At 40.6% G+C, this 288,358-nt stretch overlaps 5 protein-coding genes across 9 annotated transcripts; 2 read left to right on the top strand and 3 right to left on the bottom strand.

Moving 5' to 3' along the window:
* Positions 1 to 68,529: 68,529 nt before the first annotated feature.
* On the top strand, positions 68,530 to 142,830 carry LOC121878931. Of its 2 annotated transcripts, none has more exons than XM_042385364.1 (3): positions 68,530 to 68,858; positions 135,721 to 135,841; positions 140,536 to 142,830. In XM_042385364.1, the coding sequence occupies exons 2-3, from the start codon at positions 135,729 to 135,731 to the stop codon at positions 142,151 to 142,153; spliced, it is 1,731 nt and encodes a 576-aa protein (XP_042241298.1). In that variant the 5' UTR covers positions 68,530 to 68,858; positions 135,721 to 135,728; the 3' UTR covers positions 142,154 to 142,830. The 2 variants fall into 2 exon arrangements, with proteins under 2 accessions (XP_042241298.1, XP_042241297.1); XM_042385363.1 differs by lacking the exon at positions 68,530 to 68,858 and adding an exon at positions 124,604 to 126,040.
* A 4,004-nt stretch (positions 142,831 to 146,834) lies between these two features.
* Positions 146,835 to 150,718, top strand: LOC121878974 (splicing factor, proline- and glutamine-rich-like). The gene is made up of 3 exons (XM_042385425.1): positions 146,835 to 146,926; positions 150,035 to 150,205; positions 150,544 to 150,718. Exons 1-3 carry the CDS (start codon positions 146,835 to 146,837, stop codon positions 150,716 to 150,718), a joined length of 438 nt encoding a protein of 145 aa, XP_042241359.1.
* A 9,396-nt stretch (positions 150,719 to 160,114) lies between these two features.
* LOC121879036 lies at positions 160,115 to 201,789 on the bottom strand. Its single transcript, XM_042385518.1, has 6 exons — positions 201,599 to 201,789; positions 168,702 to 168,883; positions 166,283 to 166,351; positions 163,648 to 164,372; positions 160,759 to 160,890; positions 160,115 to 160,642 (listed from the first exon to the last, which is right to left on the bottom strand). Exons 2-6 carry the CDS (start codon positions 168,875 to 168,877, stop codon positions 160,218 to 160,220), a joined length of 1,527 nt encoding a protein of 508 aa, XP_042241452.1. The 5' UTR covers positions 168,878 to 168,883; positions 201,599 to 201,789; the 3' UTR covers positions 160,115 to 160,217.
* A 19,004-nt stretch (positions 201,790 to 220,793) lies between these two features.
* LOC121879130 (solute carrier family 12 member 9-like) lies at positions 220,794 to 263,309 on the bottom strand. Of its 4 annotated transcripts, XM_042385718.1 has the most exons (19): positions 263,109 to 263,309; positions 258,866 to 259,037; positions 258,531 to 258,665; positions 257,902 to 258,036; positions 256,381 to 256,577; positions 255,490 to 255,727; positions 254,314 to 254,493; positions 252,343 to 252,432; positions 250,413 to 250,620; positions 249,050 to 249,248; positions 248,334 to 248,495; positions 247,766 to 247,846; positions 245,772 to 245,920; positions 242,667 to 242,696; positions 237,955 to 238,023; positions 235,029 to 235,232; positions 231,622 to 231,745; positions 230,456 to 230,626; positions 220,794 to 228,538 (listed from the first exon to the last, which is right to left on the bottom strand). In XM_042385718.1, the coding sequence occupies exons 1-19, from the start codon at positions 263,196 to 263,198 to the stop codon at positions 228,278 to 228,280; spliced, it is 2,895 nt and encodes a 964-aa protein (XP_042241652.1). In that variant the 5' UTR covers positions 263,199 to 263,309; the 3' UTR covers positions 220,794 to 228,277. The 4 variants fall into 4 exon arrangements, with proteins under 4 accessions (XP_042241652.1, XP_042241654.1, XP_042241653.1 ...); XM_042385720.1 differs by lacking the exon at positions 237,955 to 238,023; XM_042385719.1 differs by lacking the exon at positions 242,667 to 242,696.
* Positions 263,310 to 281,943: 18,634 nt separating this feature from the next.
* On the bottom strand, positions 281,944 to 286,502 carry LOC121879091 (muscle-specific protein 20-like). The gene is made up of 4 exons (XM_042385596.1): positions 286,455 to 286,502; positions 285,260 to 285,354; positions 284,931 to 285,051; positions 281,944 to 282,544 (listed from the first exon to the last, which is right to left on the bottom strand). Exons 2-4 carry the CDS (start codon positions 285,337 to 285,339, stop codon positions 282,353 to 282,355), a joined length of 393 nt encoding a protein of 130 aa, XP_042241530.1. The 5' UTR covers positions 285,340 to 285,354; positions 286,455 to 286,502; the 3' UTR covers positions 281,944 to 282,352.
* Positions 286,503 to 288,358: the final 1,856 nt, after the last annotated feature.

The raw sequence follows: 288,358 nt of genomic DNA, 5'->3' as shown, positions 1-288,358 counted from the left end.
TTAATGAGAGAACAACACGCCACAAAGGGCCGAGTTAATATGTACTCTTTTGTTGTCCCAGACTTTACAAATACCGCCCGATAAAGATTTTTTTTCTCATGTGTGTGTATATAATGTTCGGACCACATGAAGATTAGGCACCCCAGCTTATTCCGCCTTCACTTTGACCACCGTAACGCTAACCTAACCTAACCTAACCTGACGCTAACGTATCCTAACCACTCCAGATCGTGTTAATGTGTTTAATCATAAGATGGGGGTGCATAATATTCAGGTAAACTTATTGTTCTGAGTTTTTTTAGAAAGGTGAACCTCTTCCTCCTCTCTTGGGGTGGGAGATGCAGGTGGGGAACACGACTCTCCTTGGCTAGGATGTTTGAGTAATGATGCGGGTAATGTATTAAAACTTAAGGACATCAGTTCAACCTCTAAACGTGGTCTCTCTCTCTCTCTCTCTCTCGTAAGGTTGGGTACACTGAAAGGTCATGTTTGAGGTCACTGCGGCCCTCAGCTATATAAATATGTGTCATTATATCACTGGCGTCTTTCTCCTGTTGTGTTGACGGCCATTAGTTCCTCCTTATAGTGACGTATGTATCGGGGCGAGGGGACACGTCATACCAAGAAGTGGCTCCAGTCTTACCTCAAGTGGAGTTTTATTTTCGTTGTTTATTGTGTGTCTACGTATGAGTGTTGTTTATCATCCTTGTTTGTATAAATGAATGTTTTTTTTTTATTATTAATGGAGTGTTGTTGTTTCTAATCAGGGTTATAATAATGCTTGTGTTTAGCATTATGTTACGAGTACGGGTTTGGGTATAATTTTTCTATAGTTTGCATTCTCTTTCTTCTATGAGCCAGACACGTTAAGGAAGAAGCCGGTGGGTCTTTGTATGTGAGTTGCTGTCTTTTTTTTTGTCTTGTATCGTAAATATTAGTGAAGGAGGAGGAATAATGTGTGGGTGATCATCGTTTCTGCTAATGGATAGTGTTGACTTGTTCTTGACCTTGTAGGGAGGAGGGAGGGGGGGGAGGGGGTATTGTCTGGAGATGAATGGTGGAATGTTGACTTTTCCACAACATTTGAGGTGTACGTGAGAATGGTAAGTACACAAACATGCCATGGAAGTGTATGTATTTGTTTCTTTAAATCTAGGTGATCAAACAGTCACACACTCAGACGCACGTACACAAACACACACACACGCACACACATACACACATACACACACACACATATACACACACACATACATACACACACACACATACACACACACATACATACACACACACACACATATACACACACACACATACATACACACACACACACACACACACACACACACACAAAGAATATTATTTTGGCCAAGTTGTTCATTTATACTGTATTTAATGTGTGTTTGTATTGTGTATACTGGTTTTATTCATATATAATTAATCACATGCCTGTCATACACCTGTACCTGCCATACACCTGTACCTGTCATACACCTGTACCTGCCATACACCTGTTCATGCAAAATCTGTGCCCTCGGTCCATAACACCTGTGATTTTGCACCTGTAGATTTTTTTATAGGATATGAAGATACAATTGATCTACCTTGATACCCGTAACTAGCAGGTAGATGATCTTATTAGGTTAGCAGGTCATGGCATTCCCCCCTTAACGCTACTGAAAGGGAGGCAGCAGGAGGAGGAGGAGGAGGGGGAGGAGGAGGAGGAGGAGAAGGAGGAGGAGGAGAAGGAGGAGGAGGAGGAGGTCTCATCATCCCCCTGAGGGCAAGAGTGGAATGAGAGCCAGGAATGGTTATGGTTGATCTTGGTGGCACTTCTCGCGGCACTACATTGGGAGGGGGTGGTGTGGTCATGAGCCACATACGATCACAATAACAATAAAGGCTCTCTCTCTCTCTCTCTCTCTCTCTCTCTCTCTCTCTCTCTCTCTCTCTCTCTCTCCTCCTTAACCTTGGGAATACATTACACACACACACACACACACACACACACACTGCAGCTTCAATACAAAAAAAGAGGTGCAGTGTTTACCTTAATAATTATACATTAGTTGGTCGTATTGTTTGCTGTTTATTAATGAATTGAAAACAACCTTGGTCGTGGGTGTGTGCTTGTGTATACCTGTCTGCCTGTGTATACCTGCCTGCCTGTGTATACCTGCCTGCCTGTGTATACCTGCCTGCCTGTGTATACCTGCCTGCCTTCCTGTGTGGTGATGAGCGGTGTAGTACCCAGCCTCCCTTAACAATACTCACGCAAAGCTGCATCGGTGTGAGTGAGTGTCAGGTTCAACAATAGTATTTGACAGTAGTTTAGATATACTGTCTTTCTTGAGAGTTAACTTTGGTAAGGATGGTGGAGACTGGTGGTGGTAGTAGTGGTTGTATGGTGGTGGTAGGGGTGGAGGGGGGATTGGTGGTTGTTGTATGGTGGTGGTAGTTGCAGTAGTGGCTCTGATTTGTGGTAACGGTGATGACATTTAAGCCAGGGTTAACGTAAGTAGTTGAGAGTTTCACCATTTTCACCACAGTCGTTTACACAGCTTGTCGTTAGTGATGGTGAAACTACAACAAGCGTTCAGGGAATTATGTCTCCACCTATACAGTCTTACAAGAGTTACAAACACAAGAGAGACTGACCAACCTTCTCACACCAGCCCGTCAGTGTATATGTAAATTATTATCCGAGTCGTGAATTTCCCCAGAGATGCAAGATATTCCTCGGAGTAATGGCGTCCAGGTATTCGTCTTTGTCTGTCTTAAGTCGCACTTGAAAAATGCCTGACTTGAGAAATGTTTATATACCAGTCAGTTCAGAAGAGGATGTATACGTAGATTAGATTGGATGGACGTAGTTGAGTGTGAGTCCCCCGTGGCGTAGTTATGAACCTTCTCCGAGTTAAAAATTAAGATACCTGTATATAAAAGTTTGTGGTAAAGCCTTTGTTATTAAATATTAATTCGTTTTGATGTTATGTATGACGGAACTTTAATAACTAAGGTCATTAAACGCGCACACTTGAAATTACGCCCAAAATATTAGATGATAACAAGTTAGCCTTAAAAATAATACGTCTCAGGTTATTTAAGTTGTGAATTAGCCAAATGATGGTCACGGGAGCTTGAGCTTACCTGTGGATGTAAGTGACATTGTTGATTACCTGTTTTGTTTTACCTGTGCATAGGTCAATGATCCACACCAGGGCCTGGGGGGGCAAAATAATAATAATAATAATAATAATAATAATAATAATAATAATAATAATAATAATAATAATAATAATAATAATAAACAGTCAAAAAAAATATCAACAGTGAGAAACGATATATGTATGTTGTGTTGTCAGAGTAAGAGAAACAATTGAAACCCTATAATTGTGTGTAAATGAGGCAGTCGAGTGGATACAGCACTCACCTTCTGTCCTATGGTCGTTGGTTTGATCCTGAGGTACTCCCAGTCCAGTGCCCACCCAGCTGTAATTGTGTTCCTAAATTTACAAGTTGTGGGAGTAAAGGCGGTCGAGTGCAGTACCGGCCACGCTGCCTCCTTGTGTACAGAAGACTTATTAAACTCGCTGTCCCAAACTGGTCGTCATGCTTATTAAACTTACTTTTACTTTCATGCAACTTCGAGTCTGTTTCTTTTCATATAGGTAAATATGGATAAGAAAGTGGAGGTACAACTAAGATGTAATACGTGCCTAAAAATAAATACTTTTAAGACGTTGTGTTTCTACGTTTTGAGCACTTGTAATCCTGCTTGGTCTCCGAGACTTGCTGAAGACTGCTAAGTGATTGAGAACGTCTGAATGAGGGCCACCAGACTGGTCTAGATACTCAAACACTTAATTTACCCCAGAGACGAGGCCCTTTACTGTTGGCCAATTTATTATACCAAGAGGAGCCTTAATGACCGTCATCTACTCAGTTAAAAGTCGCGGCCTCAAGTTGAAGAAGTTACCTGCACAGAAAACTAACTTGTCAAGATAAATAAACGAATGGAAATAATCAACCGTGGAATGTTAAGGAAGAACCAATTGTGAAATGTTTTAAGACCGGTTCAGACGACTACCTGTGCGTGTTCAGGCACACTTAAAATGTCTCTTAACTTACCTGCCGATATTGCTTAACTCACCCCCGACCGCCCAACTGACTGGCTCGTAAGCTCGCAAATGACGAACAAATTTAAGTGTAACAGTATTGTGGGTGCTTGTGGTGTTGGCGGTGAGGTGTGTAGGACCGACCCTGGTAAGTTGGCAGGATGAGTGGACAGGATATATGTTTTTGTTTTGTCGGGGGCCACTATTGCTGACCCTCCCCCCCCACACCACCACACCACCATCTCACTGCAGGATAGTATCAGGTGGTGGTGGTGTGTAGGCGGTGGTGTGTTGGTGATTGTACAGTGATATGATACTTGTGGTAGTTCTCCGGTGGCGGTGATTGTATTTGTCATGGTTGTGGTTGTGGTTGTGTGGATTGGTGGTGGTTATTAGTGGTAGGGATTGGTGATTGCAGTAATGGTTGCGTGAGTGATGGTAGTGGTGATGACTGGTGGTTGTGATCTTCGCCAGGCAGAGAGACCACGACGGCGACACAGGGTCAGCCAGAAGGGGGAGGGGCCAGCGTCCTTGTGTGGTGGTGATAGTGCTGCGGGTCCTCCACATACCTACCCCCGGTCTCCTTCCCCCAATCTTCCCCTTCCTTCTCCCCCTGTCCCCCCGCGGTCGTTGCTCTCTCACACCAGAGCCAAGTTTCCTACACTGGTGGAGGAATACGCTGCTGGCTGGCTGGCCATTGTTTGTTCCAGCACCGGACAACTGCTGGCTGGCCACCTAACGGAGGGAGGGGGAGCTGAGAAATGGAGAGAACGGGGAAGAGGAGAGGAATGGAGAGAAGGAAGGAGGAAAAAGAGGAGTGGAGGGGGAAGAGAGGGAGAGCGGGAAAGAGGAGAGGAGGTGGGAGAGAGAGAGGAGAGGGGAAGAGAAGAGGAGGGGGAAGAGTGAGTGAGAGCGGGGAAGAGGAGAGGAAGGGAGAGCGGGAGGGAGAGCCGAAGGATGCCGGGATGAATAGCAATAATTACGGTCGATGACCAGGTCATAACCTCTGTGGTTGACCTGTGGAGAGGGAGGTGGAGGAGGAAGGGGGGTAGATATATGTGGGGGAGGAGGAGGTAGGTGGGGGCAGAGGAAGCTGAACATTCCGTCCTCTATGTAACGTTTATAAAGGTAAAAGCGTGTAACTGTTTGTTATTGTTGGACGGGGTGTTATGTTGCGGTGCGCCGAGTTTTGTCCTACGTCACTTGTCGGATTTGTCTTTGTGTAGATTTAAAATTTAGTGTAAATGTTTTTAGTTTTTAGTTTTTTCTAAAGATATATTTTAACAGGATTTTTTTTCAGACACAATAAAGCAAATTTAAGTGTTCTGTAACATACTCGAATCATACACCGTACTGTATGTATTTTAAAACACCTAACATGTCTACTAAAAGAACTAGAGACTATACTAGTAAGGTCAATATCCGTACCTAAGACACAATAGAGACGAGGACTTAATAACTTAAAACCTTACAAGAAAGTTATAGATTATCGTCATTAATACAACATAACCACCGTGACCTGACTGTCAGCTTGGTAGAGAGTGAATGACATTAACAACAGAATCTTTCTTTTTTTCTTTTTTAAAACCGATTTAATTTTGTCTTCCGATGTTTGTTTTATTTTACGGAATCATTAATCATCATAAGTTAAGAGGGAAATAGGATGTTATACGTAAAGCAATATTTAATTCTGTATAATTTCCTGAACCGATGTATATTAGCTTCTTTGAATAAACTTCATATGTTAGCAAAATAACTCACGCGTGACAAAATTAACTCAAGTCAGACAAGTAAATGAAGGTGTATGATGAAACTCAGATAATTTATACAATATTTTCTTTCGTCCACAGGTAAGAACCAGTCCATGTAGCTGTCGTCTCCAGGGGTCAGACCTCGGTAACTCTACGGTAAATGAATGTCTTCTCCTTTAACTAGGGTAACAAAACGCTAGTTAAAACACTGTCTCATTGGGAAGATTTTAACACCCTTTTTTATCACGAACCGTTAAGCCGTAGTTTAATGAACTATAAGGTGATATGCGCCCTCACATCTCCAGCTGGTGGTGGGAGGGCGGAGAGGGTGAGTGGCTGGGATGTTGGAGGGTGGGTAGGTGGGAGAATGCCGAGCCTGGAGAGGGTCAGATCGTCACGCAGCTCACGTAGCAAGTTCAAGTTCGTCGGCTGGGAAGGACAGGTTTGGAGCCAAGTGGCGTTAGGTAGTTATGTACGAAGAAAGGCTGTGTGTGTAGAGGTGATGGTTGGTGGTAGTTTTGTGTGTGTTTGTAGTTTGAGGTTTGTGTATGTGGGAGAAGTTTGGAGTTGTTTGTAGGAGATGGTGTGGTATAGGGTGTGAGAGAGAGAGAGAGAGAGAGAGAGAGAGAGAGAGAGAGGCTGGAGGTGGGTTGTGGTAGGAGCAAAGAGAGAGAGAGGCTGGAGGTGGGTTGTGGTAGGAGCAAAGAGAGAGAGAGAGAGAGAGAGATTATTAAAGACCCTCGCCGTCCACAACACCTGCCTATAGTTACACTTTCTCTGGGGAAGGGGTGAGGGGGATGGGGTGGAAGGTGAAGGAGGAGTGAGGGGGGAAGATTGTGAATAATTGAGCATTTATTACTCCTCTTCCCCTTAATATCTCACTAGTTCCTCAAGACTAACTCTCTCTCTCTCTCTCTCTCTCTCTCTCTCTCCTATATACGTAAGGACTTGACAGACAGACAGTGACACAAGGGTGTAAATCCTTAGCTACCCCAGCACTTTATATTTACACTCCCTTATATCCACCTACTCAGAGTTTGCTCATTAACTATCATTCACTGCTGCGTTGTTTTCTTTACACACGCCAATGTTGCGTCACCGGATTAAAACATTAAGTCTACTCGTCGTGGTCATTTGATATTTTGTTTTAAGTTTTTTTTTTTTTTTTATATCAAGTGTACAAGGGTTGGTGTGGAAATTGTCTGCTGAGTCACGCGTCTTCAAACACTGACTGGCTGGCTGATTGGCTGGCTGGCTGGCTGACTGACTGGCTGGCTGACTGGCTGGTAGTGAGAGTAAGTGAAACGAGAGGTTTTATTTTGTCATTTATTATGAGATGGAAGTGTCGTGTTATCAGGTTTAGTTTAGATGCTCTGTCATGATGACCTGTGGGCGGCCGAGTGTGTTCAAGATGTGGGTGGGTTGGATGGTATGGAGGTGGGTGGGTTGGTAGGTATGGAGGTGGGTGGGTTGGTAGGTAAGGAGGTGGGTGGGTTGGTAGGTATGCAAGTGGGTGGGTTGGTAAGTATGGAAGTGGGTGGGTTGGTAAGTATGGAAGTGGGTGGGTTGGTAGGTATGCAAGTGGGTGGGTTGGTAAGTATGGAAGTGGGTGGGTTGGTAGGTATGGAGGTGGGTGGGTTGGTAGGTATGCAAGTGGGTGGGTTGGTAGGTATGGAGGTGGGTGGGTTGATTGGTAGAACACGTTAAAAGATTCTGAAGTAAGATGTAAAATAAATTGAGTCATGAATTTTGTGCCATAATTAAAAGAAAAAGATTCAGAGGTCAGAGGTGTTCATAGCCTTACACGGGGCATTATTCTGAAGCGGTGAGAATCAATGTGTGTATTTTAAGAAGTCACTTTGTGTGCAACGTTTGTAAGTTGAGACTACAAACACGTACAGGTGTGGGATGTGTCTACGTGTTGTGTTAGTCTATTATAGTCTTATTGTGTTTCTCTCTTCCCTGTTATCATTGTTTCTTTCTTTCATGTTTCTTAACTCAGAGTTCCATTACACGTAAGTATAATTGTGTGTGTGTGTGTTAGAAACGCACCTAAGTAACACATCTGTGTGTCGCTATATATAAAATGAGGGTCTGGTGAAAGATTCATTCCTTGTTGACGATCCTGTATGACTGTGGTATGAGTGTTACCGTAGACTGTTGTATGACTGTTGCCGTAGACTGTTGTATGAGTGTTACCGTAGACTGTTGTATGACTGTTACCGTAGACTGTTGTATGAGTGTTACCGTAGACTGTTGTATGAGTGTGACCGTAGACTGTTGTACGAGTGTTACCGTAGACTGTTGTATGACTGTTACCGTAGACTGTTGTATGAGTGTTACCGTAGACTGTTGTACGAGTGTTACCGTAGACTGTTGTATGACTGTTACCGTAGACTGTTGTATGAGTGTTACCGTAGACTGTTGTATGAGTGTTACCGTAGACTGTTGTATGAGTGTTACCGTAGACTGTTGTATGAGTGTTACCGTAGACTGTTGTATGAGTGTTACCGTAGACTGTTGTATGAGTGTTACCGTAGACTGTTGTATGAGTGTTACCGTAGACTGTTGTATGACTGTTACCGTAGACTGTTGTATGACTGTTACCGTAGACTGTTGTATGACTGTTACCGTAGACTGTTGTATGTGTAAACGCCTTAGTTAAGGACGTTCAGGTTACGGGCAAGTCGAAGGGAATGATTGAAACCCGTCTTTTGACGCATTCAATATTTATTGATGTGGTCAAAACCTGCAGAGGAGAAAGCGTTCATAATATTACAAGGTGATCCATCTGATACATAATTAGTTAGTCTCACACAATTTTATCTTAATTACAATTTATTAAACATACTGACATAACACAAAGTTCATAACTCTATTAATCTTAGCTTCGCTTCATTCTGCATTGTCTTATTACTCCAGGTTAGGCAGAAACGAGTCGGCGTAATTAATCAACAATATTTCAGTACCGAGGGGTATGTCATCACTTAGGCTGTACTTACAAGTGCGGGTCAATGCAGATCAGTATGGTGTTCCAAGAGAAAACAGTATTGCGTAAATCGTCCCAGCACAAATTCTCGGACAGGAGAAGGCTGGTCTTCACAGCATCACTAGAGAGGGCGATCTGTCTCATGGAGGGGCGGGCAGCCACCGCCACCAGTCTAAGACAGTCCACTCAGCAGAACCAGGACTTGTCTGTAAACACTTCTACATCTGGCGAGGTCACAGGTCGAAAGATTTAATGGCATCACACGCCAGCACTGTAGCTGAAGCCAGCGGCGATAACAGTATGAGTATTACCGTAGACTGTTGTATGACTGTTACCGTAGACTTTTGTATGACTGTTACCGTAGACTGTTGTATGAGTGTTACCGTAAACTGTTGTATGACTGTTACCGTAGACTTTTGTATGAGTGTTACCGTAGACTGTTGTATGAGTATTACCGTAGACTGTTGTATGACTGTTACCGTAGACTTTTGTATGACTGTTACCGTAGACTGTTGTATGAGTGTTACCGTAGACTGTTGTATGAGTGTTACCGTAGACTGTTGTATGAGTGTTACCGTAGACTGTTGTATGACTGTTACCGTAGACTGTTGTATGAGTGTTACCGTAGACTGTTGTATGAGTGTTACCGTAGACTGTTGTACGAGTGTTACCGTAGACTGTTGTATGACTGTTACCGTAGACTGTTGTATGACTGTTCCCGTAGACTGTTGTATTAGTGATTGTGGGTTGCCAAGTCGACCGTCTACTGCTAGTGCATTGTGTATGTCCTGTGATTTATTTATGTCAACGGTAGTTTGTAAAATGACCTCGTGATGTTACAAGTTGTGGCATTTTTCATTATTTATTCTTGCTTCTATTTTTTTTTTTTTCGTTTTTATTTCTTCGTTTTTGTAATTTTTATTTATTTATTTTATTTTTTCATATTTTTTTTCTTGTTACATCTTTCTTCTTTTCATGTTATTCTTTCTTCTGTTTTTACTTCTTCCTCCTTTTCATATTCTTCTTCTTCCTCTTTCTTTTCCCCTTCTCTTCGTTAATTTCCTGTTCATCCTGCCATTTTCCTTCTCTCTTCCTCCTGACCATCTCTATGACTCGGACCTAAAACAAAAATATTATAGTTTTACGTCACTGATCCCTGGCGTGGCGTCCAGGATGTTTACTGAACTGACGGGTGAAAGAAGTAAAAGCTGTGGTAAAGGTTGAGGCTTTTATCACTGTGTGTGTGTGTGTGTGAACCGAGTGTATTAAAATTTTAAACGAGACACGTATGTTTTACCCAGCCTTGTGTATGTGTGTGTGATACGCGGGGCTCGCCAGTCAGTCCTTTGTGGCGGCGAGTATGTCAAGCTCTGTGAGTGGCCAATATGTCAAGCTCTCTGTATGGCCAGTTAAGTCTAGCTCTCTGTATGGCCAGTAAATCTAGTTTTCTAAAACACGAATTCTAAAACGCGATGGGAGACTCTGCCTTAATTGACTCCGGCATGGGAAGGTCTCAGGATTATGTTCCACCAAGTATGTGGCTCAGTCTCGTCTGTTTCGGTGTGACATCAGTGATAACTCGAAGACTTAAGTTCCGGTATGTCGTGCAAACGTTCGGATATATTCCTAGCAGCCAATCACAGCCGAGAGTTTTGTTTATGTACGGATGACTACGTACGATTTCTACACGACTGTTCTTGACTGAGGAATAATCCCCCTTGGGTTTTCGTATGAAGGACAAACCGGTCTCACAGTTTGAAGGAAGTTTTAACCTTTTATGGACAGATATAAAAAGTACAGCTGTATCAAAATATCCTAGAAGCTGGAAAGATTTGCCAACTATATCGAATATTTTAACTAAATCATAGCAAACAACACAACCCAACCCAACCTAAGCCCCCAGGTAGAATTAGGGTAGCCAGTTAATCTTCAGGTGAGATAAGCTAGGGATGGCTAATATTCAGGTGAGCCAATTGTCCTGTGATATGTTGTTGGTTAAGGCTATATTTGGCTACATTCTCCTCAGGTTACTTCAGGAAGATTACGGAAGGGGAGTTTAATTTCGTTATCGTGACTAAATGTAAATTGTCCCTTAGGAGGAGTGAGCACCCTGTAACACTGTATTGGGTGGTTAGTGTGACCGTATAAGTCTTCTGTCACTACTTCCCATCTCCCCCATCTCTCCCATCTCTCCCCCCATCCCCCCATCTCTCCCCCATCTCCCCCCATCTCTCCCCCCAACAAGTGTGGATGAATCATAAGTAACTATTGCCCACCTCCACCCCCTTCCACTCTTCGCCCTTCCTCCTCTCTCCCCTCCTCTCCCCCTTACCTCCGGGGTGTCCGCTCCCTCCATCTTACTGTAGGTCTCCCAGGTTGAAATATTTAACCTCAGTGGCTTAAATAAACGGTTCCTCTGTATACACTCCTGGGGTCTGGCTGGTGGTGGAGGAGGAAGGATTGGTTGGTGTGGTAGTAGTGGTGTTGGAGGGGCTACAGTTAGTGTGGGAGGGGTTGTGGTGTAGGTCTATAGAGAAACCTTAGCCTCAGCAACACTAGGCCTACGTCTTGTATGGAAACCTGTTAATCTGGTTAGGTATTAAAACCTCTAGTTAACAGTATGGTGACTTTCTTCAATACTTTTAATCGTCACTTTTGTAAATTAGGGTAAGTAAGATATTGACCAGAAGTTTCAATAGTAAAAAGTATATGTATTCAAGATAAAAGTAATTCATTAGTAATTATTTAAGTATGGTAGTGGTACGCCGGCTTATGGGAAAAATTAAATTAAATAGGGAGGATCTTATTTTGTCCATACCTGACAATCGTAAAACTTATATCCCTCTGCTGGAACTATATACTAGAAGTGACCCCAAAACCCTAGTGTTAGAATGGCTATTAACGTATCGAAATATATTCTTTTACAGTATATAATAAATGCGTATGAAAAATAATATCCATGTATGACTTTGATCTCATGTATATCAGAATATATCGTAGAATAGAAAAATTAATCTCTTTTGTATCTTTAAAATGAGTCCAGGATCAGCTGTCTGTATGAAAGGTGAGAGAATTTATTTATTTTTGCAAGTTGAAAGATCACCGAGGTCAGGTCAAATGTCAATGACCTCCATACAAAAGTCAAGAGGAACGCAATGACCTTTCAGTTTCAATGAGAGGTATTGTATCATGTGAAGATTATGCTCCCAGCTTACTTCACCTAATGATACACCCTTACGCTTCCTTGGGAGGGGTAGCTAGTAGGTCTGGTGGTGTTGGGGATGTGGTGGTGTTGTTGGTGACGTTAGTGTTGGAGGTCTGGTGGTGTTGTTGGTGACGTTAGTGTTGGAGGTCTGGTGGTGTTGGGGATGTGGTGGTGTTGTTGGTGACGTTAGTGTTGGAGGTCTGGTGGGTGGTGTTGTAGACGTTAGTGTTGGAGGTCTGGTGGGTGGTGTTGTAGACGTTAGTGTTGGAGGTCTGGTGGTGTTGGGGATGTGGTGGTGGTGGTGTTGTTAGTGTTGGAGTTAGGTACATAAAGCTGGCGTGTCGGGCCGGGCAGTAATACCAGGCAGGTAATTGCTCGCTGGAAACTTTGGTAGTTCCTCATGGTCATTGTTGGCCTCTGTTTACTCTCTCAATTTTTCCACAGCACACGAGGGTTCTGCCCAAGGGACCTGTGGAACTGGAGTCGCCTTGCCCCCCCTCCCTCTCTTCCTCACTCCTTCCACATGCTGTTCTTCCCTCTAGACTCCCTCCACACGTTGTTGTTTTATCCTCACTCTATACTTATATCCAGGCGTCACACACAGACACACGTTTACATTCAGATAGATAGATAGATAGATAGATAGGTAGATAGATAGGTAGATAGATAGATAGGTAGATAGATTCAGTAAACTGAGGCTGAAGCTTAAACTATATATGATACCTTGGACTTGGAGACAGGTAGCTTATACACACAACCTCCTTCCTTCCTTCCTTCCTTCCTTCCTTCCTTCCTTCCTTCCTTCCTTCCTTCCTTCCTTCCTTCCTTCCTTCCCTTCCTTCCCTTCCCTTCACCCCCTTCCTCTATCCACCCTTCCCTTCCTTCCTTCATCCATACTGTAGATACTTCCTATCTCGCTCCCCTCCCCTCCCTCTCCTCCCTTCTTCTCTCTACCTCCTTCCCTAGTCCTTTATACCCCCTTCCCAACTCCTCTCCTCGTATCTCTTCCCCCTCCTTTCCATCTTTCCCCTCCCCTCTCTGTTCCCCTTCTTTCCCATCTCTTTCTCCTCCTCTCCCCTCTCTCTCTCCCCTCTCTCTCTTTCTCCTCCTCTCCCCTCTTTAGTGTGTGTGTGTGATCTATGCTAATCGACCCAGCGAATCATATGTGGATCATACAGAGAACTTTAGCTATTTGTAGGTTGGGGGTCTCTCTCTCTCTCCTTTATCTTCTCTCTCTCTCCTTATCTCTCTCTCTCTCTCTCTCCTTATCTCTCTCACCTTATCTCTCTCTCTCATCATCATTCTCTCTCATTCATTCATATTCTCTCCTTTTTTCTCTTTCTCACACTCTCATTCTAGCGTCAATGTTATACACTGAGGTTAGGTTAGGTTAGGTTTTAGAATAATGATGTTTGTGTCAGGTAGTGCTAAATTATAGATGGTTGTCAGGTAGTGATATAGATTATAGGGGTTTGCTGTGTGAGTAAGGTAGTCATGTGGTGGTGGTGGTAAATTATATCTACCTGGGAGTTGTCAGGTAATGTTTAATTATAGATGTTTGTAAGATGGTAGTATAGGTTATAGGTGGTGGTATATAATATTGATGGTTATGTCAGGGGTTAGTAAATTTTATAGGTTAAGTTGTCAGGGGGTGTGATAGATTATTATAGGTAGTGGTAAGTTATAGGGATTTGGTAGGTGGTGGTAAATATAAGGAAATGTTCAGGTGGTGTGAAATTATAGATGGTTGTCAGATTGCCTTATAGATGGTTGTCAGATTAGTCTTGAAATTATTGGTAGCCGTCAGCTGGGGGTACGGTTTATAACGTCAATATTAGCTAGCTGTCAGGTGGTTGTGAAATATAGTAACTGGTCAGGTTATTTATGGGAGAGAGAGAGAGAGAGAGAGAGAGAGACTAGCTCACATATGATAAACACTATGATGTACTTTTTCAGTGTAAATATTTAGTACCTTATTAATGAGAGCCAAACGACCAGGTGAAACTCATAAAACTCAGGTGTTTGAACGTAGTTGTATGTACAGGATACGCGGTTACCTGTACAAGTTCGTTTGCGCATTTTATGACAGCTGGGCCCTGTTATTAAGATTATGAACTGTTCTTAAGATAACTGAGGACTTGTTCTTTAGATAACTAGGTGTTATTCTTAAGACCCAATGCCTGTAAAACACCAGGGAGATGTTTATTTGTGTGTGTGTGTGTGTGTGTGTGTGTGTGTGTGTGTGTGTGTGTGTGTGTGTGTGTGTTTAGGGTTTGGTCAGTGACACTTGGGATTACCAATATGACAACACGATAACAGGCCATAGCTTGACAATGTCTCCCTCCACCCACCATTATCATCTTAGTGTGGCACGCCCTTCGTCAACAGGTGTTCTTGGGGACGGGGTCGCTCCTTCCCGAGTAACAGGGGAGGGAACACCTTACTCCTGGAGGAAGGAAGGATGTGTTAGGAATCTTTGTCTACTTTTAAAATGTTTGAATGTGTTTTATTTAAATGGCGATTCCTGTATAACTTGGGTAAATAAATTGTTGATGTATAATGATTAACCGATGTTTTATTAGTGGATAAAAGCTGAGGAAGGAAGGGCCAGGGGGAAGGTGAGGGACTGGGATGGATGAATTAAAAAATAAAAATATATCTAGTGTGAGTGAATATGAGAGTGTTACATGGATCCCAGTGGAGGCAAAGTGAGGGAGATGAGATGAGGGAAGTGAGGCGAAGGAGGAAAGGGAGAGGGGAGGTAAGGGGAAAGGAGGTGGCCGAGGAAAGGGTAAGGGAGGGAAGGATGGAAGAAGCGAGGGGATACGAGGCTACAAATAACAATCCCAACCCAGGTGGTGTAGAGATGAGTGGTGCTGATAACACGGAAGGAAGCGGTAGTGACGGTGACGCCCCCACTCACTCTACGGAGGAGGGAGGAACTATGGTAGATTTCATCGTTGTTTCGGGTAGTTTCGTAGCCATTCGTCATTCAGAGACCAAACGACCCTTATGGAGAATAATATTATGCCGATGACTATCAAACACCCGCATATGACGTAGTGTTACCCCTACATCAAGTATTGACTGAATTGTGTCGATGGGGGAGGCTTTAGCACTGTGGGTTATTACTATGTTAACCAGAAATTTAGCACCGTAGCGAGTTTGACGTAGTTCTGCTATAAATACTACAAAGGTTGACAGCTGTGTGAACCTGCCGTCATTTTCTTGGGTACTAATTATGGCTGGTCTTTCTCCCTTGTGGACGTAAACCTTATGGAGGCATTCATCTTGTGGTAAAATATAGGACGAGGTGTTAGGTGTTTGCCAAGGGAGGAGGGACCCAAGGGGGTAGGGGAGGGTGTGTAGTGGTGGGGAGGGGTAGGTGGTGACGGTGGGGACTGGTAGTAGGGGGCAGGGAGGGGTTGGTGGGGATTGGTAATGGGGCGGGGATTGTGTTGGTGGTAGTAGGGGGCGGGGAGGGGGTTGAGGCGGCAGGTAACCCCCAGTGACCCGCTGGTTCCCAGAGGAGGGCGTCACCTGCTGTGTCATCCCTCCCCCCCTCCTCCTAACAGTACCCTACACCTTTCCCTCACAAGTATGACTAAGGCCAAGTTTAAGGTCAGCTATGACTAAGACCAAGTGTGACACAAGCCAGGTGTAACACAGGCAAGGTGTGACACAGGCCAGGTGTGACACAGGCCAGGTATGCAGGATAGAATGGACGTGGCTCCTGGGGGTAGTAGAGACTAAAGCAGGTACTGGGCGGGAGGACACCTATTAGTGGACAGACCTTTCCTCATCTCTCCTCCTCACCTCCCTTCTCTCCCTTCCTCTCACCTCCCTTCTCTCCATCTCTCTCGCCTCCGTTCTCTCCCTCTCTCTCACCTCCCTCTCCCTCTCCACCTCCCTTCTCTTCCTGTCTCTTCTCCTTCTCTTCCTGTCTCACCTCCCTTCTCTCCCTCGCCCTCCCTTCTCTCCCTCTCTCTCGCCTCCTCTCTCCCCCTCTCTCTCACCCTCCCTCTCTCCCTCTCTCTCACCTCCCTTCTCTCCCTCTCTCTCCCTTCTCTCCCTCTCTCTCACCCCCTTCTCTCCCCCTCGCTCTCTCGCCTCCTTCTCTCTCTCTGCCTCCCTTCTCTCCCTCACCTCCCTTCTCTCCCTTCCTCTCACTTCCCTTCTCTCCCTCTCTCTCGCCTCCCTTCTCTCCCTCTCTCTCGCCTCCCTTCTCTCCCTCCCTCTCACCTCCCTTCTCTCCCTCTCTCTCACCTCCATGACCCTTCAGTATATACTCCCCCGTCATCAGTACCAGCCCAACCTTCCCACACTACTGATGACAGCATGGTTCCCTGGCTGTTCTAGACGGTACAGTATGCATCACAAACACTATCTATAGGGTGGACGAGGAAGAACCAACTCCTTTTAAACTTACGTAAAATTCCACCAATATTATCACACACTACGTACATCATACATACTACACAACATAGAATACATCATACATACTATGCAACATACCATACTACACACAATACATAATATCGTCCTCTGTAATTTCTCGCCCATCTTGTATACTGATGACACTCACACTCGTTACCTCTGCAAAGATCATTAAGTCACGTTAACCTCCTCATCAACTATTTCTTCCCTGCCTCAACCTAAAGAACAGCTATCACGTTAACCGAACTCCTCCTCAGTAATGAACCATATAATATAGACGGGGTTCGGACAAACCCCCTCGCCCCCCTGGACAAAAACCCCTGGACAAAAACCCCTGGACAAAACCCCCTGGACAAAACCCCCTGGACCAAACCCGCCTGAGTAACTATCACCTCCGCCACTCTGATGATCATACTTGAATAATAATAATAATAATAATAATAATAATAATAATAATAATAATAATTTTACAAGCAGCATTATGTATAACGTCTCAGATCACTTCTCAGTCTTTGCCGAGTATAGCCCCAGAAATATTCCAAGACACACAAAGTCACCATAAGACAGGGACAACAATATAGTGCTCTTTATAGATAGTTTAATGAATGCTGAGTGGGATCTTGTCTGTCTCTGATAAACCACAGTGTGATTTATAGGAATTTCTCCATATGTCTTTACTGACGTCTTTGAGAAATTGGTTCCTTCTCAAACATAAATCCGAAAATAAAATAAATAAATAAATGTTACCGACAATCAGTTATCTTGTATTAAAGCTAAAATCAAGACAATGATAACAGAAAAACACAAACTCCGGAAATGATGCTAAAAAACCTGGTAATTTTGGGTGAAGTATTCCAAAATAATCGAAACTAAGTGACTCAAGCAGTTAGAGCCACCAATTGTAACTATTATACAAAAATATATTTATCAGGTGGCAACAGGAAAAATCAACCCACTTTGACAGCATTTTAAGACCCACCATTTCACTAATTATACTTCACCACCGTTGACAGGAGCTTTACTGGGGACATTCCTGGTCGCTGTGGAGTTTATCCGAGGACCGACTTATAGGCAGCGAAATGAATAAATATATAGATATACTGTAGATATACAATACAGTGCATATGACCCATGATCCTGCAGCAATATAGGCAGTGATAAGACACCAATGTTGAACAAATATCAAGGTGACCTCCACTATTACCACACACAGCCACATTCTTTGATGAGGACCGTGAATTGTGAAATAAGCTAATGGCAGGAACTAGATAATGCAGTATATCATAAAGTGACCCTGAACGGTAGAAATATTTCACTGTATACCTCCCACCCACTGGACTGTGAGTCACTATCTACTGCTCTAGACGACCCCCAACACGCAAAGTAGCAGCCGTGTAGTTTAATAATGGATTTATATCATTAACTCTGTAGAAGGACTTTAGTAAACGTAATACTACCGCTGTTGGGGGAGGAGTCTGGTGATGGGATGATGATAAAGGTGACATACAGCTGATTGTGTCCATAATAGCTCAACACAATAACCAGAATATATAACTATAGTACAGTAGTCATAGTGCGTAAAGGGTTACAGTATGAACAGTGCGTGTTGGGCCCCGGGACGTCTAGACACAGACTCCCAGGCCAGTGGGTGCGCAGCTGGCCTGTACTGTGCGCAGCTACATACAGTTTACAGTTATATAAGTAAACAAAACGGCTTCTTGTACCTCACTCGCCCATTGGTCACTACTAGAGCATTAAGTGCACTTATATATTAACCTTATTTATCCACGCTTTTATTTACTGCTTAACACTGAGGGAAGCTACAAGCACCACTGACACGTTTACACTTATTGTTACAGCCTTGAAGAGCCTGTGAACAGTGAGTTATTTATGAAGGACAACAACAACAAAAACACCCTGACCCCCACACACTCAAGAGTTAGTTGAGGGAGAATGACTTGTGTTCAGTTCCCGGGGTAAGTGAGAGGCGCTTCTTACAAAACCCGGATCTACTGGGGCATGAGTTCTCAACCCTCCATAAAATACCATGATGTAAGGTGTGTAGACTAGTAAACACTCAAGAGAACACTACGCTGTTTTTCTTCACTTCATCTCTAGTAAGGCTGGAGGGAGGGTGTGGGATGGGCTTGGAGGGAGGGTGTGGGATGGGCTGGAGGGAGGGGTGGGATGGGCTGGAGGGAGGGTGAGGGATGGGCTGGAGGGAGGGTGTGGGATGGAGGCTTGGAGGGAGGGTGTGGGATGGCTGAGGGAGGTGAGGGATGGCTGGAGGGAGGGTGAGGGATGGGCTGGAGGGAGGGTGAGGGATGGGCTGGAGGGAGGGTGTGGGATGGGCTGGAGGGAGGGTGGGATGGGCTGGGAGGGAGGGTGTGGATGGAGGAGGGTGTGGGATGGGCTGAGGGAGGGGTGTGGGATGGGCTGGAGGGAGGGTGTGGGATGGGCTGAGGGAGGGGGGTGGGATGGGCTGGAGGGTGTGGGGATGGGCTGAGGGAGGGTGAGGGATGGGCTGGAGGGAAAGTGAGGGATGGGCTGGAGGAGGGTGTGGGATGGGCTGGAGGGAGGTGTGGATGGGCTTGGAGGGAGGGGTGTGGGATGGGCTTGAGGGAGGGTGTGGATGGCTGGAGGGAGGGTGAGGGATGGGCTGGAGGGAGGGTGTGGGATGGCTGGAGGGAGGGTGTGGGATGGGCTGGAGGGAGGGTGGGATGGGCTGGAGGGAGGGTGGGATGGGCTGGAGGTGATGGGCTGAGGGAGGGGTGTGGGATGGGCTGGGAGGGGTGAGGATGGGCTGGAAGGGAGGGTGGGATGGGCTGGAGGGAGGGTGTGGGATGGGCTGGAGGGAGGGTGTGGAATGGGCTGGAGGGAAGGTGTGGGATGGGCTAGGAGGGAGGAAGGGGATGGGCTTTGAAGGTAAAAGAGGATGGGCCAGGGGGTTAGGAGGGGGATAGATGGGTGAGGTCCGGGTAGGGTTGGTTGGAGGAGGATTTCCGGTAGAGTTGTGAATGTTTGCAGGGATGAGTCACCGATTGTCAGTCGCCATTAACCCCAGGCTGGGTATATACCTGACTCGGGTGGCAGGTATATACGCGGTGCAATAGATATGCTTCATGTGGCTAGTAAACGTACCTAGTATACCAAGTGTAGCGGATATACGTGGTGTGAGAGGTGTAGCTACGTACATGGTGTTGCAGATATGCCAGGTGATGTATCTAATGGTCAGGAACAACCAAATCGTTACATTAGAAATTTATTCATTGTGTGTGTGTAGTTTGAAGGGTTGTGAATGGTTGTAGTGTATGAATGGTGGTAGTATTTGTGTGGTGGTTGTAAATGGTTGTAGTGACTAATGATCATGGTTGTAAAAAAAATGATGATTGTGGTAATGAATGGTCGTGGTTGTAAATGGTTGTAGTGACTAATGATCGTGGTTGTAAAAAAATGATGATTGTGGTGATGAATGGTCGTGGTTGTAAATGGTTGTAATGAGTGGTGAAGAATAAGAACAGCACGATACTGTAATCTCTCAGCTGTAGCAGGAAGCAATATTTCACATTCAGCAACATATATCTGCTGGGTGTAGTGAATTGTAATGACTGGAATTACAGTCTGATATCACTAAAGACAGCTTGTGTGTATCCGTGTGTGTCCTTGGGGGAGTTGTTCTTGACCTTGATGCAAGTGTGACCAAATTTGCACAACTTTGCTTTAATCTTTTTTTGTGTGTGTGTGTGTGTGTGTGTGTGTGTGTGTGTGTGTGTGTGTGTGTGTGTGCGCGCATTAAGTCATTCATATTGTTATTATCCGTAAATGCAAACGCAATTACGCACATGGATAAAAATAGTCATTCATACAATATATTTTAAACACAATTAAAGACACACATACATACATAACCCGACTCCGAACTGATTGTTGTAATGGATTTCCGATTTTAGCTTCCCAGATTAGCACGGCCGCCACACATGTCCGTGATGGTCGAGACGCCAGGAACTAACTAGCCCTGCAAGTTATCATGTCTGGCCGTGGTGCACAACAGGAAGTGATTATTCTTGCCAGCGTTATGATACCTGTCCGAATTTGGTTGTTGTTAAGTGCTCAGACTAACTGGTGTGGTGGTGGTGTCTTGGCGGCGCTTCCATTGAGTGTGTGTGTGTGTGTGTGTGTGTGTGTGTGTGTGTGTGTGTGTGTGTTATCTGGAGAGGAGTGTTGCAGCCGTAGATGGTACTTGAACTGTCCGTGTTGCATTGTGTACACCTCTTTTGTCTCTCACTACACACTCGTGCTTTATCTCTCTCGTCTCTCATCTCCTCCTCCTCCTCATGTGAAACTTCCACCACATCACCCTCGCTTCTACCACAACCCCCCCCCTCTCCCCTCCAGTGTTGCTCCTCCTTTCCATCGGCATTCTCAACCTTTCAATTTTAATTCTTCGTTTATTTTATTTTTTTATTATTACTATTTTTATTGTTTTTATAATCATCATTGTTGTTGATTTTTGTTAGCGGTGGCAACAGTCAACCAGTAACTCCTTCCCTGTTATCAGCAGCCGGTTTATTGGGCTGCATCCCACCCCACAACCCACCCCTTGCATCATATAAAAGACGAAGCTCAAAAGAATTTACAGCGCCCAACAAGGAAGCAAGCGGCGGGTGGTTCATTCTTACCTTCTTGACTCCTGCATTAAGAACCCAAGTGCCTAAGAGAGGACTGACTGCATGGGTCACTTGGCTTAATGCTCTCTGGGTAGTTTATTTACCATATTCCACCGACCATTAAATTTTATTTTATTATTATTATTTTGGGGAATATCTTTGATGTTGGGAGTGTTATGAATTTTTATCGTTATTATTGTGGGTTTTTTTTATTAGTATTAGTATTATCCTCTCCGACGAAATTGTTGGTGGATATGGAAAAGCGATCTCTGTGTTTGTTTGTCTTGTCTTAGTGTGTGTGTGTGTGTGTGTGTGTGTGTGTGTGTTCAACCGCCTGTTATTTTGTCTGTTTATCTGTCCATCGTAGTTGTGTATAACTTGGTGGTAGGCGAGGCCTCTTATGCTGAAGTGGATACTGTTTAGTTTTAATGGGGTATTATTTCTATAGACGGGCGTGAATTATTATTATTATTATTATTATTATTATTATTATTATTATTATTATTATTATTATTATTATTATTATTATTATTATTATTATTATTAATCATTTGCGATAATCCCGTTCTTTAAAATCAAAAGTTCATTGTTGTTATTAGTGTTCTTTGACGTTCATTGTTCCTACCGCTAAAATCACGAGTCATCGCTACTAAAACCTGGTCATTAGCTCACACTTAATGCTCCTCGGGAAGATGAGCTCATGTGATAGCGTTTTACCTGGTAGGAATCTTAATTAACGACGACTGGCTCCTTTACAGGTAAGCTGGAGCACATCCCGGTGACCTTCCCCCCCCCCTCACCACCACCACCACCCACCACCACCACCCACCACGTGGCCTCCAGCCTCCCCCAATAGCCACACCTTCGCCACCATTTATTTACCTTAATATTAAATATCCTAATACATAAGCAACTATCCTATCTGTGTTAAATTAGTTGAGCCGCAGATCCATGCGGCATTCGGTGACTGTAGCCTCATAGTCGATATCTGCAGCAGTTGACGGAGTAGGGGCAGAAGCTCTCGTTCCCCTGAGGCAGAGCAAAGCCGACCGAAGGAGAGAGAAGGACAGTCGACATCTCATCCAGGCTGTGACATAACTTCTGGGCTGCTGCTTCTGTTCGGAGATCAGCTCCGCGAGTCTGGCGTAGAAACATCTTGCACTTGGGCCCATCCCACCAGAGGTTGTGAACACTAGAGGAGTGAAGCTGCCTTGATCAACATTTTGAATTCTCTCCCCATATGCCCTTCTCTTGTCGTTCTCGTTCCTCCTATGCGCAGCGTCGAGAGCTAGGTTACGGTGACAAACGGCCATGGGATCAAAGATCCTGATGTCGAAGAAAGCTCGCTGTCCCCGCGTCCAGAATCCTCGAGCACTGACGTCCACACGGGCTTCGTTAGATGTGTTTGAAGTCCTATGTTGGAGGATCTCGCCATCCAGTGGAAGGAGGGTCGGTTCTACCATGACGTCCCGGCAGATTTCCTTCAACATATTTGCTGTGAGATCCCTTACCTCGTCATGCCTCATGCATATGAAGCCCCCCTTCTTGCAAACCATGGCGTGATCGCCATCATAGGAATAGCCACACACGCACCACCACCCACCACCACCACCAGCAGCATTTCCTCGACTGTGTGGGTGTGGTAAGTGAGAGAGAGAGAATATTATGTGCGTGTGCTGTCTGTGTTGTGTTTAGGTCATGTGCAGTAATACGTGGGTTTACTGTATAAATAAACACCTTGAAAATAGAGAGATTAGCAGTTGTGCATTTTGACCTTAATCAGGGGGTAATGATGGCAGATGAGCAGGGAGGTCGTTAAGTAACCAGACTAGGCTGGTTTGCTCTTATCTGATCTAACCTGATTTGGGTACTATATGGTCTGGCGTGGTTTGGCCTTATATGGTCTTCTCTGGGCTGGTTTTATACCTGGTCTGGCCTTATTTGGTTTTCTCTGGGCTGGTTCGATCTGGTCTGTCTTGATCTGGTCTCTTCTGGTTGGCAAGACTAGGAGGCCACAGTGTAACACACGGGGGTCTCAGGGGTGAATATTTGATGAGCCGCCGCAGCCTTATTACTTTATGGTCTTACTGCGAGGGGGAGCAGAGCGCACCACCCGGGCTACACCAGGTGGTAGTCCCTGTAGGCCCCACACTGTGGCCTGGATGACACACCTGGACTACTACTAGGAGGTGGTGAAGGAGGGGGGGGGTTATTGTGGAAGAACTGTTGGGGTAGTCAGAGGAGTGATTTTGGAGTAATTAGAGGGACGACTTGGGAGTAATTAGAGGAACGACTGTAGGAATCAGGTAACCAAGGCCCTCATAAAATTAAATTAATTAAAACAGTTAATTACCCCTGATAATAATAATAATAATAATAATAATAATAATAATAATAATAATAATAATAATAACAACAATAATAACAATAATATGCGACAATAATAATAATATAATAACAAAGGTAAAAAAAAATACATACAAAATGATATTCACGGGAAGATTAAAAAAAAGTTAAGTGACGATAAATGAAAAAAATAAATAAGTAGAAGACGTAGTTATATATTTTATCAACATCTACCGTGTCCTTCGTCCATGACAATTGCCGTGTGAATACGGGATTGGTTTCTGCTGTTAGCTTGGAGTCCGAACACGTTATCAACTTGAGGATGATAGATATCCTGTTGAGATTCGAGGAGGACTGTTCAAGGAGGACTGTTAGGTGATTAATCATTCCCTTTGGTCTTGAGAATGATGAAGGATTTAGTTCAGGAATTTCCCCATTAGGATTTTGCTGTTTCTTATTTATTTATTTTATTTTATTTTAATCGTGGTAATTGACGAATACACACTAGAAGGGAAAACAAACATTAAGAAAAGGCAATCAATCTTTATTAGCATTATACCTTCTCGTACACATCCATCTGTCTGTCTGTCGGATTATTTTATGGCCGTCTGTCTAATTTGCATAACCAACCTCACCTATAACCACAACCAAGTTCTCCTCCACCTACCACCACTACCCAACCCCCTACCCTCCCTCCCCCTACCTACCCTCCCGCCTCCCCTCCCCCCACACTAAGGGACAACTCTCACTGTTTGCTCAATCAGACACTGCCAGAGAGTGAAAGTCTGTACCCACGCACTCTCTCAAACACTCAGTTCACTCTCCTGTGTGCCGAGACGCGCTTCAGACTCCACCCAGTAATTTCAACCTTCTTCAGGATTTTTTTTTTTTATTTTTATTTTTGATTTAGTTTTTTTTTATATTGACTTTGTATGTGATGAAGGTAAGAGGAAAGGGAAGGGTCGATGATTTGGGGGAAGAATTAAAAAAATATATATAGTAATTAAAGAATGAGATGGAGAGGGAGAGATGTGAGTAATTGGTGAGACTATGGGTAAAGGTCGATGATTGTGTGTGGAAAGAAGAGGAGAGAGAGAGAGAGAGAGAGAGAGAGAGAGAGAGAGAGAGAGAGAGAGAGAGAGAGAGAGAGACCTATAAGGGAATAACCTTGGTGGCCGATCTCCCTCCCCCCACCCCCCAGAATAAGTAGTGTTAGGAAGATGTTGATAAGACTCGACTGTCTTTAACCTCACATCAGTGTTGAGCTGCATCTCTCCCCCTTGCCCGCCCCCTCCCTCCCTCTCCCCTCCCTCCCCACCCTCCAATGGCCTGGTCCAGAAGGAGGTAATAATAGTGGGTCCGTCTGTGTGTGTCTGTAAACGGAATTACTTTTTGACATTATCATTACATTGACATTATATAGAGACACACACACACAAAAGACATTGGTCATCATTGCCGAGACACACACACACACACACACACACACACAGCTACACCTTTACCTGCTAATAATGACCCACGTCTCGTTCACTGCTCCAGGTATTTACAATAGTTAAAAGAGAAAGATTTTTGTGTTAGCTCCAGTTATTACGGATCATTAGGAGATTTCGTGATAGTTTTTTAAAATTATTTTTATTTCTTGGTGGGTGTGTCTGTCTGTCTGTCTGTCTGTCTGTCTGTGTGTGTGTCTGTGTGTGTGTGTCTGTGTGTGTGTGTGTGTAGGGATGAATGGTGTACATGTGTCGCCATAATAGTTTCACTGGAGCGATCATTTGTGTTGTGATTTATTGTTCATTGTTGTGTTAATAACCTGACTCAGCCTTTGGGGGAGGTGGGGGGAATAGGTCTTCTTCAGATGACTCTTATTATTGTGTCGTGATGCAACATTTTACTCTTACTGCTCTGTCTGTCTGTCTGTCTGTCTGTCTGTCTGTCTGTCTGTCTGTCTGTCTCTTAAATATTTAGTGTTAGGCGTTGTTATCCTCACCTGTCTGTCTGTGTGTGAGTCATCCCTTTAAATTTCTTCATCTTGAGTTGCTTATATACTGTGTGTGTGTTTCGTCAGGTGATACAGTGGTGTGTTGTGTACAGTGGTGTTGCCTTTTAAATACCTGTTGATATTTGGACATACACACACACAAGGGGGGTGAGTGGTGGTGGTGGGGGACATACACACACAAGGGGGGTGAGTGGTGGGGGGTGGGGGAATCCTTTCACCCACTGTAACAAATGACCTTTTGTTTTCTACGTGTTTTTGTTGTTGTTGTTTGTTTGTGCTTACGGTAAACAGGGATGTGATGTCATTGTTTACAAGTCTTTGTTTACGTTTGGTGTATATTAGACGTCATTTGGTGTTTGTTTACTGTTTTTATTTGTTATTTTTACTTTATCTAACCTTTTTTAATAAACAAAGAATACTTATGTTACCTCTTAATAGAATAGAAGAAGTATTATTGTATTTTTGAGTCCGTTTTATAATTTGACACAAAAGGAAGTTTATATATTTTTGCTAATGTTTTTTTCATGGAGGAGATGACTAATTAGCGTCTACTGTACATGGTATATTCATATAATTTATTCAGAAATTAATTTATGTTCGCAAAATTTATTCCCTTGACACTTAGGATTATATCGTAAGTGACTAAAATAGTGTTGATGATCGCTGGTTACACACACACACACACACACACACACACACACACACACACACAGCGTTTGGTATGAAAGTCGTATTTTATTTATTTTACTTTATTTGATTTTTCTTATTTTGGTGTTGGATTTCTCTATGCTATTCTTACATTAGTTTTTGTATCATATATAAATATTTATCCGTTTAGTATTGTAGTGTTTTTAACCTATTTAGCGTTAACTATATAATCTAATGTTAATGTTAAATATTCTGTAGACGTAACCCACATAACAAAGGTTGACCTACTTCTTGACGTCGCCTCAATAGCAGGGTGTAGTGTTGTACGTGCCCCGGCCAGTCCTCCTCCTCCTCCTCCCCTGGTGTAAATATTGGTGCTCTTCTTGTCTTCGTCTTCTACCAAGGCTCGACTCGACCTTGTGCAGTATTTGGCTTCATTAGTCATGCTTGTGTTGATCTCAGACTGTTTCGTAATGGGGTCTTCCTGTCTTTGCTTAGTCTCTCTCTCTCTCTATCTGTGTATCTTTCTAATTCTCTTTCTCTAATTTATCTAGTCTGTGGGTGTGTATTTCAGTATGTGTAATATCTGACGCACACACACACACGCACACACACACACACTTTACATGAGTCCAGATGGTGTCTCGTTCTCTTTGATCACCACACCTCACAAATTGGGTTCACCTTCACTCACTTTGAGATCGAAATTGTATTCGAGCGGCGCTAATGGACCATTAAATCATTGAATACTCACCTTCACCCTCCACCTCCCTCCCTCACCCCCTTTTCTTCCCTGGCCTTCTCACCCCCTCACCCCTACCTTCACCCCCCTTAACCACCCTCCTTCCTATGTATCAACTAGCTGGCACTCTGACGGAAGACCTACTACAGCGCTGCCACTTGATGACTACCTGCAGTTTATTGTGTGTGTGGCTGCCTTGAGGGGGAGTAAGGTGTACCATTTAGTCAACCTGTGTGAAGGACTCCATGTTGACGGTAAAGGATGAGACTACGGCACCAGTAACACATACACACGAGAGAGAGAGAGAGAGAGAGAGAGAGAGAGAGAGAGAGAGAGAGAGAGAGAGAGAGAGAGAGAGAGGTGTGTAGGGTAGAATGTGTTAGTATGGAGGTAATTAGGGGGAAGAAGGAACAGACGAGAGGGGTGGGAGGGAACATAGGGGAAAGGAAGGGGGAGGGAGGGTAGGAGGGGTTGGGGAGGGACATAATAAGGCTTAGGAAATGTTGCGGTAGAGGCTCTCGTGAGGGGCGTGGGAGCCTCCCCACTTCCCTCCCTTACATGTAATGACGCCCCACCAGGTAGGTAGATCATCACTGGCTTCGTGTTCTCTTTTTTGGCTGTTGTGGTTAACTCGGTGAACGTACAGTATCATAGCTCACTCACTCACTCACTCACTCACTCACTCACTGAATGAATTAATGAATGAATGGCTGGCTGGCTGGCTCAATGAATGTAAATCAACACTTGCTTAAAAAATAGGCAGTGGATTAATGCCAATATAGGAAATGACGTCTGGATGATAATGATTCGGCCAGTAGCAAAATAGGGAGTAAGTTGTCGACAAAATAGGGAGTAAGTTGTCGACAAAATAGGGAGTAAGTTGCCGACAAAATAGGGAAGAAGTTGTTGGTAAAATAGGGAGTAGATTTTCGGGAAGAACAAGTGAGGATGAGGACGAAATGTTGGGAGTGGTGGACGACACACTGTGTGGGGGACCTGGTAACACGGTTGTGGCTACATCCAATGACCACACCGTGTGGCCACAGTCACGCACCAACCCAGGCCATAACACCCCTTCTTCACCCTTCCCCTCCACCAACCCACCATCACCTCCCCTTATCTACCCTCCTTCATTTCCACCACCCACCTCCCCTTTCCACCACCCACCTCTTTTCCACCACCCACCTCCCCCTTCCACCACCCTTTCCCCTTTCCATCACCCACCTCCTTCCACCACCCTTCTCCCCTTTCCACCACCCTTCTCCTTCCGGTACCACAACACCACCTGTGTCCACCACTAACACAGCCGGGCACCACAACACGCCACCTGGTTCATCAGTTACCACCACCACTACCTCCTCCGCTCAACTGGGTCACCACCACTATCACCACCTGTTAACCATCGTACTCAAAGGGTTAAATCATTGTGGTGATACTGGTGGTGATGCAGTTCAGTGTTGTCATGAATAGAGAGAACTGGCGTTAACGTAACTGGATACGACTTCACTAAATGATGGTGTTCGTTAAGTCAGTATAGTGTGTGTGTGTTTGTGTGTGTGTGTGTGTGTGTGTGTGTGTGTGTGTGTGTGTGTGTGTGTGTGTGTGTGTGTGTGTGTGTGTGTGTGTGTGTGTGTGTGTGTGTCAGGCTCCCATTACTGTAATGATCATCACACTCCCTCACGCCACCTATAATAACCTAACACTGAAAATGAACGACAATCCATTAGTATACTCTGGCTGGATCACCTGAAGGATCGCCACACCCTAGCTTATTTCACCTAAGGATTAACCAACCTGACCTGACCTAACCTAACCTAACCTAACCTAAGGATTAACCAACCTTACCTATCCAACCTAACCTAACCTCCTCAAATAATGGAACTCTGCAGATGAGACTAACTAATTCGAGAGACTCTTAAGACTTACGAGTAACCATATTCTTCTATTACAACACAGAACATCGAATCTCCGTTAGTAAGCTGGTGAATGTGTAGGTCAGTCAGTCGGTCGGTCAGTCAGTCGGTCGGTCAGTCAGTCGGTGAAACAGTGGCTAACAGACCTGCTACCGGAAGGAACTAGGTGGTGAGATGAATGATTGAGTGAGTGAACGAGTCAAATGTTACTGGAAGGGACTTCGTGTGGGAGGGTTGGTGAGGACACGTACTGCTTCTGGTGTTACTTAATATTGCACATCTTCATCTCTGTCTATTTATATTTATTTAATTTTTTTAAATTTCACCACACAAATGTCAATGACGAGAGAGAGAGAGAGAGAGAGAGTGTAAGCAAGACTGGTCCCAAGAATGGATAAATACATTGCTAAGTTATATATATAAACTATAGAGAGAGAGAGAGTATATAAAATACAGTACAATAGATATACAATAATAATTCCAAGCTCTTGTATTCTTTAGTAAACAGTCTTGTGTCGTGTCGTGTCGTGCCGTGTCGTGCCGTGTCGTGTCGTGTCTTGTCCGGGGCTAGTAAGATAATACTAATGACTCTGTGAAATTATTTAGATGAACCAATATTATATAACTTAAATATAAAAGAATGTAGGAATTAGATCGGAAAATAATCATAAAAAAAGTGAGAAGTTATAAAATTGTGTGTCGTTTGGTTGATGTGAAGATTAGACGCCCTAATTTTTTACACCTGATAATTGAACCCCCCTGTCGCTAACTTAACCTAACCTGACCTTATCCACTACATACATACATACATACATACATACATACAGTCACGTCATGAGGTAAATACATAAGTTCAACGAATTAATTTCATATGATTTTCGTAGCATCAAAAATTTAATTAGATATCAAACCTAATAATAATATACTAAAAATCTCAACGGGTTAGAGCAGCTCAAATTACTGTAGTATCAACATTTCAACAAATTACAGCAACTCGTATTAGTGTTTGGCTCGAGAAGTGATATTTGACGTGTGTTTGAATTCAGCCTCTGTCTACTGGCTCGTGAAACCTTGACATATGATGCAGTTTTAGCTACACTTGTCTCTGGCTTTCGGGGTGTGTGTGTGTGTTTTTTTTTTCAACGAGAGAGAGAGAGAGAGAGAGAGATAGAGATAACTTTCTCTTACTCACTTAGTCGTTAGGGTAGAGACTTACTTATTCAATGCTCCATAATATTACACACATTAAGTCATTAACAAAAAAAAAATTCACCTGTAAATCAACAGACTTCTGCCCTCTTTCTCACCTGTAAAACATTGAGTACACGTTAATAAGTCTGGAGGCGCTGCGAATAGATGTCAGGGAATGGATCGTGTGTGTGTTAGACTTAGCTTACTACCCCTGAGACGATTTATCACGAAGAGTTAGTTGTGCTGTCAAGACTGTAGATAAGGAGGGGGGGGGTGAGAGATGATTAGAGGAGGGAGGGAGGAAAGGGGTTAATGGGTCGGAATTTAGAAGTTTAGAAGGAGGTAGAAGTTGGTGGACTTCTTGCTGACCTCTCCTCACTCCTCCTCCCTCCTCACTCCTCCTCCTCTCCCTCACTCCTCCCTCTCCCTCCTACGCCCTTAACATAGCTTGTTACAGCGCGGTCCTCCTTGTTCCCCCTTCCCTTACCTCTCCAACTCCCCACCCCACCCCACCCCACCCCTACCCCTCCCTACCCCACCCCTACCCTCCTACCCCACCCCTACCCCTTCCCTACCCCACCTCACCCTTCCGACCCTACCCTTCCTACCCCACCCCTACCCTTCCTGACCCTACCCTTCCCACCCCACCCCTACCCTTCCTCCCCACCCCTTCCCTTCCTACTCCCCTCTCACCCTTCCGACCCTACCCTTCCTACCCCACCCCACCCTTCCTACCCCACCCCTACCCTTCCGACCCTACTCCCTTCCTACCCCACCCCTACCCTTCCTCCCCACCCCTACCCTTCCTACCCACCCCCTACCCTTCCGACCCTACCCCTTCCCTTCCCACCCCTACCCTTCCGACCCTACCCTTCCTACTCCCCACCCCTACCCTTCCGACCCTACCCTCCTACCCCACCCCTACCCTCCCTACCCCACCCCTACCCTCCCTACCCCACCCCCACCCTCCCCTACCCCACCCCCACCCTCCCTACCCCACCCCTACCCCTACCCCACCCCTACTTCCTACCCCCACCCCCCTCCCTACCCCAATTCCCTACCCTCCCTACTCCCACCTCTCCCCTTCCCTACCCCACCCTTACCCCTACCCTCATAAATGCTTATATACATACCCCTGGGGATATAATTTAGTGTGTGTGTCCTGTGATGTATGTATACTTTAACATTTGTGCATGTATCGTGTTAAGTCTGTATATAATTATTGACCAATGGTGATGATTCTTTTCTTCCTGTATACCTTTATGTATACCTGTATATATACCTGTATTTACCTGTATATCTGCTGTTTATTATATACTGCATTGTGTTCAGTTTGTAATAGTTATATGTACAGTATATATTATTACATGTATAAATATTCTATTATATGTACAGTACGTGTAATACATACATACTGTACATATAATAAAATATTTTACATGTAGTTAATATCACTACAAATAACACTATCCATCATCACTACAAATAACACTATCCATCATCACTACATATAACACTATCCGTCATCACTACATATAACACTATCCATCATCACTACAAATAACACTATCCATCATCACTACATAACACTATCCGTCATCACTACATATAACACATCCATCATCACTACAAATAACACCATCCATCATCACTACATATAACACTATCCATCATCACTACATATAACACTATCCGTCATCACTACATATAACACTATCCGTCATCACTACATATAACACTATCCGTCATCACTACATATAACACCATCCATCATCACTGCAAATAACACCATCCATCATCACTCCAGCAATAACTCTAACCTCATTATAATATATTTCTGAATGGAATGGTCAAATTTTGAATTGGCCTCAGTGAGAGAGCTGTTATGGTTGTTATGGTCAGTACATCAGAATTGTGGGGCAAACCATAAAACACGTGGCCAAGCTGGAAAAGCGGGACGGCAAGGTCCAGCAGAAGTGCAAGGGCCAGGCGAGGAGGAATAATAAGGTCCCCCAGAAGTTGAGGGGCCCCGGCCCCCCCACCTCACAAACTGCAGACCAACACTCAAAAATACATGGCACAAAACACCAGGAAGAAGGGAACCAACACCTTCTGCCATGTACAAAAGGAAAAGGTCGTGCCCTGGGCAGGCTACACCGGGAGAAAGACAAAATGTATCATGATGCGCTGAACAGTCACCATCCCTTCTGTTAAATAATAATACAAATATTAATTGATTTTGTTTGTATTATTTATGCTTTTATTATTTACGTATGTGCACCATTACCTTTAAGATGTATGTATGTATGTATGTATGTATGTATGTATGTATGAATGTATGTATGTGTGTATGTATGTATGTATGTATGTATGTATGTATGTATGTATGAATGTATGTATGTATGTATGAATGTATGCATGAATGTATGTATGAATGTATGTATGTATGTATGTATGTATGTATGTATGAATGTATGTATGTATGTATGTATGTATGTATGTATGTATGTATGTATGTATGTATGTATGTATGTATGAATGTATGTATGTATGAATGTATGTATGTATGTATGAATGTATGTATGTATGTAAATTAATACAATTTAATTTATTAACAGAAAAAACAGGGGGGAGGATCTGCAATAATTAAGGAGGGAGAATGTAGGGAGGTGATAAATAACAGGCAGATAGAGCAAAGAGGGGGGAGACATAAGGAGTCCGGACCCCTTCCTTCCTTCTTCCCCCTCTCCCCCTTGAGACACGTACCACCAGGTAAAGGAAAATAAACCGTAGTGTTAAAGTAGGAATGTTACCACGTCAGTCAGTCAGTGTGTTTGTTCTTTGGGTTTTAAGCGACCTTTGTGTGTATTGCCGGAGTCAGACTAGGACGATGAGGGAGGGAAGGAGGGAAGGAGGAGGTAATTAAGAAGGTAGCTACAGTAGGAACAGCAGCAGGAACAGGAGTAATAGTAACAGCAGCAGAAGGCGCAGTAGCAAGGTTGAGGACAGGGGTGTTTATCGACCCCCTGGCAGTCACCATCACCACAGCGCAGCACCACAGATATTAACACATTGACTATAAGTTATCACCATACATGCATTAATAACACGATAGATCCTACAGTTTAAAGTGAAATGACGTAACGCAAAGAAATTAAAAAAAAAACTTATAGCAGAGATTCAGAGTGCAGCTTCTACAGATTGCCTGGTGTGACGTCATAGAATCTGATGGTGGATAAACACAGTCTTGAATATATTGGGAGTGTGGTGTGGGGGTGTGGTGTGGTGTGGTGTGAGGGTGTGGCGTGAGGGTGTGGGGGTGTGGCGTTATCACATTCTAGGAAATTTTTGTAGTTACTGTGCCTCACCGTCGAGCACACAGAGTTGTCACTTATCCACACTCCATCGCTATTTTGATTGGTAATGCTGAAAGTCTGTCTCTGTCTGTCTGCGTAGTACAAAGGAAAACGCTGCAGAATTAAGAAAAAAATGCACAACAATAGGAATTCATGCTTGAAAAATCTGCAGTGTAAAAAAAGTAAATCAACCTTGGAAAGTTATTGTGAAGTTGAGAACAAGTAGGTGGTGGTGTCATCCCAGGGCTCTGTTCCCTGACAACCTGCTTCAAATAGTTTTTCTTTTTTATATTGGTTATAAATATTGCGAATACCAGTTACCATAGAGAGTCTTGAACATTCTGACTGCTAAGTGTGTGTGTGTGTGTGTGTCGTGATGGAGATTTAACAAGTTATCTCAAACAGGTTTTAATGTATTACTTTGTGAGTGTTGTATTAGTGTACTCACCTGAGGCGGTAAACAACAAGTGATTCAGGTAATGATAAACACTTTTCAGGGGAAGTATTTACCTACGCACATTTTAAGTGAATAACGTGTGAAGTCCTGATATAGTAAAATATTCGAATAAAACAAAGGAAGTAATTTTCACTTCTCTTGTCAGATAATCGGTAAAAATCCCGTGAATTTTGATCAAGAAAGTCACGAGGCAGATAGGAACTCCCCCCACCACCCTCTACCACTAATTAAATATGTTTCATAAAATCTGTTCCCCAGAAGCTGTGTTGGTTCATTTATAAGTCGACTGACGCAGTGGAACAGAAGAATGAAAACTTAAAAAACACTGATTCAACTTAGGGAGAGAGAGAGAGAGAGAGAGAGAGAGAGAGAGAGAGAGAGAGAGAGAGAAGATGCCAGCAGCTGCGGCATTATGGCTACGTGACCACCATACCTGAGACCTCCCGACCTCCTCTTCCTTCTTATTATTTCTTAAAAGAATTACCCGGCGTGGAGGAGCTCGGGTCAGGCATCTCAAGACACACTTATATAATGTATTTTTCTTTCTTTCTTTCTTTCTTCTTCTCCCTTACATGTTGATGGAAGAGAGACACTTGATTGGAATTACGGTAAAGGCTCAGTGTAAATTTCGTCACCATTATGCTCGCCATCTCATAATATTAAAACAACTTCCTTAGATAATTTATTAAAAGTCAACTTTTATTATTATTATTATTATTATTATTATTATTATTATTATTATTATTATTAACCTTACACTAAAAACGACCTAAATAAATTATTAAAATCAACTTATTATTATTATTATTTTCTTTTTTCACTTTACGAACCCAATGAGGCTGAGACTCTTCTGGGAAGGGATGACCTGTAAGTCCTTTGTCTGTGGTCAAGTTGATTACCTCCTGCAGGAAGGTCCTCGGTGGTGGGAGGGGAGGGAGGGAAACATTCTTATGCCATGAAAGACCGCCGTTGTTGGTAGAAGGTGGGATGAATGTTTACCTACTGCGGCTTCCATAAAGAGGAGAACACTAGGCGTTGCTGATTGGGGTGTGTGTGTGTGTGTGTGTGTGGTCATATTACAGATATACTTCGCTTACATAGCATGCCTAAAGGAATCTTATTTAATTATTTATCTTCACCACACACGCCAGGTATTACTGATACATACATAATGGGTGTCCTTCGCGTAACGAGGATGGCCGGCCCTAGGGTCACCCAGGCGTGAATTTGTTTAAGTTGTAGATTAGAAGCTGTCGCCAACACAACAACCACACCCTGAGTTAACGAGTTGCATGGACATAGTGTCAAGGAATAGTCCGAGAAGACCGGACAACTCGCCAACTGCACTGGCTAACCTTTACACCGGAACAACGATCCGAAAATCGATTAACATCCAGGTTCCCAATTACTGCTGGGTAGACAGAGGCAAATGGCGTAAAGAAACTTGCCCATAGTTTCACCCTGCCCGCAGATCGAACCCTGGTCTACTTGCTTACGAGTCGAGCATGCTGACCATTACACCACATACATACATACATGCATACATACATTAGCAAGACACTGAAAAATAGTTGTATTCTGAACTTGCACAACACATAGGAGCTCTAGATTTGAGTAATACCTAAAGGTTATGTACCGGTGATGCAGGTTAAAAAAGTAAAGGTCGCGGTTGATAGAAATATTTGTGTAAATGTTAGTATGCAAGTCAAGGAGGGTGGAGTGGATATGGCACACACACACACACACACACACACCAGGTTCTATAAGGTGGGATGACTGGATTGATCACACCACACGAGGTTCTATAGGGTGGGATGAATTGATGCACACACACACACACACACACACACACCAGGTTCCTATAGGTGGGATGACTGGATTGATACCACACACACACACACACACACACACACACACACACACCAGGTTCTATAGGGTGGGATGACTGGATTGCCACACACACACACACACACACACACCAGGTTCACTGGACACCACACACACACACACACCAGGTACTACTTAGGTCCTACATTTGTCATTTTAACCTCCACACATCACACGGGCCAGACTCTACGATCAAAAAGTCACTGGAAGTATAAAATTATCTCCTTGTACGATAAATCTCAGTTCAAGGCTATTAAAATGTTGACCAGATTTAGACGACAAATACTACAGAATTAATACTCAAACCCGACTCTTTTTTTTTTAATGTCGTAAGTTGAAGGTTATGTAGTGTCACTAGTGGTGTGTGTGTGTGTGTGTGTGTGTGTTTGTTTGTTTGTTGATGGGAGGGGTGCTGACCAGTCTAATTTAATAGGTAATACATAGTAATTTTTATAAACCTGGATTTAGTTTTAGAGGTTAAGATTAAGGTCACTTGTTAAGGTCAAGGTCAGGGTTAAGGTTTAAAGGTCATCAATACTTATACTTCCACACTTTTTTTTTCGGTTGGATGTCCAAATGGTTCTTATTTTAGGTGTCCGATTAACCTAAGTTTGATGTCCTAAAGAAATGTTTATGTAATCCTTAATTTTAGACTTGACTGTAAATTGGATGAAACTTCTTATCACCTGAAGATTAGTCCCCACCCTAACGCTAATTAAACCTCCATCTTATTTCACCTCAAGATTAACCACCTTAACGATATAATTTAACCCACCAGGTAACGTTGTGGGTGTGTGAAAGAAGGTGGGGTGTGGGGCTAATCTCTGTGACCTTAAACTTGTGAATCAGAAGTAAGAACAGCAACATCTTTTCACATCTCACTCACCTGTGTATAGAATCCTGTGAACAAAAAAATATTAAATTCTCTGTCGTGAAGTTGCAGCTTTGTGGACACCTTTCCATTTATTGTATATATTTGTTTCTTTTTAATTTTTGGAAAGTTAGTACCCATTCGCCAGCAGCTAAAAAAAAATAAGAAATATTAGTTAAACTGTGTATACACTTCGGGCTAATGGTAAGTGTTAGTAGATAATGTGGGTGTTCATTTTTATTCATCAACTTAAGAACGAAACATTTCCATAACTCAGGTAACAAATAAAACAATTATTGATTTTACTTCAACTAATCAACACAAAGTAAAAATATAACTCGTGAATGAATAAATTTTACAAAAAAAAAAATACTCTTCAACGGGACACAGTAGGAGCATACCTGTATCACTCGTGGCAATCAATCCTCCGTGACCATTAACGTGATACCTGTAATCAAACCCGTGTCACCTGTTTTGATTTACTATGCACCACCACCACCACCTGTCACCTACCTGACTGTAGTCATTAATTATGATATGTTACCTGTGGTTCATTATTTACACTGTACAGTACATCAGCTTGATTGCTATACTATACACAGGTAGAGTTAACCACTAGTGTGAACACATCTCAGGTCATCCCATTTAACCCTGTATTGCAAGGTGGGGTTTAGTGTGTGTGTGTGTGTGTGTGTGTGTGTGTGTGTGTGTGTGTGTGTGTGTCAGTACTAAAGATAAGATAGAGACGTGACAAGAGTTATTATTCCAAACAAACACACACACACACACACACACACACACACACACCACAAGCTGTATAGAAGGAATTACACCTGATTCATTTTACAAGGTCTTTGGGCGTTATAATAGGGGTAATATAAGTCATTGTTGCTTATTATTATTATTAATTATATTTATAAATTATTTTTATTAAGTTAATTATTTTATTTTATTTATTTTTTATTTTTTAAGATTTTTTTTCGCGTTATAGAACGATTTATTTCGACAAGACTTTTAGTAGGATTGACGACAAAATTATTCAGTACAGAGGCGTGATATTTTTAGTCTTCAAATGTCGTGTTTTAGTCTATTTTTAAGACATACAAGAATAAATATTTTGTAACCGGATGAGACAAGTAAGTTATTCCTTCTTCCGTCTTTAACGCCGACGAATGAGAAACACGCTGCTTGTTAAGAAATATTTTGATTGGTCGACTCACGTGAGGTCATTGTCAGCGATGCTATTGACAACAAAAGCTGTAAATTGATTGATTGGGTGCATGATATCGTCCCCTAAGGCGCCTCTGATTGGCTGATCCGCATTGCGACTCGATATGACATTTGTGAGGATTATCCGGTGTTTTGACATGGTCTTACCCCCGAGGAAAAACTGACTTAACTTGACCTGACGTGACCTGACCAAACTCCACGAGAAGTATTTGCTACGCCAGCCAACGCTAAAATTTCCACCAAATGCAAAGATTTCTGACTGACTGATATTTTCAACTAAATCTTTTTTGGTCTGTTAAAAAAAACCTAAAACGATGCCTCTTCTACAAAAAAATTTCCTCCTCCCCAGCGTAAAAAAAAAAATAAGCAGTGAATGTGAGACTCCATTATGTAAGCTAAAATTAGTTGATTTGAATATTTCCAGCTTATATGCGACCATTTTCTACCCAACAAGAAATTCACACAAACAAAACAAAACATAAACAAGAAGTAAACACAAACACGAAAAAAAATCAGCAAGAAAATTCTCACTAATATGAAAATTCTCTCTCTCAAAAAAAATCCAATCAACAGACACAGTGACGCCGCCACGACTTGATGGCTGGTATCTGAAATCCATCCATCAGCGTGATTAACCTCAAAATAACTCTGGTTCCATTTTTATCGACGAGGCGACAAAATATACAGAGGAGGTCGTGTGGAAATCCGGAAATATATATATATACAGTGTCGATGTGAATATAAAAAAAAAAGTTTGTCTATTTTCTTGTTCTAAACTGTAGCTAAAGGTCGGTGAGGTCCAGTCCGCGAGTGTTAAATTTGTCGGGTTGGTAAACTATTCGGGGGTTCGTTTTAGTAGTTCGGGGTTTCGTTGCACCAGTTCGGAGGTCCGTTTCAGTGGTTCAGAGTCTCGTTGCATCAGTTTGGAGTCTCTCGTTGCATCAGTTTGGAGTCTCTCGTTGCATCAGTTTGGAGTCTCTCGTTGCATCAGTTTGGAGTCTCCTTGCATCAGTTTGGAGTCTCCTTGCAATAGTTTGGAGGTTCCTCTCAGTGGTTCAGAGTCTCGTTGCAACAGTTCGGAGACTCGGGCGTGTAGAGAGATGGGTGGGTGGATTCTGCAGCAGTAGGACCAGTTGCGTTCCTCCAGCCCTCCCGTCCATCATTGGCGATTAGATGTCCAGAATAACGGAATGGAAATCAGTGAAGGAGAAAATAGTGGCTGGCTGGCTAGGGAGTACAGTAAATACACGACACAACGCAGCGTTTAGCTTTGTGTGTGTGTGGTGTGTGTGTGTGTGTGTGTGTGTGTGTGTGTGATGTGTGTGTGTGATAGGAAATATATTATAAGGGAATAGATTATACAGTTTGTTATTGAACGTCTTCTAGTCTAGTCCAATCAATTCTAACCTAACTCCCCAAAATAATAATAATAATGATGATCGTCTATGATAAAGGAATGTGTAATTTTGACCTTTTACTGTGCGCTATAATGGATGAAAATGATTAATGAAATGGCAAGTGGAAATAAAACAAAAAAAGTGTCGTAGTTAATAACGTGCTTTAATGAGCCTGGAACTGTAGAGTGGAAATTATTTATTTTTTTATTACTTAGCCGGGAATTTTGTAGCGGAAAAAAACTATTAAAAATATATAAATTGTAAATAATCTAATCTAAACCTGATTCAATTTAACCTAACCTGACCTAACGAGAAATACCTGTTTTGTGAATTACACTTAAATGTTAATCTAAACCTAACTCAACCTTAACCTCGTAAAAAAAATATACTAAGAACTGTACTCCTATCTGGCCACTTAATTTAGAATCGTATTGGTTAGGTTGGGTTAAATTAGGTTGGTTTGGGTTAAATTTGGTTGGATTGAGCTGGAATTATACTAAAATGGGTTTGGTTATGTTAATATTCTGATGTTATTTTAGTGGATGCGGTGGCCGAGTGGTAGAGCACTGACCTTTTGTTCTTACGGTCATTGGTTTGCACCCAGGACACTTCCAGTCCACCCAGATGTGAATGGGTACTTAACTTTACAATTGGGGAAGTGAGGGCAATCGAGTGTAGTGCCGATCCCGCTGCCTCCTTGTGGACCGAAGGCTTGGTAGTTCAGTGTACGTATCTGTACTGCTCACATCGGGTCTTCAGAGTTATCAAGACCCAATTTCACTTTCGCTACGATTTTCATATTTTGATTTTGCACGAAAAAATGTTTGGAATACAGATAAAAAAGTGGAAATCGTGAGTGAGACTTGGATTAAAGGGTATTTGAGTGGGACCTCCAGTGGATGATATTTGAGTGGGACCTCCAGTGTATGATATTTGAGTGGAACCTCCAGTGGATGATACTTGAGTGGGACTTCCAGTGTATGATATTTGAGTGGGACCTCCAGTGGATGATACTTGAGTGTAACCTCCAGTTGATGATATTTGAGTGGGACTTAGAAAAAAATATATTTCTCATTATAAAATATACAGTATAGTTTAATGTCTCTTATTGATTGTGAAGTGTGTCGTCAAGGCCACAGTGAGAACACAGTGCAGGTAAGGAAACATCAAGAGTAAGGGGTTTTTAGTGGTCGTAGTGAAAGTACAAAGTGTGTAACCGTGTGTGTGTGTGTGTGATGACTTTACACCCTCGAGTCACGCTACCCTTTTCACCACTTTGGAATATTAATATTATAAATTCTCACTATTTTATGGATGACTATTTTAATTATTTTATATGTATGTGTGTGTGTATGTATGTGGGTGTGTGTGGGGGGGAGGGGGTGTGTAGGTGTGTGTTCCTTACGTTGTTCGTCTGTGTAAAATATAGCTCTCACACTGAAGAGACTCTACCTCACCATCGGGACTTGAACGTGGGAGCATAAATAATAATAACAACAATTATATACAAGAATAATTGAAGGTGGCGAAGACGAATAACTCCAGACAATCGACCCTTCTGACGGCGCCACACCACACCACACCACACCACACCACACACCACCACACCACACCACACCACACACACCACACCACACACACCACCACACCACACCAGCACCACACCAGCACTTACCACCACCCACCAGGCTCTTTCCCCTCCGCTCTATGAATGACATTAGACAATGGAAGCTACGCCAGACGAACGTGCGCCTGCCTCCTGTTTTTAGAGACGCTCATGTTTTATGGTACAAACCTATGAATATTGTGTTCTTGGGTATTATGGGTTTCCAGCTTAACCTGATGATTAGAACTGTGGCCCATTAAAACTGTGGCCCGTTAGGACTGTGGTCCATTAGAATTGTGGTCCATTAGAATTGTGGTCCATTAAAATTGTGGGCCATTAGGGCTGTGGCCCGTTAGAACTGTGGTCCATTAGAATTGTGGTCCATTAGAATTGTGGGCCATTAGGGCTGTGGGCCATTAGGAGTGATTGAAAACCATTTGACTAGGGCCTTGGGGTTATAACCTATATGGACTGAGGCTCATTAAAACGGGTCCATTATAATTAAAGAATCATTACATCTGGGTTCCATTATGACACAATCACTTAAATCACAAATTACCAGGATTGATCAAGAAAACCGTTATAACCGTTATTTTTTGTGTTGAAGGAGCGCCATTGTCGACACACCACGGGCGAACGTTAGTCTGGCGGAGTTATACCCATAATTGTATCGTGTCATTATATCATTGAAGGGAACGCCAGCTGTGGGGATGGGTGGTTGAAAGTGCTCGTGCTGGCGCTGGTTTATGGGGGAGTTGCCAGATGCTGTGTGTGTTTTAGGGAGCTAGAATAGAGGGTAATGTCTTATGCTTTTATCCACTCATTAACCAATTAGAAATCAACGGTCTTGTTTTTCACGGTTTGGATTGGTTAATGCACGACGAGTCCCCGAACTTCAAGACTCATTTTTTTTAATACCTGGAGGCAAGAGTAGGAGGGGGGGGGGGGTGATAATGGCACTGTCGTTGCCAATTAAGAGGTGATGGTCGTACTCGAGGGGCCCTGAGTGGCCGTTTGTCAAGGTTGGTCGTCGTCCGTCCATTCCCTCAACAATTTCTCATTCACGTTCTGATTAACCAATTAGAATTCGCCAGTGATGTATTTTGCAGAATTTCCATTGGCTGTTCATGTGACGGGTTATTGGTTAGTGATTTGGGTCATTTTCTTGTGTTTTTTCCTTCGTTAATGTTTCAGGAGTTAATGATTAGTTATTGCCCCCTGTAGTTGTCATTTATTCTGGATAATGATTAGGTTATCCTCAAGTACTTTGCTATGTATCGTTAATAGTCATTTTCCAGACCATTGATTAGTAAATACACATACCGGTATAATGGTCATTTTCCGGGGCTGCAAATTCTCAAATAATGGTCTCCTGGGGGGGTCATTAGGCAGATCTTATTCACCGCTTCATCATCAGTGAAAAACAAACATCCCGGACTGGTGAGAAAATGCCATCTGTATCCATCTGTGGCGTCGACGAGGGTGTGTCTTGGGGGCCCGAGGTGTTTGAGGCTGAGTGATTATGGGAAGGAATTACTTTCACTCTATTGAGCTCCTTCTTCTTCTTATATCTTTTTCTTTGTTTTACTTGTTCCCTTTTGTTTTTCTTTCTTCGTGTTCTTTTTCTTTCTTTTTGTTCTTTTTTTTGCATTATTCTTCAACTTCCTGTTCTTTCTTCTTCATGGTCTTGTTTCTTCTTTCTTCATGTTCTTCATTTTTCATATTTTTTCGTTTCTTCTTTTTGATCTTTTTCTTCTTTATTCCTTCGTCGTCTTCAGGAATGTGTCAGTGCTCTCCCTCAGGTCCTAAACAGCTGATACTGTTGACCAAGAAAGCTACCGAGTCAAGTGATGGTCAGGAACCAACACACTGCAGGGAACTGGTTGGTGCCCTTCAGGTCCTCTTCGTATCTACAGGCATTACACACACGCGGTTGTGGGTGTTGCGGCATCTTGTAGCAATAGGGGTTGGATGTATAGTAAATGGGACTGCCCAGTATGGGCCAATAGGCTCGCTGCAGTTTCCTCCATTCTTATGTTCTTCTGTTCCTCCAAGCGTTACTAAAATCATTACCACCACCAACACACCACCACCATATAACCTATTATTTCCACACACCCGACGCACCCCCTCTTCTCCAGGTAGCTCCTTAGGTCACCACGCAAGGTGTCAATACTTTCGAGTTAGCCCGACTGCATACCGAGACAGACAAGCACTCGCGCCGGAAAAACGCTGACGCCGCCCCTCCCGCACTAAATGTAGCCTTCCACACGTGCGACATCTGTGAACGGCTCTACCGATCCCGTCTCTGCCTCTCGAGTCACCAACGAAGGTGACATCGTTAATAACTCTTATCATAGGTAGATGATCGTCATACTCGATTCCGAGTGACAGCAAGTAATAGTAGTAGTAGGGGGTGTGATCTGTGGTCGATGGATAATGATAGTGGATGAATGGAACAAGTTACCAAATATCATCATTAACTCGAATACGCTGAATTGCTTCAAACATAGGTTGGATGCTCATATGAGCAATAGGGGTTGGGTGTAAACGGGACTGCCCAGTATGGGCCAATAGGCCCGCTGCAGTTTCCTCCATTCTTATGTTCTTATGTTCTTATGATGTATGTAACTTGAAGGATTGAATTATATGAATGTGGTTGGTGGGTATGGATGGTTATGGTGGTAGTGATAGTGGGAGGGATTAGATTATACCCATGTAGAACATTACCTCCATCTAAATGCAGCATAAAAGTGGGTGAGAATTTACGAAGGATTTTAAAGAATGAAGTAAAGAGTTGTACAGCCACCCACCCCCCAAAAAAGTATCGAGACTCAAACATCGAAAGAGTATGAACCATCGGGCCAAAACCAACCCAACCTTACCAATACAGGAACACGTCTGAGGATATCGTTCGTTTTATATTCCATCACTGGGGGGTCTCGATACTTTTTTGAGGGGATTGACTTTACAGTGTATATAAATATGTTTGGTGGGGTTATGTGACTACAGTAAAAGGCAGTGAGGGTTGTGTTCTATATTTTACCAACAAATAAAGTGAGAGTTTCGTATGGACAGGTTTTGCTCTACAGTTATATCGTGTAGGGTCAGGGTCGTCTGTTGTTGAATTTGTAGATGATCGTATGTCGTAGATTTTATATGAAGTAGGTCGACTCAATTGGTGGGGAGGGAGGTGAAGGGGGTCAGGTAGTGGTGGTTCAGAAAGGTCGTCCGTCGCGGAGATGGTACGAGAATGTGCCCCCCCCCCCCTCCTCAACACACACTGACACCTCCAACACATCTTAGTTACTCTTGTGTTAATTGAGGAACCCGTATAATCCCGTTGCCGCGTCAGGTCAGGAGATTGACCTTCAGAGGAGTGGGAGGTCGGGGTGTGGCTGGCACGTGAGGCTGCCATTACCAGTGAACGGTACAAGGCAGTGATGTCTGTCTGGTGCACGAAGCAACAGTGTCCTCAAGGGCTTTACTTACCTGTATCCCGAATACAATATAATACAGCACAATTTGATACAGTAGTATGTCTGGAGTCCTGGTAATGACTGCTACTGAGGTTGAAATAGTTAATCAACATGGACACGTCTTCGCTTTGCCGAGCCTACCTTAACCTAACCAACACTAACTTAATCTAACCAACGCTAACTTAACCTGACCTGACCTGACCTAACCTGACCTAACCTAACCTGTTCTACTCTCCTAGGTAACGTAAGTGTTTAATCATGCTGAGGTGCCTAATCTTCACGTAATCCCTTTAAACTAAGAGAGTGTGATGGTTAGAAATTAGCGTACTCGGATTAGGTCTTTCACGGTCACGCGGTATATGTAACGCTAACACACACACACGCACTCTCACGCGTATTTTGTCCTCCACGAGTATGTTCACTGAAACCGAATACAAACTGCATACTCAAAACACCGGAATAACATACACACAAGTACCCTCAATAACTTATTAAATATACATAAGTGTGTGTGTATGTGTGTGTGTGTGTGAGAAGGGTGAGGAGAGACTGTACCAAGTGCTTTAATCCTGCCACCTAAGGAAAGGGTGTATTTGCTGAACTGATATAATTCAGAAGGGGGAGAGCGAACCACCGCCACCTGAGCACATTCTCCTACACGTTTCTCTCTGTTTTTATCCGATTTAAAATGAGACGTGAAAATGAAGTGCAGCAGAAACGGAAGAAAATCACCATACTAGTTTATTTTAGTACCAATAGGCGGCGGGGGGCTTGACCCATCATCCGCCTTTTAGAAATACGATGAAAAATTCAGTTGATATTTACGTGAGCAACTGAGGACACCATCACTGCATTGCGATAACCAGGTAATATGAGTGTTATACCCGGGTTGTGTCTTGTGATGTGCCAATGTGAATATAAGGGCTGGTTAGGTACTGTAAAAAAAACTTGTATGATGGGGCTGTATTTCTGCTGTAATGATCTGTGCCTATTCTAAGTGTTCTTTGTATCTGGGGGCGCGGCAGCAGGTGAATGGAAGCGGATGTGTTGTGTGGTGAGACAAGGGTATGGTGTGTGTCAGTCGTTGGCGCCTTGTGGTAGGGGAGAGAGAGAGAGAGAGGGGTAGGAGGAGGTTAATAACAGGACCTCAAGATGTGTTCTCCATTACAGTATGACGAAGGCCGGATGATTTCTTGAAGGAGGAGGGGCGGGGTGTGGGACTCATTGGAGAAGGAGGGAGGGAAGGGAATCATCGACTTGGTAGTGATGAAGGCTGCACCTATCACGCAGCCCAACACCTGTACATTAGCCTCAGGCACTGATCACAGCTACGCTACTCTTAAAGTGTGGGAGAAGTGGAAATGAGAAGTTGGTAGTTCATAGTAGTTGACCTCGAAGGTGATAAGTTTCCAGAGTTTGTGTTGATTGATATATATGTGATGTATTAGAAGCTAAAACTATATACTTTATATAGGTAACTTTTTATTGTTGTATGTGAGGGAGGAGTAACAGCGTGTAAATAAGTACAGGTATTAAGTAATAAGGCCCCGACATTTACTCGTTATAGCCGTCCAATCTAGCACGACACCTGCTGGACAAATTCCTTATTCTTCCCCCTTCCCATAACGCCCCCACCTCACCCCTGACGTCCCCTCCTCCACACAAAGACAGAAGACACACACACACACCCACCCACCCCTTCACCTTCACGCCCACCCTCACGCCCACCCTCACACCCACCCTCGCCCACCTTTACCTACCCCTCCCCCCACAAGTGCTGTGGTCTTGCCTGCCTCAACATAACCCCTAAACCTGCTGTTGTATGTGATTCAATTATATCATTTAATTCCTCCTTGAAGGTGATCACGACCCAACACGATGACTCAGCCGTGTCTGGTTCCTCAAGGTAGTGACGGCGCTTGTACCCAGGATTTTTTTTTAATTTACCTTGAACGTGTCGAGTATAATACGTGTAAATTTACGTGATTAAACGCCGTTCGCGGTCAACCATTCCACATCTTTTTTGTCCTTCCCTCTCGACGTTATTTTCTCCACACTCAACCAAGAAGCTCTTTTGAATATAAAGTATACGCCCACATCTTTCTACACAACTAACTTATGCAATTTTACCTTTGTTCATGGTGTATCAGGTAAACACAGCTCAGATGTAGGTCAGTCTGGGTGTGTCGCCCCGCAGAGGACACAGGCTTACCCCTCCCCCCCTCTCTTCTCCAAATGACCTGCCATGTTTACTTACACACATTACCTTCTGTGTGTCTTGTGTTAGTCTTGCCTACCTATTGTTTTGCAGTACACAGACGTGAAACAAACACCGTATGAATGAGATCACCTGAAGATTAGACACTCCAGCTTATTTCACCTGTTAACTAAGTTCGAATGTTAACCTAACCTAAGCCAGTCTAACCTAATCTAAACCCCTAAGGTGGCGTCAGGGTATTAATCAACAGGTAAAATAAACTGGGTTATAATAATTCTTCAGAAAATCCAAAATGCACTTGTGACTGCAATGTATTTGTATGTGATGATCTTAATACTGTGTTGGGTTGGGTGGGTGGGTGCTGCTGGGGACTAAAATAGGTGGGTGGGTACTGCTGGGGACTAAAATAGGTGGGTGGGTGCTGCTGGGGACTAAAATAGGTGGGTGGGTGCTGCTGGGGCTAAAATAGGTGGGTGGGTACTGCTGGGGACTAAAATAGGTGGGTGGGTACTGCTGGGGACTAAAATAGGTGGGTGGGTAATACTGGGGACCTGGTGGGTACTGCTAAAATAGGGTGGGTGGGTGCTGCTGGGGACTAAAATAGGTGGGTAGGTGCTGCTGGGGACTAAAATAGGTGGGTGGGTGGGTGCTGCTGGGGACCAAAATCAACCCCCTAAAAAATATAAAAAAATAAAATAATGAGAAAAGAATAAGGTTGTGAGGTGAGTGACTCCAAGTATCGACCAAACCCTTGAGGTGTTCTGGCCCTGCACGACACCAGCTGGCCTCCTCTCTGCTGGCCACCGGTGTTTGTATGTCTGTCTGTCTGTGTGTGTGTGTGTGTGTGTGTGTGTTCTCAATCTCTCTCTGTCTCTCTCTCTTTTTTCCTTGATCTTTTTCTCCTCAATGTCCTCCTTTACTTTCTCCTCTTTCATCACCCCTTTCCTTCTCCCCCTCCCCCACCTCTGTCTTCTTTGTCTCTCTTTGCATTTCCTCTCCTTCCCTCCCCCATTATCTTCCTCCCTCCCTCCTCATCTTCACTTTCTCCTCTTTCATCATCTTTCTTCTTCCCTCCAGGTTCAACCCCTCCTCTCTCTCTCTCTCTCTCTCTCTCTCTCTCTCTCTCTCTCTCTCAAGTCGTCTTCATATTTCCCGTTATTCTGAGGATGGACAAGACAGTCTCAGATAAGATCAAGGAAAATGTTAAAAGAATTATATCATCGCGTAGAATCCAAGTCAGAAATACCCAAGTTTATTCACGGTTTTATCGCATTATGTATTTTATTTCATTATTAATTCGTCTGTGTGTGTGTGTGTGTGTGTGTGTGTGTGTGTGTGTGTGTGTGTGTGTGTGTGTGTGATATTTTTATTCCTATATTTATTCATTTTATTATTCATTTACGTTTCTTCTTATCAAATTAACATCATTTAAGCTTTGTTATAGCTGACTGCACCCGCGTTAGTTTATCGGAGATTATGAGTTAGATTAAAAAGTTTATCAGTGAGGATGAGGTCAGGTTATATCCCTTAGGTGTTATCTTTTATTCTATCAGTCATATGATTTTAATGTGTTAAGAGGATTGTGTGTTAGCAGGGGTCTCTCTCTCTCTCTCTCTCTCTCTCTCTCTCTCTCTCTCTCTCTCGCCTCCATAAAAACACCAGCACGTCACAGCAAAAGTCTTGTGTGGACACTTGTTGGTTCCCGTAATTTTGTAGCCATTAATGTTTGGTACCCTGATGTTCTCCTGCCATAAAAAAAAAGGTCACTGGGCAGATGGCGAGCGAGCGAACGTTCGTCTGGCGTAGTAACCATTTTTAAAGATAAATGCCAGACGTTGTTTAGTGTTTATACAGACGATGCACTATTGTTGAGGGCTTGTGTCTCGTCCCTGTAATAGAGCGTTACTGTATGCAGAAGGCGAGCGAACCTTAGTCAGGCGTAGCTAATAAACAGACCGTCATTCTGGGGTGGAGACTAATGCCAGGCGTTATTGATTGCTCGTGCTGACGTTGCATTTATCATACTTGCTTCCGTGTCTTGGTGTTGGGAACTATATATTACTTCAGCATTACGTGAAGATTAGACTTCCCCCCCCCCCCACAATTTATTTCAGCAGTGATTAAACACTAACCTAACCGAACCTAACCGAACCGAACCTAACCTAACCTTCTGGTGATCCCTAGATTATTATCACGAGTTCCACGCCGGAAAGTGTAAGTCATTTTTTATTAATATTTTTTTTTAGGCGAGGGAAAAAAGAAGGAAGGGAGAGAGAGAGTGTGTGTGTGTGCGTGTGTGTGTGTGTGGGAAAATGGAAGCTAATTTGCATATTCAACTTTTACTTTCATCACTCAATATTGTCACGTAAATTAAGATCATTTTTACTTTCTTTGTTGTATATTTTCTTGTGAATTTGTTCCTTTTGTTTAGATTATTACATAGTTTATCATTATACAGGATTTTTATTCTTTATTCTCTTCTCTGTTCATTTAATCACATTCTTTATTAGTTTTTTTTCACCTCTTTATTTCGTTATCTCTAGTGGGTTATTTTATATCCTCCTGTAGGAACGTAACAATAGATATTCTGGTCACTTTTATTCCAGTTGATCATCAGGTTCTGTTGGTCACCGTTTCCTGCTGACCTCCTGGAACTCGGTGGATACATATGGATAATACCTATTGGATGCGGGGGACGTCCAAGGCGCTTCGGGTTACTGTGGATGGTCGCTGGTCATCGCATTGTAAATCATCTGGTTATGGGAGGAGGGAGGGTGTGTAGTGACGTGTGAAGTCGGAGGGTCGTCTTGTAGTCGTTTAGTTGGCTCCTTAGTCGTCTTGTAAATATTATAGTCGTGTTGTAGAAATCATAGTCGTCTTGTAGGAATCTTCAGTCGTCTTGTAGAAATCATAGTCGTGTTGTAGAAATCATGGTTGTCTTGTAGCCGTCGTGTAGGCCTGTATGTCGTTTTGTAAGCCTCCTAGTAGTCTTCTAGTCCTCCCAGCCATCTTATAAGCCTCTAAGGGAGTCTAGGGGGGGATAATAGGGATGCGCCTAGTGAGGGAATCTACTGTAGAGTCATTGAGGCTCTTTAGTGGGTCTCTTGAGGTGAACGTCGCCAGCTTAAAACAGTGACTCGGCATTTATCCTGGCAGGCGGGACTCTAATGGGTGTTGTGGTGGTGGTGTCTCCCGGAAAGTCAGGTACGATAGGTTTGGTTTAGGTTAGGTTAGGTTAGCGTCCTCCTCCGTTGTCCGGTTTACTGTTACAGGGTCAAGTGTACTGTAGTTCAGGTTGGACAGGTTTGGGCTTAAAAGTAGTTGGGTTGAAGTGTGAAATAGATGAAATTTATATTCATTGAGGTTGTGCGTCTCTCTCTCTCTCTCGCCTCTGTTTCTTCTTATGTCTTTCTCTCAGTCTTTTTTTTTTTTTTTTTTTAGTGTTTTCTCACTGGCCATTTTGATTTTATCTTTAGTTATATGTTTCCACTCATCCTTCTTTCCTCCCCTCCTCATCTCCTCCCCTTCCCCCCCACACATATATAAGGCCATGAAGTGTATAAGAAGTGGTTGAGATGGTGAAGTGTAGATACCTAAGAGGAGCCTTGGCGTCAGGAGGAGGAGGAGGAGGAGGGCGAGATGAAAAGGGCGAGGTAAGGTGAGGAAGAGGAGGGTGAGGTGAGGAAGAGGAGGTAAGGAAGAGGAAAGTGAGGTCGAGTGGATTGAGGTAAGGTAAGATGAGAGGTGAGGTAAGGTCAGGTGAGGAGGCTTTAGTAAGTTAGTTAGTTGGTTGGTATGGAGAATCCTGGTAGCGGGCGAGGCTGTGGCACGTCCTGGGTCACCGCTACACACTGCAACGGTACCCTCACCGCCTGACCCACCACCACTACCACCACCCTCCCTCGCCATTACCACCACCACCTGCGCTACTTCCACTACTACTACCACTATTACTACCTACACCACTTACTTCTTCTCACACTTTGCCTCTCCACCTCCCTCACTAACCCCTACACCACTACCACCCCCCCACCACTACCACTCCACGTCACTGCCACCCCACGCCACTGCCACCCCACGCCACTGCCCCTACACCAACTACCACCCCCACTACTACCGCCCCACACCAACTACCACCCCACCACTACCACCCCTACCTACCACCCACACCACTACCACCCCCACCAAATACCACCCCCACCAATTACACCACACCAAATACCACCCCACACCAAATACCCCTTTTCAAATACCACCCCACACCTACCACCCCACATAACTACCACCCCACACCAGCACCACCCTGAGCTACACTGCCCCCACCACTATCACCCCACCACCACCCCACCGGTACCACCCCCACACCAACTACCACCCACCAACTGCCACACCCAACTCTACCCACCAACTACCACCCCACACCAACTACCACCCCACCAACTACCACCCCACACACACACCACTTCCTCCCCCGCTGTTTCCACGCCTAAGCAACATGCGCCACACATCACCAGTTAAAGTATGAGAAGAGTGTGTGTGTGTGTGTGTACAGAACCTCTGAGTGGGATGCCTGAGGTGTATATACTTAGTTATTACTTCGGGGCCGCCTTGTTGCCACTCACCCGCCTACCCCACCCACCCAACCCATCCACTCCACCCAACCCACCACCCCACCACTCCACCCACCACCCACCCACTTTCACCTATCCCACCCACCCTACCTACCCTACCCACCCTACCTACCCAACCCACCTAACCAACCCATGTATCCTTCTCTTGTCCAGTCATTCTTTCATCATCATCTTTATACCCTTCTCATCCACACCTTATACCCTTCTCATCCACACCTTATACCCTTCTCATCCACACCTTATACCCAATATCTGTTTCAGCTCCTATTCCTCGGCGTGGTCTCAGTACCTAGTTTATACACTCACCCTTTGCCCTATTGTTGTATCGCTTGTCCACTATACCCAGCTGCCCTTTTCTCTTTTCTTTGCCCTTGTGTCTGGATTCGAGGATCTCTCTCTCTCTCCCTCTCCCTAACGTGACAAATCCAGCACCTCAACATCCTAAACTTGCCCTGGTAACCTCCCACACCCTACCTCCCTCCCTACCTCCCTCCCTCTCTCTCTCTCTCTCTCTCTCTCACTCGGAGTGTTTGTACTAGCAGTCACTCGCCACTCACAACTGGATCACGGGGCCGAGTAAATGGCAGCATCATCACGCACCAGGACTTAAGGCGAGTGGGCACTTCATTTCCTTCCCCTTTATATCCTCCTTTCTGAACGAGTCAATCATTGGAGTCTAGAAAATGAGATTGTTTCTGGGGAAGAGAGAGAGAGAGAGATAATATGTTAAGGGTAGGGAGAGGGAGGGAAGGAAGGAGGGGGGTGGGGAATATTGTGGAGGGTAGGGGAGGGAGGGAGAAGGAGGGGGGTGGGGAATATTGTGGAGGGTAGGGGAGGGAGAGGTGATGGGGGGGAAAGGACTCGTGTTTCTCGTCTCTTTATAATCCCAGGTACACGTCCTTCATCTCTCGGTCTTACCTAAAACACGTCACTCGTTCTTCTTCCTGGAAATACCGTCACCTACGTCACTCGTCCTTGAACAAAGAAAGAACAATAAAGTCATTGCCTCTAAACAGGATATCATTCCTTTAGTATCGATTAACCAATTAAGACACTAACCTCCGTCCTTCACACTAATGAGAGGTGAAAGGATAGGCGAGTCTATCCTTCGAGTTACTTTCCCTAACCACACGAAGGCACTCACCGCCGTCCTATGTGTGTGTGACCTGCCGAATCCTATAACCTACGGTGCCCTTTGACCTGCTGTGCCCTGCTGTACCCTGTGACCTGCGATGCCCTGTGACCTGCGATGCCCTGTAGCCTCCTGTGCCCCATAACTGTGCCCCTGTGACCTCCTGTGCCCTGCTGTGCCTGTGACCTCCTGTGCCCTGTGTGCCCCTGTGACCTCCACCAATGCCCCTGCTGTGCCTGTGACCTCCTGTGCCCTGCTGTGCCCTGTGACCTCCTGTGCCCTGCTGTACCCTGTGACCTCCCACAATGCCCTGTGACCTGTTGTGCCCTGTGACCTCCTGGCGACCTGCTGTGCCCTTTGACCTGCTGTACCCTGTGACCTACGATGCCCTGTGACCTGCTGTGCCCTGTGACCTCCTGTGACCTGCTGTGCCCTGTGACCTACGATGCCCTGTGACCTACGATGCCCTGTGACCTCTCTTAGTCCTACCCCCCCACACACCCCCTCCCGGTAGTCACGTATGACCTCTCTCCTCGACGGGTAGAACTTGCTTGTTTACGGTTTATTGCATAACAGGTTTGATGACGCGCCTTCACTTTGACTCCTGACGTGTTTTGTTTACTGTAGTTTATATTCCTCTCCTTGTTTATCTCTGTAAGTACACCTAGTCTCTTATCTACTTGTCTATCGTTGTATTTTTATCTATCTATCTATCTTATCAAGCTATCTCTCTATCTATGTCTTCCCCGTTATTTGATCTCATTTCTTTACTACATTCATTTATCTATTTCTTCTTATCGTTATCTGTCTATGGCTTCCTTGTTGTTCAGTCATCTTTGTTAGGATCACTTGATGATTAGCTCACCCCTTCTCCAGCTTATTTCACCTGAAGATAAACCGCCCTAATGCCTACCTGGGGGGGGGGGGTTAGGTTAGTTAGCTCTAGGTTAAATTAGCGTTAGGTTTGGTTAGATGTTGTTAGTTTAGGTTAGTTAGCGATAGCGTTAGATAAGTTAGGTTGGATCAGCGTTAGGTTAGCGTTAGGGTTATTAAACTTCATAAGCTGGGAGGCGAAACTTTCAGTGTTTTCCGTCTTGAAGCTGAGAGAACACAACTTCTTGCCCGCAGCACTTAACATACACACGTGTGGTAATCTTCAGGTGGTGACGAGCGGGCGAAGGTCATTGACACCATCCTAGACAGACGCTTAACCATTCATAATGTTATATATTTTTTTATCTCTAAGTGGGGCTAAGGTAACTGTTTTGGGGCTTGGGAAGATTTTGGTGTGTGTGTGTGTGTGTGTGTGATGATGATGTGTGTGACGATGATGATGATGATGATGATATTGATGATGATATTGATATTATTGATGATGATGATATTGTGTGTGTGTGCGCGCGCGTGCGTGATGCGTGCGTGCGTGCGTGCGTGCGTGCGTGCGTGCGTGCGTGCGTGCGTGCGTGCGTGCGTGCGTTGCGATGCGATGCGTGCGTGCGTTGCGTGCGTGCGTGCGTGCGTGCGTGCGTATTGTGTGCGCGTGCGTGTGCGTGCGCGCTCTCCACACCGCCTGCCCGATAATGGTCGCCTCACCTGGCAGGCAATGATCACTCCATGTTGACGTTCTCGCCATAGGACAGTTTAATTCTCTTTTTCAAAATTGCTCCTACTTTTGCTTTTACTGGCCTCACCATATATACTCACTCCACCTCACATCCCTTCACCTCCCTTCCCATTCCCCCTCCCCTCACTTAGATTATATACGTAATTTCCATAAAGAAATATTCCCGGGAGAACAGATTCTTATAAGGGGTCTCAACAATAATAAATCTCGCGTCGTAGAACATTCATCATCACTAATGCTGCCCAGAGATTAGCGGTCGAGCAGCTACCATACACGTGTTGTTGATACCCTGCGTGGTGGTGGTGGTGCAGGCTACTACTACTGTACGTCTCCTAGTCTCTCCCAAGTAACAAGAGTGCAGAGGTCTTATTGCAACTATATCTTGCGCTAGTCAGGCCGCACCTCGATTATGCGGTTCAGTTCTGGTGCCCCTATTTTAGAATGGATATAAATTCACTAGAGTCGGTGCAGCGAAGAATGACAAAAATGATTCGGGACTTAGAAACCTTCCATATCAGGATAGGTTAAAGAAACTTAACTTGCATTCCCTAGAAAGACGAAGAGTGCGGGAGATATGATAGAAGTATTTAAGTGGGTGAAAGGAATCAATAAAGGGGATATAGATAAAGTTCTTATAATATCCGAGCAGGATAGGACTCGAGCAACGGATTTAAGTTGGATAAGTTTAGGTTTAGGAGGGAGATAGGAAGGAACTGGTTCACAAATAGGGTGGTGGACGAGGAACAAGCTTAGCAACTTTGTAGTAAGTGGTGGAACCTGGAAAGTTTCAAAAGGAGGCTAGATAGATTCATGGATGATGGAGAGTGGTAGTAGCTCTCGACAGGAGCTGCCATGCACAGGCCAACCGGCCTATTGCAGACTCCTTATTTTCTTATGTTCTTATGTTCCGTTCGTCATTCTCAGGAGGTGTTATGTTGAGACACCTAAGCTACCCAGCGATAACTGATGGACACGTACTGCTATAGGTCGCGCAGGTAATAGATAGTATAACTGCTGTAGGTAATATAAGAAGCGCTTAGTATTATTGCATGATACCTTACCATAGTCACGAAACATGGTGCACACGCTACATAAATGTTCCTCCTGTAATGGTGTTGATGATATGTTAAATGATGTGACTGTAACTTCAGGATTATACGAGATTCTGTAGGTTTTATCGTGTAGATTTCTGTTATGTTTTGGGTAAGGCTATACACCATTATGATATTATCATTGCCTGTGGAAGTAACTAGATAATTCTGTAGTTTTGTTAACGTTTCTGAATACACTCCCTGAAGCTATATATATCAGATCGCTTCAGGAACAGTTGTTGAAGTTGTGGTATTTACGTCAGACTTACTGTTGCATTATGTTAGTTTATTTTTGATGTGAACAATGTCTGAAAGTGTGTTGGATACATTTAGTTATAATTTAAGATCACTGCCTTAATCTTACCTTCTCTAATGATGGCTGGCTTTGTGTGTGTGTGTGTGTGTGGACCCCGTTTAATGTTACCACCTTACCGTGCGTTAATACTAGGTTGGTAGCATGTTTGTGTAGTCTGTCTGTCCGTGTCTGTCTATCTGTCTGTCTTTATTTATCGTGTTCTTCTTTTACTGTCTTTCAATTCTCTCTCTTCTTTGTCTCTCTTTGTTTTTCTCTCTCTGTTTATCATGTCTGACTGTCTGGGTAAGTTATGCCTTGTTAACACACTCGCTCTGTCGTTCTCTTGTGCTGTTCTGATAACATTTTCTCTTTGTTTTACAGGTGAGTGTTACGGTGTGTTGGTGGTGAGAGACAGCAGCAACAGGTAAGAACAGTAACAGGTAAGAACAGCAACGGGTAAGAACAGCACCGGGTAAGAACAGCACCAGGTAAGAACAGCACCGACAGCCAAACGACAGATGCAGTAGAAACAGCAGGAGGAACAGTTGAGACACACACACACACACACACACACACACACACCAACAGGAAAACCACAACAGAAGAAGAAGCGGTAATAGTGACATTGGCAACAGGAAGTTCAACAGATTATTGTTCTTAGTAACGGTGGCGTCCTTGAGTATAAAGTGGTGTATGTTATTACTGTCCTATACTCGTCCTTGGGTTGTTCATAATCTACATAAACGATCTTGATACTGGGATCAGCAGTGACATAAGCAAGTTTGCGGATGACACCAAAATAGGGCGGCAGATTAATTCAGGGCAGGATGCAAATGCATTACAGGAGGATCTAAATAAACTGCAGGGGTGGTCTGAAAAATGGCAAATGAAATTCAACACCAGCAAGTGCAGCGTACTTAATATTGGAAGAACAAATACTGTCAATGTATACAGCCTTAACAACATCAACCTAGAGAAGTCGACTTGTGAAAGAGACCTCGGGGTACTTGTAAGCCCGGACCTACGGCCTAGAAAACAGTGCGTTAATGTTCGAAATAAGGCAAACAGAGTATTGGGTTTATATCTAGAAGTGTAAGTAATAAGAGTGCAGAGGTCTTATTGCAACTATATCTTGCGCTAGTTAGGCCGCACCTCGATTATGCGGTTCAGTTCTGGTGCCCCTATTATAGAATGGATATCAATTCAAGAGTCGGTGCAGCAAAGAATGACAAAAATGATTCCGGGACTTAGAAACCTTCCATATCAGGATAGGCTAAAGAAACTTAACTTGCATTCCCTAGAAAGACGAAGAGTGCGGGGAGATATGATAGAAGTATTCAAGTGGGTGAAAGGAATCAATAAAGGTGATATAGATAAAGTTCTTATAATATCCGAGCAGGATAGGACTCGGAGCAACGGATTCAAGTTGGATAAGTTTAGGTTTAGGAGGGAGATAGGAAGGAACTGGTTACAAATAGGGTGGTGGACGAGTGGAACAAGCTTAGCAACTTTGTAGTAAGTGCTGGGACTCTGGAAAGTTTCAAAGGGAGGCTGGATAGATTCATGGATGATAGAGAGTGGTAGTAACTCTCGACAGGAGCTGCCATGCACAGGCCAACCGGCCTATTGCAGACTCCTTATTTTCTTATGTTCTTATGTTAAGACTAACTACGTGGATACAGAGGCTTTCCCTTTTAGTCTTCGTCTAATGAATTTATACAGACAGGTGGTTGTCAATGGCTTCTTGTCTCCTCGCTGTTCCACCTCTGGATTTTTGACTCACCAAGTCCACGAAAGAAATCCAGGTTTTTTTTTTCACTTTTTACCATTTCGTCAGACGTCTAATTGCGAACTTTAACGTCAAATTCTTCATGGCTTGAAGAGGTTACCACCCCCTTTTTTCTTTTGTATTTCCGCGACCCGTTTTTGTGTTGCTTCACCCATGACTGAGGAGGATAGATGAAGGGAAGATGTGCAAAATAAGATCTTTTTTCTTTTTTTTATTAGTTTTAGTGGTGAAGTTTCGGTCGTTAATTGATGCTGTCTGACCTCTCACCCCACCCCACCCCACCCCCCCCCCCCCCCCCCCCCCCCACCCCCTCACCCCCACCCCACCCCCCCACCCCTCCACCCCACCCCACACCCACCCCACCCCACCCCACCCCACCCCACCCCACCCACCCCCACTCCACCCCACCCCATCCCACCTCGCCAATTCCTACCTAACCTAACCTTACCCCACCACTATCACCCACCTACCTACATCACCCTTTTGCCGGACACGAATAATGTCTAGCCTTCCATATATATGTGTTGGTCCGGGGATAATAACATGGATTAATGTATAAACCCACATATTACGGTATACATTATACATAGGCCGGAGTAATACCGTGCATTTGTGAATATATACCCCCAGTTAAAAGAAACTATTATGGCTACTCTTTTTGGTGGATGGGGTAGAAAGTTGTATGATTTAGATGGATTTATTAACTTATTTCATTTTTGTTGTTGTTGTGTTTAGTGATGAATGTTGGTGTAGTGGAATATTTTTGACTTCAATAAAATACATTACGTTTCTTTTTTTTTCTAGTACAGTGAACAGAGGAGAACATTAGCTGTGTTGAGAGTTGATACACAAATGATGTAACGTGGAAAGAGATTTTATTTATTTTATTTGTTAACTGTGTTTGTTTGTGGGTGTGGGTGTGTGTGTGTGAGAGAGAGAGAGAGAGAGAGAGAGAGAGAGAGAGCCATCAGCTTGTTTTAAGTGAGCCACCTAAGCTATAAGCGTGTTACCTAAACTCTTAAGCTTGTCAGCCAAATTTTTAAGTGTTACCCAAAGCTTAAGCGTGTCACGTAAATGTTAATATCCGGGGGTAAAGAGTTGTAGCGTGTGGATGATGAATATTAGTATGGATGACTCCAGTTGTACCTTACTGATGTTTGACTAGTATGTATGAGTTTATTTTTCACTGATGATTTTATCTTTTTGTTATTTTTATATATATTACAGTAATTACTTCCTGATAATAATCCGTGAACAGTGGGTGGGTTGGGTGGGTGAGTGGGTGGGTGAGTAGGATAACAGTACCTGCCTTCATCACCCACATAGGTAGGCTCATTACGGTAGCCTGGGGGTAATGTCACTCACCTGTTGAGGAATTTTGCTTAGTGTTGTCACCCAGTTGATTAAATAAACTTGGGGGGTAATGTTGGCACTGTTAACTGTTGACGTAATGTTGTCACTGTTACCTGTATTCTGTCTTAATTATTTTATACAGGTGCAAGAAACATTAGAGAAATAATTGATAACCATAAGCGGGAGACGGTAAACAGCATTAGCCGGTTCAAGCTGTGGGTCTGAAAGCTTGTCCCACCACCTGACGGACTTATTATACCTGTGCAGTACCTGAACTCACCACCACGGTGCGTCTATCACGGCTCTCAAACTCGTTCCCTTTCCTTCTCCTCCACTTCTACCCCTGTTTTTGCTTTCCCCTGTCTTCATTTCTAACTTTCCATTGCCTCGTCTCCCTTCCCTTCCCTTCCCTTCCCTTCAAAATGAAAGGAGGGGAACAGGAGCGAGAAAATAGAAAGTAAAATAGAAATAATAATCACGTGGTGGAAGAAAAAATGGCAGTGTCACTTTGGTCAGTCATTCGTGCGAAAAAATATATTTTGTTGGTGAAATTCCGAGCCATTTCCATTTTAGCTTTGTGACGATTTTTTTATTTGTTTATTTTTTTCCCGTGGTCTTGACAATATTGTAGGACCCCCCTTTAACCCCCCTTTAATCCCCCCTTTAATCCCCCCTTTAATCCCCCCTCCTCCTGCCCCCTCCTTAACCTTCCGCTGTTCACACATTCTCTCTCTCTCTCTCTCTCTCTCTCTCTCTCTCTCTCTCTCAACCTGTGTAATGGTGCCTCAAGCTAGTCTGGACTGGCATTTCACATCAGCTAGATTGGCACTGTAGATTATCTAGTAGTGGCACTGTGAATCATCTGATGGGTGGCACTGTTAAGATCATACTGGGCTGACACTCTTGAACTATCCAGTCGTGGCACTATGACTCGTCCAGGACTAACAATGAGTAAGAGGTTTTGCCATCAACCAACCTTTGTTCTCTGTCAAAATCAAATCAAACTTTTTTTTTTTCCGTGTCGGTCATATCAGTTGCCAGGAGAGTTAAAGCCACAGTGTTTTCATTAACCATCACTGAAGAATTTTCCCCCAACCATCCTTCATATCTCTTATCTATCCAGTAAGTTAATGTCAATAATCATCCATATTTTTTTCTGGGTTAACTACAACGAACAAGATATTTACAGTATCTCCATAAAATATTTTTGAGAGAGAAAAAATAAATGTTGTTCGTCAAGTGTAATAAAAGTAACATTATTCTGTCTTTTAATATTTGGGGTGGTAATAATTTTTATATTTTTTTTTTGGTAACGTTTTGAATAATTTATGGATCACCCTGTTGTTTCTTTGTTTTGTACGTGTGTGTGTATGTATGTGTGTGTGCAAAAGTATACACACACACACACACACACACACACACACACACACACACACACACTGGAACAAGTAAAGGTAAGGCTGGGTGTAAAGCGACTCTACATCACCAGACGTGTTATCCATAGGTAAAGCAACACTTCACCATGGCAACTAAACTATAATAACTTCAACGAATACATAAAGTAAATGAAATAAAATGTGTATGTGTGTTTTAGTTGGTTTTTGTGTGTGTGTGCGTGCAGGTATGCTTGCGTGCGTGCGTGCGTGTTGACAGGATCCTCCCATGAATTCTTCTGTTAATATACTAATGTGACTCTTACTACTGCTACTGATTAATGTGATCCACTGTGGATATCGCAGCCGCACATACTTCTCACATCCCCACACATCACACTCTACTAAACAAAACCATCACACCCTCACACCACATCACACACACACACACTCCACATACACATCTCCTTCCCATCCCTCTTAACACCCCTCTCACTACTCATTCACACCCCACACATCCCTCTTAACACCCTTCACACCCCCACACATCCCTCTTAACACCCTTCACACCCCACACATCCCTCTTACCACCCTTCACACCCCACACATCCCTCACATCCCTCTTAACACCCTTCACACCCCACACATCCCTCTTAACACCCTTCACACCCCACACATCCCTCTTACCACCCTTCACACCTCTCCTTCACCCCCCCCCCACACTCATGATGGTGTGCGTGTCGCCGCTAATGGAATCAACCCAGAGACAGATCGTGTTAATAATAGTGAATCACCTCGTGTGTGTACTATATATATTGTGCTTCACGTCTCTAATAGGCAGTGGATGTGAAGAACAGCAATTTGGTTTTCTTGCGGTAGTGATTGGCGTGGTGACTAGACGAGTGGTGGAGATTGATGGTGATTGGTGGAGGATGATAATGACTGGACGAGTGTTGGAGGATGATGATGACTGGACTAGGATGATGACTGGTGGTTCAGGTGACGTGTGGATTGGTAGGATGTATATTTATGTATTTTCTGTTTTATTTGTTTGTCCAAGTCTCGGGTCACTGTCACTGCTCCTTGGTGAGTGACACACACACACACACACACACACACACACACACACACACACACACACACACTTAATACATGTATATCGAAATGATCAATAAGACTCAGGTTGTCTTGGAAGGCTTGTCAAAATCCCTCGTCCGTGGTGTCATATTGTTTCACACAAAAAAGTGGTAAGATTTTTTTTTCCGTGTGGCTGTGTTGATGTCTATGAAGAAGAGGTTTTGGTGTTTTGAACGTTGCAGGGAAGAGACTGGAACTCCTCTCTCCCTTCTCTTCCCTTCCCTGCCCCCCTTCTTCCCTTCCGATAGTGAAGTACAACACCTCCCACCTCCCTGTCTCTCTCCATAAAAAAAATCGTACGAATAAATATTAAAATACCGGGAAAAGAAACGAAATAAAAAGGTGATTTAGTCATGGCGTTTATATAAAGTTTCAATTGACAGATACTGGAGTGGGGGGAGAAATAGTGGAGCCCTTGCAACACACACACACACACACACACATTGGAAGGGTCGCCAAATCCCTGACAGAAAAAAAAATGCAGGGCGTCAATTCACGGAACAGTGGAACACACACAGCGCATTTTCTCTCTCTCTCTCTCTCTCTCTCTCTCTCTCTCTCTCTCTCTGGCTCTTAGACCCTCCTCTACTCCCTTCCTCACCCCCTGCCAATAACCCCAGTGTTTGTCCAGCTTTTCACGGGTATTACACAGGCAAAGGTAAAAAAAATCTGCGCTGTTTGCCCAGCCTTTTAGAGGTATCATCCCATCGGGAGGAAGGCAGGGGTTGGGTAGAGGGGAACGAGTTACGCCGTGTTCCCACTTTTTCACAGGTATATCTGGTAGCGTTTGGCCCATCTTTCATACACGGGTATCTTGAGGTGGAGGAGGAAGATCGCCGGCATTGAACGAGTGATTTGGTAGTTTGAAATGTTGGTGTGGGTGTATTGTTTGATGAGTTGATGGTGGCAGCGGTGTGGTTCTGACGTTCACGGAGAGTGGCGGAGAATGTCCTAGTGAGGCAGTCTTTTGTTGGAGGGAGGGAGGGAGAGAGAGAGGGAAGGTGGAAGAGGGAGAGAGATAATTGGATAGATAAACAATATGATGAATGTGAGGAAAAGATCAGTAATTTAATAAATAGTAAAGATAAACAGAGATAAAAATAATTTGAAAAAGAGATGACGATATATTCCCTGTGTGTGTGTGTGTGTGTGTGTGTGTGACAAGAGGGGGGCTCAGGTATAGGTTAACGTGCCACACCCCTACTAACATAATAACACTCCTTCCCTCACACACACACCACAATAGGTTCATCAGTCACACCCACAGCCACACTGTATACTCCCTGGTCACCCCACATTGTCACACACACCCATCACTCTCTCTCTCTCTCTCTCTCTCTCTCTCTCTCTCTCTCCTATCATCACCCAGTTTACATTGTTATTACACTATCAGGCTTCACACACTCACCTGCCTGAATGACCTATGTGTTCACCCCCTCCATTATCTCTCTGCCTTCTTCTCCTCTCATCAGCTGACTCTACCACGTGACTCTTGGTTTTGTTTACATTATTTGGTGTATTTTTCGGTTTTTTTTTCTTTTTTTAATTAGTGTATTTGAAATTATTGGTTTATTTTTATTATTTACAAGTATGTATTTTAGTTAATAAAGTGGGCTATTTAATTTTGTTTTAATATTTTTTACCTTTGTTTTGCTATTATTATTATTATTATTATTTATATATTATAGTCACTTACATATCCGATAATATTCCAATAAAAACAACAAAAATTACACTGAAAAAATAGCCCCAATGGGACTGAACCACTCGACCTCCCCGTGTTCCAATTTCACCAATAGAACCTGTGTTACCAATATCAAGAGCTTCACCACTACAGTATATCCGACTCTTTGACACCTGGTACCAAGGAGGGCATACCTGTAGCGGATAATGTAACTCGTTAACTCACCTTTATTGATACTGGGGGAGGGGGTGGGTGAGGGAGGGGCAGGGAGGGGGAGGGGGCAGTTAAAGGGTAGGGAGGAGAGACAGGATGAGGGAAGAATTTTGAAGAGGGGGGATGAGAAGGGGTAGGGGAAGGGAAGAGAGCAGGGAGGGGTTTGGGGAAAGAGAAGGGAGGGGGGAGGTTGAAGAGAAGGATGGGATGAGAGGAATGACAGGAGAGAGAGAACGATGGGATGAGAGGGAAAGACAGGAGAGAGAGAGAACGATGGGGAGGATGAAGAGGAAGGGGAGAGAGGGATTATAGAATAAGAGGGGAGAGGGCGGTGAAAAGAAGAGGGAAATGTTTGGCTTTCATGGTAGTGGTGGGCGTGAACCATGTCCATACAGAGGGGGAATATAGTGCTGTAACCACCATAACCACAATATACCACGTTGTCTAGGTATGGTGTTTTGTTATCGTATCTGTCCCAGCATTCTTTCTTTCTTTCTTTCCTTCACTCCCTCCCTCCCTCTCTCCAACATTCCTCCCTCTCTCCAACATTCCTCCCTCTCTCCAACATTCCTCCCTCTCTCCAACACTCCCTTCTTCCTTACATAATATTGTATCAGAGTGACTGCCAATACAATCTCTTTGAACGCCAGCCCTGTATTTCGTTCATCAAGGACCAATGCACATACATATATACATACATACATACATACATTACATACATACATTACATACATACATACATGGAAAAGGAATGGAGAAGGGATGGAGAGGGTGAGGTGACTATTTGAAAGGGAAAGAGGACCTACACTACACTCGCTACAGAAAGTATCTACAAGAAAAGGTACATTAAGTGCCCACTACGACTCCTCTTGTCTAGGTAAGGTTGGTCAGAATCCTTCGTACCGTTGTGTCGTATTGTCTAGAAGAAAAAAAAATTCAGATACTTTTCTTTTTTTTTTGTAGCGAGTGTACCTGTAATATTAATTAATGTGAAGGTAAATGCAGGTAAGTGTTATTCTCTCTCTCTCTCTCTCTCTCTCTCTCAGGAAACTTCGTATAGTCATCAAACAGTGTATCCTTTTCACTGTCCTTGTAATATTATGCGCCCACATTGCTAACTCCCCCCTTTCATCCCCCACTCCATTCTACCCCTTTACCCCTCACCCCTCTACCACCCACCCACTATGTATGGCCACACCCACCAGTATCATGGAACCACGCCTACCACTAATCACCCTCCTATCAGCTTTGTGAGGTTACTATCTGACCTGACCTGACCAACTGACCTGACCTACCTGCCTAACTACCTACCAACCTATCTATCTATGTATCTATGTAGCTAGCCCTCCTTCCCGTCGTGCACACACTACCACCACGCCCACAAAATAAACTCCAGTGACTTAGCGGTCTATCGGTCTGTCTGTCGGTCTATCGGTCTGTCTGTCGGTCGATCGGTCACTCAATGTTAGTAACGAGAGAAAGTTTCGTTGAGACGATTTTAAAAAGAATATTAATTTTTTTTTTTATTTATGGATTATTTTTGTTTTATATTTTGATAATTTTAATATAGGATTTTTTCTTTAACACAGAATCGTAATAAAAATAATAAAAAATCCTATAAAATAATGAAGAATATTATACACTTATCAACATGGGTTAGTTAAAGTCACAAACAACGAAGAACGAGTTAAAAAAATGAGTTAGTTAAGTTATGGACGAACTGTAGACTGTATGCAGAACGTGTTATTTACCAAGCAGTTACGGCGTTACGTGAGCATAACTGGTGATGATTGTAAGTTAGTTAATTCCATTGCCACCATCAGAGAAAGAGTTAGCGAGGGAAAATATAAAGAAAAAAAATATAATCGTTCATTTCTGGGGAGGACAGGTGCATTTTCAAGTGTCAGTGTTTTTTAATGGAGCTATGAGAACGTTGGTTAGTTTTACACACACACACACACACACACACACACACACACACACATATTTGCTTGCTCACTTAGTTATGGTTGTGTCATTATGAAAACGATGATGATGATGATGATGATGATGATGATGATGATGAGTGGTGAACTAGGGATGTTGTCGGCGGTGGTGCAACTTGATATGTCTGTGGAGTCCGATCCTTGACCCACAAACTATCTGCACAGTGGGCAGGACAGCTCTGGGTTGGGTTAGGTTAGGTTGTGAAAAACATAACTTCATACTTTATACACAACATGGACCATACACAACATACAATACATACTGTACAACCTACACATGTATCAAACGATATACATTGGAGGTAGACATATTGTTTGATACGGAGACCAATTAGTGTCTTATCAGGTAAACCTCAAAATCTCTCTTACCTGTATATGCTGCCTGGTTAGTGCTCGTCTCTAGGGGCACAAGAGGTAGACACAGGAAGGTTATCGAGTCTTATTTCCAGTGTGTGCGTGTGTGTGTGTGCGTGTGTGTGTTTGTGTGTGTGTGTCATCGAGAAATAGCCGTAACAAGATATAAGACACCCCTCATCACCTCCAGGCCGGCTGATGATGGGGGTGGTGGTAGGGGGGGGACTGGTGGTGATAAGGGTGGTGGTGGTGGTGCAGTGCGGTAGACGCGGTGCTGAGTGGTGGCGGAGTTAGAGCACGTTGGTGAAACGGTAGATTGTAGACACGAAAGTAGATTGTAAACACGTAGCGGATGGTAGGTGAACACACACACACACACACACACACACACGTATGTAAATGATGGCACACAAAAATTGATATCTCTGAATCCAAATCCATGAATGTGAATCTATATTACGATGAGCGTCTAGTTGTGAAATATTTGCTTTATGACAATATAGTAGAGAGAGAGAGAGAGACCCGTGGATTGACACTCTTGTTCCAGGGTTGTACGAGTGTGTAAAAGACTCTCTCTCTCTCTCTCTCTCGGGGTTAGTATTCTGTATGTGTTACCCGACGACGTCCATCCTAGGAATCGTATTCCTCTGGGCATGACGCGTTTAAACTTCCGACCTGGTGATGGAAATGTGTTTGGGCCACGAATTCCTCCGTAATTACCCCGTCCACCACCACCACCACAGCTGCTCATCGTTCTTCCAGAAACTTTTCACACACACACTTGACGATTATAATTCGCAGGGGAAAAAAATAGCTTAATGGTAAGTGGAAGCGACAGGGAAGAAAAAAAAGAATATTCAAGGTTTGGGGAGAAAATACAGGATGTCTGGGAGGAGGAGGAGGAGGGGGGAGGGGGGGGGTTGTATACATGCTACCTGAACTGACTTTTAGTGGAGATGGCGTGTATGTCTGTCCTCCCTCACTTGTTGATGTGTGAGAGTGAAGACAATGTAGTAGTAGTAGTAGTAGTGGTAGTAAAAAGCTTTCCCATGCGATCACCACGAAATTCTATATATATATATAAGTGTGTGTGTGTGTGTGTGTGTGTGTGTGTGTACAATTTTTTTTTTAGATGACCTCTTTCATTAGAATTTAACGAAACATTCAGGCTGAAGCATGACCTGACGGAAGCCATTTATCTTGACCCACCCTATTTTTCTCGGGTCATTTCTTTGTGATTGGTTGATGGAAATTGCTCTCGGTTACCTGGTCTAATGGGCTCCAGTCGTCTGTTTTTGTTATTGGAACCTATTAGGACTCCCTATCTCTTATCGTCACGAGTCTAGCTGTCATTGAGTACCAGCCGGAAGTGATGCAGACATCTGTGGGTTTTTGGGTGGGGGGAGGCTCATTGTGATTGGTTGCAGACACCTGGTTTTTTTTGTAAGCTTCATTGTGATTGGTTGCAGACACCTGTTTTTTTTGTAAGCTTCATTGTGATTGGTTGCAGACACCTGTTTTTTTTTGTAAGCTTCATTGTGATTGGTTGATGGAAATTGGTCTCGGTTACCTGGTAGGATATGTGGTTGAGAAGACTAATAAGGTATAATATTGTTGCACGAGTCTGAGTGTTGATCATGCGGATTGTTGCAGCGTTGACGGTGGTTCACACATGACCTTGAAAATCTACGGTGGTGTTCCGTAGGGTAATTGTCTCATTTTCTTTATTTTCTTGACTTTTTCCTTCTCTTCTCTCTACTCCCTGTTTTCTCTTTTTTTTATTTTCATCGTTTTCTCTTCCTCTTTCTTTCCTTCCTTCCTTCCTTTCTTTCTTTCTTTCTTTCTCCTCTTCTACTTCATTCTCTCACGTTTCCCCTCCCTTCTCTACTCTCGCTTTTCTCTTTTTCATCTCCTAATCCCCTCCTGTTCACCTCTCCTTCCTTCTCTCCACTCCTTCCTCCCGTAGGACATTTGCCTCTCTCCCTCTACCTAAATGTGTTGGGCTGCAGGACATCAACCTCCTCCCCCCCCCCATCCATCCTCTTAAAATTTAATTAGGTAGGACATTTGCCTCCCACCCTTCCTCCCCTCCTGTCCTTCACCCTTCCACCCCCCCATCCTTACCTCCATCCTCCCCCACCTATCCTGTCCTCCATCTTCTCCTCTTCTCCTCTCCCCTACCAGCAGAATCAATAAGAAGCACCTACCTGGTTTGAGTTACCTTACCTTACCTGACTCATGAATTAAATGAAAGTAACTTAGCCTGATTTTACCTAACTTAACCCAAGTCTTGAAGAAATAAAAGAGATTCATTTCTATGGTAAGGGAGACTGGTGGCAGAACACTCCCTCCCCTTTCTTCCTTCCCCCTTTTATCCTCACCCTCATCCTACTCCCCCACCCCTCTCATTCCACTCTCTTTACCCCCCCCCCGCCCCCCTCATTTTCTCTCCCCAACTATCTTCACCACCCCTCTATGCCCTCCTCTCCCCTAACTACCTCCATCATCCCCCTTCATCTCCAAACTCCCCTCCCTCCCACACATTAAGGGAGGAATGACAGGCAGCGTCCCGAGGAATGATTTAGGCGGTCATTATCATTTATATTTAACGCCTCGTGTGGTCGCTGGCGTCACCTGGAGAGACGTTAGATTTGTTGTTTTAACCATGACAGCTCTGACTGTGTGTGCGTGCGCTAGTCACTGGCACGTGAGGTACAATCTAATGATATATAGAGTAATTAGTTAGAAAGGTGAGTAGTGGCGCAGGTACTCGGTCTGGTGGTGCGGGCAGGTTGGGGGGGGGGGGGTTCCCGCGGGTAAGAATGGTCCAGTGTGGGGTGAGGTAACACTGTTCAGCTCCCGGTGTCCTGATAAGCTTTGTAAGTGCCACCTAATGTGGTATGTAATGTTTGTCGAGTAAATATGACGTGTCCACAGTGAGGCTCACACAGGACACAGACAGAGCCTCCTATGCTGATCTCTGTGCTACAGGTAGGTACTTACTGCGTTGTACTCCCTGCCCATGAACCAACAGTGTAGACTCTCCCTCACACCTTGATATTTTTGGTCTCTGCGGTATTGTTTGGTGAGTAAATTCGTTGTAAATATGTCAGGTCAGTTTTTGTGCAGCCAGGTGGAGGTACGAGGGTTGCAGGTGAAGGAACGAAGATGAGCAAGTGAGGGGTGAGTAAGTAACCTGGGCATGAATGTGTGGAGTAGCCAGTAGTGTGCAGGCCGGCAGGGGGCTCGACTGACCATGAGCACCTTATTGATCTATCCCTCGACACGCCACCTGCTTGGGATTGGGGGCCAGGACTAGCAGCAGTCAGCATATTTTCCACTAGTGTTGGTGCAACTGCGGGGGTCACTACGCCCCGCGCTCACCCGCTCCCTGGCCCCAGTCTTACTCCCGTCCTGTCGGCGATAATCCCACTGCGGCCTCCTGCTCTTCCCCAGCTACTGACTCGTGTTCTGCGGTGAACAATTATGTTTCCCAAGTGTTGAAACTACCATAATCCAATCACAAACCAGGAGTAATTAGTACTAACATGGATTGGATGGCAGTGAGGGTTGTATACTGGGTGGGCGAACCACGTTGAGGCAGCATTAGTGGCGCGCGTGTGTGTGTGTTTGTAGTGTTGTGTAGCGGAGCATGTGAGCGTCACCTTCACCCAGGACACCCAGGTATGTGGCTCCTTTACCTTCACCTGGCCATAGCCTCACTACACCTCACCTGGTCATAGTACCTCACCCCACCTCACCTGGTTATAGCCTTACCTCAACTCAACCTTACCTCGCCTGGTCATAGTCTTACCTCAACTCACCTCACCCCCCCCTTCCCTCCACCACCTCCTTACACCTCCCTTCCCCACCACCTCCTCCTTGTTACAAAAGTCTGCATGTAAATAATGTTTTTACCTGCATGTGTTTGTATGAATCTTTATGCGTCTCTGTGAGGATTATCATCTTCATGCCTTAATACTTCCTGGAAAACATTGTATATCGCAAATTTTCTCGTCAGTTCTTGCCTTTGTAACTATTATTATTATTATTTATGATTTAGAGTCTAGGATTATTCAGGTGTTAGTTACTATTGTGTGTGTAATAATAATAATAATAATAATTAACGGTTTATTGAAAGAGCTTGGCAGCCAGAAGGCTGAAAATATACAGTTACATATTTGGGGAATGGGTTACGAATTACAAATAATATACAAGTGACATAAGTGACACAAATAAGACATATAGTAACTTAGATGGGGATCAGCTCAAACTACAGTTCATTTCAACATAGTGACAGTGTAGGGAGCAGTGTTTACTGGGAGTGAATACACTGATTTATTACATGTTATTGATAATTTTTACAATGGTTGGGACTGGGCTGTTCTTATAGCGATCAGTTCGTGCACGTATGGGCTGGATGCGGTTGTGGTGTCGAACAGCAATTCTCGGACAGGGGATCTCAGGTGGTAGTAGGGGCCGGTGTCGGGGATGGTGTAGAAGCTTCTTACCAAATTTGCAGATGAGGCCGTGGTGATGGTCAGTGAGAGTCGAAAGGGTCAGTGTGTTGAGCGCTTCTTGATATGTGGTGTAGGAAGGGGAGAGAATAATCTTGCATGCCCTCTTTTGCACTTTTTCTAGGTGTTTACGTTGTGTGGCATTTAGAGAGGAAGACCAGGTGGGGGAGGCATAGGTGAGCTTGGGAAGTATGAATGTTGTGTATACACTGAGGAGCTCGTGTGCGGGAACTCCGAGGGACTTGAGTCGGCGGAGGAGGTGGAGACGGAAACTGGAGGATTTGACAACTTCACTGACGTGTGGTTTCCAATTTAGTTTGTTGTCTATGGTGACGCCGAGGAGCTTCGTGGAATCTACAACCTGGAGTGTGTTCGGACCTAGGGTAATGGAGGGAGGTGGGACAATGTCGGAGGAGAGGTTGATGTGCATAACCATGGTCTTGGTATGGTTGATGGTGACATGGTTGTTGGTGTGTGTGTGTGTGTGTGTGTGTGTGTGTGTGTGTGTGTGTGTGTGTGTGTGTGTGTGTGTGTGTGTGTGTGTGTGTGTGTGTGTGTGTGTGTGTGTGTGTGTGTGTGTGTGTGTGTGTGTGTCTCGAACGTCAACACAGTATTTAAAACTCTAAACAAACTATCATCTATGAAACGTACCATGAGGTGCTGCCCGGAAGATGATGACTTATACACCTAGTGAGCAAACAAACTCGCCAAGCTCAGTGAAGGTCGCCAGGCTGCTGCTAATTTACGAGAGAGAGATAAAAAAAAATAACGTCATGTAATATTTCATCTACAACTTTAATCCTAAATTCTAGGAAATACAAAATACAGGAGCTTGGTTTTCAGTATAATCTTCATGCGTCTGTATTCGTGATTATACGTCCTATAAGACACTTTAAGTTTGTTATAGAACCTCTGTTATGTACTGTTAATGTCGTTTCCCTCCATGGTAGAGACAAAGAGTTAAAGGTTATGTAACAGATGACAGGTATGAATGTTAATTGGTCTAGTGAGTGTGTTGTCTGGGACTCGCTCACCTGAACTAACTCCCGTCCAGGTGCTGTGGTAAAGGCCGTCGACCGCCACACTCACACGCTGCACACTTTAAAGGTTCATTGTTATAAGGAGGCTTTAAAACTATGCTTGATACTGATCTTTAGAGCCATAGACTTACTACAAAAGATCTTCGTTACACACACACACACACACACACACACACACACACACATATTTTGAACCCCTGGTATGATTTCCTTAAAACGTTGGCCGAGAAAAATGAACCAATAGTTGATGGTAATTGAGATTACTGTGTGTGTGTGTGTGTGTGTGTGTGTCTGTGTGTGTGTGTGGTCGTATTGCTAGGGATATACACTTTATGCACACAGTAATATTGTGGTGAGGGCCTCGGCTAATGGTACTGGCTCAAGGTGAAAGTCAAGGCCATTACCTGGAATTTAGCCCTCCCCAACCCACCCCCCCCCACTCTCCACAGCGTATTTCACCTAACCTAACCTCCCCTGACCTAACCCAACCTAACCTCCCCTGACCTAACCTAATCTAACTTAACCCCCCCCAGGCTGCGTATGGATGTTCAATCAACAGATGAAATAACTTTGAGGAGGGGGGGGAGGAGGAGGGTAGTCTTCAGGTGATCCTATTAAGAAGACCCGAGCCTATTGATGGCACTAGAAGATAACTAGAGGTTCAATAGCATGACTAATATCAAGCTGAAGTGATTAGGTTAGGTTAGGTTAGGCTATTATTACCCCAGAGTATGATAGATCTTAAATTGAACACTGTCCCTCCTATCATTTCGGTAAGGTTGGTAAGCGTGACTGTGATGTCATTTCCCTTACACTTACTTTTAGAAACAAAGATTAATCAGCACAGGAAATAGCATTAAGTGGCAGGAATAGTGGCCACTTGTAACTCAGTATTTGTTCTCATTAGAAGGAAAGTAGGACTATTAGTGTTAAAACAGTTACGGGAGATTGTACGGAATTGTCACCAGTTTATATTATTCAACACATAGGGGGTAAAAGTTATGTATGATCTGATTGTACGTGGTATAGAAGATTTACCCCTTGAGTACAATCCCTTAACCACTTGAGTACGAGGAATTAACCACTTGAACATAATAACTTGATGACTGAAGACTATCATCGTACTTAAAGGCGTCAAATGTTTTTTTTTTTTTATTCCCCGTCTCTACTAACATACTTTACTAGGTATTACTAAGTATTTTTACGTGTATAGTATCAGGAAGTAAAATATGTTAACAACCCGAGTGGTACAGTAGTATGTTAGTCAGGTGCTGTAATATCACGTTCCTTGAGTGGGAGAGAAGTGTTTAGATTATATCATGTCGCATCAGCCAAACGTATTGTTACGACACTTCCAGCCAAGACAACATGTTGATGTCTTTTTAAGCTACAGTCGCATAGTTGACGTGCCAAGGTGAACGGTCCCCCCCCCACGGTATAACAGATGTATACCAGATATTAAACGTAAAATAGGGAGGAATTTTTGTATTGAATATCTTTTGTTTCATTAATTCGGATACACGAAGCAAAAGTTTAAGGATAAATGTGAATATAACGAGAAAACTCAGACCCAAAAATAAAAAAAAACTGAAACTCGGAACTTTGCGAAGGGGGGGTAAAATGAGTCGAGTATCAGATATCGGTTCACTATTATCGTTGTTGTTCCTCTCATAATAAAAACTATTTATCTGCTCTATCTCACCCCCCCAGTCTGGACACTACCGCCAAAATAATGGACATTTTCTCGCGAACTTCCTCACAGATCACGGCTGGTGGGACAAAACTATGTTGCATTTGTGGTTATGAGACACACACACACACACACACACACACACACACACACACACACACACACAGCCATTCATGCTATAATTGGCAACGTCCTAACAAGTCATCTTAAACTGTGTGGGTTCTAATTCTACAAGAGACAGCAGAATTGTTTGTTGATGTCAAGATGATCCCGCGACACACCACCAGTAATATCTCCTGACGGTGTTGTTGTGTTGACCTTCACCTGGTGTTATATTATCACCGTGCCCACCTGGTAGATAGTTAGGTTGATGGTGAGTTCCAAAGCAATTGTCATACATTGTGATCTATAACCTCTCTGCAAACTCAATACACATTTAGAATTACTTTTATTGTTTATTTTGCCTTTTTTAAACACCTGTTCATAGGAAGGCACAATTGCAGTACTCACAAAAACTAATTGTTTCCCATCAGAGTTACAAATATTTTAAAAACTCCATAACTATCAAAAAATATTGTGCGTGTGGGAACGTGGTTTTTCAATATGGGGTGTCGATGGGATGGGAGGGGGAAGAGTAGGGGTTAGGCTGAGAGGGGTGTGTGTGGGGGTGCTGGGGGTGGGGTAGGGTTGGGGTTAGGCGTGAGAGGGGTGTGTGTGTTGGGGTGCTGGGGGTGGAGGAGGTTAGAGAGGTGTTATGGCCGCGATGTCTCATGGTTGCACAGTTACATACGCTGGGACGGCATAGTTTTAGTGGCCCTCATCTGGATACAATTGCTTTGAAGAGGAATTTTCATAGCTACGTGAGTGTTGTTTTGGTCGTGTGGGAGTGAGTGCTGTTTCATGGTTGATAATCTAATGGTGAAGTGAAGCGTCTGTAAAATGTTTTGGTTGACGTTAGTTGCCTGAAGTTAGCGAGGTATCATGCGTATGGTTAATAATCGAAGTGAAGTTGACAGTTATGGTTTTGGTTGACGTTGGTTGCCTGGAGTTAGCAAGGTATCGTGTGCGTGTGTGTTTGATCATAGAGTGAGGGCGGGTGCGTGTAGGACGGCACTATATTTAGTAAAACAGTGAGTGGAGGAACGTTGTAGCTCAGACCAGCGTCCACCGCCTTGTGTCCCTTGACGTCACTACCACCACCACCACCTTCTCTTCCTCCTCCTCAATGCTTCATATCGAATCTCCTGAACCCTGTATTTCGAAATCCCCGAATCTTAGAAACTCTTAACTCTCGAGCCCACAGAATCCCCCAAGTTCCTAATCCACTAAACTTATAAAATCCGAATCTCGAATCCCAAACTTGTGAATCCGAACCCGAACCCGTATCCCCGAATATAAATAACGGAGGAATGTTTAACAAATAGTCGTAAAGGCTTGAAATTTCCGATACTTACGACAGTCACATTAACCGCGGCTCTTATTATACACTTAAGATGTTATAAATCAATGGGTGTATTGTAACTGCTGGTGCTCCTACTCCTATTTGTGGTCAGGATAAAACACAACACAACACACACACACACACGCATAATACACACACACACACGCATAATACACACACAACACACACGCACACACACACGCACGCGCGCGCATAATACATACACACATAACATAATATATACTCTCTCTCTCTCTCTCTCTCTCTCTCTCTCTCTCTCTCTCTCTCTCCCCCTTCCTGTATGCCACTGACTGACTCAATCACTCTCTCCCTGACGGAGGCATAGAATAAAATTACTCATCCCGAAGAAGCGTTAGCCGAAGGGAACACATCTTGTTAGGGTAGAGCCAGAGAGTGAATTTGACGCCATTTTTTTTTTACCACTATCGTTGTGTCGTATTGTTAAGGTCATCTGTGTGTTGTGTGGCTCTGGTCCAGTGGCGGGAGTATAGGTAAAGGTGTAGTTGTTAGTTGTTGTTATTTGTTTTGGGTGTGTATATTTTAGTTGGAGTAATTTATTTGTATACGTTTTTTTTTTTTTTTTACTGTTCTATAACTTTTTGGAGCTTCCTTTAGATGGCTAACAATGGCTAACACTACATACTTGTTCCACTCCTATTCGTATCATGTTATTTCTAATGCTTTTAATTTTATTCTATATTCCACGTATCACTATTGGACAATCATGGAAGTGTTCGGTTCTTTTTATATTTCTATCTCCTAGTGGTTACCGGCGTTTGGATATATAACGGAGAAAACCTCTTCGGTGTTGGTACCAAGGGTTCAGGGTGGTGAGGTGGCAACAACAGTCTGCATCGTTAATCTCGCAGCCGAAAAAGTCTTGGTCAAACTAGATTTCAAGAACGGCTTCAACATAGTCAACAGAGACAGTTATTAAAGCAGTTTGACAACATTTCCCACACCTCCTGCCCTTTACTAGTTCCTGTTACGGTCAACGGTGACTTTTAACTCAGAGTCAGAGAGAGAAAATCATATATACTCTTGTAAAGGTGTCCAGTGCGGTGAGGCCCTCCCCTCGTCTCTGCTGTTAAATTAAGGTTACCACGATAAGTAAGTCGCAACTGTTGTGTCAGGAGTCCAAGTCACAGACCATACTTGGTGCCTCCCTCGGATCACACATCATCATCCTCCTCGGCAAAAAAAGTATCTGACGTTACCATGACCTACAATATAAACTATATATATATATTCATGACACCTTCTACCTCCTCAACAGGTGTCTGGCCTTACCCTTCACGAACTTGGGAGGGGGGGAAGACCCAATCCGTTTCACTTCCAACGACTCCCCCATCTTTCCTCCAGACAACTTCACCACCTGTGCGTAGGTAAATAGCACACAGCTGATGAAGAACTTAACGTGTGTGTATTTTTTTTTACCTTGGCCAACACTTACCTTCAACCTCACTCAAGCGAACCAAGGTATTGCGGCTGACCACAGAGAAGCCATAAAATCTGTAAAGAATTAGAAACTGTGTACCACTTGGATCCAGTAGGATGGGAAACTCGTGGTCCTTGGGGGGGTAGAAGACGGTCTGAGTTGCTGGGAGGAGGTGGGACCCAGGGTAATGGTAACGACCTGGGGACCCAAGTGGTAAAAAGTTTCCCGTTCCATCGTCTTAGTATCTCAGTCCAGGGCGGGGATGTGTATACCTGCACTAGCCCAGCCGCCGCGCCCTGGAGCTGGAGGAGACCCTAAATAATTACTTTTAAATGTGTGTATAAAGATTTAATATAAAGGTACATCTATATAGAAGTAGATAAATTAATTATAAGTGATATCCCAGTAAACTGCGATCATGTAAAGTGGCTCAGTTTTCAATGGCTAGTTCCTCTTGAGTGTACGAGTCACCTGTAACTAAGGCATACATATATGTTGTAGTGGATCTGGGTGTTATTCAGTATATGAACTTAAATAATATTGTGACGAGAAACAGCTAGTGTGTGTTTGTGTGTACAGCAACGTTTTGTCATTGTTTTTTTTTTATAATAATTGAACGGTAGAACTTAGGTGGAGTGTCTGTGAAATATTAAACTGTGGTGTGAGTGACGAACAACAACACGGTGGGGGGGGGGGGGAAATAATAAGGCGTTTGTGTAGAATGTCATAAACTAAAGCTGTTTTTATTTCATCTCCTTAATAATTAAAACCTTTTAATGTCATGTGTTGTTGAAGCTGCTCTTTATTTATCTATCGTTGTGGTTAAATCTTACGTGGATGGTATGATATGCTATAGTGAATAACTGTTCTCTAAAGGTTAATCCGGATTTCGAATTCATCGAGTGAAAATAAACAAAAAAGACTTAGGCCAACAGCAGTGAGCCTCCGATCCACTGTAACGTTGATGGTGGATAATGGTGGTGATGGTGATGGTGGTGGTAGGCTCCATGGATGACCACCCACCCCCCCCTCCCCCTCTACAGCTTATACAAGAACCCTACCTAACCTTTCCTCCCACCCCCATCACTTCACCAACCATCCCCTCACTCCTCACCCCACCCACCCCCACCCCCCTTAACTCAAGTCTTATATCCTATAACTTACCAAGAGTCGTGGGTTAACTATTAAAGAGACTTGTAAACCGATAGAAGCAAACAAAACAGATATATATATATGTCCGTAGAGTTTATACGACTTACTGACTGACTGACTGGTTGGATGAATAACTGGCTGACTGACTGACTGAATGTTTGGATGAATAATTGGTTGGATGACTGACTGACTGGTTGGACGAATAACTGACTGACTGGCCTTAAGACGGATTAAATGTCATATCCTCGTGGAATAAATATTGTAAAAAATAACAACTAGGTATTGTTGTGTGTTGGGTCTCCAGCTAACAGTGGTTTTACAGGTCGAAATATATTTACCTGAGTTTAGTAATGTTAATATGTAACTACCATATATATATATATACTTACACTGTATATATACTGTATATGTATATGTAACACATGAAGACAACACTCCAAGTTAACCAGTGTGTGTGTGTGTGTGTGTGTGTGTGTGTGTGTGTGTGTGTGTGTGTGTGGAGGGGCTGATGGTGAATATGAAAAAAAAAATATGCAAATTAGACAAACACTTTGCATATTTTGACACGAAGAATATTGTTGCTTTTCTTCAGCTGAAACCACCGTCCCTGTAGTAAACCTTTGACCCAAAACTAGTCCAACGATGGCTGCGGTAATACACACAACACACACACACTCAAACACACACACACACACACACACACACACACACACAGATCACCTTGTTGTGGGTAAGGCAGCTGGTAGTGGAGAGAGAGTCGCAGTTGCCAGTTGCTCAATCAATAATATCGTTCGCTGTCAAAAGGTTGAAACATGTTTTGTGTCGTGTGATGAATCGGGAACCACAAGAGACACCCTTACACTCTTCCCCTTTCCCATCACCTCCCCCTTCCCCATCACCTCCTCCTTCCCCATCACCTCCCCTCCTCCCAGGCCCCCTCAGCTGCTTGTATAACAGATCATCATCAAAGAAAATCACAGGGTCGACCAGTTCCGTCTTCCTCCCAACCCGAATCTGTAAAAGTTTGAGAACTGTCGGAGTTGAAACTTAGCTCCTCTTCCCCTTCCCTCCCCTCTCTTCCCCTCCCCCTCTCTCCCCCTCCCCCCCTCTCTCTTCCCCTCCCCTCTCTCTCCCCTCCACCCCTCTCTTCCCCTCCCCCTCTCTTCCCCTCCCCCTCTCTCCCCTCCCCTCTCTTCCCCTCCCCTCTCTTCCCTCCCCCCCTCTCTCTCTTCCTTCCACCTAAGTAACTTTTTTGTTTTACAGTTCCTGATTGACTTTTACAACTCCGGAGGTGTATGTTAGGGTAGACGAATGGATGGTATTATTTTACAAGTGGTCGGGGTGTTTTTACGTCATAATTCGACTCGTGGGGGGCGGGGGGGGGGTTACCGGTGAGTTGTGTCGACCTGATCAAGTTTGGGTTTGGGTTATTTACACACAGACACACACAGAAAAGAGAAATGGGGAGACAAATGCTGGAATTTTGTTTCGTGAAGTATCATGTTAGGAGAGTTAGGTTTTTTAGGCAGGAGCTGTTTTAAGTGAGGGGCCGGGTGAGTAAATCTCTCTCTCTCTCTCTCTCTCTCATTTACGCGATCGTGTTTTGTGTTGTGGTTTGTATAGTCAGACAAGAATCAATGGCCTCTTTTTAAGGTTGCTGTTTGATGATCGCTGTGTACGGCTGCCACCAGGGTTTAGTAGCTTCAATGGTGGTGGTGGTAGACGCTCTTATCCTCCTTCAATCTATTCTCACCGCTGTCTGCTATATACAGCCACTACTCGTCACCTCCGCCATCACCCTTGCCACTTACCACCACCACCCCGCGGCCACTGTCTGTCATTATTACCTCCATTGATGCCTGTTAACTGCTCTGTATATTTTGTTGGTGTTGGCTGTCATCACCTCCTGTCACTGTCCACCATCGTCGTTTACTTTACTCCAACACTCCCACCACCACTACTACTGCCTGTCTGTCACTTTCCTCCACCATCACCTCCTGTCACTGTCCACCATCGTCGTTTACTTTACTCCAACACTCCCACCACTACTACTACTGCCTGTCTGTCACTTTCCTCCACCATCACCTCCTGTCACTGTCCACCATCGTCGTTTACTTTACTCCAACACTCCCACCACCACTACTACTGCCTGTCTGTCACTTTCCTCCTCCTCCTCCACCACCACCTCCTCCTCCACCACTACCCCTCATAAAACACCATTGGAAGTAACATAGACAGACATACAGACATTAGGATGGAAAGTGACCGGGGTAATGTCTCATGTCTCACACAAGGAAGGGATATCCTATCTTATGTTATGTCTTCCGAGTAATGGACGTAATCTATTGAGCTGGTCCTCATTCTCTCCCTCATAGATCGTGCTAGTGAGGGGGACGTATGATGTATTCTTCCTCATTCTCTCCCTCATAGATCGTGTTAGTGAGGAAGAATAATGATCATTGTATAACTAAAGAACATACGTCAAGTTACAAGAGCTATATCAAGGTATTTCACATCTATATACAGTATTGGTGTGAACTGTCGGATCGATGGGGTGTGTGTGTGTGTGTGTGTGTGTGTGTGTGTGTGTGTGTGTGTGCGTGTGTGTGTGTGTGTGTGTGTCCCAACTTCCGTGTTTGTCTTTTCCCGGTCTCCGTGTCTGTTTATTTATCTTCCGAGTTGTCTCCGGCTTCCGTGTGTACGTGTGTGTACGTGTGTGTGTGTGTACTGGGGGGGGGGGTCATCTCTTTCTCACGCACTGTCAACCTGGCTGAGGTGACGAGAGAAAGAGATCAGGTCTACACACACACACGGCCTTCACACTCGAGTACTCAAATGATTATTCCTACCATAGTGTTTTTCATATCCAACGGTAACTCTTGAGGTACGAAAATGAATCTTAGTTAAGGAGGGTGGCTAATCTTCAGGTGAAATAAGCTGGTGGGGCTAATCTTCAGGTGATCCGAAGATTTTAGAGTATTTGTATTACGAAACGCGACTATACTTTAAACACGCTGTTGTCCTTTACCGGTGGTTGGTGAGGCGGGAGGAGGAAGTTGGTGCCTCGGGTGCTGTCATCACACTTCCTCCCTCTCGCTATGTCGGCCCTCCATCACCCCGAATCCCCGAACAAAGTTTTTTGATTGGTGTTAAATATGGAGGAAGGGGCAGCACCATCCCCAACACTACTACTGCCGCTCTCCATCATCACTGCTACTGCCGCTCTCCATCACCACTACTACTGCCGCTCTCCATCACCTATGCACCGCCTCCTCCCACCACTACTACTGCACTCTCCATCACCACTACTACACGCTCTCACATCACCACTACTACTGCCGCTCTCCATCACACTACTACTGCCGCTCTCCATCACCACTACTACTGCCCGCTCTCCATCACCACTACTACTGCCGCTCTCCATCACCACTCTCACGCCGCTCTCCATCCTGCTACTACTGCCAGCTCTCCATCACCACCTGCTACTGCCGCTCTCCATCACCACTGCTACTGCCGCTCTCCATCCTACTGCTACTGCCGCTCCATCACCACTACTACTGCCCGCTCTCCATCACCACTACTACTGCCATCTCCATCACCACTACTACTGCCCGCTCTCCATCACCCTACCCTACTGCCGCTCTCCATCTCACCACCTACTACTGCCGCTCCATCACCACTACTACTGCCGCTCTCCATCACCACCTACTACTGCCGCTCTCCATCACCACTACTACTGCTCTCCATCACCACCTACTACTGCCGCTCTCCATCCTCCCTCTACTGCGCTCTCCATCACCACCCTACTACTGCCGCTCTCCATCACCACTACTACTGCCGCTCTCCATCACCACCCTACTACAGCTCTCCATCACCACTACTACTGCTGCTCTCCATCACCACTACTACTGCCAGCTCTCCATCACCACTACTACTGCTCTCCATCACCTCTGCTACTGCCATCTCCATCACCCTACTACTGCCGCTCTCCATCACCACTGCTACTGCCGCTCTCCATCACCACTACTACTGCCTCTCCATCACCACTACTATGCCACTCTCCATCACCACTACCTTAACTCTCCATCACCACTACTACTGCCCATCTCATACTACTCTGCCGCTCTCCATCACCACTACTACTGCGCTCTCCATCACCACTACCTGCCCGCTCTCCATCTCCCTCTCGCTATGTCGGCCCTCCATCACCCCGAATCCCCGAACAAAGTTTTTTGATTGGTGTTAAATATGGAGGAAGGGGCAGCACCATCCCCAACACTACTACTGCCGCTCTCCATCATCACTGCTACTGCCGCTCTCCATCACCACTACTACTGCCGCTCTCCATCACCACTACTACTGCCGCTCTCCATCACCACTACTACTGCCGCTCTCCATCACCACTACTACTGCCACTCTCCATCACCACTACTACTGCTACTCCACCACCACCACCACCACTACTGCCACTCTTCATCACCACTACTACTGCTACTCCAACACCACCACTACTACTGCCACTCTTCATCACCACCACCACTACCTGTCAACTGACTCGTGTACAGTGACCACACTAAAATGTGTCTGGTAGTGAAGTTACATAGAGGATGAAGGTTAGGTGCCCATAGGTGACCCGCAGCTTGTGTGTGAGTGAAAGAGAAGGGGTAGGGAGGAGTCTTCAAGTCTTATATGATATAATTAATCAGCCTCGCAGGTAGACAGGTGTGTGTATGAGGGAGGAAGATTTATTTTATTCGTTCTGCTGACGGTGTGCTCAAGTGGACAGTTGGGCGGGAGGACAGGTGTTATGGGTGGGTGGGTGGGTGGGTGGGTGGGTGGGTCAGCTTCACCGCCCACCTGTGATCAGTCTGACACCATGGCTGTTGCAGAAAGTATTGACTTACAGAGATAAGGATCGGTGTGATGGTGAAATACATATCAATATTGACTCGCAGCTGTGTTGATTGATATGAGTAGAAGCGAGCAGAGTATTATGGTACAGGCTGGGACCCAACAAGGAGGAGGAGTTGTCTACGTGAGTGTTAGCAGGTTAGTCGTCTCCCTGATGACTTGGTGAGGTGAGGTCCTGTATAACTCCCGAGGTATCTGATTAGTGGACAAGGTAATGTAAACGGTGTGATATATTCGTGAATGAAAGTTGAATATCATCTTTCCAGTGAATCGGATTTATATTTTGATGTAATATATTATTGCAGTAATTACCAAAAGACAATATTATAATGGTCAATGTTAGGTCTTTGTAATATATTTGTTGTTGTTGTTGTTGATATTATCTGTATCGCCTGAACTACTTTTGATTCATTATTGTAGATGATAAGTGTGTATTTACTAGCTTAGAATACGTACTTAAAAGACCTTAATTGTTGAAGTGCTGTCATACATACACAAGGGAACAACTGCCAAGGGAAGAATGACCACACACACACACACACACACACACCCCCACACACACACCCCCCCACACACACACCACAATGCCATTTTTTTTTGCTTGACTATATCTCTTTTGCAATGTGAAGTACAGATATATTTCACTATATCATAACCACCATGGATATTTATTTTTTTGTGGTGCAATATTTCTCTGCAATATGAATACTTTCCGATATTCTGCTGCACTTGAAGATTACAATGAGTATTATAGCTAGTGGACGAATCGATTTATTTTGAATATTCGTCTCCTAGATCCTACCTGGTTATGCAAGACTTTGATTAATGTGAGTGACGAAATTGACGAGTTAGGTGTGGTGTATGACAGGTGAGGTGGGGTGTAAGACAGGTGAGGTGGGGTGTATGACAGGTGGTGGGGAGTGTGACAGTGGTGGGGTGTATGACAGTGGGGTGTATGACAGGTGAGTGTGGTGTATGACAGTGAGGTGTGGTGTATGGCCAGGTGAGGTGTGGTGTCTATGACAGGTGGTGTGGTGTATGACAGGAGGTGGTATGATGTATGACAGGTGAGGTGTGGTGTATGACAGGTGTATGGTGTGGTGTATGACAGGTGGGGTGTATGACAGGTGAGGTATGGTGTATGACAGGTGAGGTGTGGTGTATGACAGGTGAGGTGTGATGTATGACAGGTGAGGTGTGGTGTATGACAGGTGAGATGGTGGTTGTTGGAGGAGGTGGTGATGGTGATGATGGTGATGATAGTGATGATAGTGATGATAGTGATGATAGTGGTGGTGATGGTGTTAATGATGGTGATATAGGAGAGCATTGTTATCGTACTCAGCTAATTTGCCTGTTATAATTTCACTTACAAAGATTTAAGCTGATTTAAAGTATTAACACAAATTTAAGAGAACATTAAATATTACCAAGTAGCAGTTATTTTCTTTCTTTCTTTCTTTCTTTCTTTCATTCTCTTTCTTTCTTTTTTCTTTCATTCTCTTTTTCTTTTTTTCTTTCATTCTCTTTTCTTTCTTTCCTTCTTTCATTCTCTTTTCTTTCTTTCTTTCATTCTTTCTTTCTTTCATTCTCCTTTCTTTCTTTCTTTCTTTCATTCATTCTCTTTTCTTTCGTTCTTTCTTTCTTTCTTTCTTTCTTTCTTTCTTAAGTTACTATTTTAAGCCATCCACTGTGGCATAAAATATTCCTGCACTTGAAGCTTGGTCACATACTACCGTGGGAACCTCAACCTATGATTCGGGTATACACCTGTTGAAACTAAAGGGTTAAGTCGGGTCTCGTGGTAATAATCCCACCTATTTAAGCAACACTTTCTTCCTCACATATTGTTACTGTGATAGACTATGTTTTTTTTTTATTCATGTGTTCTATGTGTTACTTGAGTTTTATGTGTTTATGTGTGTTACTTGATACGGGTCACCTGCAGATTAGGTACATTGGTTAAGGTGTTTCATAATGGTCAAGGTGCTTCACAGTGGTCAAGGTGCTTCACAGTGGCCAAGGTGCTTCATAATGGTCAAGGTGCTTCACAGTGGCCAAGGTGCTTCACAGTGGCCAAGGTGCTTCACAGTGGCCAAGGTGCTTCACAATGGTCAAGGTGCTTCACAGTGGTCAAGGTGCTTCACAGTGGCCAAGGTGCTTCATAATGGTCAAGGTGCTTCACAGTGGCCAAGGTGCTTCACAATGGCCAAGGTGCTTCACAATGGCTAAGGTGCTTCACAATGGCCAAGGCGCTTCTTAATGGCCAAGGTGCTTCACTCCAGCAAGTAGAGCGAGGTTGTATTGAGTAATGTAGCAGGATGACTACTACCGGATCTCACACGAATGTCAAGGCTAAAACCGACCATTATTTCCCGTAGCGTTGAAAGTCACGATAAAACCGACCATTATTTCCCGTAGCGCCGAATGTCAAGGTGTCAAGTCTGTCTCGCGTAACTGTACCACACTCACGGTATAGTTACAGTTACATCTCAATGCATTGTTGTTTTTGTACTATTAAAAGAAAAATAAATCCAATGTAGATCTTGTAGTGGGAGAACCAGTCTGTAACAACTGACTGTATTGTGTTAAAAAAGGTGTTAGCTATTTTGTAATTTTTTTTTTGTTTTTTGTTATGATGACAGTGTAATGCATCGCCTGAACATTGCTACCCTCCCATCCCACCCCATCTAATTTTACCTGAAGTTTAGGCGCTCCAGCTTACTTTACTTGCTTAGGTCTGGTCACGTTGCCTAATCATGTGAAATATACTTGAGTGTCTAAATCTTGAGGTATTACATTTATTTTCTTCACTTTCTTGCTATGAAATACAATATAATGAACAATCAATTCACTCACTCTGGTGTTGTAAATAAAAACATTCCTTCGTATACAACTGCAATGTAACCCGTATTTAGTCTTTACACAGCTATATTGCGTTACACTTCACATTTTACGCTCAATGGCACATGCTTAAGTGTTCGTAAATACTGTGGTCGGGTTAGCGAGGGGGAGGCTGTCATTACAAGATCCATCAGACGATTTTACAAAAAAAAGATTCGTATGATAATTAATCCATTGAAGCGAGAGAACCCATGGGTCTCACTGCTATTTCCGTGTCGTGTACCTTTAGTGGGGCTAATTAAGATGCGTTTCCTACAGGTCCAGTCGGGGGGTGGGGAGGAGGGTTAATTCAACATGGAAATCTTTTTAAGAGTTCGGTGGAATGATGTGTGTGTGTGTGTGTGTGTGTGTGTGTGTGTGTGTGTGTGTGTGTGTGTGTGTGTGTGTGTGTGTGTGTGTGTGTGTGTGTGTGTGTGTGTGTGTGTGTGTGTGTGTTTAATATATGCTGATGATATTGGTATATAAAACGTTAACTGAGACTTGATAAAACCCAGAAAATATCTATTGGAATAATGTCAGTAATAAGGCATACACGGTGTGGCCCCTCCCCAGGTGTGACATATTTGAAGGTGTGGCTGAGTTTACTTCAAGTGACAGTCCTCGCGGTCACCACCTCTTTCCTTCACCAAGTTGTGACGTTCACCACATTCTCACTACTTACCTCTTCGCGGTCACCACCCTCCCCTTCACACCAGGCTTGCAAGTCACCAGGCTCACCATTCACATGCACTTGACACTACTAGACTCCTTGCGGTCACCATCTCCCCAACCCTCTAACCTAACCTAACCTAACCTAATGCAGATGAAGGTTGGAAAAAAAAAGAAGGGGAGAGGAATAAGGAAAAAGAAATATGACCGAAGAATAACGAATAAAACATAGATAAACGAAAATATAGAAAAGAAAAAAAATGAAATTGTTAGAGACGTGAAGACTGGATAACTCCACTGGTACCGTTAACACCCCGGAACAAGAGTGTATGATGATAAATGGAGTGTTAAGTATGAGGCCACATGATGATTGGGGGTGGAGTGTGGGAGAGAGAGAGAGGGAGGAAGGAACGGGGGAGAGAGAGAGGGAAAAAAGGGAAGGAGAGAGAGAGATGGGAGAAGGGAGGGAGAGAGGAAAAAACGGAAGGGAGAAAGAGACGAAGGGAAGGAAAGAAGGAGTAAGGAAAGGAATGGAGAAGGGAAAGAGGGAGAGAAAGATGGAAGAAGGGAGGGAGAGAGAGAGAGAGAAAGAGAATGCAAAAGAAGCAGAAAGGGATAGTTAGAGGGAAGGAGCGAAGGAAGGAGAGGCGGATAGAGGACCAGATGGAAAAGGAAATACCAGAAGACCAACGACCTCATGAGCTACAGGATGAGAACCCGCGACGTTACGCGAACTCAACCCCGCGAGCCACCACCATCATACTCAATAATACACATTAGTACACCGACGTAGGAAGTGGCCGTTGAGAGAGAGAGAGAGAGAGAGAGAGAGAGAGAGTGTTGTGGTGATCCAGTAACTTGTATTTACCATGTAGATTTGATTGTTCTTGTCGTGTCATGCAGATTCTGGTGTGTGTGTGTGTGTGTGTGTGTGTGTGTGTGGCGAGGTGAGGGAACGTGGAGGGAGGTAAACTGGTCGTGTTACCTGTCGTGTTACCTGTCTTGTTATGGGAGGAGAGTTAGTGGCGGCAACATTTGGGTTAGAGCCAGGATTGGTGATGAATGTCTAAGCTTGGGATTTACTTTTATTATTATTATTATTATTATTATTATTATTATTTATTTATTTTTTATTTATTTTTTATTATTCATTTTTATTCTTGTCATTATTATTTATTATTACATCAAACTCATGAGTAAAAGTTGAGAAATTCTCCACGTGTTGTGTCCAGGTTGCTAGCACAGGTAGGACACGACCCTACACATTTCCTTGCCTACCACCACCACTACCTCCCCCCCTCCCCCAGGTGAACCACCCCGTCTTGACTCACCTGTAGTGTGCAGGCTCAGGCGACCTTTGGATGTTTCAGGCTAACACACACACACACACACACTTCCTGCTGTTTCTGTCGCCTGGAATACCGTAGAACTTCCATTTGAACTGTTGTTTTGAATGCCTGAAACAAGCGAGTTTATCCTGTGTGTGTGTGTGTGTGTGTGTGTGTGTGTGTGTGTGTGTGTGTTGGAAGGCTCGTAGACCAAGGATAGCCAGGAGAGGCATTATGTGCACACTTCCATTAGGGTCTTTGTACCATGTTAGTTCATCCCGTTTTTGTGACTAATTAGAGGAAAGATGAGACAAGCTTGGGTGAATCTGTTCCTCAGTGAGATACAGAGGTCTGGGAATACAGTGATACTTCTATTTAACGGACTATATAGATCTGAAAGTCCGTTATATCTACGGTTCAATAGATGCGGAAACTGACATCTAATTGTTTATATAGTGAGAGAATTTCGTTATATGGATGTTTCCTTTGGAGTGGTGGGCCATGGTCGCCAACCCTCAGACACGAGAATGGTACTGACTGACTGACTGATGGTTAGTGTCTCCTCAGTACTTTATTTTTATCATTACTGTATGGGAATCGATAGATGAATCCTCTTATTGTGGGGAGTAAAGGAAATTTTCCCAGGTCTCAAGAAATTTTATATATCGGGGAACTTAAATATTTGATATTATGAAGTAAAAAAAAAATAATTCATTTTTCTATTTGTTATGCCAAGAGAAATGAATAAACCGATGTGAATTATAGCGTAAAAAAAACTTTCACCTATTGTAAGAAGTTGATTATTCTGTCAGGTAAATTTTTTTTTTGTATTACAAAGAAAAAAAATCTCGTATTTTGTTTTTCATTCAGATGTGATAAGACAAGAGATGTAGAGGGACCACAGGTGAACATTGTGGGTATACAGTAGGTTGGGTCAGGTTGGTCCTAAGATGAGTTAGCCAAATCTGGAGGCGATGGTGAATTTTGTATATTTGTTTCTCTGGTGGACCGTGCAGTGAGGAGGATGGACAGACAGACAGACAGACAGACACAGTGCCTCAATACCTTTACATAACCTCCGAAATTGTAAGCATTGTAATCTGTGAGTAGGATTTTTAATAGGAGTGAATGGAGATTTATCTTGTATTGTGAGGGAAGTTTTATAGTATGTGTGGGGGGAGGGAGGGGGCATTGTAACAATTTTCAAGTGCAAGTTTATACTGTGTAGCAGCCCTCACGACACGAGACAACAGTGTACCTCTCTCTCTCTCTCTCTCTCTCTCTCTCTCTCTCTCTCTCTCTCTCTCTCCGCCACACACACACACACACGGACACACACTGCCGGTTCTCTAGATTTGATTAATTGCTTGTTGAGTGAGAGGAAATGAGAACGGAGATAACGGATGTTGTCCCCCAGCCTGGCCATCCACCTGTGTTGTTGTCCCCCAGCCTGGCCATCCACCTGTGTTGTTGTCCCCCAGCCTGGCCATCCACCTGTGTTGTTGTCCCCCAGCCTGGCCATCCACCTGTGTTGTTGTCCCCCAGCCTGGCCATCCACCTGTGTTGTTGTCCCCCAGCTTGGCCGTCCACCTGTGTTGTTGTCCCCCAGCTTGGCCATCCACCTGTGTTGTTGTCCCCCAGCCTGGCCATCTGCCTCCCTCACGCCTCAGTCTGTCACTCCCTCACACCTCATCTTCACGCAACACAGACACGACGCACTCATCGAGGAGGCCATGTTGTGTCAGAGGACTTGGCTGGCTAAACTGACGGAGTGGATGAAGGTGGGGGGAGGGCTTTGATGTTTGCACTGTAAAGGGGTAGAAGAGCTGTGTCGAGTGAGCCAGTATGGATTCGTGTGTATATGATAAATGAATATGTAATGAGGCGGCGGCACAGTTCCTGCAGGTGCGCCGCGTGGAGGACCCTCGTAATTAATATACTTCCTAAATACTGGAGGGTGCGTTATAGTCAGGTCAGCCTGGGGTGGGGGAGGTGAGGGACCAGGGAAAGGTGAGCGACCAGGGGAAGGTGAAGGAATAGGGGTAAGGGAGAGCTAAGGGGAGGAAAGGGATCATGGGCGGAGACAACCCCTCACAGGTAAGTTCCCTGGGGACGGTGACTCTAAACTTTGGGTGCGATGACAGTCACGGAAACGCCTCGATATAAATTCCAGGATTACGATGATTAAACTCGTGGAGGAGGAGGAAGGCGGCGGCTTTATGTTGACCATGGTGTTTGAACCTCTCCAGAAAGGTGGTTTAAACCCAAGACAAAATTACTAAATAAATGCAGTTACTTAACCTCTTCAGTACAATGACACTACATTATTCTTGGAACACGAGGCACAAAATGACCTCTTTCATTTGGTGAAGACGAGTCCCGTGACATAACCCTTCCTCGAGTACCATTACATAACCCCCCCTCGAGTACCATTACATAACCCCCCCTCGAGTACCATTACATAACCCCCTCGAGTACCATAACAACCCTTCCTCGAGTACGATGACTTACCTCCACGACAGTGATATACACGCGATAATCACGAAGATGTGGTATAATGACTTGTGCTTTAGTACACTTACTCCCCTCGCGTGTGAGTGATCATGGGTGTGGATCTTGGGAAGGTTGAGACTTTTGGCAACTTCTTTGCGCCAGTTGCGGTGGTTGGGTACCTGGATGTCAATCGATTACCGGAACCTGGTCGGGAGTTTAATGGTTTTGCGTGGCCAATTGGTGAGCTGCCCTGACTTCATAGGTCATCCCGTTAACCCGGAGTTAGGCGGCTTACTTACTACCTATGGGTGGGACCTCTGTGGTGCTCGTAGCTAAACATTTAACCATCTTGGATCACGAAGGACAGTTGTTATAATGTAACCTCGGGATCAACACCATAATACCAGCCTAGGGAATATGATGGGATGATTCCTACACCAAGATTAACAGACATCGACCCCTCGAGTACGATAATTTAACTCCTTAAGTAATCCGTAAGTCACATTAATCTACTGAGACTCCGGCTTACCCCTGGGTGTATCTGAACCAAGGGTCGTGGCGGGGAAGGGGAGGGTGGTGGTGGTGTTGAGTCCTTGCTCGGGTGTACAGTATATATATAATGTCTGTGTTTTTGTAGGTTCAGTACGGTGTTTGGGTGTGGTGAGTGGATGGCCTACACATGGCCTGAAGGTGAAGGTGTTGGTATTATATGTGTGTGTAATGATGCTGTAGAGGGAGATGGTGATAATGGTGATATATTGTGTTGAGAGTATACCACACCACCCATGTATAACCCCACCATACTTACATGTACACCCTCACCACCACACGCCCATGTATATTTTGGAACAGGTAGTAGTGTGGGGGGGTAAAGTAGAGAAGCAGCCCCTCCCCCCCTCTCACACACCGAGTCAACACTTGGCAGATCAAACACAACACAATGTTTGATATACCTTCACTACTGTTTGCTGAATATATTAAATGTTTCATCAGCATATAACACGGAGGGCGGATTCTGCTGCAGGTGCTTGTCTTCCTTCCTTCCTTAATTATGAGGCAAGAAAAGCTCTCGTAAAATATAAGACCCACTTCACCCACTGTATCTCTTCATCATCCCACAGATATACGGAGGTTTAAGTTGTTAGTACGGTCTCTCTCTCTCTCTCTCTCTCTCTCTCTCTCTCTCTCATCTCTTTGTTTTGGGCTTTTCCTTGCGTTTATTAGTGAAGGTTGGTACTTTGGTCGCATTCCCTCCGTCATAGTGTTACGAGCAACTGACAAGAAACCAGACCGTCGACACGAGTCACGCGACGGCTAGTTGGTTGCCAGACTAACAAACAACATATCGTACTGGGCAGTGAAGTTCTTTTTTTTTTAATGTTTTACCAATAACTATAATGATGTAACAGAACTCAGTAATGTTGTGAAATTCATTACTTTTTTACGATAATGGTTTAGCTTTATATATGCAAAACTGGGGAAATCATTGTTGTTGCTATAATAATTGTACATCTGGTAACTGCGTGTGATTTTTTTATGGGTATGGGTCCATTTGTACCTTCCTTCCATCCGTCTGTTTGTCCGTCTGAGTGTTTGTCTTTCTGTCTGGTGTATAATTACTTTCTCCATACAGTAGACGAAACTTTATGTTGATCAATGTTATTATTAGACGAAAAACAGAGCGGTGATTTTCTCTTGTCATGGGTCACAGGTTCAAGGTCCCAGATTAACCTTTAACCTTTGTTGTGTTGAAGTCTGCTGAACTGAACGGGTGTACTCTCTCTCTCTCTCTCTCTCTCTCACAGGATAGTCAATATATAAATATACCCCACATATGAACATTAAATAAGATCCATCATACTCTAGAAAAGTTTATCGAATCGTCTGGTACTGTCTCGTCTGGCGCTGGCTAAATTATGTTCCAGCTACGCATATTCCACTTGTGTAAACTTTTATCTTGATCTCCGCATGTACTCGCTTTAGAAACTTTAATTAATGCCAGCATGTACTTCCTCCGGGTGCTATGATTTTACGTGTGTTAACTCCAACTGTTTTAACTAACTCCCCGTTGTGTTAAAGTGACTCTAAAAGTACTTAACACATCTAGTCCGCTGCACTTACCAACTATACTCCCAGCTGCATGAACCACCTCCACTAAGCCACCGTAACGGGGAAAAGTTATCGAAGTTCTTTTATGATGTAAATACCTCTGCATGACATCTAGGCAAAACATCATAAGGATAAGAGTATGCATGACAGCTAGGCAAAACATCATAAGGATAAGAGTATGCATGACAGCGAGGCAAAACATCATAAGGATAAGAGTATGCATGACAGCTAGGCAAAACATCATAAGGATAAGAGTATGCATAACAGCGAGGCAAAACATCATAAGGATAAGAGTATGCATGACAGCTAGGCAATAACATCATAAGGATAAGAGTATGCATGACAGCTAGGCAAAACATCATAAGGATAAGAGTATGCATGACATCTAGGCAAAACATCATAAGGATAAGAGTATGCATGACAGCTAGGCAAAACATCATAAGGATAAGAGTATGCATGACAGCTAGGCAATAACATCATAAGGATAAGAGTATGCATGACATCTAGGCAAAACATCATAAGGATAAGAGTATGCATGACATCTAGGCAATAACATCATAAGGATAAGAGTATGCATGACAGCTAGGCAATAACATCATAAGGATAAGAGTATGCATGACATCTAGGCAATAACATCATAAGGATAAGAGTTTTAACCTCAATATAACACTGTAGACAAACTTGTGCAGGGAGGCGAGGAGTCTGATTACGATAATTAAATGTTTCTTGTCGATGTACCTAAGAGACGGTGTTATCATTATGCTTAGTCACCTGATATAATGCTTCACAGTGGAGGAGTTTGATGAGTTGTGTTTATTTATTTATTTATTTATTATATTTTTGTAGGTGGTGGTGGTGGTGGAAACTCGAATGTCATAGAGGTCTCGTGTCATATGCGAGGGGTTCAGTGTCACATATAAAGGGTGTCATGTGAGGGTTCTTGTGTTGTGTGTGTGATCTGGTGTCATTTGAGAGGTTTAGTGTCTTACTGCCAGACACCAGGCCATCGGAAGTATAGTTAGCATCAGCTGATCTAAGCAACACTCTGTGATCAAAACAACACACACTCACCAGCTGATCAAAGCAACACACACTCACCAACTGATCAAAACAACACACTCTCATCAGCTGATCAAAATAGCCACACTCTCACCAACTGATCAAGCAACACACTCTCATCAGCTGATCAAAGCAACACACTCTCACCAGCTGATCAAAGCAACACACACTCACCAGCTGATCAAAGCAACACACACTCACCAGCTGATCAAAACAACACACTCTCATCAGCTGATCAAAGCAACACACTCTCATCAGCTGATCAAAGCAACACACTCTCATCAGCTGATCAAAGCAACACACTCTCATCAGCTGATCAAAGCAACACTTGACCATCAACTTAGTACAGTACAGCGGATAGGACAGGTTTGGTTGACCTTGCAAGAGTTAAATGAATTACTGTCCAGATGGTTCGCGTTAATTACCTTGGATCACCTGAAGAAACCCCCCTCCCCCCCCTCCCCCTCCCACTTCAGTTTATTTCGCCTGAAGATTAACCACGCTAACCTAACCATAAACTAACCTAACATTAACTTAACCTAACATTAACTTAACCGTAAACTAACCTAACCTCGTCCCCCCTAGTAGAGTTACGATGTTTAATCTTTAAGTGAATTAACCGGGGGAGGAGATTCTTCATATGATCCATTACATAATGTGTGAGGCTGAACAATAAGAAAGAAAAAAAAAATATATATATCCAAAATAGATGTTGTCATTTACATTATGTTTCTGTACTTGTGTTTTGTGATGGTATATAATTAATGTGATGTTTATTTTAATACTAATGAGCAGCAATGTTGGGGTAAAAAGTATTTGCATTCATATTCGTTGATTAGATATAAATAAAGAAAAATAGTAAAAAAAAATTCCATGAAATAAAAATTGAATAAGCTTTGAAAGTGTGTTGCTATTTCATACATAAGTGGAAAAATATTACTCAAAATATTATTACTTTTGAGTATGTTTTATTTCATCATTACATTCACTACTATAAACTAGTAGTAGTAGTTTGTGGAGGAATATAAAGTTTTGAATAAGAGTCTCATAAATATATTGACAATACACTAAGAAATATGTATGTGCATCAAATGTCGATGATTCAAGATGACGTGGTGTAAATATCTGATGACGCGGTGGTGGGTGAGGACTAACGGGGGGGGGGGGCTTCAGGAGCTGCAGTCCATTTTCGACGTGAAAAAAAATCAACCTTCTCCCCCTTGTGTGTTCTGGCTGCATCCATGACGTGTTGATGACGTATGAAACACACACACACTGACCCCCTACCAGGACGGACAGTGTCATATTGTGTGTGTCACGTGTCATTGCGTTAAGAATCTGAGTCCCCTAGGACCATCAGGGCAGACAGTGTCAATTATAGAGACTCAGGTGTCATGCAGGCAGTGTCATGTGATAACCTATTGTGTGTGGTGACGTCAGCTGGCCTCCTGTCATGGCCTACTTGGACCCTGACTTTCACTATGCGTGGCGGCTCTTCCTCTCACTGTGTGCGTGTCGTCACTTCACCTTGTCCTTTGTTCTCCTCACAGTTTCACAGACTTAGTGAGAATGAATATTTATCTCTGGGTATTAGTATGTGTTCATATATGTGTCTGCTTGCTTGCGTACCAGAGAAAGGGAAAAATAACAAAAGAAGAACGCACTGAGAGAGGGAGAGAGAGAGAGAGAGAGGATGCCTTTATAATGTCATTACTACATTTCAGCATCTAAAGTCTTTAAGCACGTAACAAGGTTTAGTAATTACACTCGTCCCATCAACAATTAAAAAAACTAATTCTGAAATATTGAACTCTATTATGAGAGAGAGAGAGAGAGAGAGAGAGAGAGAGAGAGAGAGAGAGAGAGAGTGTGTGTGTGTGTACTTATTTTTCGTCCCATCAGTAACACGAAGAGCCCCTCAGCATAAGAATGGAGGAAACTGCAGCGGGCCATACTGGGCAGTCCCGTTTACAACCAATGAGTTTACAACCTAAGTTTGAAACTATCCATCGTATTCGAGTTAATGATGGTGTTTGGTAACTTATTCCACTCGTTCAGTACTCTATTCCAAACCAATGTTTGCCAATTTCGCTCCAAAATCTAATTTGTCAAATTTAAAACCATTGTTACGAGTTCGCTCTTGATTGGATAGTTTGAGTACCTTTGTTTAGCCCTCACTTCCATTTATACACCTCGATCATATCGCCCCTCACTCTACATCTCTCGAGGGAGTGTGAATTAAGATGCTTTAACCTGTCTCTGTACTCAAGGTTCCTAATGCCTAGGATTAGTCTTGTCATTCTCCTCTGAATTCTTTCTAGTACAGCGTCTTGAGAGTTTGGTAAAAACAACCCAAGAAGATTTAGAGTGGAGGACTGTGGTCGCCAACCCTCAGATATGGTGACGGTACTCTGATTGATTGATTGTTTGGTTGGTTGGTTGAGTGATTGATTGAGTGATTGATTGATTGAGTTTTATCAGCATTTTTTAACCTCCTCAGGCACCATGACCTTTAGCATGTGTGCGTAAGTGTTTAATGTCAGGCATGCGTCATCTGCCATCTCTGTTTAGTGTCTGGTTCACGTAACTCTTCAAAAGCGAAGATGAATAACTTCAGGAAACTTCCTCTCTCCTCTGAGTCACCATGATCCCCCTTTTGTTGGTTGTTGTGTGGTGGCGGTGGTCGGTCCCCTGATTAACATAATTTATGAAGTTTTGTCTGTTAGGCCCGAGGGATCATCCAAGATTCACACAGACCCGTTTAAAAACCCGAGGGATGAAGTATGTGTATGGGGGGGGGTGTAGTGGCAGAGGTGGTGTGTGTATCCTTGACGCTGGAGGAGGAGGAGGAGGAGGAGGAGGAGGAGGAGGAAGAAGTAGTGGTTATTCATTACAAATCACAAACGTAACGTAAAGAAGCTACAACTGTCAATGGTGATCGTAAACCTTCAAGCACCGACGATTGTGGTCTCGCGTGTCCCCTCCCATCACTCCCCACCCACACACGGTAACAACTTCATTATTACCTCTACTCCCACAAGTCCTCAAGCTAATATTGCAAGGTGTTGATCGTAAAGTAACCACAGTGATTATTTTTGCGCCGTAATATTTAGTCCTTCAGGTTTACTCTACTCTGGTCCGGCTGACATGCAGAGTTACACCTTCACTGACTCGTGGGCACACCGTAGGAATATGTTGACTTGTGTACGATCTCCAGGGAGCTTTTGCCTGATGGATGATACCTGCTGGTAATATATCCACCTGTTTCTACCATCTGAAGATTAGGTACCCCCCAGCTAACATAACGTAACCACCTTGTTGTAGAAGTCGTGTGTGTGTCTCTGCCTACCCTCTAGCCATGTGTGTAAGTCAACATAATACACTCGTGGATATTATACGATTTTTATTTATTTCTTCACAGTCGTCAGTTTCGCCTGTCAGGGGGGGTGTATGAAATAGCTTTAGTTGGACGCACCAGCCAGGAGGGAGTGTATGCATACCACACTGAAGAGCCGCTAGTGGAAGGGTCTTGGGGGGGGGGTGGTGGTGTCAGGCAGTGTGTGTGTGGTAGGATGTAGGCGTTATGCGTCATTTACTGTATGTTAACTGTATACACACACACACACACAAGTGACAAAGAACCAACTGAGGATTTATAACTTAAAGAAAGTCAATATTTTTTTCTTTGTATTAAATTAATGAGTTCATTTTATTGTTATCACGATCTCATTAAACACCATTACATTATTCCTTCACCTTCAAATGTACTTCACTGCTTTTTTATTATGATGTAATACAGATTTCTGTATAAAGTTCACCTTATTGTTTACAAATACAATTAAACTTAATAAATTCTCTACATGACCTTTTAACTTAAATCAGAAAATTTCACAGTATAATAATGATGTTTATTTCTTTGCTACGCCTTCATGTGTATGTTATTGTCATTGCTGCGTCGGAAATTAAAGTACAGGTATTAATTAACGTGATGTATTCTACTCTTATTTATTGTCACATCGGGTAGATACGTAACTTTTTTTAATTCTTGATGACCGGTGTATTTACTCACCTGTTAAACCTGCTTAAAAGACCTTAGTTACTCGTTACAGCGCAGTAATGATCTGTAACAGCAACACATCGACTCGCTTTAGGAGGTACTCAAGCGTCGTGGTCCTAATTGTTTACGTGTGAGGGGAGAGGGAAGTCGTCGGGTTCTCCTGGGACACCTTTACCTGTCTCTCTCCTGCAGGTGTTCCCCTTATTGTGGTACCTACCTGACATGGTCCTCCTCCTCCTGGCCACCATTCCTCTCTATATTCTGTGTGTGTGTGTGTGTGTGTGTGTGTGTGTGTGTGTGTGTGTGTGTGTGTGTGTGTGTGTGTGTGTGTGTGTGTGTGTGTGTGTGTGTGTGTGTGTGTGTGTGTGCAGTGTGTGTGTGTGTGTGTGTGTGTGTGTGTGTGTGTGTGTGTGTGTGTGTGTGTGTGTGTGTGTGTGTGTGTGTGTGTGTGTGTGTGTGTGTGTGTGTGTGTGTGTGTGTGTGTGTGGTGGTGGTGTGTGGGGTGTGTGTGTAGGTGGTGTGTGGTGTGTGTGTGTGTGTGTGTGTGTGTGTGTGTGGTGTGTGTGTGTGTGTGTGTGTGTGTGTGTGTGTGTGTGTGTGTGTGTGTGTGTGTGTGTGTGTGTGTGTGTGTGTGTTGGTCCGTAGTTGATCAGGCAGTTACGATAATACCGGTGTGTCTAGAGAGAGAAACAAATACACACAGAGAAGTGACTTTCGCTAGTCACGTCTGAGGCAAAAGTCACTGGTGATGTGTGACCCGCGGAGTCGTTCAGTGGTGACCTTTACTCCTCCTCCTCCCCCCCAACCCTTCCCTCCGTCCACCACCGCACCGCCCAGTACACACACACACACACACACACACCGTCGCCGCCAAGTCAAAGTAGAGAGATGTACAGTTAAACACGGTATCCTTTAAGTCAATTTGGACGTGTTGAACTTGAAGCAGAATTTACGGTATAGTTAGTGAAGCTTATAATTAGTGGATCGTCCAGCAAATACGTCGACTCGGAAATGTTTCGTAACTAAAGTGGGAAAAAGATTACTTTGAGGGGGTGGGTGAGGGTGATCTGTGGTGTTGAGTTTAGAGACGAAGAGATCCTGAAGTGTTTTTTTTATTGGTACCTGGAGTCGTCCTTACCTCCTGCAGGACCCCCACCTATTTCATCCTTCTCTCACCTCTTGATGATCCATCTCAGAAGGGGGGGGGGCTAGTTTAGTTTAGGTTAGGTTTGGTTTGGTTAGGTTAGGTTAGGTTTGGTTTGGTTTGGTTAGGTTCGGTTCGGTTCGGTTTGGTTAGGTTAGGTTACGTCTGGGAAGGTTATGTTAGGTTAGGTTTAGGAAGGTTAGGTTAAGTTAGATTATGCTAGGTTATGTTAGGTTAGGTTCGGCGAGATGAATTTAGCGTTAAGGTATTTTAATCATTGGGTGAAATAAATCGGGGTGTCTAATCATCAGGTGATTCGTAAAAACCAGCTGACGGCGTCCCTGAAGTGTAAATACCATGAGGAATACACGAGGCACGTAGGTGTTGTCTAAGAAGTGCAGCAAGAGTTGTGGTGTTGCCTCAGCCCGACACTTGAGGTTGAGGTGTGTGGAAACGTGTTTGTTGCTAGTCTTGGCCACCTTGTTTTTACGTAAGAGGAAGTGAACCAGTGTGAGCCAGTTGCGTCTTGCTCATACGAGATAAGGTGACATTATAAAGGGTCACACAGGTCATCATCATCATCATCATCATCATCATCATCATCATCATCATTATTTCTCCTTCCCCCTTCCCCCCACACACCTATCATATACTCATAGACCTTTCACTTTTTATTCTAATTCACACATTTACTCACTTGTTCACTCACTCACTCATTCACTCACTCACTCATTCACTCACTCACTCGTTCACTCACTCACTCACATAACCTCATGACCTCTCTCCTAGACCTCCCTACGTACTACGTATACATTTATCACCATTCCTATACATCACTTAATATAAATTATCCCCCCCCTTACCCCCAACCTCCCCCCTCCCCACACTTCACACTTCCACTCCTCTGTCAGTAAACCCTGGCAAGGCACGCCCACCATACTCACACTGCTTATGCCTCGAGGCCCAGCTGAGATCTCGTCCTCTGGCTGGGTAAACTGACCCTCCCATCACCCCCTACCCCATCCCCCCACCCCCACAGGTCCCACACCCTTGGCCCATCTCCACAGGTTAATTACTCACACTTAAATACTTTTGTTTTCTTCCTTGTCATACACACGAGTAAAATTCTTGGCTCTCACCTTTACCTACCTGAACCTGAGCTTCCATTAATCCCAAAAAAAAATTACGAAGGGTAAATGGGGAGCTTGACGGGGTGGGGGTGGGGGGTGAGAATAGGACAAATAATATATAAATTTATTTCATTTTTTTATACCCATTATACTTGATATTTACACGTAATGGTACAGTGTGTATGTGGAACTAGTTGGTTCTCTGTCGTGTTGTATGGTGTACTGTAATCTTGGTATTGTCTCTCTCTCGCTCTCTCCCTTGTTTCTCGGTGTTCTCCTCCTTCTTGTTTCCTCCTCTCCCTCCTCCTCCCCCCTCCCTGTGTCCTCCTTTACCTCCTCCTCCCTGTGTCCTTCACCACCACCACCACCACCTCCTCCTCCCTTTTCCTATTACCCGTGTCAGGAACAACACAGTAGAATTCCTTCGTTCTGTTTAGCTGGCGTCACTTTAGCGAACATTGTCATTGTGGGCCTCAAATGTCACCCCCTTCACAAAAAATAAAAGTTAAAGTTTGTTAATACTCAACATAAATTCATTTCCTGGTAATTTTCACATAAAAGTATTTTTTTCTTTATTCGTTTAAGCCTTTCAATATGAGGTCATGACAGAATTGAATGACCATTGAATAATACATTGCACACTGCCAGCCATTACCACCATCACCCACCCACTACTACCACCATCACCACCCCACTACCACCACCATCACCACCTCACTACCACCATCACCACCCCACTACTACCATCACCCACCCACTACCACCACCATCACCACCCCCACTACCACCACCATCACCACACCCCACTACCATCATCACCACCCCACTACCACCACCATCACCAATTCCACTACAATTGCACTATCACCACCCCACTACCACCACCATCACCACACCCCACTACCATCACCATCACCTCACCCCACTTGGCTTCTCATCACCCACATCACCACCCACCACCACCACCATCACCACACCCACCACACCACCATCACCACCTCACTACCACCACCATCACCACCTCACTACCACCATCACCACCTCACACTACCACCACAACCACCCCACTACCACCACCATCACCACCCCACTCAACATCAACACCACCACCATCACCACCCCACTACCACCACCATCACCACTCCACTACCACCACCATCAACACCACCCCCACTACCACCACCATCACCACCCCGCTACCACACCATCACCATCCCGCTACCATCATCACCACTCCCACTACCACCACCACCACCACCCCATCTCACAACACCATCACCACCCTACTACCACCATCACCACCCCACTATTGTCATCACCTGCCTTCACTACCACCATCACCACCCCACTCAATACTCACACACCATCACCACTCACTCACCACCACCATCACCACCTCACTACCACCATCACCACCTCACTACCACCACAACCACCCCACCACACCATCGCCACCCCACTACCACCATCACCACCCCACTACTACCATCACCACCAGCCAGTTTTTTTTAGAGGCAGACAGACACACAGTCATCCACAAGTAAGAAAGACTAATCATTCAGTTAATTTAACAATCATACACAGTCACTTTGCCAATCACACAGTATGCCAATCACAGTCATTTGTAATTGTTACAAGAAAAGGCGAAGGTGATTGCGGGATTATATTTAGCTGCTTGATCGATCCTTTCGTAATTTTGACATTATTAAACACCTGACGTGACGTAACTAGGTCGAGCAGAAACTCATTAACTTCTATTGTGTGGGAAGGTAGGAAGGAAGGAAGGAAGGGAGGGGGGGGGACATGTTATTTGTCTTGGCTTGTAGGATGAGTAGTAGTGGATTATTGATGGTAGTGGTGATCAGACTATTGAGATAGTAATAATTAGTGAATGTTATTAGTAGTGTTTTTTTTTTTAATTATGGTTTGTGGTAGTAGTTTAGTATATATTAGTAGTGATGGTAGTTTATCGACCTATAATGTGTGTGTGTGTTTATGTGTGTGTGTGTGTGTGTGTGTGTGTGTGTGTGATAAGTAACAGTGACTGTTTATTGGCACCTTGGCACCCTGGTGAAGAAACTGGAACGCTAGACAGTGGCACATGGAAAGAGAGGAGGAGGAGGAGGAGGTAAGGGGGGGGGGTTGTTATGCGAGGGTCAGGTCCTTGATCGTTCATAGACAGTGTTTAATTGAGGCTTATTAATATCTCGATCTATAATACTCTTGACTGACGGGTCATTAAGTCACTCGACCTTTATAAATCATTTGACCTATAATGCTCTTGACTGACGGGTCATTAAGTCAGTCGACCTTTATAAATCATTCGACCTATAATACTCTTGACTGACGGGTCATTAAGTCACTCGACCTTTATAAATCATTTGACCTATAATGCTCTTGACTGACGGGTCATTAAGTCAGTCGACCTTTATAAATCATTCGACCTATAATGCTCTTACCGACTGTCTCCTTAGATGTACACTTCACACCCTGTTTATAAGACTTTTACAAAACAATGCAGATATAAAAACTTTCTTGTATTCTTTCTATAAGTCACACAGTCGTCTCATGATGTGGTCTAATACAACGGTCTCCAGTTATAGTTCACTTGATATTATATACTGTACAGGGTCTTGTCACCAGTTAGAATGCAGAAACTTGATAATATGAAGGAAGCCCTTCTACAGCACACGCCACGAAGAACCAGTTGTAGGTCAAATGGGTGTTAACCTAACCTAACCTAACCTAACCTCACCTCACCTAACCTAACCTAACCTAACCTAACCTAACCTAACCTAACCAAATTTAGCCTGATCTAACCTGACCCAATATAAGCTGATTTAATTTAACCTAAGGAAATCTAGCTTCACCTAAACTAACTTAACCTAACTTAATCATACAATTAGGATCGGAATCCATTAGAAGTGGACTCTATTCCTGCTGTTCAAATTAGGTTAGATTGGGAACCTGTAGCCTGGAGGACTGGGAACTGTATGACTGGGAACCTGTATGACTGGGAACCTGAATGACTGGGATCCACATCATCAGTCACGCGAACAGTCTACACAACGTACAGTCCACTTCATCTCGTGATATAGACCACGTGTAGTACAAGACACCTGTAGTCCACCTGACCCAGAGTGTAGTGAGCCTGTGGGTGACACTTGTATTGAGGACGTGGTGGTGACAGCCGGGTTACCCTGCTTCATATGCTTCTGGTTGAGGACTGATGGGGAGGGAGTGTGGCGTGACAATGGCAGAGTTCTTACACTGTGGTCACGTTAATCACCTCATCATCTAGAAGTTTGTTGCATTGTTCTCGTTAATCTACAACAAACTCGCCAATGTATCATTCACATTTGGAGTCATCTGGTTATGGTTGTCTTATTAGTGTTGCTATTTCACCAACTGTTGTTGACCTAGGAGAAGTTAAGTTACCGAGGGTTCCTGGAACACTGGGTCGAGCTCTGTCCAGGGTATTGGTCATATATGGAAGAGGAGCTTTACTAAACACGCCTCACTTGCTCTAGTTGTGAATGAATACTGCCTTAAGAGTTAATCCAAGAAGGTAAATAGACTTTATACCCTACCACGTATTGCTTCTGTGATGACGACATGTGTAGGTTAACCCGGTTTTGGCTGGTAACTCATTAAAACTAATAACACCGTGATTAGTGGTACAAGTATTACTGCTGTTGGTAAATAATACTTGTAGATGGTACGAAGTCGTCAAACAACCGAATCTAACCAGATCACTCCGTTATTAGGTGTGCTGTCGAAAGAACCAGTTGGTACCGACCCCTCAAGAACCAGTTGGCACCGGTAACCCATCCTCTGGTGCACTTTCTCCCAAACAAGTCTTGATGTTTGTAAATGCATTCTCGCTTACCTTGGTTGATTAAGTCCTGTATCCCTCCTCCCTACACCGTGGGAGAGGAGATGTTATGGTCCTCTGTCTACACCGTGGGAGAGGAGATGTTATGGTCTTCTGTCTACACCGTGGGAGAAATACGACGTCCTCCCATACACATATACCCTAGTACACCTCAACACAAGACGTCAGCAGCTGGGCCTGTCATCCACTCTATCGTAGTAATAACATATTTATGGAAGCACCGCCAGACGAACAATCGCCCGCCTTCTACCAGCAGTGGCGCCCATTTATGGAACGATCATAAGGCACAACGGAGGGCAAATCACTGACGGGATTTTTTGTAATCAAGGTTCGTGTGTGTGGAGGATCGCTATGGTGGAAGACAGGGAAGTGTTCAGTGTTTGGGAACTGTGTGGTACTGTAGGTGTTGTTGACATCACTAAAAGACAACAGATAAACTTCAGGATGGTGTTCGTGTATACAAGCTTGTGAACGAAGATGTTCTGTTCACGTGAGAAGATTTATAAAATGATATTTATCTCCACGTCAACAGACCATGAACGATACTTTTGTTCACAAGAGCTTGAATACGTCAGGTGTATGATTGATTCAGGTGTTGCGTCATGTACTAACAACTCGAGTGCATGACAACAACAAACTCGTCACTCCTTTTTAATTAACCCGATTGTGATTACCTGATTATTTTTGGTTTTATTTTATGGGCGAGGCGAGACGTGGGTTATTAACTTACCGTTCTTTATGTATGTATATTTAATGAGTTCATTCCATGGTAAAGTTGCCGTAGTGGTTTATTGTGTCACGGGGTTAATGATAAATAGTGTTACTAGTACGTTTTAACTTCTTGTGGAGCACGGACACACACACACACACACACACACACACACAGTTACACAACCCCCCACACGTAAACACATACAGTCATTCAGCAGGTTACAGTGTATGCTCAAGGGAGGAGAGTGTTTATGTAGTAGCTGCCGATGGTAGATTGTGTATGCCGGACTCCTTGTGTTACTGACACACACACACACACCGCTATTAACCGCCGCTTGTACCACCTGCCACTGCCGCCATCATCTGTTACCGCATACCGTTCTGGTGTTACCGCTCATAAGATGCGATCTGTCCCCGCCATCTGTGTGCTAGCTTTCTCTACCACCACCCTCAACCATCACCCTCAACCACCCACCTCTACCACCACCCTCAACCACCCACCTCAACCACCACCCTCAACCACCACCCTCAACCACCCACCTCTACCAAGTGACCTACGTGTGCTTCTCCAATCCACCAGATCATAGTATCCTCCTACACTGGCACCCTGGTCTTCATACACAATACATATTACACCTAGTATACTGTATTATGTATTTTTCTGGTCGTTAATCATCTACTTTTCCCTTTGAGTTGTGTGTATATAATGTTCACCTCCATTGATCCAGGTTGTCGTGTTCCTAAATTCACGGTGGTTGTTGTGGGGAATTTGTCACTTGTTCAGTCCCTCATTTATTTCCAACCTATAGGAGTTAACCGACCTTCGATCAGGAGCTCTCTCTCTCTCTCTCTCTCTCTCTCTCTCTCTCTCTCTCTCTCTCTCTCTCTCTCTCTCTCTCTCGTGTGATGTTTGTGTGATTGGAAAGAGCATTGATGGACTTTAGTTATATCGACTGTTTTTTTTTTGTTTTTTGTTGCTAGTATTATTATTTAGTAGTTGTATTAGTGAGTAGTAGTAATGGTGGTGGTTGTTGTTGTTAGGAATATTTTTATTGTCTGAATTTGTGTTTTACTGCCAATGTTATCCCCCTCCCCGCCCCCTGAACCTTTTAACAGATTAAAATTGTAGCGTCGTTTTGATGCATAGAGCCAAAACTCTTACATTATATTTCAGTTCTTTATCTTTAGGATATAATATTACCTTCTATAATATTAAAAAAAAAAAAAAAAAAAATATATATATATATATATATATATATATATATATATATATATATATATATATATATATATATATATATATATATATATATATATATATATATATATATATATATATATATATATATATATATATATATATATATATATATTATCAACCATATATATATATATATATATATATATATATATATATATATATATACACGCTGTAATTTTAGATGTAACAGTTTTTATTCTGGGTTTTTGTGATGCAATATTCCAACAACAAGTTATTGTTTTTAAAGTGTTTATTTCATAGTTTGTGTATTAAAAAACTATTAGGTTCTGTAGATATTTTGTAGGTTATGTAGATGTGACTTTCTGTTATTTGTATGATTAATCTGATCACTGAATATTATCCACCTAAAATCTTACCTTACCTGAAGACACATAAGGGACACGACAACACAAAGACACACAACAGCAACATAAGACCAAATAGGAACACCTACCTCTCTCCTATTTATTTTCTTCATGACAGGACACACACACACACACACACACACACACACACACACACACACACACACATAACCACCCCGTTTTAGCTCTATTTACATTAGTCGTAGTAACAAACAATATTACGAGTTTCTGTAAGACTTGTACCGCAATGTTTGGGTTATATGAGAACATCTATCTTTGCTGGACGTCTCGGGGGAGGGATGGGGGAGGAGGGGTGTTTGCCATTGCCGTGTCGTCAGCTTATAATAACATCCTGTTAGTGGAGAAGAAAAATAAATAAAAACAAGTAATGATGACGTTAATTTTACGTAAAACAACATGGTGCCGTAATGGTTTGAGTAACATAAAGGCAATTTTGGTGCTTGGGACGAGGTAAGACCCAGCCCACAACAGGTTGCTTAAGTCAGTGTTGTGTGAACATATCTTGGCTGGTGTGTGTGTGTGTGTGTGTGTGTGTGTGGGTGTGTGGGTGTGGGTGTGGGTGTGTGTGTGTGTGTGTGTGTCCTTCATGGGGCATCAAACACATGACACTAATTACAGTGTCCCATTACTAAAAAGAACATTACAACGAGGTCATAATATTTAATGGGTGCAGCTTAGGGGATGGGAGAGGGTGTGGATGAAATGGGGAGGTAGAGAGGTAGAGAAGAGTGAGACTGTAGATACAAATAGATAATAAATCAACATATAAGCTTACAATTGATTTACCTTCACAATACAAAGCATCAACAACTACAGCAGTTTACCTGGGCGTGTCAGGTAAACTGTTTTATTAATGAAGGTCAGGTAATGAGCGGTGGGTGGAGGTGTTATGGCAGGTGTTATTTGTGTGTCCAGGATAAGAGGGTGGTGGTTGGTTGGTGGGTGGTAGTCATAATAGTAGAATAATGGTGATGGTAGCAATAATAGTGGTGATAGTACTAATAATAGTGGTAGTAGTGGTGGATCATTACTTGCAGGTTAATTAATTCCTCAGGTGTTATATATTAGACAACTTTAATGATGAACTTAACGCAGATAAATAATGTGAATCTCTTTCTCCACAGGTGAGTGATGCGTAATGGTGGCTATTGGCTCCCACACTTGTCTTGGCTGTAAGGTGAATATTACACACCTGTCTCGGCTGTGACGGAGAATATTACACACCTGTCTTGGCTGTAAGGTGAATATTACACACCTGTCTTGGCTGTAAGGTAAACATTACACACCTGTCATGCTCTTTCTTTCCTCCTCCTCTTGACAAATCTTTCTCACCTCTTCCATACTTTGTCCCAACCCCCCCCCCCTCCCTCTCTCTGCCTCTCTCCTTCCTTCCCTTTCTTCATTCTCCTTCTCTTCCCTCCCCCTCTCTCTCTCTCTCTCTCTTCCCCTTGGAACACAACCAGAATGCCAACTGGTGTTACACACACACACACACACACACACACACACACACAACGCAGTGGTTTCTTATACAGGTCTCGAAAGCCTTGATGCCTGTACGTGTGTGAACCATACTAGTCTAATAACGCCCAAATAATGATGAGCAGGTGAGGGACAGGTGTCACCTCTGTAACACGTATATCAAGTAGGTGTTTTGGATGTCCAACAAACCCATGTACGTGTGTGTGTGTGTGTGTGTGTGTGTGTGTGTTACTACTCTGATGAATTTATTGTGTGAACGGTGTTTTCTGTTGGTCATTGTTAGTTTTACTTAAATTACATATATGTATACAGATATTTATTCATTATTACTTCATTCACTTGTTTGTTATTAGTTTATGTATAATATTGTGCATTCATTTTTGCATTAATTCGTTTATTTTATTCGTGTCTTCGTCTTTGTATCAACACAGAGGAGAGAGAGAGAGAGAGAGAGAGAGAAAGAGAGAGAGATAGAGAGAGAGAGAGAGATTCTTTACGAGGTGTATGAAATCTGTGGTTATGTTCACCTGCTGAGGGAGATGGCGACGAGAGTAACAGTCAGCACTCAAGAGATAATCACATACTCATCTGAAGTCAATAGGTACTGTACCACTAAGTTTACACCAGCAGGAAAAAGGCACCATTATGTTGGCATCTGGTAAGTCACAGCTGTTTGTGGCTTGCACCCCCCCCACACACACACACACACACGCGCGTGCACACATACCGTACTTTTCACTAATAGATAAATCACTCTAATTTCGACAGGTGTTTTGTATTCAACGTCTGACCTACCTGATGTATAGACATATGACTGACTGACCTACATTATGTGCTCAGTAAGACACGACGATGATTTTCTCCTAAATTACTGTAGTTGACATAAAAGCAGAAGAAATGATGATACTTGCTTGTGTGTTATTTGCTTTTATTTAATCAGGTCAGAAGCAACTGGTACAGGACTACAGTTACAGGGATTCAGAATGCGTACATCACGTAAACATTGCTCAAGGTGACTTTGTATTGTGTTCCTATATCCGTATTGCATAAAGGAACATATTTATTCCCTATTGTTAATATCTAGTACATGGCTTCAGAGTCAACCCACATCATCCCAGCATACAACAGGACACACCAACATAACAAAATAATTCATTGTAAGTCGGTGTACATTCTCTATAGGGTACAACAGGGTACAGCAAGATACAGTGATTTAAATAAGCACACAATGTACATAATAATACAGTGTTAATTTGCTTGGTTTATTTGTGGTCTACTTGTACTTTACGATATATTAAGACAAGGAAAAAGGAAAAACAATGACGTTTGGTGTGAGAGGTGGACGGTATAGAGTGGCCGGCCCTGTCGTGCTCAAGTGGAGAGAAACGGGACTCGGGTCGTAACTTTGTGGCGCTGAGGTGGAAAGAGAAGCAGCTGAGAGATGTTTTGAGGTGTGGTTGAGGCTTCTGAGTGCCACTTCGGACTCTGGCAGGGTCGAGTTCAAGGACTAGTTCAGTATAGTAGCTTGGCTTTGATGACTCTATCGCTGAGCTCATTTACTCTTTTATACTGTAGGTTAGTGTTATTAAATCATCAGGTGATATAAGTTGGTTTTACCTGATGATTAAACACTATCGTTACCTGAGGAGGTTAGTTTAGGTTAGGTTTAAGTAAGATTAGGTTAGGTTGGATTCGGTTTGGGATAGATTGGATTTGATTAGATTAGGTTCAGGTTAGATTATGTTAGGTTGAAGTATTTAATCCCCAGGTGCAATAACCTAGGGGGCTAATCTTCAGGTGATCGTAGGAGGAATAGATTCTTAAATACCTAAATAGTGTAAGATTTTGTCAGTCTCACACACGAACAACAAGGATAGAGAAACACCAGCTGGATGTCACTACTGCACCTGGATGTCACTACAACACCTGGATGTCACTACAACACCTGGATGTCACTACAACACCTGGATGTCACTACAACACCTGGATGTCACTACAACACCTGGATGTCACTACAGCACCTGGATGTCACTACAACACATGGATGTCACTACAACACATGGATGTCACTACAGCACCTGGATGTCACTACAACACCTGGATGTCACTACAACACCTGGATGTCACTACACCAGCTGGATGTCACTACAACACATGGATGTCACTACAACACATGGATGTCACTACAGCACCTGGATGTCACTACAACACCTGGATGTCACTACACCACCTGGATGTCACTACAGCACCTGGATGTCACTACAACACCTGGATGTCACTACAACACCTGGATGTCACTACAGCACCTGGATGTCACTACAGCACCTGGACAACAGCTGACATAGGAAAGAAAGTATCGGTGTACATTCAATTGTCAGCCTCAGGAGAGCATGTAGGCTGACTGTGGCGTGAATGGCTGTTTGGATAGCGGTTTTCATTGTTGTAATTGGTCTTCCCAGGGCGCGGGTAGACAGACAGACAGACAGACAGACAGACAGACAGACAGATCTCGTGTAGTTCTTGTTTAGAGACCCAGTGCATTAGAGGAAAAAAATGACTCTATATTAATTTAAATACTATGGATGGTTCGAATTGCTATGGTCTGATAAAAGGATGAACTAATGTATGTATGTATGTATGTATGTATGTATGTATGTAATATGTATGTATGTATGTATGTATGTATGTATGTATGTATGTATGTATGTATCATGTGTCGCTGGTTATACATGGGGGGGTGGTAGAGGGTGGGTTGAGTACACGAGTAGTCTTGTTGTTTACGATGATTATGTCCATCTTTTATTGTTGTTTGTAGTTGTTATTAATAGTTGTTATTAGTATTATTGTCATTTATTGCTGTTGTTGTTGTTATTATTATTATTATTTTACTTTTAAGGCCCATTAGGGACTAGGGTCCATTAGGATTAGGCCCTTAATTTGGGCACTCAATTTAAATAGGTCATTAAGGTAGGTGTGTGTGTGTGTGTGTGTGTGTGTGTGTGTGTGTGTGGGGTACCAAGGCCACAGCACACCGCTGGCCACCACACAGAAGGGTGTTTAAGAGTCAGTACAGAGCAGCATTCATGAGGGTCTTGGGTACGTCATATCTCTCTCTCTCTCTCTCTCTCTCTCTCTCTCTCTCTCTCTCTCACCATTAAGACCAGTATATGGACCGAAGATTTAACTTAACATTGTTTTACTCGGGCTCTTCTCGGTAGTGCCAACTTTACCACACACTGATCCAACGTTCACTCATTGGTCGCTCTGTTCATTAAGGAAGATGTTACGTAATTACTATATACATCTCTGTGTATATAAATTTTAGGTATATAAATTTAGTTTCGGTGTACAGATGTTTCTATTATGATTTTTTAATTTATTATTAGTATCTGAATGTTTATATAAATTGACCGTCAGTGCCACAATATTTATATGAATTGACCGTCAGTGCCCAGAATGACGACATAACTGCACAAGGCTCATAACATCTCAGGCACACTGGGTGATAGTGAGGGTATCAAGGGAAGCGGCGGTTGTTATTAGTTGGTGCGCTACAAGCAGAACAACAACAACAATAATAAAAACAATAATAATGAATAATAACAGCAAGTGTCACAGAATCCTCTAGTCTATGGATATAAAAGTATGTATTGGTAGTCAAGACGCCCCCGTAGAATAGAAGACCACAGGACACGTGAGTTCCTCCCTTGATGCCCTCAGAAGTTGAGTGACAGGTATGGCAGCTTGGCACGTAAGGCTCAATGCTAAATTCCTATAAGATGTTTTGGTGTATGGAACGCTATTGAATACTGATTTACCTTTTCATAGTTTTGGTAATGTTTTGAGGTGAAAGGGACAAATTGAGAGAATATTTGAAAGGTTGAGTTTATCAGGGTTTTTTTTTTAGTGGTTGGGTAAATGTTGGTATCTATCCATGTGGTCGGGAAGGTTACCAGTGTGTCAAGAAGAGTTTGAACGCTACAGGAGAAGTTTGAGTACAGGAGAATATTATTATGTTTAAAAGCAAGTAAGTTGATTCTCATTCTGGCTCTGAAGATTTGATTGTTTATTTATTTATTTATTTATTTATTTATTTATTTATTTATTTATTTATTATTATTTTACAGTTTGTTTTGATATTAAGAGGTGAAATTCTAGGCACCTCTTAACCCTGACGAGGAATCACCCCCTCAAACTCCTGCCGGGTTGAGTAGGAAGCTCCTACGGTGATGGTGATGATAGTGGATGATGGTGATAATGATGTCATTTATTAATTTTGTTTGTGACGTTTGCAGTTGCTTCTCATAATGACGTTGTTGTAAAGTATATTGTTGTTGGTGGTAATGTTTCTATTGACACAAGCGCTGCAGTGTGTGTGTGTGTCCGGCTGGTAGTTTTTTGTGGTACCTGTATCTTAATTAGTTACCAAGGCCAATAGGGATGCGGGTGTACCTGTATACGGCTAGCTGCCACTGTCGTCATTCCGATTGTGGGTGAAAGTGAATATATACATAGAATTTCACTCAGTTGATGATGTAGTAATAATGTGTCCGTAAAGTATTAGTTGTAGTTGACCAGTTGACCTCTTGATAAGTGATTGGTCTGTAGTCATGTTTTCTGGTCTCAGATTAGAACAGCTCTTTGGCTGAGGTTGGTGTAGGTAGAAGGGAAGGTAATGTTGACACGACTGATGGTAATGAGAAAATAGAAACGTGTAATAGAATCTCTCTCTCTCTCTCTCTCTCTCTCTCTCTCTCTCTCTCTCTCTCTCTCTCTCTCTCTCTCTCTCTCTCTCTCGTATGTGATGGCACAGTCAACACAAGAAGAGAGAGAGAGAAGGAAAGGTTGGGGAGGGGATGACAGTCGCCTCATCCTTGGCTTTGTACTGCCTCACTCCCCACCATTATCAGGGTCTAGGGAGGTTGTGACAGCATTAGGCCTGAAATTATCAGAATGTACTCCAGACCGGAAGTGATGAGAGGCCGGTGATGTGTCCTCGTCTGTCCCGCGTGTGTGTGTATGTGAGAGAGAGAGAGAGAAGAGAAGAAGAAGAAGAAGAGAGCACCGGTCCCCAACAAGTAGTTAAAGCAGAAGAAAGTAGCGAAAGTTATACAGTAATTGGTGTTTGCGTGCATTCTTAAGTGACAAATCATCTGCAGGTTTTGTTTTTATTAAGATGACCAGTTGTCTCCGGGTGAGAGTAGCCTTCTGTAGGACGGTGGTGGTCAACAGTGCCACACCTCTAGAGGTGCCATCTTCTTGACCTCTGACCTTGTGACCAAAATTTCAATATTATTCCCAGATTATTATTTTTATATCAAGGATGTACAAAGTTTCATTGACTTGTGTGCCAGTGGGATACATACATACATACATACATACATACATCCATACATACATACATACACACATACTGTCCTACAAGAGTTCAGTTGCGCACACATTAACCTCGACTTACATTGCATAGCTTAACAGTGTATGACAAACACACACACAGAACTGGACCCTCTTGACACACTGTACTCTATATATCTTTATCGATTTCAAAGTGAACGCCTCCATTCCAGTTATTCTCCCTTTCGTGTTATTCTCCCTTTCGTGTTATTCTCCCTTTCGTGTTATTCTTCCTTTCGTGTTATTCTCCCTTTCGTGTTATTCTCCCTTTCGTGTTATTCTCCCTTTCGTGTTATTCTCCCTTTCGTGTTATTCTCCCTTTCGTGTTATTCTCCCTTTCGTGTTATTCTTCCTTTCGTGTTATTCTCCCTTTCGTGTTATTCTCCCTTTCGTGTTATTCTCCCTTTCGTGTTATTCTCCCTTTCGTGTTATTCTCCCTTTCGTGTTATTCTTCCTTTCGTGTTATTCTTCCTTTCGTGTTATTCTTCCTTTCGTGTTATTCTTCCTTTCGTGTTATTCTCCCTTTCGTGTTATTCTCCCTTTCATGTTATCTTCCCTCTCCATCCTTACCTCGCCCTACATAGCTGCCTCTACAGTGATTTCAAGAAGCTGGAAGTCCATCACCCACCAAACCCACCCACCCACACACCCATCCACCCACACACCCATCCACCCACCCACACACCCATCCACCCACCCACATACCCATCCACACGCCGGGGTCACATTTTTTTTGCCTCTCAAGAACCAGCTTTGAATATTGTGTCTCGCTGTTGTGTTTTATTGCTGCCAAATGTCTTAAACTTGTCTCGGTGAAAGTAACTCCCTTGAACTTTTTTTTTTTATCTATTTTTTTAGGCAAATGTTGTTCTTCCTTTCGTTAGGTTTTCACTTTCTTGCTTATTATTATTATTATTATTATTATTATTATTATTATTATTATTATTATTATTATTATTATAACGGGCTTGTTTTCCCTCCCCCTTAAAACAAGTTAATGTCTACGCTTGTGTGAAAGATATTAAAAGCTGGTTAAACGCACACACACACATACACACACACACACACACACATTCTCAGGGGAAATTTATTGTGTAGGTTTTCTTTCTTGCTTCTGTATAACTGAGGTCTACACTTTGATACGAGTCTTATTATTGACACACACACACACACACACACACACACACACACACACACACACACACACACTCAGACACACACTCAGACACCTGCAGGTAAATAGTAACACACGCTAACACATATAAGACTTTCATAACTGGTACCATACAGCGTTTGTGAAAGCTGGTACAGTAGTTTTTGTCACAGCTGGTACCACACCCTTATCACAACTGGTACCACACCCTTATCACAGCTGGTACCACACCCTTATCACAACTGGTACCACACCCTTATCACAGCTGGTACCACACCCTTATCTAACTGGTACCACACCCATATCACAGCTGGTACCACACCCTTATCACAACTGGTACCACACCCTTATCACGGGTACCACCCCCTTATCACAGCTGGTACCACCCCCCCTTTCTATCACAGCTGGTACCACACCCATATCACAACTGGTACCCACACCCTTATCACACAGCTGTACCACACCCTTATCACAGCTGGTACCACACCCTTATCACAGCTGGTACCACACCCTTATCACAACTGGTACCACACCCTTATCACAGCTGGTACCACACCCTTATCACAGCTGGTACCACACATGATCTCAAAACATCCATGACTTAGGGTTACGAAAACAGTTTGAACTTAAAGTAAATTCTCAAGTTCAGTTTCTTGGTCACTCCAGCTACTGTCCTTTGAGCTTTACGGAGGAGTGATGCAAGTCTTGTGGTTTTAGTTGATAGCCTCTGTGTGTGTGTGTGTGTGTGTGTGTTTGTGTGTGTAGAGTGATAGCTTGAGGTGAGGGAGTTGACTCTTAGTTTTATAATATAATTTGAGTGTGACTTGACTCCATCACGACTACTATCACCACCACCGCTATCACCACCACCACCACCACCACTATTACCACCACCACCTATCACCACCACTATCACTATCACCACCACCGCCGCTATCACCAGGAACAACAGAAAATGGTAGATGACTAGATAGTGTCATGACCCCCCTCCCCCTCCTTGCACCACCACAAACATAGGATGATTCACTCATGTCTTGACCACGCGCCATCTCTCTCTCTCTCTCTCTCTCTCTTCTCTTTTCTCTCACCTGATATAACAGAAAATCATAATGTATAGCAAAGACGGAAATTCAACGACGGCCGCCAAGGTTGTGTTGAGATAGGTGTGTGTGTGTGTGTGTGTGTGTGTGTGTGTGTGTGTGTGTGTGTGTTGGATGGAGCCTGGACATGCACCCATTTGTATGATTACTTCCCGGTATGGCTAAGACCCGAGTAATTCCGCGTACAGCAACAACTTTATGTAAATCTATGTACGATGTTGTTGATTTATGATTTTGCGTCGTGTTCATAGTTCTTACATATACTTGTAGCGAACACTCACTCATTTGTTAGCACACACACGCTCTCTCTTTCTCTCTCTCTCTCTCTCTCTCTCTCTCTCTCTCGTTGTGAATGAAATTTTTGCGGATCTTGACTTGCTTTCTGCCTCTACAAGATTCTGTGACGTAACAATATAATGGTGACGTAACAGTGAAATGATGACGTAGCAGTGTAAAAGTGACGTAATTGTACATTGATTCTGAATAGTGTTGATGTGATGTGTCGTGTTGGGAGTCCCACTTTTATATTTGTATCTGGCTCGAGATAAGGAAACATTGGTTAGGAAATAAGAGTAGTGGATGAGTAGAACAAGTTATCAAACATAATCAATAACTCGAATACGCTGGATAGCTTCAAATATAGGTTGGATGGTTATATGAGCGATCGGGGTTGGGTGTAAACGGGACTGCCTGTAATATGGGACAATAGGCCTGCTGCAGTTTCCTCCATTCTCATGTTCTTAAGTTATCTTTTTCTGACCTTGTTATCTTTTTCTGACCTTGTTATCTTTTCTGACCCCTGTATACGTGTCTGGATCTTTTGAAGCGCGCCAGCATGGACTGTACTGTGGGTCACTTAGTTACGGATTCACGTACAATCTCAGTGACTACCCGACTTAAAATCGTAATCATTGGGTGACTGACGTTCTTACTGACTTAGTGACTGACTGACTGACTTACTGACTTAGTGACTGACTGACTGACTTACAATCTTACTAACTAACAAACTAACTGACTGACACATTAACCCAGACACTGAGGCAATATTAAATGCCACTCACTCACTGGGAAAAAAAATTACAGATTTCTACACTGGCTGAGAGCTGTACATGTTACTCTTATTTCTTTACGCGGTTTTCATCTTCTCTGAATTGATGAAGTAAATTGAACGTAAAATCACAATAAGAAGCTTCTGGTTTGGGTCACTTCTACTAGGTTAGGAGGTGGGTAGGGTGGGTGTTGGGGGGGGGGTGTGTGAGGCCTTTTAGGATCCAACACTAGAGAGAAAGCGTTGCCGTGAGGTGAGTATTGGATACAGTAACTGCTGAGGTACGTGGAGGAAGGAGAAGAGTAGGAGGTGGTGGTGGTATCGGCAGGGACTCAGGAACGATGCCAGGACCCACATTCCTCATTTACCTCTGAACACCACGTTTTCTTTCTCTCCGTTCTCTTGTCATTCCTTAATTATTATTTTTTTTTTTATCGTCTACTACATAAAGCGGAAAAGGTTTTAAGGATCAAGGCTGCTGATTCTTCTTCTTCTTCTTCTTCTGTTTCCAATTTATTCTCCCCATATTTAGGATTTCTTATTCATATCGTTCGCAGTGATGTTGTTTGGTACCCCCACCGCACCCCACGTCGTCCAGTACTCGTAGTGTGTTATCTGGAGTCACACTGGAGGGCGGCATCAAGAACCACCTCCTCTCCCCCCCCGCCAGGATGCACTTAATCTCCTTCGGTGTTTACCTGAGCAACCGGGAGTAAACAAACTGTGCCTCTTGTATTGACCGTTGAGTTTGGTTGCTCCATTAGCCAACGCTGCCGGGGCCAACTGACTTAATGTTTTGGGGAGTAGACGTAAGAAGAAATCACAGTTCATTTAACGGTTGTGATTAATGAAGAATCTGGATTATCTAACATTAGACAACTATAGATTATTTAAACCTGATGATTAGACAACCCTATAGCGTTAATTGACTGGTTGGGTTGGGTTATGTTAGGTTTGATTAGGTTTCGTTAGGTTAGCAGCGTTACTGTGTTTTAATCCGGTGATGTACATGACACTAGGCGGAAGCTAGGTGTTAGTAATCACTTTGGTGTTAGTTTGTGGTTTCCTGTCCGTGATGTTCGTGTTATTGCGTCTCTACCGTGGCGTACATCCGTGGTTTTCCTTCCGTGCCGTCCTTGTCTTGTATTTTGTTTGTCCGTTGCTTTAATCCGTTTCTTTTGTACATCCGTTGTGTCCTTTTGGCTATATTGTTCGTCCGTTGTGTCCTACTGGCTATATTATTCGTCAGTAACGTTTTTTTTGGCTATATTATTCGTCCGTAGTGTTCTTCTGTCCTTATTATCGGACCGGTCCTTGTTGCTCGTCCATGGTGTACGGCGTCCGTGTTTAGGTACGTCTTCACTTTATTACGGTACACGAGGTCGAAATACTAATCACCATGTTATTACTATCTTATGAACGTGTGTGTGTGTGTGTGTGTGTGTGTCAGCAGTTAGTACACAAATCAGCAACGAACGCGAAACAGGATAGAAGCGAGAGAGAGAGAGAGAGAGAGAGAGAGTCAGCAGTAAACCCGAACCAGTATAGGATGCACGAGGCGGCAATAAGGTGACACATCCCGGACACCACAACGACCACCACCACATAAGACGATCACATTACGCCCCGCTGACAGAGTCTTACAGGTGACCAGAATCCCAGTACCTACCAAGATGAACCGCAAGGGAGACTATTTTACCTGACTCGTAACCACATGTCTCCCTTTCTCTTTCTTTCTTTCTTTTTATCTTCTTTTCACGACTCCTCCTCTTCACATCTCGCTCATCTCCCCGACCCCGGAGAAGATTTTCAACAAGCAGAATGGAAAGTCACCACGATCACCATTCCCCTCTCTCCCTTCCTCCGCTTCTTCAGGATTACAACATGTAGCTGTGAAGAAGGGGTGGATCAAAGGCCTGTTCCGAGGGGAGTAGGTGTTGATTGTGAGGTGGCAGAAAAATGTGTGAGAGAGAGAGAGAGAGAGAGAGAGAGAGAGAGAGAGAGAGAGAGAGAGAGAAAGAGAGAGAGAGAGAGAGAAGAGAGAGAGAGAGAGAGAGAGAGAGAGAGAGAGAGAGAGAGAGAGAGAGAGAGAAACACACACCACACATACATATCCCTGTACTCATCTTGATCTCTTGTTTAACTTTCTCAACCAACTCCTCTCTCTCACCCCCCCACCTTTTCTTTGTATAGGTCTATCCTCTCACAAGTAACAAACCTCGTATGTATGTATGTAATGTATGTATGTATGTATGTATGTATGTATGTATGTATGTATGTGTCTGGGTGGAGGGGGAGGGGGAGATATAAAGTCTGATGTGTTCAACTGTGTTCATTTTAGGTTCAAGTACTCGTTAATTAGTTTATGATAATAGTCGTTAAGGTTAAGTTTAATGTGGTTAATCTTCAGGTGGATTCAGGAGGGTGGGTTAATCTTCAGGTGATCAATACTAACATGAGCTATTAAGGACAGGTGTTTCATAGTCCGCCATCACGCCTGTTTAACCTTTTGATGGATGATAATGTAACTCCCTCATGACTATAGCTTAAGAGGTAACAGTTGAGTATAGCCAATCTAGGTGTCTTCTTCCTCGTCTCGTCTACTTCCACCCAACACATTACTTGTTTTTTCTACGTGGGGTCAAATATGTTTTACTTACAGGTTAATTTATTCTATTCCCTCACTCATTCATTCACTCACTCACCTGTTTATTTTGTCTTTTTAGGTTTAGTATCACCTGTATATAGTAGAGTTGGTGGCTGGTGGTGTAAGTACACGGCCACCAGATGAGGTGATGCAACCAGGACTTGACCAGGGAAAGATAATTGCTGGAAAGTTACTTCAGGTAGCTACATAACGAGACCCGTACCTTCCAACAGCCCGCCACTCACTTAGGATTAACCACCTTGGATTAACCATACCGAACCAGTTAAGGACGAGGTGTAAGGATGCCTATGACAACTCCCTCAGATTCAAGGAAGTAGTTACTAGAGTGATCTGAGCGGTAGAGGAGATAATGTGTCTTTCTTTATTGCCGTGTGTGTGTGTGTGTGTGTGTGTGTGTGTGTGTGTAGGACAGCGAGTAACGGAGGTGTGACGTCGTGCTCTGATACACATGTTGTGGTCGCCTGAGTGTGACAATGTTGATACTTATTCTCATGGATGGTGATAGATATTGGTGGCCCGACACAGTGAACGGGAGTGTGGGAGAGTGATATTGATGACGGCTGGGGTGGTGGCTAGTCGAGTGGCTGGTGACGGTGGGGGGGCCTGGGAGGGTTAGGTTAGGTTAGCTCTAGGGTGGTTAATCTTAAGGTGAAATAAGCTTGGGGGTTAATCTGCAAGTGATCCTCTTTTTCTTCCCACTCGGTTTCATTTGAAGGCGTCTTGTCACACGCCAGCAGGAAGGGAGGGAGGGCGAGCACAAGGTTTCAGAATTGCCTCGCTATTATCATCATCAGGCCGCGGGGAGCTGATTGACCCTTGTCTGCTCCTCCAGGGGGGGAAATGTTTTGCTTGAGGATACGAGCGTAGGTGGTCGACACACTTCCCCCAGCAAGAGTACTTATACTTGTGCTTCGTTTTATTTAATGCTTTGATTTGTTTGTATTAATATGAGTAGTGTATATTATTATTGTTGTTGTTAGTTGTAGTAGTAACGATATAATCATCATTATTATTATTCCTTCCTCTTATCAACCACATCCCCATCACACCGTCCGTCACCCGGGTCCTCTACCTTCCTCTTGCTCCCTTTTTCGTGTAATGTTTTATAATATACACCACAGTCTGTCCTGTTCCAGTCCACCTCCTTTCTCCTTTTCTCCCCCCCTCTACACATTCTCTTATGAGCAAGACCTCCCCCAGTGGTGAAATAAGAGGGTGAAGCAGACTTAACCACACGAAGGATGAGTAAGGCTTAATGTACTTAAACATTCCACCAGTTTCAGAACTTTTAGACATATTACGAAAACAAAATATCCACACTGACTCAAGATTTGACTCGTGACTCTAGACGTATCTGGTTCTTGTGTACAGTCATTGTGTTGATACTGTACACCTCTGTTAGTGTCTTGACATACACTGTTTGTGAGTTAGTGAAATGCTCTTAAATTTGATTGCAACTTGAGTACAAAGCCGCCATTCCTGTATGTGTGTCTTTTATTACTGATGTCAATATAAAACGGTAAAATACCTTCAAAATGTGTCATATAGTTTGTTCCATCACCCGGGGTTGTTTTGTGGCTCTGAATGACAGTTGGAAGTCCCAGGTGATGCTGAAGACAGGTTTGAGAAGTTAGTCTTTACAATGAATTCATGTCAAATCTTCCATTGTTAGTTGTGTGTCGGGCGTGAGAGGATGGGTGAGTGAGTGAGTGACCCAGACAGTGCAGTGTGCTGGGGAAGGTGGGAGGCCAGCAGCAAATTGGAGATGTATCGGTATTGCTGTCTCTGTAAACCTGACACCTCGTATGGTTATGGAGGCGAGAGAGAGAGAGAGAGAGATGTTGGTGGCGTTTAGTTAGTCAAGCACAGTAGAAGAGTTCCACCCCGTACACTACCCTACATCACCGTCACCTGTGTTTTGTTACCCTCACCTTCCTCATTACTATGCATGAGGGAGTCAACGAGGGCCTAGCGATTTTGTCAACACGTCCAGCTGTTAATTTGACTTGTCTTGTTGCAGGTGCGTGTGTGTGTGTGTGTGTGTATGTTGAGGACGTATCACGGATTACTCTCGCCTTGGTGAGCCTCACTTCACCTGTAAATACTGTTAGTCACGTTGGTTAGGTTGTGAAAGGCCTCCAGCCATCTTCCCGCAGTCTGAGAGAAGTCATATTCTAGGGTGAGTTGTGTAATCTTTCTCTTGTTTCTGTTTATGATGTTGGCGTTTGATGTCCACTGATGTACACTACGTCTGTCATGCTTCCTGGAGAGTGTTATTGTATAGCTTGTGTCAGCATCGTTTTTAAATTCATATGGGTTCAGATTGGCTGATTTAATGTTATAAACGAAATCATAATGACATACATGTGGATAATTAGTAGAAGTTATGAAGAATATACGAAAGTAAACTGATAAATGTTGTATTGTTCTTTATATGAATACGTGGATGGGTGAAATACCTGGTGGATGGTCAGGGGTGTGGATGGTCAGGGGTGTGGATGATCTGGGGTGTGGATGATCTGGGGTGTGGATGGTCAGGGGTGTGGATGTGACAAATGTAGTGGCCATAAAGGATGAGTTGAGGCAACTTTCATATCCGTGTTCGTCCGGACCAGGCGCGGGGGTTGAAGAGGGCCAACCTGGAGGTACCTGCTGTCACAACACTCATCTGACCTCCCCACCCATCTCTCTCTCGACCCAACGTTCCACCCCTACATAACGGACACCAGCCCTGACCTCCAACACTCCCCCTCACCTCTCCCTCTTAAAATGCTTCTCCATTACATATTAAAGTTGTTAACCCATGGAGAAATAACCTAACATAAATGAAAGCTGTAATAATAATAATAATAATTATAATAATCATAATAATACTAATAAGAAGAAGAAGAAGAAGAAGAAGACTGAAATATTCACCTTCCTTATAGAAGTTAAATCACCCAAGAGACTAGTTTCCACCCCAGGTTATGTTACCTAATGATTAAAACATCCAAATATTACCTGGAGCTGCTAAGTTAGGTTAATGTTAGCTTAGGTTTAGGTTAGTGTTAGGTTAGTTTAGGTTAGGGTGGTTAATGTTCAGGTGAAATAAGCTTGTGTGGGAAGTAATTGTTTCAGGTGATTCACATTGTTAGAGGAAGTGTCTCATCTGAAAACTGGTAATCGCCACCTTTCTTTCTTCCTTCTTCTTGATTGATGGACGCGCATCATTACCGTCGTCCGCGTCTTGGTAGCGTATGAGACTATGTGTAGCCAGAACTCACAAGAATTATTACCCCGGAGGTTTAGTTGGTGGCGTCGACCATGTGACGTGTATGAGCTCTATACCTGCAGTAGTTCTCCCTATAACCAGTGGCTGAGGACTGTGTGGTTTGACGCAGATGACGACCTTCCCTTTACGCCTTTTTCCTCCTCATTTTCCAGACAGCATGTAATTTTCCGTTTCCATAGCGTGTAATTTATCGTTTCCATAGCGTGTAATTTATCGTTTCCATAGCGTGTAATTTCCTGTTTTCTATAGTATGTAATTTCCTGTTTTCTTAGCATTTAATTTCCCATTTTTTATAGCATGTAATTTCCCGTTTTCTACAGTATATAACTTCATATCATTTACTACACGTGTTTTTCCTTTTTAATAGTGACATCAGAATACATACTCAACCTGTGCACATTTCATGCTGGCTGGAGAAGTCACGGGCAATTAATCCCACGTGTGTGTGTGTGTGTGTGTGTGTGTCGTGACGGGCGGGCGCGCGTGGATGACGCGTAGAACGGCTGGCGGACGGGCGACGTAGCTCACCTGAACATACCTGAGGCAGAAGCGACTTGATGACTTGACACAAAACACATATACAAAATTTTGTCGTGATGTTGATTGATTTAGTCTACCGCAATCTCGCAAAGTTGTACTCTTGTCTGTTATATCCTGCTGTGTTGTTTTATCCACTGGCTAAAGTTCTACCCTGTGTTTGGTCCACTGGTTATAGGTGTTCCTTGACTGTGTTTAACCAAGGGGATAAAAAAAAATAAGGATTTATATATACAATTTCTATGGGTCGTCTTGAAATAGCTACTGCATGAGGTGACGGGGGGAGGGTGTGTGTGTGTGTGTTGGGGTGGCCTTGACCGTGGGCAGGGCATCCCCACCACCAGAAGCATCAACCACCGTTACTCAGAGGACGAACTGGTGACCTACTACAGTCTCTCCTACACACACACATATGGCCTCCTCCTCCTCCTTGCACTGTATACGTATCATAATACATCATCAACGTCGTCTCAATACACATAGTATACCGCGTTACAAGTACTTCATCATCACGTATGCATCGTCAACCTTATCACGGCGTGTATAATGTGCATCAGTATGTATGTATGTATGTATGTATGTATGTCACTGGTAACGCTGAATTTTATGTTGAGGTGAAGATAACATAACGTATTGGTGGTGATAGTTGACCCCACCTGAACTGCTTTTCCTTCCTTCCTTCCTTCCTTCTTTTGTATCATCTTCATTTTTATCCCTTTTCTTCCTTTTCTTTCCTTAATTTTTTTCTTCTTCCCCCATCCCCAGGTACCATTAGAGCAGGGGTGTCAAACTAATGGCCTGCGGGCCAAGTGTGGCCCCTGGGATGGTCAAGTGTGGCCCGCGGGATGACGGTAAAAGTTGTCATCCCGTGAAATTATGAAAACAAAAATACATATAATCATGTTTATTTAGTAAAATGAATCTTACATACTTAAGATCAGACAAACCCAAATAAGGTATTCCTGGTAAGTCAGGTAAGGCAATGTGTGAAGCTGTAAACTTCAATCCTGCAAATATGTGATGTAGCACTTGTGTTGGCCCTGAAGAGGGTAACTAAAAAAAGAATTGGCCCTCGAAAGGTTTTGAGTTTGACACCACTGCCTTAGGGTGTTGTATTATAATCATTAGAAGAAAATTAACCATGGAGGGAACGAGTAAGCTTCAGGTGAGCCTAAGAATTTAGTTAAGCGGAAAATACATAAAATATTTCCCTTCTTTATTGTCTTGTAGTTCATACAGTTGAGTGCAAGAGAGGTGTAAGTATGAACGTCAATGGAAAACAGTGATTCTTTCGCCAAATTGCTTTTGATTTATTTTTTCTCCTGAACTCCGACTTGAATCATACAATGGATAGAAAATGGATTTTGCTGTTTTTTTATTTTTCATTTATTTTTATTTATTTATTTACTCGTGAATTTCATCTTTGTTTGGTTTCTTACATGAAAATTTTGGTACAGGTGTCATTGAGTCACTTACATGCTGCACAAGTATCCATTGCCACGTTAACGTTAATACATCTATAGTTTAATCAATTATATCAGTTTTATTAGTATTAAAAGTGAAAAATAAATAGTCACCCCCCTGTCGATATCTCGGGTCGTTTTCTTTTTCTCGTTCTTCGTGTTGAGTTTGCTGCGTTTGGGAGTGGGGTGAGAGTTGGGTGGGGTGGGGTGAGAGTGGGGTGGAAGGGAGGTATTCAGGTTGTGGTTGTGTGGTCTTGTCACGGTAGTTAGGCTTCATGTTTATATGCTTTAGTTTATCATCTTTGCCATCTGTCAGCTTACTAGTAGGTCGGGCGGTTGGTCGGTCAGTTTACTAGTAGGTCGGGTGGTTGGTCGGTCAGCTTACTAGTAGATCAGACTGTTGTTCACTCACGTTACTAGTAGCTTGGCAATCATTTAGCCTAATAGCTTATTATCAGGTCAGACTGTCGATCAGTTTTCTGTTAAGCCACTGTTGTAAAAAAACTCGTCTGGTAGATATATATATGTGTGTGTGTGTGTACAGTTCAGCATGTATATAGACAACAGAGGTACGTACATAAACATAGACCGTGGAGGTATATTTACAGTATCCAGGGTATACCTAGACAATACAGGTATATAACAAGAGTAAACAGTAAGGCACTTCGACCATGAATAGTGAACAAAACCATAAATTATACAATTCCAGTAGAAGATCATTAAATTATAACTAGACTTTGCCCTGTGAGGTGACGCGTGGGTCATTGTTGTTGTCATGTACAGTTACCGCCAATAAGCCCTTCACATTATTTTTTTAGGCGTTTGTGGCGGCGTCTACTTGTGGGTGGATAGGTTTAGTTCTTCTATAGCAAACTGGTCAGTGATGTTTTTCCTTACATTAAGTCTTCTAAGATGTAAAGCTAATGTGTCAATACGAACAGGTTGATGAAGGTAATTGGAGGGACGAAGAAACCGTGTTGATGGGGAGGTGCAGCTATAGGGTGTGGGGGTGTAGTTGTAGCTAGGGTGTGGGGGTGTGGTTATAGCTAGGATGTGGGGGTGTGGTTACAGCTGGGGGGGGTGGGGGTGTAGTTATAGCTAGGATGTGGGGGTGTGGTTACAACTGGGGGGTGGGGGTGGGACGACTTAGTGCTGTACAAGGCCGCGGTGAACCACAAGTACAGTACATCAGCTTCCCTCTCCTGTGACCTTTTTAGTGTGAGTAAGCCCAAGAGACTGATTTACTGACTCAATGACTTAACTTGAATGACTGAATCGACTGGCTGTCTCATTTAACTCTTGACCCTTGATTATTGACTGGGTGATCGATTGACTTTTGACTGACTGACTTGCTCTTGCCATACGTCTTCAGTCACGAGGACAAGTTAACCGCTGAGAATGACCATTTGAGATTCGTGTCCTTGGAGTACAATGGTGAAGGGAGATCAACAAAAGACCTGGAGAGGGGTAAGGAAGGAGAGAGGTAGGTAGGGAAGGAAGGAAGTAAGAGAGGAAGGAAGGAAGGAATGTGGGGAGAAAAGAACGAAGAAAGTAAGGGGAGAAGGGGGCGAGCGAAGGAAGGAAGGAAGGAAGGAAGGAGAAGCCAAAGTAGTCTTGGGTAGATGCAACAGTTGTATACAAGGTTTGTGAACACTCAGGTGGATCCTTGAGTGTGGGGGATTCGTCTTCCTTGTGCGTGCTGAAGTTACCACGAGCAACCCTGAAGACTAAGCCCCGGGAGGTAAGAAAGAGACGTAGACGGGGGTAAGGAAAGAGGGAATGGAGAGGTGAGGCTGGTGTGTGGGGGGGGGGAGGGGGAAGTTCACAGCCGTCGCATCTCCACTGACGGTAGACGGTAATGTCTGCGGTAACCCACTTTGTTGGGTCCCGCGTGCGGCGTGAGACACACACACACACGTCAACTACCGCGTCAGGAGGCGACAGAACCAACGGTGGTGAGGCCTGACACTGCCACGCTTAGGAGGACGTACGAGGAGCGACAGTGTGGCCGTTATTGTATAAGGGAGGAGATGAGTCCGGCGTGTAACAGTTGTGTATTTGTGAGTGCAAGTGTACGGCGAGTGAACTTACATGTGGTGTGCGTGAGTGTAGGGGTTGTGTCTTTAGCGGTGTTAATGCAAGTGTGGAGGTGTTGTCAGTTGAGTGTAGAGGCTGTTCAGGATTACCGTCGTGTGCTGTGTTCATCACCACCCTGTGCTCTTCCCTACAACAGACTACTGAACCCTCACGTGCTGGGACCTGGGAGTGACGACTGTGATAGGTGTCGTAGTTTTATTACCCTAAGACCAATTGTTAACAAGCATAATTTTTCATGTTTTTAATTATTATTATTATTATCTGCGTCAATAGGTGAACCACTCCCCTCTCACTTCCCCGAAAAATGGAAGTTTTATTTTTATGAATAATTTGAAAGAAAAATGTATCCAACGCAGGTTTCCTTGCCCATCTGTCGGCCAATGCCTCTAGTCCATCACCATGATATGTGTGTCAAGTGTAGGCTGCGGGCACCACCACAGGCAGGATGTCTCGTGACGGAGTGGAGCAGCACCACAGTCCACATGACAACACACGTCGCTTCCTTAGTTTAGCTTCTCATTCAAACCTTAAATCTGTACCGTTCAATGCCAGTTGCCAGACGACCAATAGTAAAACGCACGAGTGATTGATGAGTAAAAACAAATTTTATATTCATTAAACTGACCTTAGTGTTACTTGATTACATTATAAAAACAGGCAGGAACGCTGTCTTTAAACTTAACGTACACGATAAGGCCATGGTGTAATGTACTAGAGAATCAAATCCGGCGTAGTCAGTCAGTCAGTCAGCTATGGTCGTCGTTGACACACTTTTAAAACAGTACTCCACATCTACCCCAGCATCTTCCTTGTTTGTCATTATCATCTTATATATTGGGTACCGTGAAGACTGTAACTGTCTGGATTTTTACACCGGTGGAAGAACGCGCCAGTGTGTGAATAGTGGACTACTGTACTGGTGACAACAAGCGCGGGGTTTGGTGGACCGGACGAGGTCAGCGCAGATTTCTACTGTACTGGGGGATCGACGGGTATACGGGCGGGCGAGTGGGTGGTCGTGTATAGTGTACCTCCCACTATAATGATGATGGTCTTGTAGCCTAAATGTTAAGAGTTACTGGAAAAAGAAGATACAGAAGGTTAGGTTGTGAGGAACTGTATGGTGGTGTAAAGACTGAAATGGTAGTTATGAGGAGGAAAAAAACATGACATTGGCAGGACATGATGGTGGTAACCCAGGGGTCTTCGTCAACACTCCACCACCACCATCTGTGTGTGTGAAGGTCTCCCTCCATGTGACAGCTAACACCTCGCCAGCCTAACACCTCACCAGGGATTGTTACTGCTACACTTCCAAGTAAGTAATGCAGTAAATTAACGCAGAAAACAAGACTAGTATTATTTGTTATATAAAAAAAAATATAGGACATACAGCAAGCGAAACGTTGATGTCTATTGATATGGCAGCCCAGCTAATAATAATAATTGTCCTGTTGTTTTCGGTTCAAGCACAAGACTAACACGAATAAGAAACGAATAACAAGTCTGTGTGTGGACCATCGTGTAGTGGTGATGTTTGTTATAATCATTGATTAACTTACCTGAGGATTAGACACCGTAACTTATATTACATGATTTAAACTCCCAAACGCTATATGAGGTTATTTTGGGTTAGGTTAACGTTAGAGTGATTAATCATCAGATAAAAATAAGCCTGGGTGTCTAATCTTTAGGTGATCTCATTTACTTATCCCGAACACAGCTTTGACCGACAGCACGCTCTTTACGTGTCTGTTATTATGAGAAATATTAAACACAGTCTCACAGTATCATATTTAGCTACTTCCCACCAGATACCCGGGCATTGACTGTCAGCACTACGACCTTGGTGTATCGTAGCCGAGATGTATTCTGGGTCAAAAGGTCGAACGATTGAGGTTATGCGTTAGGGGGTCAACAAGCGCCTCTGGTCTGTGAATAGACATGTGAGGAACTGAGGATGGTTCTCGTGAGATTAGGCCAGGTTAGGTTAGGTTAGGTTAGTGTATAATGACCACAAACACACACTCTTTTTCTCTGTTCTCGATGATGACGCAGCAAAGTGGAGGAAATGGAGGCGGCTTATGGACTTCCCCTGTCCGTGTGTTCGTCCGTCCCTACGAAAAGTTCCCTTTCAATAACACTTAAAAGTTAAAAGTATTTCCAGATCACAATATAATTGACTCGGCAGGCTCAGGCGGTAATATTTAGTTAGGGGCTATTTTGACGATAATATTTTGGCAAGGATATTTTAACGGGGATATATTGACGGAAAATATTTTGGTGGGGATATATTGGCGATTTTTTTTCGTTCGTTTTTATATTCGTGTTGCCTTTGTGTTCGCCTTCATACGTATATCAATATGGCACATGTGAGGTCGTTGAGTTAATTAGTTTCGTTGTTAGATTTTATCATTAGAGTAATTAATCTTCAGGTTATCCGTTAAATTTAATGTCTGGTGACCTCGGAAAAGATATACATGAATTATTATGTATGTATGTATATATCCTCACGTATACCTCAGGCTAGAGATGTCAACAGTGTGGTAAACAATAAAACGCATCTTCAGTTATTACCTCCACAGTATTTATATTGAAGATTATACCTGTGGCTGGGGGGGTGTTCAAGGTCTCTCCCGTGTGTGTTGAACTTGAACTTGGTGGTGTTGGCAAGTGCTCAAAATAGCCGCTAGCGTTAAACATTGCTGACTTCCACCAGAATTTTAAGATATTGTTGTAAGGTGTTGTGAAATTAGCTGACACACTCTTTTTTTATTATTAAGTGTGAAGGGTAGATTTTCAGGATATTGTGTAGTAAAGGTAGGCGTGTGTGTGTGTGTGTGTGTGTGTGTGTGTAACCATTGATTAGTTAGGTTAAGTTAGCGTTAGATTAGTTTAACGTCACGTTAGTTTAGGTTAACGTTAGGTTAGGGTGGTTAATCTTAAGGTAAAATAAGGTGGTGAGGAAAGGGGTGATTCATCAGTTAATCCGAGTTGGTTTGCTCTTTGTTGAAGAAGCTATCTGGTAGATGCCGTAGATGACACTAACGCGAGGACTGGCAGCTTGTTCCTATTTAATTATTCTTTCTATATTTCTCTTATTACATTTTCTTTGTTCCTCCATACTCTCTTTAGATTATTTTTAATATTCGAATAGGAAGAGGGTGAATGAAACTATTAAACCAATTTCAGGGTGATCTCTTAGCGTGCGTTGTGCACTGAGGTAACACGTCAACACAGGGTTGCCATCTACCGAGAATTGCGCGCGCATTATTAGGTGTCGTCGTCATCCGCCAGAATATAACAAAGATAACTACTTATTTTAATCAGTCTCTCTCTCTCTCTCTCTCTCTCTCTCTCTCTCTCTCTCTCTCTGTTTTATAATTTCTATTTTGTGCCGAATTGACGTAAAAAATGAGTGTGGTATTTTCAATTGCGATTCTAGTTATCACTTTTTATCAGTTTTATCTCGGACACTGGCGCCGAGGTTTTTTTTTTTCACAAGATATATTTGGCATGTTAAACACTTTTGAAATAGTGACAAGAAAAACGAACACACACACACACCATCAAACATAACTCGTTTTCTCTGAGTTTCTTTCAATATTTTCGTGTTAAACAGCGATTATAATATTGAACTCTTTTTTTTTAACCTCTTGATCAGTGTTTGACCGATAAGGGGTGGGAGGAGGGGGGGGGTGTTATGGTCATCACACACTCTTTACCTGCCTTGATAGACTTCCTGTTGTTCAAGACGTGGGCGAGTTACCTTACAGGGATTGATTTAGCATCACCTTCTCCTTTGACCCTTCGATAATAGTCACTGTAGGTCGCGGCGTCACGGATTCACACGACGACTGTGAAGATATTTCGTAGTGACTGTCTACGTTACTTAGCAGAAGACTGTGTCCTTTCCATGTTGTGAATCATGGAACCGAAAGACCTTATCCAGTGAAAGAAACGTAAAATCTGCTGCTAAAGTATCAGTTCACTTCCCAACACTTTCGTATGCAAACGATTCTCTGAAAGTTATGGGTGATTAATTAATGTTTAGTACCTGGGTGTTGAGTTGTCTGGTACACCTGTGTAACTGAAGCTGTAATTAATGGAGAAAAAATTTGAGTTTCGAGGTGATGCTGATTTTAGAGTCGGACAATATTAGGTCAGTGTTTAAACTTATTATTATTGGTTACTCTACCTTTGCCTTCAGACACTTGGGAAATGTATATATATATAACATCCTGTTGAATTAAGTAAATAAACAAGTTGATCTATAGAAGAGTGATGCTCTGGTCTTGTTTACCCCATTGAGTAGACGACGATGACCACTTGTGTACTAACTTTTAACCTCTGGAGTACAATAACTTCTGTAAGGAATTATTTCTAGAGTGATTTATGTGCTATAGCTACTGTGTGGTCAAGCTCGTGAGGGGATTACCATTGTGTTGTACTGTACTTTGTGTTTCTGATTAATATTATGTGCTGTAAGTTGATTCGGGGTCTTAAGTGTATATGATTGGATTAATGGGTTGTTTTAGGTGTTTACGTACGTATTTTGTGTAGTTATAGGCTGGATATGTGTGTGTGATAGACGATTCCCATCACGTTATTACCCTAGAGGAGTCGATAATGATGTTATTAGTATACATGGGATCCAAACTTTGTAACAGGAATGTTATTTGTAGTTAGGAGTATTTTATTTTATTCTGTATTGGTAGAGCAAGATTTTTTGTGTGTTGTGGTTATGAAGGAGATGCATGGACCCGTCGCCACCAGCAGCAGCAGCAGCAGTGATATCGGGAGACAGCACAAACAGGGACGTGGCGGGGTGTGGAGGGGCTGGGTGAAGGTTGAGATGACGTGATACTCCTGATGGGGTCCAAGGGTGGGGGAGGGGGGGGGGTAATGACGCGTAAAGGTAGGGGTTTCCGGGGTGAGGAGGGAGGGGAGGGGTAGGACTTTAGGTGGGGTAAGGCTGATCATTGATGACGTAAGATGGCTTACCTCATCTGACCTTGCCTGTCTGCCTCCTTCTCTCTCTCTCAAGGACATCTTCCTCACGCCGACCATTTCCACGGCAGCAGTATCTCTCTAACTCCCCCTCCCATCTCTCCTCCTTCATAGTGACGTGGCTTCTCTCCCCTTAGATTTATTTTGCAGTTTTAGGCTGTGTCACCTTCAACATAAGAACATAAGAAAATAAGGAGTCTGCGATAGGCCGGTTGGCCTGTGCATGGCAGCTCCTGTCTAGAGTTACTACCACTCTCTATCATCCATGAATCTATCTAGCCGTCTTTTAAGACTTTCCAGCGTTCCAGCACTTAATACGAAGTTGCTAAGCTTGTGATTTTCTCGTGAGCCAGTTCCTTCCTATCTCCCTCCTCAACCTAAACTTATCCAACTTAAATCCGTTGCTTCGAGTCCTATCCTGCTCGGATATTATAAGAGCTTTATCTATAACTCCTTTATTGATTCCGTAATATCTTCTTCCTGTTTGTGCATGTTTGTTTGTCTGTATGTTTTTCAATTCACTTTTTCGTCTCCAAGCAGGATTGTCACATCAAAGTGTCATAGATGAATATTTTTACAGCACATACATTTTTAACTTTTGTTCGGTCTTCATAATAGCAAATCAGTGACTATAAATAACAATCGAGACACGAAAATAAATAAGAAATTATTTTTGATTAAGACAAAATTTCGTAGTGAAGTAAAATTATAAGAATATCTGTATCGGCGGCGATTTATTAAGTTTATATCTGTAAAAAAAAAATGCCTCAAAATACAAGTCCGGTAACTAAATTTAAATTTTATTTCTCCAGATCTAACCTACAGTAAATACAACATTGCATAAGAACTTAACTTGAAACACATCTTTATTAACTGGTTGGTGTTTTTATATGGTTTATCTCTTCTGGTTTAATTATGAAATGTTTTTTTTTTCCAACCCGTCCTCAAGAAAGTTTTCAGTCACAGAGAGTAGCCTATCCCCCTCCCAGCTTATTTCACCTGCTAATTAAACACCTAACGTTACATGAAGAGTTAGAGTAGGTTAGGTTAAATAAGATTAGGTTAGCGTTCGTGGTTAATTAATCTTAAGGTGTAATAATAAACTTGGGAGAGGGTGAGGCAGCATAAGAGGCGCGCCACACCATCTTGAGACCTACAACAGGTTACTGGGAGTTGATCTCTTAAGGTAAGCGAGTGATGTACAACCCAGCCGGCATTCCCAGTCGGTCATTGTCAAGGTGGGATCCTGCTTCGTCCTGGTGTAGTCGTGATGCGTCGTTGTTACTGTGAGTGTGTTGTGGTAGTGCTGTTAGTGTGGGTGTTGTGGTAGTGCTGTTAGTGTGGGTGTTGTGGTAGTGCTGTTAGTGTGGGTGTTGTGGTAGTGCTGTTAGTGTGGGTGTTGTGGTAGTGCTGTTAGTGTGGGTGTTGTTGTAGTGCTGTTAGTGTGGGTGTTGTGGTAGTGCTGTTAGTGTGGGTGTTGTGGTAGTGCTGTTAGTGTGGGTGTTGTTGTATTGGTGTTGTGGTACTGTTGTTTGATGATGTTGCTGTTGTGGTGTTGTTACTGTGGGTGTTTTGTATTAGTGCAGAGGGGTCGTGGAGAAGACTGCTGAAGAGGAGTTACAGAGAGGAGCTGTAGAAAGGGATGGTGAAGAGGGGGGCTGTAAATGTGGTAGTCCTCCCAAGTACGAAGAGTGTCTGGAGGAGGAGAAGGAAGAAACAAGGTAAGGAGAGTATTGGTGAGGAAGAGTGCGTGATAATCAAGTGAGGAGAGAGAGGGGTTGGAGGTTAGGATATGTACCGAGGAGGTGGTAATGGTGGAGTGTGTGGTTTGATGCTAAGAAGAGTGTGGGGGTGGAAGAGAGGAAGTGGTTGGATGAGGAGAAGGAATTGCCCACACTGTGACCAGGTAATATCGAGGCACAAGAGGTTGGCCCGGCCTCTAATTATCTTACTCAAGAGGTTAATTAAAGGAGAACACCTGTGTGTAGGGGGGTGGGGCGAGAGACAACACACACACCTCTCTCTCTCTCTCTCTCTCTCTCTCTCTCTCTCTCTCTCTCTCTCTCTCCCCAGAGCCACGTATAGACCATCACAAGCACCCAGGTACTCGCTCTTCTACCTGGTTGATTGATACCTGCAGAACCTTCCTCATTCGGCAAGGTATTCTGTACCTCTTCACCCCACCCCCCCATCCTCCCCCAGCAGGGTTTTTGTCTCTGGTTGTGCTTATTTCTCCTCCGGATCACCTCAAGTATTAACCACACGAATGCTAGCCGAACTCAAACCTAATATTGACTTGATATAGCCTAACCTAACGTAAATCTAACCTGACCTAACCTAACCTGGGGAGGGGGAGTCATTGTTTTGCTCAGTATATATGATGTATCTTGGGTTCACCCACACACAAGGTTCCTCTCTGTTGATCCTTCGTGTCTCGACGCATTTTGCCTCGTCATTATGGGTCAGGGAAGTAAGCAGGGTCAGGAGCAGGCTGTCAGCACAGTGTCGTCATCAGGGTCAGGGAGTGGTAGTCCTCACCAGGGTTGTCGTCATCGATACTTCTGAGTGTATATTCGGGGGGGTAAACATCTTCTGCCTCGGGGTTATAATCATGTCGGCGGCGGCGTCACAGACCTTGAGGTGAGTTGGTCAAGGTTTAGCTGTCTGCCCATGACCTCACGACTCCCCACATTGTACAGCGTGATGTGGTTTCCTGGGCGAGTGGTTACTCAGATTTATGGGTATTTGGTGACGTGGTTAATTTGAGGGGACGTGGCCAACTTGATGACGTGGTTTATTTAGGGACGTGGGTTGCAATCTTAATGATAAATTAACTTACCTACAGGTATTTTTTGGTAATGGCTTGCAGAAACCTTAACAGCTAAAAATTATCTTAACGCCCCAAAATTGTTAGATTATATTGCTAGATTACTATTAAGATTGTGCAGTATTTATATCGACCCTGAAGCCACTTTTGTTTGCTAATGAGTCAATGTTTTTTCTTCCTGAGGTGCGTGTAGTACAGGTGAGTGCGACGCTGTGTACAGAAGACCTTGTAAGTAATATGGGGTGTGTGCGTGTGTGTGCGCGTGTGTGTGCGCGCGCGCCCATCCGTCCGTCCGTGACAACTCTAGCCTGTTGTCCTGTCAACACTGACCTGGGTGTTTAGTCCTGACAACACCCAGATTTGTATTCATGAAGGTGTTCTTAGTCTACAATACGGTGCTCGGTGTTCATATTAAAAAATTACCGCGTCTGGTTGGTCAACTCATTAACCTGAGACGCGGGAAAATTTTATTTCCAGTGATACATTTTTATGATTTTATCAGTCGGCGTGAAATTAAATTGAAATTGTTTGCTCATTAATATAAATAATAAATTTTAATGGTAAATTCATGGAATATTTATTAATTAACGGAACAGAGCCATAACTTACCTGTACAGTACAGACCGACCAGCGAGGCGATCCCAATGTGTGCCAATAAGTTGTACATTTAAGAACATATCGCCGTATTAGTTTGCATTGTGATCTGATTAATTGCATTTTATTTATTTTTTATTTTTGGCCAGAATATCTTATGATTTACTACAAAGTATACAGTAATTTAACCAGTCCGTTACAGTAGTTTTGGTGAGTGTGCTTACAAATGGTGTTGTATATATAGCTATAAATAACGGAATAGCAACTTTTTTCCTGTATATTAATGTAGTTACCGCTTGCGACCTTATTTCTGAGTTTTCTTTAACCACCGAAAATCAGTTTTTTTATTGCATGAACTGTAACTGTGGCAACATTTAGTTGATTCTGTTCTTGACTTATTTTGAGGAGACAGACAGACATACATGACCTAAGAATAGAACCCACCTAAATGAGAAGAAGACGAAGAAGAAACGGCATCAGTGAACTGCGACGTGTCATAAATAATGTTAATTTAGATTCAGCGTCTTGTTTGTAGAAGGGGCCAGTTCTGCTTGACGCCATAACTCCCTCTCTCTCTCTCCTGTGGCATTATATATTAATACGTGTAGAAGCGCGGCACTCCTGTCTTGGCGCCTGTAAGCTTGCCTGCGCCATTATAAATAAATGAGGTGGGTTATTACTGTTTACTCGAGAGTCAGAACCCCCGCTTGCTAGCCCCGTCCGTCTTCAAGTGAGGGAAGAGTGTGTGTGTGTGTGTGTGTGTGTGTGTGTGTGTGTGTGTGTGTGTGTGTGTGTGTGTGTGTGTGTGTGTGTGTGTGTCCAAGAAAAAGGGAGGAATGAGAAAGAGGGGAAGAATTTTAGGAATAATGAAGGAGAGAGAGAGAGAGAGAGGAAGGAATAAGATAGGGATGGATAAAGGAAAGGAAGAAAGAGGAGAGGAGGAAGTAAGAGAAAAGGGAAGGATGGATGGACTCTGGGTGTGAAATAGAGAGAGAGGAGAGAGAGAGAAGTAAAGTTACCATCAAAGAGGAAACAAGTTGCTGTATGTATTAAGTGGTCGTGAATATTCAAGATGGTCATCAAGGGTTGACTCTCCGATCTCTGGGGTCGTGTCTTGGCTCAGGTCGTAGGTCGTGTCTGACGTCATCTGGGGCATTGTCTAGGTGGGTCGTGTTTGAGGTGATTTCATGGCTATAGAGTGTAGGCCACTTGCACTGAGGTGTTGAACAGCAAACATGTGGTGTAAGTACTCTTTCACAGATGGTGTTATGAGGGGCCACATGTGGTGTAATGACTCCTGTACAGATAGTGTTATGATGGACCTCAAATGATGTTGTAGCAACTCATTAACTACGTGGTATCGTAACGTCACTCACTCAAGTGGTGTACAATCTGGTGTGAAGGTCCGACACTTGACTGGTCCCAGGCCTCCTATCGTGGATGGGACTCATGGGCAGTTGTCACTGGGTACTTGGGACCACGGGTTACAACTTAATGTTCCCCACCAGGTCAATGTAAGGGAGAAGGGTAGCGGACACAGTAAGGTATGATAGTGTTGTGTCTGGTGGTCTGATAACGTACACAATATAACGCATAACTCGATGACCCAGGTTCACCCGCTACCACTATGATGGACACACTCTTCCCTACAAGCTGGTACTGTACTTCAAATGTTATTACGTGTATATATGTAATCAAGATCTCGTATGAACTTTTAAATGCAGCTTAGAAAAGGTTAAGTGTTTATTTGTGTGGCTGAGGACCTTAATCACACTGTACCGCCTCACACAAAATGGATAGATAGTTTACAATTGGTGCAGCCTGTTGTGAAAAACTTGCTCTTTTTACTTTTATCCTCTTCGCCACTGATCGGCTTGTTAGCCGCTTGATACTTGCCATACATAGTCTAAAGTTGATGGCTTGGCGAGCATAAAGGTATTGCATCGGCCTGGTGTGTTGATGGCCACACTCTGACACGGTCTATGGTTGAGTCAGATTTGTTTCTGTGTTAACACCAGAACTTCCCAGGACTGTTAGAGTACAGTAGTTTCCTCTTTTTGGATCATAAGGATTAGACACCACCTGGTTATTTTACCCGATAATTGCCCCCCCCCCCCCACTTACATTACACTACCTGATGATTAAACACCCTAACACTACCTTGGAAGGGATTAAGTTAGGTTAGCATTAGGTTGATTAATCATGAGGTGAAATAAGTTAGGGTTTCTAATCTTCCGGTGAAACTTTTTTGTATTTCTCATGTGTTAGTAGCTACCAGTACGTTAAGGCTTATCACATAATAGATAAATAAAGTGAAGGAATAACAACAGTGCCCATGAAGTTATCAGCTAAATTATATTTTTGTTTTACAATACCATACCGAATATATTTCTTCTTCAGTAAGGATGTTTATTAAGTCTAAGGATTGTTTCTTGAGTGTGATAGTTTTTTAATTGGGTGTTATTTAAATGTAAGTGAATGTGTGTGTGTAGTGTTTCTTAATGCTATCTTGTGTAAAGTGTTATCATATAGTGTCCGTAGAGTGTAATTGTGTGTGTGTCTTGCAGAGGGCGGAATGACCGTGGTGCTGGTAGCCAAGAGAGCGGTGAGGCGATGTCCCACCAGAGCCTTACGTCGCGGCCTCTACCTCCTTGTGCTGTGGTGCTCCCTCTGTTACATCGTCCTCAGGTAAGTCTTGCTCTGTTACCTCGCCCCCTGGTTAGTCTCTCTTTACCTCGTGTTCAGGTGAGTCTCTCCCTCTGTTCCCTCGTCCTCGGGTGAGTCTCTCCCTGTAACATCGTCCTCGGGTGAGTCTCTCCCTCTGTTACAGTATCCTCAGGAGAATCTCTCCGTTACCTCGTCTTCGGGTGAGTCTCTCCCTGTTACCTCGTCCTCGGGTAAGTCTCTCCCTATGTTACATCATCTTCAGGTGAGTCTCTCCCCCTGTTACTTCGTCCTCAGGTTAATAATATCCTTCATAACACAGGTGTGCACCCTACACTTGTACAGTCGGGGTCAGGAATTCATGATACAGTTGGGCGACTCTGCCAAACCTCCCCACCAACACAAGCTGAAACTGGTAATTGATGGTTACTAGTGTGCCCTGAAGAATGCAGTGATGGCTAGGGAAACACTGAGTAACACTGAGTCCGTTTATTGTGGATGAGAGAAATACAAGTGGTGACTCGTGTGTGCCATGCACGGCTCACACAGTCAGACTGGGGCTGCCTTGCCATATGGCAGCCTCGGGGCAATGTTGCCACATAACACGTGCAGTGTTGCCACGTGATTATATATATAAATGCTACTCGGCACAGTAGCTTATGTACAGGGTTGCTACTCGGCACAGTAGCTTAGATACATAACCTACATCTCCCTCCCCCCTCACGCTCATAGTCTTTGTCTTGAGCGGACTTCTTAGTTCTAAGTCGCTCCGAGCGTCGAGGTGCACTGTGGGGCGGATCCTCGTGAGGTGTAGGTGACTCGTCTTCGGTCAGGGGGCCAGCAGCAGGGGGTGGGACTGGCCGGAGGAAGCGGCGGTTCCTCCACCAGACACGGCCACTCGGCATCCTGACCTTGTAGTCCCGCGACCGGCCGACGCCCATCACTATGCCAACCTTGTGCCGACGTGTCGTCGTCGGGTCCTGGACGCGGACAAGGGCACCAATCTCCAGCGGCTGAAGAGGGCGGGCACGGTCGTCATACCGAGCCTTGGCGTCCTGGGCACGTGTAGCGGTGCGGCGGTAGCAGCTCTCGGCTTTGGTCTGCCAGTCCTTCGCAAAGGCCTTGGCGTGTGTAGGAACGCAAGAGCGGAGAGGGTGACCATACAGGATCTGGGCAGGGGAGCGTCCTGTGTGGGTGGGAGTGGACGCGGGTTCTGGGCAGCTCTGTGTGGCAGTGCCAGGCGCGTCGCTCGTTAACTCACGCACCCTGCTGGCGGTGTACCGAGCAGCTGGGATCTGCTCAGGAAAGTCTCTGGGCACCACGCCTAACTCCTTGCAGTGCTCCCACGACAACAAGGGTGTAGCGAGAGTAGGCCGCACGTCGATCCATCCGTAACACGACCTGTCGCCGTAGGTGATCTCTGCCTGAAAGGAGCCCACAGCGTCCGGCATCTGGGAACCGTCCGCATTGTAGTACTGCAGCTGCGGCGGTGGTCCCAGGCCGCGTTTGGTGAGGCCCAGTTTCTGGAGGTGCTTCAACCCAATCACCGTAGTATCGGCGCCGGTGTCCGGTATCACCTCGATGTGACCCGACACATCACCGTGTGTGACGGCGACGCGGATAGTAGGGGAAGGGGTAGCCCTGGGGCGTGTGGTCGATTCCACCCTCCTGATGTGACTCCGCTGCTGCTTGGGGCTGCGTGGGCCATCTGGAGGGGGCTGCGTGCGAACCACCCCGAGGGAAGTGCGCTGCTGTCCTCCTCGTCTCGGGCTTTTGGGCTTGGGTTGGCGGCAGCACTTGTCGTAGTGTCCATAGCGACCGCAGGCCTGACACTTGTGGCCTCGTGCAGGGCACCTGTCTGTGTTAGACCAGTGGCCCTTACGGTCACATCCACGACACAGTGCGTCGGCGGCCGGGCAAGTCTTGGGGCTGTGCTGCTTTCCACAGCTGCCACAGGAAGCACTAGGCGGAGGCGTGGAAGAACGTGTGGCAGCCTTCGCGTTGTTGGCCGCCTTCTTATCCTTCTTGTATTGTGAGATAGCTCTCACAGCAGGTGGGGCCCGTAAGGCAGAGGTGGCGGACTTGGTGGCCTCGTATGACCGACATTCAGTCACTACCACCTGGAGTGTGGAGGAAGCGTCCAGGGGGATGAGTCGCTGCATCAACTCTTCGTGCCTGACACCTGTCAAGATCCCGTGCTTGATCCAGGCTTCCTCACATTCCCGGCTGTGCGCCCTGCAGACGTCGATCTCCTCTGACAAACTCTTCAAACGCACAAAAAAGTCGTCAAAGGGTTCGTTCTCCGCCTGCTTGCAGCTGGTGAAGTCACGGCGACGCAAAGCCTCGTTGTTCCGACCCTTAACATGCTCCTGTAAAAGGTCGAGCACATCCGTCACTGAATATGTAGAATCGGGAGGCACTTGCAACGTGTGCTCCAAGACTCTCTGGGTCTCCAGCGACAAACACATCCGTAGTTGGATGAGCTGTTTGTTTGGAGGCATGCTGTCCAGGTCCACCATCGTGGAGTAATCTGTCCAACGCCGCCTCCACTCACGAAAAAGCTGTAACGTGACGTCTGGTGAGAGGGCGGGTGGGGGTTGAACAGATGCCTTGGGAGCTGTTGGGGTAGCAATAGTACCTGGAGGACGCTGGTGTGGTGGAGGAGGGAGTGTACTGGCGCCTTGAAGCGCGCTACCTGCAAGTGAGGGAGGGTGGGTTAGCGCCAGGGTCGCCAATAGCGCCTCAAAACGCAACTTTTCCTCCTCTCTTTGTGTCTCCTCCCTCTGAAGTTCCATTTCTCTACGTCGCTCGTCCCGGTCGTCCATCCACCTCAGAATTGTGGCAATGTCCGTCACTGGAGGTGGAGGATGATGGTCTGCGCCCGGTGGAGGAGAAGGTGGTGGGGAGTCGTGTCTCCCATCTTGACGTTGTCCCTTCTTACCTCCCATCTTTGTGTGTGCGAGGACTGCACTGTTTAGTATATAAAGTGGCGCATCAACAGCTCGAACCACATATATATGACATAAACAGCGCAGATATAACGCATATAGTCCACTGTTCTGTCCGTGAGTGAGTGCGTGTCTGTGTGTGTGTGTGTGAGAGGGCGGAGCGTGGACCGGCAAGACCGTCAGTGTCCCCCGGATGTCGCACGAGAAGGGTGTACGCCTGCGTGCTCCGTGGGTACCACAAAAAACAGGCCAATGCTCAACTCTCAGCTCTAGACACACACTAATACACTGACACTAACACTGCCACCGTCACTAAAACGCACTGTGACGGAGCAACACTGCACATCGCGGCGAAACACAGCGCAACACAACACAACACACTATGAGTCGACGCGCATGACGCGCATCACCGGCAGACGTAACTGTCTCGGCATAGTTCACACACTTTGTAAGTCCACAGATCCTAGACACTGCGCCATGAAGGTTACTAGTGTGCCCTGAAGAATGCAGTGATGGCTAGGGAAACACTGAGTAACACTGAGTCCGTTTATTGTGGATGAGAGAAATACAAGAGGTGACTCGCGTGTGCCATGCACGGCTCACACAGTCAGACTGGGGCTGCCTTGCCATATGGCAGCCTCGGGGCAATGTTGCCACATAACACGTGCAGTGTTGCCACGTGATTATATATATAAATGCTACTCGGCACAGTAGCTTATGTACAGGGTTGCTACTCGGCACAGTAGCTTAGATACATAACCTACAGTAATGAAGCAGATTGATTCAGGTCAAGACTCGACACACGAGATTGGAAGGAGGGTACAGTATTTATTAACATGAACCAATTGCACTACTGATGAATTATTAAAGTTACTGCACCACAAAAGTACCCGACCTTCTCCAAATAATTAATTAAGGTCCTCTCTCTCCATACAGATTCATTGACCTCCTTACCTAGGTCATTCCTTCCCAAATATCACCCCAAAATACTCAATAGCACCAATATGTCAAGGGTTCAAGACTCTGCCCTGACACACGTGAGAAGGATGTGACCCTACCAAACACCACAGGTTTCCCGGTCCCCGGTTCCTCCTGTAATAACACTGGATAGAACGCCCAAATGGCTAGTAAGCTGATAAGTGGCAAAAAAAAAAAAGTGAAATGTAGCATGCTTGTCCTACACTTTCTCTTACTACGTGTAGAGGTGTAATGATGATGTGTCATGTGTAAAAAGCGAGGAGAGGCAGCTTCCTCATGTTCATGGAATGGTATCTAATTGACATAGTCATAATGAGAAATAATGCAATATGTAGCATGGCTAGTATCATATTATCTGGTAAACTCATGGACACTCAAGTGGAGTAAGGATCGAGATGAAGACTCGCTTGTCACTGCTCTAATCACCCACGGCTTATTCTTACACGCTATCCTACCCAGGATCCTTGACTTATCCTGGGTGCAGATCACACAAAAAGGAAACGTGACCTTACCTACCTCACCAGTCACTTACAGTAATGTTAGTTGCCAGGCTTGAATCACTGGTGTTAGGGACTTTTTCTCCCATGGCTCACATACCAGTTCACAGTCATTCCATGATCATGTTAGATAAGTCATTACAAGAGTGAAGGTTTCACTAGTTGCTAGGGACAGGTCTACGATATAATTTCTTTATGCTTAACATGTAATATCCTTAGAGAACCTTTTGTTATAGTTTCCATTTAGTTTGATTACTGTTTCAAGACTGTAGTCTAATTTTATTTCTTATTGCAGGTTCACTGGTCAAGAAGAATCTGCACTGAGCCATGGGGGAATGATGAGGGGCCGTCTCCTACTGCAGAAGATTGTGGAGACACGGGCACCACCCCTCGCCCCCACCGAGACAACATCTAACCTCACCACAGAATTTAATCCCTTTGAGTTGGAGCCGTCAATCGACAAGTCGCCCTCACTTTCTGACCAGGACCTGGCTGAACAGATCCAGGCCAAGATACCCAACTTACCAATTCGGTACTGGCAGAAGTACAAGGGAAAAGTTATGTCCAAGAACAAAACATGTGCAAAGTTTCCCTCCCTTTATGATCTTAGTTTTAATAACATGTACTGGCAGACACTGAAAACTAGCAATGGCACTTTCCATCTGTTTGGTTCATATTATGATAATAGAACATTGGTGGCCATGAAGCCAGTGATACGCACTCTAGGTATGATTAATCGCCTTGAGCCCAAAGTCAAGACATACTGCCAACTCTGGTTTGATGGACAAAAAGAACCAGTTTTTGCTAGAGTCTGGGAATATAAATATATCTGGTATAAGAAGTGGGGGAACTACAAGCATGGGTTGTTTCAACCATACATGATAGCATGCCAGGTGCCACCCGGGTATCGTCACTTGGTGCCGGAATCAGTGTCCCTGGTGGAGCGGCCCTGTGATACTGCTACCACTAATCTCAGGGTCATAAACAATCGCCCCGTTGGGGGACAAAAGGAAAACTTTGCAGTATGTGTAAAGGGACTTGACTTTCTACACGATGATTTGAGCGTGAGACTAGTAGAGTGGCTAGAGTTACTTTTTGTTTTAGGTGCAAATAAAGTGTTCCTCTATGACCTAGAAGTTCACCCTAATATATCCAAAGTGTTAAGGCATTATGAAGAACAGGGACGTGTAGAAGTGACCAAATTGACATTACCAGGCGAACAGCCAAACATACCCGGACTCCTCCATATGTATCTTAAGTCTAAGGTAACCAACAAGCGTCAGAATGAACTAATCCCCTATAATGACTGTCTGTACAAAAATATGTATCGATACAAGTACATTGCTCTGCTTGATACAGATGAAGTTATAATGCCCAAGAGTTCTATGTCATGGAAAACACTGATGGAAACAGTAGTACCAAAAGCACTCAAAACAAAGAAAGATCCGCGGGCATCTTACAATGTTCGCAACGTTTACTTCATGGACACAATGAGACACACCCATGGATGGTTCCGAGAGATCCCTCATTACATGCACATGTTACAACATGTTTACCGTTCCCGCAACTACACCAAACCTGGACAGTATGTTAAATGCTTCCATGACCCTGAGCGAGTTTTGACTCTCCATAACCACTTCCCTTTATCCTGCCTTGGTGGAAGCTGTTCATCCTATGCGATAGACACAGAAGATGCCCATCTGCAGCACTATCGTGCAGATTGTGTAAATACTCTGAAGAAATCATGTTCCCAAGAATACAAGAACCACACAATCTTGGACACCACCATCTGGAGGTTCCGAGAGCCACTGGTGGCACGTGTTACAGAAACGCTCTTGCACCTTGGATTCTTCACCCCCGGTACATCACTGAGATCAACTGACCCTCCGGCATCTGCTGTGAGGAGAAAGTGATCTACTCCTAATTAGTGTCATCCATGTGCCTTATCTGGTGTATTTCACCTGTGGTCTAGTCCCGTCCACTAGCCACTCCATACGTGCCCTCTTCATGCAGACGGATCTGCGTTATACAATAAGGATTCACAGAATGTAAATATCAAGTGTTTAAATCAAACTCATAAAAAAGTGCAAACTTATATTACAACAATATAGTTTCTATGCCATTATCTTCGGTTGTGAAAGCAAAAGAGAACCATTGGTCGTGTACTAACAAGTGAAGAGAAAGCCAGAAAGCATCATTTCTGTATTTTTGAAAAAATTCTTCTTTTAATGTGGGTTTGATTCACAATCAACAGAGTGGCCCTTGAGGTTACAGGGGATGTAAGGGAGAGTCGTTGTGGCTGGTGGTGGGCGTTGCTCAATAAGGGTGTCAACGTCCCAATATATCATAGAGGTGATCCCTACTCATTTTAACGTGTTTCTCACCAGTGATCAAGACCTTGAAGTTTGTGGAGGAAAAGTGTTGATACAATAGTGTAATGCATACTTAATTATATCCTGAAATGACACTTTTGTCAAGTTCTAAGAGTGCATATTCTTTAAAAGATGCAGTAAATCTCTTCAAGTAACAAGTGCAATTTTACAACTGTGGTGATGTCTGAAAATATGATGGAATTTTCCAAGAAGCTTAATGTATCTCTTCTTTGTCCTTCACCTACTAATGCATTATATTAGTTTTAGTTAATGAACAAAATATTAGTTCAGCATAGACTTGATCAAAGTGTGATATATATAAACAGTTTTATTTATTTGTCCTTAATGGAAGGGATTGCCTCTAAATAGTGGAACGAAGGTCCAACTGTGATTTGTAAAAGAAAACATATCATGCAGTGTAAATATCATGCCATTTTTCTGTCAAATTATCACTTCCTGTTGCTTTTTCTTTATAGCCAAAAGAAGAAGAGATTGACATTAGTAGATGTGATTTATTTATGATATCAGTACTATACCATGCTGCAATAGTGCAACACATGAACCAGTCCTTTATATGTGAAAAACATTTGTGCCTCTCAGATACTATATTGACAGTTCAAAGTAATCTTTGTTCTATGAATTGCTTTTTAAAATGATTGAAAATTATGCTGAGGATGAATTAGAAGTGAGGTGTGTAATGGCACCAGGGAAGTATAATGTCCAGAGGTGGAAATGTAGAGGCTAATGTTACCTGGCATTGTGGGTTGAAGAGTGAACTGTTAAACATAGAAGACAGTTAAAAGTAATATTCTGTAACATATATATATACAGTATAATTGATACCATGATTAGAATGAAACAGATGGAGAGTTACTGGGCTTAATACAAGTACCTGCAATGGGATTTAGAATTGTACAGTAATATCTCCGTTAGCCGAAATCCCTTAAACCCGGAACCCTCCAATGGCCGGAATTGAAATTTTCTCGGAAAATCGTCCCCAAAGCCGTAATTTTCCGGAAAACTCTGGCTTTGGGAATGATTTTCCGAGGGGCACATTTTCCGGAAATTTCCGAGAAAATTTTCCAGATACCTGTACCCGGAAAATTCCGGGAATTGGGGAGGTTTTCCGGGTTTGAGAGATGAAAATCAGGTGCATTTTCTGGAAATTCTGAGCAAAATTTTCCATTACCCAGAAAATTCCGGGGATGAGTGATATTTTTCAGGGTTTGAGTGATGATGTAATGGGCAATTTCTGGAACTTCCAAGAACATTTTTCCGTTACCCAGAAAATTCCGGAAAATTCCAGGGATGAGGAATTTTTGGGGGTTTTGGGAGAGACGTCTCATTACCCGGAAATCATTCATTCCCGGAAGTGCTCTGCACCAATTGTTCCGGCTAACAGGGATATCACTGTACAGTATATCACTTGAGGAAATTCAGAGTGAAAATTACTAAAAGTTCAGTTTTTTCCCCAGATAATGGCAAGTTGGAGCAAAACTTGGTTCCTTAATGAGAAGTTGATCATAAGATATTCAGGGAGTTTTAAGTAAATATAGTGCAAGTGATGTTGAGACGCTGAAAAAGGGTGGTGTAAAATACGAATTTGGATAGGTGGCATTAATTTATTGGAAGGCATGTTTCAGATATATACAAGTAATTTTTTTTTTTAGGGTATGCTGTTGGGATACGAAAACTAATACTTGTAATGTATGGAAAAAACAAACAGTGTAAAAGGTGAATTTTGAGAGTATTCAGGTGGAAAGGAAAGAGGATATAACTGTACACAGGTGTTGACCATTATAAAGTAGGGTTAGGGTCCTCATAAAGCCATCGAGTGTCCTTACCTGGAGCTGGCAGACGCTTTCCCCACAAGGGGTCACAGCTCAAGGTTGAAGAAGCCACAAGTCCAGAAAACTGTGAGGGCAAACTTTTTCGGAATGAGAGTTATGAACTCATGGATCAATCTGCCAGAAAGTGTTGTGATGCCACCGAGTGTGAGTTGTTTCAAGACCAGACTTGACCAACATTGGAGCAGGTTCAGTACATTCAGGAGCCGGTGCATGCCAAGTACTTGCCAACAGTGCGTAACAGAGACATGACCGAGGATATAAGTAAAAAGTAAAGTAAATTAAATGATCGATCATACGTTAATAATAATAACTAATGGGGAAATAGGATTTTGTTCCTAAGACCCTGAGGAGCCCAAACAAGTTTTATATTCTGATGGTATAATTATTAAATACAGTACTGTAATGTTTAAACTCAAATAATTTAAAATTAGACTTAAAAACAATAAATTTATACAAACTTAAGACAAAAACAATAAATTTATAATAAAATAAATATTTTATTTTCATTTACCTTACATGATATGTACAAGTACAGTAGTAAATTGCGATCCCCAACTGTCACTTACAAGTAATTTCGGGTCGACCTACTCAATTTAAATTTTTTAAACTGTTACATGCAAGCACAATATTGTATACAGAATGTGCCAAAAAATAAATAAAATAAAATATTTATTTTAAAGTAAAAAAAAGAAAGGGAATAAACATTACTATGTCATACAAGCTATGCCATTTCAAGATCGCTTCATCATATCTCAGAATATCGCGAGCTATTGCACATCACTTTTTCAAGAATACAGTAATATCTCCGTTGGCCGGAATCCCTCGAACTCGGAACTCACCGATAACCGGAATTTAAATTTTATCAGAAAATCGTTCCCAAGTCTGGAAAATTCTTGGGATGGGGGATATTTTTCCGGGTTCAAGAGAAGATGTAATGGATAATTTCTGGACCTTCCGAGAACATTTTTCCATTACCTGGAAAGTTCCCGGGGATGAGGGATTTTTGCCGACTTTGACAGAGTCGTCTCGTTACCAGGAAATCTGTCATTCCCGGAAATGTTCTGCACCAATTGTTCTGGCTAATGGAGATACCACTGTAGTGACGATGCTGGAAAAGCATTCGGGTACCAGCCATCATAAAACTGATCATAGCCATTGCATATCGGTAAATGGTGTTAATTTTTTAACATCGTAAAACTGGTCGATCGAATAATGGTCAATACCTGTATAGAGGAGTAGTATACGGAACAAGACTTTGATGAAGATGTGAGCATGAGACACCCTGTTGTTGGGTAATGGTAAGTAATGTAATGAATAGGGATGGACTGATTGCTATATGAAAGTTGTAGAAAAAATTATAAAGTGAAATGGTGGTTAGTTGTATTAAATATAGATAATTATTTATCTTCAGTATTACATTTTGCTGTATACCTCTGTTATTATTGTAATATCTTCAGGCAGATTTGCAGTTCAGTTTTTATTTTCTTTGTAATATCTTTCATAAATTTAACAGTACATATATAGGTGCTGTATTATATACAAAACAGTGCTGTATCTGATATATTTCTTAAATTCCGTGTTTCCAAAGATTTCATATTTTTAAATGATAAAAAAAAAGAAACCTGTCAGCCTACATTACTTGCAATAGATCACCAGTGTGTGTGGTAAAATTATATGAAAAATACCATGCCATTTCCTGAGTAGAAGACCAGGCCATCATAGTAAAGTGTGTTGTAATTGGACTGCATTTCTTATTTTTGTGCACATTTTTGTTTTCATGTTGCAGATGACATTACATTTAAAGCTTACATATGTGAGCATGTATGCTTGTAAATGTGCTATACATCTATGAATATCATTTAATCTATAAGTGAGACCTGCATATGTTAAACCCTTAGACCCCGGGCATTGTAAAACCTGCCAAACCTCCCCACGTGAGCATATTTCGTGAATGTTTTTTTTGTTTTGTTAATTCATTGTCAACTTATAAATGGGTTAATCATTATAAGAAAAATACCAGGATTATGAACTTACATTCAACTTTCATAGTTGGAGAGTTGTCAGGAGTGTTGATGAGCAGTGTGGAGTGATGAAAGATGATCTTGTTTGAAGCTACTGCACACAGCTCACAGTGAGTGGGGAAGTGAATTTGACACACACTTGCAACATACAGTTCTTACTTGAAGGCCCTTTTATATCGTATTTCTATCTTATAGCTATTATAAAACTCGATATAGTTCTATTTTCTTCAAAAGAACTATAAAATACTTAACAGTAGGAATATTAAGGCAGCACAAAACTTATCACTATTTTCAAATATATAACCATACACTATTTACATGTACTTATACTGAATTTAGAACTTCTTGATCATGTGGAAGTCTTTGGAACATGGAGAGTACAAGGCAACTCCACAATCCTTGCACAAGTCACCATATCTTTGTGCCATGGTTCACGGTGGCTGGTGGGGAGGAAGTGTCAGTCTGTAGGCTTAGCACTGTCCTCACCGCCTCAGTAAACTCGACATCCTCTGGGTTTTGTTTCCACCTCATCATTGTCTTCGTCACCAAATACTTTATCAATGCCACTCAAATCAAGCAAAGCAACCTGTGATGAACAGCACTACTGTCAAGCAAATGCCTTTGCTTGCACTTGGGTGTAGAGGAATGAGGTGTCATAAGAGAGGTCTAAGGATGTGCATCCATCATAATATCTGGCAGGTAACTGACCATGAGGCATGATTCTTGAGTAATACACACGAGTTGAGTTGTTACACAAATATCCCATTCAAGGTATTTCCTCCCGCCTGGACATCCAAAACATGCTGCGAAAATTAAGAACGTTTAGGAACGTCACCTGGGGTCCCCTCGGCAAACATCCAGGAACGCCACCCAGGGTTTAAGGGTTAATTGAAGTGAAAACACTAAGAAATGAAGAAGGGTTAGCGATATGTAATTTAATGTTTGTGTGTACGTGTTGCTTAGAATTTTTTTTTTATAATTTCTCTGTTTTCTCTTAGTTTTCATAAGGACTGTACAGTACAGTACAGTATTTACAATTTAATTGGTTATTTATATTCTGTGCTTATTGGTTCATTTCTTCTAAAATTGAGCTGACATGTCTTACATTAAAATCATTAAACAATAAACATTACTAATCTTTCAGTCTCATATGGCTAAGGAATAAGTTTAATGCAGATGATTTGTTCTCAGATAAAGTATGTCATCTCTCATAGCCAATTCCTTTTAAGAAAGATCATGGATTTAATTGGTATCCAACTTATAAGCTCTTAACACTTTTCTGGTGAAGATTATGTTTGATTATTGCCCCTAGTTGATATACAGTGTTGTATACTTATAGTTAATAAATATAAATTCATAAAAAAATGCAACTACAAATAGTAAGCTGACTTAAGAAAATTATATCAACTTATTATTTCAAACTTCTTGACCTGTGCAAACAGGCAACCTGTGAGAAATGGTTCACTGCCAAGCAACCCTAGGTGGACCTGGCCAGTACCCAGGAGACATGGAATACTTGCTGGCAGGTGAACTTTATGTAATGCTACAGTATATTGCTGAAACTAATGAATGCATTGTAGCCTCACCACCCAGTGAATCTAATAGATGTCCCAGTTGGAGTCTAGATTCTAAGCAAAAGGTTTTCCTCACGTTATCTATAACTGTAGTTCATACCTTACCTCCACTTTCCTGCTGTCGCCCAAAATGTGAAGGAATTTCACTACCCAGTAGACAGACATAGGAAGATTAAGTGCTTTCCTTTTTCTTTCTAAACTTATTTTTTCCAGTTCTTGTTTCTTTCACAATGATTTGTTCTTAATTACAAGGTGCTTGGTCTTCAAGTCGTTGCAATGAAATGTGTGAATGGAGAATTTTTTTTTCCATACTATGCAGTTGTGGGGTGGGATTTCTTGTTTGAAGTACCCGTACATTTGATTTGTGATACTTGCTTGTTATGTGATTTCCTCTTTCAATTTCCTTAGCTAATGTAGTTCTCACAGCTTGCACACAAGGCTCCTTAGGTTACAGATGAAGGATTTGGGAAGAAAGTTATATTTTGTGCCTGGGGAGGCAAGTGGGCAACCCAGAATCCATCCTTTCTTGAATGAGGGATGTCTTAAACTGGCAGGTATTTGAAGGCAAAATAAGATATAAACTCCTGTTGTCAGTTAATGTATAAAAGGCACACTTTGTGAAGTGCCTAAACTCAGACCTGGGTTCCTCATTGATCTCAAAAACAAATAACCAGATTCATGTAGTCAACCCTCGCTTTACGCGGTCCCACTTTACGCGTTTACGCGGTACCCTGCCGAACACGGAATGCTCACTTTCCGCGGTGTGTGTACCCTTTTACGCGGAGAGCGGCGCGAGCAGGGTGCGCACAAGGTCGCCCAGTCATCAAAACATTACCGAGTTCTTCACCAGCCACCCACCACAGCCGGCCCAAGTCAGTGATAGTGATAATGATAGTGAGTATATGGACTTTGAGGGGTTTGACAAAGAGGCCTTGCAAGCCTCTGTGGTGGATAGTGATACAATTCATACAGGTGAGGGCCAATAATCTGCCCTCTGCCTCGGAACCAACCCCCCCATCCCCGTGTGCCCAGCCATCTTTTCTACTAATGTAAGTGTTAAAAAACCTAATATTATTGATATTTCTCTTAATTATTAATTGTGTGTGCATACCATCATAAAATTAAGAAGAAGTTATTTTTACTACAACGTAGGTATTGTGTCTGAAAAAGTGGAGTTTGGGGGTCGGCCCGGTCTCTATTTCAATTAATCCCATATGTTATGTTGTTCACTTTATGCGGGCCACCGTGGGTTCAATTGACCGCGTAAAGTGAGGGTTCACTGTAGATGCATTATTAGGGAAGCAAAATGTGTTTATTGCATGCAGCAGTACATTTTCCTTTGATTAATTAAGCATTTTCTTCAAGCACTTCATGACTCGTCATACTGGAAGGTTCTACCGATCAACTCTTGATGGCTGACCAACTCTTACAGGTTGCTCGTCTCCTTAGTAACAATATGGGATTTTGTACCTCATATTTTCACTTTTAGGGGCATTTGATAAAACAGTTTAGGTTAAGAGACCTAATATTTAATGATTTTCTATTTTATTTAAACTGTTGAGATTCTCAAATCAGTATTGAAAAAGAAGTAAATGTTCTTTTAATTTTAGTAATTTTAAATGTAACCGTGTCAGAGTTACAAGAAAATTAAACTTGATTCCTGTGTAGCTGCCACTGAAACTGAGTTAAATACTTGGGGGGAGATCTATTCAATACCTGAATCATGTGTATGTAGATAGTTGTGTCATATTCATTATGAGTGCCATTATCATTGCCTATTGTATACATTAGAGCCAAAGTCAAGTTTTGTATTGAACGTTGAATAAAGTTGTCATGGTAAAACCGAGTTTACTGTTTCCTTTCTTGATGATAAAAGTCTATTGTGAATGCATAAATAGTAAATGGGTTGGAAGAAATGAAATGGATCTGGGTGTGTATGTTGAAAAAAAAATTAAATTTTCAGACCATTGTAAACAGCAGAGACCCTCTTAGTCGCAGTGGCGCCCCCAAGGGCCCTGCCGGAGGCGGTGGCGCCGCCAGGGGCGGCGCAGCTCCCCGTGGCCCTTCCAGGGGCGATGGCACCCTCAGGGATGGTGGCGACCCCGGGGGCCCTCCCAAGGACAATGGCGCCCCCAGGGGCCTCACAGGGTCTGTGGCGACAACAGGGGCCTGACCAGGGACAGTAACGCCCCCAAGGTCATTGTATGGGACGGTGGCGCCCCCATGGGCCCTCCACGGAGCAGTGGCACCCCCAGTTGCCCTGCCAGGGGCGGTGCAGCCAACAGGGGTCCTTCCAGGAGCAGTGCCACCAAGGGCGGTGTAGCCCCCAGGAACAACCTCGCCCCAGGGGCCCTCCCAGAAACAGCCTCGCCCCCAGGGGCCCTGCCAGGGGCGGTGGCACCTACAGTGGCCCTTCCAGGGTCGGTAGCTCCCCCAGGGGCCATTCCAGGGGCAGTGGCACTAACAGGGTCTCTTTGGGGGAGCAGTATCCACAGGGGCCCTCCCAGAGGAGGTGGCATCCCCATGGGCCATTCCAGGGGTGGTGGCACTCCCAAGGCCCTCTCTGGGGCAGTGGCGACCCCAGGGGCCCCCAGGGTCCCTGTCAGGGGCAGTGGAGCCCCCAAGGGTGAAAGTGATACAGTATATTCCAGCACATATTGAAGAAAGCTTTGAAGGGCAGGACAAATACATATGTTCTTTGGAGAGTAATACTGGTAGCAACTAAGTAATACAGTACTTATAAAGTATTATTGTTGAAATAAAATATTCCTTTTAATGATTAGCACTGTCTTAAAAAGTCATTACTGTATATTAAAAAATTTCTTTTATTTTGCCAGAAGCATAATATAATAGATTTATTTTAGAGAATTACCATACAAAGAAAATATAACAAGTTTTAATACTGTAAAGTCAAGTCTTAAAGTAATCAACAGCTAAAGGACCATCATATAATCCATACATAAAAAGTATACTCACTCATACTGTACATATATCATCAGTCTCTCATAAAAAATTGAGAATGCCCAAAAGAGGGCCATCAAATTGGTGCTTGCACTCTGGCAACTCAAGCACCCCGAGAGATTAGAACGGCCTACTATTGCCTCGCTTATACCCAACTCTACATGGGCAAGGGGTGACTCAACAGAATTCTATAAGTTCCTCATATGACATTGCTCAGTCAAGTGTTCATACCTGGAACTAGCAGATGCCCACCCCACTTGAGGTAATAGCCTCAGGTTCAAAAAGCAAACTCTTTTGAAGTGAGAGCTGTAAACTCTTGGAATTATCTGCCAGAGGCTTCTGTGACAGCATCATGCCCAAGTGGCAAATAGGATAAAGTAAAGTACAGTGCAGTACAGTATAAAGCTTTTCAAAGGTGTAGTGCTCCTTCAATTGAAGTAATGTATGTCTGTTTGGTGTATGAGATACAAAAATAACTGCCAATTGACTGAGAATGTCCAAAGGTGGCCACCATACTAGTGCTGGTACTTAAACAACTTACTTAGCATGAGAGATTAGAATGTCTTCAATTGCCCAGTTTATACTATTGAAGGTAAGGGGCAATTCAGGATTAGTTAATAAACATTGTAAAAGGCATTACACAGTCAAATGTACATATCTGGAGTCGGCATATGGTCGCCCCATTAGAGGTCACAGCCACAAGTTAAAGAAGCTACCAGTACAAAAAACTGTCGGGTAACTACTCTGCAGTAAGAGTTGTGAATTTGTACAATGCCTGCCAGAGAATGTTGAGACAGCACTAACTGTGAACTCCTTTAAGCCTACACCAACAATGGCACATGTTCAGGTACTCTCAAGAGCCTGTACATGTCCTACCTGCCAACAGTGCCTAACAAAGATCTGACAAGTGACAACGAGGATAAGTAAGGACGTTCTGATACTTCTCTATATGAACAGATATTTTGCAAAATTAATGTTGAGACTTTCGATACTCTATTAAAAATATATATTCAATAACACTGTACACAAGGGATAAGGAGAGAAACTGCAATGCCAGGGTTTGGGAAACCTTTCGAGGTTATCTGAAAATAACAGGAATAACATGAATGGACTCTGGTAGGAGTGTTCTACAATACTGGTTTTCTGTATAGCTTAGCTGAGGTTAAATTTGAGGTTACATTAAGTACAGATATTCAGAAAAAAAGACAAAATATATAAGAGTAAGAAAAGTCAAGAATAAGGTCATGGGATACCAGCATAATCTATGTTTCTGGTCTTGCACAGATATATACTGTACATAGATTAAACTGATATACAATATATCTCAGGTTTGAGCTTCTTTATGTCCAGAACATATTCAAGTACACTGGTGAGCAGTGACAGCTGACCAACTGACTAGTAAGCAGCCAAATGGTGAAAAGAATAAACCAAAGGAAATAAAGAACCCAAATGATATTATGTACTTAATTAAACCATCATATGATATACAGTAGTCAAATTATAATCTTATACTTATTCTCTCTAGGTTAGTAAATGCTTTTAATGTGTATACTGCACAGTAATGATCTTCAACCATTACAGAGGGTCATCATTATACGTTGGGAATGTGTTCCAGAGAAAGGCGACTTACAGTGATTAAAGGTAATTGCATTCCAACACGTACAGTAACACCCTCTGAAAGCTCAAGATATGTTCCAAGAGAGAGAGAGTTTTCATCAAATCAGCTTACAATAGAGGCATTATAACAGACTGTATTATATAGTATTTGATATGGAGATACATTCTTAACAACATTGTTTGTTACCTTTGAGTGATATATGATGGCTTGATTTCACAACTTGTACAATAAAAGAAGTGATTAATAAATAAGTCATTAGTTATGGTAAGCTCGACAGCATGGTGAGGGATGGTGCAGGAAATCAGCTGTTTGTGCTATGTAAACAAAGCCACCAGGAATTTAATATGACACAATAACTCGTCTAGGGTCGAGTGACATTTTTTACTCAGGAAAATTGATTATTTTACAAAAATGTTTCATGAACCAGGCACCAAATGAAGCTAGATACTGTAATGTAAGAATTATGGTGAAATTGCATATTTTCGTTATAATGGACCCGGGGCTGATGATTGCAGGAAGTGTGTTGTTATCACAGTTCAGTCAACACTCCTCCCTCCCTTCACCTCTCTCCGGCTATGCACCCAGGTGTAGCTTCGAGTTTCTTTTTCATAATTTCTTTACATGCAAACCCTTCATTGCATAAGAACTGAATAACGCTTTCTAAACTTTCATTTTTTTGGTGTTGTAACACTTGTGTGATATACAGTGGTCCCTCGGTAAACGGGCACAATCCGTTCTAGAAGGTTGCTCGTTAACCAAAAAACTCGTTAACCGAAACCATTGTTTCAATGGGTTTTTAGGTAATTGGTTCCAGCTCACCGAAAAATGCCTAAATTCAACAAAATAGGTAGAAAGGTACACTTACTTTGAGGTGTGTATGTAGAAGGCTCCTGGATGATGATGATGATGATGGGAATTAGAATGGGGGTGGAGGAGAAGGGAGAAGAGAAGGCATTGGGGTGGAAGAGAAGTCGCCCCATGGTGCCATTTCACCCATAAAATTTTAGTTCTCTTGGTGTAATTCAAGATTATTTTCTTTAAATCAACACTGCACTGCATTATATATTGTCAATATGTAAAATAAACTTCAAAATGACCAATAATTTGCTTGTAAACACAGAAAAAATGCATTTAGTTGAAGAGAGTCTCAAGCAAGATGTTACCTCCACTGAAAAGACAAAAAGACTGATGCCTGTATGCTGTGTTGGCAGGCTGGATGGCGTGCCACAAACTAGTGACCTTACCTTCAATTATGTTCATTAATTGTTAAAATGACTAAAAAATTTAATATTAAACTTTTAAAATTATTGAATAGTATAAACTTCGTGATATTTACTAAAAGGGTAAGGAATTTAAGCCCTAGATCCGATTACTGTATTGGCAGACTAATACTACAGCTGGTGGACCGCCAAATGTAAGCTAAAACATGCGGAGGTCGGCTCGTATGAAACTCGTTAATCGAGGGATTGCTCGTTAACCGAAGTTAAGAGTCTTATGGAAGGTAACTCGTGAACCGAAATCTCGTTAACCGAGGGACCACTGTATAGATATCTGCAGCGAGGTACACCAACTCCTTGTTTAATGTCTTCCCAACTAACTTTGTTTTGTCATAACGTTGCTTCTCTTTATTTACCCATGATTACAACAATGTTGTTTTACGACCCACCTGATTCATTATACAGTAATGTCACCTTAATGTTGTCATCCATCCTTCACAAGTCCTTGGCATAACAATTTAAAACAGTTATTTTGTCTACTTTATAAACACTTGTAAAAGTATCTATGTTGTAACAAGATTTGGCAAATAAATATTCTGTACATTACTGTAATCCCTTTATACACCTTCTGAAACCTTAATGAAGAAAGTCATCCAATGTATGAATCTAGTATACAATATAGTCTGCATTTACGCAGTCCATTGAACCCGTGGAGGTCCACGTAAAACGAGAAACGCGTAAACGAAATAACAGAACATATGGGATTAATTGAAACAGAGACTGGGCCGACTCCCTAACTCCACTTTTTCCGACACCTTGGAGTAAATATAACATCATAATTTTATGATGGTATTGACACACACATAATATCTAAATAAAAAACTACAAATATAAAGGTGTTTAACACTTATGTTAGTAGAAGCGATGGGTCGGCACACGTGGATGGCGGCTGGTTCCGAGGCAGAGGGCAGATTAGTGGCCCTCCGGTGAATCACTATCATTATTCACAGAGGTTTGCAGGGCCTCCCTGACAAACCCCTCAAAGTCCATATCCTCACTGTCACTATCACTGACTTGGGCTGGCTGTGGTTGTGGTGGGTTGCGGGCAAGACTAGCTTTGATGTTGTTGTGATACACCTGGACATACGGCTCCATAATTTTTGACAGAAGGTTATTAGACACTTCATACCGATGCTTGACTGTGTCTTTGTCAAGGATGAGCTTGACTTTTTCCCCCAACTCGATGACTTCCTTCACATAACCATGGCTTGGTCCAGGTAGTTCAAGGTTTCTCGGGGGTGGTGGGGGTCCAGCGGAAGCCATTGTGAGGGGAATAGCGGGCACAGGAGAGAATAGTATACACGGAGAACTGAGAACAATGAGACTGGCCCGGCTAGGTCAGCGACTTCTTCCCTCTGGTGGCAGGGCACGTCATGTTACATGAGACCAATCACAGCTAGCGGCAGAAGGAGGTAAGGATGTGTGACCCAATCACAGTCTGATACGTCATATGACGTCAGCGATAATGTAAGAGCGACCTAATGCGCACCCTCATTGACTCACACACACACTTAATGCCCTGTTGTACCCACCAAGCCCCTATGTTACGAACAGTATTACTCTCTGGAAACTTATTCTAATGTCTCCATCCCCCACTACTGCTACTGTTGTGGGTGTTGGCGGTACAGTGGTAACTGGTGTATCTCTCGGTATTGTACTATGTCATGGGCTCAAGTCCTGTCCTGGTTCAGACACAGGTGGGAATGATATTTTATCCAAAGTGACCCTATCAAACATCACAAGTTTTCTCTGGGTACTCGGTTTCCTCCTGTACTTACACTGGAGAAAGAGCAGACCAACTGCCCAAAAGGCTAGTAAGCTTATAAGTGGTGAAATGATAAATTATACATACTGCCTATCTCTGTTTACTTCATTTGCATCAAACAAAAATTAACATATTTCTTTCATTGTTTCCAAACATTATCTAACACTTGCAAACTTATTATCTACATATCCCCTCTGGCAAGTCATTTTCTTTCATTCACTGATTATTTCTCTACACAACACTTATTGTTAAAATGTTTTTATACAGTTATATAATTGGGTTAAAAAAGTATTAAAAAATAATAAAATTAATTGTGAATTAACACGCGAATCAATGAAGACATACATTATTATCTTTATACAGGTGGTCCTCATTATAAGTGGTTAAAAGGGACCAGAAAAAAAGCCACTGATAATGAAACCACTTCCAAAGGGGAATTAATTCCCATAAGAATTAATAGGAATAGGGTGTAATCAAAACTAATTAGAGAAGACACCAGTCCAAAAATGCGAAAGTCCGAAAAAAGCGAACACATGTTATTACTACACTTTAACAACTTAGATCTTTAAGTGTATAACAAGGTTACTAAAAGAATATTACATCAACAATAATAAAATATGAAACAGATATAAGTCTGGTTGTCAACAACTATTTTCACCGAGATGATTGTTATATGCTGCTAAGTGTAAGTAACCACAGAATTTGTCTTATGAATAAAGAGAAAACTGTATACTGTACAGTACTATAATGATAAAAATAAGAACTAATAAGTGTAGGAGTATATTATCTGTGAAAGACAAGTGGGAGCAGCAGGCAGAGGGGAGGAGACAGGGGTGGGGGAGGGAGGGTGGGTGGCTCCCTCTACCTCTCTCCCACGATTCCTTTAACAAGTCTTTATGAAATTTCACCATAATTCTCTTATCATTTAGATTCATTTGGTACCAGGTTGATAAAATATTATCATAAAAGAATCAATTTTCTTGAAAAAATAATCACACACTCAACACTACGAAACGTATGTTTACAAAGGGCAAACAGCCGATAGGCTTACCACAATGTCTTATATTCAACACTTAGTACAGTACAGTAATGTATTTATCATAATAAATAGTATTGTACGGGTAGTGTATTTATCACCAGTTAATAAGTACTATTATAGTATATTTATCATCCATCACCTAAATAAGTGATATTGTAGTTTACAGTACAGTATTATGTATCTGCATATACCCTGGTTTATTCATTAATCAGTTGTCTAAGTGTACAAGTAGCCAAATTGAGCCATGATGTATCACTCAAAGGTAGTAAACAGCACTATTACAAATGAATGCACGCAAGCACGCACACACAGTAAAACCTCGATCAATAGGACTTCAATATATAGTACAGTATATGAATTCGGTTTTTTCGGACTCTAAGGTGCTCTGGTCACCTGAAACTTATAAAAAAATTCAGTGCATATTTTAAGAAATGGGAAAGAAAACATAAATCTTATGAAAAGAACAACACTTACTCACTAAATACTGTACAGTGGTCTAATCAGATTTGCTATAGGCCCACCGAGAACTAAGACACTGAGTACTGTACAGTTGTACCCCACTTAACGCGGTCAATTGAACCCAGAGGGTCCTGCGTTAAGTGAAATCCGCGTTAAGTGAACAACAGAACATATGGGATTAATTCCAATAGAAACCGGCCCGACCCCAAACTCCACTTTTTGAAGGCACATACCTATGTTGTAGTAAAAATAACATCTTAATTTTATGATGGTACATGCACACAATTAATACTTAAGAGAAATAGAGAAATACAGTCGCCAAGTTAATGTCCATTCAAATAATGGACTCAACTCCCTCCCACTCTCACACTACACTGCCGGCTCTTCCCTCTCAGAGAAATTTTTGGGGGAAAACCACTAAATTTTAATAAATAATACCTCAAACTAAAGTTAGGATAATACAATTGACATTGCTGGATTCCTTGTAAGACCAGGAATATTTTGAATATAAATGTCATATATTTTGCACAAAAGATAACATAGTTACCTAGAGAAAAATTTTTATCTAAAATTGTATGTTTAATGCAAAATATATGATGTTTATATTCAAAATGATCACCAAATTATAAGAATTCCAGCAATGTAAATTATATTCTGACCGGGTAATTTGTATGAATTTTATGAGCTAAAACAAATATCTTCAGTTAATAAAAAAAAAAATTCTTCACGGGTAACAGATGGTCGGTCGGTCCCTCCCTCCCCCCCACCCCCCACCAACCGTCCCAAGGAGATGTGTGGGATAACCACTAAATTTTAATAAATAATACCTCAAACTAAAGTTAGGATAATATAATTGACATTGCTGGATTCCTTGTAAGACCAGGAATATTTTGAATATAAATGTCATATATTTTGCACAAAAGATAACATAGTTACCTGAGAAAAAATTTTTATCTAAAATTTGTATGTCTAATGCAAAATATATGATGTTTATATTCAAAATGATCACCAAATTATAAGAATTCCAGCAATGTAAATTATATTCTGGCAGGGTAATTTGTATGAATTTTATGAGCTAAAACAGGCAGTCAGGCAGGGTGGCGGGTGGGGCAAATCTAAAAATAGCGTCTCGAGCCGGACACTCACCGCGTATATGTGGAAAAAATCCGTGTTAAGTGAAAGTTCAGCTCTGGCGAGGCACCGCGTATATGATAAAACGCGTTAAGTGAAACCGCGTTAGGCGGGGTAATACTGTATGTAAGCAGGCTGGGGCTGATCGGGTGTTGCCGCATTCGTCAGGTTTATTTATTTAAAGATTCATTATTTTATTCTCTTATGATTGGCCTCTTATGGTTTATGGTTCGTCATGATTAATAAAATATCTTCAATAATAGAGAAAACATACAATAAGTAATTTGTAATACTATGACCTGAAAATAAAAGGCTACACCTTAGAAACATTTGTTAAACATTTGATGACACATTATTTTATGAAATTATTTAACTTAAGGTACTTTAAGTCATTTGGAGTCCGTGTGTTGATGAGGCACAAGCTACCTAACCATGCACTCACACACTCATTTAGTGAAAGTGGTTCAGTGAGACATGCCCACCACTTCTTATTTCACGTTCATCCAAAAACTGCTATGCTTCCTTTTAGCCACTACACCACCTTGCTTCAGCTACAAAAATAGTTCAACAATGTCACCAAAGACACAGCAAAGTTGATAATAATTATTGTTCTTGGAGCACTTCAAAATAATGTCTGTGGACACAGGCAACTGGTATTGAGCATGCATAGCTCAAACATCTGTGCTCCCAAAGATTGATGGATTTCAGCCTTTGAATTCTCTTAACTTTTGGGGACTTTATACATGTAGGTCCACAATTATTTGACCACTTAAGTGCAAAACCAATTATAATAAAGACAATTATAACAAAGTCCCCCTGAACATAGTAATGCAAATGTTCTCTGTCTTAAATAATAATAATAATATAATTAATAATATAAAATAACAGCAAGCAAGATGTTTGCAAACAAATGCTCGCAGCTAGGTAACAGTTTGCCACATCAGGTTCACTTCAGGGATATGGGACAGGCAGTACACCAGGTTCACAAGAGTATTAATGGGTGAATCTTGATCCAACTGGCACATCAATAGCTTGTAACCATACTAAAGGGAGTCCACATGTCCTGCTAACCCTATATCCTGCATATGATTTCTTCAATGCACTAACCAATACCATGTACTGTACAGTATTTTAAATGTGTGGATTACTGTGAGGTGAACACCCTGTACACTAAGAAGACCTCTCATTAAAATTTATCATATCACACTAAGTTACGTTTAATAGATTCTCACTATTCTCAATTCAGCCTCCTTCTAAGAAGAAAGAGATTACAGAATTGAATAACCTGTACAGTATAAAGAAGCATCTAAGATTTGTGGAAATCTTAATGCTCTGATGAAAATTCTATCACAATGGCCAGTTGAAATTAAAATACCTGTAGTTCAAAATATAAAAAATTTAGTGATTCTTAACATTACAAGCTATACAATGCACTAAAACTTAATATAATAAACCTCATACGTGCAAAAAAAAAAAAAATTGAAAAAGATACGTATAAGGAATTGGTAATTTTTTAAATTGTTATTTTTTTACAATTTTCTCCAAAACTATTAGCTGTATAAAACTTTGAAAGCCACTGTTGGAAAGTTCATAAAATTCTCCTTCTACAACTATACTACACTTGGTAGGTGTGTGAGAAACTATCTGAAATATGATGTTGGGAACCTAAAACTGTTTTTCATTAATCGAATGAAAAAATATAGTCTCTTTTTGCGCCTTATTTATTTACTTTATGGCTTATGTTAAAGCCAAAACAATAACAAAGCTGGTGAAGTACAGTAATGTACTGTATAACTTAAGCAAAAAAAAAATCCTTGTGTGATAAATTGGTGAGTGGTAATGACAGGTTCCATTATGACTTTCCTGGTCATAGAAACTTTATTGCGTGTGCGAGAGAGATAACAGAAATTCTACATCCTAACATATTCCATCTGCTTTATTAGGGTAAGTACCTGGGCAGGGTCACGTAGTGGTTGGCTTCGCCATGACCTCATAAACCAAAGCCACCCCAAGCCAATGCTGTGACCAATAAGGGTAATGAGCATAATGGCAAGACCAATAGAAGCATGGGAATCTGAACTAGTACAATACGCACACACGGCCCAAATGCAATACACTATGCTCTCTGCCACCTGCACTGATGGGTTATGCATGGGGTAGAAGGTGTATATGTCAACTGGATCATCAAAGAGCTCTATATTTCTGGCTGCTTTCACATAGGCCAAGTAGCCCATGAAACCAACAACCCCTGCAGCCTTGGCAGAAAGGTAGATGATGGGGATGTACAGTAGCGTGGTGATGACGCTCGTACCACATACCAGGATGGTTCTTGTAACTGAGGGATAGATATGATGTGATCATTTTTAAGACTGATGGCAAAAATATTGTTGGTGAAAGAGTGTGTAAGATATATAAGAACATGTTCACTAGCATTTCACATTTATCACTTACCATAGAAGAAAAGCTTGAGACCAGCCAGTAAGAAGACATCAAGGTTGGTGTGGTAGAGTGTTCTCTGCGTCACCATCCATGTCAGTATCCCAAACACTGTGCTTGCATAGATCAATGCAGGGATTGAATCACCTGTATGGGAATAACATGAAGATATTATTATTACTGACTACAATGGCAGCCTATGGCTCCAGAACAATTGATACTAGAGACACCAGCTCTGAAATAGTTGACAACTCTATATTCAACATAAGGTTTTGACCTGGTCCCTCAACAGTGACAACGGTTCCTATAGTGCATCTATATAACGTTGACACAGATATAGTTCAGAAAATTGTCAAGAGCTAACTTTCTTGGGAGTGAGAGCTGTGAACACTTGGAGTGATCTGCCAGTGAGTGTTCTGATGGCAATGAGTGTTAACTCAATCGGGGTCAGACTTAACCAACACTGGCACAAGTTCAGATATATTTGATAATCGGTGCATGCCCAGCACTGTAATTGCCAACAGTGCATAACCATGACAAGATTGATGTATGACCTATTGTAATTTTGCGATTTGAATTGCCAGATTACCATACAGTCCTCACTAGATTACCACATGGTCCGGGCCAGATTATTTTGCCAAGCAGGCATTTATCTCTCACTCACTCACACATGCAGGCCTCCTAGTTTCACAAATCAGTAGCTTCTCAGTTTTTGTGAGGTAGGGATCTCGCCTTTGGACTTCACTACCTCACCATGTGTTTCTACTGTCCAACCCCCAAGTGCAAGTGTTGTAGCAGTCTCCTGACCAAAATTAATCGTAAAAAGGAATAATTAAGAAAAAAGTCCTGTCTCATACTGCCTATAAATGTTGTGTACCTCATACTGACAGCCTCACCTACTGCCTCACACACATGCCACTTTGTGTGCATTCTTTACTCACACTAGCCCCTGTGATGCCAACCTGTGGTAAGGACATGGATTTCTTTAAGGTTTATGTGATGCATGACCGGGGGGGTATGCCTACCATAGCCTGGTGCCTGGTTAAATTTGGCCCTGGATATACTGTACTGCACTACTCTGATATCAGCATACAGTATCACACTAGTGTTTACAGTGCACATTAAACAATATAACCAGCATAAAAATCTTAAACTAAACAAGATCCAACTGTCTCCTTAAAAATAAATGCATCATGGTAGTTAGCCCTTTCCATGCAATTCCAACACTTTATCATTTTATTCTGGCTATTGCCAAAGGGTTAATTATATTAGTGTTGTAATAGTTAATGTCTGAAAATATAAACCAATATTTTTATTTTATTTTTAGCGTGTATATCATTTAGAGATGAATTAGATTTATAGAATTGTTTTCTCATATGTATACATCACAACTATAGCAAGAAATAACTTTGTATCAATGAAGCAGAAACACAACCTCCAAACTTACTTAAAGCTTCAGCGCCCACTCTGCTGAATGTAATAAGTAACTGTAATCCTTTTTTAACCTCTTAACACTTGTGATGAATGTAGAGGTGGGAGATTTATGGGTCATGTTACTGACCTGACCTGATGCAATGTCAGGTCACCCATTGTACATAAACTTTTCTCTCATTAGCAGTGGAGGTGGGGTGAGGGATTAGTGGTCTCATATTACTGACCTTCTAATGCAATGTCAGGTCACCCATTGTTAGGATAAAGGATTAGTGGGTCTCATGACCTGAAAATATCTTGAATAAAGATGCAAGCTAAGGTCCTCTAGTGTTTCCCACTTACTGAATGCACAGTCCAGTATACGTAACTGTAATCACTTCTTATGTCTTAAAACTGCTTTAACACTGTATTCTTGGCTGACTGTGTCCTGGTACAGTAATGTACAGTACTGCACAATACTAAGTGTACACAAAAACAGCAACTAGCAAGGGACCAATCTTCTATAATGGCAGCAGAATATGAACTAAACGATCCAAGCAGCTAGGCCACCCATGCGCCTGGCATGATGCAATCTCTCAGAACTCCCAGAAATTTATTCCAAAGCCCAGAATGAAGATTATTAGGGCAGATTTTCTCAAAATTGCACCTGATTTTCATCCTGGAAACTCGTTCGCAAACCCAGAATGGAGAAAGTTTTCAAGGAATTTTTCCAGCCCAATTTCAATTCTGGCTATTGGAGAGTTCCAGGGATCGGGGATTCTGGCTAACAGGGAAATTACTAGTACCTGTACTTCACATACTTTCTCAACTTTGCAACAATGCTCTTCCTAGACTCTTATGATGCCAACCTACAATAAGTACTGTACATGCATTTCTTTACTGTTTATTTATACATGACCAGTGTAATTTATAATTTTTTTGTCTAATTCTCCCGATGATACCTGTGCGTGTGTGGAAAGGGGGTGCATATGTCTACCTTAGCCCTGTGCAGGGAGGTTAAAATAAGACAGCAGAATGAGAATTAGAATGAATGAACCACTGACTCAGTAACCTAACAACTATGCCAAGGAGGTTCAAATCATTTGGAAGAATTAACAGTTTCTTTCTCAATAAATCAATAGTGTACCAACTGTCTATGCATTTGGTTTGTTCAAGCTGCATCAATCCTGTTAACTCAAAGTATCAACACTGCCATTGCTCAATCACCCTAATTGGATTGCCAAACAAGCACCATCTAGTGATGTAATTTACATGCTTATGAGACACTTCTATATTCTTCACAAGCCATTACTAAGACATGAACATAGATCCTTCATTTTGACTACAGCCAATAATAGTTTCCTCAGAAGTTTTATGCATTATCTCAAGACAAATTTAAATTTAATAACAAGATGGGAGTCATATATCGAGACTTTTAACTTACAAACACGCCCCCCCCCCCCAAAAGTACATAAAATTATTTTCTTACTTTACCCTTCATATGTGCCCGGAAACTCAATGTAATAAAGATCTTCACTGCAGCCACGGGCCATATTGGAAGCCAAATCAACTTGGTCAGGTCTCTGTTGACGAAGCTGGTGATATCTACAAAAGACCGTTTTGTAATATTATAAACTTCATAACCATTGATCCTAGATAGGTTTAAAACATAGTGGGTATCATTGCAGATGACATGTGGATTTTCACTGATGATACGATCAGGCAAAGTGCCAATGCGTTTATCTGTACAAGAGGCATGAAGGATCTTTGTGTTGGTCGAATCTGTCACAATGTGATATGATAGATTCATTTTATCTGAAAACAGTGCCTGTAACTTTCGTATTACATATTTGTATACGCTTGGCTCCCCACCATATATATCGGGAGGAGCATCTAGATTAAGAACAATCTTTTTGGTGTTAGGAATGAACTTTGTCTTCTCCATTTTGACTGAGACATCAGTGCCCTGTTCAACAGTACAGATGATATTGGATGGCTGAAGGACGACAGGAGCTCCTGATGTGTCAGCTGGTACCGCCTCAGACTGGGAGAGAACACAGCTCCTCAAGCTGTATTCAGATCCTTCAACTGAAAGCTTTTCAAAGGAGTTCCTCATTTCACAGACGAGTGCAAACTTTGCCCTGAGAGTCCGACGTGTCTTCTCCCGCTGGCTCTGTACACAGCAGGCCCGTAGGCCATGCCATGCCCCACGACTCAACCTGCAATGTGTCACATAATCAGGAAACAGGTGGATAAAAAAAAAGAAGAGATATTCAGTAAAACTGTCATACAAGTTCACACCAATACACAATGCCCATTATTTATTCTCCAAAGTTGTCACTGTACAGGTACTGTATATGAAAACAACATAAACACCCAATAACTTTTTTTATGGGGAATAGCCCACCCGGGTACAGGTCATCAATCCACAACGGGGCATAGGGGGCAAAAAATAAGAGTAAAAAGAAATTAAAAATATGAAAAAAAAAGATTAAATTAATCTAAACCACAGAGATGCCAGAAAGCCAGCTTTTTGAAGCGAGACGGATTGTATGAGTATGGAAACACAGAAGAAGGCAGAGCATTCCACAGTTTGGCTGTGTGAGGAAAGAAGGATGTACTATAACGAGTTATTCTAGTGTGACCGACATCCACAGAGAAACGGTGGGCACTGCAGGCAAGACGAGTGTTACGAGCCCACAGCCTTGCTGGCGGTACACAAGATGCCAAATCCACTGAACATTGCCTATTAAAGTACCTGTAAGAGACACAGTGGAGCATTTACAAACTACACATTACTCTCAAAGAAAACAAATAACTACAGTAAGGTCAATACAGTGGGGCATGCTATAACGAATCTAACTGGTTCTAGAACCTCGTTCGTTATAGCATTAGTTCGTTATAGGATTAATCCGTTCCAGGCCCCCAAATACAACCACTTAACACTGAAAAATTTCTGTGGAAATTGTAAAAAATACGGTACTTTATCTTACCTTAGTGTTGTTAGTATGCAGGACAGGAGGGAGAGGAGGAGCGGGGAGGAGAGAATTATGGAAAAGAGGTGGAAGGAGAGGAGTCATCCTTCCTCGCCCTCTTTGGTGACTGTCTTACAGGCACTTTGTCTGTTTATTTATAATTTCTTTCTTAGTTTCAAGGGTTATTAGCTTTCTCACTCGCTTTTGACGATTCATTGTTACAATTGTACACTTGTATAACAAAATAGTTATAAAAATAACACGAATTTCCACCTCAAAAGACGAAATTTCAACAAGTTCAGTGGTGCACTGACTACACAATGAACCAATATGGTGCCTGACGCTCTTTATGTGAGCCGCGGTACAACAATATTCATGCGCCAGACGAAATAGTCCTGAATTCATCCGCGTTTGTTGTAGGAGTTGCGTTCGTTATAGCATTCTCAATTTTATAGGTAAAACCGTTCGTTATAGGAACATTCGTAGTAGAATCCGTTCATTATAGCATACCCCACTGTACATGTAAATAAGAAACATTATACAAAAGACAAATGATATACTGTACCTTGTATTACTTTAATAAAGTGACTCTCTTAAAGGCACTATGAATACTGTACAGTACAACATACTAATACTAAGCCTTTAAGGAGGCATTATGGCTGGCACTGCACCACACCACCTTCATTTCACCAGCTATAAAATTAGGTGAACACATTTATAGCTTTTTCAATTCAACAGCTTAAATGTATTGAAAAGAACATTTGCAGTTTTTATAATTAAAAACATGAGCCTTTAAATCTGAAGCACCTGCATGTATTAAGAGAAATTAAGGTGTTGCCGGCTGTCTATATTGCATTATGTAACCCAACTACCACAAGTGCCACATGTGTAGCCCAGAATCCGAGTGCTTAGAAGATTCACTAACTAAGGACTCTGGGGCTATTTTAGGTTAATAGAAACAGCTGTAAAGATACATTTTCATTTATTTTTTATTTAGGTCATTAATCAAAATAACTGCATTATGGTTAAGCAAAATCTATTCATACTTTTTTACAGTTCTTTCCAGTTGCATAATTATAGCTTCCTTGTCTCCCCTGACCCCGCTGGTTAGGTTCACACAACACAGTCACCATACAGTACAGCACAGTACTTACAAGAAGAGAGTTGATTGTGATGTCAAGAAGAGGAAGAATAATCCCAATTTGTTAAATCCATGGAACAATCTGAAAAAAAGACAACCTAAAAATAAGCTTTTTCTTTCCTTATACTGTATCGTACTGTAGTACAGTACGTACTTTACTGTAATAACAGTGCAGTGAAAATGAGTAAAAAATCCTGTTCAACATCCTGGGCCCACTAGGGAGCTGTGGCAGAGGGGATGCAGTACTGGACACTCAGAAATAGGCCCTAAAAACTTAGCACAGTAATGATGACATGAAATCCAAGTAAATTGATATTATGTCTTCCTTCATAGGGTCAAAATCATGTTGTATTATGAGTTGGTTATTATATTCTGTGGAGGTAATACAGTTCAGAAGTACACTGAATTTTTATTTTTATTTACTCATTTTAATTTGTAGTACAGTATAAGTATCCCTCATTTAGCAATTGGGATGCTCAGTCTTGGACTTGCCACCCAGTAGAACTCAGAGCTGGTGAAGCTGACCTGTGAGCTATGTTATTGTTCAACTCGTAATTTTGGGTGTAATGTACTGTATATTACGTACATAATTTTCTTTTACTCTGTTGCATGCACACATAATTGTTCATACAGAATGTGCAACAAGAATTGATAATTGTCGTTAGGTCAAAAACAAAGGTAATGAACATTTATGTGCTTGGCAGTTAGCCCACTGAACATGGGAGGGAGGTGCAGCGTGGGGGACCTCTCACGTGTTCTTTATCTCATGTCATGATTTGGCAAAACCACTGCAGGATTTTTTGTTTATTATTTTATTAATTATTATTATTATTTGTAATTACAGTTGTACCCCGCTTTACGCGGCCAATTGAACCCACAGGATACCGCGTTAAGTGAAAACCGCGTTAAGTGAACAACAGAACATATGGGATTAATTCCAATAGAGACTGGCCCGACCCCCAAACTCCACTTTTTGACGACACACAACTATGTTGTAGTAAAAATTTTATCTTAACTTTATGATGGTATGAACAAACAAGTAATATAGAAGAGGTTAGGTTAGGAAAAATAAAAGTTAGGTGTAACACTTACGTTAGTAGAAGAGATGGGTCGGCATATGGGGATGGAGGCGGAGGGGAGGGAGGGAGGAGGAGGAGGGAGAGGCGAGGCAGGCGGGAGCGGGTGGCGGGTGGGGCGAATCTAAAAATAGCGTCTCGAGCCGGACACTCTGCGCGTATATGGGTAGATGAACCGCGTTAAGTGAAAGTTCGGTCCTGGCGAGGCACCGCGTATATGAGAAATCGCGTTAAGTGAAACTGCGTAAAGCGGGGTACAACTGTATTATTATTATTTTTAGTTATTCCTCACATTTATTGAAAAAGTACTTGGCCATGCACAGTCAACAGTTTTTCAAGCCAAAGCAAGAGCCAACGATGCCACAGTTATCACTCTAGCATCAAGTACCTTCCACCTCAGCCATCAGTACTTTACTGTAGTGTATTGTAGTTTATTAATATGGGATATTCTACATATTTTTCCTCATTTTTGCCATTTACTAATCATTTCACTCCACACAGGGCACAAGACAGCAAAAAGCCGGGAGCTTCCCACACTGCTCCACCCTCCCTAGCTGTGTGTGCTAACTAATTTGCATGTAAAACATGTTTATTCCCTTTATGTTTTTGTTCTTATGATAATTACTTTTTTCTATATTTTTTTACAGTCTGTATGAACATTTGTGTGTGCATGTAACAGAGTAAAATAAAATGAAGAAAATTAAGTACATACAGTATACCAGAAATTATGAGTTGAATAACAACATAGCTCACAGTTCAGCCTCACTCACTCTGAATGCTACTGGGTGGCGAGTTGGCAACTCGATAACACAATTACGTGCCATCTCCATGGATATAATTCTTCTTATAGCTTAACAATCTGTTTTCAGGAACACATCCCAATCATTAAATAAGGGATACTTTTAATGTAAAAAGGTGGTATTTTAGTTATACAGATTTTAGTAATACATACTGTATACTGTATTGGGATTTCATTCATAAGTGCGGGTGTTCGTAAGTTGAGCGTTTGTAACTCAGGCGTTTGCAACCTGGGGACTGCCCCTACTAAGCTTCCAAAGAACTGAGCAGTTTGTGTACAGTATACTGTAGAGCAACAGATATATACGTGATCATGAAAGTTTACAGAGAGTACAGTTCATTATGGTTATAAGGCAGCAAAGGAAAGAAAGACTCTCTGAGGGATAACTTTATTCCTAAAATTTCATCACAAAGGATTTTATCGAAGAACAAAACGTTATAAATAAAGTTTTCTCGAGTCTGTGTTACTTTGCTACCATATACAGTACTGGTAACCATTTGTCAAAATGAGTTATATTTAATGTACAGTACAATAAAAGCTGCTAAAGTAGTACTTACACTCTAACAAGCCAAGCGTTGATGATGACATGGAGAAATATAAAACATATAGCGAGGAAAATACCATCGCCGACAGTTTTATATATCAAGTCTATTATGGCCATAATGTCCAGCACAATATTGGCTATCCACAACACGGCCATCAGCAGACTGCCCATCCTTGTCACCCACACCATTGTCACCTGCAATAATAAAGATTTCTTTTTTATCCATAAACAAAATTTCACATCCAATACAATAGACAGAAACTTTTAAGAATCCAAGGTAAATAGTTTTTCCTCTTGTGTACTGTCATGACCCATGTTTGTTTGTTTGTTTCTCTGTTGTTATTATATTATTATACTGCATTCAACAACTAAGGTTTTTAACTCTTTTACTGCTCAAGTTTCACGTACACATATAAAAAATGGTTAATATTGACGACTGACTCCCAAAGTTATTTATTTTGGTGTTTATTTTCTTATATATTTTTCATCAGTGAGAACTGATATGATAATCATTTCTTATTGCAAATGCTTCATTTGGTAGATATTTTGGCTGTAATAAATGCATTTATTTCCTTCATTTTAGTTCTTATTTTTTATTTATTTTTTATTTACTTTTATTCTTTCTTTATTGTCTCATTCTCTATTCTTACTCTTTCTGCTCAATAAGTGAAGGAGGGAGTGAAAGAGGATTAATTTTATTTTACGCTTACAAGGGCTACTTTATTGTGCACCACACTCATCCTGGGCAGCGCGTAAGGATTAAGAGTAGAGGATTTACAACGGTCATAATAATTAACCCCCGTTGTCAGGATATTATGGCACTGAATGTTACACAGTATTTCAATTACATTATTTGTTTAGTTCTATACATAAAGGGTAACTTATTCACAACTGCGTGAGTACAGGCGTGTGAGGCAGTATGTCTGGCCTCACACTTTGTTATTCACATTTACGTGAGAAGTATTCAAGCACATTGCGTATTTGGTTCTGTACATGAGAACTGATATAGTTACTAAGTGCAAAAAAGTGGATACAATCTTAATATGTCGGCTATCTTGCCATTAGAGATGAAGTGTTGTGCCATTTCACACACAGTGTGCTTGGACCTGTCCCTAAAGGTTCTATCTTCACACAGTCGAGGATGTAGTGTTCAAGTGTGTGCCCATATGTCTGGCCACACACTTACATTTAGTTTTGTTTACATCTGCTTGAGAACATACTGAAAGAGGAGGAGGGGAGACCTGTGGTTGAGGAAGGGAGGCTGGTTTGTGGTCAGGCAGCAGAACCAAAGGGAAGGAGGGAGGAGGGGATAACAGTAGACTAACGCCATATTATTAAACAACATCTACCCCTTCTGACGAAGAATCTTTTCGAAGGTATTGTTCCTTCAAGCGGTATTTTTAAATGCTCGAACCTCTTCCACTTCGCGCGGGATGATATTTTTAGGTCAGGTAATACTGTCCTCTTCGCTGATGCATTACGGTCGTCTTTTCGCTGATGCATTATGGGTCCTGTGTGTGTTTGTTTACCTTCGTTGGCACCAAATTTAGTATTGTAGCAGCTCTCGTCATGGATATTTTTTCCTCCAAAGTCTCCCGGGATTTCTTTGTTTATTTGAGTGGGGAGGAGAAAATTTTGCAAAATAAAAGTACTTGTGGGAAGCTTGTTACATTTAAGAAACAAGCATGGTTACGAATTGCAGCATGTTTACATGCTGAGGGATACGAACCTCGGCGATCAGAACAGTTGAAGAAGATTTGGGAACGCATTAAAATAAAGTAAGTAAAAAAAACTATATGCTTATATATATATATATATATATATATATATATATATATATATATATATATATATATATATATATATATATATATATATATATATATAATCAACGACCTCACAGCAAGGAATCGAACCCTCGACCTACTGGGTGTGACTAGGAACGCTTACGCTAGGCCACAAGGACACTAAAAGCAGTTCTAGACTCTGTTATATTTCACACAAAGCCTGTTCAGAGCTGATGGCGCCGTGAACCTCAATGGAAACTGCCCATGCCTCTTATGTGGTGTCAGTAGCATTTTACGAATCCAGCTGGTATGAAAGCAGGGTATATATATACTTCATTTTTTAGTCCATATAACGGACTTTGAACATATAATCATGACCTCACCAGCAAGAATTGAACCCTCGACCTACTGGGTGTGACTAGGGAGCGGCACCGGCTGGCCACAAGGACACTAAGCAGTTCTAGACTCTGTTATATTCACACAATAGCCTGTTCAGAGCTGATGGGCCGTGAACCTCAATGAGGCTGTCCCGTGCCTCTTATGTGGTGTCAGCAGCATTTACGAATCCAGCTGGTATGAAGCGGAGGTACATATATATACTTCATTTTGGTCCATATAACCACGGGACTTTGAACTTGTGGTTCAGCAGTAGCATTCCTAGTCACACCCAGTCGAGGTTTGATTCCTTGCTGAGTTAAGTTGATTATATGTTCAAGTCGTGTTATATGGACTAAAAATGAGAATGTATATATATATATATATATATATATATATATATATATATATATATATATATATATATATATATATATATATATATATATATATATATATATATATATATTAGCCAGCTTAGTAGTTTAGATTATATAGAATTAGAGACTTCTAATTTGGCGTGGGCGAACTTACTATTACTGAGACGGGGGAAGCTACTGTGAAGTCCTATATATTAGCCAAAATATTGTATCATATATGCTTAAGGCACATTTTCATTAAATACTCAAACTCCAGCTTCCAGTGAACTTGTTCTATTATGCTCCTAATTCAGCCAAATGGAAGTTTACCAAAACGAAATACTGTGATTGGTGATGAAAAATTAGAGCCTGCAGTATTTCACATATTATATCATGATCCACTGTATCAAAGGTGTTTGTGTATGTAATATTACCATCCTTGTGATAATGACCTCCCAGTGAAATTTGCCTCTACCCATTTTGATATTTCTAGGCATAAGCCTCTCCTGTTTATATTTTCCAGATAGAAACTCACTTATAAAACTGCTAAAAAGTTGCATTAAATAACTTAAATGGACTAATTTATTAATATATGCAACATAAAGTTTTGAGATGATTTTCTCCCAGTAAAATTTGCCTCTATCCATATTAATATTTATAGGCAAGAACGTCACTAGTTTATATTTTCCTGACAGAAACTCACTTATAAAACTGCTAAAAAGTTTAATAAATTACCGTAAATGTGCTTACCAGATTAATACTAGCGTTAGTAAGATGGGATGACTCTAGCAGCTTGCCTTTGGCAATAACAAATTGACAGGCAGCACAGCTTTTACGAAAGGCGTAATATGACGGGACACAGCTTTTGCACTGTCATAATATGGACCTTAAAACCAATCATGTAAAAAAAAATACATTTGTAAAATTGCCTATACGTGTTTCTTTGTACGTTAATCGTATTGACAATAAATATTCAATAAAACTAACAAAATAATTATGAAGAGGGTGAGGAAAAGCAGCTCATAGCCACCTCTTCAAAGTTAGGTGCAATTAGTTCGTTTTCATGCCACCACACTCTTTCGTGCGCTGCACTAAAAGGTTCTTCGCATTTAAAAATACGGCTTTCGACATGAAGATATTCTTCAAGGGAAGATGTTGTTTAATAATATGGCCGTAAGTATATATCATCTGCGAACATACATACATATATATATATATATATATATATATATATATATATATATATATATATATATATATATATATATATATATATATATATATATATATATATATATATGTGTGTGCTGATAACCACAAGGAAAGAAGAAAACACGAAGTTCCCAAGCGCTTTCGTGTAATTCACATCTTCAGGGGTGAGTACAGACTAGAGAGAGTAATACAAATCAAGGTGTATATATACAGAGGAGGGTGAGACCAGGTCCACAATGGTCAGGTATTAGGTAATGACCCTACTAATCTTTAAATAGCACACAAGGGTTGGTGGTCAGGTCAGATGGTCAAGTGACCCGGCCTTCTCACCTGATCACAAATCTTCTTAATTACAAAATTGTCCAGCTTGTACATGCCGTTACTCAAATTCATGTTGAATGCTTCGGTATGTTTAATAAGACGAGATTCTATGATGTTCCTACTGTCAATTGACTTACATGGTAATATTGAGGAGGCATTATCCCAGTCAATGCAATGCTTGTTATCCCTCAAATGAACAAACAGAGCATTGGATTCCTGGCCTGTCCTAACACTGTATTTGTGTTGTTTAATTCTAGTTGCAAGATCTTTACCTGTCTGGCCTAAGTGAAACATATTACATTCCTTGCAAGGAACTTTATAAATGCAACCAATTCTGTTGTTGGGGGAGTTCTTGATTAACATTTGTTTAACAGTGCATGAGTTTTTAAATGCCACATTGACGTTCCAGGTTTTTAGCTGTGCAGGAATGTGTGAGAAATTTTTGTGAAATGGTAATATTAAGATATTCTTATGGTCATGGGTGGGCTTGGGGTCAGTTCTATAAAAAGTTTTCTTAGTAATGTTTAAGCATTTGTCTATGAAAGATCTAGGGTATTTAAGGTTTGAGCCAATATTATATATATATTTGTATTCCTCATCGATGAATTTCGGACTGCAAATTCTCAAGGCACGTAAAAACATTGTTGAAAATACTGACTGTTTGACTTTATTATGGTGGGCAGAATAATAATGAATGTATGAACACACATTAGTTGGTTTTCTATAAATACTGAACTTAAAAGTGTTACCTATTCTGTGTATCAGACAGTCTAGGAATGGCAATTTACAGTCTTGCTCTAATTCCACCGTGAATTTGATCGAGGGGGCTAAGTTGTTAAGTTGTGGTAGGAAAGCTTTTAGGTCCTCATTACATGGCCAGAGACATAATACATCATCAACATTATCAGCATATACCCAGATCACGACCCACAGTGACATATATATATATATATATATATATATATATATATATATATATATATATATATATATATATATATATATATATATATATTATATATATATATATATATATATATATATATATATATATATATATATATATATATATATATATATATATATATATATATATATATATATATATATATATATATATATATATATATTATATATATATATATATATATATATATATATATATATATATATATATATATATATATATATATATATATATATATATATATATATATATATATATATATATATATATGTAATACTCAGAAATTTCAGAGTAATTTCAAATGCCCCGCCATTAGCGATACTGAGCATTCAAGGTCATCTGAGGGGAGAGAGCGCTGCCTGCTCATAGCGAGAGATTGCGGAACTAGGCCTATATGATATTAAATGTAATTCACCGAATTAATAATGATGCGATTCATGAAGTAAGGGACTATTATTGAATTTGAAATTATTATAGATCGTTTATCAGTCTGAATAATGTTACGGGTGTCCCAAGGAGTTATTAGTTAGGCGGAAAATATGTCACGTAGACCTAAGCTAACGCCTTGAGGAGACGCGACGCTGGCTAGGTCTCAGTAGCGGGAAGCATTCACACAGACAAGACGTCCCTGCGCGTCTGTCACAGAAATAGTCACGTGGCCTAGTCACCTGTGCTGCGCTATGGCAGTATAACAAGTAAGTCTTATTCAATCTCGGACAGGGTTTAGATAGGGCAGTGGTAAAGTTAACTAGAGCTAACAGTGAGTTCATTTCAGGGTTTCCGTCAGAACCCACTTGACTGGAGTTGACCGGAGTTGACCGGAGTTTGACTGCGAGAGATTGACTGCCGTTTGAGACTGCCGTTGATGATTGAGGGTGGCGATTGTCGCAATTGGACCGATCAGAGTAGGCCTGTCACTGTTTAGCGGGGTACCAAAGGATCTCTTGAGGGAATCTAGCCGTCTGGGTGCCCAGCTGACGTCGGCTCACAACACCACATGTCCCGAGCCTCTTAGTGAAACCCTCTTGCTAACGGGAAGCTAAAGCTCCTCTCAACTGCACAAGGTCTGATTGGCTCACTCTCTTCCTGCCCATGGACGCACTGGGAGTACACTGAGGCTATCTGAGTATATTAATGGTCACACACTGAGACCGTGAGACTAGGACTCTAGGAGATACCTAGAGGAACATTTTATATTCCTTATTACGGGTGTAGTTAACACCATTCCTCAGACTGATATTATCTTGACGTGTGTAGTTTAATAGTCCTAAATAATTTTGATAGTATTGTTTTTGAATGTTTGTGCCATTAAGTGGAACCAGAGTGATGCTGTGATTTGATTCTTTTAATGCATCTAATTGTTCTTCATAATTCTGATCTCAGGTATAACCTTGTTCCCCAGAGTAGTGGTTAAGTTAGGTTAGGAAGTGTGCATCTGTTGGGGTGCTATTATTTTGTTGAAAGCCCTTAAGGCCTATTCATTGTAGAGTATTTAATTTCTTAATTTTTATTACCATTTCCTCAGTGACTGATATTATTTTGTTGAAAGCCCTAAGGCCTATTCATTGTAGGGTATTTAATTTCTTATTTTTTAATACCATTTCCTAAGTGACTGATATTATTTTGTGAAAGCCCTTAAGGCCTGTTTCATGTGTGCAAGCAACATTTCTTAATACTTCAAATTTATTGTTGCCTGTGTTTCTAATAATTTCTATATCATGTATAACTTTTATTCCCCAGAGTAGTGTTTTAAGTTTAAGTTAAGAGGTGCGCATATTGGTGTACCATTATTTGATTGTGTTTGTAGTGTTGGAGGGAATATAAGTGTCTAAATTTTACAGTGTGTCTCATTCATCCCAGTCACAGACGCTATCCTTCCACGGGTCACGGACAATTCATTTTGTTTAGTAGATTTAAGTGTTCTTGTGCTGGTTCGGGATTTTTCTCAAAGGGGCGCTTCCACTGCCATTACCATCTATTAATTTTTAATAAACCCCAAGTCAAGTGAGAAATTAAAGTCCAGTAAATTCCGACCGGTTACATATATATATATATATATATATATATATATATATATATATATATATATATATATATATATATATATATATATATATATATATATATATATATATATATATATATATATATATATATATATATATATATATATATATATATATATATATATATATATATATATATACACAGTATATATCTATATATATATATACAGTGGGGTATGCTATAACGAACGGATCCTACTACGAATATTCCTATAACGAACGGTTTTACCTATAAAATTGAGAATGCTATAACGAACGCAACTCCTACAACGAACGCGGATGAATACCGGACTATTTCGCCTGGCACATGAATATTGTTGTACCGCGACCCACAACAAGAGCGTCAGGCGCCATCTTTGTCTCATTGTGTAGCCAGTGCACCACTGTTATTGTTGAAATTTCGTCTTTTGATGTGGAAATTCGCGTTATTTGTATAACTATTTTGTTATACAAGTATACAATTGTAACAATGAGTCGTCCAAAGCGAGTGAGAAAGCTAATAACCCTTGAAACTAAGAAAGAAATTGTAAAGAAACGTGAGAATGGAAGAAGCATTGTGAAACTTAGTGATGAATATGGGATGGCTAAATCGATTATATGTACGATTTTGAAGAATAAAGAGGAGTTAAAAACTGTGCAAGTGGCTAAGGGAATCTTTAGACTTAGCAAAGCAAAGTGTAATGTGATTGAAGAGATGGAAAATTTACTCTTAGTGTGGATAAAGGAGAAAGAAATGGCAGGTGGTAACATTAGTGAAGCTATAATTTGTGAGAAGGCCAGACAATTGTTTGAGGACCTTAAAGCCAAGACTCCCAGTGGAAGTGATAGTGATGTGCCAGTGTTTAGGGGTACCTGCATGCTGAATAACACTAAGGTAAGATAAAGTACCGTATTTTTTACATTTTCCACAGAATTTTTTCAGTGTTAAGTGGTTGTATTTGGGGGCCTGGAAAGGATTAATCTTATAACGAACGAATGCTATAACGAACGAGGTTCTGGAACCAATTACGTTCGTTATAGCATACCCCACTGTGTGTGTGTGTGTGTGTGTGTGTGTGTGTGTGTGTATATATATATATATATATATATATATATATATATATATATATATATATATATATATATATATATATATATATATATATATATATATATATATATACATACATACAGTGGGGTATGCTATAACGAATGGATTCTACTACGAATATTCCTATAACGAACGGTTTTACCTATAAAATTGAGAATGCTATAACGAACGAAACTCCTACAACGAATTTTTTTTTTACTAATTGTTTTTTTTTATTACAAGTATTAATGATATTCTTTATTTCAGGGGTTTAGATGCATATTTATGCACTTTTTTACAATTTTTACAATTTTATATTATATTTTTCTGTGTTAAGTGGTTGTATTTGGGGGCCTGAAACGGATTAATCCTATAACGAACGAGTGCTATAACGAACAAGGTTCTAGAACCAATTAGATTCGTTATAGCATACCCCACTGTATATATATATGTATATATATATATATATATATATATATATATATATATATATATATATATATATATATATATATATATATATATATACAGCTAATGGAGTCCAGGTCGAGGAGCCGGAGGGGGTATTCGGCTTGTGGAGTCGGAGTCGGTAAAATTGTCCAGACTCCGACTCCGACTGAAGCTATTCTGTTCCTAAGAACAAATATATGAACTCAGGCATATTCATTGCAGTGATTCCACTGATCCCACTAATTTTCTTAAATTATTAAAAGAATTTATTTCCATTTTATAAGCATTATTATGAATTTATTGTAGCAGGCACAGTATAGCACTATAATTTTGGACGATAGTCTCTTCTTTACCATTTGAAATTTTGAATTATATCAAATTTTGTTTCGTTGAAAACTGCACAGAGGCTCTCGGCTACAAAATAATTAGCTACAACCTGTTTTTGGTGAGATTAAGGCAAATTTAATTTAATAACTTAATCATGTAAGGTTTATCCATTTTCCTTAATAAGGTATTCATTTCTTTAATGTACATAAATATATAACTTTACTTTAAAAGGAATTGTAGGATCATCATTTAGATCCACATCAGATTATGAGCTTAAACAAAATTCATATGCTGAGATCGAACTTTTAGATATACATGTAAATGGTGTTTTCTAGTTAATATCTTGAATTCTTAATAAATTTATTTTTCTTTTGATTGAAACTTTGAAAGTCAAGCCTATCATCTTTTTGTAGTTCTTAAATATCGTCCAGATCATTAATAAAGCTGTAGCAGTATAGCCACGGTGTTTTACTTTTTACCTATGCAGGTTACAACATACAAATTACAATTAGGATGGTAGAAATAGTTGTTACAAATAGGCCAAGGAGTCGGAGTCGGAAGCATAAAAATTTGAGGAGTCGGAGTCGAAGGTTTTGTCTTCGACTCCACAGCCCTGGTACCTATACTGAAATTTTGAACAAAATCCATTTTTTGGCCGAAATGACAAAAATTGTAAGTCTAAAGCCTTAAAGGATTTTTGGCCAAAAATACGTTTTCTCTCTGAACTAAAATTTAATGTGCCTAACTATTTAAGTACATCCAGAATAATACACAAGCACCAAGAAATGACCTCGAAAACCCATAAGTGGCGAGTAATTAGCATTGCAAAAGTAATTAAAATATTCTAAAAATCATTTGAACATTTTCTAAAAGCCATTTGAACAAGTTATAATCAAGATATCAAATTTTGGTTAACAGATCCTTAAGCAGCACATTCAGGAGTACCTATACTGAAATTTTGAACAAAATCCATTTTTTGGCCGAAATGACAAAAATTGTAAGTCTATAGCCTTAAAGGATTTTTGGCCAAAAATACGTTTTCTCTCTGAACTAAAATTTAATGTGCCTAACTATTTAAGTACATCCAGAATAATACACAAGCACCAAGAAATGACCTCGAAAACCCATAAGTGGCGAGTAATTAGCATTGCAAAAGTAATTAAAATATTCTAAAAATCATTTGAACATTTTCTAAAAGCCATTTGAACAAGTTATAATCAAGATATCAAATTTTGGTTAACAGATCCTTAAGCAGCACATTCAGGAGTACCTATACTGAAATTTTGAACAAAATCCATTTTTTGGCCGAAATTACGAAAATTGTAAGTCTATAGCCTTAAAGGATTTTTGGCCAAAAATACGTTTTCTCTCTGAACTAAAATTTAATGTGCCTAACTATTTAAGTACATCCAGAATAATACACAAGCACCAAGAAATGACCTCGAAAACCCATAAGTGGCGAGTAATTAGCATTGCAAAAGTAATTAAAATATTCTAAAAATCATTTGAACATTTTCTAAAAGCCATTTGAACAAGTTATAATCAAGATATCAAATTTTGGTTAACAGATCCTTAAGCAGCACATTCAGGAGTACCTATACTGAAATTTTGAACAAAATCCATTTTTTGGCCGAAATGACGAAAATTGTAAGTCTATAGCCTTAAAGGATTTTTGGCCAAAAATACGTTTTCTCTCTGAACTAAAATTTAATGTGCCTAACTATTTAAGTACATCAGAATAATACACAAGCACCAAGAAATGACCTCGAAAACCCATAAGTGGCGAGTAATTAGCATTGCAAAAGTAATTAAAATATTCTAAAAATCATTTGAACATTTTCTAAAAGCCATTTGAACAAGTTATAATCAAGATATCAAATTTTGGTTAACAGATCCTTAAGCAGCACATTCAGGAGTACCTATACTGAAATTTTGAACAAAATCCATTTTTTGGCCGAAATTGTAAGTCTATAATAAAGATTTTTGGCCAAAAATACGTTTTCTCTGAACTAAAATTTAATGTGCCTAACTATTTAAGTACATCCAGAATAATACACAAGCACCAAGAAATGACCTCGAAAACCCATAAGTGGCGAGTAATTAGCATTGCAAAAGTAATTAAAATATTCTAAAATCATTTGAACATTTTCTAAAAGCCATTTGAACAAGTTATAATCAAGATATCAAATTTTGGTTAACAGATCCTTAAGCAGCACATTCAGGAGTACCTATACTGAAATTTTGAACAAAATCCATTTTTTGGCCGAAATGACGAAAATTGTAAGTCTATAGCCTTAAAGGATTTTTGGCCAAAAATACGTTTTCTCTCTGAACTAAAATTTAATGTGCCTAACTATTTAAGTACATCCAGAATAATACACAAGCACCAAGAAATGACCTCGAAAACCCATAAGTGGCGAGTAATTAGCATTGCAAAAGTAATTAAAATATTCTAAAACTCATTTGAACATTTTCTAAAAGCCATTTGAACAAGTTATAATCAAGATATCAAATTTTGGTTAACAGATCCTTAAGCAGCACATTCAGGAGTACCTATACTGAAATTTTGAACAAAATCCATTTTTTGGCCGAAATTACGAAAATTGTAAGTCTATAGCCATAAAGGATTTTTGGCCAAAAATACGTTTTCTCTCTGAACTAAAATTTAATATGCCTAACTATTTAAGTACATCCAGAATAATACACAAGCACCAAGAAATGACCTCGAAAACCCATAAGTGGCGAGTAATTAGCATTGCAAAAGTAATTAAAATATTCTAAAATTCATTTGAACATTTTCTAAAAGCCATTTGAACAAGTTATAATCAAGATATCAAATTTTGGTTAACAGATCCTTAAGCAGCACATTCAGGAGTACCTATACTGAAATTTTGAACAAAATCCATTTTTTGGCCGAAATTACGAAAATTGTAAGTCTATAGCCTTAAAGGATTTTTGGCCAAAAATACGTTTTCTCTCTGAACTAAAATTTAATGTGCCTAACTATTTAAGTACATCCAGAATAATACACAAGCACCAAGAAATGACCTCGAAAACCCATAAGTGGCGAGTAATTAGCATTGCAAAAGTAATTAAAATATTCTAAAAATCATTTGAACATTTTCTAAAAGCCATTTGAACAAGTTATAATCAAGATATCAAATTTTGGTTAACAGATCCTTAAGCAGCACATTCAGGAGTACCTATACTGAAATTTTGAACAAAATCCATTTTTTGGCCGAAATGACGAAAATTGTAAGTCTATAGCCTTAAAGAATTTTTGGCCAAAAATACGTTTTCTCTCTGAACTAAAATTTAATGTGCCTAACTATTTAAGTACATCCAGAATAATACACAAGCACCAAAAAATGACCTCGAAAACCCATAAGTGGCGAGTAATTAGCATTGCAAAAGTAATTAAAATATTCAAAAAATCATTTGAACATTTTCTAAAAGCCATTTGAACAAGTTATAATCAAGATATCAAATTTTGGTTAACAGATCCTTAAGCAGCACATTCAGGAGTACCTATACTGAAATTTTGAACAAAATCAATTTTTTGGCCGAAAATGACAAAAATTGTAAGTCTATAGCCTTAAAGGATTTTTGGCCAAAAATACGTTTTCTCTCTGAACTAAAATTTAATGTGCCTAACTATTTAAGTACATCAAGAATAATACACAAGCACCAAGAAATGACCTCGAAAACCCATAAGTGGCGAGTAATTAGCATTGCAAAAGTAATTAAAATATTCTAAAAATCATTTGAACATTTTCTAAAAGCCATTTGAACAAGTTATAATCAAGATATCAAATTTTGGTTAACAGATCCTTAAGCAGCACATTCAGGAGTACCTATACTGAAATTCTGAACAAAATCCATTTTTTGGCCGAAATGACGAAAATTGTAAGTCTATAGCCTTAAAGGATTTTTGGCCAAAAATACGTTTTCTCTGAACTAAAATTTAATGTGCCTAACTATTTAAGTACATCCAGAATAATACACAAGCACCAAGAAATGACCTCGAAAGCCCATAAGTGGCGAGTAGTGCTTGCGTGCAAAAGTAATTAAAATATTCTAAAAATCATTTGAACATTTTTTTCTAAAGCTATTTAGAACCAAGTTATAATCAAGATATCAAATTTTGGTTAACAGATCATGGCAGCTTTTATTCAGGTACCTATACTGAAATTTTGAACAAAATCCATTTTTGGCCGAAAATGACAAAAATTGTAAGTCTAAAGCCTTAAAGCATTTTTGGCCAAAAATACGTTTTCTCTCTGAACTAAAATTTAATGTGCCTAACTATTTAAGTACATCCAGAATAATACACAAGCACCAAGAAATGACCTCGAAAACCCATAAGTGGCGAGTAATTAGCATTGCAAAAGTAATTAAAATATTCTAAAAATCATTTGAACATTTTCTAAAAGCCATTTGAACAAGTTATAATCAAGATATCAAATTTTGGTTAACAGATCCTTAAGCAGCACATTCAGAGTACCTATACTGAAATTTTGAACAAAATCCATTTTTTGGCCGAAATGAAGAAAATTGTAAGTCTATAGCCTTAAAGGATTTTTGGCCAAAAATACGTTTTCTCTCTGAACTAAAATTTAATGTGCCTAACTATTTAAGTACATCCAGAATAATACACAAGCACCAAGAAATGACCTCGAAAACCCATAAGTGGCGAGTAATTAGCATTGCAAAAGTAATTAAAATATTCTAAAAATCATTTGAACATTTTCTAAAAGCCATTTGAACAAGTTATAATCAAGATATCAAATTTTGGTTAACAGATCCTTAAGCAGCACATTCAGGAGTACCTATACTGAAATTTTGAACAAAATCCATTTTTTGGCCGAAATGACAAAAATTGTAAGTCTAAAGCCTTAAAGGATTTTTGGCCAAAAATACGTTTTCTCTCTGAACTAAAATTTAATGTGCCTAACTATTTAAGTACATCCAGAATAATACACAAGCACCAAGAAATGACCTCGAAAACCCATAAGTGGCGAGTAATTAGCATTGCAAAAGTAATTAAAATATTCTAAAAATCATTTGAACATTTTCTAAAAGCCATTTGAACAAGTTATAATCAAGATATCAAATTTTGGTTAACAGATCCTTAAGCAGCACATTCAGGAGTACCTATACTGAAATTTTGAACAAAATCCATTTTTTGGCCGAAAATGACAAAAAATTGTAAGTCTAAAGCCTTAAAGGATTTTTGGCCAAAAATACGTTTTCTCTCTGAACTAAAATTTAATGTGCCTAACTATTAAAGTACATCCAGAATAATACACAAGCACCAAAAAATGACCTCGAAAACCCATAAGTGGCGAGTAATTAGCATTGCAAAAGTAATTAAAATATTCTAAAAATCATTTGAACATTTTCTAAAAGCCATTTGAACAAATTATAATCAAGATATCAAATTTTGGTTAACAGATCCTTAAGCAACACATTCAGGAGTACCTATACTGAAATTTTGAACAAAATCCATTTTTTGGCCGAAATGACGAAAATTGTAAGTCTATAGCCTTAAAGGATTTTTGGCCAAAAATACGTTTTCTCTCTGAACTAAAATTTAATGTGCCTAACTATTTAAGTACATCCAGAATAATACACAAGCACCAAGAAATGACCTCGAAAACCCATAAGTGGCGAGTAATTAGCATTACAAAAGTAATTAAAATATTCTAAAATCATTTGAACATTTTCTAAAAGCCATTTGAACAAGTTATAATCAAGATATCAAATTTTGGTTAACAGATCCTTAAGCAGCACATTCAGGAGTACCTATACTGAAATTTTGAACAAAATCCATTTTTTGGCCGAAAATGACAAAAATTGTAAGTCTATATAGCCTTAAAGTATTTTTGGCCAAAAATACGTTTTCTCTCTGAACTAAAATTTAATGTGCCTAACTATTTAAGTACATCCAGAATATTACACAAGCACCAAGAAATGACCTCGAAAACCCATAAGCGGCGAGTAATTAGCATTACAAAAGTAATTAAAATATTCTAAAAATCATTTGAACATTTTCTAAAAGCCATTTGAACAAGTTATAATCAAGATATCAAATTTTGGTTAACAGATCCTTAAGCAGCACATTCAGGAGTACCTATCCAGGGCTGTGGAGTCGGAGTGGGGTCGGGAGTGGATTCGGCAATGGTCAGTCATTAAATTGTCCGAACTCGAGCTCACGACCCGACCTCCCGGCCTGAGCTATTCTGTTTCTAGAACAATGAACTCAGGCATATTCATTGCAGTGATTCCACTGATCCCACTAATTTTCTTAAATTATTAAAGAATTTATTTCCATTTATAAACATTATTATGAATTTATTGTAGAGCAGGCACAGTATAGCACTATAATTTTTGAACGATAGTCTCTTCTTTACCATTGAAATTTTTGAATTATATCAAATTTTGTTTTAGATTGAAAAAACTGCACAAGAGGCTCTCAGCTACAAAACAATGCTTCTAACCTGTTTTGGTGAGATTAAAAGAGCAAAATTTAATTTAATAACTTAATTATGTAGGTTTATCCATTTCCTTAATAAGGTATTCATTTTCTTTAATGTACATAAATATATAACTTTACTTTAAAAGGAATTGTAGGATCATCATTTAGATCCCACATCAGATTATGAGCTTAAACAAAATTCATATGCTGAGATCGAACTTTTTAAGATATACATGTAAATGGTGTTTTTCTAGTTAACTATCTTGAATTAAGTAATAAAATTTATTTTCTTTTGATTGAAACTTTGAAGTCAAGCCTATCATCTTTTTTGTAGTTCTTAAATGTCGTCAGATCATTAATAAAGGTTACAACATACAAATTACAATTAGATGGAAATAGTTGTTACAAATAGGCCAAGGAGTCGGAGTCGGAAGCATAAAAATTTGAGGAGTCGGAGTCGAAGGTTTTGTCTTCGACTCCACAGCCCTGTATATATATATATATATATATATATATATATATATATATATATATATATATATATATATATATATATATATATATATATATATATATATATATATATATATATATATATATATATATATATATATATATATATATATATATATATATATATATATATATATATATATATATATATATATATATATATATATATATACACACACAGTTAACCCTCACTTTACGCGGTCCCACATTCCGCGTTTCCATGTTTACGCGGTGCCCTGCCGGAACCCAGGATGCTCACATTCCGCGGTGCGTGTACCCCTTTACGCGGAGAGCGGCTGGCGAGCCGCGCCATTTTTGAATCCAAACCTCCCGCCATCCGCCATGTTGTGTAAGCGGCGCGAACATGGTGCGCACAGGTTGCCCAGTCATCAAAACATTACCAGTTCTTCACCCGCCACCCACCACAGCCGGCCCAAGTCAGTGATAGTGATAATTATGGTGAGGATATGGACTTATATGGACTTTGGGGAGTTTGACAAAGAGGCCCTGCAAGCCTCTGTGGTGGATAGTGATACAATTGATACAAGTGACACAGGTGAGGGCCAATAATCTGCCCTCTGCCTCGGAACCAACCGCCCATCCCCGTGTGCCCAGCCATTTTTTCTACTAATGTAAGTGTTAAAAAACCTAATATTATTGATAGTTCTCTTAATTATTAATTGTGTGTGCATACCATCATAAAGTTAAGATAATATTTTTACTACAACATAGTTGTGTGTCGTCAAAAAGTGGAGTTTGGGGATCGGCCCGGACTCCATTTCAATTAATCCCATATGTTATGTTATTCACTACGCGTTTCTCAATTTACATGGGACCCTCCGGAGTTGCATTAACGCGTAAAAGTGAGATTAACTAACATATATATATAACTGTATATATATATATATATATATATATATATATATATATATATATATATATATATATATATATATATATATATATATATATATATATATATATATATATATATATATATATATATATATATATATATATATATATGTATGGTACAAATACATAGGACATAATTTTCTAATTATACATGGAGACTACATTAACTGGAAACGTTTCGGTATAGAAAATGCGTGTCATTTGAAGAAAAAAAAAATTAATAAAAAATCTGAGGCGGTCGTAAGTCTCGACGGCCGTAAGTCGAAGCAGTTGTAAGTCGGGGTCTAGGTATATATATATATATATATATATATATATATATATATATATATATATATATATATATATATATATATATATATATATATATATATATATATATTAGGGAGAATATGTGAGAGTTGTGTTGTTCCTCATGGGGTCACTGCATCCCACTAAGACACTCCATACACAGGGGAAGGGAATTGAGAATTATTCTAAACGGTTCTTCGTTTATGAATGATTATATTCAGAATGGACTAATACACTTTCAAAACAATAGACTATTCTCCTAGCTAGTTAAAAGGGGTCACATGAATCACAATACATTTCGTGAAACAGATAAAACCTTCAGTGCAGAACAACCTAGTCTCCAGCCAATCAGCACAGTTATGCCTATGATGTCACAATCACAGGTCACTGTGATTGGCTTATGCCTAAGGCACCCTGAGGGCAATGTTTGCTTGGCAGGCAAAAAGCAGGGTTTTCTGGCAGGAATACCTATACATTTTCTCTGAAGCATGAAATAATTTACTTAAAAAATCATGGGACTGTTACAAGGCGCCAAAGGTGCACACGACTGAACTTTGTCTTCTCCGCGCTAATGCGATGGTGACGTCTCACCCCCAAATGTATACAGCCAATCATATTGACATATTTCAAAACACGCCATGATTCTTGCCACGCCAGTTTCATTTTCACCATGGCTTGGGAATGGTGTCATTGGACTTATATGGACGTAATTTGCGAATTTAGAGGAAAGACGATCTCGCTCTCCAGTTTTTCAAAGACCATGGCGTCCATCCTTCCAAAAGAGACTGTCCAAACTGCGGGAATCCTTGTGTTTTACAACCAGAGAGGAATCTGTTCCAGTGTAACAAGAAATGGTACCTGTTCTGCCACATTCACTGAGACCATGGCACAATCCTTTACCACTTCTTCAACACTGTGGCTCACCGTTTCCTCTTTCACAGCAACAGGAAGTTTGCCCACGGCAGGTGTTAAGTTAGGTTAGGTTGGGTTGGGGAATTAAAAAATGCACAAACAACGACAGTGTCCTCTACAAAACACAGTGAAATTGCAGCGTTTTCATAATCGTTTACTATGCAAAATCGCCGGCAGGTTCAGTTGTCGATAATTATAAAAAAATATCATGCAGTGAAAAAACAAAGACAACTTGTTCCTTGTTATTGATACACAGTGTTTTAAAATGGTGAACAACAGTTTTAATTTAGCTACCGGTTATTAACTTGGAGGTTGTTAGAGAAATAGTTCATGTTGTGGTGTCTATAAAAAACGTATCAAGAGCATGAATGATTAGACATGTAGATAATAAAATCTCAAAGTAAGTGTATTACCGTACTCAGGTTAAAGTCAGGTTCATTTATGTACAACTAAGGTAAAGGAAATTATGCTGGTTAAAGTTCGGTTCATTTACATATGATAGGTAAGAATGGTTTACAAAAAACTATATGTTTTAAGTAATGCACATCATTAAACACAATGCGTGTATGTATGTACAGTCAGCCAAAGATCCAGCAACCCCAACCTGGGTCTTATACTCGCAACTTTACGTGGCAATACAGGGTACTTGGTAAAGTAAGCCTTACTTTATCAAGTACAGTGCTCCTGCTTAACACAATTGCTCAAGGTATTCGATATTTGGACCCATATCCGGGAATGGGGTGGTAATATTGACGATATTACCTAGATTTTGCCAAGGGTTTCGACAGTGTACCCCACGAAAGGCTGAAAATCAAACTGGAAGGGTACGGAATTCGGGGAAATGTCCTAACGTGGAAAGAAGGCCTTCTACATGACCGCAAGCAGTGTGTGGTGATTAATGGCACGAAATCATCAATCGTATCTGTCACAAGCGGTGTACCACTTCGGGCAGTGTATTGGGCCCGCTGTTGTTTGTTTGTTTCATAAATGACATGCCTGACATTGTACATTCCTCCATACAAATGTTTGCCGATGACGCCAAGTTATTATGGGAAATAAAGAACCAAGCAGACTGTGAAGAGCCGCAGAAGGACCTCTGTGGGCTCCAAGAATAGTGGAACAAATGGCTGTTGAGATTCAATGTCACAAAGTGTAAGAGGATGCACCTGGGGCATACCAACGGTAAGGAGGCGTATCATATGTCCCAACGGGATGAAGAAACTGCACTATTTGAGACAATGTGAGAAGGACCTAGGTGTGTATGTTGACAATGAGCTGAAGTTCTCGGACCACGAGGAGAAGAAGGTAAATCAGGCATATATATCATTGGGTCTTATAAGAAGGTCGTTCAGATATCTAGACGGTCCATCCCTCGTAACGGTCTTCAAGAGTGAAGTGCTTACCCATCTGGAGTACTGTCACCCCATCTGGTCCCCGAGATATGCGACTGTCAGTTGGTTGAAAATGTTCAAAGGGCCACCAGACTGGTGCCTGCACTTCGGCACCTCAGCTACCCTGAGAGATTGGAGCGCCTGAACTTGCCTAGCTTATAATACAGATGGGCAAGGGGCGACCTAATTGAGGTGTATAAGCATCTCAAGGGGCACTATTCTGTCGAGTGTCCTTACTTGGAGCTGGCGGATGCTCGCCCCACAAGGGGTCACAGCTCAAGATTGAAGAAGCCGCAAGACCAGAAAACTGTGAGGGCAAACTTTTTCGGAGTGAGAGTTGTGAACTCTTGGAACAATCTACCAGAAAGTGTTGTGACGGCACCGAGTGTGAGCTCTTTCAAGACCAGACTTGACCAACACTGGAGCAGGGTCAGGTACATTCAGGAGCCGGTACATGCCCAGTGCTTGCCAACAGTGCGTAACAGATACGTGACCGATCGCCCAAGCGGCTAACGAGCCGATCAGTGGTGAAGAGGATAAAAGTAAAGTAATGTACACACAATTGCAGGGTCTCAATTGTTTCTCTTACCATTGACAACACAACATACATATATTGTTTCTCACTTTTTATCTTTTTTTTCATTTTTGTAATTCTTTATTATTATTATTATTATTATTATTATTATTATTATTATTATTATTATTATTATTATTATTATTACATTTTCGCCCCCGAGGCCCCGATGTGGGTCAGTGACCTGTGCCCGGGTGGGCTAATCCCCGTAAAAAAAAAAAAGCGACGTTGGCAGTGCCCCTTTTCCGGTCGTCGGGAAAACCCGCCCACGCAAAAGGAAAATGAGTCTTCGGTTCCAATTATAAATGGATTTATTTATAATATTCAGCATAAATAAATTACTCACTGTCAGTGTTTGTTATAATATATTCATGGACACAATAGTAAAAACCGATTTGAAAAAAGTAATGTACAAATTTGAATAATCTTAATTAATAATTAAGTTTAAGTTTTTTAAGAGACATTGTTGAGTGCGTCTCATCAAATTTGTTCGGGTTTGTGACTGACGACACTGATTGATGATTAATTTTGCTGTTTCTCAGTCTGCCAGTATATTTTTTTTTAATTGTGTAGAACTGTTCTTTAAAATTTGGTTATAATATATGAATTTGGAATTAGATCTGGGTTTAGCTCATATATATATATATATATATATATATATATATATATATATATATATATATATATATATATATATATATATATATATATATATATATATATATATATTGTAAACTTCCATGTTAAGGCATTGCTAATATCTTGCGCTCGCCTCTTGTTCCAGAGGTTGTTGGTTCGATCCCCTTGGTTCAATCCCCTGACACTCCCAGTTCACCCTGCTGTAAATGGGTACCTAAGTTTACAACGTGGGGAAGTGAATGCGGTCGAGAGCAGTACCGGTGTTGTGCAAACATCTACAGCTACAAAATAAGTCACAAGTGACATATTTTGCACAATTTACATCTGCAAAAATAAGTCTCACCACAAAATAATATCCACCCGAGTGTGGTTTCAGATATGGTTTCAACAAAGCTATTGTTCTTTAATATCTTAATCTGAGCACATCCTGTGAGTTGCTCTTGGTTCATGGCATGGGAGTACTGATCTATCACTTATGTGTGGTTTCTACATAGGTATAATGTGGTTTCTTCTATTGGTGTGAGAGAGAGGGGAGAAGTCCTTTCGCCATCGTTCAGGGCTGGCTTGTTCTGTTAATTGGCTAGTGTAAGTCTGGGATGGTGTTTGTAGGAAGGGGAGCAGATGTACTGTACCTGTAGGCCTCTGATGATGGGGATGACACAGGGGTCCCAATCTCTCATTTCCCTTCATCTTTAGCCTCTCATCTCCCAACTCCCATCTCCCTACTTTTTTAACCCCCAATATCCAATGCCGGATTAAGCCTTGCCAGGCCGGATCAAACCTTGCCAGGCCGGATTAAACCTTGCCAGGGCCGGGGGCAAATAATATTTTCGGCCCAGTCTCAACATGAATACCACCCCCCAGAGTACGGGTTGTCTGAGGTTGAGTAAAGAATCTCTCGTCTCTGGCTATTTAGATTGAGAGTTAAAGGAATGCTCTTAATAAAATACGTGTTTTCTTTTTTCTCACACACACACACTCACAGCCCTACAGACTGATAACATCACACAGACTATTTACACTGATGGATCCCTTAACGCTGTCTGCGGGTGGGCTGGAAGTGCTGTAGTTGTGATTCAACCTAACGGTGATACAATTAAGAAAGGAGTTAGAATTAACAACTGGGCATCCACTCTACAAACTGAATTAGTTGCCATAATCAAAGCCATTAAATTTATTGAAACCGCTGTCAATGACAGTCTCATCATCACTGATTCTCTATCCTCACTATTTGCCCTTGACACCCACAACTTAAGTTGTCACTCACTTGTCTCTGAAGCCAGACACAATATGCGTACCTTGCTGACCGGTGTGTCGAGATCAAACTGTTGTGGATTCTCTCTCACATAGGCCTCAAAGAACATGACAGAGTGGTTCCATGACAAAACCCCAACGGGGTTGTCATTTATCAACACTAACCTAGCCTAACCTAACCTAAACATAAAAGTGTTTTATTTTATATGAGACTGGGGTTTTGTCCGTTGGGGTTTTATCCGGTCACCTGACAGAGTTGATGCCTTCGCCAAACTCGCGTCTAACAAAGACACTGTTGAATACAATCTGGGTCTGTCAAAAAGAACCCTGAAAACTGTAATCAGGAAAGAACTTGATGAATTTGACGCAAGCAGACAAGTGCAAACAGGCATTAGTCAACCCACTGTTTACCATCAAGTGAAACATGTAGATGGAGCAAGTAACAAGACCAGTAGATAACAAAATGATGTAACCGCTAGAATAAGTTAGGATATAAGTATTGTACCTCTGGCAGCACAGTATATCCCTCAAGCAGATGTGAACAAAACTAAATGTAAAGTGTGTGGCCAGACATATGGCCACACTTTCGAACACTACGTCCTTGACCATGTGAAAATAGAACCATTATGGCAGGTCCAAGCACAGTGTGAAATGGCAGAACACTTTATCTTTAATGGCAAGATAGCTGACATATTAGGATTGTATCCACTTTTTTTCACTCAGTAGCTATATCATTTCCCATGTATAGAAGTTCTATACGTGGGAAATTGTTTGGTTCTATAATAGAACCAAACACACAATGTGCTGGAATACCTCTTGCACAAAAGTGAATAACAAAGTGTGCGGGCAGACATACTGCCTCACAGTCACGCAGTTACGAATTAGTTACCCTGTATGTACAGAACTAAACAAAGAATGTTTGAAATACTCTGTAACATTCAATACCATAATATCCTGTAATATCCTGACCACTGGGGTTAATTAAACATACCCTTTGTGACTTCTATTCTGTAATCCTTTTGCGTTACCTCTCACAGGATGAGTAGGGATGCACAGTATACTAGCCGCTGTAAGTGGCCAAATTAAATTAATTCAATTAAACCGTCACAACAGCCTCACAGTCATACATCGTCACAACAGCCTCATACACCGTCACAACAGTCTCACACATCCTCACAGTCATACACCGTCACAACAGCCTCATACACCGTCACAACAGTCTCACACATCCTCACAGTCATACGCCGCCACAACAGCCTCACACCTCACACTATGTTCAAACTTATTTTCGTTCACAAAAAGATAAACTAGATAAAAAATTATTCGTTCAATATTTTTAGCCCGGTCAAGATCTGGGGCCAGGGGTAAATGCCCCATTTGCCCTATAATCCGACACTGCCAATATCCCATCTCCCTACGTTTATTTTTACCCCCCAATCTCCCGTCTCCCCACTTTTTGACAACAAATCTCCGTTTCTCCGCATAATCAACCAGCAATAACTAAAATCATCGACACTACCTTCATTTATAATCCGATAATTTGATCAAAGAAATGGAAGTTATTCTAAAATATGGGTACTTTTCGTCGCAGGCCTTTAGCAGGTTTGTTTACATGCGTAGTTTAGTATCGATAGCATGTGATATATTTTGCACACCGGCCTCCTTGTGTACAGAAGGTGTGCTGTATCGACATTATCTTTAACGAACAGTCATGCTTACAAAAACCCATTCTCACTTTCAATGACTTAACATGTTTGTGTGGTGATCTTTTTACGTACTATCATACGTAGGGATGTGTGGCTATGTTAAAGTGTGGGAGTTTTTACAGTTTGTGAAATGTGAACAAATAAAATTAGGTAGCTCTTTTGCACCTTTTATACATCTACAAACGTCATATAGAAAAATTATTTGTAATAAATGTTCGGTTGATGAAAGGTTCATCTCTGCAGGGCCGGATTTACCTACTTGTGGGCCCCAGGCCAAACTCATCAGTGGGCCCCCAAATTTTTATAAATATTTGCATGTTTCAATAATCTGTAAGCAAAAAAAATAGTGTAAGTCTATAAGAAATACCAATGTCACAAGAAACAGACACAAAAACACACGTAATATAACACTTAAGTCCATTTAATGCAACATGTAAAATATCATTAGTAAATAATGAGTGCCGCTACACAATATAAAATATCACTAAGCTGAGGCTGAGAAGATACTGACTGGCTGAGCGAACTGTCAGCAAACCAACGGTAACCCTGACACGTACAGAACGAGAAACGATCCTGTCCTTCACACGTCAAGGCGCTGAAGGTCTCTCTCTGTGTCTCTCTCTCTCTCGCTCGTATATATGTATGTATAGATAGATACATAAATAAATAGATAGATAGATAGATAGATAGATGGTGGGAAACGGACATTTAAAAAATGTATATATATATTTTTTTTATTATCTTATTTTATCTTATTTTCTTCATTTTACTATAGGGCCTAGTCCGTGGCCCACCTGAGAACCACCCCATGGCCCACCAGTTGAAGACCACTGTGGGCCTATACTTATTGTACAGGGGCCGACATACTCCGGGCCCTATACTTATTGTACAGGGGCCCTTATGGTTGTGAACATATTATATCATGAAATACTCGGTGTATACTTGAAACAAGGTTATACGCTGGCACGCTGCTCGACAAATTAGTTTCAGTGGGCCCCCAGATACCGGTGGGCCCTAGGCCAATGGCCTATTAGTAAATCCAGCCCTGCATCTCTGTCCTCTAAGCAGCTATTCATCTGGTGACAATACAGGGCCGCAGATAATCCTATTATCCAAATATCCATTGCATACGACGAAACAATTAGCACACAGTACACTCGTGTCAAAACGCTCGAGAAGTTTGATCATGTTCAGCTACAGACGGCTAACCTTCACGCTATCAAACACGCATGCCATCTACCACAAATATAACCATTTGATTCAGCGAGACAGAATGGGTTAAATAAAAATTGAAACAAGGGAAATCTTGATTAAGGTTAATTTAACGGGGCATAAAGATTCATGTCTTGTACAAAATCATCAGTGTAGAACAACAAATCTTGTACGAGCATGTGCAGGCCCGGATTATCCATTAGGCACAGGGCCTAGGGCCTACGAGATATTGGGGGCCTACGAAAAATAAAACGAGAACTTTTCTTCCCCTTTTTCTACAGGTTATTATTAAATTGATACTGAGGTACTTTTTTCCATTTTATAATTAGGTACTAGCTTGTGTTATAAGTGAATATGCTGTCAAATGGGGCCCCATATCTTGGAGGTGCCTAAGGCCTACGAAAGTCTTAACCCTGCACTGAGCATGTGAACTTGGTAATAGTCTTCTTGGACTTGATTTTGTTTTTCACGGTAAAAGTTTGGATGTATGTGTAAACAACATACCTTCTGACTGGACAATATGAATGGGAACTTAATGTTTCCAGCCCTGGTCAAAAGGGTGCCACTAATAGCCACCACTGCCTTGTGAGTAAGGATCTTAAGTCACATGGACTTTTTCCCCTGGTTTGCGACTCGCAAACCAGGGATTTTGTTGTGCAGGGAAAGGGAACTCGGCAATTCAGAATAGCTCCACCACCTCTCTAAGAGGCTCCTTTGCGGCACTGTTCGCAGGGTTCGGCTTGCACTAATCTCTAAGTAGGTCTCTACGAGATATGAGAAGAGGTGTTTCTAGTCCAAAGTCGCGCCCTTGTGTCCCTCGTGAGAAACTCCCTACCATTAAATTAACATAAATCCGCAAGACAAACCCGCAGTACCATGTAGGACGATATTATCACACGACAAAACTGGTTGTAAAATAAAAAAATAAACTTTCGGTTTAATTTTTTCTCCAATTACCCAAGTTACGCTCATTACTTTTAGGTTACTCAAAATTTTCCTGGAATACTTTTTTCTAACCACCAAGAACCCGAGGCTGTTGGAGATACAAATATGCTTGAGTGAAGACATAAAAACAGCTCAGGAGAGAGATTACAAGGAAGTAAAATCATTCATATCATTTATTTGTTGGTGTCAATCGTGCTTAACGTCATTCATATGAAACGCAACTTCTAGGCTTTCCCTTGTAAGTTATGCAACCATTTCAACTTAGGTGTAATATTTTGTTTAGTACATGGAAAAATATCGTAAATGTCGTCATATGAGACCCAATCAGCCGTCCAAAACATCCTGTCAGCTGATCCATGCCATCAAGGACAGTATATGCAACGTGACTCTGCGATGTATATTTTTTGTCCAAAATCCGTCGCCATGATTGGGATTTAAAACTGTGATTTATTGTCAGTAGATTTATTTGTAAGTCCGCCGTCAGTTATGTTCTCAGTGGCAAGTATCAAGGTTTGTTACTTGTAGAGCACGCAAGAATGAAGCCCCTGAAGAAACTCACAAAATAAATGTACATTGCGTCCCGGTCCTAACTTGAAGGTCTGACGCCTGAAGGGTGACAGTGAGTTGGCAGAAGTCTGGTATGATGGTTCACCTCTGTCCTAACAATAACCAGGATAAGTCAGCAAAAAGCCATGTAAGTTACACACAACGCTAACTATATTTTCATATATTCACTTGTGTTCCCTTCGTTGTCTAAAATCCATGATTTTACCCAATTTTCTCTTTTTAACATGGGATGGTGATTCCAAGAGCTTAACCACTACAACTTTTCTGGACTAAATTAGAATGACAAGTTTCATAACGTAAAGCACAAGAGAAAAAAACCCATGCTGTGTACAGTATTAAGCCAAAAGAAATATTTAATTGAGTCAAAGGTCAATGTAAGGTCTGATACTGGGCTTTGTATTCTGACCGTCCAGAATTTTCATCCGATCTTAACGAAAAATTATAAAGCTGGTCGGGCTAAGTTTAAATGGGTGGGTTTTTTTAGAGGGGGGGGGGTATCATTCAATAGTGCCTCCCACATTTAAGAGGGTTGGCGACCACGGTCCGCTTTCCCAAGCGTTTTCGGGCTGTTTTTACCAATTCTCTCACATTTTGCATCTCACCGGGAGTAGCTGGAGGGAAGAGATGAACCAGAAATCTTGACGGGAGCAAAAGTGATATTTTTGCCTTCTCTTTGTTGTTGGAGTTACAGACTATTTTCGAATATAAGTGGGCCATCATAACCCCAAAGAACCGTCTCATGCAATGCAAAATACGTCTGGCCGAAATAGTGACTTTAACAACCGAAATTAAGCATTTTGTTCCTTGCACTTCTGCAGTTCCGCTAATGATACAGAATCTTAAGTGTAAGAGATAATGGAGTCCTTGCCTGTAAGCGTTCCATTGACTAGCCTTAATCAGTGGTCCGCTCGGTCGGGGTTCCCACTCCCTCGTTTTAATTAACCAGTTTAGGGATACCTAATAATTTTTCTGTGCTGCTATCTGAGTTTCCGCACCTTGGAAAGAAAAAAATTAGCTTTGTGGTGATAATCCCTGCTTTGTTCCCGAGCACAAACAATGGCTTCCTTGATGCCGTTCCAGACGACCCAGTTAGCTTCTGTACAGTATATCTGCCGTGTTGAAGGAATATGCGAAATGAAGATATACTATGTATATTAATTAGGTGTAGGGAATAAAAGGCATAAGTCAAGCCTAGTCTAGCCTAATTTAACTTCATTTAGGCTATTTAAAATATGTGTTCCTATCGCTCCCCCCTAGATTCCCAAGGAGCCAAGTCAGGAGTTTCGGTATCAAAGGGGGCGACCTAATCGAGGTGTACTGTATAAGCATCTCAAAGGGCACTACTCAGTAGTGTGTCCATACCTGGAGCTGGCAGACGCCAGCTCAAGGTTGAAGAATCCTGAAGTCCAGAAAACTTCGAGGGCGAAGTTCCGAACTTTTTCGGAGTGAGAGTTGTGAACTCTTAGAACAACCTGCCAGAGAGTGTTGTGACGGCACCGAGTGTGAGCTCTTTCAAGACCAGACTTGACCAACACTGGTGCAGGTTCAGCTACATTCAGGAGCCAGTGCAAGCCCAGTACTTGCCAATAGTGCACAACAGAGACGTGACCGACAGCCCAAGCGGTTAACGAGCCCATCAGTGGCGAAGAGAAAAGTAAATAATGCGGATGGCTATCCTGGAAAACAGAAATACCCTACATGTAACCCCATCAATATCATCAAACTTTAACGAAACGGTTGACGAAGGTTTGTGTGATGATTGCATGCGTATAGAATTAATAGAAAATGCCAAAAAAATGGATAAATTGCTATGATTTACGTTTAAATATGACATATAAAGTATACAGGGGTTCCCTACCGATAACAGTGTGATCACTATTCAATCAACACATTACTGTACATTATTTGCATTGTTACGAGTGGCTAATGTTTATTCTGCTCTCCGAATTTTCGCCAGACACTTCTCGTAGTTTCTGATTTAAATATTTTTATAGCAATATATAATACGGTAATGGGCGATCTGAGGGAAGCTTCTTTTATTTTTTCAGAACAATTTGAAAAGTTGGAAACCGCACAAAACTTTCCCATTGTTAGCAAAACTCCAGTTTCACGAAGTTATATACCGTTTTTGTACAAGCAAGTGGTTCGTGACCAGTTCAGCCTACACCCACCCTTCAAGTTTTGAAATCTCCTCCGAAGTGCCTGAGACACCGCCAACATACTCCGCAAAATAACATGGTCTCCATTTTCGGCTCATGGGTAACAAAATAAGTTCTTCCCTCCAAGCCGCAGCATCTCTTAACCCACAGAGCACATAACCGTCGCGTCGTGTCGACCATCGACCATTTGGGCTTGGTATTTCTAAACTAAATCCCCGAAACCATCCATAAAAGCTATTCTACTTATGTCTTATTTTCCAGCACCAACCTAGCTGGGTGGCAAATACCTTGCAATTGTTGGCAATGCTTATCAACTTAATTTTGCCGTGTCTGCTTTATTTAAACCAAGTGGGGGGTAGTTCAAAGGTCATTATTGAAGAGAATTTCATTATTGGAAAAAGTTCTCGATATTTCAAATATTATTCAAATGACATGAAAAATATTAACTGAAGAATAACCGATTATCTTTAAACTAGGGTTTCGATTAATTTTCCTCGGGGTTTGTCATTTTTTTCCCTAGGGAATTAGGTAAGTCCCTAATTTTCTCCCTATGATAATTTATCATTAAATACTATTGTATATATTACTCTTCATTTTATTTTTCATCCTCCTACATATACTAGCATTAATCCAGGACAAAGCCTCTTCAAGTCATGGCCCCCAGCTACATGACACAACGCACATTTCTCATCCGGGAGTCCAGATTCTCAGAGGTTCGGAAGGTGAACAGTCCTCGCAATTGAAGACAGAGCACGTAGCTGATTGACTTAACGTAAAATATACGAGTAACATCCAAGTTTAAAATAAAATTGCAGTGTCCCTTTACTACAAACGTTCACTTAGCACCAGTTGTGGTAGGAAGTTAGGGTAAAGAATCTTCTGGAAGCTATTCAGTACCCAAATTTTGTCTCCTGGTTAGGGTATAAGCCCAGTGTAATTTTCATGTTATATATGTGACAGGCGAGGGGCGGTATGATCGAGGTGTTTAGCCCAGACTTCCATTTATACACCTCGATCATATCGCCCCTCACTCTACTTCTCTCGAGGAAGTGCAAATTAAGATGCTTTAACCTGTTTCTGTACTCAAGGTTCCTAATGTTCGGGTTTAGTCTTGTCATTCTCCTCTGAATTCTTTCTCGGGATTCTATATCCATTCTGTAGTACGGAGATCAGAACTGAACTGCGTAATCCAAGTGAGGTCTCACAAGCTCGATATAGTTTTATGATGACCTCACTAGTCTTTTAACTAACACTTCTTTGCATGAAACCCTCGGGATCACAGTAGTGAATGAGGATAAGAAATGAAATTATTCGGCAGGCAAAAAACTTAGCAAGGACCGATGCATTTTGGAATGTATTCATTCGCCCATACCGTACGGTAATGCAGAGGGAACAGCACAAAAAATTCCTACAGAGCTTGAAGCAGAGGAAGGAGGAGTCGAGGAACAACGTGGACGGGTATACGTGGGTTATATCCAGGGGGAGGGTTGTGGAAGCAAGAGCGCCAGCACAGAGCCGGGGGACGGAAGGACACCCTTCACCTGCTCTACCTCCCACCCAGGTGGAGGGGAGCGCCATGTAAACAATGGCATCTCTGACCACAACCCGCAAAATACAATGTAGTATTTAGCAAATACTGCAGCTGCTGAGAATGGAGGGGGCCGGAGTCACTAACAAGAGCAGAGACGTTACCGAGAACAAATTCCGGCTTGAAAGTCATGTACACTAATATTGACACATTCCTTGACAAGACAGAGGAGTTTGAAACACTACTGAAGGTACATCAACCCCATATAGTAGGTGTTGTAGAACTGTTGTACAAGAACAGGAGAATCGACCTGGAGGAATGCGAGTTCAGTATTGAGTGATATGACTATTTACGAACCTTTCTCAAGAAACTTGCAAGAGGGGTGTGGTTATCTATGGGAGGCAAGACCTTAGAGCCAACCAGGTGAGGGTACAGGGAGATGATGTTTATGAAGAATCAGAGTGGAATAAAATTAAATTAAAGGGGAGAGACTTACATATTGTCCGGTGTATCTACAGATCCCCAAACTGTAGCTTATTAAACCAAAGGAACTTAAGAGCCTTAATAGACAAAGCAACTGTGCCCCACTCTAGCCACCTCCTTATCATGGGGTACTTCATGGCGACATCGACCGGAAATAGGAGACCACGTCAAATGACTTTACTAACCCCGCTACTTTTTTGTAGAAACCCTGTGACATTTCTGTTCCAACGTGTTAAAGACCCGACGCATTACAGAGGGGAGCAAACACCCAAGCCACTGGACCTCATCATAACAAACGAGGAGGGTATGGTGGTCAAGCTGAAATACCTAGCCCCCATAGGCACCAGCCACCACGTAACGTTGTCCTTCAGATTTAATTGTTACTTGGTTCACGACAAAACCGGGCCAAGGTTCATATATTACAATGGAAATTACGACGGGATGAGGGAGGAGATGAGGGGTATCCACTGGCCTGTCTCACTAAGGTATAAGAATGCAGACACTCCACTGAATATCATAGCCACAGTAAAGTGAACCATTTGATCGAGAAATATGTACCCAAGACCAAACCCAGTGCCTCCAGGAATACAAGGAGACCGCTACATGTGAGCCATGCGGTGGTCAACAAAGTTAAGAAGAAAACAGATATTCAAGACGTGGGTTAGGACAAACGATGAGCAGGACAGGAGGATGAATGCCAGATCCAGGAACCAAGCAGTCAGAGTATACAAGGGCTGAAAAAGGAGTTCCAGAGGCGGATTGCAAGTGAGGTCAAGTCAAACCCAAAGGCATTTTACCGCTACACAAAGTCGAAATTAAAAACGTGAGTAGGAGTATTGGACCTGAGTCTTGAAGATGGTAGTTACGGAGATTCTGACCAAGACAAAGCGGAGGCGTTGAATAGTTTCTTTTCCTCGGTGTTCACAAGGGAGGATGCGAACAATCTTCCTGCGTTTTGAGGACAGACGGTTCGGCACAGCGCTGACTCACATTATGTTCTCAGAAGAGGTTATAAGAAATAAATTGTCAAAGCTAAAGGTTCATAAGAGTCCCGCCCCTGACATGGTGCATCCCAGAGTGCTAAGGGAACTGTGCTACGAGCTTGCTGAGCACCTGAAGATCCTGTTCTGTGAATGCCTGGATGAGCAAAAGGTCCCCAGTGATTGCAAAATGGCGTATCTGAGTCCTATCTTCAAGAAAGGCGATCGTCACTCCACGAATAATTATAGACCAGTGAGCCTGACCAGCATAGTACGTAAAGTACTTGAGAGCATTATAAGAGATGCCACGATAAAACATCTTCTACGCAACAGTTATAATTAACTTTGAGAAAACCGGAACTTGCAGTGAACGTTTGTCATTCAGTTTGGGCTAATATACAGAAATTGCCGATCCCCCAACCCAACACACACGATTTTTTTAGTTTTCTTAATTTGTGGTTTCTGTCTAGAACAGTGGTCTCAATATTTTGAGTTTTCACGAAACTCTCATTCGCCCTACTTTTCATTTGACTAAATTTTATAATTTGTATTTGTTCGGTATCTGTATTATTTAGGTCTACTAACTCTAAGAGGCATTGCAATGCAGAGAATATTATTGTTCGTAGAAATATCTAGCCGTCTATCGGTTCTTGCTTAAATTTATATCTTTTTTATATCTAAGCAAAATTCAACATTCAAATTTTGTTTTCTACATGATTTCACGTTCCCCAGTTTGGGAACCACTTATTTAGACGTATATACTTTACCGTACCCTATCAGGTATGGGTGTGTATGGTCGCCCATTTTAGAGGTCACAGCCTCAAGATAAAGAAGTTGTAAACTTGGAAAACACGTTATGACAGCACCAAGAGTGAGCTCCACCAGTCCAGACTAGAGCAATACGAGAACATGTTCTGGTACAGTACATTCTCGCGCTAGTATTTGCTAAGCGTGCGTGACAGTGCTTACAGGCTAGTTAGCTAACAAGTGGCCGAGTATGTCTATAATCCCATACGAATAGCCGTATTAAATACCTGCACTGTATATGATTGTTATTCAAGCTTACATGCATGCTGAGCTCACATGAGATCATGATCACCATATAAAATCAGCCTCGCGTTAAATAGTAGTAATCCTAACCCCGCTTTTATCTTTAAATTTGACAACTTTAAACCCACAACTTAACATATTTGTTGTTTCACACCAACCCAGCACCGATGCACCACCGTCAAACCGCACAAACAGTTTCACCTGACCTCCAAAAGAATTTTACTTTAATTTTTTTTATCAAAAGGAACGTCACGTTTTATTTTGCTTCACATTGGTTGTTCCTAGCATGACAACACTTAAACATTCCTGCCCGGCTCAATACACTCTTGAGTGGAGGGGCTGTAAAACAATTCTTCACTTTGTTACCAGCGCTTACATACCTTGTATTTTTACGATGGTTTCGTATCACAGAATATTACACCATATTACACAAGTTAATAGCGTATAATACACTATTACAGCACACTTGTTCGAGAGGACAGTCACTCGCATACACGACGAATGCTGAAGCAACACTGAGAATGAGAAAAACAGGAAATATACTCCACTCCAGCCAGTCTCCACGCTCGGTCGCTCCTCATGACTTCTAACCCACGCTGCCAGACGTACATCAATGCCACACGCTAAACGTGTACCTCTAATTACCGATGGAATGGATTAATATTATACCGAGTGAAGGATAAAATAATAATACTTAGATATAGTTCATAGTCTATATTACGTTCTGGGTATCGCAAACACAGACGCGAATAGTTCTTCCGTGAACCAGTAGTAGTCAAAGGTTTTCACACTGCTGCTATTTACCAGTCTAACGTGAAATTAACTATGATTGTTAGTGCACTTTCTTTGCTTGCTTGCCGCTAGTCCCATTTAACTTGCGATATTTTTTCACGATATAGGCTGTTTATTTGAGTGGACCACCATACCATTAGTCATGCTTGTGCATACACTAACGAGTTGAGGACTAACATTATACATATTGTACCTATTTAAATTTAGCAATTTTACCATTTAATCTATTGGGAAGTTCAAATGTTTATAATGATCTAGTAATTTTAACTTTACGTAATATGATAAATATATTCAATAAATTTAAACACAAGATGGAGGTTATTTACTAATATAAGTAAATAGTATTGCTGCTAGATACTGCCAAGAGGAGTATCATGCACTCCTCCAGGACACTTGTGTTATGAGAAGTAGCGGGAAAGATCAATTTATATACCTCCGGTAATATAAAAATAAGTCTTTTTTTAGGAATATTCCGTACTTAAAAAGAATGGATCACTTGAAGTTTACCTCTCACCCCAGCCAGAAAGTGTTGTGACGGCACAGTGTGTAAAAATGGTATTGGCTTGTTTCAATTTTCAGAAAATGTTAGTCAATATTCTGGAAAGTAAAAATTGTCTAAATAGGGATTAGTGGGGAATATGCACTTACCTTTTAACTTCACACACACTTTGCTCACGTCGAAGCAAGACAGGAGGATGTATGCAAGAGCCAGAAACCAAGCAAAGATAGAGTGTAGGAGGGCTGAAAAGGAGTTCCAGAGGCTAGTTGCACGCGAGGTCAAGTCAAACCCAAAGGCGTTTTACCGCTATGCAAAGTCGAAATTGAAAACGCGAGTAGGAGTATCAGACCTGAGGCTTGAAGATGGTAGTTACGCAGATTCTGACCAGGATAAAGCTGAGGCATTGAACAGCTTCTTTTCCTCAGTGTTCACAAGAGAGGATGCAACTAACCTTCCTGCATTTGAGGACAGACGGTTCGACACAGCACTGACCCACATTGTGTTCACAGAAGAGGGTATTAGAAATAAACTGTCCAGGCGAAAGGTCCATAAGAGTCCCGGACCTGACATGGTGCATCCTAGAGTGCTAAGAGAGCTGTGCAACGAGCTTGCAGAGCCCCTGAAGCTCCTGTTTTGTAAATGCCTGGATGAACAAATGGTCCCCAGTGAATGGAAAGTGGCTTATGTGAGTCCTATCTTCAAGAAGGGCGATAGTCACTCCACGAACAACTATAGACCGGTGAGCCTGACCAGCATAATATGTAAAGTACTTGAGAGTATTATCAGAGATGCCGCGATGGAACATCTACTACGAAACAACCTTGTAAAAGATTGCCAACACGGTTTTATGCCGGGGCGCTCTTGCTTAACACAATTGCTCAAGGTATTGGATATTTGGACCCATATTCTGGAACGGGGTGGTAATATCGACAATATTTACCTAGATTTTGCCAAGGCTTTCGACAGTGTACCCCACGAAAGGCTGAAAATCAAACTGGAAGGGTACGGAATTCGGGGAAATGTCCTAGCGTGGATAGAAGACTTTCTACATGACCGCAAGCAGTGTGTGGTGATTAATGGCACGAAATCGTCATCTGTACCTGTAACAAGTGGGGTACCACAGGGCAGTGTATTGGGCCCGCTGTTGTTTGTTTGTTTCATAAATGACATGCCTGACGTTGTACACTCCTCCATACAAATGTTTGCCGATGATGGCAAGTTATTTCGGGAAATTAAGAACCAAGCGGACTGTGAAGAGCTGCAGAAGGACCTCTGTGGGCTCCAGGAATGGTCGAAGAAATGGCTGCTGAGATTCAATGTCACGAAGTGTAAGAGGATGCACCTGGGGCGTACCAACGGTAAGGAGGCGTATCATATGTCCCAACGGGATGAAGAAAATGCACTAGTTGAGACTGTGTGTGAGAAGGACCTAGGTGTGTATGTTGACAATGAGCTGAAGTTCTCGGGCCATTGTGAGAAGAAGGTAAATCAGGCAAATAAATTATTGGGTCTTATAAGAAGGTCGTTCAGATATCTAGACGGTCCGTCCCTCGTGACGATCTTCAGGAGTGAAGTGCTTCCCCATCTGGAGTACTGTCACCCCATCTGGTCCCCGAGATATGCTAGGGACTGTCAGTTGGTTGAAAATGTTCAAAGGAGGGCCACCAGACTGGTGCCTGCACTTCGGCACCTCACCTACCCTGAGAGATTGGAGCGCCTGAACTTGCCTAGCTTATACTACAGACGGGCAAGGGGGGACCTAGTTGAAGTGTATAAGCATCTCAGGGGGCACTACTCAGTTGAGTGTCCTTACTTGGAGCTGGCGGACGCCCGCCCCACAAGGGGACACAGCTCAAGATTGAAGAAGCCGCAAGTCCACAAAACCGTGAGGGCAAACTTTTTCGGAGTGAGGGTTGTAAACTCTTGGAACAATCTACCAGAGAGTGTTGTGACGGCACCGAGTGTGAGCTCTTTCAAGAGAAGACTTGACCAACACTGGAGCGGGCTCAGGTACATTCAGGAGCCGGTGCATGCCCAGTATTTGCCAACAGTGCGTGACAGAGACGTGACCGATCGCCCGGGCGGCAAGCGAGCCGATCTTTTGGTGAAGAATATAAATGAAAGGAGACGTGACCGATCGCCCAAGCGGCTAACAAGCCGATCAGTGGCGAAGAGGATAAAAGTAGGTATAAGAAGCGTTACCACTGTGTAGGAGTAGTTTTTAGTATTGAAATTCTGCCATATTGTTTCTTGTTTGAGCTATTGGAGCATTACTGGGCGACATTTCAATCATTGCCGGAAATGATGAAGCATAACTGGCATTGTTAAGAATTCTCTAGAATTGATGACACAACACTGCCTTGCAGTAAACAAATATATATGTATTACTGTACTACAGTAAGTGCGCACAAAATACGAGGTACACAAAAAGTTACACAAATACATTCACGCGTTTACGTGAGTACACGTTCTGCACACACAAATAAATGACAGCAAGGGCACTTGGGAGAGTTAAACGTAAGGTACTCTTTATATTTAGCATAAAGAATATTTGCAACAATATTTACATTTATCGCGTTATTATCCGCGACAAAGATCAGTCTCTTAACTGTTTTTGTTTGGGAGCTATGGCAGGACAAGACAGACACGTCCTTTTATTATTATAGGTTGACCGATATGAATGTAAATTATACTGTGCACGATATTTCTTGCTGTGTCTCTCCCACCACATAATTACTCTTCGTGAAATGAAGCAACAAGTGATTGTTCCGCTAACCTTCTACTGTATACGCAGTCTACGCTGCGGCTCTTAGCCTAATGCTTATATTTTTGCCTCTGTCTACCCAGCAGAAATTGGGAACCTGGATGTTAATCGATTTGTGGATCGTATTCCGGGGTAATGGTGAGCCAGTGCAGTTGGTGAGTTGTCCGGTCTTCGCGGACTATTCCTTGACACTGGATCACCCAGCTCGTCAACTCAGGGTGTGGTTGTTGTGTTGTCAACAGCTTCTACACCTTAAACAAATTCACGCTTACTGTAGGTGGCCCTTGGGCCGGCCATCCTCGTTACACAAAGGGCAACCATTATTATTATTATTATTATATTTTGGAGAGGAACAATAACCACAATATTTGAATTTGTCCTTGCAGTGATATTGTGGGGGTACGAGATGTTGGTTCACACTCAGGATGGGATGGAGAAAGGAAACTCACAATGTGCTCTCTGTATACATATTGTATTGGATGTACAATGCAGCTTGGTGCTGGGAAGTGGCAGCGTGGTTACAAGCGTTGAGTAGAGAGAGCTGGTTGGTAAGGGTGCTCAGAGGAGGACCAGCTAGTGGGTAGCCATGGTCGCCAGCGGGAGCGAGGGCCACCAGGCAGGAGGAGGAGGTGTTGCTTGAAGACTGGCTGTAGGTGGAAAGAGGTAGGTCACCACGAGGTGAGATCTTATATAGCGGAGGTAAGCGTAGCTTAATAGTTGACCTCCATCATGTAAGGCGGCGCTGGTTGACCTAGACCACGTGGCATACACTGGGGAATTCGAGGATCGGCTAGTCAGCGACAAACGGCGTTTGTAGGGGAGGAATCCACTCCAATATACAGTATGTGCGTAACTATCTATTATCTAAGGTGCATATTGCAAAGCTGATTCATATATGTGGCTATTTATAAAATTCAGACATATTTTTCATTGTTCACTTGCACTGTACATGAATTGCTACATTAGGTTCAACCGTTCATCTAGGCTAGGTAAGAAATTGGATAAGTTCAGCATCGCAGAACATTATACCTTCCGTATAAATATATACTGTATATACAAATTGATTGTACCGACACGAACACGTATTTCTGTACATGTTAACTGGCAGGAAGTGTAGATTTTATTGCACACAGAATAAATTGGTTGACTGTTGGGCGGGCGTCACGCCCTTCCTCTCATGATGGTGAGGAATATTGTTGACCACTTGACTCCCAATATTTTCACACCTCCCTCGACAATGATATTCCGTCACGTTTATTCCTGTTCTTTTTTATTCCGAGTGATTCAACTGACAGGGTTATTTAGCACCTTCCTCTGGGTTTTGCTCTCGTAAACAAAAATCTTTTAAATATCAAACTTCGGATTTTAGTCCTGGCGCGTACATGCAGCCGAACTCCGCTCCCACTGAGTCACCTGAAGCTTTCTGACTCCACCCCTATGTTTTGCCGCGTCTCCCTTTGCTTAGTGCATTCATCCCCCTCCCAATTAATCCCCCACTCTCTCATAGCACTCAACATCCCTTCCACTTTATCTTCATGCTTACCGAACGGGTAAGATTTTTATCAAGAAAACGAAGCAATGTTGTCAACGACGTAACCAGTGTGTATTCTTTGATGTGAGAGGGTGTGGGGTATGGGATTGTTTGGTTCACACTCAGGATGGAATGGAGAAAGGAAACTCACAATGTGCTCTCTGTATACATGTTGTATTGGATGTACAATGCAGCTTGGTGCTGGGAAGGCAACATGGTTACAAGCGTGATGTAGAGAGAGCTGGTTGGTGAGGGTGCTCAGAGGAGGACAGCTCAAAATAAACACATCCCTAAAAGAAAATTCAGATCGATACGGAACCAACCAAAATGGATGAATAATAGACTCTTAGATCTTCTAGGGAAAAAGAAAGGAGTATATAGAAAAGTTAAGAAAGGCGAAAATCACTTACTTGGTTACTATCAGAACCTAACAAGACAGGTAAAAACAGAAATTAGGAAAGCAAAGAGAAATTATGAAATCAAGGTAGCAAACGAATCGAAAAATAACCCCAAAGCTTTTTATCAACTGTATAAATCAAAGGTTAGAGATACAATAGGTCCCCTTAAAACTACGACAGGAGAAATGACTGATGATGAGTTAGAAATGTGTAGTACGTTAAATAGTCATTTTCGCTCCGTATTCACAAATGAAAACCTAGCACAGTTTCCAGAAGTTCATAAGGTATATAACGACAGTATCGAAAATATGTTGATGAATATCAATATTACTAGTAACGATGTGCTTAAAGAAATTAACAAACTGAAGCCTCATAAATCGCCTGGTCCAGACGAGGTATATGCTAGAATATTAAAAGAATGTAGAGATGAGTTGAGTAATCCATTAGCAGTTTTATTTAATAAGTCATTAGAATCAGGCCTAGTGCCAGAAGCTTGGAAACTTGCAAATGTAGTTCCGATTTTCAAAAAAGGTGATAAATCAATTGCATCAAATTACCGTCCCATTAGCCTCACGTCAATCATAGGCAAGTTGCTAGAGTCAATTATTGCTACGAAAATCAGAAGCCACCTTGAAACATTCAACTTAATTCATTCTTCTCAGCACGGGTTCACCCAGGGACGTTCTTGTCTCACAAATTTGCTTAGCTTTTTCTCAGAAGTATATGAAGCGGTAGATAATGATAAGTCATATGATATAATTTATTTAGATTTCAGTAAAGCATTCGATAGAGTCCCTCATGAGAGATTGATAAGGAAGGTAGAAGCACATGGAATAGGTGGATCATTATTAAAATGGATTAGGTCATGGTTAACTGGTAGGAAACAAAGAGTCAGCATAAATGGATTTAAGTCAGACTGGGGTGCGGTCAAAAGCGGAGTTCCCCAGGGATCTGTATTAGGCCCTCTGCTGTTTGTTATATTCATTAATGATCTTGATTTAGGTATAACTAGTAGGATTAGTAAATTTGCAGATGATACCAAAATGGGGAGAGTGATAAATTCAGACAGTGACTTTGAACACCTTCAAAGAGATCTAGATACCTTACATGAGTGGTCAGTAGACTGGCAAATGAATTTTAATACTGATAAATGCAAGGTACTACAGATAGGGAAGACGAATACAAACGTTAAGTATAAACTAGGTAACACGGAAATAGAAAACTCAGATTGTGAAAAAGATCTAGGTGTATTTGTTAGCAACGACTTGAAACCTAGAAAACAATGTATTAGCGTTCGCAACAAGGCAAACAGGATTCTTGGGTTCATATCTAGGAGTGTGAGTAACAGAACTTTACCTAGCATTAGTGAGGCCACACATGGATTATGCAGTTCAATTCTGGTGTCCTTATTATAGAATGGACATAGATTCTTTGGAGAGAGTACAAAGAAGAATGACAAAAATGATCCATAATATTAGACACCTTCCATGTGAAGAAAGACTGAAAAGCTTAGGCTTGCATTCATTAGAGAGGTGTAGAGTTAGGGGAGATATGATAGAGGTGTTCAAGTGGGTAAGTGGGATTAACAAGGGTAAAATGGAAGATGTTCTGAAGCTCAGTAATAACGAAATAACTAGAACAAATGGCTTTAAATTAGATAAATTCCGATTCAGGAAGGATATAGGCAAGCACTGGTTTGGTAATAGAGTTATGGATATGTGGAATAGGCTATCTAGTGCTATAGTAGGATCGGGGACGCTAGGGAGCTTCAAGACGAAGTTGGATAGGCACATGGAAGTGCTGGGATGGGTGTGAAAGGGATCTGCCCTGTGTGGGCCGGTCGGCCTCCTGCAGTATCCCACTTTCTTATGTTCTTATGTAAGTAACACCTCCTCCTCTCCTCCTGCCTGGCGGCCCTCGCTCCCGCCAGCGAGCATGACGACCCACAAGCTGGTCCTCCTCTCTACATCACGCTTGTAACCATGCTGCCACTTCCCAGCACCAAGCTGCACTGTACATCCAATGCAATATGTATACAGAGAGCACATTGCGAGTTTCCTTTATCCATCCCATCCTGAGTGTGAACCCAAACATCACGTGCCCCACAGTACTACCGCCTGGGAAAAAAATGAAAGCATAATGTATTGTCTAATGGTAGACCCTGCTACCACATGGCATCACAAAAATTGTAACCAAGTCCCAGGTTGCTGATCTGCTGACTTTCTGCCTCATTTACACACAATTGCAGGGTCTCAATTGTTTCTCATACTATTGACAACAACATACATATACAGTATTATTTCTCACTTTTGATCTTATTTTATTTTGTATTTTTATGGTTCTTTATTATTATTATTATTATTATTATTATTATTATTATTATTATTATTATTATTATTATTATTATTATTATTATTATTATTATTATTATTATTATTATTACCTGTATTATATTTTCGCCCCCCAGGCCCCGATGTGGGTCAGTGACCTGTGCCCGGGTGGGCTAATCCCCGTAAAAAAAAAAAGGACTAAGTTATCTCAAACACGATGAAAAAGTTTTAGATCAAACCTGGGTCTACCCAGCTTGATTGTGAGATGACAGCCTTACAACAAGAGGAAGCTAAATCCGTGATGGTGCCAAGCTGGAGCAGGTTGGGAGAGAGATCCTTAATAAGACCGAGGAAGTAGCTGACAAAATAGAGGAAGTAGTTAAGAGAAGCTATGCTCAGGTTACAGCAGGGTTACAGAAGGTGATGGAGAGTAATGCAGGATCTGAAGAGGTCCTCCGGCGGCTAGGGACTCTGTATACGTGTGTTAAAGAGTAGACAACTAGTAGACCTACTGAGATGGGAGAGGAGGAAAAACAGAAACGTTCCGAGTGCAGGAACAACATAATAGTGTTTGGAGTCCCTGAGAGCCAGTCGGAGGAAGCTGAAACTAGGAAAACGCACGAATAGTTTAAATTTCAGAGTATTTGTGATGAGGATCTGAAATTATCAGCTTCCACTCAGGACTTGAGGAGGCTAGGACAAAGGCAGGAGGTCACGCCCCACCCCCTCAGGATCACAATAGTGAGTGAGGGTGAGAAGTAGGAAGTTAATCAGCATGCAAAAAATTAGCAAGGAGCGATGCATTTCGGGGTATATTCATAAACCCAGATCGCACAGTAATGCAGAGGAAACAGCACAAAAAACTCACGTAGTCCTTGAAGCAGAGGAGGGAGGAGTTGATGAAGAATGAGGACGGACGTACATGGGCTATAATAACAAAGGGAGGGTAGTGGAGGCAAGTGCACCAGTACTGAGCCAGGGCCCAAGGGGACAGCAGGACACCCCCCACCTGCTCTACCTCCCACCCAGGAGGAGGCAAGTGCCATGCAAGCACATTCACTATGAAGGCATGCTCAGGGGATGGAATCGAGCTACTGAGGCCTTTCCCGACATTTTGTGACTTATCTCCAGGGCCGAATTTAGGCATAAGTTAAACAAGCTACAGCTTAGGGCCTCAGTCTGAAGGGGCCTCTCAAAATTTCCCAGGAATTAAATATATTCAGTCACTGGGAACGAATTTGCAGTATTATTTTCCTATTAATAAATGTCTTGAAACTGAATAATTAAAGGCATCTTGACGGCATTCTTGCCAAGTTCAGTTGATACACAGCCTTATTCTCTGTTAACACTTGCCAAACAGGGCCTCTACAGCTTCCCATAGCTTAGGGCCTCACCATGTCTAAATCCGGCCCTGCTTATGTCTCAAGTTGAACACCCCACAAGTTGCATCTGCTGCTTGTGAGCGTCTGTTTAGTCATACTCGGTTTATTATTTATTATCTAGTTAATTTATTACACCCCAGGGAGCAACAAGCCTAGATACAAGACCATGCAGTCAGACACTAATATTGGTACTCGGGCGGCTAGCGAGCCGACCTTTTGGTGAAGAATATAAAGGAAAAGAGACGTGACCGATCGCTCAAGCGGCTAACAAGCCGATCAGTGGCGAAGAGGATAAAAGACAGTGCTGAGCCTCTAACATAGCGCTCTATTGGCAGCAAAGTTCACTGTTACTATGTCTCGCAGGACATGCTATGACTTGTGATTTAAGGACAATGGGAGTTATCACCCACCGAAGCGTTGGTAGGATACAAAAATTATATCTAAATTATTATGAATAAGTAGGTGGTGACATAATAGTGGTTAGTAACTCGTCCAGTGGTAGGAGGTCCCTGACAGTGGGACAGTCAAGGCAATAGTGTTGAAGGGACAGTTACAGAGTTTACAGGAAGAGAAGTACGGGTCATCCTCACCTCAGATATTTGACAGATAGGTCTGTATTCTAACCTAATGTGAACAGAGACAACATTATGTCTGCGAACCATAAGCCCACATCGACGAAGGAAGTGATCTTGGTGTTGGATGGATATACTATCGGCCAGTTCACTATCCCTGCATTGGATTGTAGGGAGAAGATCAGCTGAACGTATTCTCTTTTGGTGGGTCATGCTGGGCTTATATTTAGGCATAAAAGATCCTGATTGAACAGCCATAATTTTAAGTAGGTTATTGATTAACCTTAATAGAAAGAATTGCAAATAAACATGTGTAATGCTGTGTGTCTTTTACATTTATCTTCAGTTAACTAGTTTTTTATAATTTACTGTGGATTTATTTTAATATTGGATACAATAATTTTGTTGTTGCTTCCACACCACAACTTTTTGGACTTTTTGACTTGTACTGTATAGTATTTCTTTTTCTAATGTACTGTACATGTACTAGATCAATATCCACTTGTGATGAAAGTTGACACCTTAAATTATAAAGGAAAGTAAAATTTGCCTTTTAATAAAACCTTTACTTAACCCTAAAATATTACAATATAAATTTAATTTTTATTACATAAATTCCTTAATTAAAAGCTCATTTACATTTTATCTTTAATATTTGTGTAAAATACTTTACAAGGCAAAAATCTTTGGTTTCCTTCATGCTTGTCTACTGTACTGTGAAAATAATGGCAGGTGTTAATATAGTGGACATCAAATATAGAGTACAAAAGGTATCTTACTGTCATACAAAACAGAGTGGGTGTCATTAAGCCTGTGGGAAAAACCAAAATTAAAGCTACACATTAATTCAACTTGGGTAAATCATGATATCACTTAAAAGATATGTAATTTCTTAGGTTAACTCTAACACTCAATATACAAGCTACATTCTGGGAAATACTCTTTAAACACCATGCTTTATTCAGATATTCTGCTTGTATAAATCACTACCCATTCTTTTATTCTCATAATACTCATAAAATGAAGGTTTCTCAAACAATATTCTGTCCAGAAAACATATCTAGCAACTCTTTTCACAATTGTCTTAGATAAACTGGGAACAACTACACTCACCTCATATGTCAATCACAAGATAAAAGTTTAAATGGAATTCATAGAAAGTCATGAAAATGTAGTTTCACTCCATTTTTCACAGGTAAAAAAGCCTACTGAAGGATAACATGCCAGCAGCTGGTTGGGAAACTAAAACAGTAAATAAATTTTTGTGGTTTATTTGAAGGGACACAACCTGCAAGAGTGGAAACTAAAATAAACAAAAGAGAAATGGATGTCAAATAACATTGAAGTTAATGCACGAAAAACAAAGTTAACATGCACACAGATAACAAAGGATATAAACAGTGTCATATCATAATATGGCAACAAATTTGTTGGACTAATAAATCAACTGAAGATAACACAATTTTGTATACAGCTGGAATGAGGATACCAGTGGTGTAGCGGAGGGGTTGTAGTGGAATTCTCCCCTACAAACGCTGTTTGTCGCTGCCTAGCCGACCCCACCAATTCCCCAGTGTATGCCTCGTGGTCTAGGTCAACCAGCGCCGCCATACACCACGGAGCGGGGGTCAACTGCTAAGCCACGCCTACCCCCGCTATTTAAGACCTGACCTTGTGGTGATCTGTCTCTCTTTCTACCTACACCAACCAGCCAGCAACACCTCCGCCTGCCTGGCGGTCCTCGCTCCTCCGCCTGCCTGGCGGTCCTCCCTCCCGCTGGCGAGCATGGCGACCCACAAGCTGTCCTTCTCTGAGCGTCCTCACCAACCAGCTCTCTCTACATCACGCTTGTAACCATGCTGCCTTCCCAGCACCAAGCTGCATTGTACATCCAATACAACATGTATATAGAGAGCACATTGTGAGTTTCCTTTCTCCATCCAATCCTGAGTGTGAACCAAACACCTTGAACCCCATAGGGTAAAGCGGGGAAACAGTGTTCTCTCACTTTTTGGGGGCCAACGGTGAGGCGGTTTCAAACTGTGGGCCAGAGCAGAGACCTACAGAAGTGTGACAAACAGGCTGCAACAATGCCTCTTAGCCTGTGGTAATAATGAACAGAACAGCAACAATATGTGTATGATCATTCATGCATGTTTGGTTATACTATTTTATAAAGAAACGACGAAGATTAAAAATATTTTTATTATCGGGTAATTAAAATCATAAAGTATAGCAGTGTCTTACCACAATCAACTGTGACCTGCATTAACTAGCCATATTTTGTCTGAAAGATGAGCTCTAACGAACAGTGGTTTATTAAATTATTATATTGGTGAATTGCGTAATGCTTATTAGTTGTTTAAGACATACTGTACTGTGTTTGAATATCACCGAGGCTGACAATTGTGACTATATTTACTGTACTTGTTTATTAATTTTTCTTTTGTTGCTTCAGGGCAGTAGCCTATTATGTTATTTGAAGTGTAAAGTAGCACTTTAGCTAGCATAGGGTACATACCTAATACACTGCATTCCCCAAGTGTCAGTAGTTTTTAAACGCAATATTGGTTTTTATGTGGTAAATTCGGTATCATAGAACTAAGACCGTGATTTTCTAAACGAGTCTAAGGTTCAGGAAATGTTATTAGGGTCATCCCCCCCCCCCCCAATGAGATGAAGTACTTAATATTGACCTTAGAATATGTACGAATGTCCATTGCATATGGCCCCCCCTGGCTACACCACTGGTGCATTCCTTCACTATTTTAACTAGGACTACACCACTGGAGTTTACTGTTGATATCAATAACTGAAGATGAAACTAAGGCATGTACAGTGTACTACAGAGGTTGGTTTCTGTTTTAAGTCCAGCAAAATTCACCTATTTGCTACTGACAATATGCATCTGTGTTTTATGACATAGTATACATATTCCTTTTAAATGCAACTTATGATTTTTACTGCTTCCAGTTTCTTATCTATAAATAAAAGTGTACACTAACTTCTGTATAGCCTACACAGCAATATAATACATACCTGCAGAAACATACCTTATGACTCCCAAATGTTATTATTTTTTATGTACATTCTACTGTAACTAACTGGCATATCTTCTACTATCCAAAGCGTATTCTTGTATTTAAGTTAGAATGGAAGAGAAACTATGATTAAACAGTGTTGGTGATAAAACCAAGAAATAATTTATTAATATAGAATTATTCCTAGAATAATTTTAGGTCCATCTAATGTGCAGTCCAGTTTGCCAAGACATCCATTCCTGACTTTTGTAGTATAAAAACCATGATAGTTATTGATGCATTCAACATGAAAAAAAAAGTATATACTGTACACAAATATGAAGTTGCAAAAATATATATATATAATGTATATAAATAAAATTTTCTTTAATAATTGTGCTGTTTACTAATTGTAAGTTATCATTACAGTACTTCATTGTGCACGTCTAGGTACTTTTATTATAGCTATACAAGTAATATGATGATGTCTTAAAAACATCACAACAACTGTGAACGCTTTCCTCAATAAACCAAATAAGTAAACCTTTCAAGTTGAATGGGAATTACTCCTTCCTGTTAAGTTAAATAGCTAATTCTACTCATACTGTACTTTGCTTAATGTCTTAGGGAGCATGTAAAAAAAATTTTACCTGTCATGGTAAGCAATGTCAGCGAGGCTGCTGAAAAATTTCTCTAGATTAACAGAGGAGTGGACATCATGAAGACTATTTTACCTCAAAAATTTCTGAGTTAGATAATAAATAGGAATACATATACATACAGTACCGTCTTTTATGTACCCAATATCAATTAAATTATTATGAGTATGTAACATTCTGAAATTTTAAATTTCTCTATAAAATACAGTGATTTTTATTGCTCAATTACATATAATATTTTATGTGTAACTGTGATCTATGTAAGCAAAAGTTGTCATGAAATAAAAAGTTTTATACAAGTAACAACACCTGTATAGCAGCTGTTTCTAATATAATGGTCAACCATGCAATCACAACACAAATAACACTGAATTAACTTAACAAAATGGATAAACTAACCAAAATTAAAGTCATACAAGGTGTGTACAACTGTCTTACTGACAACATTGAAATGCAAGCTACAAAGTGACACATACATACACCCTCTAAACACATTTCCTTAGCTATTGTCATTCATTCATTTCTACTGCTGTAAGAGATGTGTTCAGCTATGTTATTCTCCTTCCATAAAAAGGGCTCCAAATACAGATAACCATTCGAGCATTATCCATCAGCAGCACATCCTTCCCCCAATGCTCTCTCCTCTATCGTGCACAACTCTTCTCCCTGGATGGCCATCCCACTTGCATCTAGTGCATCCTTCACCCCTCCCTTTCATCCCTTTCTGAAATATCCACTATGTTTACCAATATTTTACTTGCCAGTCAATATCTCTATTAGATCCTGAGCCATTCTCTCCCTGACACTAATTTCACTTCCATATCTCCTTTATTTTCTGTATTTCTTTTTCACTGCATCTTATTTATTCCACGTAATGCTCTGCAGCATGTCATTTCTGTCAAATATAATTTGTTCGTTCCTCATGCATCCAAAAGTCCTGCTTTCTTACACATATAACAATATTGGCTAACATTTCCCCTGTACATTTATCTTGGCTTATTTTACTTGGTTCTGTCTTTGTTTCAGCTACTCTGTGGTTCAGTTCACCACAGATCATTCTACTGGCTGACCCTTTTCTTTTTCGATATCTGAGCCATTTCATTTCCTCCATAAAAGCTACTGTGTACACACACACACACACACAGACATATGCATGTGTGCATTCACACACAAACACACACACACACAGGTACACTACTTATAAGAACACAATGAGCAGGATGGACATTTGTATCTACTAGAATTATCATAATAACCAAAGTTTCAGAAAAAATTTGATTTGCTATATACATATACAGCATATGTGAGCATATGAACATCATACATGGTGTGATTGTAATAGTGATGAATTTCTTAACCCAATATTAACTATAAATCAGGCTGTGCAGATCATGCTAAACATTTACTTGTTTCGGATAAGTAAATTTTGAAATTTTTCGTACTCGCCCGGATATGTTTTTTGCTTACCCAGACAAATTTTGGAGGTGATATGCTTGCCCTGATTTATTTATGAGAAAAGTTATACAAATATCTTAAAACATTAAAATTGTATTTATCAAGTCAAAGATCACTTGTGTCTGTCTAAATGGTGTCAGTGGTAGTAACCCTTGTCATGTGATGTCATAACAACTGTCACCTCACCTGATGGCACCTGTGATCACTTACCCTAACTATGCCCCCTCCCCCTATATCCTGGTGTCAGTAACACTTGTCATGTGAAGTCATAACATTTGTCACCTCAAGTTTACAGCCTCTCAACTTAGTGGTTCCTTTAAAATGTTCACAACTGACTATAGGTGGGTTGCAGGCTTAATTAGAAGTAAATTACCTGCACCTGATAGATATCACTAATCCTGGGACACTGATGACCTCCCTGGTTAATCATGTACGAGAAGGTGGGGTCACACGGTATCTGAGAAATTCCCATCAAAGTATTTATCTACCTCTCAAAATATTCACCTTTTCCAGTGGGCAAATGCCAGTCACATGGGCATGAAAATCACTTATCTGGTCCGTAGTTTGTACACTGCCGGGCACTGCTAAGCTGCACAGTCTCCTCTAAATATCAAAGATTTATAGGAGACTGAACACAGTACAGTTATTTTTTGAGTACATAATTATTGACATAAAAGAAAAAACAAGTACTGTGCTGTATCACATGTGGTCAATGGAAAGGTATCTTCAAATGGGTAATTATATTGAGTGCATGCAATACAATAAATATACAGTAAACCCTTGAAGATCCGGACCCGGGAAATCCGGATTTCGGAAGTTCCGGGCAAAATTTTTGGGGGTTCTGGGCTAAGAAGCCTCCAAGAAGTTTCCCTAAGAAGCATTCCCAAACCAGAGCAAAGAATATTTTAGGCCCATGGGCGCTGCTTGACCTGTCAGTTGCTTGGACACAGGTGTCCGAGGAGGTGGGAAACATAAACAGAGTTGACAATTGTTGTTTGTGGTAATATTATTTCATTCACTCTAGCAATGATACAATCTTTCTTATTATGTTATCATAGGTAAATGCATGGTTTATATATGGTAATTTGTTTATCACTACATTAGTACTGTATTTTTGGTGTTTCTTATACAATTTATTATATACCGGAAAATCCGGACAATCAGCCTTTCCAGACAGGTGGTCCCCCTCTTTTAGTCTGGATCTTCGAGGGTTCACTTACTGTACAGTATACTATACTGCATACTGAATAAATTAACACTTCTATTATAGATCTCAAGATTTCAATCAAGTGAAAAGCTGTGTAAAACATATATCAACTGCACATTTATTATGAACATGATACGTACACAAAACTTAATACTCTGAGAAATTCTTATAAAAGTTATGATGCCAAATTTGATACCTGGCAACAGTCAGAATATAATAATTTTCAATTTATGGAAACACTCATTCACAGCCTCATTTTGGATTTAAAAAAAAAATCCTATTTTAGCCTTCACAGGACTGAAACAAGAGTACAGGTACTCCTCGACTTATGACCTACTCGACTTATGACAACCCGGACATACGACTGCCGTAGTCGTATAAAATATTTTTCAAATTACGTATTTTCTAGTAACGAAACGTTTCCGTCCCATACGACAGCGTGGGCTGGGCCGCCTCGTGGTGTACAGCATCCACGCCGTAGCCCGCTCAGTTGATGTTTGGCCGTCGTTGTTGTTTGTGATCGCGCTGTGTACTGACAAAATTTGTTTCTAATTCCCTTTAAAATGGCTGGCAAGCATAAAAGTGAGAGTTCTCGTGGTGCTGATAAGAAAAGGAGACAGTCAATTACTTTTGAGATGAAAATGAAAATAATAATGCAATATGAAAATGGAAAACGGTAACAACCATTTCACGCGACCTTGGCTTCTCTCCCTCGACGATATCAACAATTTTGAAGGACAAGGCAGAGGCATTTGCTACTATTAATAAGAGGATGCAAATGTTTGAAGAAATGGATCAAAATGTTGAGTGTTTTGCAAAAGTTGACAGACTGATCCAAGATGCACTTGCTTGCTACAGGGAGATTTACAATGAAAAGAAAAGGCAAACTGTGCAGTCTAAATTGGACATATATTTTAAGAAGTCCCCCACTGCTGTCTCCTCACGCCCCACCACTGCTGCCTCTTCACTCCTTAAAGCTGATCCAATACCTTCAACAAGCAAGTATGTTAGCCTGTCTGAAGAAAGCGAAATTGATGACCCACCCAGCCCTGTCTCCTCCTCTGCTTCATCCAATTAATGTAGTCTCCATGTTTAATTAAAAAATTATTGAGGCCCTGTGTGCATTCAGCTGACTACATTAAAGGTAAGTGCACAGTAACACTTTATTCATTTTTCATTATTGATTACCTTTACTGTACCGTATTTCATTTTAGAATTTCTATGTATTATTTTCGCATTTTCGACTTACGACCTGGTAGTCGGGACGGAACCCCATCGTAAGTCGAGGAGAGACTGTATTTACACTGCACACCTGGAAATATTACCAATCTATACATTTCACAAATAAGAATCTATGGAGTACTCTGGAAAGACACTAGATATATTTACATTGTATCCAACCATTATGTTAATACAGTATAAAACTTTGTACAGTACAAACAATCTTATTGGAAGTGCTTGGTGGTGAAGCACTTCCATCAAAAATGTGGCAAAATTAAAATAATTTGCTGTAATTGATGATTCATATTTATAATTATTATCACACAACTATAAATAAGTACTGTACTGTATAAACTGAAGCTCCAAAATTAATGAGAGGAAATAATAGTTTTGAAATTGCCATAGAAACATCAATATTTTCTAATTTGGAAAGATGCAGTCTAAATACCCCAGATTATGCTTGAACAAATATTAAGAATGTAATTTTCAATACTGGTGCTTGGATGCAAGTAAATCTGAATATGCCATTACATAATCCTGTTGCTGCTCATAAGGTATAAGCTGGTTCCCCCTTGTCTTTTCTGAAGAGATATAACAGGTATTCACATGCAAATGAAGGATGTTTGGCTAATTATTAACCAATGGAAGATGAATTGCAGTCAAAACAAACATGGATCACAAAGCAAAAAATAAACCTGGTATTTTGATGGAAACAAAAATATATTTTGGTGTCAATTTATATGACAAGAAACTAAATGCATATACGTACTGTACTGTACAGTATATTTAAATCTATGACTTTTATATTGGTGCAATTAATTTACACAGTAGTATACTGTAGGTAAAATGCTTGCTTTCATGTTGACATATGGGCAGTCTGTTCAGTTTATAAGACTACTGTATATCTGTAAATATAACTTTATGATGCCATATGGTGTCTTATATGAAAACTCAAGCAACATTTTTGTATTGTTTATAACTCTTCTTTCAGTTGTTAGTAAAGTAGGCTCTCAGTTATCCAACTTTTGGTTATCTCTGCTTTACTTTAACTTTTTTCTAATCACAACTGATTCTACAATACAATACTGTATAACCATTTATCACCCACATTTAACCATGCGAGTCAGTTTTTTAAATTTCCCATCCAGCTGCACGCAGTGTTCCCATGACCTGCACGTCCTATATTCTTTGTCCCGTCCATAGTGAATTATCCCCAAATTATAATTTTCAGGCAATCACATGTCTACTGTACTTACATCTACAGGTAGTTACATGCTTAAAGCACTGAAGTAAAAGTAACACAGTTTTATCACTTCATTGTTTATGAGCTAATCAGATGTTGTGTTCTGCCACTAAATATCTGTTTTTATGTGCAGAACAGCTGGAATCCAGTTTACATGAGGTAATCCTGGTGCAAAAAGTAGTACTGTATTTAGTTGTCTAAATCACGCTTTGGAAAAAAAATTATATATACAGTCTAGGCAATGGCCGTTATACGATGGGGTTATAGACCTCAAAAAGCCATTGATATAAGTGATCGATTGTATATTGATATTAAAAACTTAAGGGGAAAAATAAGTTCCATTCCTGAGTCCCAGAATAGCCCAAACCAGTTTTATATCCCAATGCTACAATGATTAAATAATGTCTAAATAACTCAAGTATAAATAGACAAAATCAATAAATTTATAAAAGACAAAAAACAATAAATTTATAAAAGACAAAATAAAGACAAAAACAATAAATTTAAGGAAAATAAAAATTTATTTTCATTTACCTTACATGATATGTATGTGTACAGTGGTAAGTTGTGACCCCCCAGCTTTCAGTACAAGTAATTTTGAGTTGAATTCTGCATTTTTCTTCATTTTTTTTTAACTTTGTTACATGCACACACAATCATTCATACAGAATGTGAAAAAATTATCATAAGCTAAAAAACATAAGGAATAAAAATTTCTTAAGTCCCCGGGAGGGTATGCAATGTCGATATCTCTGCCTCCAGCCAATCTGCTCACTGCGTTATTATTTTTCAACCTGTATTTTCAGGTAGATATCGTAATTTTATTATTATTATTTTTACTCAAGTACACGCACACACAAACGTTCATAAATAATGTGCAAAATAAGTAAATAATAATCAAAATAAGGTCTAAAACATAAAGGGACTAAACATCTATTATGTGTGAGGGCTAAAACAAAAATGGGAGGGAGGGAGTGGTATTCCCCTATGGCTCTGCTGTCCTGTGCATAGTTACAAGATTGCTAATATGAGAGTGCAGTATTTTTTGTTTTATTTTAATTATTATTATTAATATTAATATTTATTCCTCACATTTTTCTGGTACAGAACTGTATACAGGTATAGTGTATTAATTTATGTACACATAACAGTTTCTTCCACACGCAAACCATTCTCTGGGCGATGTGACACAGTTCAACTGCTTAGCCTGGCAGTCACGGGACGGACAGAACCTCCCACGCATCACACTTGGGTCGCATGTGTTATTCCATTCCAAGATTGTGTCATCATATCTCAGAATATTGTGAGTTATTCCACATCACTTTTTCATAGCAGTGGCAACCATCATAAAACTAATCGAGTGTACACTATAAAGATTTATCCTATAACGGTCATTGCCTATACTGTACTGTACTAGAGCGCACGCACACACACAAGAGTATAATTGCTCTACACTGAATGCTTTTGGCTGAATCCTGCTGCACATGTGATCAGGACCAATAAACTAGAACTGTGTTTAGGAAATCGAATCTAGCAATTTGAAAACATCATTATGTTATTCAAGAATGCATCATTGCATATCGAGAAACCTAAATCAATTCTAAAAGTTGAATAATTTTTCATGTAATCCTGCAAACAAACTTGATTGGGATAGAAGTAGAGACAGATGGGTGCAAAGCAGTATGTCCACAGTATATGCAATGGGACACAAAAATCATGTTCATCATGGATGGATAGATGAACACCTTTACAAATAAAATACTTGTATATGGGAATATTACATCTCACTTTGTAGGCTAGAAATACAAACATTGGAAAACCTACTTAAAGTGATATCTTTGGTTGCCAGAACAATTGGTGCAGAGCACTTCCAGGAATGAAAGATTTCCAGGTAAGGAGACGACTCTCTCAAAACCGGAAAAAATCCCTCGTCTCCGGAATTTTCTGGGTAACGGAAACATTTTCTCGAAAGTTCCCAAAATTGCACATAACATCGTCTCTTGAACCCACAAAAATATCCCCCATCCCTGGAATTTTCCGTGTACCGGAAATATTATCTCAGAATTTCTGGAAAACACGCCCGATTTTTATCTCTCAAACCCAAGAAAAAACTCCCTATCCCTAAAATTATCTAGGTACTTGGAAAATTTTATCAGAATTTTCCAGAAAATATGCCCCTCGTACAATTTTTCCCAAAGATGGAATTTTCCGGAAAATTCTGGCTTTGGGAACGATTTTCTATGAAAATTTCAATTCCAGCTATCAGAGAGTTCCAGTTAAGAGGGATTCCGGCTAACAGAGTTATTACTATATTAATAATGAATCCATTTCATAGTCATGAAACCTAAGCAACCATATTTCAACATTTTTCATGTACAGTACTGGTATCTCAAAAAAGTATCTGTCCACATACTGTGTGAAACATTATGAGACCATGGACGATAGATATTGGAACAAGCATTTAATTTGGTACAGTATATAGTTTAACATAAATAAGGTAATATGTAGGATCAGCATGCCACACAGCCGAGTATCATGAGCTGCAAGTAGCATTTCGGACCCATCATTGCAGATATGTTTTTGAGATACTGTACCACAAATTTAATATACATATGCCACTAAACCTTCAATTAAGAAAGGGTAAATTCACCATAGCTTCGGTTATAAAACTTTCATCCTGACAAGCTTTTGCACTGAATTTAAGAAAAATAATTTTTCTTATATGACTGTACTGCCCATATTAAGAAAAACAATGATACATTTTCACATAGATTGTCTTAGCTTTTTATTCTACTGTACTATGAACTGCCTGTTCAAAATAAGGGTATGAGGGGTCAACAAGTTGTGTAATATCATTCATTTCACAATTTGAAACAGGAAAAGGAGTTGGGGATGTTATACAGGGTATATAAACTTATAATATAAATATCAGTCTTGTGAATTCTTAGGCTTCAACTTATTGTAAACAAAACTCTTGTACTGTACAATATTCTGATTTTATTTAAAGGGTTCTGATAAATCTTTACTACTGTAGGGGTCATCAATTAGATTTATCAGTACTTAACCTCATAATGGTCATTGACGTAATTCATGTCATCCCAGTGAAAATTTTCAGGATGCAATCTGACATGCAACTTTGTGCCTCCAATGTACATAGTGTATGTATATAGAACAAATTATATAGTTACATTGACAAGTAAATAATATAAGGAAGAGTAAATGGTAGCAACATGCTGGCACCTCTGAATGACACTGCATGCAAGGCAATGCCTGAGTGTTTTGGACCTTTAAACCAGGTAAGGAACCTACAGGTGTGATTTTCACTGTTCCCACATGATTTTTGGGGTTCTTTGGGGTTGTGTAAAAAAAAAAATAAATACATAAATAAATAAATAAATAAATAAATCTGGGCATGACTTAGGTTGAATTAATTGACCATAACATAGCATGAACAGAATTTAAAGATACTGTAATGTTCTTAGCTTCAACCCACCAGATACAAATTTGAACTGAAGTAAAGCAGGGTACATGTATTTATGCAATATTTGCAAAAAGCTGGCCACTCTCTCCCTTTTTTCTCTGAGGTTACACAAAAGTTTAGATTCTTTAATTTGTACAGCATTTTCAAATTCTACCACTCAAGGGTTTGCATTTGACATTAATTTGCAGTGGGGGTTCTTACAAACTCATATAAAAGAATGGACTAACAGTCCAAAGAATTAAATGGTAATTTTACACTGTATTGATAGATCAGCATTTATACTATATATATAATCTTTATTTTCCAAGATCAGTCTACAAGTGAGGAAGGTCAACTTTGCCTTGAGATGATACAAATAGTAACCAAATTTGAAATATGCTTTGTTGACTTTTCGCCAGAGTTCAAAAAGCTTTTTCCTCCTGAGCTTGAAGTAATAACTCTCCAAGACTGCCAAACACTGAGTGTTCTGACATAAAATTTTTGGATTATTTTTGGCCTCAACTCAATTACTGTATTCAGATTACTTTAACAGCATTAATATTTTCAAAAGTACAATTTTCACTGTCTGCTGATGCCTCCAAGTAATTATAGTCAGTTATGGATACTTTATGGCCTTTTATATTGTAATAAAAATCATATTTGCTGTTGTAATTTCTGGATGCCTTAATGATACTTACTAGAGAATGACTGTAATATCTACTTGTGCAAATATAAGACTAAATTGACATCAATTGGTCTAAGGTCTATGCCACATATAGTACATTTCTAAAGAGCATAACTTACCTGTTGTAAGTGTAAAATAGCTGAGAGCCATCATATGTAGTGTTTTCCAAATTGTGGGGCACATACCATACTGATGGCTGAGGGGGCACAGGCCTTTAAACTGGAGCCTAAAAATAGTTTGGTAGATGTTTTAGAAAACTGAGCAATTTGAATAGGCAAATGCAAGTTTTTCAAACATGACAAGTAAAAGTATTTTTTGTCAGCAACAATTATGGAATTTTTTTTTTTATAAAATAATGTTTTTGACATGTTCCCTTCATCAGAAAGATATCTTTATAGCAATGAAATGGAAGACAACAGTGAATGATTTATCAAACAGCTGAACACTTTACAGAAGTAGTTTTCAATTAATTTCATGGGAATATATTTTTAAAAACATGAATAGATTAGAAGTCTATTTGTTAATAACTTTTGAATATGAACATCTCACAGACCTATCAACTGATGGAGTGTTATACTGTAACAGGCATTTGATTAGGAAAATCTCCAGGTTTTGGCTTTATGTCAAAAAGGAGTACAAAGTATCGCATCTTGTCAGACAAAGCCAAGAACATTCTTTTACCTTTTGTGACATCATACTTTTGAGAAACTGGATTTTGTTATTGTTGTTGCCATGAAAACAAAATACAGTACTGTCCTCAAGCACACAGAAAAATAACAGCTGAAAAGTAAGCTCACGCATCACACTAAAAAAAGTAGGTGCTTACTTTCACATTTTTTTAAATAAAAAATAGTTTTGTTTCTTTGTTAATACTACAAACATATTCAAAACATGTACAGAAAATGTTAATTATGCTGTTACCACTTACAAAAATTATAATAATGTGAAGGAGGCAGGTCACAACAGAAACTTAGCTGAGTTTGGGTGGTGGTGCTACTTAATGCTTGGAAAACACAGCTTTAATAAATAAATGATTAGTCCAGAAGAATGCTGTGTACAAAACAAACACTCACAGCATCAATAAATATTTTGTGAACAAATGAAGTACGAGTAAGAAATGTGGATGAAGGTTGTGTATGTGAAGACAGTCTCACAGAAAACTCAACTTAGTAATGCACAAGTGAATGGTTATCAGATAATAAAATTACTGTATATGGAGGCACATTCACTTTTTATCTTAGCATAAATTGAGGGTTAAGGAGACTGTAGTATGTATCAGTGTAGTGTCATGTGAGCCTTGATGTACCGGTTTCATTTCATTCACCTGGGAATAAGGTGAGTATTACATAGCTACACAGAACCTGAAAAAGTCCATTGAATATACAATAGTGATGACACACACATATATAATATATATGTCCATGTACAGTATTATAATAAATAGATCCTCTATTATATCAATATGTTAAGCTCTTTACATGAGACCATATTTCTTAATATAAACAGCAACAATTAAAACTGTAATAATAATGGAAGAAATTATATCACTGATGATTTATAACTGCCTTAATAATAATGCATAATTATTTCTTTGGTTAATACCAATTCAAAGATAGTAAAAATCTAGTAATTTTTGCCGAATTTAACAAAAGGCAAAATAAACACAATTAAACTTTGATATTCAAGCAAAAGTATGAGAGTAACCAAATTAATTTCTGAATATATATACTGTGTATTTTATAACATAACTTACTGACCTGCTAATGGCACATAATACAAAGTGGCAAAATAATTTTAAAAATAAGTTTACAGTACCATCTAAAAGATGGAAAACATCTGAAATCAACAAAAATTCCAATTAAAAGATTGCTGGGATCAAATTTCTTTTATCACCTTTTCTTAAAAAGTGTGACACTGTATTTCTAAAAAAATACATGATGTCAGTCCAAGTGTTGTCTCCAAAATAAGTGACAGGGTCACCCTCACAACCTCTAAATAGCCTCTTGAATTGAGTTGTACAATGATGTGTGCTTCTATTGTACGTGTCACTAAATCTTCATGATGACATGGCAAGACAAAAAAGATATTGGCTACAATTTGGCTACTTTAGGTTATTAGGAATTCTTAGTTTTGTATATTCTATCTCAGTGATGCATAGGCAAAACTTGAAGTCTAGTAAAAAAAATTCACAGATATTCTCTGAAGAATATTAGCATATAATAATAAAATCATAACATATTTAACAATAATAAATTAACCATAGTACAGTATAACACTGTCCTAAATTATTAGGTAAAATAATGTCATCCCATAAATAGGTGAATAGATTTACTACTGTAATGGAATAGAAAATGTTGTGCACTAACATAATACTTCATGTTAGTAAGGCTGCAATTACACCAAACGAGTCTAGTCGATTCATTAGAGTCATTTGACTCATTCCCGTTCACACCGAAAGAGTTAAAACGAGCCAGGTTTGTCACTAAATTGTCAGTACCCAGCCTGATTTCGAGCAGTATGGACACATATTCTCGCGCTGAACTATATGCTCTATTGTGGGTTTGGCGGCGTAGGGGGAGGAGGATCAGATTGTGATACATGAAATTAACACCAAAAGACCAGATTTTGGTGCCTTTAGTCATTTATTCCCAGAATTGGTGAACCATCCAGACAAATTCTACTATTTCTTGAGGATGACAACTGAAAACTTCAAGAAGTTGGTGGGCATGACAGGACCATGCTGTTCACACCACAACAAACGCGTGGTGACTGAAGAAAAAATGGGTCTAGTCTCATACATGACTCGACTCGACTCTCCCGGTGCAAACGATTTCTAGAAAAATACATATAAATTAATGTGAACTGCAATGGCAAGTAGAGACGAGTCATGACTCGTCTTGACTTGACTCATTTGGTGTAAATGCAGCCTAAGTGGTATGAGGGTCATCCCCTTATGTATCATAAAAATTGTGCAACACTATCAGGTAATCATATATTCTTGAAGCTTACATGTAAACATCTGACTAAGGTACATATACCTGTAAATGAGAAAGCAATAATAATTTAAAAAATGCATGTGGAGTACCTAATCAAGAACAATGTCGGTCTCACTAGAATAAAACCATAGTATAATCACTCCTATAAATTTCTTGGGACTAAAACTTCCGATAGTCCAGATAAAAAATATTTTCATTGTGGTTTTGTACTCCATTATTATGGATCAAGAGTTATTAACCAAGTAATGTCTCGCGACTTGCTCTTGATAAACTGTAGGACGTTTACTATGGCTAAATTATTTTTTCTTATAAGAAATACATTATTCTAAATCAGTGTGTTTTCTAATCAATATTTCTGTTCTGTGCTTTTAGAAATAGGTGCACTGTTGTTATGTCACTGCACACAAACAAAAGATTGATAATGTATATAAATTTAGAATGCTGCTGATCTAAAACAATAACCTTATCATAAAACTGTAATTATATTAAAAACGAGGGTGTTACAGCCAAATCCTTTTCCATAACTAATTCCCATTATGGATGTCTACCTCATACTGGCAAGATCACATATTCCAAGCACTCAACTTAGTACAATCTTTGAAGTCCATGACTACATAGTATTTGATTGCTTGTTTACTGATTAAAACCTTTGGTGAGAACAAGAACAGCATTTACTGTACAGATAAAAGATATTTGGTATAAATTGGCTATGACATGAGGTCATACTCTCAAGTGCCCAGGTATACACCTATCATTATTCATCACAAATATGTTCAAGTGTATACTGTACTGTGCTTTCATATCATTTGCTCAAACTCTTCTCCAATTTTTCTATTTGGATGGAGCTACAGAGTTGTGGTAGTGACAGCAGAGATTCCATGCACCATGACTGTGGGTCTCAAACCATTGGTAATGTTTGTCAGTAACTCCAGGTATCGAGGATATTGAGCTGGATTTTGTGGGGTACGAGGGAGGTAGAGGAAGGTCACAGCAGTGTCTACACTTTGTCCCGAGATGAGTCCATTGACACCATTGATGTATTCATCATTCAGGTGTGAGAGGGAGTCTGCATCTGCCTCTGCTTCAGACTGGGAATCACTCAAGTTCTATATATATAAATGAAAAGAAAATATAAATATTACTAAATCTATTATATAACTTCAGTAGAAACTCGTTATTTCGAACTTGGCTATTATGAATTTTGCCTATTTCAAATTAATTTCAAGCTTGAACAGTTAATCTCTACTGTATCTTGAATCACTTGCCTAAATTCGATTTACAGTACTGTATATCAACCTAATTCGAACCTACATGAATTTGCGCCAAAATTCTTAGCATAACAGACTAGCTGAAAATTATTGAAAAATTTGAGCTATAAATAACCAAATTCAAACATTATGCATTTTCCTACTCATCACCAGACTTGTTACATGCATGCTTATTTATCCTGGGCTTACTTACTAGGCTGAGGGGACAAATTTCCAACCATTCCACACCAAAGAGCTAAATGTTATGTTATGGTTATTTTCCAACTCATAGTTTCAGGAAGATACATGTAGTTTTCTTCATTTTTTTTATTCAGTTGCATGCAGATACAATCCTATATACAGAATGTGAACATAAAATATACATATACTAATAAGGTATAAAATTTATGTATCTATGGGTTTCCCCTGTGAAGCTGTGTGTTGAGAGGGCGGGGATCCACGGTGCATAGCACCATTACTAAGGACACAGCATCTCAGCTTAACTGCATTGCTAAGGTGAGCGTTAATGTTGTCAGCATTCCTGGACTTTGATGCAGTGTGAGCACTAACTTGCATAATTTTTTTTACTCTGTTTATGCTTTCATTATTGCTGTTTATTTGCCTACAATTTAAGTTTTAATGTTACAGTGTACAGCTAAAGCCACTTTTCAGGGGTAAATCTAGTGATATGAACAAGTTACTGTGACATCACAGGGGAAGGAGCAAGGTAAGTTGTATCACCATACAATATTTACAGAGGGGACTACAGTACTGAGTATTATTCTGCTGTGGTTACCAAGAACCTATCTAATCTTAACTTTATATATATATATATATATATATATATATATATATATATATATATATATATATATATATATATATATATATATATATATATATATATATATATATATATATATATATATATATATATATATATATATATATATATATATATATATATATATATATATAAAATCAACACCTCACCCCGCCAGGATTCGAACCCACGACCCACGACTGTGACCGGGGAACGCTACCTCTAGACCACCAGGATACTAAAAGCAGTCCTAGACTCTGTTATATTTCACACAAAGCCTGTTCAACGAGCTTATGGCGCCGTGAACCTCTAATGGGGACTACCCGTATCACTTAGGTGGTCAGAGTAACGTTTTACCAAATCTGGCTTCGAAACACAAGGATCCATATATATTTCATTAGCCCAATAAAGCACGCAGACTTCTACATATAATCAACACCTCACCCTGCCAGGGGTGTTTTGAAGCCGGATTTGGTAAAACGTTACTCTGACCACTTAAGTGATACGGGTAGTCCCCATTAGAGGTTCATGGCGCCATAAGCTCGTTGAACAGGCTTTGTGTGAAATATAACAGAGTCTAGGACTGCTTTTAGTATCCTGGTGGTCTAGAGGTAGCGTTCCCCGGTCACAGTCGTAGGCCGTGGGTTCGAAACCGGATGTGAGATCAACAAAAAGTTCACAAAATTGTTACTTACTCTCTGAAATCAAATTGAACATATGCAAACAGTAATGTAAGAAATAAAACTGAGACTTTCTAAATTGTCTTAACATGAGGACCTATATTCCATTATTAATGTTGAGACTCACTTTATGGGAGACTATTTGTCAATGTACACTCCTGGAAAGAAGTAAATGGTATCTAAAATCACGTGTTTCTAATAAGAAAGACCTTAATGAATTGAGACTATCTCTAAGAACAAATGATTACATACTGTACTGACATAATCACATACCTGTTGAATATGAGAAGTAATATGGTCCCATGGTACTGGGACAATGGTTGCATTGATACGAAGCTCATGTAACATGTGTTTCACCTGCTTGCTTTGAGCTTCAGGGTCTGCATCTCCAGATGACACACACAGGAAAACTCGTAGCATAGTTCTTTTCCGCCAGGATGACACCTGTAAATAAAACATTGAAGTATTTTGGGTTTTAAGGGTCAACTTTACAACAGCTGGCAAAGTGATAGGCTGATAATACAAAATGGCTTCATAAAGTATGGTAAATTGATATGGTGAGTGTTGGTGGTGAGTGTTGGTGGTGACGAGTGTTAGTGGTGAGTGTTGGTGGTGATGGTGAGTGTTGAATTGAAGTGAATTTTGAATTGAATCAGTTTATTTAGCCAAAAAAACACAGATACAGAGTGGATAATAATAACAATATTAACATGGCTGAGCCAGATGAGAACCTAAACTCTCTTTTAGGCACCTGATCTACAGTATACTATACATTTATCTCAAGGAAGTATTATGTAACATTTAGTAACATCTGAAATAGTACAATAGCATGGTGGTAATAAGAACATCTCATAATGTTACCACGGTTATCATTTCAATATTTATTTATTTTATTTATCTAGTATTATTCTTTTTTAGTTTATTTTTTATTTATATTATAAATATATACAGTACATAAATTACAGTGGAATTGAAAACATAAGTATAATGGGGGAGCAGTACAACATGGGTTGTACAGTACAATGGTTGAACAAGATGACAGAGCTGTCAGAATTATGTCTAGTTGGCAAGTATGTTTATTGCAATGGTAATTTCTTATCTATTTACATGATAATTTCCAATAAAATGGTTTTGATGGTACAATAAAATCAGGTACTGGAAATATAGTAGGTGTTACAAGAAATAGGGGTAAGTGTTGGTGAGTGATGGTGATGATGGTGAGTGATGGTGATGATGGTGAGTGTTGGTGGCAATGGTGAGTGTTGGTGGTGATGGTGAGTGATGGTGATGATGGTGAGTGTTGGTGGCGATGGTGAGTGTTGGTGGTGAGTGATGGCAGTGTTAGTTTTTCCTAAGGAATGATATTAGATTAATTAAGAGGTGTTCTAACTTTATAATCACTACATACAAGAAAAAAAGAATAAACTTAATAAACTTGCCATGTTCAAAATTGTTGCCAGCTGCATCAAAAAGAGAGAGGTGGTGCCAAATATGTTGGAATCATCGGGGTTGAAGAAATCTACTGGCCAAACATCAATGAAAAACTTTTGTCGGCTATCCTTTCTGTAAATCAAATAAATCATTTATCCAGGAGTCCCAGAAAACAGTCACCTTAAAAAGAAAAAAAAAAAGCCTGGTTCTAACAGCAGTACAGTATTGAAATGTTCCATTGCCTGTATACACCTAATGCAAGGAGTCATCAGCTGGATTTGTATGAGGCTGCCTCTCTTGATGAGACATAAGCTATAGTCCACCAAAAAGATGTGTTTTACAATTCATCGATGTTAAGTTTGCTGAGACACAGTTAATTAAGGGAATAATTTTATAAATATCACATACAGTACTGTACGGTATTTGTAATTTTAACCTATGATTCAGAACAAAACCATTATTTTGGATTGAGCATTAATGAGGCCCTGGGCTGGGAATTTCATCTGGCCCCATGTTTCAAAACTCCAGTTAAAACTTATTACAGTACTGTACAGTAATGTACTACAGGTATATCAAATTTATATTTCAGATGTTGCATAACTTTCCTTAATTTATAGAAAAAATATAATTCATCATAGGTTTATGCTTTGTAGCAGAATTGCATAAAATATCAGAATAGTTTTGAAAAAAAATCAGGGAATATAATTATTTGAAAATCTTTCATTCTAGCCCAAAACTCAAGAACATTAGTGAAAAAGAGGAGTGGACATTTTTTCCTATGACCACAGATGTATTACACCCTATTAACCATAATTCTGCCTTTATGTGTGGAATTATTTATGACAAACCCACACTTATATAAGAGACAGCACAAGTTGTCTCATAAGAACCATCTTAAGTTTGACACACATTAAACCCCACACAGCCTGCCACCCACAAGTCCAACCCCCTCCCACGGATCAGTAACTTGGCAAAATATTCCATAAGACTAATATTTAAATACAGTATCTTCTAAATATCTGGTGAATATTTACTGAAAATATTAATTTGAAAAATAATGTATAGTACTGTACAATATTTTTTAATAAAATGTATTAGAGGGAATAATAGTACAGTATTACCCCGCTTAACGCGCTTTCACTTAACGCGTTTTCGCATATACGCGGTGCCTTGCCAAAGCTGAACTTTCACTTAACGCGGCATTTTTCATCATATACGCGGTGAGTGTCCGGCTCGAGAGCTATTTTTAGATTCGCACCACCCCCCACCCGCCACCCTGCCTGACTGCCTGTTTTAGCTCATAAAATTCATACAAATTACCCAGCCAGAATATAATTTACATTGCTGGAATTCTTATAATTTGGTGATCATTTTGAATATAAACAACATATATTTTGCATTAAACATACAATTTTTAGATAAAAATTGTTCTCTAGGTAATTATGTTATCTTTTGTCCAAAATATATGACATTTATATTCAAAATATTCCTGGTCTTACAAGGAATCCAGCAATGTCAATTATATTATCCTAACTTTAGTTTGAGGTATTATTTATTAAAATTTAGTGGTTATCCCACACATCTCCTTGGGACGGTTGGTGGGGGGTGGGGGGTGGGGGGGAGGGAGGGACCGACCGACCGACCGACCATCTGTTACCCGTGAAGAATTATTTTTTTTTTTATTAACTGAAGATATTTGTTTTAGCTCATAAAATTCATACAAATTACCCGGTCAGAATATAATTTACATTGCTGGAATTCTTATAATTTGGTGATCATTTTGAATATAAACAACATATATTTTGCATTAAACATACAATTTTTAGATAAAAATTGTTCTCTAGGTAATTATGTTATCTTTTGTGAAAAATATATGACATTTATATTCAAAATATTCCTGGTCTTACAAGGAATCCAGCAATGTCAATTATATTATCCTAACTTTAGTTTGAGGAATTATTTATTACTATACCTGGTTTTCCCCCAAAAATTTCTCAGAGGGAAGAGCCAGTGAGTGTAGTGTGAGAAGAGGGGGAGGGAGTTGAGTCCATTATTTGAATGGACATTAACTTGGCGACTGTATTTCTCTATTTCTCTTAAGTATTAATTGTGTGCATGTACCATCATAAAATTAAGATGTTATTTTTACTACAACATAGTTATTTGTCGTCAAAAAGTGGAGTTTGGGGGTCGGGCTGGGTTCTATTGGAATTAATCCCATATGTTCTGTTATTCACTTAACGCGGTTTTCACTTAACGCGGGACCCTCTGGGTTCAATTGACCGCGTTAAGTGGGGGTTAACTACTGCGATGTGTGTGTGTGTGTGTGTGTGTGTGTGTGTGTGTGTGTGTGTGTGTGTGTGTGTGTGTGTGTGTGTGTGTGTTAACCTTACATAATATCCAGTGTGGCTGTACACTAGGTGTCTAAGACAAATACCAGTACTATACTTGGGTTATCAATTGTGAATAGATTCATGTTTACTTATATTTTCTGGTAAGTTTGCATTGACCCGAAATAATTTATATAATATATACTGTACTGTATACTTTGCCTAATAAAAAAAAGCAGGAGATAAGAGTGAGAAAACATTAAATATGCTTAGTGATGAGCTCGTGACAACCTATATTAGAGGGGCTACAAGTAATTCATACCAGCAACCAGGAAATTATAACTGATAAGGTTTATTTACCTCTGCTTTACAATATGTAATAGCATAGATTATTTGTACACATGATCATTTGGGTATAAAATCCATGTGACAACTCTTTGGTGAAAGAAAGTTACTTAAAACTTTTCCATTAAACTTTTTAATCATTGAAATATAAAACATTAGGAGAATAGAAAAAAATGCACAAACCCAATATCAATGTTCAGCAATCAATTGAGGTAGGATACCATATATATACACGTCTGGTAGCAATGTGATGAAAGAAATGCAGCTGCAGGATGCTACTTAAATGGTAATCTTTATACCCTATAAAGTTTGAAGTTAAGTGTTGCCGTGTTTTCATCTTTTAAATTGACAATATAACTGATTTGTTTAGTGAGCAACATAAAATATTTTAATTTGTAGATATGAGTTGGCACAACTTTTTTTCAGTTTGAGCCAGTAACAGTGTCGGGGGCTGCAGCTCCACAACCCAAATAGACAAGCCACCAGTGAACTTAAGGCCTTATACACAGTAGGTTGTGGAACACCTTTAGTTTTTACATTTAAACTGACGTTTGATTTATGGGAATTCAACTTATGCAAACTTTGAGGTTAGGAATTTCGGATAATCGCTTAAATATAACAAATTAAGTCCAGTACTATGGAGTTGTGAATTAAGTTGGTTCTTCTGTACATATGAAAATAAAAGTTACATTGTAATCACAATTCATTTCACTTTCATCAAGATAGAATACAGCACATACCTCAAAATAGCAGCTTTATCCATCTGATGGAAGTGACGACAAAGGCACACATTCTTGCCTAAACTGAGGACATCAGAAACCATTCCAACATATTCTTCTGGTGTGATTCCTGAACTTGAGGATAAGCCTTGAGCCAGCATAGACGGTGATGCAGATGTAGGTGACGTAGCTTGATAGTTACTGACATTAAATGGAGATGACTCTCTGAAACAATTTAGATTATGATAATTATATAGGGATTCAAATATTTCTTTTACAATGTTCTTCATATTTAAAAAGCGAGTCACTTAGAAAGTTGTACTGTTGATTATTCCATGGCGAGGTTATGATGTCGCTAAACATAGTAATCAGGGTATATGTCCCATAGTGTCATGCTGTTATCATTACCTTTTCATCCTTAATACAAATTAATTGTTACCTAATCTTGCTCAACCTTTATAATTTATAGCAAAATCTTCTTCCAATAAATGATCAAGAGAGCCTTTTGAATATCTATGTATATTTGTATTTTCACTTTTAAAAATTTATATACAGAGATATTTATCTCTTATAAACTGTTGTTGAACTAGTGTATTATTAACCTTGTTATATGCTTAAAGACCTTCGTTATTGAAGCACAGTAATAACATAACAAAAAATTTCTTCCTGAGATCCATACCATTAAAACACCCCTGGCAGATCCTGTCTTTATCATGTAATCCATGATATGTTTAGCAGGAAGATGTATCATTCATATGTACAAAGCAAGTCTACAAAGCAGCTCAATAACTTGATATCCCAACTCAGGGGTTATTTTAAGAACCAGCAAGGCTTCAGGTACACCAAAACAAAACCCTGGAAAGGCTCACATGCATATTGATCTCCTATTAGCAACAAATGAGACTTCATGCTTCAATTCTCTCAATTTCCAGCTCTCATTTAGTACCTGTTACCGTATTTGCTAGCTATGTAGAGGTAAATCCTCACTTACATTGCTGTTTACTAAATGTATTTCAGCCTTTGTGCTTGACACAGTCCTTTCAACACCTACACTATGAAGTGAGTGGTGAAACAGCTATGTGCTCTCTTTTGTTTCATTCACTGTGCAATTTATACTGTTCTGTTACCATATGATCCTTGTACTGTATATGTCAGATGGTAGGTTAGTACATGGGGATGACACTGTCCTGGTGCAATGGGACTATTGGATGTCACATTTATTTATATTGCTAGATACAGGTATTATGGTGTACAGACTCTGGCATCCTTGCCCCCCTTTGTAATGCATACAGCTCACTTTGGTTATAACAGCCTAATTCTCACAATAAATTTGTGAAAGAATGAAAGTTTTGTATACTGTATAGGCCAAATAACTTTAACTTCTTTTATCTGGAGATCATTATAGAACATGCTTCTTGTTTTGATGGATGAAACTCAGAATTATTTTTTATAAGGAATGCACCACAGTTATTATTATGAATCATTAACCCTCTTGAGGAGGTCTTTCGACGCATATTGAGTCGCTAAGCAATTCCCGTGCTGGTACTACCCCTCCCACCTAAGTTCCTCCCACTAGCCTCATGGGATGGCAGATGTATCACTAAGGGTGTTTTTTGTGTCTGGATCGTTCGTTCTAACCAATGTTTACTAAAATGGAAGAAACGTTCCTGTTACCGACGCAACCTGCATTGAAAGACTGCGAGTGTTGAGATTGTAAACGATGCAATTTGCGTTGAAAGATTGTAAGGGGTTGAGATTTCCAGCCATGCCAGGAGTACCAGAGGGTTAAATGCACAATAACTAATACAGTAGTTTAAAGTTGCGTACTGTTAACCCAATAGTCTTTGCTATCTTCAAACATGTCCATCTGGCTAATGTATCCTGCTGTTAAACATGTCAAGCCTTTGTGGCATTGGAGGGCCTCATCATTTAATGGTTCAATCTTTCATATTTTTTACTTATCTTAAATTTTAATTAACTTTTGAACCATAGTAATCTCAGACACACTCCACCTTTGTATTAAGAATTTTTAGAATTCCAACACTACCAGTCAAAGAATTATTTACTAATTAATCGTAGGTAACATCATCACTCAATCATATTAAGTGGCGAATAAAAAAAAATGAAGAAAATGCAATAATGAACAGTACTTATTACATCAACCAGAAATCTTTTTTTTTTACACATCTGAAAGAACTGGTATTGTTAAAAGTCAAAAAAATCCACTAAACTGTACAATGATCAATATAATAACAAATACATAAAGCACAATCACTGAAATATGGAATAAAATAACAAAACAAAAAACACACATCAACAAGATAATATTACAATATTAACAAACAGTGGTTAAAATAAAAAAGAGCAAACCTGGAGGATCTCTAAATTGGTAGACATTTAACTAAGCAGGTTGACAAGTGTTGGCTACTGTAGTACTACTTGAGAACCAAGGTTTCAAATTTAGGTTCTGGATTGGAGAGAGGTAGTAGAATGTTAGTCATTACCCTATGTACGATACCGAGTTAGTGACCCGGCCATGCAAAAACTTTCCGACTAGGTGCGTTTCCTACGTGGAAGAAATACAGTATGGTACATCAGGCATTAGGAAATAGTTTAATCAGACCATCATTCTACTATACATATAAACTCCATACAAAGTCAGATAGGCTGAACAAATTCCACTTACAAGCATCAGTGTAATCAAAACCCAATCAATCAAAAACAAAAATCATTCTCTAACACTCTACCTGTAAATGAACAATAAACTGGATAAATCAATACCCAGGAGAAATAAAATCATTCTCATCATTTAGCACGGAACAACTAGAGGATTTTTGACAAAAAACTCGGAGATCATGAGAGAGAAACATTAACCTCATCGGGATAATACTGTACACCTACACACATTAACGGGACCTTACAGAAAGTTTGGAATAAATTGTTTTACCCCTGTACTGGTGTCACTCCAGCCTCTGCATCTATAGAGCCGTAAGAAAAGGTTGCTGGAATCTCGTATCTATCACACAAAATGAAAGAAGCCAGTGTCAGAAAAAAAGGAAGTATGACTTATTATTAGACAAAAAATAAATGAATAAATAAAATAAATTCTGCACATCATAAAAGTCTAGTATAAGATGACAAATTTTCCAAAATAATATAATTATTTGAGATATATCTGCAGAATTGTATCTACATAAAAAAATCTTTATTATTACCTTCATAAAATCTTTAGGTACATTTACTATATACAGCAGTACGTATTCCGTTTAGAAGATCGGTTTCAAATACTTATTCATACACATACAAGAGTTCACATGCAGACTACTAATAAGCATGCAAAAAACAGAAACCTGACTACAAAGTCATATAAATATAAAATACACTTATATGTATAATTCACAAGCACACACACATACGTACACAAATCAACAAAACCCTTTCTGGTATGTGACTTGGAATAAAAGCATAGAAAAAAGGTAATTCATACTTATCATATTTAAAGCTCACATTAAAATTCTTGTTCAAATTTATAAGTTACTGAACAGCTCTCACTTGCATATTATTCTGGATAAAACAATTTTCTGGTTAGTTGAGACTCACTCCTAGTATCTGCCAATAAATCCTACAATTCACAGTGCTACAGGCTGACCTCGCAAGTTCATCTCAGAAAAACAGACTTCTTGAAACACTTATTCCATTTTATATAAACGATATGGCTTAGAAATAAAAAAAATACACAGGTAATATTATACTGTACTATAAAATAAGAAAATTGAAGAGTATGGGTGTGTGGAGGCAGTGGGCTATAACAGTGTTACCAACTGTTACATGTAGTAAAACTATAAATACAGGTACTCTAATGTGGCTTTGAAATAAAGAAAATATAATATAAACCTATAAAATAAGAAAAATGAAGAGCATGGGTGTGTTTGTGTGCGTGGAGGAAATGGGTTACTGTGCTATAACTGTGTGATTGCGCTCTTTCTTGTTGTGACGTTATGGCAAACACATGGTGCAGTGCAGCAGCCACATGTCTGTGAGTCAACTGGTTAACTGCCAAGCTGAAGTGGGATGTGTCGCCCAGAGGATGGTTCGAGTGCGAAAGGAGGTATTTTTTGTCCCCAAAATATGTACTATTGTATTTTATGATATATGTACTACAGGGTCAAAATTCATTACCCTGTATCAGTATGGTTACCATATTGGCAAGTTCAGCTTCTATATTTTATACAGCGGAGTCACATTAATTTGGCGAAATACAAATTCTCGGGTACCTCTATTACTACCTCTCTTTTTATATTTTGCGGTCAAAATTTCATAATTTATAGCAGAGCACCAACTTCCGCAGTGTTAATTTACCTAAGAAACTAAAAAATTTGTGGAAATGTTATTTCAATGTTTTAATGTGACTTAGAAATAAAGAAACTGTATTACAGCATAAAAAAATGAAGATGGGAATGAATTCTGTGGGTAAAGTAAAAGGTACCATATTTTACGGCATATTAGACACACGGCCACATAAGACGCACCCCTCATTTCAGCAGGGAGTATTTAGGAAAAAACTTAGTGAGTAGCCATAGTTTTCTTAAAATAATACTGTATACTGCATACAGTACTAGCAGTACATGTGAGGAATAAATAAAAATAATACCAATAAATAAGCTACAACAAAATACAGTCGATCCTCGTTAATTCGGACTAATAGGGGGGGAAGGGTGTCCGTTTTAGCCGATTGTCCGAATTAACTGATTTAGGGGTTAATATTGCATAATATTGCATTAAACAGCTATGTGTATGTTTATTTGAGTGCCCTGTCATAGGAGTCCGTTTTCTCTCACTTCAGGACGCCTGAGTCGTCCGTTTTCTCTTAATCTTAGAGAGCACCAGAGACTTCATTATTCCTTAGAAGTGACACAGAATTTGAAATTGCAACCCCAATTGCAACTGGGACAATCCCAGAACCAGAAATTTGATACGGATAGTTCAGATTTCGTCCGAATTATCCGAAATCCGGAGTAAAGGGGTCCGAATTAACGAGGGTCGACTGTACTGTATATTGCCATTTGGTTGCTGGACAACAAAATTTGTCAATGCACAGACTGTAGTTTCACTACACACGGGAAACAACTCAGAACAGCTAAGATCCCTCACTCCCCTTTCCTCTTAACACAAGTAGAAAGTTTATTCCATTTTATATTTTTGACTTTATGATAATTAGTTTTCTTTATTTCTTTGTACATTCTGTATGTAATATTAAGGGAGCATGTAAAATAGTCGAAAAAAAAGTGTATCCACCCAAAATTAAAAGTAGAAAAATAACCATAACATTGCTCACAGCTTGGCCTGGAGTCGTAGGGGAGGGCTAGGGGCATGTGGCTATAGTGACAAGTCTTGAGTTACTATCACAATTAAAAAACTAATATAAAATACTGAAAAACAAGTAAAAAAAAGTAAGGAATATTATTACGGATATAAAGTAACGGCTTACATGGTAAGTCAAAAAGCTTAAGTACATTTTCAACTCCCTGTACCTCCTTTCCCAGCATCATAAGCCATACTATCTACCTTGCTCATGCTATTTAACAAGTGTGCTACTTCAAAAAACATTTGTATACAATATAGATGAAAATAAATGCAGCTAAAATCAGAAAATTAAAGCCAAATGAAAGTTTAACACTATTGCCATTTGCATACACTCGTTGTTTCGCCATAGCAATGCAGTCCAGCGGTGATGCTACCTCTGCCGACTGCCTTGCAACGCCCCCCTCCCCCTCTGAGTCAACTTACTTGTGTGCAAAGAAATGTATATTCCCTTTATGTGTTTGCCCTTATGACAATTATATCTTTTTTTTTTAAATGTGTATGTAAGATGGTGTGTACATGTAAATGAATAAAAATATACGAAGAAAGTTACATATAACTACCCGAAAATACGAGTTGAAAAACAACCATAACACCTCACAGTTTAGCCCCGTAGCCTGGTGGTTACAGTGACGAGTCTAACTAAGCTACAATGCTGCCAGCGATGTTAACAGATGTAAATGTGGAAAGAAAGTTATCTGTAAATCTTTGTTTGTATCAGGTATTTGTAGATTTAAAAATAAATGCTACAGGTATGATATTAATAGATAGTAATGCTTGTAAGAGCTACCTCTGAAGAGTTGGGCGTCTGCCATACGGACGTTAATTGTCTCGGGTTACCATGTTCAGGACAGTAGCTATAAATCGAGCCTTTATATGAACAAAAATTCTTTTTTAATTAATTAAAAATAATCATTATGTGTTTAAGTAAGCAATAACATATTTTTAATTCTCGAGTTGGGCTAAATAGAATTTAGCCTACTGGTGACAGCAACTGGGGGATTCATTAGTCTACGGGAGACCACAATTTCACATATAGGACACAGGAAGTCTTTCATTTTAGCCATTTTTCAGACAAAAAAAAGTGCATCTTATATGCTATAAAATACGGTAGGTGACTGATTGGACTCGACAGAAATTCCCTAACCCACGACCCCTTTATCACAACAGTATGCAATTTCACCATAATTCCCATATTATTTATACGGTATATTGTACTCAGTAACTTTGTATCAGCTTCTGTGTGGAGATGCAATTCATAAATAACACAATATTGGTGCCGTCATATAACTTTTCAGCAATGTAAGTCCAATTTTCCTGGTGTACTCCTCACCTTAATACTAAATTAAATAAGTTTAATTAAATCATTTACCACTTCATTACTGTACATACTTCCAAACTCTCATAATTCCATCAAATCATAGTATAAAACACTATCACTTTATTATTTTAGGTACATATTGTCAATATGAAATTAATAGACAACATTATCCACAATAGTTAGGTCATGATCACATTTTTCTATAGAACTGTTTTGGGGCTCCACAGCTCAGTGGTAGACCTATTGTAGCCTACTACTGGTGACTGCTAAGCAATGGGGGATCAGCAACTGTCTAGCTATCCTGGATCACAGCAGGAAAAGGCAAGAGTATTCATTGCTGTACACCAAAAAGGACTGCATACAAATAGATATAAAAATTTTAATTTGACAAGTATACCAGGTTCATTCCATAGTTTTTTTGAAGTACAGTGTGTCAATTCCCAGGAATTTTCAATATTACTCTATTTGAGTTTCCAGAGCTGTTGTTCCCAATGATGATCCCCTTCTATGTACACATTAAATTGTCTGTGAATGAAGTTCTTTCTCCCACACACTGCATCCACATTTCCCACACAGAGCTCAATCAAATCATATTCAGTTCTGTTGTTTATTTGTTTCATTCATACACTGAAGATCCTATTCATTTCTTCATCAGCCTCTACTAGAACTCAATAAAGTCATGTCTCTCTGAGCCAATAACTTTTAATATTCAAAGTATTGTCCTTTTCCAGTAAATTTTGCAGAATTAACACTCATATTCATGAAAATCCATGCCTTAATGGTTAGCTATGCCAAAACTTAAATTTATTTTAACAATATGCTATCCAGTCAGTTGCATGAATTGGTTACTACTATTGAAAACCTATAAGAAATGTTTAGAACAGAAGTTTACATGCTATTTGAGTAGTCACACAAGAAGTAATTAGCTTCTATCAGCACACGTTAACTACCATTGAAAATATTCTGGAGGAACTCACACGTCAGACTCTGGTGACAGCAGGATCAGCCTGGACAAGTATTCAAATGCATATTATTGAAAATTTATGGATCATTATGGAAGAAGAGCACCATCGAACAATCAATAAATTATACAGGTTGACAACCCTTTATCCAAAATTCCGAAAACCGAAAAGCTCTGAAAACCGAAAGTTTTTTTGTGGAGCATTTTTTTTTTTTAACAGGGATTAGCCCACCCAGGCATAGATCACTGACCCACATGGGGGCCTGGGGGGCGAAAATGTAATAGTAATACTAATTATAATAATTATAATAATACAGGTACTAATTATTCATAGTAAATAAAATAATAATGATAACAATAATAATAATAATAAAATTTATAGTAATAATAATAATAACAATAATACTGTATTAATAAAATAATAATAATAATAATAATAAAAATATACAAGAATGAAAAAAGATAAAAAGCGAGAAACACAACCTAGACCTATGAATTATTATTACAGTCAGTTCTGCTATAACGCGATAGTTGTGTTCTTGTAAAACATCGTGTTATAGAAATTTGCGTAACAGAAATAACAGGGCTTATGGAGAAAATAGGGTTAGGTGCAGATTACTACTCGAAATCGAAAAAAATAGTTAACCTTACACAAAGGTTAGCACAGTCTAAATAAATGTTACATTCATATCTAATAATGAAATCAAACAGTAAATGAAACACTTCACCGTGAAAAAATATGAATATAACTTCATGGGGGTGAAGGGTGATTTTGAGGTTGATAACATCGAGCTTCTCTTCAAGTGTTATAGCCTTTCTTTTACGATCATTACCGGGAATGCGATCACCAGAACGCTTCTTGGAGATATTCTTCTTTACCATATTCACAGTTAATACCACAAAATTGGAGAAATAGTAAGCAAAAAATCGAGTTACAGCAAACAAGCGTTCGCGTTATACAAATATCGTTCCTCTATTCATACATTGCGTTAAGAGCCAATTCGCGTTGTCAAAACACGCGTTATAGCAGAACTCACTGTATTATTATAATAATTTTTATTATATTTTCGCCCCCCAGGCCCCAATGTGGGTCAGTGACTTGTGCCCGGGTGGGCTAATACACATAAAAAAAAAAAGAAAAAAAAAAGCTAACCATTCTGAAAACCGAAAAATTACGAAATCCAAAATGCCTCTGGCCCCAAGGATTTCGGATAAGGGATTGTCAACCTGTATTATAAATTCATAAAAACTATAGAAAATTAAAGATGTTTTCATCAGGTCAAAGTAAAACATAAAACATGGCTTGATATTAACACCTTTAATATCACCACCGAGAAATCTGTAGCATACCCTAAAATAGTATTCATGTGGCCAAAATTCACATAAAAAAGGATAAAAAAGAGGGACTGATCCTGAAATCCCAACTTATAATAGAACATGGATGTACTAGTGGTAAAAAAAGTATCTTTCAGGAGGGGGCCGATAAATTTCGAACTGAAGTCACGTTGTCTCGCTAGGGTTGGTAGGTGTGACTGTGAGACATTTCCTACCTATTATGGTAGGCCTAATTTAATTAAATGTTGTATGCCTTAAGTACCTTATCAAAAACCTTCATTCGTGGTGTCATTTTGTTTCGCACAAAAATTGTAAAGATAGTTTTTTACCCAGTGTACTTCAACTACACAATGGGCTGACAACAACCCAGGGTTCCCAGGACTCCTGACTTACTCATATGTGATTGGGACTAAATTCCATAAATTAATAATAATAATACAGTGAATCTTTCCCAACACTCGCCTCATGTCTCTTTAAAAAGGGAGGCCTTGAGAGGCATCACATATAACTCAGACTGAAGGGGGATTCTTCATGATTGCTCTAATTTTATGTGATCTCCTTGATCTGGATTTGTCATTGGTTACAAAACACACAATCAACCCCTTCAGTTCCACAAGGAGTGAATGACCTGAGTCAACCTATCCATGTGCTGATATAAAATGATGTTTCAGGACTAATCTCCCATTTATTACAAATACAGTGCTTGGATTGGGTTACCAATGTAAGTTAAACCAGCTCATTATGCGAGCAGGATGGAAGCAACAAAACTCCAGGAATTAGCCCACCTTGCACCCTTAATATGTGACTACCAGTGAGTTCAATAAATTAATTAACCTTACAAGTTCCGAAGAGCCATGCAATGCAAAGATGCACTAGTCTTAAGTACCATCTGCTGAAGAAAGGCAGATAAGGCTACAGTCCCCCAAGGGTTACATGTGAAACATCAAACCTGACTGTGTGTGTGACCATTCTAGTGGAGATACAGGTCCCACAGGCTCCACACACAAACCCATGGTTCAAGAGCAAAGATTGTTGCTTAAATTTTAAGCAGCAATGTCCCTCATATGAGAACAGCCATTTTTTTTAATTCACACCAATAGGGCTCTCAGTTGCCTTTGTTGAGGTAAAGACTAGTGTTGGCATTTCTCTAAGAGACCAGAGGAGGGAAGGAAGTTAGGCGGGATTCATAATGGGAATATTACAGCCTATAGGGTCATACTGCAGGAGAAATCCCACAAGCAACTCAGTGTGATGCAATGTTACCAGTGATAATGATCTGGAGTGAGCCTACAGTGGTTGTAGGACATTGCTGGGTGAAGAGTAGCTCAGACATTAGGAGAAATAAGTCATAAATCTAATTCCCTCACCTAAATGACCCAGTTCAGAGTTAACAAGCTGTCTCATGCACACACACACACACACACATACAGTGTACAGTATTCTGATTTGTTTTTGTTGCTTTGGCAGTTCTTGCTTGATGATGGTGGTGATGGTACTTGCAATGATCACAAGGACTATACTGTACAGTAGTTTCAAACTGCCCTGGTGTATCACAATCATGCTCTAAGCTTCTAATTTATTCATAGCCTAAATCATCATGTCCAGAAGTTCTCTTAGCCCCTAATTCTTATAAATCATTAAAATATGTGAATGTAGAATGACCTCTCTTCCTTAAATCTATCTGAAGTGTCTTTTAAGCAAGGAGTTTTGGTGAAAAAATGAGTAGTCGTACATCAGATGAATTCTGCTAAATGTTTTCTGTATGTGGAAAATGAGATTCACTCACCTCGTAAAGAAATCTTGAGAAGGTGCGTTATCTCTGAAACCCAAAAGAATTGTATTGGGCTTCATGGCTCCAAGACCAGAAACACGAACCAGGTGGTGCAGACCTTCTCGTACTGTGCGCCCAACAGTCACCTCCACAAATGCCTTTACCTGATAACGAAAGTAATAAACATCCCAGTGAGTGGTAATTAAAGGAAAAATTCTCCTGGTAATCAACTTATTAAGGAATCAAATCTACTACAATGGAAACCTGAAGGATAATGAGGTTATATTCCTGCATGCCTTGTCATGTAACCAATCACGACTCAGATTTTAATCATATGGATTTGTTTCAACAGCATTTACAAATTTCCCCATCTTTCATAAATAAATTATCTATGATCTGGGAATACCAAAATCACTGTAATCAAACTATAATGAATGTTTATTTACTCAATACAATACAAGAAACTGAAAGTATTGTATTGAACAAAACAGTACAGATGAGGGCAATATTTAACATTAGTTGTATGGTCTTATTACTATTTTTAGGCTTATCTTACAAAGTAAAACTTGTTCCAATTACAGTTTCAAGACTTATCCATTTCAGCACCTTAATATTCACTAAAAAAAAAAAGATGGTACTGCTTAAGGTTAGTATCATGGCAGCTATAGTATTATGTGGTTCTTTTAACCCATAAACTGAAACATGCCTCATATGAACCCACTTAACAATTAAGACATACCTCGTATGAGAAGAAATTTCTGTACCATATTTTTCAATGGAAATCAATGCTCCAGATGCTATTGTGACAGTTGATTATAAAATATAAAAAACACATTCAGAAAGGTAAACACTAACTTTAGTTTTGACTCAGACCATGGATGATACTATGCCTGTGAGGTCATGTGAAGCCCTGTCACTGAAGTACTTTGGCTATCACCTTACAGATATATACCTCAAGGGCTCCAGGCTTTGGTTTGTGATTCACATTTAAAGACCTCCACTGAAACTGTCCTGTAACCTTAAGGTATGAATTATTTGCCTTAATTAAAGAAAGCAAGTGTCGAGAACTCTCCCCACATTTCCTTGCCATAAAGGAAACAATTTCAAACAAAATTAGGACTCCCACTGTAGAGTTCCCAGTAGAGTCAAGGTATTTAAGAATAAGCTCTATAGACCAATTATATATCATTGACAAAAGTCTTTGGAATCCCTATATGCCCATATCAGTACTGTAGAGGGCAACTTATATTATTAATGTAATATAATACCCTCTGAAGGGATGCAGGGGTGAGGGTAACTGACTGAGAACAGTTGATAATTCATTGAGTCAAAGGTATTGTAATTCAACACCTGCTTAATGTCTGTGGTAGGATGGAAGAGATCAACTGCGAGAATAAAATACCAGGGTGCTGGTGGAAGGAGGCAGCCAACACCATATTGATATAGAGTGCTGATGAAATGTCAAAAGTTTGTGTCGTGACATGATTTGCAAATAATGTTAATAAAAGCTATAGTCTTGTTATAGCATCAAATCTGCGCCACGGTTGGTTCTGATATCACAAGTTATAACCAACAAGTGATGGGTGAAGTGCACAATGTTGATACGTCATAAACTCATTTACTCTGCTTTAAATGGAACATTTACCGGTATTCACAAAGAACTGAGCTGAAAGTTTTTTTTGTTTTTAATTATGATGAATAAAGCAATTTGAGGAGACTGAGTGTTCTAAAACAGCATGGAGAAAGAGATTCCAGAGAATTGAAGGAGGATGTGTAGAGGTAGGCTGAGACTGCTAAGGCATGTGGAGGGAATGGAAAACAACTGAGTCAAGAGAAGCACGAGTTTGGTTGTGGAAAGGAGGAGAGTTGGGGTAGACCAATAAGGACATGGGGAGAGGTTGAAAGAAAATCTCAAGGATAAATGTGGAAAAAGGCTGCAAAATGATGATGATGCATTTATAATAACCTATTATGAGGTATTTACAAAAGGTATGTTTTATAAATCATACCTTCAAATGATCCACAAGTGCCATCCACTTTGGGTAGTCCTCAGCTGCCGGGTCTGTCGAACGCCCATCAAAGATACCGATCTGAAAACCAGAATTAAAATGAAACATTCATTTCTTTAACATTCATAATGTGTCCAGCAATGACACTTTACACAACTATCTGAATGAACACTACATGTTAACTAAAGATAGATTGTTTAATTTTCAACATGACCGACATCCTAAATGTGTCATGTGAAGTTAACTCACTTGTGGTTTTTCAACACAGATTGCATCACTTAAGCACTGCAGTGCAATGCAATATACAGTATAGTGAATACATATTTTCATCAAATTGATCACATCTGCATCTTATACAAATATTTTGCTGTGTGCAATTACTGGTATGTGTTAAACAGTTCTTTAATTACATGATGCATATACTGTACATTCAAACTTCAGCAAGAACCACCTTTTCTACTGAGAATATGGTCCTGCATCATCAAATACTGTACATTATTCTGCACATCACATTTGCTTAAGTTAGGGTTATTCAACTAGCAACCAAATAAATACAGCTATAACAAACCTTAACATGACCTAAGACATAGAGACCAGATTTCTTGAGATCATTAGTGAAATCAATCAAGGGGCAAGCTGATCGTGGGTTGTTCACCATAAGAAGCATCTGTGGGCGCCAAAACTTGACATGGTCTTTCCGAGAATCTAACAGCAGCAAATATTTGCGCACCTGAAATGAACAAACATGTGAAAAAGCAATTAAAACTGTGGTATTGTCTACCTACATCTGTTAGATTATTATGTTTCATCATCAAAGTGTTGGTCCTAAATATTAAATCACTATTTTCACCATAATTAACTTCCACTTAGGTGTGTGGTTATAATACTCGCCTCCTGTCCTCTGGGTCATTGGTTTGATACCTGGGCACTCCCAGGCAACCTGGCTGTAAATGGGTACCTAACTTTACAGTTGGGGAAGTACAGGCAATTGAGTGCAATGCCAGCCATGCTACTTCCTTGAGTACTGTATATAAGGACTTTGGCTATGATATAGAAGGATTTTAAACATTGTTCTGTAAGTACAGTATGCACATAGCATGTGTTCCAACTTACGTACAAATCCGACTTTAGAACGTGCTCAGGAACGGAACCCGTTCGTAACCCGGGGACCCCCTGTATGTGTTGGAAACTGCTATTCTGATGTAGAATAGCAGTTTTTATTCACCAAATATTCATGAGTGTCAGATTCATAGGTGGCTGCTATCTTTGATTTATGTAACACACCTGATGGAATATAAGAGCCTGGGATATGGAACCCCACTGGTGTTGCTCCGATGGTGATCGTAGGTGGAGGATGATGACCAGTATCAACAACATGATGACACAGATGCCAGCTACAGATGGACTGATCACAAACATCATTGCACCATTTCCAATTATCCCCAACATTGCGGTCCACCATGAAAAGTAACGGAAGGTTGGCCTAAAATAAACAGGACACAATTAATATAACAGGATATCTGAAATTAAATATACACTATATATATACTGCCATGTTGAAGATATTTACTTTCAATACTGTAATATAATTAGGAAAAATAAGATCAGTGGAGATATATAATAGTTTCTTTAGTATTACAAGCCTTACAAGATCAGACATTTGATATTGCATGAAAATGGAAGATCCTGTAAGTCTGGAGAGGACAGTCCTTATAATATTGAATTGATGAAAGTATTAGAATATGGGAGCAAGTAATGAATAACTGGTTAATGCAGAACATTTATACTGGAACAGTTAAAAATAGGAAGGGGAGAGCTAGACCACACTCAATCAGTAACCGAGTTCGTAGTCTTAGATTATGCTAGACTCCTAGGGACCTAGAGGAATGAACAGGGGCCAAGCACAATGGAGATGAAAGATTCATAAATGTGAGACCAAAATGTACTGTATATGGTGATACAGATTGACCCTCTCTTATCAGGCATTCCATCAACATGGAATTTTATGGTAACACCAAAAGGCTGCTGCATAGTCCCTAACAATTATCCCTGAGATGCCATAATGGAGCAGACCCTTAGCTTTAAGCAATAGTCAAGCAGAACTTATGAGAGCAATATAAGTGTGACTATATTGGACTGGCTTTATAATGAAAGATTGTGGCTCATAGTAGTAGCACAACTGGTACTGACTAAGCAGATTGGTTCTAATTAGAACACCTGCCTCAGGGATACTAACCTTTGTACAGTATTTTATTTTCCACTTTTGAGGGAAATGACCGAGTTTCAAAACAAAGGCTGTCAAAGCCAGAAGTAATATCAAACCATAAATATGAGTCTGCAATTGTGTCAATAATATTTTAATACACTGATACAACTTATTGATGACAATACTTATAAAATGTGAACCTGGAATTAACAGCAAGTGGTCAAAACAAACATGAGGAGGCAATATCTTTGGTATAAAAGGAGAAATAAAGTTCATTGAATCTGAATTGATCTTAATCATAACAAAATTGACATTTGAAAAGTTGAAAATCCAATAACAGGCAGAAAATTATCAGGTCTGTATAAGATATACACTATACAATACAGTACTGTATTACATTAAACCAAATTTAAAAAACCATGCACACAGTATAACACTAACCTAAAGTTTGGAGCACTGGCCCACTCCAGCCCAAGGCATGCCAGATTGGTTGATAAATAGGAGAGAAGGAAGAAGATGGAGGTAAATTTTGCAATATTGTTGAGTCCACCAATGAGCAGCACACCTTCCACCAGGATGGCTGACACCAGAACTGCACCCACCGGGTTAGTGCCACACGACAATAACCCAATGTAGTAAGTTAGTTTTCCTGTAAATGAGACTTACACATTAACATATTTTTACATCACTCATTATAAATGAAACGATAAATAATATCCACAAGCATCCGTTCACCAACTTCTCACGTCTATATCAAATGAGTCAACAAAGAACCCAGAATACATCCTGTTATGCAAACACTATACTGTACAGTATACTGGAGTACATGATAAACTCATTTCATGTAAAATACAGATTTTATGTGCTTCTCATTCCTCACATGAATAAAATGTCAATACAGTATCTGTTATGCTCTCTTCAACAATTCAACTTTGACACACTCTGGCCTTCAATCCATCTTTCAAAAAACACACTGTAATACACAAAAAAGTGAGAAAAAAAAATAATGAGCTATAACTAAAAATAAAGTAAAATTTTCTATTCAGGACAAAAAGAAGTACAAAAAAAAAACCTGGAGGGGGATAGTAAGGGGGAATACCATACTGGCAATGATGAAGTAAAGAGGATACTAAGATCACAGTAGACCTTAAATTTATGTGAGCTCTACTTAAACAGATCCCAGGCAACTTGATCACTCCCCTCTTCCCTTTTCCTGTGGAAGAATTATAAGACACACTCAGTTTAAATTCTACTTAAACCTAGATATATTAGTGGAAGATTATCTGACAAACTGCCTTTACTGTACTATCAATTAAGAGCAGTAAACCCTAACTTGCTCAACTTGCAAGGGGTCATTAATACACCTAAACTAATGTCTGGAAAGTAAAGTTCTCACTCCACCCCAGCTGACAAGCGCACCGAGAGATGCATTTCAGATTTCACGTTGGCCAGACAATAACCATCGTTCATGCGGATTGTTTACATCATAAATAGGGGGTGGTCTTAATACATCACCATCGTTAAAAAAGAATATCGTAAATTGGGGGATACCTGTACAGTATTCCAGATGAAACCCTCTTCTACTTTGTATGATTCTTCTATCAGTTTCACATTACTTTATATTTCTACCTTATCCTATGATGATTATGGCTGAGCGTAGTGTGATTATGTTGTTGTGATGTGGGCTGGTCTGGCGGAACCATGGAACCATTATCAACACCGCACCGCTCCTCAACAATAACAAATGACCCACATACTCTCATGATTGGCTAGATATTTTTGTTTAATTAAAAAAAAAAAATCCAAGATTCGTGATGCATGACAAAAGTAGCCAAGTGTAGCTCATGAACACTCTGAGTTTATCAACCTACATGCTCAGCACATGAAGCATTAGTTCAGAAATTCACTTGAATGCCCAAAACAAAGAGATTATTCTCGGAATGCTAAAATTTTATCATCTAGGTTATGGAAAGTTCCGGGGATCGAAGATTCAGGCTAATGGGAAGATTACTGTGCTTGTTTCTAATGAGGGTGGTCCATAATGAGTGACTTTGTACAAAAAAAATTGAAAAATCACACGTGTGGCATAATCTGGGTCTCAAAATATCCGGATTTCAAGAGGTTGTACTATATCAATTAACACCATGATCTCTGGCTAGTCACACATTCACTTTTTAGGCATTTTTAATCCCTTTCTTCCCTGTCACCCATCTCTTAAATCATAAACTATTTCTACCCATCTTTCACTTCCCATTCTCTTAGTATGTCTGTCAATGTCTCCAGAGTAAGTCCTGATCTGGTTTTTGTCCAACACTCTTTTCACTTCCACAATTCCTCATTTCTGTGTTTCTTACTTTGTGATAATACTAACCATAGATGTTATCCTTTGCGAGTGCTGCTAAAATTCTTGAAGATCCAATGATATTGCTCAAACTGGCACTTAATGTGGCTGTCACAACTCCTGAAAAATAGAGAAGAAATATTTGAAATAAAATAATATAAATCCTATTATTATTTCAAAAGTGACAAATAGTACAGAATATTATATTAACCCCTGAAGAATACTGTATACCCCCATGTAATCTAGTTTTGGAGAATTGATGTACAAAATATAATAAATTACTGTACAGTATCTAATCATCACAGTGTTAATTCTATAGGTTAGGTTAGCTTAAAACACAACCCTGCCCATAAAAAGCAACAAATATATCTCATACCTAAAAAATAATGTAAATACCCTGTACAGTACTGTAAATAAAGTGACATTAAGCAATATAAAGTAAAGAAAAATCTAATTTTAGTTACTGTACAGTACATACTTTTGTGATAAATACAGTAAATAGGGATCCTGTTCATAGGTAGAAATGTTCATAACTAGGAGCTTGCCTGTACAGTAGAAGTACACCTCTTATAACCAAACCTCATCTACCAAATTTTTCTTAAACAGACATGAAAATATATTAATTTTATATACAGTATTACCCCGCCTAACGCGGTTTCACTTAACGCGTTTTTTCATATACGCGGTCCCTCGCCAGAGCTGAACTTTCACTTAACACGGATTTTTTCTACATATACGCGGTGAGTGTCCGGCTCGAGACGCTATTTTTAGATTTGCCCCACCCGCCACCCTGCCTGACTGCCTGTTTTAGCTCATAAAATTCATACAAATTACCCGGCCAGAATATAATTTACATTGCTGGAATTCTTATAATTTGGTGATCATTTTGAATATAAACATCATATATTTTGCATTAGACATACAAATTTTAGATAAAATGTTTTCTCTGAGTAAATATGTTATCTTTTGTGCAAAATATATGACATTTATATTCAAAATATTCCTGGTCTTACAAGGAATCCAGCAATGTCAATTATATTATCCTAACTTTAGTTTGAGGTATTATTTATTACTAAAAAGTTAAATATTCTGGTTTTCCCACACATCTCCTTGGGACGGTTGGTGGGGGGTGGGGGGGAGGGAGGGACCGACCGACCATCTGTTACCCTGTGAAGAATATTTTTTTTTTTATTAACTGAAGATATTTGTTTTAGCTCATAAAATTCATACAAATTACCCGGTCAGAATATAATTTACATTGCTGGAATTCTTATAATTTGATGATCATTTTGAATATAAACATCATATATTTTGCATTAGACATACAAATTTTAGATAAAATGTTTTGTCTGAGTAAATATGTTATCTTTTGTGCAAAATATATGACATTTATATTCAAAATATTCCTGGTCTTACAAGGAATCCAGCAATGTCAATTGTATTATCCTAACTTTAGTTTGAGGTATTATTTATTAAAATTTAGTGGTTTTCCCCCAAAAATTTCTCAGAGAGGGAAGAGCCAGCAGTGTAGTGTGAGAAGAGGGGGAGGGAGTTGAGTCCATTATTTGAATGGACATTAACTTGGCGACTGTATTTCTCTATTTCTCTTAAGTATTAATTGTGTGCATGTACCATCATAAAATTAAGATGTTATTTTTACTACAACATAGTTATGTGTCTTCTAAAAGTGGAGTTTGGGGGTCGGGCTGGTTTCTATTGGAATTAATCCCATATGTTCTGTTGTTCACTTAACGCGGATTTCACTTAACGCGGGACCCTCTGGGTTCTATTGACCGCGTTAAGTGGGGTACAACTGTATTTGTATATAGCAGTACCATAAAAATATTATATCAATTTTAAAAGAACCAAAGGTTTTCTACAACCATTTTTGTTTACATTCTTTTAGCCAATCAACACTTGTCTAATCAATGTGTACAGCATGCCAAAACGTGTGGTGGTTCTGTCTATGTACGTATACTCATTTAATATGAATTCACTTACCAATCATAACAAATGGCCTCCATATATTGATACCCATCATGTATATGTAGTTGTTGCACAGTAGGAAGTGTTCACACGTAGCAGCAGTCAAAATAAATATCAGTATATATATCAAGTATGTAAAGAGGGCTGACATAAGTGTGCCCCATGGAATGCTTCGTCCTGGAGCCTTTAGTTCTCCTGAAAAAGAGAAAAAATTGGGTAATTATCAATGACAGTATTTAAAAAATAATGTAGTTACCAAGATATATCAATTAGCTTATGGACAGAGGTAGTACAAATTACCAGAACCCTTATTCTCCTGTGAAGAGTAAGTTGGGAATGTGTGTTGGAGAATGCAATGCGACCCTTCCAGGAGGTGTACAGGGATCTCAAAAATAAATAATAAAAAAAGCAGCCATCCATCCTCAGAGTTTTTAGCAAGACCACCGCTACTACAGCTGTCTCGATCACTAACCCACAACCCTCCAATGCGGCTACACTCCTGCCACCACCAACTAAGATGTCTCTGTGTCACCCACCTCACCAGACATTGATGAACCTGTAGAAGTGCAGGAAGAGAGTGGGAGTCTGTGTCCCCTTCTTCCTCATAACAACCACTTCTCCATCCACATCATCCTCATCCGCCATCATCCTCAATGAATTAAATACTCCTTATACTGTTACATTTATATTGCGATTTAATTTATATTCCACTATTTTATATGCATTTGACTCAAATTTAATGAATTGTACAATACAGGTATTGTTTTGCAAAGGAACAAGCAACTTAGTTAGGTTTTGACGAGTGTTGTCGACGGCTGTGGAACTCAACGCTTATTTCCAGTAAGCTTTACCAACCACGGGGTTTTCCAGGAACCTAACACCTGTGGTTGGTGAGGGACTACTGTATTGTATTAGATTTATTTTTAATGTTCTGTGGGATGGCCAGGATGGGGCCTTCATTTAATTCTAGATAAGAGACAAAATTAAGGTACCCTGGTTTTCCATAGGGTTAAAGGCTACATGTAATATGATTGGCTTTGATACAACAATTATCAGTACACATTACCACAATACAGTTTTCTTATACAGTACACTGAAATCTCCAGGGATGATAATTTCAACAGAGTGGTTGGGTTTAGAACATAAGTACCTGTATGAAGTAGTGGTAAAAAAATAATAATAATAATTTACCTGACATATTAGCTCCCACCATAATGCCAGTGACACCACTGAATAACACCCCAAAAGTCATTGCAAAAGTGACCACGGTGCAGGTATCGTAGTCATCTCCACTACATGAAGTGTAGTCACGTGATGTTGTATCTGGTAGATAAAAGTTGTCCTCCAAAGTACTTAGTGAAAATCCTGTGTATGTACCATTCAGCTGATGGGTACTGTTTACTCGAGGGTTGGCAGCTGGAATTTGTACCTGAAGAGAAAGAAACAAATTATTGAGTCTTTCTAGAATATTATGGAATATGTGACAATATCCTACACCAAACTTTACATAATTTATTAAATTATCGTAACCCTAAGCTATACAGTACTTCAGTACTGTACTTATATATCAAAACAGTGATTTCATTTACATTAAAAAAATTACCTCAAGGTAAGAAAAATTTCTCAAGTGTTGTCTGATTAATTTACCTTCCTGCTCTTGTAAACTGAAAGCTAAGGAGTCTCATAAAAAATACCATTATCTTGACACAAAAGCTAAGATTTATCTATCACTATGTTCCCTCACATTTACTGCATCACTCTCTCCTCCTTACTTTGTGCTGTTCTCTTGTTCTAATATGACACACATCAATCAAACATTACTAATAATTCTCCATGTTCATATACCCCTTTACAACTCTTTATCTTTTGGTTATCATTTACAGTGGTTCCCTCGCACTATTGGAATTTTTTTTAATCCACTGATGTGGTTTGTTGATAGGAACCACAAAGGAAACTTACAACAATCCAGAATAAAACACATTGAGCTTATCATTGCTGATCAAATGATCCAACTTGCTTATCCCTCTCACATTTGTAACTTTAGTAAAACACAAAATATTGTAGAGGAATGAAGCAACTCACTTCTATCTCAAAATTATTGATGGGAAAACTGAGAATGACTGAGCCGATGCAGAAGAGGACGACGGCAAAGATGACAATGGTCAACTTGGCAAACAGTCCAGCACCGATGAGGCAAATCAATAAATTGAAGAAGTTAATTGCAGATCCATAGGCAAAGCTGTACCATCTTCCCTCTTGTAAGAATTGCGCAATTCTACCTGAAGGTTTAAAAATAAAAGGTAAGAAATCACTACATAGACACTTTCCTAGTCCAGTGGCCTGTACACTGATAATCCAGTTTACAGCTCATAGTAATTTTATCCACTCTGCCATCACTCATTCTACAGTAACATGTGCCCACCAGAATTAAGAGCAGACACAGCTACTGTCAATTGTTTATTCTTACTGCTGGTATAGATGTGTTCTCCAATGTTATCAACAAGGAATTAGTGTAAAAACTTACATGTGGTAAAAGAAAATTTATTAAGCATTTTCTGACAAGCAATTATTTAGACAGATTAAGACCAAGGTGTAAGACTCGGGGAACATTTGTTGGTGTAGTACAGAAAAGGAGTCCTTCAAAGACAAAGGGAGTTGCAAGAGGAAGAAGAAGTTAAATAAAAATTAAACAAAATAAAGAAAACATTTACTGTATTGAAATAGGAAAGATGAGCAGAAAACTAACCTCTGATAATAGCCAAAAGGAACAAAAGAATTTTATAGACCCAGCAAGTAATGCAAATTGGTAAAATGAAAGTACAGTTAACTACCATGTGCAGCAGCTCTGAGAAACTAAAAAACAAGGAATGAAGTGTGCATGTGGGGGGGAGGGGATAATCTTTTATTCATGGCATAATTCTATGAGAACAGGGTTTATGTAAATCACTGGCAAATACCATAAGTTTTTTGTTTTCCTTACCTCTGGACTCCCCCTTGTGTATTAAAAAATACTAAGATGGTACAACAGTAATGCACATGCCTCTTACAAATAATAGCCACAACAAAGTAACAAAGAACAGACCAACCGCCTGAAAGACTAAGCAGCTGATAAGTAGTGAAATGATAAATAAAACAAATTACCCAGATAGAACTTCAATAATTTCATTTGACTTCTTAAGTGTGAATATTTGAAAAAGTATGTGGAAACTGTTTTATATATAACCAGTAAACTTTTAAAAATAAAATGCATTTGGAATCCTTGACACAGAGACCATTCCAGTCTAAAAAGTCCTGATACTTTTTAGTTCTACTCATCTGACTAATACTGTATTGACACCATGTTACTATTCTAAACACTCTTTTTTTTCCTATAAAACTATAACATCAATACATTTCATATAATGGAAGTCACCGGACACAACAACATAATGTAGTACAGTACTGTACATACTAGTCATGTACAGCAGGATTCAAATGGCACTGTTTTTTGCAAGATTTGGATTTTTTTTTGGGGGGGGGGCTGTGGTGGAGGCAGCAGTCTATTAATTATGAAAAACTGAAGAAATATAGCTAATAACACAAACATAACTTAAGATACATTACCACTTTCACCAAAATTGTCGACCAAACCCTCTACACAGCCAGTTGTGTATAAAGCACTGCTAAAAATGTTGGCGAAGAAGAACAGTGCTCCTATTGCCCCACCAAACTCTGGTCCAAGAGTTCTACTGATCATATCTGTAACTTGTTAAGGAAACCTAAAGTCTCATTACCAATTTCCTAAGCAGGTAAGCTGTCATAAAAATTGCATACAGGGTACAACCAATTTTATCAACAATGTTATTCAACCATATCATCAAAGTGTGTGTAGAAATCCTGTTTGTCTTTTTCTACATAGGAATTTCCTATTAGAGTAAAGGATGTAAAGTAACATATTTGTTTGCATTTACAGTACAGTACATGTACTATAGTACTGTATGTATGTATGTATGTATGTAACCTTTTTCCATCATCTCTGAAAAATTTGGTCTCCAAACACCTTTTTAATTATAGTAACATAAAATTACTGTATATTGTCTCATAGCTTATTTGAGTATGTTTTCCTTTCCTACTATTTGAAGATCATACCCTGGATAAATATCTATGCACAATTATTTGATATTACTTACACAAGAGAAACATGGACAATTCTAAAATTTACAAGAAGTGCTAGAGAAAGTATAAATGGATACAATATGCTCCACCGCCTTCAACAGCACCATTAGTAGAAATGGCACAAATTGACAAAACCGTAAAGAGCAGAATCCCATATGCCAGGGTCAGGGTGCCAGTTGCTGCTAGAAGACCCAAATTTCCTACAATGAATCCTGTTAGGAATACACAAATATTAATAAAATACATGCATGAGAAACATAGGGAATCATGTTTCAAAACTTATGTAATACTTTACAGTACTTTGCTCACTAGAAAAATTTCTGGTTAACATATAAGTAGACATTAAACTGTTGAAAAGTAGTTTTAATACATGATAGTGATAGTAAATAAGTAAAACATGTACAGTACTCACCAACACGGAGAAAGAGTAGAGCACTGAACTGTGACAGACACACAGGAGCAAACACTCCTGTAAGTGTACCAAGTGTACGGTCAGAGTCATTGTTCTCTGAGCTGCTGGTGGAAATATCCCGTCCACTTAAGCTCCGAAATAATCTGCGTTGTGTTAATAGAGGTGCTCTTTCCTGGAACAGAAAAGAAAACGTAAATATGAATTCGGTGTAGCAAGGTTGGCTTGATATAAATTTACTTAAATGTACTGTACTTTGCTGTACTAGAGTAGAATGATCATCACCATATAAGACACTTGCTTGACCTTACCCAGTATTAACTTGATTGTTAATATGATCTTCAAATGACAATTTCCTGTTAACTACCACTCCTCATTCTCTGTCCTCTTTATCCCACGTCACTTAAGTTCATCCTTCTTCATATGTACAGTACTACAGGTTGACAATCCCTTCTCCGAAATCCTTGTGACCAAAGGCATTTCGGATTTCGTTATTTTTCGGTTTTCAGAATGGTTAGTTTTTTTTTTTTTTTATTAGCCCATCCGGGCACAAGTCACTGACCCACATTGGGGCCTGGGGAATATAATAATTATTATAATAATAATAATAATAATAATAATAATAATAATAATAATAATAATAATAATAATAATAATAATAATAATAATAATAATAATAATAATTACAATAATAATAATAATAATAATAATAATAATACAGGTAATAATAATAATTCATAGGTCTAGGTCGTGTTACTCACTTTATATCTTTTTTTCATTCTTGTATTTCTTTATTATTATTTTTATTATTATTATTATTATTATTATTTTATTAATACAGTATTATTGTTATCATTATTATTTTATTTTGGTGTATTTTTTAATTAAATTTTTTATTTACTATGAATAATTATTATTATTATAATTAGTATTACTATTATATTTTCGCCCCCCAGGCCCCGATGTGGGTCAGTGATCTATGCCTGGGTGGGCTAATCCCTGTCTCAAAAAAAAAAAAAAAAAAAAAAAAAAATTGCTCCACAAAAAACTCTGTTTTCAGAGCTTTTCGGTTTTCAGAATTTCGGATAAGGGGTTGTCGACCTGTATCTTCCTTGGCTTCATTCTCCAGTCCTGCCATGAGCAATATTTATCAGATTGAATCTGTTGGAACAGCTTTGTATTGCCAACAAAGTATTTTATTTACTTACTTCCATGTGTAAACAAACAACAACTTTGAGATGAAGAAAATTGCCTGGCATTAGCCAAATAAAATATTAAAGTGGCTTCCCCCTAGTGATGGGGTTAAAGAAGTACGGTACCAGTTTTGTATTGTATTATAAATTATGGCAAACTGGTTCCTTCAAATGAAAAAAAAAAATGTTTGTCAGAAAGAACAGAACAAATGATAAGTGACAATGTTTGCTCCTGCTCTCCCTCTAAACTTGGAAAAGTGGTGCAGTACGGTACAGTATAAAATTCTCCATTGAAAATAAACCATGATTAATGCTGAAAGCCATGGATTAGAACTTAAAAGTCCAAAACCATTCAACACTATCTAAAGAGAATAAGAGTGACCTGCAGCACCATAGTTAATCTGCAATGAAGTGTTCTGCTCCAAATCTGTGATAAAAGCACAAGATATCAAAGATTTATATACTGTATGTACTTGTAGCTATCAAGGGCGGATCCATGGTGTGTCTGGACCCCCCTTTTCACCAGAAAATTCCAGTACCCTTTCTTTAATGCAGGCAGTACTCAGCCATTTTTGTATAGTAAAAAGTATTTACTATTGATTTCAGAATATCCCCTAATATCAAGTGCGCATGGCTTCAAAATGGCCTAAAGATGCCCATGATATTGGTCAGATTTAAAAAAAAATCTGGGGGTGGGGGAGGCTTACAATGCGCCCCCCCCCCCAGCTGGGTGGGCTTGCTGAGCTCGCCTGTCCCTTCACCCACAACTTCTTGGACCCCCCCTTTTTTGATATTCCTGGATCTGCCCCTGGCAATTGTGTTTTCCCTTATGAGTTGTCATTTCTAAATTTCTAAGGCCTTCAGTCTACTTGGACAATCGAGATGATTTAGTTCAAGAATAATCCCAGTCGCTTTATCTTTTTTAAGGATGTTATGTCTTTCTGGAGGTACTATTATCTCCATGCCTGCATACATTAGTCTAGATGCAGATATATGTGACACTTATAATTTCTAGGAGTATTTTCTTACCCCTGTACAGTATTTGAAGATATAATTTACAATTCTTAAAGTAAAGTTTTGCTTTTTTTCAACACTTTCCCCACTTGTTGCACTGCCTTCAGTAATTGGTCTATCACAATACAGTACAGTACCTAGATATTTTTCTTTATCAACAGTTTCCAAGTACAGAGTATAGTAGCTTCATTTTGGGTTGTTGTGTCACACATTTTGCTAAATTAAAAAGCATTTGTCATTTCTACAACCCTTTCAAAACCTTATGTACAGTAGATACTTTTGCATGGCTGCGATATCTTTCTGTATTGCCACCTTCCCAGTATAACTATCTTAAGTACTGTCCAAGAACTTGATTATATGACTCACTATACTTTCCTAAATGTCAATACTACAGTACAGATCATAAACAGGAAGGGTCTAAGAATAGACCCCTGTGGGACTCCACCAAGAACTTTTCTATTCAGTATTCTATTTCAGGACTCAGTATGTTGTCTGTCTTTGAGTCAGTGTTCATTCTCCTTCAACACTTTGCCTATGATGCCATGTTCCTGGATCTTAAGAGGCTAGCCATACATGTGGAACTTTCTCAAACATCCTAGGAATATCCCTGTATAACACATCCACAAGTAAACATTGGTCCTTGCAGTCTGTTATAGTTACCATCTATACCCAGGATTTAATAAAAGGAAAATAGGGGAAGTATGTTGTAACAGAAACAATTGTAAGCTCATCTAAGACCAGACTTGACCAACACTGGAACATATTTAGGTATATTCATGAGTCTGTATATATTCAGTACTTGTCAACAGTGCATAACAGAGAAATGCCCAACTATCTGACCTGCTAATGAGCTGACCGGTTTGTGAAGACATAGAATAAGACAGAGGTACTGCAATTGCTTCAGGGATAATGTGAAGGAAAGGGACCAATCATTCCTTCTTTACAGTTTGACATGAAACTTTGTACGATTACTGACTTTATTGTTTAGTCATATTCAGATGACAGATATGACAGACACCAAGGACGATATTTGAACTTATATGTTAATTACTTAGAATCATGTTACGTATGTATATGACTAAGAGGATGTGACTGTTGTTTACTGTCACCAATGTGTGAGATTATGGCATTGTGACATTATAAAAGAGGACATGAATCAAACTGACACATCTTAACTTAAAATGGGGAATCTAGCCATACAATCTTACATTAAATAGGCAGGGTACCCATGTTCACATTGGTTCAGCATGTCCATACATACTGGTAGTGCAGGTGTACAATGGCAAACAAGTAAGTCTAACTATGGATAACCAAAAGAATGTCATTAAAAGTTTAATTTCCGAGTTGTCCTTTCATGGGGGCTAGAACTAATCACATAAAAATTAACCAACAAAAACAGACACCAATATTTGTGGCTATAAATGTTACCAACACTTTATTGCACTTGGGACTGGTGAATCACTTCCACAATAAAACATACATTGGTCAGGGATACAGGAAATCACTGGGTTAAGTTATAACTACCTATATAATCTGTTTGTTACCTATTTATGACTTTAAACACGAAAATGGGGTTGTCTATGATAAATTTCCCACAGAAATCAAAAGAGTGAATTGAGTATTTATATTAGGTTAGATAGGCAGTCACCATCAATCTTCCTTTCAATAAGTATCCTGTACCTTGCCACAGTAAACAAGACATCTATTTATTTTACCCATCTCCATTCTACGTTAAATAACATAAAAATTCAACCTTACAAATCATCAAGAGAACTTTAGAATATTAAGACAAAACTATAGATAACAAATCACTGTATCATTAAGGTCAACAGATAATGAATTTCTTTGTGATCTAAACACATTTCATCTGTGCTTGGAAGTCATCAGGGGCCATATCCACGGTTCATGACCCTAACACGGGATAAAACTACCCTCCGGTTCATCACAATAACAATACCTTGTTACCTGTTTCACACAAGCAAGTAATTAACGTGGGATGTAGAACGTGAACTTTGGGGACCCAGTGATTTGTGACTAACCTTTTTACTCACGCCCACAACAGCCTCTGCATCTCCACCGCCTCCAAACTCAGCGTTAGTGCTATTGACGGGTGTTTCACTGTTAGCCATCGTAATGTCTCCTCTGTATGAGATCGCATAGACAAAGCACAACCCAATATACAAGCAGCACTAGCGGTATAGACCACCTCCACCTACACCAACTGGCCCACACCGACACTGATGACAACACAGCCCAAAGTCACACACAGTTACCAACGCTCGAGTAAAAATACAAAATAAAAACAGAGTCACGTGGGAAACTTTAACATTCTTTTGAATTCAATCATAATAACCATATTTGAATAATTTCTATAAAGGTAGAGTCTCCCATACTAATCTGTAAGTACCCCTCTAGTTCTATCAAATTACTTAAATGAATCACATACCTAACAGAACAGCGGCAATCTGGTAGTACTGTTTGAGCGCCGCACGCCAGGAGAAATTTTTCTCTGTAAAACGCAATGTTTCAAAATGTTATGACTTCTTCTGTAGTAATGTTAAAAATAGTATTTATTTTCTACTTGTACTGTACTGAGAAACCATACATATAATTCACTATAAATTTCAAAATTCGAACTATTACCCAAATATATATAAAATATATGAATGTTTTTAAATAAAATTATAAAACCACATATTTATAGAATCATCTGTAATACAGTATAATCTTTCCATTTGTGATAAATAATGAACAATAAAAAACAACCCAGGGAAATGGGTTAGTAGTGTTCATTAATCTACGAGATAATACGAAATCTCCGTCAACTTTTGCAGATACATTATTCCAAATAACATTTTGTCCTAAAACTGATCACTAGAGCGGTGGCAGCAGATAACATACATTATAAATGGTGTAGGCAGTATCAACAGGACCACCTAGTTATCAGCCGCTATGATGTGTCCTGTGAATATACCACGGCTGAGATAACAGAGTTTACACCTTAGATTACCAGGGAACCCCCCTTCCTTAATAGTGTGTACGGAGAGGGGGACTGGGGAGTGGATCTAGCTTTAAATGGATCTACGGAAAGTAAAACGACCTTTTTAAGGTACAATTGTAAACACAATATTTGTGTCCGAGTAAAGCTTACAATGAGAATAATTATTTGGATAAAAGCTTACCCATACTTTTATAACTCACGCCCCCAGTGTATATACATTGCTGTGTAAGAACACTGTACCGTAGTACAGTACACTTACGTGGGAACTCCCGGGCGTATGCTCGGCACAATTGTCAACGTGAGTCATGAACTCACAATAGAAACCCCTAAAACCGCAGCAACTGGAAAAACAACATAAACATCAACGATAAAATCAATAATAGCAGATGGAACAAGACAAAAATAATCCAGCATGGACAACAATAACTGTGACGTTCATGACGCAAAAGTAAATTAACAGCAACACAATAATTACAGAAGTATTACCAGCAGCACATGTGTGACCAGCCCGTGACTCACCCTTGGCCACTCTTGTTTTTTTTTCCCAGGGTAGTGTGATACTGTACCGTGCGTTGTGTCAGCGGTGTTCCCGCTCGATGAGTAACTGGAGCAATCATTACTCTTCAGTCAAGGTCATGCATGCTGCCTGCGCTAGGAACCACTGAATACAGTTGAATTCCGTTACATTACCCCGACGTCGGGAACAACTTGTGAAAGCGTAATCAGTGTCAGGGGCGGATTAAAATGTACTTGGGACCTAAGGCTAATTCTATTTAGGGGCCCTTTTGAATAACATTTTATTGCATTTTTATGAACACAATACACAGATATGGTCATCACAATATCCACATATGGAATTTGGTACATAATAAAACCAAAATATAAAATTACCACCGTTTTTCCATTTGTTAAAACTGAATAAAACCAATTTGGCTCTAAAGTTAAAGGCAAATAAAGCGTGACCAAAATTATCGACATTCTCCGTTTGTAAACTAGTTTTTAAGCTAAGAATTTCATCTTGCGAAATCGCAAATTACTTATCAAAACTCAGTTAGCGAAAAATGCCCGTTTCTATATACAGTACAGTACGTTTACAGTACATCAGTGAGGGCATATTATGTCTCCTTTGCTTCAATTTTGCTCGTGCTTCATCTTTGATCAGTTTCTGTTTTGAAAACCAGGCGTAAATCATGAGCAGCAGCATAGGATGCAAAGAGAACCATTTCATCACCCAAGTTGGTCTCAATACCAATGGGGTAATGCTGAACCAACAGATCACAGTGACTTTTCAATGCAGTTTTGTCCATTGTCGTCACCCTGGAAAAAAAAAATGTTGAACAGCCATCCTTGTAAGCAGAAGCGCGATAAGCAAGTGCAGTACAGTATAAGGAAACTTATTATTAATTCACTATGCCTGGTTTGTATCTCGCACCCTCAGGCCTATACGTGTAAACAATATTTGCGAGCTCTGCCAGAAAATATATGCAACCCCATGTTTATAGTCAACTACGTAAATTCTGTATAAAATAGACCGAACTTGCACTTAGCCACTTGATATGTACACTGTTTTTATCTTCCTTGTGAGAATCTCTACTTCCTGATTCTTACACTCCAGAACATTTTTCGTTATGTTTAATGTATCACAGAGAAAATAAATGATTATTACTTAGTATAGGACTATAGGTGAATAAGTAAATATATAGGTATATAAAGAAATAAAAAAAATTATCATCAGAGATTATGAATGATATAAAAAAATAATATCATCGTTTAACTACGAAAGTTTAACAGAAGTGAAAATACGTAGTTTATAATACTCCAACAAATACAGACTTCTCATTTCTCAGTCATCGCTAAAGTTTAAACAAAAACAATGACAAAGATAATATTCTTTAACAATTCTGAAAACAATTACAAGGTGTTGTCAGATCCGCCGGGCGCAGCTAGCAGTGATAGGTCAGTGTTATCATTATACTTTCGCGAGGAAATGTAATGTTTCAGAAGAAAAACAAGAATAGACAAAGACCGTGGATTTTTTTAGTAAATTATTAAGATAGAAAAAAATATAGTATTCAGCTCCCGTACTTGTGGTGGGCAGCCAGCCATGACTGGTATGGTGTGCTTTGTTGACGTATGTGAGAGTGTAAACATTGGCAGTCTCCAGGGTAGGTCTGACGGCAAATACCTCCGAGGGGGTCAAGTCACTATCACCGAATTACTTTCATCGGTGACCTCGACACGCACACACTTCCACCTATTTCATGTGACGTATCACATCCAAGCTGGGAGAAAGTTCTCGTTTTAAATATAAAGTAAGAACATTAAAATTGTAGTTATACCCTAAATATCATATTACCGATTAAAATAAGCTAGTTTCTAAAATTATTCTCATCTTTAACAGTTATTCTAATGCTGTCTGGGGATTTTCACTGTTGAGAATTCACTTGTCAATGACACGATGTGGGAAAGTGTAAATCATTGATTAAATTTAGTCAGCAAACATGCAGCACTTCACCTCTCAAAGAAAACAATCTCGGTGCATCTGGCTGGGTATACCACCTCCTTTTACGTGTTGGGCAACTCCCCTCCACAACCTTTAGATACCCACCCAACCTTTAGATACCCACCCAACCTTTAGATACCCACCCAACCTTTAGATACCCACCCAACCTTTAGATAGAGAGGAACAAAAAGTAGCAGAGGAAGTGAGGGAGATATACCATAGTACGCCAACTGTAACAACCTCCACCAGTTACATCAAAGCAATAATAATAATAATAATGATGATGATGATGCTGATGATGCTGATGATGATGATGATGATGATGACGATGATAAAAATAATAATAATAATAATAATAATAATTAATAATAATAATAATAATAATAATAATAATAATAATAATAATAATAATAATAATAATAATAATAATAATAATAATAATAATAATAATAATAATAATACAAGGAAGAAAAATATAAAGTAAGTATACGTAAATCACAAGTGGAAGAAGAATAAGCAACGTTAACATATATTTTATATTCATACAAGTTTATCCTTTAGTCACTTGAAGACTGATATTTGAGGAGTGTTGACAAACCAACTATTAATACTGACATCCAATACAGTGACACAAACACCTACAAATACTCCTGACAAAATTTTTGGGGTAAGTAAGCCTCCCATGAATAATTGTTTACCTTTCACTATGTGTACGCCACGTTTAATATTTTATTTGGTTAACGCCAGACGATTATATTCAGCAGAGAGAGTGTTAGCCCGTACATAAAGGGGTTAACACCGTTTCCTGTGACTGTGGGACTCTCAGATCTACAAGTTCTCTCTTTTCTTGCGCCTTGGTTTGGTTAGGTTAAGTTAGATTAGGTTAGTTTAGCTTTGGTTAGGTTAGTTTAGGTAAACATTAGGGCGATAAATCTTAAGGTAAAATAAATTAGGGGCCCTAATCTCCAGGTATTCCTTGATATTATTTACTCCAAACATTTTATTTATTTTTTATTTATTTGTTTTTAGATTCATGACTTATTCTCTCTTATAGGAAACGGCGACACAAAGTTAGCGTACCTAATGGCGTTGACTTAGCACCGAGGCTATACACTTGATACTCTTTCCTTTACCAAGTAGAGGAGGAAAAAAAATTGTTTGAGAATCCAGTGATCAGCTCGTGTTTGTGTGTGTGTGTGTGAGAGAGAGAGAGGGGGGTGAGAGAAGAGGGGGAGAGGGAGAGGCAGTGCAGGGTGTGCTAGTTCCACATCACTTGATCGCTCGCTTTATTAACTTATCACCATATTGACACCCGCCTCCCTAATGCCGAAGGGGGAAGGAAGGGGGGTTAGAAGGGGGGGGGAAAGGAAGGAGTAAGAGAGGGAGGAAGGAGGAAGAAAAGAGGGAGGAGGAAGAGGGGGGATGAGATTATGAGAGGTGAGAGGTTGAGGGAAGAAGGAGGAAGAGGAGGAGTGGTTAAGAAAAGAAGATGAAGGAAGGAAGGAAGGAAGGAAGGAATGAAGGAAAGAAGAAAAGAATAGTATGACTGAGGCTAGAAGGAAGAGAAACAACAACAACAAGGAGAAGAAAAGAGGAAAAAAGAAGAAGAAGCTGATAAATCTTACGTTTTTACATTTCGCTCTAACTTGGGACAATTTGGCTATCACCTCATGCCGTAGTTCCAAGGATTTGCAGTTTGTGAGAATTATTTTTTTTTATCGATTTATTTTTATCCATTAATTCTTCTTGTTTATCTCCCGTCTGTCTGTCTGTCTGTATCTTCGTTCGCTGATGGCCACAAGAACACTGGACTCTGATTGGCTGAACTGTGTAGCATAATTAGGTGATTAGCCATACATCTATACAGTAATGTTGTTGTGCCTTCAGTTGCTATTCCACACACATATATATTGTACTATACACGCATACTCACATTATATAAGCATATGCAAGTATACCCACACACAAATATGAAGAATAAGAATGTACGTGTGTATCTATGTGTGTATATATACAGGTATGTGTATTATGTGGAGGTATGGTGTATGTACGTGTGTGTATTTATTTGGGTGTGTGGATATGTGTTTAAGGGTTACCATGACAAGAAAAGTTAAAGTATACAACAGATTCAAGGCGAGAGAGAGAGAGAGAGAGGGAGAGAGAGAGAGAGAGAGAGAGAGAGAGAGAGAGAGAGAGAGAGAGAGAGAGAGAGAGAGAGAGAGAGAGAGAGAGAGAGAGAGAGAGAGAGAGAGAGAGAGAGAGAGAGAGAGAGAGGGAGAGGGAGAGAGAGAGAGAGAGAGAGGAGTCAGTAGGATGTTCCAAGGTACACTAGCAGCACCACAGGAAACACACACCGTGATAAAACTATCAACAGGGAGACACTCGATTAAAGTACTCTGTGCACGTCCCTGGCAGCAAGTCGTCTACACCTTGAGGATTAACACTTGACAGCTGATACTTTCATGTGCCCAATGGAAGTGAAGTGTTCGATTCCTTGTTTTCCAATTTTGTTAAAACTCACAAGGATTCACCTAAAATGTCCATAATTATATATATATGCCTCAGAATTATCTCTAGCTGGAAGAATGTATCTCAACGTGGGTGGAAATCAAGGACAAAGCAACATTGCTTTTGATATGCATGTAAAATAATTAATGTCTAACGAGGTGATTAGTTTTAACTCTAACTGAAGAGTTTTGAGACAAGTGTTATCACAATATTTATATCTACAATAACAAAAACAAGCAATGCTTTTGTTTCCTGCAGTTAATCTTCTGGAATTGTATTTGATTAATTAAAATAATATATATATATATATATATATAATGAAAACCCCAGAGAAGACAATTTTGGCGAGCCTAAACTACATTTTTACTCTCGATATATACTGTACACATATCGTTTCACCCATATCAAGAGCAATAGAGACTCTGCCATCAATCATCCTCACTAACTGCTGTAACACGTGTTTCCTGTTGTGGTATTCCCTTACACATCACAGCCCCATAATCTCTGTTTGATTTATTTCCATTTCAATTTGATTGTAGGCGCGTGACGTGTGGATTGGCGCCCATGAGTTACACACCTCTCTCCTATACAGTATTTGTTATCTTAAAATAAATACTGACCATATAAACGGGGCATCGACCGTAAGTTATGCCAGTGTGTGTGTGTGTGTGTGTGTCTTCTGTGAACGCCAGACATTAGAGCTGTGTTGCAGTAGCGCGGTATCGTCCCACACCATCTCCCTGACTCACTGACACGTGTATCTCCTTGTACAGTGATGCTGACAGTGAGCTCAGAGTGGCCCGCAGATGAGGAGTTTTGATCTGCGTTTGTTTGCTCTCAAGTCAGGCAAACAGAGTTAAATGAGGCTATATAACTTAGTATATCAGCCAGGTCTCGGCAACAGGTTACCCTCTAATTATACACATACCGGGTAGACTAACACGTGTTGATAAGAACTCAAAATGTGTAATTATTTGTTGGGTCGATATGGTTAAAAAAAGTCAAAGAAAATCACTTGCAATAATGATGGCTGTGTAAAGATGGAAGATGGAGTTAAATAAAGTAGATATAGAGCGAACACGAAGCAATGGTTAGGAAGGAATTAGGTGAACATTTGTTGGGACATAAGAGTTGACTAAATAGAACAAGTTACCAGACACCCATCATTAGCTCGTTGGAAAGTTTCAAATATAGATTGTACAGATATACGAGCGATAAGGGCTGGGTGTAAATAAGACAGCCTTACACGAACTAATATATAGGCCTACTACTGTTTTATTCATTCTTATTATGCAGATCACCTAAAGATTCGTCCCCTGCCCCAGCTATTTCCACCTCCTTCACCAGCACCACCCTGCACCAGCATCACCCCCTCACCTCGCCTTGAAGCAGTAGTTAGCGATGAGGTTAAGCGGAGGTGTGAGGGAGGGTAATCCAGGATCACCTCCCATATTGACACCTGGAGTGATCTGCCGCCTCCCTGCCGCTCCCCGCCATCTGCCAGCTTCCCATACCTCCCTGGCCTCACCACCCCATCACCCCTGTCATGCCTCACTACCACCCCTGTCCTGCCTCACTACCACCCCTGTCCTGCCTCACTACCACCCCTGTCCTGCCTCACTACCACCCCTGTCCTGTCTCACTACCACCCCTGTCCTGCCTCACTACCACCCCTGTCCTGCACTACCACCCCTGTCCTGCCTACCACTACCACACCCCCTGTCCTGCCTCACTACCACCCCTGTCCTGCCTCACCCTGTCCTGCCTCACTACCACCCCTGTCCTGCCTCACTACCACCCCTGTCCTGCCTCACTACCACCCCTGTCCTGCCTCACTACCACCCCTGTCCTGCCTCACTACCACCCCCGTCTGCCTCACCACCAAAACTTGCTCACGTATATTTATGATAATTATTGACGCCAGGCTGGTCTGATATACATTATTGGAACTTGAACTAATATATCATTACTGGCTATAATTCTTATCCACATATGCATACATAGGCACAACCAATGGGGGGGGGGGGTGAAGAGAGAGGGGAGGGAAGGGGGCACTGGAGGGTCAAATTCGCCCCTTCCTCCCATTCCTTCTCCTCCTTATTAGTTTGAATTTAAAACGTCAAACCTCATATTTCAATTCACTTTACTTTACAATTGAGTTTATATAAAATAATAAAATATAAACTCTGCTTATCCTCTAGCTTTGACAGTCATCCCGTATGATACTTAACATATTATGATAAAGTAGTATCCCCTTTACTCCACACCGCCCACCCACACCACTCTTCACCCGACAACGTCCATGTTATGTTAGTTAGATAAATAAATAAATAAATAAACACATAAATAAATTAATAAATATTTTGATATCTATTAAATATAATCGTCATTAAAGTTTATAGTGAATCATCGTGTATGTAGATAAAGAAGGTTTATAAATTACACAGACGTGCATTCGTGCAGGCATACAAACAGTGGTAAACTGAGATCCACGAACGAAATAATGCTTAAGCTCCTTTATGTGCGTCAGTGTGATATATTCTGGTTTCATGACGAAATTTTTTCCTCGGATATCTCCAGTTTTAGAAAATGGTTGATGTACTAAGGTAAAATTTGAACGGCTGTTGCATTGTCAGGTCTAAAATGTCAATTCCCAATAGATGGCGATGGCATGCACTTTTCGGCAGAGCCATAGAGTTCGGCCAACCGGGCGTCATGTTGTTACTCAGCGTGTGGGAAGTCTCCTCGGGTTGTCTCCTACATTGTTTATGAACATGATTATCGAATTATAAACATGTATGATAATTTTACTGAATAAACATCATCATCATCCTCTACAGTACGACCGCAAACTTCTTCATCAGTTGGGTAACAACATGTTGCCCGCGTGTCACCGAGTTGACCGAACTCTGTCTACCTACATGAAGTGAGAGTTAACATATAAAAAACACGAGATAAATCAAACAACTAAAAAGAATACCACTAAACAATAAACACGGAGACTGACAGATGCAAATGTAAAATACCAACATGAAAAATATCAGGTGTTAACACGAGTAAAGTTGTGACAAGAAGACAAATAATCTCTTGACACTTATTATAATAAACACGGAGTAAACTTCTTAATCCACGGGAGAACTGAAGGAGTATGCTAGTGACAGTTATGTATATGTATACAGAGAAGAGTATATATTTATCACATTTAATGACCCTAAGACAATAATCTCGAGGAACACAGTCATGAAAGAAGGGAGATATTTTGAACCAAGAATGACTAAAGAGCAACGGACACCAACCCACCCACACACACACACACACACACACACACACACACACACACACACACACACACACACACACACACACACACACACACACACACACACACACACACACATACACACACACACACACACCCACACACACACACACACACACACCCACCCACACACACACACACACACACACACACCAACCCACCCACACACACACACACATATATATGAAAAAGATAAACAAAAATTAGATAAGGAAACAACATACAATAATATTTTCTCAAGACATCTTACATCTTACTTGTTAACAATTATAACTTGTAGTATATTAAAAAAAAAAAATACTTGTACTATTCCATAAACCTTTAGCTGTACACTAGGTGGCAGCAGCTGACGACCTCGGGACATCACAGTAATTCTCACATCATCAACCAATAGTCGCGCTCTACGTCAACTCTCAGGTCGTCACTTATAGTAAATCCTACTACAGATCTTCCCTCCATCCGTCCCTCGCATTACATCACTCAGATAATGTTATTCCATTCACATCATTTACCTGGTGTCCTACTCTCTGTCTTTCTCTCCCTTCTTCTTCTTCGCCTTACCTTACCTTTTATTATTTTATCTTTGTTTATGTAATTCATGTTTCCTCTCCCTTATACCTTAGTCTTTTAGTCTATCCCAACTCAAAATTCTTCTCTGGTGACTAAAACTCTCTTTTAAAAGTTTGTCTTGACCGAGGTTCTTATGGATCTGTTATAATTATTGTGTATATCTGTGAAATAATACAATAATTAATATCTCAACTATGATTGGGTGTTTCTAACGATAAGATTTCCCTTTCGTAATTGGTATAATATTGTAATTGTTATAGGTTTATGATAATTATATGTACTGGAGTTCTGGAGTAATGTATTGAATTGTTTTGCTGTGGTCAATAAACAATCTGTCTATCTCTCTATCTACGAGTAATTGTCATGTTTTATTGACAATATGAAAATATGTATACGTGCACTGCCTATGTACAGTGTTTGTACATCTATACATGTTTATATATACCTGCATTATTAATATGAATCATTTATATATATCTGCACTCTCTAGGTACAATGTATATCCATACTCTTCATGTTTATATAAGGTTTAAGCTGAGTTATTGCTGTTGTGTTGCCTCCAGTGTTGTGTATATAGTAAGTCACTTTCAGAGGAGAGCTTGGCACACGAGACAAGAGTGTGGCGTCAACACACTCCATGACGTCAACACACCCTTTGACGTGAGCACACCTCGTGACGTCAACACACCTCATGGTGTCAACACACCCCATGACGTCAACACACCCCGCTGGTATGAGTAAGGTTGGATTATGTTGTTTGGTTAGGTAGTGTAGCGCGTGTGTGTGTGTGTGTGTGTGTGTGTGTGTGTGTGTGTGTCCCGCCACCTGATAAATTTATTGGGCAACTTTTATAATGAAAGCAACACATTCTAGCGACCACCATCTAGCAACCACCATCTAGCAACCACTATCTAGCTACCACCATCTAGCAACTATCACCTAGCTACCATCATCTAGCAACCACTATCTAGCTACCACCATCTAGCAACTATCACCTAGCTACCACCATCTAGCAACCACCATCTAGCAACCACCATCTAGCTACCACCATCTAGCAACCACCATCTAGGAACCACCATCTAGCGACCACCATCTAGCTACCACCATCTTGCGAATGCCTTTCAACAACAACCCTCGTAACACTTAAAGCTCTGGTCATCTATACTTGAAGTTTAATCACATATTTTTTTCTTCCTATTACTAGTCACAAATATTTTATAAAGATGTAAATGCTATTGTCTAAAATTTTCGCGGGAATATTGGAGGAGGTAAGTGAATGTTGAGAGTGACGCTTTGTTTACTTTTGACTGACACACACACACACACACACACACACACGCAGCTTTGCCAGATGTTTCTAATACTAAGTTCAGGTTTTCATACACCATTAAATTTACTACACTCACCTATATCCACCTCACCTAAACCAGTGTCAGAAACATACCTTAATACACCTAGGTCACCTAACTGTACACCCCCCCCCCAGTGGACGTTGACAGCAAGGTAACACACTCACCAGAGTTCCTGCAAAGTTCCACGGCATGGATTCACACTAGCAAGGTTATAACCACAACCGCAACGCCACTGCACCACACCTGTAGGTTCTAAAACTGCACCTGTACCGCACCCGCACCACACCTGTACTTAATTACATATATATTATAATTTGTATATATCTAAATGTTATATTAAACGCTTATTCGTCATAGTGTAAGTTTTAGGTAATACAAAATCTTCATTGATTATCTTTGTGTACTAAGAGATACGTCCTAAATACATTTTTCATCACCAGTTACAACGAAACAGTACAGCCAAGTCTTACTGGGACGCAGGAATATGTTGTACTATAGAACTGTCATATTTTTCTTTGTTAAAATAGAAGGAGAAGCAAAAATGACCTCTTTGATATCACTTACTTCTGATATTCCTTGTGGGTTCTGACACACACACACACACACACACACACACACACACACACACACACACACACACACACACACACACACACACACACACACACACACACACACACACACACACACACACACACACACACACACACACACACACACACACACACACACACACACACACACACACACACACACACACACACACACACACACACACACACCTGCCTGCCTCTCTGTCTATATAAGTTTATTCACCTGTACACTACATCTGTACTTCCTAGCTAGTACACCTGTGAACACCCAAATATCTTTGCACTTACCTGTCCATTTACACCCACCTGCTTCTGCATCCTGTATACCCCTCCATGAGAGACATTGCCCTCTCCAAGCATCCAACGCTCTCTCCTGCCCTCTCATCTTCTCCTGTCACCGTCAGATCCCTCGATTCTCTCAACTGTTCTCCCAATTCAACGCCCACTCCTCTTCATCAACGCTCCCTTCTTTCATCTCAATGCTCCATCCTCTCTCTCAACGCTGAATCCCCCTCTGTCAACGTCCCATCCTCTCATCTCAACGCTCCCTCCATCTCCCCGAGCTTCCCCTTCCCCAGTAAACATTCGTCCCCTTCAACTTTTTTCCCCTTCCTTCCCCTTCATCGCCGCCACACTACATTACATCTTCCACTCCCTCCCTCTACTCCCTTACTCCTCTCTCCCTCTCTACTCCCTCCCCATCAATGTCTCTCTTCCTCCCTATCAAGGCAAACCTCCTCCTCCTCCTCCTCCCTCTTCACTCTCCTATCACCTCTCTTTTTCTTCAGTACCTTCTTCTCCTCCTTCTGGTTTTACATCCGATAACATTCCCTTCCTTCCATCCACTCCTCCTCCTCCTCCTCACCTCTCAACGATTACCTCCTGAACACCTCTGTAAACTCCTCATTTCCTCCCTCTTCCTCTTCCTTACTCCTCATTTCCCCCATCTCCTCTCTCTTCCCTCCCCTCCTCTTCCTCTTCTCCCCAACACTCGCCGACGCTGCTGAGAGATGGGACATAAAATTTGGAGGTGCATATGTGGGGAGGAGGAGGAGGGGGATCTGGGTCGCTAAACCCGTAGCAGCAGCAGGAGCCACGCGCCCCCGGGGACACCAATCCCACCATTGCTTAGGAGACCGAGGTTTTAATTCCCACAGCGATAACATTTAAGACGCGTCGCACCTTCACCAGCACTAGGATCCTAAACCAAGATCTCTCTGACGAAGGCTAAACTCGGTCTTCTGCGCCTCGTAGCATAAGGTCGATGGCGGACTCGTTCCCGGGTGGGTGGATTGAGCCTCTGTACCGTCCAGCGAGAAAGATCCGACTAATATTAAATCAAATATGTCTAATTGAGAGAGAGAACTTGAGGCACACTGGCTAATCCCGTGAAAGACGTCGCAGAGGAGGGAAAAGGACCTTGAAGAATCAATACGTGCATTCAACAACAAGCTAATCCTATACTAGAGGGTTGGATACCCAGGCGTCTCGGGGAAACTGATTAGGTCGCGTCTACACCGGCCTCACCACCCTGTCTCTAAGGGGAGGGGATTCAAGCCTTCATATTTATCATAAACTCTGTGAAGTTCCTGAAATTTATTGCAATTCTTTGTTTTGATGAAAACTTCTGAGCTGAAATAAATATGATCGTTTGGGATTTAATGTAGCGATTCATTTAAAAGAAGAATATTGAGATAAAAAATTGACAAATACAGTTCCTAACAATAACAGTGTAACACCACTCAAGCACAGCATACTCAGCATACTTCATATACTTACAGGATATAAACATACTCACGCACACATTACTCTCACTCATGGAAGTATAAACACACATACACAATCATGCATATCAAACACACATGTACGTATACACACACACACTTTGCAAACTCATACTGCCTTACATGTAAATCTATTCACCACACAAACACAAATTATATTCCTGTAGTGTTATGTTAGCGAGAAAGTATCAGTCATAGTTTAATATCACTCTTAACGTGAATATTCTTATATAACCGTCTTGGGGAGATGTTTATACTGTCCTCAGTCTTGGTGTAAACAGGGCGACATAACGAAAAGGAATTATTGACCGAGAAAGAGAGAGGCATACGAAGTGATGATTCAGGAAGAGAGGAATAAAGATAAAAAAAACAAATAGTGGAAAAGAATTAAAGAACGTTGATACAGCTCTTCAACAAACGAAGGTCTATAAGCGTGTAATTTAGTAATTAAACTAATCCACCAACAACAATAACTCGGGAGAAATATAATACTACTTTATAAATTAACAAATGACAATCAGTACGGTGGAAGATAGTCTACTGTAATAACAACAACAAAAATAATAATAGCGATAATGATTGTACAATCCCAACATTGGTTCTCAAATACCAGTATAACATTCATGACCCCTTACGTGTTCAGTATACCTTGGGCAATAGCGCGTAACGGAGAACTAACCGACCTCCCGACAAGTATAAAGTGACTAGGTGGATAAAACAAATGAACAAACAAGGTTAAAATAGACTAATAGTTTATTCTAATTATAAATAAATAAATAGATAAAATAAAATTGATCTTATTCCACAGTTCTTCAGTGGTTTACCGTAATGATTTTAGATTCAAGTGATAGTTCATATAAAGGTACTACTACTATCAGTCAAGAGGCCGACGACTAGCAGGTGTGTGGATGATAATGATGGTGTGTTTCATTCACTCTACCTGACGCTTTACCTTAAACTCTCTCTTTACTTCTGTCTGTCTGTCTGTGTTTTTGTCTATAAATAATAATAATAATAATAATAATAATAATAATAATTAACGGTTTATTAAGAAAACATGGCAGTCCGAAGGCTGAAAATATACAATGAACAGAGATGACAAGTTACATATGGTGAAATCGGGGAGTGGGTCACTTGATTGACAAAAGCTTTCAATACAAAAACATAAGAAACATAGAGTCAACATATAGATTAACTTAAGATATGGTACTGTAGCAGCTGGTCTGTAGACGTTCTTGTGACCTGGTGTCGGCGCCAACAAAGTCCTCCCCACTGTCTTGATGGCCGTTGTACCTGACTGCTAAGCCGCTACCTCACTCCAGGTAGGTCCTCCAGCTCACACAGGGTGTTCTTGTTCCTCATATGATGTAGTTAGGAATTAATAGTTCCTTACCTGGGTGGAGTAGGGAGTCCTGGTGTAGTGTTTCTTGGCTTCTCATCCAGTGTTGGTGGTGGCGAGTGTACTGCGGGCTGGGTGTGTTAGGCCGCTAAGTACTGATTGTCGCTCTAACAGTCGTTTCTTCCGCGTGTGTGTGTGTGTGTGTGTGTGTGTGTGTGTGTGTGTGTGTATGTATGTGTGTGTGTGTGTGTGTGTGTATCTTTGTTCTGTCTTTCTATGTCTTTCTCTGACTGCTTCTTTGTCTGTGTCTGTCTCTTTGTCTGTCTGTCTCTCTCTTTCTCGGGGAGGGAGAGGAATAGGAGACAAGATAAGGATGTATATTGATAAAAAAACTGATGATAATGGTGAGAAGAAGAAGAAGAGAGAGAGAGAGAGAGAGAGAGAGAGAGAGAGAGAGAGGAATTATTCAGGTGTACGAAGAAATTCAGGTAAAATTCTTAATCAATACACGAATGACAAATTGTGGGGAGGGAAGGAGAGGGGAATGGGGGGAGGAGAGGGTGAAGGGGGTCAGTGACAGGTGTAGTGATAGGTGATAGGTGATGGTGATGGTGGTAGGTGATAGTGGTGGTGTTGATAGTATGGAATGGTTGTTCGTGATAGTGGTGGTGATAATATGTTGACAAGTGTGGTGGTGTAGAGTTAAAACGAAGACAATATGACATTAAATAATAATAATAATAATAATAATATCATCAACAGCAAATCATAAATTACAATTAGGTACAAACATCACTGAACCTAACCTAACCTAACCTAAACCTAACCTAAACCTAACCTAAATCTAACCACCAGGTAGCCTCAGGTGTTATATACTGTAATTATCGAGTGAAATAAACTGGGGTGTCTAATCTTCAGGTGAAATGTGTTTACGATGAACAAACAAACAAACACAATACAACCAGATGGGGTAGATATATACTGAACACACACAAACACACAAACACATACACACACAAACACACACACACACACACACACACACACACACACACACCCAAAAAAACACATCATTCAAGCACTACAAAACGGGAAACAGACAGTAATAATTACATAATGATAGCATGTCCCCCACCCCCGTGTGTGTGTGTGTGTGTGTGTGTGTCACTGCTATCAGCCAGACAGTGATGGTGGCAGGACACAGTGATACCAAAATGACTCATGCCTTCCTGTCTTTCATTGTCTCGCGTCCACTTATCGCTGATGACCACTATAACGCAGGGGGGGTGGTCTCTGTCTGTTGTGTATTGTACCTTTGTAGTGTGTGTGTGTGTGTGTGTGTGTGTGTGTGTTCGTCTGTAAGAATTTTCGTATCATAGTCTATTTTTTTATATACGACTGAAATAAGAGAGAGAATAATAAAAGAGACAAACATAAGGAGACAATCAAGGAAGAGAGAGAGAGAGAGAGAGAGAGAGAGAGAGAGGCGGTAGCAGGCAATGAACCAGGTAGAGAGGGCAGGTATCGGCAGCGGCGGGACAAATAGGAGGGTGGGGAGTGAGGGGTGGGTTGGGGGTGGGGGGCAGGTAGGGGGTGAGGGTGGGTGGGGGTGGGAACCTCCCTTGCCAACTTGGCGACCACTATATGGAAAATCCATAGCGGGTCCCCTCCCAATGACTTTCCGATATTACATTGGCCACATTAAAATGAGGAACTTCCCTGTGTCTCTGAGAGCTGGATGGAGTTGCTTCTAAGTCAGAGAAAAACAAATTGTGTGTATGTGAGAGATAGAGAGAGAAATCTGAGAGAGAAACATGCATAAACAGAGAGAGATAATGGAGACACCTGGAGAAATGGAGTGAGAGAGAGAGAGAGAGAGAGAGTAGTATTTAAGAGAGATGCAGTACTCCCCTTCTGCTCCTTCTGCACTAGTACCTTCATCCTAATCCTGTGGTCCAATCCTCCTCCTATACAAGAGAACCTGCTTCACCTCTTTCTCCTCCTACAGCAGTACTCACTCATCCTCCGTGTCATTTTCCCTCATTGTCCCTCTTTTCCTGCTGCAGTACCCCCTCCTCCTTCTTCCCCTACTACAGTTCTCCCTCTTACTTTTCCTCCTGCAGTCCCTCTCCTCCATTTTCTTCTGCAGTTCCCCCTCCCACTTCTCATCTTCCTTCTGCAGTCTCCTTCCCCCCCTCCTCCTCCTCCTCCTCCTCCGGGTGGCAGTCTCTGGAGCGTGTGGCGCCCCAAAAAATGCGGGTGGTGAGTCAGTGTGAAGAGGAACTTTTAATAATGAAGGAAGTTACTCCTCGCTAACTTTAATTACTTTCAGGTCACGCATTAGCATTTACACACCCAGTTTACCATTTTCAATTTTCTGTTTGTCTGTTTGTCTGTTTGTCGTGTCTGTGTGTGTGTGTGTGTGTGTCTGAGAGGAGGAGGTTTTATTGCTTGTGTTTGTTTGATTTTTTTTTCTATGTTTGTGTTTTGGTTTTAATGATCGATTTGTATCCATCAGGTTACAAAAAAAAAATCGTCATAAAGAAATTCAGTTTACTACTAACCAAGTCCACTCAAACAAACAAACAAACACCAACTGTAAACGACATCATCATCATCATCATCATCATCATCATCATCATCATCATCATCACCACAAACCAATTACATTCATCAATAGTCTTTAGGAACCACAAAGAAACTCATTCATTACAAAATCGTATAAGACCCACTACACTACATCCACCACAAACAAACAACATTCACCACAAACAAAGACATCCACCACAAACAAAGACATCCACCACAAACAAACACCACTTCCATCACAAACGAACAAACCGAAATTAAAAAAAAAAAAATAAATCCCAACACCCAAAAATTAACTGATTGAAAACATAAAAATATAAATTAAATTGACAAGAATAACGTGACCCCCAATGACCACTTACCTGCCTTGTACCGAGCTGAAGCAAGCGACTGGATGAGCACTTTGAGAACGACAGAGTTTGGGTCAGAGGTTAACTTCGTGCGGATTCTTTGTGAACTACTGGTTGACGTTGTTAGTAACTGTTAGCCGGCACAAGACACCTAAGGGTGGAAATGAGTCTAGTCTGGTTGGATTGTCGTCCTTGAGGGCTGATCTCGTCACAACAGTCAGTTCCATTAACGGTTATTACAAGTTAAAACAGTCAGTTCCAGTTAACTATAGACATATAATCTATCTATCTATCTATCTATCTATCTATCTATCTATCTATTTCCAGTTCTCATCATCTTGTACACACACTAAATATCTCATTAATCACTAAACATTCTTTTTTAAAATGTTTTTCTTACGTCAATACAGAAATGTTTATCTTCCTAATCTGTATATTTCTATGTAATATTTCCATAGCAAGAATTACAACAAGTATATTTTGATTCATTTGCTGATAATATAGAGATCCTCTCGGTGGTAATTTACCGTCAACGGGGCAGATAAGGAGAAAAATGTATGACACCTTTGATAAATTTATTGAATGAACATATGTTACATAAGTTATGGCTGATGCTGTGTATCTCTAAGTCACATACACTAAATTTTTCAGTGGCCTTAAGGTTTAACCTGTCGTGTTTTGGTGGGTCCTAATAGGCTCTTAACCCCTAACATGGAGAAATTATATACTGTATATAGATTATTATTTTTTATTGATTTTACTTTTATAAATGTTTATAATTTTGGGGATTTCTTGTTCTGTTTTTGTTGGGATGTTGGTTTAATGAAGTTAGATTTTATCAATACAATAAAAGTCTTATTTTGTTAGCTATAAGTAATATTCAATAATGAATTTTAGCTAATGATTCAATTTATACTCAAAGGTATTTTCAGATAAAGTTTTAGGTTCGTTGATAAACAAATAAAGTCGAGGTTGGAGTTTATTGATGACGTCACCCTTGCCAGTGTTACCAACTAATCAACTCCACACTGTTGACATGTAGACCCGACACCCGTCTGTTTTTAACACATAATTCCACTTGCGATTTTACTTCATTTGACAATAAAGTAAACAGGTCGTACAATAACTATGACTAAATGACATGTCCTTGGCAGAAGTTTTGAAATAACACTCTACAGGTGATAGTTGTATGAGGTGCCTGTTAAAAAATAATAAAATACAGAATGTTGAGCTAGAAATATAGTGATGAACTGCAGCTAAGAGAAATAAAGATTATATTAAAATCCAAATATCGATGATCAGCTGTTTTATGTCAACACTGAAAAACAAAAAACAGAAGGGTGTCGCGGGCGTGGAGTCTTGTGCAGGAGTCGGTCTACTTGCCGATGATGACCCTACGCTGGGCCCCCACGTTCTGGCCTGAGGCTGTGGCGCCCTTGTTGGAGCCCGCCTGTAGTCCGATCACTGTCTTAGAGGCGGCCAGCTGCTCTTCAGTGAACTCCCGCTTGTGTTCTTCGGCGGGGCGTGGACCCAGCCAGGGACCGGGCCACTCAGGGTGAAGGTACGTCTGTAAGGGCACACCAACACTATCAAGGGACGAGATAGAGGAAGGAAGGAAGGAAGGAAGGAAGGAGGAGATGGGAGGGAGGGAAACACGATTGAGAAAGAAAGAAAGAAGAGTATACAGTGGGAGGGAAGGGGAAAAGAATGAGAAGAACGGAAGAGGATACAGAGAGGACGAGAAGAAGGAGAAGGGTAAGAAGGAAGAGGAGATACAGTGAAGAATAAGAAGAATGAGAGGGATGGAGGGACAAGGGGAGAAGGGGAAGCAAAAGGAGAAGAGGAAGATAGGACAAAAAGTGTGTGTGGGGGGAGATGGAGGTAGTAGATAAAGCAATAAGAGAGAAAGAAATAGAAGAGTGTGAACATAGGAGGGAAGGAGGGGGGGGAGGAGGGATAAAGAACACGAGAAAAAGATAAACAAATAAACAAAAGAAAAAAACATAAAAGTAGGGAATGGAGAACCGAAGAGAAATATGTAAATACACAAGAGAAGAATAATACTAGGAGAAGGGAAGGATAGAGAAAACGTACGTATATACAGGGTGATAAAAGAATGGGAGGGGGTGGGAGGAAAAGGAATAGGAGAGAGTGAGTGGGAAGGGAGGTGTGTGTGTGTGTGTGTGAGGAGGGTGAGACAAGCACTGAGGTCACGAAAGAGAAAACATATATATAGTCTGAATAAAAGTGTACACAGGGAATAGCCGAGTGTAATAAAGATGGAAGAGGAAAACAAAATAAAAAAAGAACCAGATAGGATGAGAAGTAAAAGTTTGTTGATAAAGATGATATTTAATATATAAGAATTATTTCAAAACATAAATATAAAAGTTATTTTAATATGTCCAGACAGGGGGATGATATACAGTGATAAAGTTATCCTAAAATATATATATATATAAATTATATAAGATACAGTCTGTGCACGTAGAGACTAAGTGAACTACAGTATATACATTTATAAATAACTGGCTCTATAACCTCTTTCTATATAGCTATACATATGCATACTGTACATAGACACTTTACATTACACATCCCCTCAAGAGACAAACATTATGTCATTAGTATATATATGCAGCCATGCCATATTGAAATTACTACATTTTACATAATCTTTCGAGAAAAAAATCATCAATTATCTTGCCAAAATCTACCTGACAATTTAAAATAAAGAAATAAATTGAAAATAACATTAAAAATAAATAATAACGAAGAGAAAACAGTTAGGGGATGATATTTGTTAGTTTTATAAAGACTATGTATGAGAAGGGAGGAATTCTGAGCCTTCGAGTTGAGTTTAGGAACACAACAACACGTTAAACCTGCATGGAGCTCAGTGAGGCGTTGATGGATAATGAATATGAATGTTTTCGACTAGTATTATTACAGGCAGGAGAGAGAGAGAGAGAGAGAGAGAGAGAGAGAGAGAGAGAGAGAACATTAGCAAATTCTTAAGTGCACAGTAAATAGAGGTCTCAGCTGATGACCCCTTACCAATGGACTCAGATCGTGTCCTTCTCCTTCTCTTCTCTCCCTCCCTCTCTCTCTGCCTATCTATCTCGCTTTCTCTCTCTCTCTACTTATACTATTTATTTTGGTTTTCATTCTTCACCTCTCTCCCTCTTTCTCCGTCTCTCTGCCTATCTATCTATCTTTCTTTCTCTGTCTGCCTATTTCGCTTTTTCTCTCTTTCTTTACCTCTTGCTTTCTCTCTTTCCCTACGTCTATCCTTTCCTCTTTCTTCCTTTCTCACTCACTCTCTCCCGGGCACCCATACGCCCAGGTGCAAATAGTTCCACAGGCAGCAACACCACATGGCTTATGACTGGTCACCTGAGCTGGGATTTACAAGGGCAGAGAAAAGGACGTAAAAAGGGGGAGAGAGAGAGAGAGAGAAAGAGAGAGAGAAAGAGAGGAAACGAAGAGAAAGAGGTGGGAAAGGGGAAAAAAAGAAATATACGGGACTTAAGGTATAGGAAAGATGCCTAACAATGATATAATCTTTCCATTCAATAGTGACTTGGAGAGAGGATGACTTAATTTAACCTTTAAAAGAGTTTAATAATAATAATTGAGGTGGTGATGGTGGTGGTAGAGACTGATGGTATTGGGTGGTAAGTGATGGTAGTGGGTGGTAGGATTGCTGATGGTAGGTAGTTGGTGGTTGGATGGTGGTTGGTAATGGTGGTTGGTAATGGTGGTTGGTAATGGTGGTTGGTAATGGTGGTTGGTAATGATGGTTGGTAATGGTGGTTGGTATTGGTGATATAGTATTAATGGTTAAAGTGGTGGTAATAACAGCATTAACGGATGTGATAACAACAGAACTAAAGTAAGTGAAAACAGAAGCAATGGATGTGTCATTGGCCTGGGGGAGGGATGTGACGTACCGCACGGCCGAGGGAGAAGAGAGATGTGCAGACGGTGGCCAGATCTTTTTTCTCAAACAGGTCGGCAGTCTGGAACAGGTCCTGGATACTTACGCCATATTTCCTCATCGAATCTGAGAAGCTGAAGAAGAACCAAACGATATTCCATTAAACACGAGGATAAGATAGATGAATTAACTTACGTGGTACTTAAACCTGAGACTTGGGAGGGGGTGGGGGGTAGGTAACGTGGTACTTGGACTTGATACTTGAGGGAGGGAGGGGGAAGGAGGGGAGGGTAGGTGGACTGGCACTTGAACCTGGCACTCTAGAAGAACAAATGAACTTACTTCTTAATGTTCTCCATCATCTTGAACTGGATCCCAGAACTGTGGATCTTCGGGATGGCACCAGGTGAGAGTTTGTTCATCAGTCGACACAACACCTGTATAGGGAGGAAGAGGAGACAGGTGAGGGTGTGGGAGACGAGAGGTAACACAGACAGACAGACAGGGATTTAGACAGATGATAGACAGACAGACACGAAGATAGACAAAGAATAGTGAAGGAAGAACAGTTAAAGAAAATACCCTTACACACACACACACACACACACACACACACACACGCTTAAGTCAGTGAGAACAATTCAACAGTAACAGTCGTACACAGTGAGGTCCCAGGTACCCAGTGATAACGGCCCGTGATAACCAGGGATGTGTTAATCCGTCTACGATAGGAAGGCCTGGGACCAAACCTCACTCATATAACACCATCAGTGAGGGAATTACTACACCACATGTCCCTCATAACACCATCTGTGAGGGAATTACTACACCACGTCAGGTCCCTCATAACACCATCTGTGAGGGAATTACTACACCACGTGAGGACCCTCATAACACCATCTGTGAGGTAATTACACCACGTGAGGTCCCCCATAACACCATCTGTGAGGGAATTACTACACGACGTGAGGCCCCGCATAACACCATCTGTGAGGGAATCACTACACCACGTCAGGTCCCTCATAACACCATCTGAGGGAGTATTACATCATGTGTTTGTTGTTCAACACGTAACAACTTACACACCTGTATGTTCACTGTATGTTCCTTGAATTTTCTCTAATGAAGGCTTTTTGTTAAACCACCAATGTAAGCGAAAGGAAGTCATTTATATCCAATGTATATTTTCAGCCTTCGGGCTGCAGTGAACTTTTTCAATAAAAACCGTTAATTATTATTATTATTATTACACACACACACACACACACACACACACACACACACACACACACACACACACACACACACACAATAATAATATAAAAATCCCTCTACTCAACTGAATTAAAAAGCAACATTAACACGATATATTAAACACAGAGAGAGAGAGAGAGAGAGAGAGAGAGAGAGAGGAGAGTGAGAGGGGAGAGAGAGAGAGAGAGAGAGGAGAGAGAGAGAGAGAGAGAGAGAGAGAGAGAGAGAGAGAGAGAGAGGGAGAGAGAGAGAGAGAGAGAGAGAGAGAGAGAGAGTCACCAACCGTTCCGTCTCGTGGTGAATGTCACCAACTCAGCGCGTTAGGTACAGGTTCCCCAGCACGGTGAAAAATCCACCAATGGCTTCTTCTCCCCTGTTCTTGGCTCCTGTTTCCCCATCATCTGGCAACACACAACGACACAGGGTCACTTTGATGCCATTGTTTAGTAGTAGACGTAAAACACATATAAGGAGACTTAGTCATTCGGAAGATTAGACACCCTACCATGAGGGAAAATACTGTCTAGGGAAAATAAAAGGTTAGGTTAGGTTAGGGTTAGGTCGTTCTTGGTTTAACTGGGTAAGATACCTCCAAGTTAAATGTTGGTAATTGGGAAGGAGGGGTGAGGGGGAATATTTCTAAAGGTATTAAAAAGATATAATCGTGTGAAACTGAAAAGAAAAAAACATTTTAAAACACATCTTTTTATAAATCATCCAGCCAGTGAACAGGTATTTTTTTTTTTCTCGATGTAGTACTCTTTTGCTCTTGGCCGAATGACGCCATTTGTACTTGTCGAAGTGACGGGAGAATTGAACTGAATAATATCATCTATAAATATATTTTTTCCAATCTTCACTGAATTCAAAAACATCTAGTGAAAATAACAATTGGAAAAGTTTTGCTGTTGATAAAGATCTATTACTACTTTGTTTTATTTATGTTTCTCGCATGAATAGTTAGTAAAGGAATCAGATATGTAAAACTGAATCCGTGAAGAGTTTTTTTTTCGGTGTCGTCTTGAGCGTTTAAATGGTGATGATTTTTCGAGTCTGACCAGTTATTTAGGTAGAGAAAACACTCCTTAGATATTCAAATTTTATTCAATTGGCTCCACCTGTTTCTGTGCGTCACTGTTTATTTACAGTTAACAGGTATCAACACACCTCGCTTAATCACAATTTGTCACTTATTAATTAAATTTTCAAGGTTTTACTGCGATCTAAGACTCATTATATAAATAAGTTTGAAGATTCTTAATGCCACGTTAATAAATTCGTACGTAAATAGCGTGAAGGAGATGACATCACAGCTCAGTTTATACCACCTCCTTCCTCCCTCCCTTCAACAGGTGGGGCAGAGCGGCGCGAGTCTTAGGTGTTGATGTGTTTACTAAGTGGCTGGCTATGACTTTTAGTGCCAAGGGTAAAATTTAGGTGTCAAATAGATTCATAAAATTATATGTTTTTTTTTTTTTTAGATGGAAGTATCAAGGGGCAGGAATTTTTTGGCGGGAAACTTTTTTTTTTTTGGCGGGAAACCAGAGAAAGAAGAAGAAGAAGAAGAAGAAGAAGAAGAAGAAGAAGAAGAAGAAACAGCTGGACATAAGAAAAAACGAAAAGAAGGAATGAAAATATAAACAAAACAAAACTTCTCATTAATTTTCCCCAACCAAATATTTCATAAATCTCACTCACACACACACACACACACACACACACACACACACACACCAGACAGACACTTACACACGAGCCTCCAACTCCTCCTCCTACTTGAGTCAGGTGTTTCAAGTGGTAGTGAAGGTAATCAGCTGATGGACCAGGTAAATTGTGCTTGTATTACCGCGTTTACAATTTACTTAATCGTCTTAATTAAAAATTAGAGCCATTTACTTTTAACCCCCCAAACAACCGCTCGAAATAACAGGCTACTTATAGTTTCCTGGAGACCGAGAGAGAGAGAGAGAGAGAGAGAGAGAGAGAGAGAGAGATAGAGAGAGAGAGATAGAGAGAGAGAATAATCTTGTGCCAGAGAATGAAGAAAGAGAAATAGATTATCTTCCTCTCCCCTCCTCACCTCCCCCTCCTCCCCCCACACACACAAAAAAGTGAGAGGGGAGGTGAGATAGTCGACAGGTGAGGGGCTGATATGTGTTTGTTTGTATGTAAGGAAGTTTATTTATG

The sequence above is a fragment of the Homarus americanus genome, unplaced genomic scaffold (genome assembly GCF_018991925.1).
Source record: "Homarus americanus isolate GMGI-L3 unplaced genomic scaffold, GMGI_Hamer_2.0 scaffold4060, whole genome shotgun sequence".
Classification (NCBI taxonomy): domain Eukaryota; kingdom Metazoa; phylum Arthropoda; class Malacostraca; order Decapoda; family Nephropidae; genus Homarus; species Homarus americanus.
This window is presented reverse-complemented; position numbering and strand designations above follow the sequence as displayed.

What these genes read in the sequence shown, in the direction of transcription:
- LOC121878974 (XM_042385425.1), top strand. Translation starts at nt 146,835, where the DNA reads ATGTGGAAGTCTTTGGAACATGGAGAGTACAAGGCAACTCCACAATCC. An exon ending in GCCATGGTTCACGGTGGCTG is followed by an intron (nt 146,927 to 150,034) that starts GTGGGGAGGAAG and finishes CATTGTAAACAG; the next exon opens with CAGAGACCCTCTTAGTCGCA. An exon ending in GCCCCCAGGGGCCTCACAGG is followed by an intron (nt 150,206 to 150,543) that starts GTCTGTGGCGAC and finishes TTGGGGGAGCAG; the next exon opens with TATCCACAGGGGCCCTCCCA.
- LOC121879036 (XM_042385518.1), bottom strand. Translation starts at nt 168,877, where the DNA reads ATGGTGTGGGTGACAAGGATGGGCAGTCTGCTGATGGCCGTGTTGTGG. An exon ending in AACGCTTGGCTTGTTAGAGT is followed by an intron (nt 166,352 to 168,701) that starts GTAAGTACTACT and finishes TCTTTTTTTCAG; the next exon opens with ATTGTTCCATGGATTTAACA. An exon ending in TCTCAAGCTTTTCTTCTATG is followed by an intron (nt 160,643 to 160,758) that starts GTAAGTGATAAA and finishes TCTATCCCTCAG; the next exon opens with TTACAAGAACCATCCTGGTA.
- LOC121878931 (XM_042385364.1), top strand. Translation starts at nt 135,729, where the DNA reads ATGACCGTGGTGCTGGTAGCCAAGAGAGCGGTGAGGCGATGTCCCACC. An exon ending in CTCTGTTACATCGTCCTCAG is followed by an intron (nt 135,842 to 140,535) that starts GTAAGTCTTGCT and finishes TTCTTATTGCAG; the next exon opens with GTTCACTGGTCAAGAAGAAT.
- LOC121879091 (XM_042385596.1), bottom strand. Translation starts at nt 285,339, where the DNA reads ATGAACAAACTCTCACCTGGTGCCATCCCGAAGATCCACAGTTCTGGG. An exon ending in ATGATGGAGAACATTAAGAA is followed by an intron (nt 285,052 to 285,259) that starts GTAAGTTCATTT and finishes GTTCTTCTTCAG; the next exon opens with CTTCTCAGATTCGATGAGGA. An exon ending in TCTTCTCCCTCGGCCGTGCG is followed by an intron (nt 282,545 to 284,930) that starts GTACGTCACATC and finishes GTGCCCTTACAG; the next exon opens with ACGTACCTTCACCCTGAGTG.
- LOC121879130 (XM_042385718.1), bottom strand. Translation starts at nt 263,198, where the DNA reads ATGGCTAACAGTGAAACACCCGTCAATAGCACTAACGCTGAGTTTGGA. An exon ending in TCTACTCTTTCTCCGTGTTG is followed by an intron (nt 258,666 to 258,865) that starts GTGAGTACTGTA and finishes TATTCCTAACAG; the next exon opens with GATTCATTGTAGGAAATTTG. An exon ending in GGTGGGAGCTAATATGTCAG is followed by an intron (nt 254,494 to 255,489) that starts GTAAATTATTAT and finishes TCTCTTTTTCAG; the next exon opens with GAGAACTAAAGGCTCCAGGA.